Consider the following 243,793-nt stretch of genomic DNA (forward strand, 5'->3'; position numbering starts at 1 on the left):
TGGTGTGCAAAACTTAAGGACCAACACTATTTCTAAAGGTTACAACCACAAAATCTTTACTTAAGGTACTCTTTATTGATGAGAGTAGATTCAGTCTCAGCAGCGATTCAGGACTCAGCTAATCTGGCGAGAGATTGGCACACGATATCACCCCGCAAACATCACTGAAAGGGATCGATATGGTGGTCGAGGTGTTCTCGTCTGGAGAGGCGTTATCTTGGATGGACGTACACAACTCCAGATACTGGAAGGTGGTACTATAACCGGCGCACGCTACTGTACTGAGGTAATCCTTCCCCATGTGCGTCTGTTCCGAGGTGCCATTGGTTCCGAGTGCGTGTTTATGGATGATAACGCAACATCCCATCGCACTGCAGCTGTTGATATGCTTTTGGAAAGTGAGGACTGTTCTTATGGATTGACCTGCTGTTCCGCTGATCTAAATCCCATCGAACACATATGGGACGCATTGAGGAGACACCTAGCGGCACGTCCACACCGACCAGAAAATGTTCACCAGCTGAAGATGACGTTGACAGAGGAATGGACGATGTTACCACAAGAACTTATCAACAATATCGTTCTAAGTATGGGCAGGTGGTGCATCGACATTAGGGTGCCCATATCTCATACTGAGGACCAACTCTTCCCTTTGTTCCATCTTTGGCAGTGATGCATCTGTATCATGACAGTCAGTGCTATGTTGCCATTTTTGAATAAAGTCCCTCTGTACCGTTTAGTTTACGTTGTTGTATCGGTGTTGTTTCCTTCATCATTTCTGTACCTCACGAGGTTCCTTTGGTATGCTTTCCCCATATCCAGGACACTCCTATGAGAAGCTACAGGTAAAAACCTGACTGGTCCTTAAATTTTGCACAGCAGTGTAGTTAAGAAACACAAAATCCAAACACAAAATTAAGTACAGCCAGTCGAAATGGCTGGACAGCACTGTGTTGAGTCAGTTTGGAGTAACATAAGCACTGGGAAATCAAAATTGAGAGTAGCAGTGCGTTATAGGCCTAATGACTCTGATGACTATAATATACAACTGTACAGAGAAATAGAGTTGGCCAGTAAATCAGAGTGTCTTATAATGGGGGATTTTAATTTCCCAGATATTAACTGGAATTTGTGAGTTGGTCACTCGCGCACTAGTAGCAAGGCTTTCGTGGATTAGATGATTATTTTCTACAGCAGCATGTTCGGGAGGCAAGTAGAGGGAGTAATACTCTTGATCTGATTATCAGTAGTGATTCTTAATGCATTAAGAATCTGCAGATAAAGAAACCACCAGGTAGCAGTGATCACAGTGTGCTGAAGTGGGATTTATTCAAAGAGGTAACTACCATTAGGGATAAAGGCAAGGGTTTTAGCTTTCGTAAAGGTGACTATGGTGGTTTGCGACAGTATTTAAATTCTATACTGTGGGATCAACTAATGATATTACCAACAGCAAATTCAAAATGGGAAGCATTCAAAGAATTAATCTTGAAAGCTACTAGGCTTTTCATACCAACTAAGAAATATTGTTCAAGGTTTAGGCCTAAATGGATGTCAGATGAACTAATGAGACATGTGGCAGAGAAGAAAAATGCATGGGATACATATAAATTAACAGGTGACACGAAAGTCTATGATAGATATAAGCTGGTTTCTAACCGAGTCACAAAGGAGGTTTGGCAGGCCAAGGCAGATTACGAGAAATCTTTAGCAAAGGATGCAAATGATTCCTTATTTATGAAAACTCTAGAAGGAAGCTGGTGAATCAGATTGGTCCACTTGATATCGATGGTTCAACTGTTGATGATCCTGCTCAGGTAGCTAACAAACTAAATGAGTATTTTTCACCTACATTCACACATGAGGAGTTATTCATGGAGGGGAATGCCAGAGTTGAATTAAACTCTGGCAGTGAGCTAGATGATTTTGTAATAACCAAGAGCAAAGTGGAAGAGAAATTGTTGAAGATAAACATAAGAAAGGCACCTGGTGTGGATGGGATCTATCCAGTTATATTAAAGGAGGCAGCAAAGGAAGTAAACAGACCTTTAGCCATAATTATGAGAGCTTCCTTGGACTCAGGGGAGGTACCCATAGGCTGGAGAAGTGAAAATAGGACCCCAATTCACAAAGGAGAATCAAAGGGCGACGCAAGTAATTACAGACCTGTTAGTTTAACTTCTGTTCCAGGGAAATTAATGGATGCACTGGTTAAAGAAGCACTGCAGGATCATCTAGACAAGAAGACTTCAGTTATAGCTGGGACACAGCATGGGTTTATTATGGGGAAGCCTTGTCTGACCAATTTGATTGGATACTATGATGTGGTCACAAAGGAACTGGATGCAAAGAATAATTTTGATATCATATATTTGGATCTTAGAGAAGCTTTTGATACTGTTGCACATGGAAGACTACAGCACAAATTAGAGCAGTGTGGCATTGGAAGCAAATTGCTGCTATGGATAAAGGGATGGTTCATTTGGAGTAAACAGAGAGTGGTAATCAATGGACATTGCTCTTCGTGGACTAATGTTATTAGTGGAGTCCCCCCCATGGTTCAGTGTTGGGGTCCATTGTTGTTTTCTGTATTTATTAATGATATTGATGATGGTATATCAGGCTTAATGTCCAATTTTCAGGCGATACGAAGGTCAGAATGGTTGTTAATGACACTAATGACAGTACGCTGCTGCAACAGGATCTAGAAAACTTCCACAACAGATGGAACTCTGTTCCATCTGTTGTGGGAGTTGATAACTTATATAAATTTAAGGCCGAACTAGACAAAAATTTGGAGTGACCGGATGGGCGAAATGGGAAGGGGGTTTTTTTTTTTTTTTTTTGGCTGATGCTGTATAAGCTTGCTTTCTTGCATCATATGCCTCAACTAATGCTATTGCTAATGCTAATCCTCGCCTTCTCTTCCAAACCAGTCCTAATACATGGCGTAGCCAGTCAGTATCCTTTTACTGCCCAACTTCAAATTCACAGAACCAACATTTCTTCTTCCTCATTTATTTTTTCAACTTCCGTATTCTGGAAGAACTTCTCTTCATGCGTATTTCCTCAGAATTGCAATCTATAGAAATTCAAGTCTTATATCAACAAATACCTTCTCTCTTTTTCTGAAGCTTCAACCTTTTCACGGTACTAAGTACTATAGATTCTAATACCTCTCGTGCTTGGGGTTTTCATAAAAAAAATTATACAACTCAGACTTTGAAACTGTTTTGAATTGTAAAAAATATAGAAGTATTGTGTCAGCTGCTACAGTTTTGTATGCCATTGGCATAAGGAGATATTAAACAAGATCTAAAATGTGCCTATTTTAGAGCAGAAGAAACATTAAGTTTTACAAATGCTTATATTTTTATCAACTTCTCTCACCCTATTGGGTAAGTTGATAAGAAATCAGGAATAAAAATAACTGTCACTTTTCATATTACAAAATAATTTTGGAAGTATAAGAAAATCGCATTTTTTCTATAAATGGTACAAAGAAAAATATATTTTTTCATTAGTGTTACTCATGTAAAAGTGCTAGAAACTCCTGCTCTTTGGTAGACAGTGTTCAATCAGATTACATGGAGGCGAAGGAAACGGTTTATTCTGATACCCACTTTTGCTGAACGTAAGCTAACTCATAATTAACACTTTGCCCATAGCAGTTATTCATATTTGCATACAGTCTATTTAAATAAGCTTCGAAATAATAAATAAAAGAATACTTTCATGTATTCTTTCCAAGCTTATTTAAATTTTTTTTCAGACAGCGTTACACAACTTATTAATTAAGAAACATGGAAGATGAGAAGCAGATATTGCGACATCAGGTGGAGGGGTATTCATTGGCTATATAGGAAGAGAAACATTAGTTTAACCGCTACCCAGCGTCATTTGTGAAAGGTGAATGCCAAGTTCTGTTTTGCAGGACTTAACAAAAATGTGAATATTTTACTAGACTTAAGAGGTGGGGGGGGGGGTTGGAAGGTTTGTGGCCTGAATATGAAAGGATAGTGGTACAGTGTTCAAAATTTCAGTACTTAATGTGTATCACTTCAAATAGTAACCTACCAAGTTTAATGTAGTTTCAATAACGTATTTTTCTAATTACAGGTCATGTAGTTAACAAAGTTGTATGAATGAGGAAAGATGGACAAAATCAGTCGCCGTGCAATCAACCAATATTTGGGTAAAAGGGACTAACGCCAAAGTCGATTCATGAGGATATGGTTACACTGGGGGAAGATGCCCCTTCCTAGTCCATCGTTAAGAAGTGGGTAGCAAAACTTCAACGAGGGAGGGAGAGCCTGGAAAATGATTCACATTATGGAAGACCTGCAACGCTCATCACTCCAGAAGTTGTTAACAGTGTGCATGATCTGTTGATGAGTGATCGACAAGAGAGAGCAGCTCATCTGAATGTGTATACCACATAATAATAGAGGTTCTCGCTCTGAAAAAGGTGTCGGCACGGTGGGTCCCAAAGTTGTTGAGCAGATCAAACACACAAAAGTCAAGTGTGAACATTTTCATCATTTTCAAGCAGATCCAGAAAATTTCCATTCAAGGTTTGTGACCATTTTTGAGACGTGAATCCATCAATTTCATCCAGAGACAAAGGAGCAGTCCAAACAGTGGAAATATAGCTCTTCTCCACCTTCAAAGAAAGCCAAGTCGATTCCTTCTGCTGGCATCGTTTTTTTTTTTTTTTTTTCGTGTTGCTAGTAGAGTGTAGAGTGTGTTTAGTGTCAAACGGCACCAGGGGTTTCCCCCATCTCCGCGTGCTATACATTGTGGGTGTGAATCAGAACACTGTCAATGCCAGAGGTTTAAAAGTTAAGTTTTTGGATGTAGGGCTCAAACAATTTGGAGTTGATTCAGACACTAGTTGTAAGTTAGAGAAGGGGAGGGAGACTGAAGACTGGGGGGAAAAGACAGAGATACGGGGTCCATAGGGAAGATGACCCCAAGTCAGTGGAGCAGGCCCATGCCCCACCAGAGTGAAAAAGAGGGGTGGCGAGGGGGGAGGACACCAGGGATGAACTCCCCTTCCCGCCAGGGAGTGGAGGCAAAGGACCACGCAAGGGAGCGTGGCTAGGGAGGCCTAAAGGCAGCAGTTCAGCTGTGCTGGTGTAGGTTCTGTCACTCCCGGGACGAAGGAAGAAAGGAGTGTTTTTTTTTTTTTTTTTTTTTTTTTCCTTCTCCTGAGAGGACTCATATCCAGGAAGTTTCTTACTTTGATCTTCAATGGGTGGTGTTTGGGTGCCTAACCCGTCTAGCAGTGAAGACAGACTGCGCAAACTCTGTAAAGGCGGCATAGCGCTGCTCGTCCATTATAATCAGGTGCTCACAATTCCGGGGATTTTCTTGCGTTGCTATTAGGTATTAGGTATTAGGTATGTTCGGGGTCTGACGGCACCTGGGATTTCTCCCATCTCCGCGTATGTTCTCTGTATCGGACAAGCCAGAGATTTAAAAGTGTGTGGGATATGTACTGTGTAGTTTGTTGTGCCCATTGTTCGTCCGGCCTGTTAGCCGCCGGGCCCCTAGTGAGACCCGACGTTACCAATACCTGCCACAGGGAGGCCGGCCGGGTGTTACCAATATTTGTACTCTGGCTGGTCTTGCCACTTACTTTCCTGGGATTTTAGTGGCTAGGACCAAAAAAAAAAAAAAAAAAAATCGAGGTTGATATTAGTGATACAAGTTAGTATTAATATTGCGCGACGTGGGGCTGTGCGGTGAAAGTGAGTTTTAAAAACCAAATAGGTTCGGGCAAGAATTTTGATGTTCTCTTTTGATTTTGACATGTAGGGCTAAACGCTGTGCAAGACAAAAGTTTGGGGGGAGGATGAAGACTGGGGGGAAGAAATTGGAAATAAGGGGCCGACAGAGTAGATGGCCCCTGCAGGTAGTGAGGCATGCCCGTGCCCCACCAGAGTGAAAAAATTGGGGAGGCAAGGAGAGGCAAGCCTCTCCTCCCCAGGAGTTTGGAAAGAAAGATCCGCTCAAGAGAGTGCGGATTTGGGTCGCCAATAGGCTGTTCCGGCGGGAGAGTGCCACGTATGTCGTCTCCATCAGTTTGCAGGCCCTAAAAAATTGGCCGTTGAGTCTCATCTAGGTGGGATACTAATAGGGGATTAAATCTGGATGTCATCCTTCCAGACTGCATGTGGTCTGGGGCTTATTTTCTGGTCATTATCTTGGGGTCATAATCAAGTCTACTGGCTGTCATTATGGGGTTTTATCCCTTCCGTGATGTTTGCTAGTCCTTACACTACCTTTTGTCATTATGTAGTGGGTCTATGCTGCAAGGTCTTGGGGCAGTGTCCCTTTGTTCTGATGTCACGACTATTTAAAGGTGTTTTTTCGCTTCTATTGGCGGTAATCATGACTCTTGTAGTTCGACAATCTATTGTCACTTGTCTTTTCCTAGTGCATTTTGTAGTCAGTCCAAGGTCTGTATAGTCGGTTCCTCTGTGTCGTCTCGCAGCTATTTGCAGTTTTGTTTTGTCTCATTCCGTTAAGGTCTTCGGTATATGGCGGCTAGTGTTTGGCGCCTGCTAAATAATCCCTGGGCAAAATCAGTTAAGGCTAAATATTCTTCTTGTGTATCTAGTAGATGTGACTCGAGATCCCTCGGTAAATAGTGAACTCTAGTTATTAGTCTGCATCTAAGGTCTTCGTATTGGACACACTCAAACATAATGTGCACCCAGCTTTCTTGTTCCCCGCAAGTACAACGCGGATCCTCCACTATTCCCAATGCTGTAAGCTTTGCATTGAAAGCCCCATGACCCGTAAGGAGGTAGGTCGTGTAAAGTCCGGGTTGCAGCCAGGTTGGAAGAATGGGGTATACTCTGTCTACGTCCGGGATGAACTTTTTGGTGATGTTCCCTTTTGTTGTGTTTGTCCAGCGGTATTGCCAGGTTTCTTTTAGGTATTTCTGCAGCCTGTTCTTTTCAGCCTTGTGGGTTGCATTGTTATCCACTGTGTAGTCTTGGTGGGTGCAAGGCATTCCTTTGGTTATATAATAGGCTATTCCAGTACGTATGATGTCCAGGTCAAGGGGAAGGGCTCCGGCCAAGACCTGTAGGGCAACAGTGCTAGTGGTGCTACAGGCTCTGGTAATGGTTAACAGGATAGTTCTATGGATTGAGTCGATTATGCGTCTATTTACGGCGGTTGATGCCTTGTGATACCAAACCGCAGAGGCGTATGTTATAGCTGGTAGGAATGTCGTTTTATAATATAAGGAGAGCACGCGACGTTTAAGTCCCCAGTCCCGACGAACCACACGTGCTAACAGTGCAGAGTACTTCCTTATCTTTGTTCTTAAATGTGTGAGATGCTGCTTGAAGGAAAGATTACAATCTAATATCACCCCCAGGTACTTAAGCTGGCTTTGGAGTTTCACTGTGGTGTTGTTCACCTTTATTTGAGGTGGCCTGTGCAGGTCAAGGGAGCCTTTCAGTAAAATTGAGGATGTCTTAGTTGGTGAGATTTTTAGGCAGTGTAAGATGGTCCAGTCCTGTAGTATCCTGATGGCATGGTTTGCTTTTACCTCCAACTGGGTTCTACTGTCGGCAGCAATTTTCAAGATTAAGTCGTCGGCAAAAGCTTGGGTTTGGACGTCACCAAGGTCCATGGCCAGGAACTCATCCAAGACAATGTTCCACAACAGCGGCCCCAGGACAGAACCCTGGGGGCAACCCCTGCAGACACGGCGGTTTACCCTACCATAGGGTGCCACGACACTAATACTCCTGTCGGTAAGGTAAGACTTGATAGTGAGATACAAATTGCAGGGAAGGTTGGCCCGCCTTAGCCTTGCCAGGACACTTGGCCACCAAATGGTGTCGAAAGCCCCGGCAAAATCTATGGAGATGATTAGGTAGTATTTACTGTTGCAACTGGCCACACCGTGCAGCAGATGTCTAAGTGCCTCTACTGTCGAAGACTCAGGCTTAAAGCCGAACTGGGTAGACATGTGCAGTTCAGCACTCTTGTAATGTGTGTCAATTCGGGCATATAGCATTCTCTCAAATAGTTTGCTGATCACTGGTAGCAAAGCTATCGGTCTGTAAGTGGTTGGCTGTTGTGGAGGCTTCGTGGGTGTTTTTGGGATCAGCTTCAGTCCCGCAGTCTTCCAGTTTCTTGGGAAGATGCCTTGATGCAAACAGTTGTTAAACAGTTGTTGCGTTGCTAGTGGATTATCTTCAGAAAGGCCAGTCACAGGGCCATATTACGCAGACCTTTTGAGGCGTTTGCATAAAAACATCAAACACGAACGCCGAGAAAACAGAAAAAAAGTGTCTCGTTACAACGTAACACGCCTGCTTACAAGTCTGTCATTGCATGGTTGCACTGCATTATAAACCCATTTTTGGGTTTATAAACACCAGCAGAACTGATTTGTTCTGCTGGTGTGTTTTTAAATGTGGAGCAGAAATTCATCTTTACCCAGTCTGTCTCTTGAAAGGACGACAAAACTTTGCCATACGGTTATCATGCTATTGCCTTCAACCCTTTTAAAAGTAATGGAGAAATCCATTAATAATAATCTTTTGCACTACATTGAAACTTACTGCCAAATTAATGATCACCAGTTAAGATATCATCACTATCGATACACAGAGAATCTTCTGGTTTACATCATCCAAATACGGACAGATTCCATGCAGAATTTATAAGAATTCAAGCAGTTACCTGATATATCAATGGCATTTTAGCTGGTTTGTACGAGTGCTTCGACTACAAAGGTATTAATTTTATATGTAGTAAATAAAGAATATATTTTGACAGTACGTAGATTTTATGTTTTTCTAATGGGCATGGAGAAAGTTCCCTGATGCGTTAACTATAATCAAAAATCCACGATTTGAACTAATGGAATACCAACGATAGAGCGGATGTTCAAGCTCTGTTTCTCTACTCTGTTGGCATTCTTCGCCAACTTACATAAAAGAGAAAAAACATCCCAGAAAAAAAAATAATAATCAAAATCTTGAAATATTAAATTTTTATGCATTAAAAATGCGCGAACTTTTTTAGATGATCCTCGTAAGGGCTGTTGATTACCGTATTTTCCGAATGATAAGACGCACCCGCGCTTCAGATGACAAATTTTTGGAAAAAAAAAATAATAAAATATATATACACACACGTATTTTGTTGCTTGTATTTCAAACACAGATTCACAAGTGCTTATTAAATAAACAAACTTCATAAACAAAATATCAATATAAAATTAAGCTTTTATTTGTTGTATAACCAATAACGTCTACCTAAGATCCTGGTCAAAAAAATGTAATAAAATGGGATTGCCGATTAATAAGAACACCTATATTCACAATTTACTTTTTGCAGATGATCAGGTGGTGATAACACAAGACTTAGAAGATGCAAAGTATGCATGTCGTCAACTGTTTGAGGAATATAAACAATGGGGTCTAAAAATCAATTTTAGCAAGACTGAAATGTTGTCTTCAGGGCCAGGACACGTTATAAATATTGCAGGTTTTAAAATCAAACAAGTCGATAAATTCAAATATTTGTGATCAATCTTACAAAGTGATGGATCATCCCAAGCAGAGATCAATAAGAGAATTACAGACGGCAGAAAGGCTATCGGCATGTTAAACTCTGTTCTGTGGAGAAAAAATATCCTAAATAAAACAAAGAAACTTATATTTAAAACGATTGTACAAAGTCTTCTATTGTATGGAGCGGAAACCTGGACATTGAATAGGCGAGCGGAAAACAAATTGCTCTGCACAGAAATGGATTTTTGGAGACGCTCAGCAGGAACTTCTAGAAGAGACAGAAAACGGAATGAAGACATAAGGGAAAAAATGGAAGTGAAAAAGACTATTATTGACACCATCAAAGAAAAGCGTCTAACATGGTATGGACATGTTAAACGGATGCAAGAAAGCAGATATCCAAAGGCTATCCTGGAATGGATACCTCCTGGAAGAAGGAGAAGAGGAAGACCTAGGAGGACATGGATGGATGGAGTACGGGAGTGCATGATAGCCCGAGGCTTAACCGACCAAGACATCTTGAACCGCACTTTGTGGCGGGAAAAAATTCCTAACAAGAAATAACTTGTAGGCTGAGGAAACCGATTGTAAATGGAAACACTCCTCTTAATGAAATAACCAATAACGTGTCTTGGCTACTGTCATACTCGTCATTACTGACGTTTTCGTACAAAATTTCACTTTTTTCAAAAGTGCATCATCTTTAGACCATCAAGGACATTGGTGATTCCACAATTCTTGAAAGACACGCCGTCTGTAACTTAATTCACACGGTTGGTCGCTTCATATTGTCTCTCGTCTCAGTAATGCGACCTTTACACTTTACATCACTGTTCCAGTCACAAGTGTGACTGGAACAGTGAGGATCTACTTTTCCTCATCACCGTGTCGTTTTTGATAATTTTATTTAGAACCAAATTTAATAAATGATCAAATGTTTCACCATCCGTTCTTAGATATTTTTTTGTAATTGATGGCATATGCCCAAAACGTTTTCTATATTACTTAACCCACACACACCACACTTCGGTATCAATTTTTTTCTATACAACACATGCGATTGCCCGGCAACGATTTCTTCTTTTAAACATAATATCAGTGTCAATGCACGCGCAAGTCTGCTAACTTGAAGACGAATACTCTACTACGAAACAGAATACGTTGGACGCAGAAGTATAACTCCAAACAGCGGCGGCTAGTTCACTTCTGGGGTGTCATCAGAACTTTTCGAAACTGGATCGCTCCACGCGCCACTCAAGAGCGTGTTGTACAAACGAGAGTCTTTGCATTTAGACATGTTCTTGAACGAAATCTGGAGTTTCCACTCCAGTCCCGCGCCCAAGAGTTTGCTGCAGTTTGGTTACCACGCTCTTAAACGGCCCAGTTTAAGAGCTGGTGGCTGTTTTTTAACCGACCCGCATTCAAAACTGTGGACTTGCGTGCGAGTAAACCATCGCTGTTCCAGTCACACTCTTGATAACGGTAAAGATTGTCCGTGTAAAGTCCGCTAAAGAGTGGGATGTCCAAACTCAATTGTTGGAAACGTCATAAGCCAATGGAAGACAGACGGCAACACGACCTTCATCACAAGCTATGTCACCACTATTAATGACACCCAGGATATGTCGAGAGTAGAAACGGATAGTGAGAAGGGAAGTATCTTTGATGAGCTGACTCGAAAGACGTTTGACAGATTCAGGATAATTTTAGGACAAACAACCATCGGTAAAGCATTTCATAGGATACTGTGGTCGCTGTTGTAGTAGGGTTTTAGGAGCATCAGCGACTGAGGCTATATTGCTCCGTATATAATGTGGTCTGCGGTCTATTTTCTGTTTTTCTGGGCGAAAATCCATAATATTCTCGCCTGAGACCAACTAACTCAGCCACTTTGTGAAAAAGGACCATAAAAATTCCTCACGTCGTCGACGGGACTGAGGTCCCGTCGATGACGTGACGAACTCAGATCTTTTCTATCCGGTGCGGGAAAGATAACGAATCTACCAACTGTGCTACCCACCAGGGCACCAAAGTCGCGCAACTGCTCATGAGCCAATGCTTTTTTCCATATAACACACGAGTTACTGTGGTGAAGAAAATTGGAAACATAGACGATTCTACAGTGGTGGAACGTGATAATGGGCTTCTGACCAGCACGAGAATGCCCTTCGTGTAACAAGGCACGTCCAGTACGACAGTGGTTTGAGAAGTATAATGTGGTGAGCCTGCCATTTCGAGTCCATCTCTGAATTCATTTGAACACCTCTGGGATGTTTCAGAACAGCAATTGAGACTCAGATCAGAATTTCCTAGTTCGAGCAGAGAGCTAGCCGCATTTTACGGGAGCACTAAAGAAAGGTTTCGCTACCCACGTACTACAAACTTGTAAATGTTCCCCAGAGGATTATTGATGTCATTAAAGACCACCAGATTGAAACTCGATATTAAAAATATATTTTTTCTATAACCAGATATTTTTTTTCCCATCTAGTATCCTAATGCATATTTGTCAGATAGTGTTTATATGTAAATTTTGAGTGTATACACTATCCTGTGAATTTATTAGAGGATCCAGTAATTATAAACTATTATATTTAGGCCACCCGAATAATTAAATTCATCTGCCGTGCTGTGTCTTATGTATGTTAATTGCGTGTGTTCTATGGTCGATTTGTCTGTTTGATGAACGAAAAACTCCAGAGTCTGGGGGAAAAAAACCTTGCTATCTATTCCTGAGACCGACTAACTGAGCCACGGAGTAAAAAAAGCCCATTAAAGTTCCTCGCGTCATCGACGGGATTCGAACCCGGGCCTTTTCCACCCGGTGTGGGGAGAACGGTGACGATACCACTGTGCTGCACGCGCAGACTCCAGTAATTATAGGATGCTTGACGCCTCTGATCTCAGCGACCTAATAAAAACTCTCCGAATTTCCGGAAGAAGTCAAGTGGACACAAGGCTCTCGCTGAGTATCAGTTTCAGCAACCTCAAAGGCCTGAGACGTATGTTCCCAGGAAACACGGTTGATTTGATAACCATCGACCTCGAGAAATTCTGCCAGTATCACACTTACAGACTCCAGAAACTAATGGACACATACATAAATCTACCGTTATGGCTCTCAGGGACACCACCAGATGGAAAATATGGACTGCCTCAACTAAGAAAATACCTGCTTGTACATATACTTCACGTCTTATCCAGCACTTTTGATTAAATATTATCTTGCTTAGTTTGGGATACTACGGTGTTCCACAATTTTCAGGTATGTAATTAAAGAAGTCTGTAAATACTGTTCCTTTCAGGTTAAGCATACATGTGGTTCCATGTAACCCCAGCATGTCCCTGCCCCGTAACCTGTGAATGTAATAATCACCCCCACCCTAGCTCACTGCTGTCCAGGGGTTGGCTCTAAAGCAGAACAATAAACAGATATTAATAATAATAATATTCAACATATACTTCCCTCCTGTCGTAACAAATAAAACAGTCCTGCCGGGTCACATTGTACAGCGGATCTGTAATAAAAGCTGCAGTGCCTCGCTGCAGTCATTAAAGATGAAAGTGGAAAAGACAGATATCAGCGACCTCTTGATCACAGGCCCTCGTACAGCGGGAGCATGATTATGGACATTACTCGAGCCTCATGGTCTTCGATGCAGAAAGTGTAGTATTTTCAACTGATGATCAGCAACGAGAACAACAAGTCCGGCCGGAAGAGGATGTTGCATGCCTGGGACCACAGATGTGACATCTACCGAAGGCACCATTGTTGTCGTTGCGATTTATATAGCGCATTGGTATGTAAAGCTATATTGCTCTCTGCGTATTGTATTGTTTGTTCAAGTGTGTATCCACTTTCCGATTTATTGACATGCGGGTTAAAAATCCAGAAAAGCTCACGAAGGGGCACCACAGTAGAAAATCACAAAACCTTCGACACCGAGCCGTAAAAATTCAGTTCTTCAGCTCCTTGAGCTGAGGACAATGCAACTGTACAGCTGTATGGCAATACGAGTATGTAAGCTTTTCATGTATGAACGTAACAGACTAATCGTTTGCAGTGGTTTTAGGAATATGGGAAATGATCGGTAGAATAGTGGAAGCATGTAATGTAGCCAGACGATTCACAGTTCACATTGTTTAACATTGATGGATTCATGACTGTGTGGAGGAAGTAGCAGTAAACAAATTGCGAGTATCCTTCTTTCCTTACTGAAACTGCGGTGGTGGTTTTCTCGCGTGGAGCAATTTTCATGTGTATGTTGGGGAGCCTCTCTCATTTTTCTGGATAGCTTTGACACCTGGAGGGTGTATCTGAACATTCGTGAATCAGGTTCATCTAATAATGCTGGGGCAATGCGTTCCAAGATTATAATGCCATATCCTCCATTCTGTTGCATGCAGAGCCCTCCAGATACGTGCATTATTTACCAGGGTCCGAACAGTTGCCGGACATGAATCCCATTAAAAATTTGTGGGATTTTCTGGGACAATGTTCTTCAATTTTATCTGCGAGGTCTCAAAAAATAGTAGACACTAAGTCTACTATTTTTTGACTTTCAAAAGGTCTAAAAAGATAACTAAAATTAATAATTATCACCTTCGCTAAGGTAAGAACTCCAAATAAACTAACAATATTAACTTATCAATGCAAAATATAAATAATTTATTCTTTAACTCTGATGTTATAATAATTTATGTTAAGTTTTAACGTTTTATGCTTTAAAGTTTTAAGCCTAAGGAGAAGTAATTCATTCTTAAAAGTAAAGGAATTACAGAAGTAAACAGGAGCAATACCAGGAATGTAGGTATAAGCAACTTTAATTTAATGTAGAAGGAAAGGAACAGACCGTAAACTTGTCTTTTGTAACAAATATTGAAAGAGAAAAAAAAAGTATATATATATTCATTTATTATTAATTTATTTTAAAGCATACAAATTGTGTAAACAAGAGATTGTAAGCATGTATGATCCACTCTCCTAGCCTTTATAGCTATGCCCGGATGATTTGTAACAAACATAAAATGAATTTTAAAAAAATTAAATTAAATTTTCTGTTTATATTCCGGCACGACAACCAAGTCAGTAGAGTTTACAATAAATCGTCAATACAAATATTTATCGTATTTAGTAGTCACGGGCTTGAATCCCAGTCCACTCAAGGAACGCGTGCTATGCACTCTAGCTCCTGACCACTCGGCTACGTCAGGCCTAAATAAGTTATGCATCTGAGAGAGGCCTCAGCAGCGAACAAAGCTGACTAATAAAATGGGCCTTCTTGAACAGAAATTTAATATCATCATCAGAAACACATTTGTGCACGCTTAATGGAACGGGGAAATACAGTTAGGAACGTTATCTAATATTTTAATAAGGCAGTGCACATTTACAAATGTATTACATTTGTAAATTACAAGTGTATTACAAATAAACTTTGTTATATGTAAGTGAACTTATTATATAGAGGGAGGCGATAAAACTTTACCTAGAGGCTACCATAAATAAGAGAAAGCCCTTCCATAAAAGCAAATCAGAGGATGCCATTGACTCACTTAATATGAGCAGTTGGCTCGACCATATAACTTGGTTCGCTGCTCAGCCAGAATCCACTACACCAATGGAATTCTCAACAAATCCGATTTCAGCAGACCCCTTAAATTCAGTTCACCTCACCAAATACCAGCTGATCGACGGAATAAATAACTTAGCACCTACAGCCGCATCCAGTGCCGACGGAATTCCTCAGTTTATGCTGAAATGGCTCAGTACATTTGTTGTTGATCCTATCCTGTTGTTACAAGATCCTTAATCAAATTTTTTTCCTCCTATGTGGCATGTCTATCTAGTAAGACCGCTGCCGAAAATACGCTCTGCTCTCAGCCCAGTCACTTCCGTCCAATTTTTTCTGCATCAAGCCTATTAAAGCTCTTTGAGAAATCTCTTCTGAGAACATTAACCATCCAAATTATGCCATAACAGTTACCGCAGATCCACTATGCTACCCGGTCAAGATCCACCGCTACAAATCTAGTCACCACCACTACCAAGATCCTCGAGGCATTTTAGAACCGTTTGGAAATCACCGTTACGTATATTGACGTCCAGGCAGCATTTGATTCCATATTCGTTCACGCGTTGGCAGGGCTACTACGTGAGTATTATTCCCTCATTGGTGGAGACGCGCTCTGGTTTATTGAGACAGTGCTTGAGAACAGGACCATTATTGTTCGCGATGGCAGTCTGCGCTACACCAGGACTATTACAGCTGGAGTCCCACAAGGTGGGGTTCTGTCCGGAATCTTGTTCTCAGCCGTTTTCGTGCCGTTCGTGACGGGCCGAACTGATATCATCACCTTTGCTGATGCATAACACTGTTTACTCCCATCAGCCCTGGAGACACTGCTGAATACATCAATGCCTTAATCCTTCAGAAAATCCGGAACTTTGAGGCCTTCCTCTCCGGTTTCGGGCTTCACATCAATCCCGAGAAGTCGAAACAGTTGACTTTCTCTCTCAAACAGAACCCAACAATAGTGCAACCCATTTTAAGAGGATCCGCGGTTTCTGCCGTCCCACAACATACAGATCTGGCGTTGTTTTTGATCAAAATCTCTCCTTTCTACCGCACATAGACCACCTGTAAATAAAGTTCTGTCGACTCCGCTGGATGATTAAACAACAACTTATGCGCGTCTATGACCAGGCTGTTGGGTGCAGATATATTAAGACGTGTTTAGCCGGTAATACTCTATGGCGCCGAAGTCTGGACTTCAACTGCTACAACCCATCTTAGACTGATTTTCGCGGGTGAATTCTGGCTACTGAAGTGGGCCATATGGAAATTTCAGCTTCCCCCTGCACCAAGGACCACCCAGATGGTGGCAGCTCTCAACATCAGACGTCTTCCTGCTATCATTCACGAGAGAAGACTCGTCTTTGCCATCAAAATGATGGTCGGCATTATTTCCGTACCAGATTTCTGGGCTAACTGCGGATGGAGAATCCCGGTCCCAAGCCTTAGGGATAATCCGATCCGTCAGGCCATTCCAAACTGGTTAAAATTATCTGATCGGTTCCTACCCGTGCAAATGCTATTGGACATACACTCCTTGGACAGCGACCTCTACAAGTTCGCAGTCGATAAGAAATATAGGCAAAAGTACTCGGTCGACGTCCTTCCCAGGACCACGTCACAGGACATTAGAACCTGCTCCCCAGGACCTGTCCATCACTGCCATGGATCCATCACTCCAGTATTCACACCTTTCTGGAGTCATAATGCTGGGTTTTTTTCATCTTTGTTTATTATGTTGTATAATTTCTTTTATACAACTCCCTTCATGGCTACAAGCCATGAAGGGAGTGGTGTACAGCAGTGTGCCTTCTGTATATAATAATGAGTTTTTCTTCTTTTTTTATATGAACTTATGCATTTATGTAACTATATAAATTTGTTATATGTGAGGTGGCTTTTTAAAACATAAGCCGATTTGCATACAACAGCTGAAGCAATTAGGTTACAAAATAATTCTCATTCTCATTCTTTATCACTAATAATGTAGAACTATAATTGAAAAAATGAAGTTTCGGTAGGTAAATATATTTGGTTGTTGTAGGATTTCAGGTGAGTGTCCAGTGGGCCACTTTTGGTAAGCAGAACTGGCGCTGTGGGATGAACCAAAAGCCAGTTACGGCGCCCGATAGACGAGGGCCATATTTTGCGCCGTATATAATGTCTGTAAATTGCGTGTCTTCTGTGGTCGATTTGCAGTTTGCTGGAAGAAAGACTCAAATTTCCGGGAGTGCAAACCATCTGCCCTCGCCTGAGACCGACTAACTCAGACACGTTGTGAAAAAAAACCTAAAAATTCCTCGCATCAGTGACGGAATTCGAACGCTAAGGTCTTTTCCACCCGGTGAAGCAAGTAGTCATCTTTTGCTGGATCCCAGGCCACACTGGAATATCAGGGAATGAAAAAGCAGACTATGCAGCCAAACATCCATCCAACATAGCATCGCCAGATGCTATGTTGGATGGATGTTCCATATATGGACTACAGATCCCATATAAGAAATACATGTAAGGAACAATGGACACTTCTATGGCAATCTCAACCGAATAACAAGCTCCGTGAAATAAAACCTGAACCACAGCTATGGGTTTGCAGTTTTTGTGTAAACAGAAAGGAAGAAGTCATCCTGGCTGGAGCACGAATCGGGCACAGTCAGCTCACCCATATTTTTCTTCTTACAGGAAACGATCCTCCACAGTGTATGCACTGCAACTCTGTTCTCACAATAAAGCACATACTCGTTGAATGTACCTTATACACTGATGCCCGAAAAGCTTCATTCAGTAATCTCCAAAATCTTCAAGAACCTTTGACACTCCAACAGCTCATAGGTAATGATGCAAATCTCCCGGAATTTTTCTGCTTCTTAAAACCGATATATCTGTATAATTGTTTCCAACTGTTTTTACAGACACCGTGTAATCCTCATCTCGTTTATAGGCGCAATATGGCCTAAGTAGCCCTTGCGCCAGAAATAACCATACCAATATCACCTGGTGAGGGTATAATCACCATCGTACTCACGGAGGGCTGTTAAACTAGATTAAATAACCTATTAGAATTGTTACCTACAAAGTGTCATTTTGCATTGGAAATAAGATGAGGGAAACAATTCAAAAGATTGCAAATAACAGTCACCCAATCTTGGATATTTCGTAACTCGTATTAAAATATTGTTTATGTATCTGAACACCGCAAACTTCTTTCTACGATTTCTGCCCCTCTTTCATTAAAATTCTCATGGAACCCAATTTGAAAACCTATAATCTACGACTCTGATAACTTTATCGAAATGGTGTGGAGTTAGTATTAGTAATGGCCGCATGGTGCAAGAAAGCATGTGGCTTATGCTGCACCAGCCAAAAAAAAAAATAAATAAAACAATAAAAAAATAAGTAATAATAAATAAATAAATAATAATTAATAAAAGAAAAGTAAATAAACCTATCATCCTATGCGCTTCCCTCACCCGAAGGTACTATCCAAATGATCTTTGAATTTCCCCAAACTGTCAGCCTCTACCACCCATGTAGGCAACTTATTCCAGTAATTTATAACTCGCTGGCTAAAATAAAACTTCCTGCAGTCCAATCTAAACATTTCCCCCCCGTAACTTGAATTTATGTCCCCTAGTTCTAGCATCATTTATAATCTTGAAAATTTCGTCCTCATTCATTTTACTGATGCCTCTCAGAGCCTTAAACACCTCAATCAAATCTCCTCTAAGGTGTCTAGTTTCCAAACTCTGCAACCCACATTTTAGAAGTCTTTCTTCATAAGGACGCCCTTTTGCCGATCTCACCAGGCGAGTTACCCGTCTTTGAACCCTTTCAAGAAGTTCGATGTCTTTCTTTAGGTGCGGTCTCCATACTTGAACGCAGTATTCCAAGTGTGGTCTAACAAAAGCCTTATATAATGGGATTATCACGTCCTTATCTCTACTTGCAAAAGGTCGATAGATCATCGATAGGACACCATGGGCTTTCCTTGCAACCTGTTTACAATGCTCCGAGAATTTCATGTCTGACCGTATCGTAACACCCAAGTCCCTTTCCTACAGTACTGGGTTTAGTTGAACTCCACCAAGTGAATAAGTTATTTTGGGATTACTGTTTCCCAGGTGTAATACCTTACACTTTGTTGGATTAAAGCATAGCTGCCATTTTTCTGACCATTCCTGAAATCCATCTAGGTCTCTCTGAAAAAGCTCAGCTTGACCGTGATCATTAACTACTCTACCAATTTTAACATCGGCTGCAAATTTAGACATCACGCCCTCTGTCCCTTCATCCATGTCGTTTATGAAAATTAAAAACAACACTGGTCCTAATACTGATCCTTGGGGAACCCCACTTCTTACATCAATCCAATCTGAGGAATAGCCATTTATCACAACCCTCTGCCTCCTGCCCTGAAGCCATCCTGCTATCCATCTAAGGATTTTCCCAGTGATTCCAACCTGTTCCAGCTTATAAAGCAACCGCTCATGTGAGACTAAATCAAAAGCTTTGCTGAAATCTAAATAAACAATGTCGAAATTATTCTCTAAATCCAGCTCGTGAGTGACCCTTTCAAAATAGCGAACCAGATTTGTTAAACATGATTTTCCCTTTACAAAACCATGCTGAGTATCCTTGAGAATTTCAATTCGATCCAAATGATCCTGAATTCCACCCTTGATCATTGCCTCCATGATTTTCCCTACCACTGAAGTCAGACTGATAGGTCGATAATTTTCCACTTCACTCTTAGAGCCACCCTTATGTATGGGAGATACATTGGCACTTTTCCAATCCAATGGAATCTCCCCAGAGTCTAGTGATGCTCGCATAATTAGCCTCAATGGTTCAATGCACTCACTTGCCGCCTCCATTAAGATCATAGGGTATATTCCATCAACTCCAGGAGCCTTACTGGCCCGTAGGCTCGAAAGTTTTTTCATTAAATAATCTTGCGAAATTTCAATATCATTAATTACATGTTTTTCAACTTGGCTCCCACAATTTCCCATTGCCACAAAAGGTTTTTCATTTGTAAATATCGATGCAAAATAACTGTTCAGTTCGTCTGCAACGGCAGCTGGTGTATTTAATACTATCCTCTTTCCCTTACGTAAAGGTCCGATCTTTCATTAGTTGACGTTATGAGCTGCTTAAAGAAAACTGGTGTTTATAAATCAAGGAGTTTTAACACTACAGCAAGGTTAAATTGATAGTCGTTGCCAAGTAATCTTTATTAGAAATTTCTAAAATATCCTGTGTAGCAGTAATAAAAAATGCGCATTGGTTATAAGAATTTTGCCATACAATTTTGCTATAGACGTCATACATGTAAATATATGACCTCTATAGCAAAATGTATACATGTAAATGTATGACTTCTATGGTAAAATTGTTTTTTTACTTGTTACCTGGTTGATCAAACCTTTCAAATAATTTGGTTGCAGCAAAACTTATTGGGCTTTTTCAGGTGAGATTAAGCCAACCTATGTGAAGCAGAGGGTTGGGATTTTTATTGGGATTTCCCCAGTTTTTTTTTTTTTTTTTTATCTTCTCCTTTTCTAAATTGTGTGGTCCTTATACTAGGAGGTTTATGAGGCTATTGCTAAAGACCTTCATTCCATATTCTCTCGAGGGTATATACCCATGGACGGGCTTATTAAGTTGATTCCTTATGCGGTTTAAGCCAATACTTCGTAAAGCTTATTATTACAATTGTTTTATCTTTTCTTGTAGTAGTTGCCGTTTCTCGTTATTATGACCTCTGACATTTAATGCTGATTAATTTAAGTCTTCTTGAATGTTAAACAACTATAAAATAAAAAAAGAGCACTATTCATCGTTCTCTGCTATCGGTGTAGTCCGCTCTTTGGTTCATTTGATGGAAACGACCTTCCAATAACCTTCCAGTACAAAGATAACAAATGTAAACTGCTTAAGCTTCGACGAAGATAACAAGGATCGCAAAATGCAAAGACGTTCTTCTCCTACAAGCGAAGTAAACTAATTACCTAAACCCGACATGTGGCTGTCGTTAAGCTAGATTGTAAGCGTCGCTGTAAGTCCTTGATGAAAAACCAAATTCGAATGCTAATTCAGGGCGTGTTCATTTAGCCTTAGACCATGTAGATACTCATTTATATGAAAATAAGCTGATAAAAATGTCAAGAGTTTCTGATTATTTATCATTTCATGAGGATTCACTTGTAAAATAAAATGTCTCCTCGGATGGTTTTCTTTATAGTTTATGCATTCACTACCCTAAACTAGACATTGGTCCACGAAGCTCGGAATGTATGCACCAGGACGTGAAGAATGCATCGAATTATGTCTATGAAGAAGTGTTGGTCCATACTTTTGCATGCAGAAATCAAGGATGGCTAAAGTGGACGAATCAAAAAAAAAAAAAAAATCATTTTGATATGTATCTGAATATTCAGTTGAAAAATCAACTTGCTAGAAAATATTGCTATAAAGGAATGTCCCAATTTAGTATTTCAGGAATGAAACCTTCCATCACACTAAAATAACGATCTAGAGAAAGCCATGACTGGAGTACACGGTTCGTAGGGGCATTCGAACCCGTACTCCAAGTTCTTCAATTCTTTTAGTCTCTCTCTCTCTCTCTCTCTCTCTCTCTCTCTCTCTCTCTCTCTCTCTCTTTCGAAGGAGGGAGAGATCGAAGTTGGATTTGTACGGGTACCCGTACAAGCTCAACTTCACCCTTCTTCTTTCGAAAGTGTATCTTCCGTCTGGAAAGTATTATTTCTTGATCATTCATTACAGAGATTTTTTTTTCTAGTATATGGTTTTATTTATTTATTATTATTTTTTGCTATATATATGTAATTTTATGATGATTTCAAACACGAAAGAGTCCTAAAACCTTTAATAATCTAATACTACGAATAGGTTATGAAGGTAAGGTACCTTGTCGTCGGACTGAAATTCTGTGTTATAATTTTCGGTTTGGAATAGAACCATGAACAGATGCTGACTAGTTGGCGCACGCGTTTCTTCTAGTCTAGAAAAAAAAGATGGAATTACAGATGCAAATTCAAACGGTGCCCAAGGAAGTACTTATCGAAATGGGCCTTGACAGAACTGAAAGTCTTTATGATAGGGTGTGGAGGTTGGTTGTTGTAGGGTTTTAGGCACACCAGCAACTTAGGCTTAACAGCGCTATACATGTCTGTAAACTGCATGCGTTCTGCGTTCGATTTTCTGGGGAAAAACTCGAGTTTCCAGGAGAAAAACCATTCTGCCCTCGTCTGAAACCGACTAACTCATTCACTTTGTGAAAAAGATCAGTAAAAATTCCTCGCTTTATTGACGAGGTTCGAACTCGGGCCTTTTACTCGGGCCTCCCCCCCCCCCACTCCCTGCCCTCGTATGCCCACGAGGGCAGGGAGTGGGGGGGAGAGAAAGAGAGAAATTTAATTAAATCAGAAATTAGGATTTTTTTAATGGTTATTTAGATTTTAAATTGCGCCGGAAGCGAAAGTGAAACCAGCCAAGTTTTCCGGATGTAGAGGAAGATAAACTTGTGATAAGCTTATGCCAAGAAAACATAGGCGCAGCAGATTCTCTTTTGCGGGAAATACGGTCACTCACCAACCCTCATATTGTCATATCCTTCTAAGAAATACTGTATTGTATTCTTGTTCGGTTTATACAAGCAAGATAAAGTGCTCGGGCTTGTCGCTACCTTTTGCTCCACTTTGCTCCACTTTGGGAGAATTATGTACCAACAATATGATAGTGGATAATCATAATCCGCCTTGGGAGAATTATGTACCAACAAGTATGATAGTGGATAATCATAATCCACCTTGGGAGAATTATGTACCCACAAGTATGATAGTGGATAATCATAATTTTCTGTTCTAGTTATAAGTATAAGTATCTTAGTCATCGTCAGCCTTGGGAAACATCAAACTTTACTTCAAAACGTCAATTTCTATAGGCCTAGAGGCGTGCAATGCGCAATTTGGACATTCAACATTCAGAAATCTTTATAATACGTGATTCGCATAGTGCGTCTTCCGAAATTTCCTTTAGGTACTTGTCCCCCCCTCTCAGTGATGGACTCATCAATTAGACTTCCGCTGGTATGATTATAATATTCTTACCTAACACTTCCAATTTATTTTTTAATAAGAAAAAAAAAGAAAGCATAAAAAAAGTAAATTTAAACATGTTTGCTCGTAATCTCCATATGTGATTTTTTTTTCATCTCGTAACTTGGGAGCATGGCATTCTTCCCTATTTATATGAATTCCATTTGGTGCCTAGATGCGATTTTCGTTTTTTTTTTTTTTTTCATATCGGTAAGAAAAAATTTAATTTACTGTTTCGATATTGTCTAAAATTTCAAAATTTTTTTTTATATCAAAAAAATAAATTATATATATATACACACACGAGAGAGTAGTTCAAATATGAATGAAATTTTTTTTTACTTTAAAAATATTATTGGCACTTAATATCAATAATACCAAAATTGTTACGTTTCGAGATGGTCTCCCTTTTTATCTGAACACTTCCTGCCATTTTTCTTCGAACATCCGAATGTCTTTTTCTAAGAATTTTTGTGCTTTTCAAACTAGAACTGCACAGCATCGATGACTTCCTCATTATTTTGAAATTCTTTACCGTTTCAGGACTCTTGTAACACACTACTCGACAAAATTAACAGAACAAATAGAAAACGTGGTATAACTCGTGCAGCTTGCGATGAAGCTGGACAAAATTTGGCATGGTGGTGTAATAAAATAGCGATGAAATGAAGATACACCGAGAAACTTCGAACAGGTATAAGAGACATTTATAGGGGTTATGTAAGAATTACCAAAAAAAGGTCGCATTACAGAAGTCGATACAAGATGCCCGAAAATATGGTCACGTCAGTATGATCCCCTCCAACGGCTGTGGCTAAACAGGTCTGACAGTGGTGAACCATGCTCGATATAAGGGTGTCTATAAGATTCTGTGATAAAAAAATCCAATTCTTCAACCAGCGCAAACCTTAGCTCACCAAGTGACCGAGAAGTTGACTTTTGGCGTGCAACGTCCCACACGTTTCAGATCGGTTTTAAGTAGCCAGCATGATCTGGTGATCATGCTGGCTACTTAAAATTAAATATCCGGTGACTGCCGTAGCCAGCATGATCTGGTGATCATGCTGGCTACGGCAGTCACCGGATATTTAATTTCAACATATTCCTCCACCACTTGAGTTGCTATCGTGCGTGAAAATAAAATCTGTACCTGCTGTACCCCTAAAAAGTCGCACATAGGGTTGGAGGATCTGTTCTCAGTACCTCTGCGCAGTTACGGTGCCCTTCGAAAAACATGAAGGAGGTGCTGCTGTTGATCATTATTCTGCCCCACACGAGAACACCGCCTCCACTGTAAGTGTCCCTTTCTCTGATGTTGGAGGAATGGTACTGCATTCCTCATTGTCTCCAGATGAAATAATGTCTAGAATCAGTTTGTAGGCTACAACGGGATTCGCAGGGAACAGAACTGTACCCCATTTATCAGAGCTCCAAGTCACATGCTCATGTCACCAGTTTCGACGAGCTCTGTGGGGTTTGGGGGGGGGGTTAATGGGACACAAACCACTAGCTTCCTTGCTTGGAGCCCACTTGAAAGTGGGCTCCAAGCAAGGAAGCTTTCTTAACACAGTCCAGTTGGAAATGTTTTCACCTGTGGCCGCAGGAACCTCAAGAGACAGTTGATGACAGGACATCGTAGGGTTCCGTCCTGCTGTCAGAACCAAGTAGTGGTCTGTTCTTGGACGACCTTGACCAGCTCTTCTTGTAATGGTTCCTGTCTCTTGAAGCTGCTTCCATAGTACTGAGATGACGTGCGTGATATTACGCCAACGTGCCACCTCCGCATGCGACTACCCGGCTTCAAGTTCATTCAATGGCTTTCCATCTCAATCGTCTACACGACGATGACTTTCCATCCTGAGTACTGGAAATGTAGCTATCCCACTGAGCAAGCAAAAAAGAAGGGGGGGGGGGGAATGAAGTGATGTGGTCTCAACCTGTGTTTTTATAGGAATGAATAATTTGCATAATCTGCGGCTCTGTAAGGTGGTAGATCGATTTCTATTGGATACTCTGAATTTGCATGCCAGGATGCCTATTGTATCAAATATTCGCCTTTGGTCACACTGTTCATAATAAAATATTCATGGAAAATATTTTGTTCTGTTAATTTTGTCGAGCAGAGCAGTTTGGTAAAAAATTATAATATTCTACAATACTGAGGTTTGATTTCAAGTAACGTTAGGTGATATTTTACAAAAATGCGAATTTTGTCTATCGAATAACTGAATATCTCTATATTAATGCTGTGTTTAAAAAAAAAACCCTTAGAAATAGCCACAAAAATCAATCAGTTTAAATGTAATGTCATGGACACTACTCCACATTTGAAGGGCGAAGTAGATCAATTTGTGGTAGAACAGCGATCTTAGCTACAGATGTTACTTATTACACTGCTCGTCATCGAAATGGTCCATCTACAAAGAATGGAGGGCTTTAATGGAAAATTTTCTCATGAATAACTGTGACTTATATGGTCATAAACGATTGTGTCAAACTTTTCGGCACAGTTCAACGTTCAATAACGTGTCTGTTACCGCCTTTACGTAAGAATCTGAAAGTGCTATAAATATGTGTGTAAACATTAGCAAGCAAGCAAAAATACAGGTGAGCGAATGACCGCTGAAGAGTATACAATGCATTTGACACGCATAAGGTGACATTGTGAACAGCTGACGAACATTTAAAATGGTCGATCCATTGGGTGTCAGATTCTGGATAGTCAACACGCCAAATCGCCATTCATGTGAATCGTGATGCCTAAACAATTGGACACTTTTGGCAACAGTGGATACCAGAAGGTGCTTGAATGCTTTGCCAAAGCTCTGGTGACTTCAGAAGAACGTCGGAATAAGATCGACGAATTCTCCGAGAGAACAGAACCGTCACAATTCGTCACATTTCCTACATCGTAACGCGATTCCTGTCTATGTCTCGGAGCATGACAAGCAAACTACTGCGAGAAGTGGGGGCTATATTCTTCCTGTCCGTTGTCCCATTTGACTCTTACCCCATTCAATCGTTGCCAGCGTCTTCTGGGGTACTAAACTATTACATTAGGGTCACCTGGAAAGTTACTTTCAACTATCCATGTGTATTGTGTCTGTATATTGCGTGTATTCTCTGGTCGATAAATCCCAGTTTTTCGGGGGGAAAACCTTGCCATCTACGTCTCAGACTAACTAACTCAGACACGGAGTGAAAAAAGCCCATAAAAGTTTCTCGCGTTATCGAAGAGATTTGAACCCGGCCCTTTTTCACCCGGTGTGGGGAGGACGGTGAATATAACACTGTTCTAACCCGCGCAGACCGTCTTCTGGGGTATAGGGAGACAGAGCTGGATAAGAGTGGTATTATGTCATCTTCAGTAACGAATCATGGTTCTGTTTGGGATCCAATGGTAGCCGTATGCAAGTCCGTTTAAAAACGGTTGGGGAGAAAGGTAATCTGGCCTGCATCAGGGAATGGCATACCGGGAGAACAACCGGAATCATGGTATGGAAGAGTCATCAGTTACAATAGTTGTTCACATCTGGTCGTCATTGATAGCACAATGATGGTAAGATATTACGTATGTTATTCATTCTAAGGCCAATTCTTCTATCTTTTCTATGCTCCATCCCAAACTATTTTTCAGCAGGACAATGCCCGTCCAGACAACTCTCATATCCCGAGAGTGCCTATGTGATACGGACATGCTTCCTTGACCTGAATATTCACAGATCTGTTGTCCATCGAATATTCTTTGGATATGATGGAATGTTTATGTAACTCCGCCTCTCAGCCTCTTGTCAGTGTTGCCGAACTCACAACACAAGTGCAAGAAGTAGGGCTCAATATTTACTAAGATTACTTTTCGACTCTGTACTATGACGTTTGGCCGCTATTCATGAAGGCCATACTTTATATTGATGCGTACCGTATTTTCGTAAATAAATAAAGACGAGTAGCGTGTTATTATTATTTCATTCGTCTCCTTATGGGTTTTCCCCATCCGCGACAGGTATGGGTAACAGGTGCGAGGGGTGGTTATGTCCGGTTACTATTATTGGTCGAAGAACTGATTATCCTACATGTGTTCGGGATCACGGCTTTCTGGAATTCCTTGCAGGTGCTCTCTGGGAGGTTCATTTCTGCTAGGTTATTATGCTGACTCCTTGGAACTATTATTATTATTAATAATAATCAGTTTGCTTTTACATTCAGCCCTGCACAACATGTTTGGCGAGGAGGGTGTACATAATAACACAAAGAGATGTAAATATACAGCTGTAATAATAACGAGTACACATTAACATTGTCAGTACATAACATGAAATCTTAAAATAACATTATAAAGCAGCTTCATGAAATCTGAACATAACATTTTAACCATAACCTTAACCTTAGAGGCATGCAGGAAACTTTAGAACTTTCTTAGCTTGACCATAAGTCAACAAAACATTTACTTGGCTGAGAGTTTATGAAGAAGCCTTTAAAGAGGCACAGTCAGAGCACTTCAAAACGTCTTTATTTGTGTAGCGGCTGGAAGTGATCTCCCTGTATATTGTACAATGGTCTTGATGTTTGATGGGTCGAAGGTGTAGGTCCACACATAGATAAAATTCTTATGTTGTGAGCAGGAGGTGACCTTTCATGTCATGAATAGTCATCAGTTTCTGATGACTATTCGGCGAATCTGAATCGGATAAATATTATCATTGCCTGCTTTCCTTCACCAATCTTGGGCTCTTTCCAGAAAGGTGGTTTCATATTCTCTGGTATTCACAGAGAATATGAAACTCGTGATTCTTGGATCGGAACTCTGATGTTTCCAGCGAATGCTCTTTAGTGTAGGGAACACTACATCGCAGTGGTGGTGGTGGTGTTAGAGAATCTTGAACGCCACTGAAGCTAAGATCATGAGGCATCAGCATATATTGTGTGTGATTGCGTGTATCTTCTGTCGTTGCTAGTTTGTTGGACAAAAAAACTCGAGTATCAGGGGTATAAAACCATATAAACCTCCCCTGGGACCGACTAACTTTCCAACTTGGGATAAAAAGCTGATAAAGGTCCCTTCCATCGAAACAGGATTTGAACATAGGTATTTTTCACATGAGAAATCTCACTATGATGCGTTGGTTATTACCATTATTATCGGCATAACTTCGGTATCCATTTATGCACTGGATCATGAGGAGCTAGCTGGGGTCATTAAAGGCTCGTTGTTGTTGTAGTTTTAGGAGTATCAGCGACTAAGGTCATATTGCCCCGTATATACTGTCTGTAAATTTTTGTGGTTATTGAAAATTACCTTTATTTTTATGCTGTGTAAACCTACACGTACGTGTATATCGGACATGCCATTCATGTCAATCAAGATTTTCAATAAGGTCAACGTTTCTATACATTTTCTATGCAGTACCTTAAAACAGCTTCTGTTCTTTAAATCTATGATTGTAGTCCCAATTAAAAAGCTTATTCCGGTGATTGTGATTTTTGTAACTGTATTGAAAACACAAAATGAATTGACATCTTGCTATTGAAAAAAGTAATATTGCGATATGAAACTTTTTTGCGAGATTATGGATTAAGTTGAAGTGTTATCGTTTTTTTAATTTTTTTTTTTTTTTTTTTTTTTTGATATTTTGGAGATTTCTTTCCATTTTGAAAGAAAATGAAAGACGAGAGAGAAAGACAAATATTCAGAAAATGGAATGGAGCGAGAGAGATGGAACCATTTAACTAAAATGAATGTCCTAAGAAAACAGAATTGGTATTAAATCCGGAATCGTCTTAGTCACAATGGAAATTGCGTGAAATAACATTTGTTCGTAATGCGTGTTCTTTCATCCCTTCAATTATAATCGCCTTACAGATCTCAGTATCCACAAAAGAGCCGAAGAAAAAGGCGCATACAATGCTAAGACGTGATTGCATCAATGCCATTGTGTACAGAAGTAAGCATAACGCTTCGAAGGGGCAATTGCCCTTTGTGACTAATGGCTGACAGGCTGTTTGCTTTACATAAGATGTTCTGCAGAGGATGGACCTTTACAGGGACAGCAACATACCAGGAGGCAGAAAGGAGCGAAATAGCGCACCGCTGTTGTATTTCAACCAATAACGAAACGTTGTGTGACTCATGCGCATTGTTAAACTTTTATCGTCAACAAAACTAAGGGTCGTAACAATCTTCGATAAAAGGTGCCATCTTGAAAGAGTCTAAAGATTTTATCCGCATTTAGATTTTCTTTTCGCGTGTCCAATAACAAACGATGATTTTGTAATCATTCCGTGCTTTCTTATCGCTTACATACTCACTTATATATGTATGTAAGATATTGTTTTAAGATATTGGAGCCCGAAATATGTTTGATTATCGTTTAAATAAATATCTCGGATTTTAATAAAGTTTGAGCAGTACTGTAAAGACCATCAACGAAAATCATCATAAAAGAAAATCATGGAATGGTAATCGTTTCAAGAGAAAAACACAAAACATCTGAGCCATTTACATTCCTTTATCAAAGGAGAAAGAACTTAAAGGATGCAAAAATAACATAGAATAATTGAACACGCAAAATACAAATGAAAATTTTAAAAATAAAGATTTTTCTTAAGAGTAGTGCATTACCTCACAAACACGCAATTAGTATCTAGTAGCACATCGTCTTCGAGTGTAGCAATTCAGTAAAAGTTGGGCTTTTTATAGTAGTTGTTAGCTTCCTCAACAATAAAAATTCGATTTAGAAAAACTAATTTTTCTGTAAGCCACGTTCTTGCTATTAACTCATCATCGAATAAACCTTTCACAAACATGTGACAAAAACCACCACGTATTTATGAAGTAGAACGTTAGTTACAGTAATTGCATGCACCCCCATGTACAAAAAGGCAAGTCAGTGGATCGTTGTTGACCCTCGCACGAAATTTTAACTCGGTTACATCTCTGTTACGGACATTATCGTGGACACAGGCTGACGAAGGGGTCGTGCCTTTAATCTGAATTGAAAAGCGCTAACGCAGTTTAATGTGGCGTTTATGATGTTCCATTAATGCAAATGTTCTCAAACGTTACGATACCTCAAGCCCATAAAATTATAAATGAATTTGTGCGAACCCCCATGAATAAAGCTAATGATTTTATTTGGGTTACAGTTGGGAAGAAATAAATGTATTACTTACTTTTGATTACAACGATTATGCTTTAATCGTTGTGGCGATTAAAGCATAATCGTAATCTGTAATCAAGGCAAATTAAAAAACTAATATCAAAATTTTTTACATCATAGATTTGACGAATAAATAAAAAAATTGTAAAATAAATATACTTGCAAGTTTCTAAATAAACTTCTTCAATAATAACTTAAATACTACAATACTGTAGGTAGTTTCACAAATCCCTTATACTTCTGCTAATAGAAGTAAGCAGGTGATAAACAGATTCAGAAGTCCTTGCTCAGCCATGTCTAAATAAACTTCTTCAATAATAACTTAAATACTACAATACTGTAGGTAGTTTCACAAATCCCTTATACTTCTGCTAATAGAAGTAAGCAGGTGATAAACAGATTCAGAAGTCCTTGCTCAGCCATGTCTAAAGCAAAATTTGAAAAAAAAAAAAAAAAATTGCAACCCCCCACTCTTTAAGTTACTCGCTATCCCCTTCCTCTCACAATTTGAAAACCCCTATCCCAATGAATATAAATTTAGGAAAACATAGACGAACCTGTATCCTAAACTGAAGAACTATTGAAGATGGAAACGTATTAAAAGTCATGGAAGAAAGGGATTCGTTGGAGTTTTTTTTTTTTTCCTCGGCCAAGTTCTGTCTATTTTACAATTGCGTCAGTGATTTAATGATGACATCTTCAAGGTCAGTCATCACGGACCATCATTTTAGACTGTACACGACGTTCATATTCTATGTTCAGTTTCTTTACTCTGGAAAGCATTTAGAATAATAAAGTTACCCAAATGAGAAATAAATTGATCTATTGTTTGTCACTGAGACTGGAAAAATTATCAGTGTACGAAGTGCAAATTGTAAGTTCTAATATTCTAATTTTTTCCATTGTATCCCCTCCTTCTCCAAAAAGAAACCAGATAGATGGTTCAGCTGTAACTCACCTGTAAGGATATTGTAGTTGGGCAATAGTGGCTGAGACATATTCACTTGAGCGCATGTGCGCACGCACATACACACACATACTCCATATCCGCGCCCACGTGCACCATGGGCGCGCGCACACATAGATCCCACACAAGGTGACCTTTATGTCTTTCTGCTCACCCCTCCGTCACCATCCACCTTGCACACCGCCAGAGGCGGGACAAACGGCAGAATCGACCTACTTTATTGATCTTCCTTCCGCTTCGGAAACGCGATAGGTCGGTGTGGAAGCACTTCATATTCGATCTACGCCTGTATTCTTTCAGTCGACGTTATCTGTGAAGTGCTATTGCCTTTCTCCCTCCGCTACTACGAACCCTGGCGTAATGCAGGTGATCATGCACGCGATCTCTCCTTCAGATTTTTTCAGTAGGAAAACCAGATGCTCTCTTTCTATAATAATAGCTCATTGACAACAATAATACCACCACATTTATTTATTTACCCATCTAACTGTAAATCCGGCTTTCCATTTATGAATATATCACTCTTTCTACCAATTTGTATCTTTCTATTTATTTGTGTGCCTATTTCGATTCCCTACCCATGTATGGCAATTATAGATAGAAAATTGAGTTCTGCGGACTCATTTCCTGAAATTCAAATACGGAATTCTACAACTGCAATGATTTGTAGTAGCGAATCGTCATAAATATAAAACAACAAATTATCTAGAGAAATTCGAATATCTTTGAAACAGTCTAATATGACACAAAAGATGACCATACACTGTGGAAAGAACAAAACAACTCAATGAGCACCTATATTTACATAAGAATCCCTTTGTTTTGAAGAAGGAGGCACTCGAGAGATTGTTTTACCGACGTTATTGAGGGAGCAAAGTTAAATCAGTCTGTTATAAAACCCTCGTTTACCAACCTACTTAACAGCTATGAAACACCTTCGTCCATTCTCGTAATCCGCATTCAGTGGCAAAATATCACACTGAACTGTTCATAAATTTTAAAATATTCGAAGTTATTGATTATTCTTTCTATTTCGAATACAATCACTCGAGATTTCTTTTCAGATCTCTCATAACTAGTTAAACAATAGGATAATGCGGATGGCAGTTGTATCCATTCGTTGTTTTTTTGCATAAATAGTATGGGCGATTGTTTGAAAGGAATGCATTTAAATGCAAATATAATTACTATATATTCAAAGAAGCTATTTCCAAACTCCCAGAGAGACAGAGCTGGATTCAACAATGCATTGGACAGTTTGGGCTTCCATACTTGAAAACACCAATAAATCGATCTATAATATTTCTTATGAAAGTTTTTGTAACAGTCTATTTATTGCTATGCTAGAATACGCATATCAGAAACGTTCCAAGCCGAAGCAAGAGCTCATTTATATTGTCGTCTTTATATTAAAAAATATGAGCATTAATTCAAATACTCATAATTCGAAAAGTTTCCGAGATTTGCTCTCGGAAACTTTGGCCATGCGTACAAGTCTCTTAGTATCACCATAACATCATTTATAAAATGTTTTTTGCGTGATTATTATGAAATTTTATTCTTTCATTGACTACACTAAAAATACACGAAATTCGAAAGCCAATTAAAAGACGAAGTTTTTTCTATTCATTCATCATACTTTTAAGACAATAAGTCACGATGCTCTTTTTTTCTTATGAAGTACTTTCTGTTCTCTGCGTGGTAGCACAGTGGCATCGTCACCGTCCTTCAGCTGGTGGAAAGGCCTGGGTTCGGATCCCGTTAATGACGCCAAGAATTTTTATGGGCTCTTTTCACTCAGTGGCTGAGTTAGTCGGTCTGGTCTCAGGCGGAGTAGTACGATTCCCCCACCCTGGAAACTCGGGTTTTTCGTCCAGAAAAAAACAAGCAAATCGACCAGAGAACACACGCAATTCGCAATCATAATACGCTTGGGTAGTTGAATAATATTCCGGGTAATCTTAGTGTGGCTTTTTTTCTTTTTTTCTTACGGCTGTCATCTTCACATAACGGCCCAAGACCACTAAACAACAAAAAGATAAATTTATTTGCATTCACTGGGACCTACCTACCTACCTAAGGCACCCCAGAAAAAGAAAACATATCAATATATTTGCATTTATTACATAAAAATTTACGAAAATAAATTTATATTTTGTCATTAAGAACATGAAGTTTTTCTCACATGAAAAGTTCATACACTGCCCGTCCATAATGAAAGTTCATGTATTTACGTGCAGTAGACTCTCGGTTATCCCGGTCGCAGATTAATCAAGGTCTCTATGGCCTACGAAGTCTAAGTCAGTCTGAGTCGGATAACAAAAAGATATAGGTGGAATCCATCACAGAAGTTGTTTGTTTACGTTTGTAATGGTCCTTAAAACAAGACAGACCCTTGAATTTCTCAGAAACCTCATCACTATCCTTCTTTTTTTCTGCCGACCAACTCACTCTAACATGTTTCAGTAATTCAATTACTAACCGTACAGTTTCACTACTGTACTATTAGTTGTAATAGTCTCTTCAGAGTTTATTTTTTTTTTTTTAATTTGCATCCACAATGTTGAAATCTTTAAAAAGGTAACTCTTACAAAGAAAGAACTTCAGTTCTGCAAATTGCAGCGTCTGGAAACCTGGCACCCGCGAGGAGGTCTAATTGAGGTGTTTAAGGCTTTGAATGGAGTGAGTAAGTAAGCTAAATGTTGATGGCATCCTTACTCAGATAACACATATAAGGGAGCACAAATTTAAATTGAAGGATGGCTGCAAGTTATATGTGTGGAAATTGACTTTCAGCCATCCGATAGTTGATTTTTGAAACAAACTTCCATCGATGTTGTGGAAGTTAGTAGTTGACAGGTAATGTGGAACGAACACGCCGCTTTGTGACATGATAATGCTTCGAAATTTATGTAGTATCGTTCTCAGAAAGACAGACCAAGAGAAAAGCGAACTTTTTTTTTTTTTTTTTTTTGAAAAAAGAAAACAATAAGTGTGTGTGTGTGTGTGTGTGTGTGTATATATATATATATATATATATATATATATATATATATATATTTGAACATGAAAAAACGAACAGGATAAATAAAATTTAAGAAGACAACTTAGTAATTCCTTATTCCATTGATTAATAATCACAGTTGAGGCAATCTCCCCGATAATAGGGAGCCTACTGAAATTATAAGAGCATGATATATTCAAATATTCTCACGCTGTTATATTTTCATAAATATTTATGTAAATAAATTTTCAATTTCTGTCACATTTAGGAGTTTTCTTTCATTTTGTGGATTATCCGAGCAAATTTATTTCCCAACAACCCGGATAATAGGAATTCTACCATGATTATGAATTCGTCAACAAATTTTTGCCTGGAATAAGAAATTTACAGTATAAAGCATTTTTCGTATTCTTTTTATAAACCCAATATTTGAAATGGAAAGTTATTTCGTTGGGCATCATTAAGTTTTATGGATGATTTACAGAGGGATATGCCTCTACGTTAACGCAATATCATATTTAATGTCTTCGGACAACATGGCTACTTCAGCTAGTTCTGCATATTCACACCTGGAGAGAAATATGAAAAATCTATATATATCCAGGCTGAACAGTTCCGTTATATTTAATAAATCCCTGATTAGTAGTCTCGGAGTTTAGTGACCTCACCCTCCACTCTGCCTTCATTAATCGTGGTCTATAGTAGCCATCCTCTTTTCAGCCTGAAAACTGATAGAAAGCCAAGGTACAAATGAGCTTTCGTATTTAAAGGGCTGGTGCTTTTTATTATAAAATAAAAAGCACCAGCTTTTTATAATAAAAACCATATATTCAAGAATGGTTTTGATCATGTATGATTGCGAAACCTACGGCCCTGTCCAGCTGGATTAAAGTTAGCTACTGTAAGTAGTATCCATCTGATTTAAATCAAGGATTTGGCACTAACTGCTGTAAAACCAGAGAGTCGGTCCTATCCTTTAGAGGTTTAGAAGTTTCAAATTGGGCCTGAGGGACCCGAATATGATTTTAGTCAGTAGTTCCGTGAAACTGAAATCCCCTTTTCATGTTTTTTTTTTTCTTTTAAGAAAAAACTCGGATAACAAAAGTGTGTAAAATTTATAAAAAAATCGTTATACTCCCGACTAAATACTCTTATTATTGTATTTATGTAAACTTTTACACTGAAAAGTTTTTAAAATAATAAGGGTGTTAGTCCAGTCAAAATCCTTGTAAACACCTTTCTTTACTGGTTGTCCTTAAATTTACGGACAACCAGTACGAAGGAGCTGAAATTGGACTTACCCATAAAAGAACAAATGAAATTTCAGTCGATTTAAGTGTCGAAGTGCCTCCTTCATAAGTCACTAAATGACAAATAAGATGAAAAATTTTATTCACATACGATGACTTGACTTATTTCAGTGAGGAGAATTCAGAACTCGCTGGGGCAAAGGGAAGCATTTTATGAAAATATAAAAGTAAAACAAGCTGCGGGCCAAGTGAAAGCATCATAAGCAGGAGAGAGAAATATTAGGGGGGGGGGTTGTTACTTAGCAGAACTTGATGCTGTTCAAAGGGCCAACCGATCAAGCTTTATACCTCGAAGTTTCAGATTTTGTCGTCCTTAATCTGAAACTACTGACTGAGGAATACAACTAAAATCGGTAGCTACTCAGGTAGATAGGACAGTTCAAAAGGCAGTATGAGCAAGTCACTTATGTGACGTAGTGGTAATTATTCACAGTAATTAACAAATACATCGAAAATTATGTGCATTAAATAAGCAGAGAAGTAAAACTTCACGCAATGCATAGTGCTATTAAACATTGGCACCGAGTGCAAGAATTACAGTTCTCGAACATTTATCCTTCGAATTTTGTGCCTAATTTATTTTTTCAAAGCAAAATCTGTAGTAAATTTTTCGATTTTTTTTTCTATTCCCACCCTACTTGCCATGGTTGCTAACTTCTGAAATTGATTTTTACGGACGTAAATACCAGAGTGATCCCAAAGGGCATAAATCTGTAAAGTTTAATGTCAAACATATTTAAATACTGAATAAAAACAGCATTATAAAAGCTGCGCTGATGGCTGTATCAGTGCTGCTCTTGTATTGGTTTTCTTGAAGCAGTGAACATAATCTAATATGGACGTGTAATACTCCTGCAGAAAGCCTGGAAGTGGCAGAAACTACAATTGCACTACAATGTGTCGAAGCGTTCACGATTGAACAAGTCTGTCACAGGGTATTTATCAGTTTTGAAATTTTTGTTTGCATCCATTAAAAGAATTCTCGTTTTAGCTCCAGAAAATCTGGCCACTTCTAAGCATCCTTTGCAGGTGCTATACATTCCTTTGCAAAAAAGGTTATAATTTTTCACAACTTCATAAGCATATATTTATATTTACTTACTACTGTCCCCCTCCTTTCAATGTTTTCAAAAATGAGCCAAAAGTAGAATACACATATATAAGATGAATATTATATAATCTTTAAACGATAATTGATGCTTTACGAGTTCCATATTAATTCTTCCAGATGTATCACCATTACAACAATGGCCTTGACTAAAGAGAAAATTTATCGCTTTTTAAATATTAATAATATTAATTATTATTCCTGGTGACGTCAAGGATTCGGCTATGAAACATAAAAATAGCGACATTATCAATGCATTCATAAAACAACAGACATGCAAAACACAAAATGTACAGTTCTACCGGCGAACTCTCCCCAACCAAAAATTTATTTCTCGTAGGTAATTGCTTTGATATCGGATTTAGTTTGAGAAGTGTTTTCCATTCACTTATATCAAATCCTGTATGTAGAAATACCACCTTAATTTTCTTTTTCTGCTATTAAAGTACTGAATTCTGGTAGAGTTTCAGTTCTTGATTAGACTGCTTCATTTAGGAGCGTTTTTTACTCAACAACCACGATCAGTGGCGCATCATTTTTTTTAAATATTGTTTTGACTTCATCTACATTGTAATATTGGCTCTTAAGTTTTAAATTTAAAGTTTGATTACGTATTAATTTACATATTAATTACAAGAAACTAATTTACTTAGCAAGTAAATCAGTTCCTTTTAAACAGAATTGGATTTGTATTGCTCCCCAATGGATTTCTAGATATTCTGTTGCTTCCAACACTGACATACCATATCTTATTTTTCCTAAAAACTCCTACGTGATAACAACAGAAACATTTACACCTTATAATTAAGCTATATTTTTGTACATAACATCCTTATGTGTTTTCGGTAAGCCTGTGACTGACGTTTGAATCAGGACAATTTTAAAGTGGTGCTGCAAATATGAAAATGTTAAAAGGCGTGTATTTGACTAAAAATGCTTATGCGTTCCACAATTCAAAATACATGTCTCTAGACGTAGGAACAACGATATATTGATATATTCATGAACTATATCGTATTATTCTTACGATATGTGGTATCCGATATATCCGAAATTTATACTGTAACCTCACTAGTCGATTATTATTAATTTTTTTACATACTTAATTTGGGTCACCCGCAGTTAGAAATATCTAATCAAATATCGAATCTAATCAAATCTAATCAAATGAAAAGAGAAGCTGTAACAATGCATTTTCAATACTTGTTAGATAAAAGTCAGCTTTTAACTAAAACCGGCTTAACTAGGCGCGAATTATTATTACTTTTGTATTCTCATCTATCATGCTGCACATACCACCTTCACAGGACTTACCTTGGTACTGAACTACTTTGAAAAGTTTCCTACTCCAACAGGAAAACTGTCTAAATAGTCAATACGGATTTAGGTAGCCTGGGCCTCCCTCGATACACATGTTTGGAGCTCCTGAAAATAAGGACATGGGACCCTGTAGCACTGGAGCCCTTCTGGCCTTGGAAGTAGTGCATACCAGGAAAACTTACGAAGGTAGATAATACTCCACATTCAAATGAATATTATGATGCTTCTAAATGTCACAAGGAAAGTACTGTATATTTGAAGTGATGCAATAACAAGGCAACCTGTTGTGAAGGTAATGCTTCATGTCATTTTCTGAGTTCCTTTTTTCACTTTTTTCAAGTGCAAAAAGGGTACTCGGAAAATTTTTGCACAGAAATTTTTGGAGATTTAAAATTTGCATTAATGAAAAATAGTTTCATTCAGTGGTCCACAAGAATGTGTGCAAAATTTGATTCATATCACGCAATTTCTTCAGTTACCGCTGAACAGACTGGCAGGTTTTGGCCACATCTGAATCACTTATGTTATGACTATTAGTTGAAATTCTATGACTGCTCTGCTGCCTAGTGAGGTCGCCCCTTCTGCTAAAACTTAATATCTCACTTTTATAGTGAAAAAGTGAATTTGTGTATCCCCTGCCAAAAAATTATAATTTGTTTTTTGGGAAATACAAGTAACATTTCAATTTGAGTGCAAATGAAAAATTGAGTCCTCTTATATGTTTGCAAATTTGTGTTTGCACTGGAAAATATTTGTTGTCTCTGGGACCTTGTGTGTATTCTTTTCTTTAAAATCCCATTTCTTTGTTAGCGAAGATTGTCCCGATTTCCATTCCAACTTTCTACCGAGAATTGTACAATCGTTGCGCTGACTGTTGTTTGAGTTGTAGCTCTCTGCCGCCTCTTTATGTAGTGTTTAAGCAATTTTAAGAGTAATTAAGGGCTGATTCATGTAAATTTTGAAAGCTTAATGTACAAAGTGGAATTGAAAAATCATTAGCAGTGAAAATGAGAAAAAAAAGGAACAAATGACTCGCCTTATTTCAAAGCGCCAAAGGAGGAAAACAATGTTTTATCTACATACCAGGATATCACGCGATATTTTTCTTTGTTATGTAAGACTTAAGAGAAAAGGACAATTGAAAATAGCTCTAAAAACATCCGAGTTACTGGACCCATTTCTCGAATTGCAATGCCGATTTCTCGAAATTCAATGCCTTTGCCAAAAACGTCGGAAGATGACGGAGAAGGGACACGCCTTTCTCACAGACCACATAACTGAACAGAAGGTGTGTGTGGGGAAATTTGAAACTAACTTAAACTCCAGAAAAGGGAGAGGGAATAAAGTGACTTTTTTAGCAAACATGATACAATGATTTGCGTTAGTATACACTGAGTGGTCATTTTATTAGGTATACCTACTAATAGAGAGTAGGTCGCCTGTTATCCTTTGGAACGTCCTGGATTCGTCATGGCAGTCTCAGCGAGGTGTCGAAAGTGTTTCACAGGTATGCTGGTTCATGTTGACTCAATTTCCTTCCACAGTTGCTGCAAATTGGATGATCTCGAATCTCTGTTCCGAATAGCTCACTCCACAAGTGATGAATTGGATTACGTTCTAGTGACTGGGAAGGTCACTGCAGTAGGCTGAATTTTCCCTCATGTTCCTGGAAGCAGTTCCCTACAGTTTTTAGCCTTGTAACATGGCGCATTATCCTGTTAGAAGAGCCCAATCATAGATGGATACATTGCAGCCATGAAGGAATATAGCTGGTAATAACAATTTCCAGATAACCTGTGGCATCCAAATTTTATTTCACTGGACCATATAAACACTCCTTACGCCATTACATCGCTACCAGCAGCTTGCACATTATTGACACCTAACAGGATGAACTTATGTGTATGCCATTTTCTGTTCATATTAACGTAAAACAGCTGATATTCATCCGACCAAGCAACGTTTTCCAAACCTCCACTGTTGGGTGTTGGTGTTCCTCAGCCCACTGTAACCATACAGTCTTGTTTTTTTCTGATAGGAGTAGAACCCCGTTTGGTCATCGACTGCGATACTCCAACCATGACAAAAGTTCTTAAATGCCTGTTTGGTTACCACTGTTATACTGAGTTATTTTACTGACTGTAGCCTTTCTATTAATCTGCACGCGTTATCGGCCACCATTGAATTCGCATTAGCGAGCTGTTTCTGACCACAGGATCGCCGATGGCTGGAAATCATTTGGCTCTTGGACCGATCTCAGTACATTCGAGACACAGTCTTATGGGGAACCCCAACTGGGTTGCAGTTTCCGAGATACTCATATTCGCATGTCTAACGCCGACTATTTGTGCCATGTTCAAAGTCCCTTAAATATTTCATCTTGTCCATCCTCGCACTGAATTTATCGCGTACGGTATTCTTACATATCCGTCCACCTGCTTTATTTATTTATATCGCATTTTGAACATGCGATGCTATTACTTGCGTCCCATTTCATGAAAAGGATAGGTGCACCTGGTAAAGCCGTTAATCAATGTACCGCTCAGTAAAGTCTATGCACGAAATTCATGTCCTTCAAAATTCTAAAATGGAGACTTAAAAAGGCTGGATTTTTTTTTTTTTTTTTTTGGCTCCAAATCCATGAAATCTTAAAACTTGATGTAACGGGAAACGAAAATTGTTCACCATCATTGTTACTGGCCTGTGATAGGATAGGCTTATCCAAGTTAGATTTGTGCGTTAAGCAACTAAGGCTGTGAAGCGTCAATATATTATGTTTGTAATTCCGTGTATCCTTAGGTCGAGTCTGTTTGCTGAACGAAAAACCCTAGTTTCCGGAGGAAAAACCACGCACTCCCCTCACCTGAGACAGACTAACTCAGCCACTTTGTGAAAAAAGCTCGTAAAAATTCTTCGCGTCATTGACCGGAATAGAAATCGGGCATTTTATACACAATGTGGGAAGACGGTGATTATAACTACTATACTACCACAAGGATACAACAGACGTGGCCAACTGCAGCGCTTTCAATAACAGCAAGTACAGTACTCGCGGATAGGAAAGTTATTACGCAGCAGAACACATCAAAAGTAATAGGTGAAAGCAGGTTATGGGGTGGTGAAGAAATGTGATATAGCTTCTGAAAAAACAAATGGAGAAAAATTAAAACTAATAGAACGCTTGTATTTCGATTCTCGAAAAGATAACACTATAACAATTGATAAGGAAAAAGAGGAAGAATGCCATATGTAAAGGAGAAGCAGTAGTTCTGGTTTAAGGTTCTGAATCTGAATATCTTGGACACCTCACATCTGTGATGGGAGAAGACCACAGTGCAAAGACACGCATAATGAATTATCTGACGCAGAATGGAACAACAACTTCTGAACTTTTAAGTGGTTTGATGGAACTGATGCTAAATGCGAGGGCAAAAGAAAGAAGTTATTGCACTCTTCGAATAAACTGTTGGAAGGCCAGTCAGTACCATGGATTGTGTGCCAGTTACACGAATATGAACTTCGTTACCATATAAACTCTGAATAAGGCAATGTAGTAACTCCATGAATTTGCTGACCCTATTAAGTAACTACTTCCTGTAAAAGTTTGAAAGTACTTAGTAGATTTTGCTCTGGTGGACGCAAATGAATTTATACACCGATCGTGTATAAAAAAAATGTAGAAAGTAAATATAGAATTTGCATATTTTGAATTGTTGCATTTTAATTAAAAATGAATTTGTTGTTTATACTTTTATATTTATTGTTGAAATGAATATTTGGATTATAATATGCGACCTGATTTATTTAAATATCTGATTTTTGGATAACTAAATGGTGGAAAGTTTTTCTCCTTCTCTTAAACATTCTACCATAAGGCCCGGATTTCAGGTATTTATATCCTTAGACACTAAGTTAAGAATTCACACTAAAGGATATAATATTATATATTTATTTCCATACGATTTTTATGTTTCATGCTTATAATGGTTTATTATTTCTAATTTTATTACAGATTTAGAATACGGCACTGGTTTTTTAGACATCTTATGAAACCTTCAAAATTTGGAGCCGTAGGCAGTTTTCCAATACGTAAATTACCGCGTCTCTAAACCAATGATTTAAAGTAATTTTTGACAGTATTTTGAACCTACATATCATGACCCACAAACAGGCAATGTCAATAGGGTGGGGGCGGGGGGAAGAGGAAATCTTGGATAAGACACAAGAAACTCCAAAAGTAGGTAGGGTGCAAAGTCTATAACTAGGCCAAGCCAGCTGTTCGCACATTATAAATCAGTCCCACCCTCGATAGCTCAGTTGATTCGTGAAGGAACTTGATGTCCGTGACAAAAGTAGATATGTTCAGAATTTAAAAAAGTCAGCGGGACTATAAACAAACACTAATTTGACGTGTCATATCAGAATACCAACTTAGCTCTCCTTGTCATTGCCAACGACCTTACGCGAGTCACATCAAGTCAGTAATTATTAAAACGTTGTTTTTCATCTGTCGAAAACCAGGTGGCACACTTTCTCAATATCAACACTGATAACACGGCGCGGCTAGGTTTAAATTGGTCTTCTCCTCCGTAGAGGGCAGCAGTGTACACACTCTTCAATCACTGAAGATGGCGACCTCGGATCAGAACGACGTACGGGAAGTGTATCAGCCGAACAAGGAGTTTCGCAAAAATGCTTATTTGTCAAGTATGGAAGACTACCAGAAAATGTATAAAAAGTCAATTGAACAACCCATTGAATTCTGGGTCGAGATAGCTAAGAATTTTTACTGGAAATCTCCACCAAAGGAAGATTTCTTTCAGTTCAATTTTGACGTCAGAAAAGGTCCAATCTCCATCAAATGGATGGAAGGAGCGCTCACCAACCTGTGCTATAACGTTCTGGATCGGAACGTTGAGAAGGGATTAGCAAACAGCGTCGCTTTTTACTGGTAAGTTTTTTTGTTCTGATTATTTAATTACACATTGCCTGAGCAGGGTTTCCCCAGAAAAATATTTTCTTAATAAATAAAAGGGGGAAAAAAAAAAGGATTCTTGAGCAGTTACAAAATACTTTGCCAAGCTTTGTGCAAGTAAAATTAAAGCAGTTTCAGTTTGCAGTTTCTCTAATCAAAGATAACGGAAGTTAATCCATAAGGAAGTTACTTGCCTTTTTAACTTCTTATTCAACTTGTACGGAAATTCATACGAATTAATTTTTAAATAAGCGTATATATGACAAACATTTGACTGGTAATAAGAGTTATGTTAATTATGCCATGAAAGGAATCATTTTTCCTTTACTCCATCTGGAGCTGTCCACCAAAGCAAGAGGTAGCAAATCGTATTTCTGCACAGGAGCTGATATAAAACTTGTAGAAAAAAAAGTCCTTGGATGTGGTGAATTAGAGCTAAAGGTATTCATATAGTATCATCGGGGAAAATGGAAGGCCATCTTTGTCGTGGTCTCTAGTTAGGCATTTGTATGAACTGTTGACCACCGGTGTTCATTTGAGGAAGAATAGATGCTTCGTTTTCAATTTTTTTTTTTTTTTTTTTTTTTTTTAAAGCTCACCTCTGCTTTTGGTCACGGTTCCATTCTCAACATTGTTTCCAAAGTGTTGACTCTATTTTGCTGAGCACATCGGGTTACCTCAGCCAGCGACCATCTTGATCCAAGGAATCTTAAACTGTGTGCGCCATTTTAAGGTAGAATTGCTGTCCCCCCCCCTCAATTTTAAGAAGGGACAGCTCTGAAATGACTTAGATCGATTTTTTTTTTTTTTTTTTTTAGGCTTCGCTAATTTGCATGTTGCAATGCGCATAACTAACTCTTGATTGGATATTCGGAGTAGTCGTGTTGTACATACAGTAGCATATTTTCTGATTTATTATGGTAATTAAAATATTTTAAAACCTTTATCATAACTTTTTTTTTTTTTTTTTTTGCTGGTATAAAGCATGTTCTTAAAAATGATTACGTGGGACCAGGATGTAATCGTTATTCAATTTGAATAACGATTGAAACAGCTACCATGAATTTCTGTCGTACCATTGTTAGCAAGTTCAAAGTACCAGAACATGCGTATTATCACCGAAAGTGATAATACGCATACTTTGGTAACTACAAGTTTCCCCTCTAATATGCAATTACAATCGTTACACGCCACAATATACGCTCTTCCTATCTGTTTCGTAAGAGGCGCTATTGATCGTATTCCGTGGTCGATCTTCGTAAAGAACCAAGAAGAAAATTCTGTTTTTTTTTTTTTTTTTGTTTTTTTTCTTATTTGACCTTTAATGTCAGCCGTAGAACGGATAATTGAGGACGGAAAATACAACGGAATTGCTTTTTTACGTTTTGAAGGAATTAAGAAAATTCCCCATTCCAAAAAAGGAAAAACTATTTCACTTACACTTTGCGGCAGTGTGGCATCTAAATCACGTTGGGCGGTTAAAAATGGTTGTTCTTACCTTGGTATACACCGTGAATGGCGAAAACCAGAAGTTTACAGCGTTTTGTAGGCCTTTGGGCTAAAAGGCCAACCACAACACAAACATATCACGACATAACACTGATTGGCCTTTATCGTGAACGATACCTCCACACTGACACAGCGAGTTTGTCGTGATGGGTCGGAAACCATCTATGTTATAGAAATTTAAACAAATAAATATACTTAGGTATTACACAACTAAACAGAATAAGATGAACTCCAACAACACGTCCTTGTGTATACTAGGTCAGTGTTTCTCAATCTTTTTACTCTCGTGGCACATTTTCCAAAGAAGAAAAATTTCGCGGCACACCTACGTAGTCATAGAAGAAGAAATTTCTAAATTTTGCGGCACACTTGGAAAATTTTGCGGCACACTAATGTGACGCGGCACACCCTTTGAGAAACACTGTACTAGGTTGTGATAACCGGAAAATTATACCCATACTTCGTGAAGAACGAAAGCATTACGAAGTGAACACTAATCATTGTGGGTAACATGAACAAACCAGGAGTTCTTGGACCAGTACCTGATATATCTTGCTACCGAAATGGTAGCTTTTAAAATAAAAGTATCAATAAAATTGCATTTTTAGTAAACTGTGATAACAGGCAATTGCAGAGAAATCTAAATATTGCTCTCAGGGATTTCTGTTGGACCTATTAGAACAAACGTAAAATCAGAGTTTCGCTGTAATTCGAATTGTGCTGTCCCTGTCATTTACGTGGAAAGCTTAAATATAGATATTGGAAATGGAACTCCCCTTCCGCCAGGAAATAGAATGTACCATTACGTAATACACTGTAGGTTGATAAGAGACAATGGTTGATTCCCTTCTACTTCTCCTCTCAGGGTAATTCGGATTTTTTTTTTTTTTTTTTTTGCCTGGTGCAGCATAAGCCTCAGGCTTCCTTGCACCATATGGCTAATAATAATAATTCCAACAAAAAGCCATCGTGGTTACTGTCGCAGTAGTCACGATTACTGTTTCGCAAAGGAGTGTCAGTAGCTCCCCAGCAATTGGTCGTAGCTGTAAAAAGAGCAGTCTGCATCCTCTGCCGATTATGATTAAATGGGCAAGGAAGAGTCATGCAATTAAATATCTGTGTACAACGCGGAAAATTATTATGCATCGGATATCGTCCGATTGAGACGAACGGTAACAGAAGACCCAACCGCATACTACTGTGTCTCTATCACTAAGCAAACAGAAATGCTGACTGTTGGCCAAGAATCGTGGAAGCCGAATGATTCAAAGGATTTTTTGGTCTAAAGAATCCCAGTTACAGGATCAGTATGGCAATTATGCTCTGATTATACTTTGTGGAGACATTGTAGTGTGGCAGAGGAAGAGCACAGTATTTGGCATATCTTGGAGAGACGTTGCAGCTCCTGATACCAATTGATAAATGGATGCAATTCAACATCCAAACATTGCGAACCAGATGCATCCCATCATGTTAACTACGTCCCTCCTTATCTTGATGGCAGCTACTTTCAGCAGGATGCGCTGTACCATTTTTACCATCAGACTTGCTTAATGGAGGAGTGGTCCCAGAATATCCTACTTCCGTCCAATACTACTGTACAGAAAGACAATTTCTGTTTCTACGAAATAACTAACTTTTATAGTATGCTTTCGTTGTATGTGGTGAAACGAAAGCATACTGTAAAAGATACTATCCAGTATGATCAATGTTACCCACCCTATTTCGACTGCCACATCTTAAATTTTTAAAAATATTCATTTAGGACTTCCTTTAATGTTCAGTCATCCACCTGAACCAATCCTTAAATCCAAATATATCCATACAACCAGAATCCAGATAAGGAATCCGAATATATTCAGACAACCAGAGCAATTTTAAGGCATTGAAGCAATTTTAAGGCAAAAACTTAGTTTTCCGTCGTCACAAAGGCAGACCTGCTCTGCCGCAGAATTTATTCTGTATACGAGTTCTAAGGGATGTGTAGATATTAAATTAATTGATCCATTCACGCTAGACTCTCCGTCGACTTTTACAATGTTTATTCTAACCATAAGTTTAACCATGAAATGTTTTTTTCTAACCATGAAATTGTTGCAAATACACGGGAGTGTATTTGCAACAATTTCACATGCATATTTCGAATTTACCGGAGTAAATTTGTCGAGAGGGTCAAGCTGCAACATGCATGTGGTGTACTGCTGAATGTGATTGCCTATGTTGTGTGTTGCAGAAAATACGCGGCTACATGGGTTTCACATAGCTCATTTTTTGTTGTAATCAAGTTTGAAGTCTCCTTAAAAGGTCACAGATTTGCGATAACTAAGGAAATTATTTTTCGAAACGCTACACTGGAACTACTCTGCCTGACAAAATTAACAGAACAAAATGTTTTTCATGAATATTTTATTGTGAGCAGTGCCACTGAAAGCGAATATTGCAGGCATCCGATAGAAATCGATCTACCATCTTACAGAGGCGCAAATTATTCATGCCTAAAAACACTGGTTTGCGACCACATCACTTCATTCCTGTTTTTGGTTTGCTCAGTGGGACAGCCAGTACTCAAGATGGCAAGTCATCGGCATTTGGAATGATTCTTTGAGATGGCGGGCAGTTGCAGGCGGAGGTGGCACGTTGGCTTAATGTGTCACCCAGTTTCGTCTCTTCACTATGGAAGCATTTTCAGGAGGCAGGAGGTATTACAAGAAGAGCTGGCCAAGGTCGCCCGAAGGCTACATCAACCAAAACAGACCGCTATCCGGCTCTAACAGCAAGACGAAACCTGATGATATCCTGTCATCAACCGTCTCTTGAGGTTGATGCTGCCATAGGTGAAAACATTTCTAACCGAACTGTGTTAAGGAGGCTCAGTTCAAGTGGACTCTACGCAAGGAAGCCAGTTATTTGTATCCCATTAACCCCAAACCGCCGCAGAGCTCGTCGAAACTAGTGCCATGAGCATGTGCCTTGGAGCCCTGACAAATGGGGTACAGTTCTGTTCTGAGTCTCGTTTTAGCCTCCAAACAGATTCTACACTTTATTTCATCTGGAGACAAGGAGCAATGCGGTATCATCCCTCCAACATCATAGAAAAGGACACTTACGGTGGAGGCGGCGTTCTCCTGTAGGGCGGAATCAATGGCCACGCCCTCCATGTTTTTGATACGAATACTGTAACTAGGGCAGAGATACCGAAAACAGATCCCACGAACCGTATGTGCGACTTTTTTGGGGTTCGGTTGGATTTTATTTTCATGCACAACAACGCCACTGCACATAGCTCAATTGGTGGAGGAATCTTGAAACAATATATCCAACGACTGCCATGGTCAGCACAATGAGCAGATTTAAATCCGAAAATGTGGCACGCCGACGGCCAACTCCTCAGTCACTTGGTGAGCTCACTTGGTCTGCGCTGGTGGAAGAATGGAATTTTTTGCCACAGACTCTTAGACACCGCTTTCAGGCCAGTTTAGCCATTGGAGGAGGTACTGAGGTCATGTGACCACATTTTCGAGCATCTTGTATCGACATCTGTAATGTGATATTTTTTGGTAATTCACATGCCACCTCTATTAAATGTCCCTTATACCAGTCTGAAGTTTCTCGCTGTCACGTCATTTTATGGTACACCACCATGTCAAATTTTGTCCCGCTTTATCGCAAGTTGCACTTCTTCTATAGTGCCGAGACTACATTGCGTAACACATTAAGGCAACGTGTCACCTCCGCCTGCGAGACTTCAAAACGTCTAACGGCCCGCCATCTCAAAGAATCATCTAAATGACGATGACTTGCCTTCCTCAGTACTGAAAATGTGGCTCTCCCACTGAGCAAGCAAAAAAAAAAATAAATAAATAAAATAAAAAAAAAAAATGAAGTGATGCAGTCGTAACCCTATTTTTTTATAGGCATGAATAATTTACATTATGTGAAGTTCTATAAGGTGGTAATGCGTGGTTCTGTAAGGATCGATTTCTATCGAATACTCGGAATTTGCATGCCAGGATGCCATTATGTCAAATATTCGCCTGGCGACGTTGTTCACAATTAAATATTCATAAAAAATATTTTGTACTGTTAATTTTGCCGAGCAGTGTGCTTTCAGCTGGTATTCTTAGAGATTGTACCTAGTGCAGGAATTCGCATACTTTTCCAAGTTAAAAGCGGAAATTCAAAAGTCATCGAAGGAATTGACGAAAACGTGTCTGAAATAGAGAATTTTGCCCTTATTTCACAATATAGCAGACATAAAAGGGCCCACCCTAAAATTTGGATTTAGCATAAAAATATTCCAAAAGTCTTCTTTTGGGTTAGATATGCAGCATTTCTAGAAATGGTGTTGGAGTAATAATTTGACTGTATCGATGACGATTGATACAACTAAAATATTTTCATTCTGTGGTTCGATTTAACAATTTACATCAGAGTGCTGACTTTATTAGGGTATTTAGGGTCTAACGGCACCAGTGGTTTCTCCCATCTCCGTGTAGTATACATTGTGGTGTGATACAGAACGGTAGAAGCCAGAGGTTTAAAAGTGTATGGATATTGTGGTGTGAAATTGTTTTGTACCGTTGTTCATCTGGCCTTTTAGCCATTGCCCACAATATACCTCGTGGAGGCAGACCAGGTACACAAGTATTTTAGAGATTTACTTTGGCAGGTCCTGCCACCTAATTTCCTGAGATTTCAGTGGCTAGGACCTAAAAAAAAAAAAATGGGAAGGGGGGGGGGCGCTAGAAATTGCGTCAGGCCGAAAGAGAAGTTATGCGGGATAGAGCTAAAAAAATTGAGTATGGGGCTTGTGTAGTTTTGACAAGGGTCAAACGCTAGTCGTGAGCTTTTTTTTTATTTATTTATTAGGACAGTGCGCAGATCCGTCACTAGAACGCTTAAAATCTGAACTAAAAATACGTTCCAGTGATGAACATCTGAGAGCTAAGTTGATATCGCTGTACCTAATTTTACAATATTTGTATAGATTTCTGCTTAGGTGTCATCTTATTTGTTACATACAAATACCTTGCTTGCCTATTAAATATAAAGTGACCCGTAAGCGCAGATTATGTTAATCCATGCACCAAAGGGCTTATATTGTGGTACGAACTTTTAATTTTTTTTTTTTTTTTCACGGGAATTTATTTTAACTTTTTGACACTTTTAAAGGTATGTCCTCCGTATTTTGTAACCTGTATAGTAATTTTTATGTGTTAAAAAAAAATTATTTAATTGCCACATTTGAGTCAACAGTAATTAATATACAGGTTTTAGCTGCGTAGACTTTTGCTTGTGAGGTTTCGCACTACATTCTTCCAAAAAAATGATAGTGGAGTCTCCTAAATAGCCTGTCAGTCAATGTATTTTAAAAGCTGCGCCTGATACAATCGTAAATTTTGTATTAAATTTGTATACAACTTTTATACTGTTTATTTTAAACAGTATTGTTAATTATCAACTAACCCAATAAGTTATGAAAGATTGAGTGGCCCATTTCATTTGTATTGCCCTGTATTTTAAGATGTCACGGGAGCTTGCTTAGCAGGGAAATTGAGACTTGACATTCCATTTTGGGAATTAATCATCCTCAGAGAGTGGTGCTTTTATTTTTTTTTTCTCTTCTCTTGAAAATACTAATTGTGTAGTCAAAAAGAAAAGAGGTAAAGTTTGAGAGTCCCAGAACTTAAAAGGAATTGGCCTGTTCTTGACATTACTGTGAAACTCCGATTTCAATAGACAGTCCCTTCCAGGAAGTTGTCTGCGAGATGTAATAATATCTGTAGCTGTACCGCGGTTCGTATTCGTTGTCACCTGACATCTCTGTAAGGTATTTCGTCACAGACCGTTTTCTGTAACAGCAGAAATTTATCAAAATAATATTCTGCTGTTTAGAAGAAATCGTTTACTATAATAAATGATCATATTACAGTTCGATACATTGCAATGTTGCCCTTCACTACCACCAGGCCAGGGGTTAACAGTAATAATACAATATAATAATAAATAGAGCATTGATATATCAAACATAAGGAAATTCATATGTGAAAGTACAGCTCAAAACTCCAAGTATAATACAGTTATTTACAGTACAATATATAAAGAAAATATTGGCGGAAACAAATAATTTCATATACATATAGTAATATAAACAGTGCAATGTCCTTTGCACTGAACAGAAGTAGTTAGTTCATGATTACTCACTGTCATACTGAAAAGTTAGTATGCCATCTTCACATCAGGTAGTATTGTTGCTTGCGGCATTAAGACGAGCTTAGAGGAGAAGGATCAGGGGCAGAGAAGTGCAATTCAAGGATGCGACGTCTGTATTCCCTGTCAGAAGCGAACTTATTAAGGTAATGTCAGCATCGAAGGACTGGGCACATGAAAGTAGCTGAAAAGGCAGGAACCTATCGGATAGGTGGAGACTGCTGAGATGAGATGTTTTGGGTTCTAGCAGCACCTGGGGTTTCTCCGGGCGGAGGTGGGAGAAACCCCATCTCCGTTCGTTGTATCGGATAAGCCAAAGATTTGAATTATGTGGGATTTGTACTGTGTAATGCCCCTTGTTCTTCCGGCCTGTTAGCCGCCGGGTCCCAGATGGGACCCGACGTTACCATACCTCGCCAACAGGGAGGCCAGCCGGATGTTACCAGTATTTTGTAAAGTACTCTGGGTGGTCTTGCCACCTACTTTCCTGAGATTTCAGTAGCTAGAACCAAAATAAATAAAAAAAAAATTGAAAAATAAATAGTCGCGAGGATGTTTTATTGCGAATATGAGATTTTGCTTTAGGAGCACTGTTTGGGGTTTTAGAATTGGAGTCGCTCTGAGGGACTCTATGAGCACAGGTCCCAGAATGATGGTGCCAAAATCTAGTCAACCATCGTTTTGATAGAGGTGGTAAGACGTTTTACCCTAATCAGCGTGGGGAGCCTGTGAATTTGAATCAAACTGGCCATTTCAGTTTTCCTTAGCTGTGGAGGAAGTTAGTTTGTTTATGGCCCATTTTAAGAGCCAAAACTCAGCAGAAAAAAAAAGTGCCTGATTGTGCTAGTGGCAGCTGATGCCCATACCTCTGCAGCATATAAAAGCGGAGAGTATACTGTCGTTTTTATATATTTTCTAGTAGTTGTGACTTCATTAATATAATGTAAATGCTGCTTGGCAATCCATCGGAGTCGAGCTGCCAGAGTGAGCAGCTTGTCTATGTGGTAACTGAAGCAGAGCTTAGGATCAAACAACCCCGAGATCAGTATGCTTATTGACGATGGGAATAGGAGAGTTACACAATTGGCTGGATATAAGGCGTTTTCTTTAAAGAGAATATCATAATTTCAAATTTTTCTCGGTTTATTTTTAATCCGAACTGGTTGAGATAGTTTTCAGTTTCTGTGAGTGTATTATTAATTGATCCTGTTATCACGAGATCATCGTATGGAGAAATCGGTATGAGGAGGTTTATATCATCTGCATAACAAAGTATCATACCTGGACTCAGCAAGTGGAGGGATAAGTGTTGTAAACAAGAGCCCAGATAAGACGCCACCCTGTAGCACGCCTGAAGAGACTTCGCTGGTATATGTGGCCATGGACAGTAAGCTGGATTATTCTGTTTTCATGGAGTGACGTGAGGAACTATAGTGTCTTCTTTGATCTGATAGTGGTCTGAAAACAGCTTCAGCATTGCAGGAACGTTTATAGTCGAAAGCTGCTTCAAATTCTACATAAGTGACTGCAAGCTCTGCTTGGGATTCAAACGCAGAGACGATAGGGCTGCTGGTGGCTAAGAGGTCAGTCACAGTGGATCTATGCAGAAGGGAGTAATGGATTTGAGGAGGCTGATTTGGAAGAAGTTGTTTAGTAAGAACGGGGAGAAGCTCCTTCTCAAGGAGCTTTAGAAGACTTGAGGCATTGGAGATTGGCCGGTAATGCTTAAGAGTAGGAGACTGATTTTGGGTATAGGCTTTACAAGGTAGATGCTCCACTGCTGGGGAAAGAAACAACTTGACAAAATAGCATTAAAATAGTTAGAAAGGGATCCAAAATATATGGGCTAAGATATTTGATAATGAATTGCGGGATTCCACCTGCACCTTCTGTAGAATTAATGGCAGCAATAAGCTGTTCTCTGGAGATTGATACTGCAGACAGTGTTTGTCTGCAGTATCAATCCAGTTTTTGGTGTATGAAGATCAGGACATTGTTCCATGTTCGAGGCAAATCTAGATAAGAAGTCAAGCCACTGGTCAGGTTCAAGATTTAGGGGGAAATCAGAAGGCTGCTCAGAGTAGGGCCATTTTTCTCTACGAAGGGTTCTGTCCATGTGATGCTTAATTGCTTGAGATTTTTGCTTATTAAACTTTGCGCCAGCTCCGGAGTAGGTTATCCTGTCTTGGACACTTTGCGACTGCTTCCACATTTTGTGCAGATGCTGCTTTAACTTGAAGCTCATATTATTAAGATGGGGAGTCCACCCTGCTCTGGACCGAGGCATGATGGAAATTCTGTTTGATGCTGCAAAGGTCGCAATAGTCTTAAGCCAACTACTAAGCAAACTCACTGCAATTTCGAGATCACAATTTTCACGGGATGACAGAGGCAACCTCAACACATTTAGAAATACTCAAAAACCTGGGACTTACTATTGCTATTAGTCGAATTTCCAACATTGAAGGTTGGAGCAGGTATGTGTAAAAGAATAACAATTGGCTTGTGGTGCGAATTGAAATAAGTCTCTGGCAGGTAATCAGGTGTGCATGGATGAGATCTAATTGGTTGTTACCTCTGGTCGGGAGATCGTTGATCATTTGTAACCCTGTACAAGATAAGTTTGATTGGAGCATTTGCTGAAGGAGGAAGATAAAAGTCTGCACAGTGGAAGTGGGAGGATGAAGCTGGTTGATGATCCAGTTAGATATTTCATGGATGGATTTATAAGGTGTGTGTGCGTGCGCGCGCATCTCCGAGGACCCTATGGTATCTGAGAGTAACAGCAGGAACTTCGTATGCTGATGTTTGGCCAGAGACTTGATGAATAAATGAGACTCTGGGCTCTTAAAGAAAATTGCAACACCGCCTCCTCTTTACCCAATTCTAGAAGTGAAAGCAGATTTATATCCAGCTGGAACACAAGATATAAAAAAATTCTTGGTCTTTATCGAGCCAGGTCTCGGTGGCACAGAGGATATCGATAACATTGACGAGGAGAATTTGGTCAACGGTATTCCAGAAAAGACTCTGACTGCACAATTCCTGGGGTTCTTTTTAAGGCGCATACCTCTAGTGTTTTTTTTTTTTTTTTTTTTTTTTTAAGGCAGGCTTTCGAGTTTGTCGATTCTTTACCCATGTTGGGATGAGTATTCCCGAACTGTTTATTACTGGTGATTGCAGGCTGATGGAATCAGTTTGCTGCTGATGTGATTCACCACTAGTATAATTGCGACTTATGCTGCGCACATTTTGAGACAATACTTAGAGCGTGGAGCATTCATACTTGTTTCCTTGAGGTCTTGATTGCTATCGAGGAAGGTGGATTATTTGAGATTGTTGATGGGGGAGGTCTGTTTTCCTCAGAAAAGGTCTGATATATATTCCTTGGGGACAGGAGGCAGGATCTACAAACTTTTGGTAGACAGCGGGTGACACAAAAGGAAGGAGGCATAGCACATTTGCCGACTTTTAAGCCGTTTAACCTGAACTGAGAAGTTATGCTCCTTCATAAACATTCTACTAATAGATTCAGGAGATGTTCTAGGTCCAAATCTGGAGGCAAAGATTTTGGCTCTGGTGGGAATGACGGAGATATATTTCTCGACCAGCGTCAGATGAGATTTGGGCGCTGTTACTTGGTGGAATAAAGAGGTCTGGTTAGAAATAACAGCATGATGGGGAGGGCGATCAATATTGGTAGATCGAAGGCATCCTGAAGAATTTAAGGCGGGGTTGGCTGTTGGAATGGGGGAATTTTGTATTATCTCCAGATAGGACGTAGGTATCGCTAGAAGGGCTGTTGGTAATCCCACCAACATATGAGGTGGGCAGAACATGATGGGCGTTAGTTAAATTATTGTTTAGTTCTTTGGCCTATCTTTGTTATTTCCTGGTCTGTTCTCTGGCTGGGATACTTCAATAGTGTGCAGCTGTGGTTGCTCGCCAGCCGCTGAGTGTGAGTGTTTTTCTGATGAGTGCATGATCGGTCCTAGCTAACGTGCTCAGTCGGGGTGTCTGCAGACCTCCTTAGTGATTGTCTTGAGTAGATTTGGGTGTGGGAGCCAGGTTTTATAAGGCTAGGAGGATCTACTACTAGATGAGTAGTTTTTGTCCTTTTGGGTATTATCGGTGGCGGAGATGGCGGCTTGCCAAAGAATACATGAGTGATATGCTTATTTTGGTTCCTCAGTGAGCAGACCTCATCCTTGAGATCCTCAATTTGGGACCTCAATCGGTAAATTAGGTGGATAAAGAAATCAGCACTGTCTGGCTGTAGAAGAGGCGTAGACACTGTAATTTCGGCATTAATTCTTGGAGAATTACCTTCGTCTTGAAAAGTATGTTGTGACTAGTGACTGGCTTGAGGTGGAGAATACGTTAGCGTTTGAGGCACAATTTTGAGTATCATTTTCTGATGGAAAATTGGGTTGATTAGTGTTGCATATAACGTGATTGGCAGTGCCATCAGGTGACGTTAAGTTGTCCACTGCTTCATCACATGCGACGGTCATAGTAGTAGTAGTGGCATGTGATGCAAGAAAGCAAGTGTATGAGCTTATGCAACATCAGCCAAAAAAAAAAAAAAAAATCACTCCATTTCCTCCAAATGCCTGTCCAGTTCCTCCTTAAATTTATTCAACCTATCAACTTCCACAACGACAGATGGAAGTTTGTTCGAGCAATTAACCACGCGCTGGCTAAAGACAAATTTCCGCACATCTATTCTACATCTGTCTTTTCTTAATTTGAATTTATGCCCCCTTAGGTTTGTAATCTGAACAAGTGGAAGGATCCCATCAGAATTCAGCGTGCTCAACCCATTCAAGGCCTTATACACCTCAATCAGATCACCGCGCAGGTGCCTAGTCTCCAGCCACTGCAATTTACAGAACTTAAGCCTCTCTTGGTAAGAGGATCCCTTCATTCCCCTCACCAATCTTGTTGCCCTTCTCTGTACACGCTCAAGTAAATCTACATTCTTCCTAAAATGAGGCCTCCAGACCTGTACGCAGTACTCAAGGCGTGGCCTGACCATTGCCTTATACAGAGGGACAATCACCTCCTCCCTGCTAGCAAAATTCCTATATATCATTGACAAAACCCCATGACCTGCCCTGGCAGCCTGTCTGCATTGCTCAGAAAATTTCATATCCGACTGCACAATTACTCCCAGGTTTTTTTTTTTTCATTTTCTACCACCTTAAGTATAGTACCACACAGTTGGTACGTTTCTCTGGGGTTACTTCTACCCATATTCAGTACTTTGCATTTGTCAAGGTTAAACTTCAGTTGCCACTTCTTAGCCCATCTGCCCAAATTATCTAGATCCTGTTGCAGTAGCACACTGCCATTACTATCATTAACAACCCTGCCAACCTTTGTATCATCTGCAAACTTCGACATTAAGCCTGATATACCTTCATCAATATCATTGATAAATATACAAAACAGTGGACCCAACACCGAACCCTGTGGGACTCCACTAATAACATTAGTACACGAAGAGCAGCACCCATTGATTACCACCCTCTGTCTTCTCCCACTTAACCATCCTTTTATCCATTGTAGCAACTTACCCTTAATACCATTTTGCTCCAATTTGTACAATAGTCTTCCATGCGCAACAGTGTCAAAAGCTTTCCTGAAATCCAAATAGATGACATCAAAATAATTTTTTGCATCCAGTTCCTTTGTAACCACATCATAATATCCTATCAAATTCGTCAGACAAGACTTTCCCTTAACAAACCCATGCTGTGTCTGAATTATTGCTGCAGTCTTGTCTAGATGATCCTGCAATGCATTTTTAACCAGTGACTCCATTATTTTACCCGGACCAGAAGTTAAACTAACTGGTCTGTAATTACTCGTGTCACCCTTCGATCCCCCTTTGTGAATTGGGGATACATTTGCACAACTCCAGTCCGTGGGAACCTCCCCTGAGTCCAAGGACGCTCTTATAATTATGGCTAAGGGTTTGCTTAGTTGCTTTGCCGCCTCCTTTAATATAACTGGATAGATCCCATCCACCCCAGGTGCTTTTCTTATCTTTAACTTCAACAATTTCTCCTCCACTTTGCTTTCAGTTATTGCAAAATCATTAAGTATCTTGCTACAATTTGATAACCTTCTGCCATTTTCAAACCTTAGTTCCTCATGTGTAAATGTAGATGCAAAATACTCATTCAGTTTGTTTGCTATCTGAGCAGGATCATCAACAGTCGAACCATCGATGTCAAGTGGACCAATCAGATTTATCCCCTTCCTTTTAGAGTTTATATAAGTAGAGAAATCCTTGCTGTTTTTCTTAGCATATTTTGCCAAGGATTTCTCGTAATCTGCCTTCGCCTGCCTAACCTCCTTTGTGACCTGATTACAGACTAGCTTATATCTGCCATAGGCTTCTGAGTCGCTTGATAATTTATATGCATCCCATGCATTTTTCTTCTCTGTCATGATTGAACGTTCAGGCAAACCAGTATTTCACTGAGAATATTGACTTGGATCAGTGATTGTCTGGTCACTAGAGCTAGTTTCAGCCTGGGAGAGAGGAAGTTCAGATATTTCAGCGACATCTCGAAGGCATTTGTCACATGCGAACCTTCTCCGACGTTCTTTGGAAAGATGTGTGATGTCTGTTTTAACCGAGTGGGCACAAAAGGTAAATTTGCACACATGACATCGAATGGTCGGTTCCTTCCTGTCGCGGCAGGCTAGGCAGACAGATTGTTGCAAGTTATTCTGTTTCTGTGACATGTCTGATTTCGGGTCTTAAAATCACTTGGAAGCAGTAAACAATGCTCACTTTTAGGAGTTAGTCTTTAATTCCTAGTAGTTTTTTTTCCCTCTGGCACTATTAAGCTTGCATCTTTTATATTTGCGTTCCACAGTGATGACTGTGATAACACAAGAAAGCTTAAATGGTTGAGACAGGTGTACTTATCACAAAAGATTGAAGAGAGTGAGCATGCTTTGTGATTTGGTCAAGGTTGACGCATTGTCACCTTATGCCTTTAGGGTAATTGGAAATTTGCCTGGTTCATGAAGGCTAAAGCGCTATGCATACAATGTAATGGAGGAATTCAAAAGTGAGCAGGAATATTTAAAAATTAAAAGTACCTGTTCATCATATCACGAAGATGATACCACGCCAGGCTTGAGCAGAGGAAGAGGAATTCACTGGTGGGCGAATCTTTCTATAAAGTTAAGTATAACTATCTAAAACTAAATTAATATCAGGAGCATAAACGGACACCGTGTGCCACAACTCTCGCACGCCGTAACTCTAAATCTTTCTTTGCTTATTAAAATACTTTTATTAATTCTACTCAAAGCAAAACAGTGTGTATCACCAAAATCAGTGACGTCCTTTTTTTTTTTCTTTAATTTATTAACTGCCTTTTATTTTAGAATATATTTTCTGCCTCATTCTCCTTTTCATGAGTATGAACAGAAGTAAATGATTATTTTTTATATGAACAATTTTATATATGGATTATTGGGGAAAAAATTTAAATAAGTAAATTTCCGGTGGATATAAATTATTGAAAAATATTTTATTTAGATAACTTATTACGAAAATGTTTATTTACAGAATTGTTTCAATGAAAGCTTTAACATGTGTTCGTAGTCCATTCATATAAGAGAATTGTACGCTTAAAGCTTTCCAAATTCGTCAACTATTTCTGATGGATCATTCCAAATGATTCCACTGTTCCCGACTGGATTGAAATCCGGCGACTGTTGATTCAGGGAAGTTCCCGAATATGTTCATTCTTGAGTGCTTTTCAAACCATCCCTTCACAATCCCGTTCTTGTTCACAGTGATATTGTCGACCTGGTATATCATACTGTCAATAACTTAAGAACACCCCGATTCACGAGAATGCTAAGGAATATAAGAGCTCAGAGTTGACAGCCTTCGCGGGTACGCCCAGTGGATATAATCACCATCCTTTCCACATCGGGTGGAAAAGACCTGGGTTCGAATCCCATCAATGACCCAAGGAATTTTTATGGGCCTTTTTCGATCTCAGGTGAGGGTTGTTTGAGTTTTCTGTCCAGCAAACAGGAAATTAACCACACACAATATACGCGATTTACAAATACAACATATGACTCATCGTAGCCTTAGTTACTTTGACACTTCACGCACACACTTGCCAATAATAATGAGGAAACCAGTACCGTGGCACAAATGTTGCCCCTAGCAGATCGCTACCATTAAGCCTGGACAGAAAGCGGGATGCTCTCTATATCCATTGCTGTTCACGCCCAAAAGAAATTGAATCCTGTATCCAAAATAGAGCAGTTTTAGACAAGCAAGGTGAGAGGAGCTGTCACAGCATCATCAGTCCGTTTGTGGTCTGCTGATGCCGTGTCATAAAATATAGTTTCACACTGACTTTAAAATATTCGTTCTTTGTAATACTTGATGTTTGAATATTTAACAATATTATTCGGGTCGTCACGAAATAAGAAGCGTTGATTTTTATATTAAAAATATATACTATATATATATATGTATATATATATATATAAACTGATCCACGGTAGTTAAGCTAATAGGGATTGGAGGTTAACACTTATTGCTTCTGCATAGCCACGGGCTGCATAATATGAAGAAATAGGCGGCGGATTGATTACGGCTGTTCTAGCATATTAGTTATCAGGTTGTTTTAACCACCCAACGTAAAAAATGTCCCTGAATTTTAATACTGTCAGCTTTTTAGGAGAAATCGCTGTACTATCGTATCTCCTTCGTTCAGTGGACAAACCACTGACTCTTGATGCAGTCCACACTGATTCCTGTATATATTCCGCCGTTGTCATTGGGCTCCAATTTCGCGACCACCAATAATCATGAACTCGCTGATATCGTCTACTTTTCTCATAAAGCATATATTATAGCATGTTAGTTGTAATTTATGCATTAAGTGAAAAGTCTGTTTCAGATTCACTCGCCTATAGGATGTTCGATTCTATAATATTTTGGTAGTGATGCGTACGAGGGGAGGTTAAAGTTTCTAATCTCTCATAGAAGGAATTCTGGATAGTTGTCAAAATCTATTTATTTTTTCAATATAGTTTCCATTAAATTAAACACTTTCTGGCACAATTATAATCCGATCTCGTAATCCGATCAAATAAAATGCAGAATATTTTGACTCGAACCAGTTGACTACATCCATCACAGTATTGTCATTGTGGAATTTCGGTGCTTTTGGAAATAGTAAATAATGCGATGGAATGTGGACATGTGTTTTTGTAAAGGGCGGCTCCTAGAACGCGAGTTAATCTCCGCTTCGTATCTCTGTGAAGAACAGTACCACTGTAAGAGGACCAGAAATGTGAGCAGTATAGTTTTGTGTGTGTTCTGTTATGTTATGGTCACTTGGCTACCCAGAAGCATCAATCACCTGGACAGAATTCTTCCACACCATGGGAAGGTGGGCCAGTCCCAATGGAACACGTACTATCTCGATACGAGACTCTGACCCACCTGATGTTGCCAAAAGGTGGGCCAGATTTGTCTGGGGGCGCACTCCAGAGAGGGTAAAAAAAAACTCCCGTGGTGGAAAAAAAATAATAAATTAAAAAAAAAAACCGGTGGTGAAAAAAAAACTAAAATAATAAAAAAAAATCCCCGTAGTGAAAAAAAATAAATGCGATCGAATAATCGTACTCATATTTATAAATGGGTACGGCGAATGCTCGAACCCACAGTCACACAGCCTGTCACAAACGCTGTGTGCGCCAGTGTATTGTCTTGATTCAAGATGATTCCTTTGGCCAATTTCCCGCGCCTCTTAAACCTGAATTCCTCATGGAAACGTCTCAGTAGATTAGAACAATGCTTGGAATTGATGCCACCTCGTTCCAGGAAATCAACCATGATCACTCCTGCATCGCAGAAGACTGATGCCATGACTTTCCCAGCAGACTTCTGCACTAAACTGTTTAGGATGGGAAGAGGGATTCTTTCACTTTTTCGGTTGTTCTTTTGTTTCAAGGTTGAAGTGGTGCACCCATATTTCGCCCATTGTGATATACTGCCCTCAAAACTGAGCTTCCTTAGCTCAGAATGAAGAAACCTTCGTTCCTAAAACACTCATGACAATATCGTGAGCTCTTCAACTGCCATTTTTCAGCCGATCTTCCAAAAATTTCTCGATCTTGTTGCAGTAACACCTTGATTAGCCATTAACTACCCTGCCAACCTCTGTATAATCTGCAAACTTAGACATTAAGCCTGATATACCTCCACTAATATTGCTCCACGAAGATCATTGTCCATTAATAACCACTGTGTCCTTCCATCCCTTTTTTTCCCTAGCCTTTAATGTAACTTGCCTTTAATGCCACACCGCGAAAATTTAAACCACTCTTTTATGGGCAACGTTATCAAAAGCCTTCCTGAAATCCAAGCATATGATATCAAAATAATTTTTTGCATCCAGTTTCTTTGTTACTGCTGGAGAAATTCTCCACGTATCATACTTAAGAATTACTCCAGCAGTAGAAAAGATAATTTTTAAACACTAGTCGTGTTCTAACTCCCAAGTACGCATGGTGAATTTATAAATTCTGAATAATCTCTTGATTTATACCAGATAGCTTGCAAAACAGAAGAACAAAAATCTTATACTAGCCATCAATTACGAATACTCTACAGAATGATAAATGTTTAGAATTCTTTAAATCTTCATTTATACGAGTATTTAGCAGTGGGGATGTTTCTGTTTTTGACAATGCACTTGGAATATATTATTGGTAAATTCGGAACATTAGTAAATCTAATTCGTAGAATTAGATTACCATTTCTCATACCGGAAGTGACGCCACATTTGAAGGGCAACTTCCGATCGACACTCCTAACGACCTTTATAATAGCTACTATAAACGTCACGATCCATTTACCCCTTGTCAATACGGAAACAACTGACATTGATGTCTACAATTTGCTAGCCTTTGCTTAATCAGAAATGTCCGTTGACGCACATTGACTTTGGGGATTCCCAGTTGCTATGGTGAAACTAAAGGCTTATTTCCTTCCGGAAAGTGTTGTTTGTCATTTTAGTGTCCACGAACCTTTGAGGATATCCCAGTTTAGTTTTCAGTTTCATTTGGTGACTACAAAACATTTTAATCACTGTAAAAAGAAACACAAATTCATGAAATTGTTATATTTGCGTTACTAGCGGATGGGGAGTTACAGAAGCAGTTTTGTATAGCGTACTGCCATCTAGCGGCTCAACAAGAAAGATTATTGACAGTTTGCGGTGTTGGTTCTGGACTTCTCTCCCAGTGAGATATTTATAAATATACGGAATGAGAATACTTCAGTGATTCTGAATCCTTAAAGAGCAAAGAAAGCTAAACCTGTAGAGTAGTATATAGAAAAATATAAAACAGAAGTTACCTTTATAACACAAAAATATGTAGAGTGTAGCGTATTTTTAATTAATGTACATTTGCATAATTTTATGTAGCGCATGAAGTACACTAATATGAATAAATTGAGTGGCGAAACTACCTTACTGTCCGATTCGCTACCATTTTAGCACAGCACTTTTTTAATTAAAAAAAAGTGCTATCTCCTCCTTTTGTTTTCATGGCTGGCAGGATTTCGTTTGCAATTTCTCACTTGTGGATAATAAAAATATGGAATTAAAAACCACCCGAGACCAACTACAGTGGAAAAAGCAACGATAAATATTCCTCCCTCCTCGAGGGGATTCGAACTTTGGTGTTTCCAATGAATTCGAAGAACGAGGATTGTTATTTATCGTTAGCCAGCACGACTGGGGGCTGACCTACCTATCCCTTTTATCCGAAATAGTAAACTTTTCCTAATGCTACATTGTTCCGATTCGTATAGCAGCCTTTCATGCGAGACATTATCATAATTTGCTTCCATCTTGCATTCGTAAAACAGCTAATGCTATTTGACCTTCAGTAAACAGTTTGTCATAGCATTGCTGCTATTTAAATAAATGATAGAATAGCCTTTTTTGATACCACTTTTTTGAAAAGTACACTGGTGTGCAAAATTTAAGGACTAACATTTTTCTAAAGGTTACAACCACAAAATCTTTACTTAAGGTACTCTTTACTGATGAGAATAGATGCCGTCTCAGCAGCGATTCTGGACGTCAGCTAATCTGGCGAGAGATTTCAGTGATTTTTTGGGGGCTATCACCCCGCAAACATCACTGAAAGGGATCGATATGGCGGTCGAGGTGTTCTTGGCTGGGGAGGCGTTATGTTGGATGGACGTACACAACTCCAGATACTGGAAGACGCTACTGTACTGAGGTAATCCTTCCCCATGTGCATCTGTTCCGTGGTGACGGCATTTGCCCAGAGTTCGTGTTTATGGATGATAACGCCACACCTCATCGCACTGCAGCTGTGATATGCTTTTGGAAAGTGAGGACATTGTTCTTATGGATTGGCCTGCCCGTTCTATCGTTCTAAATCCCATCGAACACATGGGACGATCTGGGGAGACGCCAAGCGGCACGTCCACACCCACCAGAAAATCTTCACCAGCTGAAGATGGCGCTGACAAGAGAATGGACGGCGTTACCGTAAGAACTTATCAACATAAGTATGGACAGGCGGTGCAAAGCCTGCATCGACATTAGGGGTGGCCATATCTCCTACTGAGGACTACCTCTTCCCTTTGTTCTCTCTTTGGCAGTGATGCATCTGTATCATGGCAGCCAGTGCTATATTGCCATTTTGAATAAAGTTGCTCTGTACCGTTTTGTTTCCGTTGTGTCTGTGTTGTTTCATTCATCATTTCTGTACCTCACGAGGTTCCTTTGGTATGCTTTTCCCATATCCAGGCCACTCCTATGAGAAGCTACAGGTGAAAATCTGATTGGTCCTTAAATTTTGCACACCAGTGTAGTACAGTAAAGCAAACTTTTGAAAGCGAAGTTAGTTCAGATGTGATCTCATTGCTTTTACTAAGCGTTTTAAGTGGGTATGACAGAATGGTTATAAATAGCTACTGCCGTTCGTGGAGTAATGTTAAGAGTGGGATACCAGAAAGTTCGGTGTTGTATCCTTTACTGTTTTTAATATTTATTAACGATATCGAGGAAGGCTTATCAAGTTTAATGTCTAAGTTTGCTGGTGATACAAGATAGGCAGGGTGATTAAATGACAGTAATCATATGTTACTATAACAAGACCAAGAAAAATTATGCAGATGGCTGAGAAGTGGCAATTGACACTTAAAGCTGACACAGTATATGCAAGGTACTGAAAGGATGGGATTCCTGGGCAACGCGACGCAGTCACCCCTTTTGCTAGTGGATGAACCCACCGCTTGGCAGGTATATAGGTACACTGCGTTCACCTTGACGGTAATTTGATGTCGGTATGGATAAACGTCGTGAGTTTACCGACTTTTGAAAGAGGGATGATAGTGGTTGCCCGACGGAGATGGTACAGAAATTGTGCTCTCCCCGTTCGACAGTATCAAGAGTGTATCGGGATTACGCCATTTCCGAAATAACATCTCATTGTGGGCGGAAAAGGGTGGTGGATGAATGAGGCCGTCGACGTCTCTCGCATTGTTTCAGCCAGCCAACCGGAGAGACAGTCACAAATCACCACCGGCTTCAACAAGGGAAGTGCCAGAAACGTCTCCACCAAGACAATCGGGCTATCATTAGTCGCAATAGGTTGTGGAAGCCGCCGACCCACCAGAGTCCCATTGCTAACACCACGATACAGGACTCTACACCTCAACCTGGCGAAAGAACATCGGCACTGGACCTTGAATGACTGGAGACGGGTCTTCTACTTCGATGAGTTCCGTTTCCAGTTATTTGGAGCGAGCGGGAGGGTGCGTATCTGGTGGAAACCGCACGAAGCTATTCACCCGTCATGTCAACAAGGAACTGTTCAGGCAGGTGGACGGTCGGTAATGGTCTGGGGCGTGTTCAGCTGGCACATGTTGGACCTCTGGTACGTCTAGACGAATCTTTGAACGTTCCAGGTTGTGTCCATCCTTGCAGACCATCTGAATCCCTTCATGGACATCGTGCACCCACAGGGCACTGGACTCTTTCAGCAGGATTCTGTGCCTCCACACAGAGCCGTGGTGACTAGAACATGGTTCGGAGAACATTCTGTAGATTTTACCACGATGAAATGGCCTCTCTGTTCACCAGACATGACCCCTGTGGAGATTTTTGGAATGCTGTGGAAAGGTCCGTTCGAGCTTTGGATCCTCCACCCAGGAATGCGACGGAATTATAGACAGCGGTGCAGCAAGCCTGTGGAACGCTTCTGTCAACTAGTGGACTCAATGCCTCGCCGTGTGACTTCCCTTATCCCGACGAAAGGTGAGCCTACTCGTTATTATGTAGGTATCCATGATTTCTGTCCACTCAGTGTATATCAACTAGTTAGCTGGTACTGCATTTAAATTGGGAGAGCGAAAAAGACCTAGGAGTAATTATACACTCAGACATGATTAGGTTAGGAGGATGTTTAGCATCAAAGCAACTAAGGCTATGAGGCGCAGTGTGTTGTGTTCTGTAAATGCGTGTATTGTTCAGTCGGTTTGTTTTGGACAAAAAATTCGAGTTTCCGGAAGAAAGTTGGCTGGGGTACTGTGCAGCTTTGCCTGAGGCAAAATAATTCAGCAGCCACGATGTGATAAAAGATCTTAAATTCCAAGCGTCATTTATGGGAATTGTACCCTTGCTTTTTCCACCTGGTGTAGGACGACGTCGATTAACCACTTCAAACGTCTTGGTCATCTTATAATATAAGCTGTCCGCAAGTGAAACCGATATGAAGTTCTCAGGGGTGTAGACAAGCTGCTATGGTAGCTCATGAGGCTCTATTAGCGATATACAGGAATTTTTCCATCAGAGACAAATTGTAATTAACCTGTTGAATAAGACAGTGGTTAGGCCTCATCTTGGTTACTGCATATATATATATTTAGAAACCTCGTTTTAGGAAAGAAGTGGGTCCGTTGGAACGGGTGTAGAGAAGAGATACAAGATTAGTTATGAGCACAAAAAGGTATCTTACCAGGGAAGAGTATTCTTTCATGCCCCTTACTAATCTGCAATCTACAGAAATCAAGAAAGTCTTCTGTAACTTGCAGTTAAGTCCTAATACTAGGAGCCTATGAGGAGATCTGATTGAAATGTCTTAGGTTTTAAATGGATTGGGTAAATAATTAAATGCTCATCACACTGTCTCTAACGGAACACATAAGGGAATAAATTTAAATTGGAATTTGGAATTAATGGTTGCAGGATAGATGTGAGAATTTCCTTTCAGCTGGAAAGTTGACTGATTGTTGCAATAAGCTCCTACCTGGTGTTGTAAAAGTGGATAGTTTGAATAAATTAAAAGGATTGGAAATAATCATAGAAGGAATGGGAAAATGAGTAATTTTTTTTCCCTTTGGCTGATGCTGTGTAAGCTTACTTCCTTGCATCAATTTTCCGCCACTAGTACAATTATAATTTCGAAGTTTTAACTTCACAATACCGCGTAGTATTTCACTCTTTCAGCAGGATTCTGTGCCTCCCCACAGAGCCGCCGTGGACGGTCTTACAAGACGGCGGTCAAACACTTTATTACCGCCGTCTTGTAAGGGAATTGTCGCTAGACACCACCTGTGATCTCATGGAGATTTGTTAAGTCCTGAAACAAGCTGTTACAGTAGCGTCTCCTCTTTTAAATAAATCAGATTAATCTTTTGGTGATGCGATTTGTTTTTAAATGTAATGCAATACCAAGGCAACTCTTGGTAAGGCAAACTTCGTTCTCTCCCACCGTTAAATTTATTAGACAGTTTAAATCCTGCTGACCAATAAAACGCAAAGCCCTACTTTTCATAATATATGCAGGTGATCAAGATCACCATTTATTTAATTAATCCGTTGATGGATTAACAATTTTTATTAATCGCTGAAAGCCTAAAACTTCCTCTGTAACTTGGCAAACACATGAAAGTTTCGTATGTGGAGCACAATGACACTCCCGCAATCCATCAGAGGAATCCAGTAATATATTTCTTAATTCCTTACCTTAAGAATTAGGGAAATAGATAAATATAACTATTCCTTATGCTGTTTATCTTAATTCTTACTTTACAATTGTCTAGTTTCAGTATGAAGCATTCTCTTGAGAATAACCTAATTTATTATTATTTTTAGCAGTGGCATATGATGCAAGAAAGCAAGCTTAAAAAAATCGTATGCAGTTTAACGATTCTCCCCTTTTCATTATTCTAAACGGTTAGGATTTAATGAAAAACAATTCAAAAAATATCCGAAAATAAAATGCCGAAGTTTGAAAACTGCCCATTTTGAGTGGACAGTTTCCGGATAATGGCCAAATAATCTCTTCTACTTTGAGAAACTCCAAGAGAACAACTAGAACATGTACTGTATAATCAGAGAAAAAAAATGTATATAAAAAAGCATTGGAAAGAACTGCCCAAGATGGCGTTATGATTCGTCTGAGAGAGAGCGAGAAAGGTCAAAGTTTTCGAATTTCGTTTAAAACGCGCTGAACCTGTCAGATGGAATTTCAATACGTCTATAAAGGAAGTTCACTGGGTGACCATTGTTAATGAACGCCTAAAACTAAAAATATTGGCACGAGCAGATTTTCTTTTCTGAAGGATGTTTAAAAATTGACTGGACAAAGTTCTACTTGAAATGGTTGGGATACGTTCCAGTTCGTGATGAATGGCTAAAAACAATGAAAGCATAAGAGAATAGAAGTAATCAGAAAATACAGTAAGTGGAATACCGTCTGAGCCAACAATCTGAGTTTTTTTTTTTTTTTTTTTTAATGCATAATCAATGTCTTTAGTACTTTGATTGCTAAATAAAGTAAAGAAGCAGATAAATCACTAAATGCATTAGTGATCATTTGTGGTCCCTATAATAAGGATGTTCTGATTAGTTTTCAGCGGGTCGATCTGTAGGGGACTTTTTTTTTTTTTTGCAAAGTTTCAGGATTACCTTTAGTGATTAGTCTGTTTTCAGCCGAATTGATAGTTTAGGTAAAATTGTCAGTGCCACATGAGATCTGAAAGAGCCTGCTAGTTATTGTTCTTGAGTCATCTGTCTGGAAATACCTTGCAACATAGGAATTTTGAGAGAAAATAGAAAAGATATTACTCCTCCAATGCCCATCATAATAATTGTCTCAAACATGGGATGGGCAAGCCAAACCTTGTTAAAGAAATACTGTGCTGTATACCATAATTGACAGCATAGAATTGGATAGATAAAACGTTGAAGAGAATGATTGCCTGAGTGATGGAAGATATCAAAATATAGACATAAATCAACGTTAAAAAATCGTCAGTGGCATTCTGTATGTGGAGCTCCGCATTAATGAACAACAGCAAAGCCACCGTCTCAGTACTTGAGTTAAATTTGCCTTTTTGTGATTGATTTAAAGTGTTAACTGCTGATAAATGTCATCCCACTGAGGCAGGTACGGATGAAAAACCTGGTCCAGTGGACGCTGTCCGTTATTTTGTAAGTGTTTGAATAGCGCCACGGTTGTTGATAGATTTCTTCATGTCGAAATTAGAGGATATCATAGTTATTGAGGAAATTAAGAATAACACTAGTAATTAAATTTCGTCAACAAACATTTTTTACGCCAGAATTCCGTTAAATAAAAACTGCAAAATAAAACAATAGTGGACAATAACTCAATGTGCTCTAAGAGTTTGTGTATAAACAATGATGTACACTCATAACATCTTAATTTTATGAAGATAAATTAGAATTAATTATTTAGCATCATGTATTGCTTGTTTATTCGAAAATTTAATTTAACACAAGATGATTTCCAAAATTACAGCGTAAACTCATGCAGTTTCAGCATTTATCTAAATTAAGTGACTTTTGTTACCAACAAGCAACATGCAGTGAGAATTAAGTGGTTAAATTTTCTCTTAATAGAACTAAGTATTAAGGAGATATGAGTGCTTTGTAAATCCTGTTTACAGGTAGGAAATTCCCTGGATGCTCTGGCTAAAATGAATAAAGTTCATTAGTGGGAGCCAAGCGAGATGCAGTACAGCTGCACCTTTTATAGTCGCATGTCAGCTCTTTCAGCATTATAAAGTCTACACTTTGCTTATTTCAAACTAGTCAGAATTAACGTGAATGAATCAATAAGTTTAAATATTTTTTTCCTAGATGAATACAGTCAAATAGAAATGATTTTTATCACTTAAAACCAGACTTCACTTTATCCAACTTTTTTTAAAAGCAATTTAAGTAGAGTATCTCTCTATACATTTGTTTTCCTCCTAGTGATATTTATTCGAGCCAATGGGAGAAGATGGCGGAGGAATTACGTCATTACAAATGCGCAGGTAAATAATTACATAGGTCATTTCTTGATTACATTTCGATCAGTGCGTTATGTTTGTATAATATTATTATACAAATAATAACATTATACAATACATAACTATACAAATATTTACAAAATACTAAACTGTTTAATCATACCTCCACTATATCGGGACGATGGGTCCTTTCATCAGCTGACATTAATATACAAAAAAAGTTTCAATGGAACACAAATGTGCTTGTGGACAGAATCAGACATTTTGCTTTTGACAACGTAGAGCGCGTACGTGGCACGCATGCCAGTGTTCGTCGCATTGCAAGACAACTGCCTACGCAACGTTCACCAACCTAGTGCACGTGCTTCACTGTCTAACACATCACCACGACCGGCATAATTTGATGTTCCATTGTAACGTTTTTTTGTATATTGTCAGCTGATGAAGGAACCCGATATAGTTTGTATATCTGTATTATAGTTTAATATTTTGTAAATATTTGTACAGTTTGTAAATATTCCATCAATACTTCTCCGTCGATGGAGAAGCGTTGATGGAACGAGCTAAAAGAATGAAAATGACTGTCTTTGAAATCATTCAAAGTACAATGAACGAAAACCTGTACGCGATGATGTTTAAAACCCTCTTCAAGTGTACGAATCTGGCAAAGAAATGTTTGCCATTAAGAAGGGGGTTAGCAAGCAGGGGGACGAGCCCCCTAGTATGAATATTAAAAATAATTTTCTAAGTTTATTATTGTTAATGGTAGTTGTATTTAGTGCCAACCCTACTATGAATGGAGAACTGGGTGAGAGGGTTGCTCACCCAGTTTTCCAATAAAATGTTAAGCGGCTTCAGTGTTGCGAAGAGCTCCGAAATGGCGTCCGGACACCCGGCTTAAGTGGCTGTATTACTCTATCTTTAGTTTTTGATCTCTTACAAAACGAGGCTTTAAAATTATTCTTAATTAGTCTTTGTATGACTAAATTCAGCTTTCGATTTATGCTTTCGTTTAAAATGATTTCAAAATCAAAATTTGCTATAGCATAGGTAAACTGAATAACGAACGAAAGCTGTCTACGTGTCAAGTTTTTTTTTTTTTTTTTCAGTTCTGTTATATCTGAATAGGAATCCTGAAGGATAGAGACAACAAAAAATGTTTGTACTAAGTCGTCGTGTTTTGGGGGGGGGGTGTTCCTTTTCACTGCATGTGACACTAAACTACTAAGCAGAAAAAAGAAAAATGTGTAAACTAACGCTGTCTTTTGGCTTGTAAGAAACGTGACCGACAAGAAAATTGGCCTCTTATATTGCATCCTCTCTCCCAATACTACAGAAAGAAGCCCATGAGCGTGCCGCATCAGTGGAGACGGAGTGAATACCGACATAATCACTGTCCGGCTACGTTTCCCTAGTTTCTAGCGATATGGCACCCCTGCGAATAAAAACAATGCCTCCATGCAGTCATTGGTATGCTATCCAAGTCTACCAATCTAATCTACTGATTTTTAAGAGAGCAGACGAGAAATAGCGGGAGTGAGAAGCAAAAAGCTTTCAGGATGTAGCGTTATCTCTTTTCACGTGCATCTGTTACCAGCGTTTAGAGTTAAATGAGATACAACTATAGCACGGGGTTGTGTTCATCATACTTCTAAAAATGGAAGCCTATTTTTGTTATGTCATAATCTTTGTTAAGCGAAAGAAGTATTCATGGCAGGTCATAACACACTGAGCTGAAAAACTAATATCAGTAGTACTGAAGCCCATCCAAAAATTTTGAAATAGAATAATCAAAATGGAAGATAAATACAAAACGATGTTGAACGAACACTTTTTTTTTTTTTTTTTTTTAGGTTCAACAAAATGTAATCTCATTTATTGTTGGTAAGCTTAATCTTTTTTCCCACTTTTCCATTCTTAAATATTTAATGAATCTGAACTGGTTATTCAACATACTATCTGTAGTCCAAGTACTTTTTCTTGTAAGAAAAATACAAGTTGAGCAAAAAATTTAAGTACAGTACACTGATTTTTTTCTTTTTAATATTTTATGGTTATGCATATCTTCAGTTTCACAACTGGCCTTTTAACAATAAAATTCTCACTGATATACACAGGGAAAATAAGAGCGTAGTTTCCCCATGAATGTTACGAAATATTTAACAATAATGAATAATTATCCAATTCTTAAAAAATAATATAATGAACACAAAAGGGAGCTATTTTAAGGATACATATATACTAGAAATATACCTCGGGTAAGAAATTTCTTCTAAACTGTCATACGATCATTCTCTATATTTAAAGTCTCCATTAGCCAGAGTGCCATTTTGATAAAGCTGGAACGCTGGAGATGCATTGGAGCATTGTATCTGCTTACATATAGGACGTTAATAAGTAGACTCACCGGTAGAATCATGCATCCACCTTATAGCAGCTTAGCGGAAGTTCCTAGAAATCTCACTTTGTGGAGAGTCCTTCGTAGCTAGATGAGACTTCCAGAATAATTTAAATATCATAGAAAATAAGCATCACATCTTATAAAAATATTATGCAATTTTATAAAATACATCATGTTCCGTTTAAAGATTAATTATGTAGACTTCTGTTCTAGAATCCAATTAGTTTTACTGGGGACCCCGTTATTTTCCTCTACACCGCTGAAACACTTATCGCAGTGGTACAGTCGTGTCACGTGTAATGGTCAGGGAGATATTGGCGCCTCCGTAGCCAGGTGGGAAGGAGCAGCAGTGCTTAGCACACGCTTCTTGATTAAACCGGGGTTCGAGCCCCTCACCACCAAATACGGAGGATGCGGAAAGGTCAGGGAATGACCACCGCATAACCCGGAGCAATATGGCCTTAGTTGCTAATGATCCTTAAAAAAACCAAACAACAAGCCTCCGTAGCCAGGTGGGCAGGAGCAGTAGTACGTAGCACCCTCTTCTTGATTAGACCGGGGTTCGAGCCCGTGACCACCAAATACGGAGGATGCAGAAAGGTCAGGGAATGACCACCGCATATCCCCGGAGCAATATGGCCTTAGTTGCTAACGGTCCTAAAAACCAAAATAACAACAGGAAGATATAGTTACCTTAAAGACTGTCAAACTTTTCATAAAAATGCTTCACGTTTGTAGACCACTGATATGCAACTGTTTGGATGAATGCATAGTATCGAGACAGAATTTCGACTTTAGAATGGTCTGTTCGATCACAGGACCTAAATTCCATTGAAAACATTGGTAATCTTGAGCTACGTATGTTGAATCGGTCACTTTCCTTCCATCTTTAAATAACTGTGGAATTCATATATTAGAGTAATTGTAGATGACTTGCCTATCCAGTTAAAATCAATATACTTAGTTTCTATAATTGCTATTAGACTGACTGAAGAAAATTCCTGACTTAAGTTTTGAATTTTCTTCATGACTTACACGGCAGGTTACCACAGTAACCAAATGTATTTCGCACGAAACAAGCTTCTTCATTTCAGTCGTCCATACAGTTGAGATCCACCCATTTGATTTTATATTTCGGCATAAACATCCAGCGATTTTTTTTATATATATATATATATATATATATATATATATATATATATATATATATATATATATATATATATATATATATATATATATATAGTGTGTGTGTGTAAAGGTAAAAACATCCAGCAGAATTAAAGTATGGAAAGGTCTAGTTATGTAAGCTTAATGTTTCAAATTCAAAAGTTCAACATTATTGTTGAAATTAAAATAATTTATCCACTAAACTTTACAAGTTTGTAGAGACTGGTAGACTAATGTTGTAAAACAATTCTGTGCTTTTATGATATGTCTAAAACTTTTCGTGTTTCTGACAGCCAAACGCAATTTTTATTTATTTGTTTTTTTGTTTATTTGGGAGGGTTGTAAAAAATGTGATTTATAAAATCAAGAAATAAGTAGGATCAGATATGGAAAAACTGCTGGCAAAAAGAGCTCTTGAGCACTGGAGGGAAGGGATAGAACCATATTGGCCCACTCCAGGATATTTCTGGTAACATCGATGACCCTAAATAGAGCCGTGAGCTATATAAATTTTTAGCATAAATATTTATACGTCAGAAGCATTCTTTCATGCAAGATGGTGCTTTTGGTCCAGATAATAGACATTAGCAACTAGACAATTGTGTAATCACTGAAAACAGATTGAAAGATTCTTCAATGTTAAAAAGACACGAGATGCTTATTGGGTTTATCCAATGATATCAAAGGAAGCAGAGAAACAGATTGCGAAATCTTTCTGTTATATATAATAGAAATGCGCCCATTATATGTATATATATTATTTCTATTATATATTTATTTTGTTCTATTATATATAGCTAACACTTGTTCATATAATGGAACAATTATCCGTTTATTCCTCTTGTATACAACACTGTGACTTAATGGCCACACCCTGACTATTGTGTACGTGTTTAGAGACTCCATTTGAGGAAGGATGTACGAGAGCAGCACACCTCTGGAAAGCATTCTTCTAGTTTTTTCCTTTATGACATCCCTTTGGTTGTACAATGCGGATGCATATGACTCCCCAGTGACTGTCTGTTCCAGCTAGTAAATGTACAAAACTTCCTCGGCATCCCAAAAATGGTGGCCAGTGCTTCCATTGCATCGATTCTTGATTGGTCTCGGGATCCAGTGATGAACCCATGTTTCCACCACCCGTAACAATTCTGGAGATAGTTTCAGGATCTCTTCCATAAATAAAACTAAATTCTGTTCACAGCGCCATTCTCTGAATTGCTTTTTTAAGGGGGTAAAAAATCTGGAGACCCATCTTACACTGACATTTAGTCATCCCCAAATGTTCATGGAGAATGGTTATAACTGTTCCCTCAGATCTCATATTCCCTAGAAAGTTGGGACACCTTTTTAAACGTCTGTCATTGAGCACAAGGGTTTTCACAGCTTGGCACATTTCTGGAGTGGTCGCTGTCACAGGCTTTCCTGGACATGTATCATCTTTGATGGACTCTCTACCCCATTTAAATTGTTTTGACCAGAATTACCCGATACTCTGACTGTGCACTGTTACCATACACAGCCGCCATCCTTTCACGAATGGCCTTTGGCCCATTTCCTTCTTTGGTGAGAAACTTGATCACTGAACAATGCTCCAATTTTATCAAATCCATAATTTGATCCAGGTGTCTTCCTTTCTGTTACAACAGCACAACCTAAAACATAGTGGGATCAAAATTAGTATAATTTTTTAAATTAACGAATTAAATTAAATTAATTTTTTTAAAAAAGTAAGAGCGCAGAAAAGTTAATTTCGTAAAGTATTCCTACAGACATTCTTTAGCTGTATAGGTAGGCTGAAGAATGGGGGATTTTTAAAATCAGTTCAGAAATAGAGCAAATAAGAGAATACTGTACTTAAATTAAGGAAGGATAGTTGTAAACTAACTAGGTGTTTTTTTTTTTTTTTAAGCAAATGGATTATCAACTATTCAAAAGTTGTCGCCTCTTTTGTAGAACCGGAAAGCTTATGTAAATTTTAAGAATGGATTGACAGATACAGGGATGAAATTTAGTGACAGGTGTTTTTTTTTTTTTTTTTGCTTATGGTGAACAAGCCTTCTTTGCAAATACATTTTTTTCCATTCCAGTCTTTTTCACTCACCTGCAACTTTTTTTTTTTTTTTTTTGTTGTATTCTTGTATTTACACTAACAAATATTTTTGTTAAGTGATTGTAAAATTTGACTTTGTTTTTGAGTAAAAAGTGCACAAAGGTAAAATTTATTTTCATAGAAGTGTAAATATGTGATATACACTTAAGTATTACATAACGTGCACCTTTGCGCCATCTAGGAATAGGTACTCATTAAGTGCGGCTTCCCTCGCTTGATGTTACGTGATGAAGTTGTTATCCTGTTTTCTTCCATCTCTTGCTAATACGAGACACCAGACGAGTTTCATTCTCGTGCAGACGCGAATTAATATTTTATGTAGTTATCTAAAATTCAGTGCTTGTCCTAAATCCATGTATAGCAGAAGCAATAACAAATGGAAAAAATCGATCCATGCCAGGTGGTGGTAGCTCTAGTTTTTTCTTTCACGAAGTGAATTATCCGTAAAAGGAAGGTAGAAACTGAAGAGTTTTGAGCAGGTGGCTTATTTATGGCAGGCGTATCCGAGTTATTTTTAAATTGATCCTCAAAAGGGTGTGTACTTTTGGTCTAAAATATATTTCCTTTGTAGCGTATGTTACAAAAATAACGACCTTAGTTATTGTGCATGCATACTATTCTCCATACCAGTATACTGTACAAAGTGCCTATATAGTAAGATAACTTGGACGTAGCCGAGTAATCTAAGCGGGACTTTGCAGTATCACGCGCTTAACAGTAGTTCGAGCTTACGTGACTGCTAAATACGCTCTGTTTTGTATTCATTGTGAAAATGATTAGCTGTGAACTCCTTTGATCTGTGTAGTCGTACTGTGCCGGAGTATATATAAACAGAACCAACTTTATTTTGTTCGAATAAGAGAATTGAGCAAAAAGTATAGAAACTAAATGCCTATTCCGATAAATCGCACCTCGCTGGGGCGCTTCTTCGAACGTCTCTTGACATGTTTCTTGCACACTTATTTACACATTAATCAACCCAATTACAGTGTGTAATGATATATTTACAATAGCAAATCAGGTTGGCAATAAAATGATCAAGTAGAATAGATAAGAATATTGTGTTATATCGTGAAATATGTTATCTAAATAAACAAAGAAAAACATATCTAAAACCATGAAAAGTTGACTAAAAGTATTTTTATATTTATGCAATTATGCCCGTGTATAAGCATATTACCAAGCTTTTTTATAGTGTCACAAATCAAATAGAATGAACCTTTCCTGAATTTGGAAGATGTAGAGCTGACAAAGGCATTAAGGTTATAGTGATTAATTAATGTGAACAGAAAGTAGTTCAAAAAGACTTCTATATTCAGTTCTGAAGTTATATTTTAAATATAGTATGCCTACGTGGTTGATGTTTGGAGATACTAATTGTATAAGATAACAGATTCCAAAACTTTTACACCATGCATTTCCCTTAATAGATTAGGGCGTTTGGATATATAGTTTTCCTCAACGTAGATAATAAATAATATATCAAAGGAGTTGAAGGTAATGCAACCTTTTTGGGCTATAGGATCCAAGACATAAATGCTCAATGTTGCTGCAAGCGGATTGCTGGCTACAAGACCAGTTTCTTGTCAATAATTATGCTATTTTTCGAAATATAATTAATTTTTGTTATCTACGTTCATATTGTTACATAATACTAATAACATTTTCGTGTTATAAACTGCAGTCATTATTAATCCACTGCAGGATGGAAGCCTTCTCAACGATTCATGTTGAGGGAATGGACTGTAATCTGCCACGCCGGTCGTATTCGCATAATATTCGTATTCGTTTTTGTCGATTTTAAATGTCTTTTTTTTTTCTACTCTTAAGTAGTGGTTGGTGATTTACTGTACACCTGAGCGTCAAGTTTGGAGCTCTTAAATTATTGTACCGGAAACGTTAGATCATCGATTCTCCGTGTGTAAAAATAATTTAGTAATTTTACTAAATTCATCATATTTAATTCTTGTAAGTGTTGATAGTGGAGCGTTTTGCAAGAAATTACTGAAGGTATACCTCTTAAACTTTTTTTTTTTTTTTTTTAATGGTATTCAGTTTAATAAAAAAAAAAAAAAAATTGGACAGCTTTATCGTTAACGGCCGAATCACACTGCCATTTTTGGGTGGGTTTAAAATAGGATGTACATTCAATATTTTTGTAGATACATGTATTATTCATCTCAGGAAGTAGTTTCTTTTGTACTCTTCGATCCTGATGATCAAAGGATTTCATATTTTTGTGACAGCATGTGGATTACATTTCGAGACGTTTGTAGCAGTGACTGTATGTTAACTTAATACTACTCTGCCCTAAATAACTTAAAACAGATTCTATAGCTTGTATAATGTATTGCAGCGGAGAGGGTATGGTTTTTCCAGTGAGCATGAGCCTCTCTCTCAGATTAGATAGATGGATATTCATGAACACATTTGTACACATAATGAACAAAATAAATATTACGTTAAGGACCATATAAGTTCGCCTTGTCTTCTGGTGCATTAAGATCGTGATATTGTATCTCAGCTAAGTGGTAGAAGATATGCAAGGGATCTTCTAAATACGATTTTAATTGAACTGCAAGAGTCTGCCTGTTATAGGCAAGCTAATTCATCAGTACACAGGATATTACACCCGAAGACGGAATTGTGGAATCAGTCCTTCCTCATAATGATCTGCAATTTGATTAATTATACTGGTTGTAGCTAAACGAGAATGAAGAACTAAAACTCCGTCTAGATGCTGACACTGGATGAGAATTTCATGATCATTATATTTGATTTTTCAATATAATATAGTCCTAAAGACGTTCACTCTTCTTTTTTTGGCAAGCTCATGTTTTTATAGACCTTCAATACTCTTTAAATCTACTTCATCAGGCATCATTACAATCAGCTTGTGCTCTCCTGGATGATTTTTTTTTTTTAATTGGAAATGTAAAGGATCCATTTACAGATTACGTAACAAAAGGGAAGAGTAAATAAATTGTTAGTGGGAGAATGGTCGCAGGAATTTACGTAATAATTTTTCCCAAAATAAATGATCTACTAGAGTAGCTCGTTACCTGATGGGGACAGCATCTTTCATAAAAGATGCAAGATTTAATTGAACTGCATAAGAATTAAAGCTGAAAATTAAAATCGCGTTACTCAGTGTACATACTACTCCAATTCACTTTTCCAGTTTTTTTTTCTGCTTGCTTGAATTATAATTCAGAAGTAAATTTTATTTTCTAAACTTTAAGAAATGCATTTACGTTTGCGATTTTAGTAAAAAAACCAAGTGTATTTTCTTTTAAGCTATCCTTTTAGAAATAGCTCCATGTCTCAGGCCGTGCAGTTTCGGATTTGAGGTTCTTCGTTTGTGATTCTTTTAATACAGTACAGTATATCATACGCTTCGGTTTCTTCAGACCCTAATCTTATTCTTGTACTCGTGGACATTTTACAGTTTTTGATTATTCGCTTTTTAAGCTAAAATACCATTGTTGGTTTGTTTTTTTTATAACGATGCATAATACGTCAAATTGATTTAATTTGACGTATTAAGATCATCAAGAGGATACACGAATTCACATGTTAGTTCACTTTCGGTGGCACTGAAAGTGAACCAACTCGCAAGCGTTTCTACTGGTCTCATTGCCGCTAATTGCTCTATCCGGGCTAGATTACTAAATGGGAATGAACCAGGTGTGAGCCTTTATAACGCCTCAGTGACAGGACGATGGCGGGTACAAAAGAAAGTAAAGATTACCTCTAGCAATAGATGCATTGGCTTCGTGGATACCCAATGTGGCTATTACTGGAGGTAATATGGATTTCAATCCAGATTAACGTAAACGCGATTAATAGCCATAGTCTGTAATATTAAATTGCGGTACCCGTATATAGGGCTGTTTTAATTTCACGCAAATTCTCATCATGGCGGCACAGTTGATCTATAGATCAATGATGGCACCATTACTGAACTGCTAGAGCGATGTCAGAAAACTTGCGCGTTTCGATAACCGTGCATCACTTTTATATGAAAATTCCATTCTGTCATGTTCCCAGACAGACTGTCACCAACTGGGGCGTTCGCAGTTTATTGTCACAAATGCGGAAATGAGAAGGTATGCTTTGCGCGTGTACATTATCTGTTTCGAACAAAGTTCTTAGTTTTTTGGCCATCGTAATATACATTAATCAAATAGTCAGTATGTTTGTCCAGTTAAATTCTTAGGTACTTCCACTTTATTTAAAGGGTTAATTTTGCATGCAGGTATCTTCCGATAACTGTATGCAAAATTAACTGTAAATTTCCAGTGGCTTTTGAGCTAAAGCATTTTCAGTTTTCCGAAATGGTTTATTTTTCAATAAAACTACTATATTTAGATGTATGGACATAGAATAAAGATCACATCTAGTATCATGCGAATCCCCCAAACTATAAAATATTTTAAATGTTTGCAAATCCTCTGTAGTTGATTAGGAATATGAGACTCAAGTTTTGAGTCTCATATTGGAGATGCCATTAGTTCTTTTACACCAGACTACTAGTAGTTTGTGTAAAAGGCAAACATTTAGTTGCTTTAGATATAGTAGCCATCCAGTTCGTAAGCCTACTTTTTTTTTTTTTTTTTTTTTTTTTGTTTCCCCTGAAAATATCATGTGTATAAATATTCTAAGTAGCTAGTATTAGTCAAATATTTCAGCAATAGGGAAAGTAAAATGCTTGCAGTCTAATATCTGGACTAAAGGACTACTGGAGCTCAACCAAATGGATGGATTAAGGGAAAAAAAAAAAAAAAAAACTCTCACAAACAAACAGTGAGCGAGAGCTTAAGCTGGTTCCAAGATCACCAGAGCTGTTCAACTGGAATACACAGTGCGGTAGTTTCCTATCCAATTTGGCGCCTCCGTGGCCGGGTGGGCAGGAGCAGCAGTGAGTAGCACACGTTCTTGATTAGACCGGGGTTCGAGCCCGTGACCACCAAATACGGAGGATGCGGAAAGGTCAGGGAAAGACCACCGCATATCCTCGGAGCAATATGGCCTTAGTTGCTAACGCTCCTAAAAACCAAACAACAACAACATCCTATCCAATTTAGTTTGTTCGTGTAGTCAAATTTAATGCCCATAAAAACTCTAGGATCAATACTGGAACTTGATCCTAAAAAAAAAAAAAAATCACTGTTTGAGGAAATACTTATAGAGAACAGTGTAGTGGTAATTATAGTTTAAGACCAATTACACATAGAACTATCGATTTAGTAACTGTTTTTGATAATGCAAATTGTCAAGATATAGGCCTTCTTTTTTTAGATGCTAATCGTATACATGGACTCGGTGAGCTCTTAAACCTTTTCAGCAAAAGAAGCTTCCTTGCACCTAGCTAATGATATTATCATTCGATAGATTAGATATCATTATGATATCATTCGTATTCATTTTATATCAGTCGTACTAAAACTGGAATTTGACTCTACTATGCGGAGAGGAACTACCCCCGTTGACTCTATAGAAAGATTACAATACAGCAGAGCCAGCTCCGAGATTGTGGCTCCTTGTGCCAATTTTGCTTTGGCGCCCCCCCCCCTCTACCAGTCCATTCATAAGCCGAAAAAAGATTTTCAGTTCAAAAATAAATTGTAAATTTTTGATATAATTAAATTGCTTATTTAATTCAGTTCATCTTATTAAAATCTTAAAATAAAAAGTAATTTAAATTTAATAAACAAGTAGCATTAATTATTACATACTCGTTGAAAGTTCGCCTTCAAAGGAACTTCTCTCGGTCTTAAAAGCTGCAATATTTTGGATTATTTCATCCATGTTCTATTGATAAAGTTCCCACTCCATCCAACCGATCTTATATCATCGTGGAACAGAGATACGTTTTGATTAACTTCATCTTCTAAATCTCCGTTCTGCTATGGCTACTGATACTGGCAACGTTTCAAGAATTCTTGGCGCTACGAAACGTTTGCTACGATACTATCAAATTGGTTGAGCACATGAACCTGGATTTTCAGTGGAGAATACTAGTCTTGGAAAAGGTTTCGCAAATATTTGAATTTTGTGTAAATCAATGCTGGAGATGTCTTCACGGTTATCATCTGTAAGCAGTTTCTAAATACATTCAAATGTTATGTACCTCGCCGTCAATAGTTTGTGGTATAATTCAAATTGCATAGAAATTAGTATTAATCGTTATGCTTTACGATCAACACAAATCTATCAAAAATGAATTCTAAAATTTTTTTTGTATTCCAGTTCCATCCTTCTATTCGTTAATTTTTTTTTCGGCGGCGTAGTCAAATTCAGGTTCAGTTGCCAACTTTTTATTATTTTATTTATTTTTTGCGTCGTATTGCAATGAGAGAGACAGACACACCCTAAAAACAGGGTTTTTGAATATTGCTAGTGTTGAAGCTGCCTCTACCATCCCGTGGACAGTCTTAGAAAATTGTGATCTTACTAATTGGTTTAAGACGATTGTGACCTTTGCAACATCAAAGAATTTTCATCATGCCTCGGTATGCAGGAGCAGCAGTGCGTAGCACACTCTTCTTGATTAGACCGGGGTTCGAGCCCGTGACCACTAAATACGGAGGATGCGGAAAGGTCAGGGAATGACACCGCATATCCCCGGATCAATATGGCCTTAGTTGCCAATGCTTCTAAAAACCAAATAACAAACAATCATGCCTCGGTCCAGAGCAATGGACTCTCCATTTTAATATGAGCTTCAAGTTAAAACAGAATCTGCACAAAATGTGGAAGCAATCGCGAAGTGCCCAAGCCTCTAGAGCCCGCGCAACATTTAATAAGCAAAATCTCAAGCAATTAAGCACTATATGGATAACCCTTCGTAGAGGAAAATGGTCGTACTCTGAGTGGCCTTCTGATTTCCCCCTAAATCTTGAAACTGACCAGTGGCTAGACTTCATATCTAGATTGATACTGCAGACAGAAACACTGTCTGCAGTATCAATCTCCAGAGAACCGCTTATTGTTGCCATTAATTCTACAGCAGGTGCAGATCGAATCCCGCAATTCATTATCAAATGTCTTAGCCCATATATTTTGGATCCCTTTCTAACTATTTTAATGCTATTTTGTCAAGTTGTTTCTTTCCCCAGCAGTGGAGCATCTACATTGTAAAGCCTATACCCAAAATCAGTCTCCTACTCTTAAGCATTACCGGCCAATCCCCAACGCCCCAAGTCTTCTAAACTCCTTGAGAAGGTACTCCTCCCCGTTCTAACTAAACTTCTTCCACATCAGCCTCCTCAAATTCATTACTCCTTTCCTCGTAGATCCACTGTAACTAACCTATTAGCCACCACCAGATCTATCCTTTCTGCGTTTGAATCTCAAGCAGAGCTTGCAGTCGGCTACGCAGACCTCGAAGCAGATTTTGACTCTAAATGTTACTGCAATGCTAAAGCTACTTTCAGACCATTATCAGATCAAGGGAGACGCTCTGCAGTTCCTCACGCCACTCCTTCAAAATAGAATAATCCAGCTTACTGTCCATGGGCACATATATGAGCGATGTATCTTTTCTGGCATGCACAGGGTGGTGTCTTATCTGGGTTTTTGTTTACAGCGCTTATCTCCCCACTCGTTGAGTCCAGGCATGATATTTTGTTATGCAGATGATATGAAGCTTCTCGCACCGACTTCTCCACACGATGATCTCGTGATAACAGCATCAATTAATAATACGTTCATGAAATTTGCAAACTGCCTCAACCAGTTCGGATTAAAAATAAACCCAGAAAAGTTCGAATTTATGATATTCTCCTTAAAGAAAACGCATTCTTATATTCAGCCAATTCTGTGTAATTCTATTCCCAATAAGCATACTGATCTTGGGGTTGTTTTTGATCCTAAACTCTGCTTCAGTAACCACATAGACAAGCTGCTCACCCTGGCAGCTCGACTCCGACGGATTGCCACACAGCATTTGCATTATATTAATGAAGTGACAACTACTAGAAAATATATAAAACCACAGTATACTCTCCGCTTTTATATGCTGCAGAGATATGGGCATCCGCTGCTTTTAGCACAATTAGGCAACTTTTTTATGCTGAGTTTTTGCTCTTAAAATGGGCCATGAACAAAACTTCCTCCACAGCTAAGAACAACTGAAATGTTCTTGTTTATACTCCGGCACGACCACCAGGTCAGTGGAGTTTACAATAAATCAATCAATACAAATGTTATCGTATTTAGCAGTCACGGGCTTGAACCCCGGTCCTGTCAAGGAACGCGTGCTATGCACTCCTGACCACTCGGCTACGTCAGGCCTAAATGGCTAGTTTAATACAAATTCACTGGCTTTCCATGCTGATTAGGGCGAAACTCCTTACCACGACTGTCAAAATGATGATTGTTGGCAAGATTTCGGCACCATCATCCCGGGACTTGTGCTCTTGGAGAGTCTCTCAGAGCGACTCCAACTCTGTCCACATCTCAGTCGTCTACGCCTATCTGATAGGTTCCTGCTTTTTCAGCTACTTTCATGTGCCCAGTCTTTGGATGCTAACCTTAAGTTTGCTTGTGACAGGGAATAAGGAAGCCGCAGCCTCGAATTTTACTTCCCTGATCCTTCTCCTCGAAGCTAGTCTTAATGCCGCAAGCCAACAATACCATCTGATATGAAGATGCTTACTAATGTTACAGTGAGTAATGATGAACTAACTCCTGTCCAGCGCAAAGAACGTTGCCTGTTTTATATTACTATATAAAATTATTTGTTTCGATCTATATCTTTTTTGTATATTATGATGTATATAACTGTATTATGTTTTAGGTTGTACTTTTATTTGCCCACATATGTGTATTTCCTTATGTTTTGATTTATCAATGTTCTCTATTTATTATTATATTGTATTATCACTGTTAACCGTTGGCCTGGTGGCTGTGAAGGGCAATATTGCAATGTATCGATTTGTATTATTATTATAATAAAGATTTCTTAGTTAAGATACCCCCCCCACACTTCCCATAGCCAGTATTCGTTTATTCAGTTTTTCAACGTATCTAAATATTTAGATTTTTCGCCTCGTTTCTGTGATGCATATACCAACCTTTTTATGATGTAATTCCACCGCTAATATGCCCTCAGTGACAGTATAGTGGGTTCAGTACTTACTTCCATACTTCTCACATCATAGGCGGAGAGGGTGTAGTTCTCTCTCACACAAGTTCCGGAATTTTCAATCTCCACAACGAGTTACTCGTTGTGGAGATTTTTCAAAAAAAAAAAAAAAAAACCCTTCAATCATGGAAAAGTTGCGTAATTTGCCATATCCTATAACACAACTTCACCACTTTCTCCTGAATTTCGCACGTTCATTTCCAAACATATCCCAAGTATATTATGTCATCTGGGAATTGAAAGAAAAAAAAAAAAACAACCCTGACCAGTGTCGGCTTCGAGTCAGACCATGTTGCATTAAAAAGACTTGAATCGGTTGTGTATTTGGTTCAAAAGATTGCAACCAAAGCTCACTGCCTCCAAATGTAAGGTTATCTGGGGAGCAGAAATCCTGGAATCACGTACAGACTAGGGAAAAGAAGCTGGAACTGGTTCAAAGTTTACGATTCGATCTGACAAATTTTCTGTGCAGTGTAAATAGGCTGCTAGGAAGGCACATTTGTGTTCTGTCCATGATTTATAGGACCTTAGCTACGAAGGGATAAGGATGACATTACCACCCTGTACAAGGTGATGGTTTGATCCCATTTAGAATATTGTATTCCGTTCTGGAGACTGCACCAAAAAAAAAAAAAAAAAAAAATTTGCCGAAGGTTCAAGGAAGGGCTGCCCAGATTAGTGATGAGTGTATATCGATGCGTATGTAAAGAATTGTTTAGGTGTGGACTGCGGAATTTGTCAATTATACATATAAAGGGAGATTTGACTAAGCGTGTATAAGGCGCTGAATAGGTTAAGTAAAACGAATGAAGGTCTTTTTCTCTCGTAGGCGAGACAAGAACCGGGGAGGCATACAATCTCAGGATATAACAGATGACATTCTCTATGAAGTTCACTTATGGGGCAGGGGGTTGCCGAACAGGAATAAGGTTTCTTTCCAATATGGCAGAGGCACTGAATCTAGCTAAACTCAAAGTGGAATTGAGTGGTGTCCTTCTGGAAAATCGGAATAATGACTATTGGATAATTGTCTATTTTCCTCCTGCCAGTAAGTTACCGGTAAGTCTAACCTAACCTAACTTATGTATGCATAAATAAATATACACTGGCTAGGTTAGATTAGACTTGTAACTTACAGTGGCGAGTGGATAACAGAAAGTACTGATTGTTTTATTTTTTGTATTTTGCAAAAAATTCCGCTTCCTTGCATCATTTGGCGTTTTTAATACTAAAACGGCAACCCCCCTACCAAAGTCTTCTGTGTTCCTGTACCATTTCTGTTTATCTTGATTCTTTGGACACTTTGCTTCCTTTGGATCATGGTACCTGGGCCATCACCAATCGGTTGACTGATCCTTATCTACTACTGCATATGATTTCATCTTATTCCAATTATCTGGAATGTGGCTTTCAAATTTCCAAAGAAATATAACTAATATAATATAATATAAACTAATATAACTTTACTGTTAGGTTCTGAGAGTAAACGTCATTCTATTCTTAATTATTCATTTAACTGCTGAAATTAAGTTTAATTTCTTGCTTCTTCTTTGATTCCTCCACCTGAGCGTATTCCTCTGAAATTAACCTATTAAATTGTTTAATAGGTGATGTTGCAAATATACTTTTCAATGTGAGTTTTTAGAATAACAAATGTAAAGTTATTTTTTAATTAACTTTATGGGTTGAGAAAACGCTAACATGGTCTGTGGTCTGTCACTTTAAGGGCTTCGAGTAAACAATGTTAAATTATGGAAGAACTTCTAGATAAGTATGTTGTTGCTTAGCAACTTCATCCAGTCTTAATTTGAATGCGAATGATTTAGGATATTATGCTACTGTACTTGTGCATCCTGTGATATTTCTCATTTTGTTCTTCAATAATTATTCCCACAGCTTGATGACTTGCGCACAATTTTTCTTTTCGCTGTCTTCAATACACATCCTACTGTGTTTTAATCTTAGCTGCCGCCGCATCGTAATGTTTTTCATTTCAGTTGTACCCGCTGAGCAGCTTCCGTCCTCTCATCGGAAAATTACGCTCTCTGTATTGCTTCTGTTCCTGTTAATGCTATTCATTCCATCTGTGGTATTACGACCATCCTTAAAGGTATTTTGAAATTGGCTATAAGAGAAATTCTTACTACCTGTGGTGGTTTTCAAGGCAATGGAGATTGATGAGAAAACATGCTGAAGTTTATCCTCCAGCGAGTAAACCAAATGGACGGTATTTAATGAATTTAATGTCGTTTTTCGTAAATTGAAAACAATATCCATAAACAATGCTTACATAAATTGGTTCCATCTGTTTGAAGTACCTTCTAAGTAGCGTTTTTCCTATCCCAGAGATCGGAAACCTTTTTTTGAGTGAAGAGCCACTTTTGATCTTATTTAAAAAAAAAAAAAAAAAAAAAAGAATCCTAAGAGCCGTGCCTCAGCTCGAGGAGGTGGGGGGGTTTAAATGGTATAGTGGGAAGGTTTTTTAATTAAAAAATATTACATAATTTGTAATATCTATATTATTATTATTAATAGCCATACGGTGCAAGGAAGCCTGAGGATTATGCTGCACTAGCCAAAAAAAATAAAAAATAAATCCCGCATTACACACACACACACACACACACACACAGAGAACCAGCCAGCCACCCTGGGTTTTGCCAAGCCCATACGATGTGAGCCCCTGAGGTAAAATTGTTTTGTGTATTTTGAAATATTATTTATTAATACCGAAAAAACGTAACAAACTTCCAATTAGGTACGAATTAATGTGAATTTTTCTGCTGAACTCCTTGAGCTAGTCTCAACATTTTAAGCGAGTACTGCCGTAATTTTCATCTTTAAACATGCTGAGAGACTCGCATTGTTCAGATGCTCTTGATTTATTTCTACAACAGTTCATGTTCGAAAATATTTGCCCGCAGAAATACGTCGAACCAAAAACGGAGAGGAATCCAAACGCAAATATTTTAAAATTTATATACGTGTCTGGTAAGCTACTCCACGCACCCAACACAATTTGGTCTTGCATTTTAAACTCATCTGTCGCCGGCCATTTGTGTAGAATTGCAAGGGCAGCATTTTGCCTCTCCAAATTCTTAATTTCAGTTTTAAGGCATTTTAGTCTTGCACTCCACATGTCCTTGATTTTTAAGTTCTCTAGCTCCATTTCAAATTGTGATTCATGTGGGCTAAAAGTTAGAGCCGCAGTTACATGTTCAAAGAGCCACAGATTACCGACCCCTGCGCTATCCAATATAATTGTAACTTTCTTCTCATAGTCGCTTTTTCCTACTTACGTGGTTTTGTTTATTTGTTAAAGCATTTTGCCCATTTGCTAATAAAGCGGTCTGTTAAACGTGACGATAGCGTAGGTGTTAATTAACCATAACAGCTCGATCACGTAGCAAGTCCTTATTAATAATTCTTCGAAGTAAAATAAAATAAGCTTTCTGTTTACATTTGAGGGACGACTACAAAGTCAGAGTTCGAAATATAGGTAGAATGCAAGAACATCTCCATATTTCATTTAGCAGTTATGCGAGCTTGAACGCAAACGCGAGTAAAATGTACCCTCGCGTTTGACCAGTCGGCTACGGCGGCCATTGTTTTTTGCATTTCGTAGGAAACTAATATACACTTACGTAACTAAAAATTGTGTGTGTGAGGAAAATAAGCGGGACTGATAATATACGCGCATTCATCAAAAATATATAATCAAAAGGATTACACATTATTAGCCGAGAATTAGATAAGCTGGTTTCTCCCGACAGTGTAGTGGTTTTACTATATGTCATCGATTGGAGAGAACTGGGTTTGAATCTTCTCAGATTCTGGGTGAATTCTTAAAGGCCTCTACAGTTGGGGTGTAGTTAGCAGGGGAAGGGAGTAGAATGATTTGCATAGTGAGCAGCCCTCTTAACATGCAAATCGGCCCTAAACAATTGTACAGGCATAATACACTGCAAACTGTATGAAGTGGTGTACCACAAGAACTAATGCACTGTGGTCCGAGTAGCCTAAGCATAAAATCTTAACCAGAACAAACAATTGGGCAATTTGCCCAGGACACATTATGGTTTGTTCTGAATTTATTTTGAGCGAAAAACTGCATACAAATATCGTATTTTCCAGTACAGTATTTTTGAAACAAATAATTTAGAATTCAGAAATAAAAATTCGATGTTAATATTTGCACAGTCCTTAATTAATAAATATGCCCTCTTGAAATCAGTTTCTTAGATATAAACATTTATTTTAGCTGTCACCAAAATTACTGAAGTTTCATCTTGCATGACAGATTTAATCTTATTTAGTTCAAACCATACTAAATTAAGAGCATAAAGGTTGCAGAAATATTTATAACTAACGTACAGGTAGTGAAATAGCCTGGGAACAATATTGAAACCCCTTTTGACATTTTTAATTAAAATAAAATTGAAAGATTGGTTTTGTAAACGGTCTTTTGAGAAGCCCCATGGCACCTCTTCGGAGACTATTACCGAATTCATTCTCAAGAAGACTAGTTCCACTTCGACTGAATGGAGTGATATTCTGTCTTGATGGAATATAGGATGCTTCCTTCACTTAATTTAACTTAGTGTGTGTTGCTGGATGAGACAGAATCGAGCTAAGGCTCCAGTTTATCTCTCTTGGAAACGGGAGATAAACAGGGGTCTTAACTGGGACTTAACATTGTCTAGGAAACAAGCAAACGAACAGAAGAATGCATGGAATTACAAACACAATATACTGATGCCTCACAGCCTTAGTAACTCTGACGCTTACTCTGCATAACCTGAATATTTGTTTTGCTAATAGAATGAGTGAATTTTGCTCTTGTTCATTACAACTAATGCTGACATAAATTCAGTGGAATTTTGTTGTCACCCAGAAATAGAAGAGGATTAGTATTCCTGTGGAATTTACAATATACAGTATTTAAGAACGAAAGAAGCATGTTAGTTTTTAAAAGTAACTTCTAAACCACCAGAGCACTGTCATGTTTGGTTTGGGAATTCAATTTTAGTAAAGATGTTATAACAGTTAGACCTGTATTCAGATCCATTTAAATTGAAATGGAATTCTGAAGGCTCCTTAACAATTTTGATGAGAGAAAATTATATTTAACTAACGTGGTTAGCTGGAAATGGAAGCTTTCATACTTAGGAAATATGTCCTAAAATAAGTTCTACTTGAATTACAAATAGAAGAATAAAAGGATAAGGAGTTATGATCCAATCCAGGCAGATATGAAGTTTTCCATTCAATGTAAACTGATGTCTAGGAAGGTCCATGGTGCCCTGTTAATGATTTATTGAACAATTGTTTGCAGAGATAGGAAGGCCCTAATATCACTATGCAAGGCAACTGTGAGATTTCACTTGAAATATTGTCCACGGGTATGGAGACCACACAAAAAAAAAAAAAAAAAAATATATATATATATATATATATGTGGAGCTTTTTAAATTTCCGAAAGATAGGAAATATTCATAGTGAGATTGGCCAAATGGCACCTATATGAAGACTTCAAATTTGTGAATTACAGAATTTAAGAAGTAGATATCTTAGAAGGAATCTGAGGTTTATACAATTTTGATAAGGGAGAGTAAAATGATTAAAAGTGAAGTTTTCACACCATTATTAAATGGTGCTAGAACTAGTAGCATAAATTCAAATTAAGGATGGCACAGTTGCTAACTTACTGGCTAAATGATTTTTCAATAAAGTTATTATTCATTGAAATAAGTTGCTATGTCTAATTGATTGAAGCTAGTGGCCTGGAGAAATTCAAAGGTCATCTGAATCGTTACCTGTAACAGAAGGGAAACACGAGGTGCATGGGCTGTTTGTGATGCAACAGAAAGCTTGTCATCTTTGCACCATCTGTCTGATAACTAATTGAAGCAAAAAGGATGCCTGAAAACATCCTTGCATATCATTCTCCAACTACTATAATAGTTTTTGTTATTCCATTGATTGAGTTTTTCAGATGCCTCCAGAATGACTCCAGTTTTTGAAAGGTGACTGACTCACCTTTCGGGATAAATATCCTACACATTATGCCAGGAGCTTTCCGAATATTCAATGATGATTGCCATTATTATGTCTGCATTAATGTAAACCTGAGTGGGCATACTAGGGTATTGCAAGTGTAGCCTCAGCTATAGGTAGGCATCAAATGGATGATGACAAAAGTCTGAATAATAGAATTTTATTTTAAATATGACTACAATTTTTATTAACTAATTGAATTGTTATATATGTCTGTGACTATTATATTAAAGCTACAGGTTTTCGGATAATTTTAATAACTTTGTTTTATAATTTAATATTAGATAAGAAACCAGAGGTCATGGGGTGTTAATGATATACAGGAATTTTGTTAGTAGGGAAAAGGTAGTTATCCCTTTGTATAAGACAATGGCCAGGCCACACCTTGAGTACTGCGTACAGGTCTGGAGGCCTCATTTTAGGAACGATGTAGGGTTGCTTGAGCGAATACAGAGAAGGGCTACAAGATTGGTGAGGGGAACAAAGGGGTTATTTTCCCAAGAAAAGCTTAAGTTCTGCAAATTGTAGTGTCTGGAGACTAGGCACCTGCACGGTGATCTGATTGAGGTGCATAAGGCTTTGAATGGGTTGAGCAGGCTCAATTCTGATGGAATTCTTCCTCTTGCTTAGATTACAAACCTGAGGGGGCATAAATTGAAATTGAGGAACAACAGTTGTAGAACAGATGTGCAGAAATTCGCCTTTAGCCAGCGGGTAGTTGATTGCTGGAACAAACTTCCAACTGTCGTTGTGGAAGCTGATAGCTTAAATAAGAATATTTGCTGATGCTATCGAGGCAGTGTTAGGTGGGTCGGAAAACTGCTAGCTTGGGGGGGAGACAAAGACCAATAGATTGACAGTAGCCACTGGCAGAGGTGAAAGAGATTCTTGCACTGCTTCTATTAGAATGAGCAGAAGCCTGAAAAACAAGATGCATGGTATTTCAGAGACTGCTGGGAGCCATTGCGGTACAAGTAAACACATGGGTTGTGTTAGGGTAGCTAAGAATAGAAACAGGTGCAGGTATACTTGCGTGTACACCAATGCTAGGAGTTTAGTAAATAAATTTGATGAATTTGAGGTATTGCTCCAAACATCAAAGGCTGATGTTGTTGGGATATCAGAGACGTGGTGTCACACAGATATAAAGGATGCAGAACTGCAATTTGGGGAGTACAACGTCTACAGAAAGGATAGACAGGATAGGAAGGGGGGAGGGGTTATGCTATTAGTTAAGAAACACATAAAAACCAAGGAAGTGAAGCCAGTCGACATCGCTGGACAGTGCAGTGTTGAGTCAGTTTGGTGTGACATAAGCATTGGGAGATCGAAATTGAGAGTAGGAGTGTGCTATAGGCCTAATGACTCTGATGAGTGTAATAAGGAACTGTACAGGGAAATAGAGTGGGTCAGTAAATCAGAGAGTCTTATAATGGGAGATTTTAATTTCCCAGATATTGACTGGAATTTGGGGGCTGATTACTCACACACTAGCAGGGCTTTTGTGGATTTATTGGATGATTGTTTTCTACATCAGCATGTTCGGGAGGCAACTAGAGGGAGTAATACTCTTGATTTGATTATCAGCAGTGATTCTTCATGCATTAAGAATCTGCAGATAAATGAACCACTAGGTGGCAGTGATCACAGTGTGCTGAAGTGGGATTTACTCAAAGAGGTAACTACCATTAGGGGTAAAGGGAAGGGTTATTTCTTCCGTAAAGGCGACTACGATGGACTGAGACAGTATTTAAATTCTATACAGTGGGACCAACTGATGATGTTACCAACAGCAAATTCAAAATGGGAAGCATTCAAAGAACTTATCTTGGAAGCTACTAGGCTTTACATACCAACTAAGAAATATTGTTCAAGGTTTAGGCCAAAATGGATGTCAGATGAACTAATGAGGCATATAGCAGAGAAGAAAAATGCATGGGATACTTACAAATTAACACATGACACAGAAGCCTATGATAGATACAAGTTGATATGCAACCAAGTTACAAAGGAGGTTAGGCAGGCGAAGGCAGATTACGAGAAATCCTTGGCAAGGGAAGTTCTTTACTTATGTAAACTCTAGAAGGAAGGGGATGAATCAGATTGGTCCACTTGATATTGATGGGTCAACTGTTGATGATCCTGCTCAGGTAGCTAACAAACTAAATGAATATTTTGCTTGCATCGACATTCACACATGAGGAGTTATTCAGCAAGGGGAATGCCAGAGGTGCATTCAACTCTAGCAGTAAGCTACAGAATCTTGGAATAACTGGGAGTAAAGTGGAGGAGAAACTGTTGAAGATAAACACAAGAAAGGCACCCGGGGTGGATGGGATCTATCCAGTTATATTAAAGGAGGCAGCAAAGGAAGTAAGCAAACCCTTAGCCATAATTATGAGAGCTTCCTTGGACTCACAGGAGGTACCCATAGACTGGAAATGTGCAAATGTGACCCCAATTCACAAAGGAGGATCAAAGGCTGACACAAGTAATTATAGACCTGTGAGCTTAACTTCTGTTCCAGGAAAATTAATGGAGGCACTGGTTAAAGCACTGCAGGATCATTTAGACAACACTTCAGTTATAGCTCAGACACAGCATGGTTTTGTTAAGGGGAAGTCTTGCCTGACCAACTTGATTGGAAACTATGATGCAGTCACAAAAGAACTGGATGCAGGGAATAACTTTGATATTATATACTTGGATCTTAGAAAGGTTGATACTGTTGCACATGGAAGACTGCTACACAAATTGGAGCAGTGTGACATTGGAGGCAAATTGCTGCTATGGATAAAGGGGTGGTTGAGGGGGAGAAGACAGAGTGGTAATCAATGGACACTGCTCATCGTGGACTAATGTTATTAGTGGAGTCCCTCAGGGCTCAATGTTGGGTCCATTGTTTTCTGTATTTATAAATGATATTGATGATGGTATATCAAGCTTAATGTCCAAGTTTGCAGACGATACAAAGGTTGGCAGGGTTGTCAAGGACACTACTGACACTATGCTGCTGCAACAGGATCTGGAAAGGATGGGCTGAGAGGGGGCAAATGAAGTTTAACATTGACAAATGTAAAGTACTACACATGGGAAACAGTAACCCCAGAGCAACGTATCAACTCTGTGGTACTACACTGACAGTGGTAGAGAATGAAAGGGACTTGGGGGTGGTTGTGCAGGCAGATATGAAGTTCTCTGAGCAGTGCAGACGGGCTGCAAGAGTAGCTCATGGAGTATTGTCAATGATATACAGGAATTTTTCCAGCAGGGATAAGGAGGTGATTATTCCATTGTATAAGGCAATGGTCAGGCCACACCTAGAGTACTGTATACAGGTCTGGAGGCCTCATTTCAAGAAGGATGTAGAGCTGCTGGAACGAGTACAGAGAAGGGCAACAAGATTAGTGAATGGAACAAAGGGGTGCTCTTACAAAGAAAGGCTTAAGTTTTGCAAATTACAGTGTCTGGAGACTAGGCACCAGCGAGGTGATCTGATAGAGGTGTATAAAGCCTTGAATGGTTTAAGCATGCTCAATGCTGATGGGATTCTTCCTCTAGCTCAGAAAAATCACCTGAGAGGGCATAAATTCAAATTGAGGAAAGACAGATGTAGGATAGACGTGCGGAAATTTGCCTTTAGCCAGCGGGTGGTTGGTTGGTGGAACAGACTTCCATCCCTTGTGGTGGAGGTTGATAGCCTAAATAAGTTTAAGGCTCAGCTGGACAGGTATTTTGAACGAACAGAGGGGTGAAGTAGAAGTGGGAGTTTTTTTTTTTTTTGGCTGATGCTGCTTGCTTTCTTGCATCACGCGCCTCTACTACTACCAACAAATTTATGTAGAACAACGTTACTCAGGTAACGTTGTTCTACATAAATTTCTTCCGTGAGGTGATTTCGACAGATTCTTGTAGGAAATATGTTCAAAAACTCATCTGTGCTTAAAAAGTTCTCATCGCCCTTAGTTGTCAAATATCAAATAGACCAAACACAAAGACCTATAGTTGGTCTAATCATCTTTTTTTATCTATTTTTTATTTTATTTTTTTCTATAACATTCGGGAGATTCCTACAACATGCGGAAATGTTCCAGAATATTGTTACGTGCAGAGGAACGGTCCGGATGTTTCTTGATTCTTGAAAGTTCCAGAACTTTCAATGGAGTTCTCTGGAAACATTGAGCCTTCTAGAAACTTTTCTATCGGTGTATATATACGAGTGGGTTCAGCACCAAGCTAGCAGTTTCATATTTCAAAAAGTGTTTCAGAGAGAGTCGTGAACAGGTGTTTTAGTGAATTAGTGTTTGTAAACAAGTGTTGTGTACATTGGTATAAATCGTAAACTGTGTTTAAATGAGAAATAAAAATCTACAATTTCTTAATTGTGTTATGTGCGCTTATCTAAACTTTACATGAAATATGTTGCGTTCTTGCCCAAACAAGCATGATAGCTTTTGCTACATTTTCGGAGGAGTGGTATTAAAATCGCAGGAAGTAACTGTCAACTTGTGAGACAAGCCTATGAACTCTATTTTGGATGTAAGGTCGGAGATAGTATGGGCCACAAAGATTTCCTGTAGCCCAAGGACATTAACAGGCTGGCTCAGAGGTAGTCATCAATCGATGCCCCTTGCTATTCCAGTGATATGATGGGGGAACCTTGATCTCATAAATGATTGTTACTCTTGCATGACCAATATTTGTAATTTTTCTGGGAAATCCAAGCATAAATAGAGTATCCCAACATGCCTTTAGCTCTAAGGCCAGTTTCTCACGATGATACAGTGCCAAAGTCCACCAGACACTTATGGACTTAACTCTGATTCAGGATAGGAAAAGGGATCTCCAGAAGATCCAGAACAAGTACAGATCCAGACTTTTCAACTCTTGATACTGCAAAACCACATCTAATTACTCAGGCAGAATTGAACGATTTGGTCAGATATTTGGACTTCTCCAAAACCAAGGCTCAATTACTAGAGTGACTGCTTTATCAGTGGAATCTTCTTGAATAGGGTCTCTAGGTGTCTTTTTATAGGAAGATGCAATCTAGCATAATAACCTATTACTCCTTGGTTGATGTTTTGGTATGTTGTAACAATGTCCAGGAATTAATGAAAGAATTGTATCTGGAGCATGTCCCCGAGCAGCAGGGAAGGCTTTACATTGATTCATCCAAGGACAGTGAAAGCAGTTTTGCTCCATAATGGAAATAAGTATCCATATATACCATTAGCCCATACAGTTCACATGAAGGAAATGCACAAGTACCTACAGGTTCTTTTGTAAAAAATATGCTATCAAGAATACAAATGGAATATCTATCAGCATAAAAGTGGTAGCTTTGCTGACTGGGTTGCAAGGTGGATGCACTAAATACTGGTATTTTTTTATGTGAGTGGGACAGCTGAGCGAAGGATTGCCACTACAGGGTAAAAAATGGCCAAAACTGTTTTCTTAGTACACTCCATTCAATATCTATTGTGATCTTCCATGAAAAGACTGTCAGAAGAATTTTGATCAGTCTTGATGCCAAGAAAGTGCCAGGTCCTGATAGTATTTCTCCACTTGTTCTAAAACCTGTGCTCTTGAGTTTACTCCTGGTGTGTTTACACTTTCTTATTCCACCAGTGTTTTCCCCTTTTCCTTCGAAATTTTTTCATATCGAGCCAGTTTATAAAAACAGTGACAACTCTCTCCCATCCAGTTATCCTCCCATTGCACTTAATTTTCTTCTTTCTAAAGTAATAGAAAAATCCATTAACGGACAACTTGCATCTGATTATTAATCACCAATGTGGATTCCGTTAAGGTTGATATACTGCTTTTGTTACCCATCTATGGACGAATTCAGTGGAAAATTTCAAAAGCTTTTCATTGTGTTTGGCATAAGTGTCTTCTAAATAAGTTTTTCCATTTTATTGATTGTGGACCTTTTTTTTTTGTATCTGGGTATCCAGTTTTCCCTCTGACCAGCCCTCGTGGGCATCACAGTTGGTAGAATCACTGTCCTCCCCACACCAGGTGGGAAAGACCAGAGTTAGAGTTCTATCAATAATGTCAGGAATTTTTATGTGCCTTTTTCACAAGATGTCTGTGTTAGTCGATCTCAGGTAAGGGCAGCATGGTTTTTGCTCCTGGAAACTGGTTTTTTCGTACAGAAAATAGAACACACAAAATTTACTTACAATAAACACAGAGCAATGTGGCCTTAGTCGCTGATGCTCTTAAAACCCTATTACAACATCCTCTGACTACTCACTGCAGGTGATGGTAGCTAATTTCTCCACTAATGCCTGGGTTCCCCGAGGTTCAGTTCTTTATACCACTCTTTCCTTATTGTAAATTAATGACTTTCTTCCATTAACTGAAAATCCTATCCATATATTATTGCTGAAGATAACACATTACATTCCATCTTCCAGGTTGCAGAAACCATGCCCTGCATAAACAGCTTCAACTTCTGGAATAGCCATTGGCTATTCCAGAAGTTGAAGTTAATTTCAATCCTTCTAAAACTTGGTGCTGTCTTATATCTTGCAAAAAGGATTCTTATGCTCCTATGCTTATTTTTGATAACACTCAGATTTCTAGACAATCAAGATAATCCCTAATAGGATTATCTTGATTTCTAATATCTCTTGGACATAAGCACATCACAAATATTGCTTCCTCTGGGTTTTCTCTTTTGTTCTCGGCATTACTTTACTTCTGAACAGCTATCCACTCTGTACAAATTTAAAATCCATCCTGCCATAGAATTCTTCCATTCATGGCTGTGCTCCATAACCTCTCTCAGGCTTCTGGAGTCCATCCAAAAGAGGGCAGTTAGGTAATTAATGACCCATCTCTTATAAATTCTCCACACTCTGTCTCATAGATGTTATGCTTCTGCTGCATACCCTTTTATATAGATATTTCTATTTGCATTGTTCTTCTGAATTGGCTTCTATAATTTCTCCCTCTTAAAAATCAGTCCGAATGTGGCACACATTCGGACTGATTCCGTTTACTGTCGCACTTCAAAATCTTGTCTTCAACCCACAAATGGTACTAAGTACAATTATTATTGGGGGAGGGGGGAAGACTTGTGTAAAGTCTAGGTGGGTGGAGTGAAAGGATACAACAACAACGAATGGGCTGTCCTTGGACTGTCAAGATCCATTCGATTTACTTTTTTTTTCTTTTTTTTTTTTAACACATTGATAAGAAGGGCTCGGCGCCTCCGTAGCCAGGTGGGAAGGAGCAGCAGTGCGTGCACACGCTTCTTGATTAGATCGGGGTTCGAGCCCATCACCGCCAAATACGGAGGGATGCGGTAAGGTCAGGGAATGACCACCGCATATCCCGGAGCAATATGGCCTTAGTTGCTAATGCTCCTAAAAACCAAATAACAAACATAAGAAGGGCTCTATTGTGAATAAGGTAGTCTAAATTAAAAAAAAAAAAAAAGGAAAGTGATTGTTGCCAAATTCGGTTGGCAACAAGCACTTTCTAGTTAGTTGGCTTTGTTCATGAGGATTTCATGAGAATTTTCCATGACATAAACCAAAGTTTCAAGGCAGTCAATGGCAGAGTTAAATAATTTGCAGAAAAATGAGTTGTACCAAATCAAAAAAGCAATTTCACAATTGCAGTTGACCATGACAGAACTTAATGTTACTGGTTGATTGCTGGACTTAGAAGTGGTGTTGGTGAAACAGCTAGTTTTGATATCATTACTAAAAAAACAAATTGCCTGCATAGCAGACTGGATTATGCGACTTACATGCTACTCAGCCTCTTTCAGCAAACTCCCCATTGTGATTTAAAAAAAAAAAAAAAAGTCCGTATAAGAAACCAATATTCAAAAAATATATTCTATTTTTTTCCAGTTTTGACCGGATCTAAGCTAAGGATTGAATACAAAAAAAATACACCAACCAACAATGGTAATATATCAAACTATTCCAGTTTTGACCGGATCTGTGTGGTATTTGTGCTTAATGTTTGGTTAATAAATTGAGAAAATAACAGACTGAATTTTTTAATTCAGTTTTATTATTTTTATAAATTTGTTTAATTTTATTTACTTTCAGTTTCTATTGTAATTGTTTTCTTTGCGACTGTTGTTGTTGCTGGAGTAGAACTTTTTTTTTTTTTTTTTAGTCACCTAGCCAAAATAGTTTCAATTGGCTATCAACCAAGGATTTCAATTGGGTAAATTGCTTTCTAGTAGTTCTGTGCTTGAATCTGTACAAAGGAACTTTTTGTTTTTTTAATAATAATATACCTTTTTTAATTGTTTTGCTGTGAAAGAAAGAAAAAAAAAATTTTTTGATGCTTTAATCAAATTGAAATTATAAATTGGTTAGTATTCATTATATTATAATCCACTTTCCCAATGAAAGCTTCTGTGTCAGTTCAGTTTGTGTATTAAATTAAATTTAATTCTGTAGTTTAGTGCAAAAGCATCATTTTAACGTAGCCATCTACCAAAGTAGTTTAATTAAATTGGCATCGTTTTGGTTATATCTCATTGTGAATGCCTTCACAACGAGTTGCCATAGTATTGCACTACCTCGAATAAATAACGCTTCACCAGTGGAAAAGGTATCTCAGCAGATACCACCACCCAGACGGCACCGTTTCAAAGCTTGTTGGCTTCTCTTCGGTGGGTGGGCAGGTACCCTGGTGTTGCAATAGTGACAACCCAGTTATGAAGTATAACTTCACAATATGAGAGATGCCTGATGGTGTGCAGTGATAAAGACCATAAAATATTTAAGGGCAAAGGCCTCTTGCTACGAGGTAGAATGACTAACATGTAGGTTAGTGCAAAAGCATCATTTTAACTTAGCCATCTATCAAAGTAGTTAAATTAATTAATTAAATTGGCATTGTTTTGGTTATATCTCATTGTGAATGCCTTCACAATGAGTTGCCATGGTATTGCACTACCTCAAATAAATAACACTTCACCAGTGGAGAAGACTACTGTTATTTATTCTCAGCAGATACCACAGGCCAGATAGCACAGTTTCAAAACTTGTTGGCTTCTCTTCGGTGGGTTTCAAAACCAAAACAAGCTTTCAAATGATGCCATCTGGGTGGTGGCATCCGCTGAGAATAAATAACAGTAGTCTTCTCCACTGGTGAAATGTTATTTATTCGAGGTAGTACAATACCATGGAAACTCATTGTGAAGACATTCACAATATGAGATAATTAATTAAATTGGCGTCGTTTTGGTTATCTCATATTGTGAATGTCTTCACAATGAGTTTCCATGGTATTGTACTACCTCGAATAAATAACATTTCACCAGTGGAGAAGACTACTGTTATTTATTCTCAGTGGATGCCACCACCCAGATGGCATCATTTGAAAGCTTGTTTTGGTTTTGAAACCCACTGAAGAGAAGCCAATAAGTTTTTTGAAACGGTGCCATCTGGCCTGTGGTATCTGCTGAGAATAAATAACAGTAGTCTTCTCCACTGGTGAAGTGTTATTTATTCGAGGTAGTGTGCAATACTATGGCAACTCATTGTGAAGGCATTCACAATGAGATATAACCAAAACAATGCCAATTTAATTAATTAATTTAACTACTTTGGTAGATGGCTACGTTAAAATGATGCTTTGGCACTAAACTACATGTTAGTCATGCTACCTTGTAGCACGAGGCCTTTGCCCTTAAATATTTTATAGTATTTAATCCTGTTCATTGAAATAATCATTTATCTTTATTTTATAAATTCTTTATATTGAAGCCATTGTTTACAGATTTTAAGAAGAGAAATGGTAACCTTCACCTTTTTTCTCAAAAGTGAACGGATCAAAAATAAATACTCCATCCAGAACAATTAAAGATATTGTTGGGTACATGAAGAGTTAGCACAGTTTGCAGGGGAAAGAATCCTGCACTCCCCTGCTCACCTTTCTCTGAAATTCCTCATATCTGTAACTTATATCAGTGATATGGGGACTCTACACCATGGCCAGACCCAGGGAATGGCCCTTCCCCCCACCCCTAGGGATGGGTCAGCTTCCCTAGGTCTGGCCATTGCATACCTGGAGAGGTGGGGGTGTCAACGTAAGAGGTTGAAACTGCCAGATAAATCCAACTGAATGCATTTATCTGATGACATTGCTAAGTTCTTGTGATGATTCAGAAATAAAAAAACATTATGAACAGATTATGAAACAGCATATTTTACTAAAGCATACTTTTTCCTTGAGTTTTATGGCATATGATGGTTTCATATGTCTGGTAGAAGTTTTTTCTTGAAGACCAAAGACTACTTGCAATGCCTGTGTACTGGAGTGTTGAAAGCCAGCTTGGGCCCCTGGGTAAACAGCCTGACTAGTAGGGTTGCCTGGTGTCTTGTACAGTGTTTTTTGAGTTTTTTGTCCAGAAAGCAAATTGACCAAATACCAGACATGTATTTTTTAATTTAATAAAGTTTTGCAGTCATTTTATACTTTTGTTAGTTTAATTTTAGCTATATTCAGCTTTTGTTGAATTTTGCAACCAGTGTTGCTTTTTAAAAGGTGGAACTAATCTTTAAAGAACTGTTTTTTTTAATCTTTATTGTTATTCTCACATAGTTAGGATAATAATTTCAATGAAATTTCAGGTTTTGTAAACAAACAAATTTCTGCATTCAATCTATCACCCACCATGGAAAGTCCAGCAAAAGTGATAATTATCCTCCAGGGGCTCACATCTGGTGAGTATGGACTTGGCACACCCAGGATCCTGAGCTGGATATCATCATTCTTCTCTTTCTTGGTGATTCCTTTCTACTTCTCTCTCTCTCTCTCTCAGGGTAACTCGGAATTTTTTTTTTTTGGCTGGTGCAGCATAAGCCTCAGGCTTCCTTGCATCGTATGGCTACTAATCATCATAATAATAATAAATATTTGAATGCATCCATATGCAGAAATGGATACATTAAGTGGAGGAGTCTTAAACTTCATATTCCAGCATGGTTGAAAAAATCATTAGAGTACAATATTTTTAATTTCCCAAAAGTTCATGGGATAGGAAAAGTTTTTTGATAAATTTCATATGTTATTCATTCCAAAATAAAAGAATGGAACAAGAAATTCCTACTAATGTCATGAAATATGAGTCTTTTGATAAAGAAAACGCCCTATAAAAATACTGATTTGTTCTATGTTTACCTGGAATGAATGCTATCATCAAAAGTATATTTTTGTTGAAAAAATTATGGACTACAGGAGGGGAAAAAAAGTGTCTGACAATAGACATAATGAAGACCATTCAAATTGTTAAATACAATTTGGCCAACTCTTGAAAGGAGTTTCTCAGTGCAGTAATGAAGAAAGATGATATATTAAAAAAAAAAAAAAAAATACTGCCCACAAATATTTTATTTATGCTGTGTGTGTTCTAAAATCTGACCACTTTAGGGTCTTGTCTACAGAAGTTATGTATATTGTGAAAGTGGATCAATAAATTGAACATGGCTGTGAAACAATCAGCACCACCACCACCACACTCCAGATGTTTTGAGTATGTTTGGCAGTTCATAATTCAGTCAAAGTGTAAGGACATAACTTTGAACAATTATTATAAAATCAGTTCTCGAATAAATTATAGGTTTTGTTTGTCTGGCTCTTTGAAAGTTTAATATAGTAACTCCAAAATAGTATTATCCTACATGTTATAAAATAGCATGCAGGATGTGTGGTTTTCTTTATATTCTGGGTTAGTATTAACTACTGCTGATACTACTGTTATATGCATACAAAATAATTTAATCACTGTACCTTTTCAGGGAGGGAAATGATCCAGATGATTGTACTACTATTACCTACAAGGAACTCCTCAAAGAAGTGTGCAGATTTTCTAATGTGCTTAAAGCTAAAGGTAAGGTTTAAAATTCTTCTTTTATGTTAAGTTGCTGTGCCCATGTTTTCTCTCTCTCTCTCTCTCTCTCTCTCTCTCTCTCTCTCTCTCTCTCTCTCTCTCTCTCTCTCTCTCTCTCTCTCTTATAAACATTGTTTATACTCTGAGATAGCTAATATTGTATTTTAAATTCAGTTGGGGTGAGGAGATAAACAAATTGCCATCCATATCACAAAGCAAACTCCTGCATTCTTGGCTTTCCTGTATAATTTTTTTTTTTAGTGGCAGTGATCAAGCAATAGAAAGAAGATATGAGAATATATCCCCAGTTTGCAAAGGGGATCAAAGAGTAACATAAATTATTACTGACCTGTTAGCTTGACTTCAGTTTCAGCAAAAATCATGGAGTCGCTGGTTAAAGAAGTACTGTAGGATCATCTAGACAGGAATGCAATTCTCCTGCAGTTACAGCATGAATTTATTAAGGAGCAATCTTGTCTGACCAATCCAATTAGATACAAAATAATTTTAATATTGTATACAATGATTTCGGGAAGGCTTTTGATACTATTGCATATAAGACTGCTGCACAAATTCATACAGTGTGTCATTAAGGACAAGTTATCTGCTGTGGATAAAGAAGTGGTTGAGTGAGAGAAGACAAAGTGGTTATTAATGAACACTGCTCTTTGGGGACTAATGTTATTAGTGGAATTCCCCAGAGTTCAGTGGTGGCCCCCATTGTTTTCTATATTTATTAATGATATTGATGAAGGTATATCAGGCTTGATGTATAAATTTGCAGATAATACAAAGGCTGGCAGGGTGGTTAATGACAGTAATCAAGGTAAGCTACTGCAACAAAATCTAGAAAAATTAGGCAGATTGGCTGAGAAATGGCAGTTGAAGTTTTAACATTGACAAATGCAAGTTACTATATATGAGTAGCGGTAATCCCAGATTAACATACCGATTGTGTGATACTACACTCAGGGTAATGGAAAATGAAAAGGCCTGAGGGGTAGTTATGCAGTCAGATATGAAGTTTTCTGAGCAGTGCAGACAGGCTGCCAGGACAGTTCATGGGGTTCATCAATAATAAACAAGAATTTTGGCAGCAGTGATAAGGAGACGATTATTCTACTGTATAAGGCAATGGTTAGGCCACATCTTGAGTGCTGTATACAGGTCTGTAAGCCTCATTTAAAGAAGGATGTAGATCTGTTGAAATGCAGAGAAGAGGAAAAAGATTAGTGAGAGAAACAAAAGGATGCTCTTACCAGGAAGGGCTTCTGCAAATTGCCATGCCTGGATACTAGGCACATGCAAGGTCTGACTGAAGTATTTAAGGCTTTGAGTGGATTGAGTTAGCTCAATACTGATGGAATCCTATCTCTTGCTGAGACTAGACACATGAGAACATAAATTCAAATTGAGATGGATGGTTGCAGAATCTGTGTGGAAATTTGCTTTCAGCCAGTGAGTAGTTGATTGTTGGTGTAAACTTCCACCTGGTTGTTGGTGAAGTGGGTAGTTTGAATAAATTCAAGGAGGAACTACACAAACTATTATAAGGGATAGACAGGTAAAATGGGAAGGGTTGTTTTTTTTTTGTCTGCTGCTGTAGTAAGCTTGCATTGTTGCTACTACTTATACTAATTAAATAATTAATGAAAGGGACAAGGGGGTGGTTGTGCAGGCAGATATGAAGTTCTCTGAGCAGTGCAGATGGGCTGCAAGAGTAGCTCATGGTGTATTGTCAATGATATATAGGAATTTTTCTAGCAGGGATAAGGAGGTGATTATTCCCTTGTATAAGGCAATGGTCAGGCCACACCTAGAGTACTGTATACAGGCCTGGAGGCCTCATTTCAAGAAGGATGTAGAGCTGCTGGAACGAGTACAGAGAAGGACAACAAGATTAGTGAATGGAACAAAGGGGTGCTCTTACGAAGAAAGGCTTAAGTTTTGCAAATTACAGTGTCTGGAGACTAGGCACCAGCGAGGTGATCTGATAGAGGTGTATAAAGCCTTGAATGGTTTGAGCATTCTCAATGCTGATGCGATTCTTCCTCTCGCTCAGAATAATCACCTGAGAAGGCATAAATTCAAATTGAGGAAAGACAGATGTAGGATAGACGCGAGGAAATTTGCCTTGAGCCAGCGGGTGGTTGGTTGGTGGAACAGACTTCCATCCCTTGTCGTGGAAGTTGATAGCCTAAATAAGTTTAAGGCTCAGCTGGACGGGTATTTCGAACGAACAGAGGGGTGAAGTGGAAGTGGTTATTTTTTATTTATTTATTTTATTATTATTTTTTATGTTTTTTTTTTTTTTTGGCTGATGCTGCATAAGCTTGCTTTCTTGCATCAAATGCCTCTACTAATGCTAATCTAATCTAACTACTACTAGAGATATGGTGTAGGTAAGCCAGACTTTTGCTGAACCAAAAAAAAAAAAAAAAAATTCTCATAAATACAAGTCAGGCTGAAATTTGAATATTCCTGAAGCTGTCAGTGTCTACTATGGCTACAGGTGATTTACTCCAGTAATCAATGACTTGCAGGTTAAAAGAAAAGTTCTTACAGTCCAGTCTAAAACTTTCTTCCCCATAATTTGAACTTATGGCTCCTAGTTCTAGTATCATTATTTACAACTATTAAAACTTAATCTTTATTTTGTTATTTGCTTTCAGAGTCTTGTAGATTGCTATCAAATCTCACCTCCTATAAGGTACCTAAATTTTCTGATCTCAACACCTGTTGAGATCAGAAAATGCTTATATGGATAGATGTAAAGAGTTATCTTCAAACAGGCCTATGGGGCTGGGAATTTCCATACTATAATAATTAATGATAAACACCAGCCAAGAAATTAAAGTGAAAATTTACTATAAAATAATATACAGTGAAATGTGATTAAAATACAATGATTAAAATATAGTTAAAAGCAGTAAAATTATCTAAAATAAACTGGGTTAAAAGCGATAAAACAATGAAACCTGGAGCTTTCGGAGACTGCAGTCTCCTTTAACAGCATACTACTAGTGCTAAGACACATCCTTAAGTAGCAGGTCCATGGCACTCATGCACGTGGTCATCAGACACAAGATCTACATTCTCCATGCGCGTATCGAAAACGGAAGTGGCTCGGGAGCGTGTCAAACAGAAACGGTCATCCCTTCTGAGGACAACTGTCTCAAACAGGGGGTGTAAACAGATCCCCCTGTCCCTATTAATAGTATTGTGACTGGATGAACCGATTCGCAAGCTCTCGAGCCACTTGCGTTCCCAAAATCCATGGCCGCGGTCGTTAATGACCGCGTCTTCAGGGGAGATCTGATGCTGCTTTTCCCAGAAATGCTCTGCCACAGCAGACCTCGCATAATTAGCAGTCTTGATAGCGGTCGTGTGTTCCCCTAGACGGTCCTTTAAACGTAGCCCCGTTTCCCTCACAATCAGGGCACTTAATCTCGTAGACCACATTGCTAGTATGGTCCCGGGCTACGGGATCTTTAACTTGGGATATCACTGTGTGCAACCTCTGACCTGGAAGTTGCACACAGAGAGTCTGGCACTCCCGCAATGCCCGTACAATGCGTTCTGAAAGGCCCGGTTAGTAAGGAATGTATGTAGTAGCCACAGGGGCAGGCGGCTCCCTACGATTGGACCCAGCCCTATGAATATATTTGTCCAAGACCCTCTGGGGGTATCCACATTTCCTGAGATCTGCCATGACTCTGCAAATTTCCATTTCCTTTTCTTCAGAGGTACTACATAAGGTATGTTCGTGTCAGACGGCACATGGGATTTCTCCCATCTCCGCTACAGTGGGTCTCCACCCTATTCAACAATGCCCTGGCTACACTGTTCTTATGATGATAAGCCTGTGCTGAGCTATAATGAACAAATTGGCCACGGCACATAGGCTTTCTATAGATCGTTGTTTTTAATCTAGATCCATCTCTGCTTACCAAGACATCCAGAAACGGGAGGGACCCAGCTTCTTCCACCTCCGAAGTAAATTGTATAAATGTGGAAAAGCTGTTGAATAAATTGAGCACCTCATCTTCCTTTCCCTTTTTTAAAATAGTGAAGGTATCGTCCACATATCTCCTCCACTTAATGATCTGAGAGGTATTAGAAGTCGTATTGGACTGATGTTGGAATACATTAATACCAATTTAACCCCAGTGCATGGTGCGTTGGTCTTGAGAGTAGTGGCAGATAAGGTAACTAGGGTTGCTGAGGTTTACAAGCGCAGGCAAATCAACAAATTCAATAGATTGTTAGAGGAATCTGTGGTGGTGCGTAATAGGGATACTGGCAACTTTATTCATAATCTTAGTGGCAAACAATTTACTAGAGAACAAGAGGAAGTATTGAGCCTGGGTCTAAAGTTTGCTTTAGTTCCTACCAGACCTCCCATTGCAGAGATAGCTATGGGAGTGGAAAAAGCCATCAACAAGCTACCTGTTACCCAAGCTGATGAGATATGGGTTAGGGTTGTGGCTATTTTGAGTCAGACCAGGACAGCACATTCTAATCTCAGTCATAAACATGAAAGAGCATTAAGACAACTTAGAAAAGATGAGGATATCATAATCTTACCTGCCAACAAAGGCAGATCCATAGTGGTTCTGAATAAGGATGATTATTGTGCAAAAGCTCTGGATCTTTTACAGGATAGCAACATATATAAAGTTACCCATCGAAATCCGTTAGCTGGTTTGGAGAGACAAGTCAACAACATCATACAGGGATGGCATAAGGCTGGTAAAATAACCAAAGAAGTTTATTGGTCTCTTCATGCCTCAGGTAGTTGATTACCCCGGTTTTATGGCCTCCCAAAGACGCACAAGGTGGGCATTCTGTTGAGACCTATAGTATCATTTGTGGGTAGTCCTACTTATGCTTTATCTGGATTTTTAGCTGGAGTCATCTCTCCTATAGTGGGATGCTCCAGTTTATTAATCAGGAACAGCAAGGAATTTGTGAACTTTATAAGAAGCCAATCTATAGGTGAAGACAAACTCATGATTTCGTTTGACGTGGTATCCTTGTTCACATGTATCCCCATTGAACACGAGGTGCATTGTGTAAGATCGGCCTTGGAACAGGATGATTGCTTTAGTGCTAGATCTTCACTAAGCATTGATGATATTTGTAAAGGTGTTGAATTTTGCCTCGCAAGCACTACCATGGTGTATCAAAAAGTTATGTATAAGCAGGTCCATGACACGGCCATGGGTTCCTCCATCAGTGCCATTGTGGCCCATTTGGCAATGGAGGAACTGGAAACTAGGGTTTTTCATCAGTTGGATTTCCCCGTGCACGAGTGGAGGAGATATGTGGACGATACCTTCACTATTTAAAAAAGGGAAAGGAAGATGAGGTGCTCAATTTACTGAACAAGCTTTTCCACATTTATACAATTTACCTCGGAGGTGGAAGAAGCTGGGTCCCTCCCGTTTCTGAATGTCTTTGTAAGCAGAGATGGATCTAGATTAAAAACAACGATCTATAGAAAGCCTATGTGCCGTGGCCAATTTGTTCATTATAGCTCAGCACAGGCTTATCATCATAAGAACAGTGTAGCCAGGGCATTGTTGAATAGGGCGGGGACCCACTGTAGTTTTTAATCTAGATCCATCTCTGCTTACCAAGACATCCAGATTTTCACCCATCCATAAAAGTGTATGGGTGAAAATGAGAAGGGATTTCTTAATTTTTTTTTTGGCTGATGCTCTATAAGCTTGCATTCTTGCATCATGTGCCTTTACTAATGCTAATCTCCCCTGAAGAAAAGGAAATGGAAATTTGCAGAGTCACGGCAGACCTCAGGAAATGTGGATACCCCCAGAGGGTCTTGGACAAATATATTCATAGGGCTGAGTCCAATCGTAGGGAGTCGCCTGCCCCTGTGGCTACTGCATACATTCCTTACTATCCGGGCCTTTCAGAATGCATTGTATGGGCATTGCGGGAGTGCCAGACTTGCTGTGTGCAACTTCCGGGTCGGAGGTTGCACACAGTGATATCCCAAGTTAAAGATCCCGTAGCCCAGGACACATACTAGCAATGTGGCTCTAAGAGATCAAGTGCCCTGATTGTGAGGAGTGTTATGTGGGGGAAACGGGGCAACGTTTAAAGGACCGTCTGGGGGAACACACGACCGCTATCAAGACTGCTAACTATGCGAGGTCTGCTGTGGCAGAGCATTTCTGGGAAAAGCAGCATCGGATCTTCCCTGAAGATGCGGTCATTACTGACCGTGCCCATGGATTTTGGGAACGCAAGTGGCTCGAGAGCTTGCGAATCGGTTCATCCAGTCACAATACTATTAATAGGGACAGTGGGATCCGTTTACACCCCCTGTTTGAGGCAGTTGTTCTCAGAAGGGATGACCGTTTCTGTTTGACACGCTCCCGAGCCACTTCAGTTTCCGATACGTGCATGAGTGCCATGGACCTGCTACTTAAGGATGTGTCTTAGCACTAGTAGTATGCTGTTGAAGGAGACGGCAGTCTCCGAAAGCTCCAGGTTTCATTGTTTTATCTCTTTTAACCCAGTTTATTTTAGATAATTTTACTGCTTTTAACTATATTTTAACTATAATTTAATCATTTTATTTTATTTTCATCACATTTCACTGTATATTATTTTATTTATTTTATAGTAAATTTTCAGTTTAATTTCTTGGCTGATGTTTATCATTAATTATTATAGTATAGATGTAAAGAGGTTTGCCTTTAGTCAGCTGGTGGTTGATTGCTGGAACTAACTTCCATCTGTCGTTTTAGAAGTTGATAGCTTAATTAGATTCAAGGCAGAACCAGACAAACATTTGGAGCGAGTGTATGGGTGAAAATGAGAAGGGATTTCTTAATTTTTTTTTTTGGCTGATGCTCTATAAGCTTGCATTCTTGCATCATTCATGTGCCTTTACTAATGCTAATCTCCAAATCCCTATTTTTAACTTTTAATTCACAATCAATCTCTCTCTCTGTTGTTTAGGGGTAATTATTTCCTAAGTTCAAAGCAAAAAGTTGCTCATTTTGTAGTATTGAAACATAGCTGTTGGTTTTCCAATCATCCCTCAAGCAAAATCCTATTCAAGTTGTCCTGAAATAGGACTTCTTGGCACTGGTCATTAACTGCTGTCCTAGTGTGACATCTGAATTTTTTTTTTTTTTTTTATCATGCTCTGTATTCCTTTCAGTCATTTAAGGAAATTGGGTAAACAATGGTCTCAGCAGTAAATGCTGAAGTTATCCCACTTCTAATGGTACAGGCTTAAGAGTAGCCATCAATCATAGCCCTCTGTCCTGTGGCTCTAGTATGATCCACATATGGATCCTGCCCAACATGCACTCTTGTAGGACTGAGTCAAATGTTTTGCTATAAATCTAGTGACATCCTTATGTTAATAGATCAATGTACTATCTTGCTGCCAACCTCTATGCCAGATACAGTAATTTACAGAATATCTGCCATTTACTCCAAGGAACTCTGGGTTTTTTTTTTTGACAAAATACTGTATTCAAAGGCCAAAAATACATAGCTTTTATAAACTATTTAATTTACATTGCATTATACTGAAAGAAATTATTTTAGAAGCACTTACAGAAGTTTAAACACAACAAAGTTCATTGAGACTATCTTGCCACAGGAAATTAGTGCTTTTTTAAAGTTGTCACATTTTTGAATTAACAGATGAAAATATTTTTTTCAGTCTGGTTACAGTGTAGTATTGAGTGATCACTGAATTATGACCACCCCTATGAAAACTGAATGCTACCCATTGACTAAGAGTGTGCAGTTAGCCGACCTACGTAACATAGATAAGGTGTCAGTGGTTCGGTAGGTAGCAAAATTCAGAGTGTGATGGGTAAAAGGAAGGATTTATCATCCTTTGATAAAGGACAGATTGTGGGAGCTCGACGAGCTGGTGCCTCAATTTCCCAAATGGTTGAACTGGTGGGGTGTTCGAGAGCTGCTATTGTTAAAGTGTACCAGGACTGGCATCAAAATGGTCAAATAATGACCTGACGGCAAAACTGCAAAGGTCAGCGAAAGGTTGATGTTAGGGGTGAGCACCGGGTCTGACGACTCGTACAGGCGAACAGACTGTTGAAGAGTTGACTGCCCAATACAACATGGGCCAACCCAGAACGATATCTGGCAAGACCATGCGTCGCAGACATGGGCTATATCAGCAGACGACCCCTACGGCATCCTCTCCTGACCAAGGTTCATCGGTGTAAAAGATTTGCCTGGTGCAAAGATCATGCAAGTTGGACGTTAGAAGACTGGAAGGTGTGCTGGTTGGATGAGTCACATTATTTACTCCTACCGTGGATGGTTTTGTATGGATTTGGTGTCAACAACATGAGGCTCTTCATCCAGCATGCATGGTATCAAAAGTGCAGGCCAGTGGAAGCAGTTGTAAGGTGTAGGGCATGTTTCACTGACAGGAACTTGGACCCCTGGTGCATGTGGAACAACGTATCAGTGGTCTCCACTATAGTCAACTGCTTGCTGACTGTGTACACCCCACTATTTTAAATTTTTCCCAAATGGTGGTGTCTTCCAAGATGACAGTGCGCTGAGCCATCGGGCACTTGATGTGCAGAAATGGTTTGAGGAACACAGTTCTGACTTCTAGCATGTCGATTGACCTGCTAGAAGTGGAACTCCCCCGATATCAATCCCATAGATCACTTGTGGGACACCATGGAAAGGCATATCAGGCATCTGGATACACCATCACCTCCATACCTGCTTTGCTAGCTGCATTATACACAGCTTGGTTGGCCATATCTCCCAAACGCTTCTGATATCTTGTTGAAGCAATGCTACGTCGGATAACTGCTGTACTGAGGGAAAAGGGAGTATTAACCTACGAAGTATTAGGTATGTTGTCATAATTCAGTGATCACTGTGTATATTGAGTACTAAATTAACAAAACTAGTCATGTCCTGATTTTATATATTTATTTTAAGATGTTTTAAAATTCAATTAAGTGTTGGTAATTCAAATTCTTCATTAAAAAAAAAATTCCTTGCTATTCAGTAAATTTAAATCTTTTAAATAGCATTTGGGAGGTGAAGAACCTTTGGAGAACAGGTAGATAAAGACAAACAGTATTCTTATTGACACTGACCAGAGGCAGAAAATGTGACTTGAACTTTAAAATAGTAAAATAAAGTCTTTAAAATAAAATAAAATCCTGTATAAAAGGAATAAGTAAAGAAGCAAAATTGCCAACTTTTGAAATGCCAGTTTTTAGAGACCTTAAAACAGAGCCTAATCCTGCAAAGCCATACCATCTCACAAGTTTTTGGCATTTTTATTCTTTATTTATTATTATTAAAGCCCCAAATAAAATTAAGTCATATTTCCTGTCTGGTCAGCATCAACAAGAATATTATCTGCATTTCATTCCTGACCTCTAAAAATGGCCATTATAGGTGAATAAATGGTATTTTTAAAGATTAAATATTTATTAAAATTTTTAGCAGAGTGAAAAACAAAATGCTGGTATGTGTGATTCACAATGTCATTGTGTGTAATATTGCTGATAATTCAATAGATGCATTGCTTAATTGAAGCATTTGCTTTTAATAAAAAATTGAAACGTGAAATAAGAATTGCATTTTTTTTTCTCTAGGAGTTAAAAAAGGAGATCGGGTTGCTATATACCTCCCAATGATTATTGAACTGGTTATTTCTACATTGGCTTGTGCTCGCTTGGGTGTTATTCATTCCATTGTGGTAAGTAGTCAGTTTAACACTGAATAGATAGTATTTAAAATAGCATGAAGTTTAGTTTTGCAGCTCTTGGAGTACTTTTACTTTCTTGTCAATGACAAAAATCTAAGTCCTTTTATGTTGCAAATGAAGCATTGAGTAACATTTATATTTAACTTTCATTAATAGTTCAAAACACTTCTCAGATTTAATACCATTTTTTTTGTTGTTCCTGTACCAGTTAATATATATATATATGGAACTAATGCACTGAGGTGCTAAATTCATAAAGCCATCACTTTTGTTATATATAATTGTCCACTGGTTATGCAATGAATAATTCATTACCTGATCAGTAGTAGACAGCTGTGCCATCTTTGGCATTATCAATTAAAAAAATTCAGCAATATGAAAATGCCCATTGGAAGGTTTAGAAAGTTTTTTTGTTTGGAAATTGATAGCTAAAGGCACTTGAAAAGATGTCACATTCAGGCAGGCTCTCAGGCATTTTTCATAGTAGCTCTCTCTCTCTCTCTCTCTCTCTCTCTCTCTCTCTCTCTCTCTCTCTCTCTCTCTCTCTGTGTGTGTGTGGCTATAAATGTGGTTTTAGTGATTAGGTATTATCTACTGGCCTATCTTGCAACTTGCTGAGTAAGACAGTAGTATTAAGTGTATATACTTTTGTTTATAAAAGAATAAGAGAAGTTTTCCTCATTATAATATGAACACTTCAGTATGATACTCTCCAGAAATTAAAACAAACGATCAAAAAATCTTGCATTACAGTAAGAAATAATTAACAATACTTAAAAATCAATTTAATGCAATTAAAAATTAAGTAAATTTAATTCAACGAAAAAAATTGCAAAAAGATTTTCCTTCCTGAAGCTGACAATGCTTTTCGACAGTATGTTGTGATCACAGGAATGAAAATTATCAAATAGGGGTGAGCATGGAACTTAAATAGGGATTATATCTTCGTACATGCACATAAAGGACCACGAGTCAGAGGTTAAAAATGGCCGGCAAACATTTAGCAGAATTCTCATGCAATTTAATTTCGATGGTTTCTGCAATTAGTCTTGCATAATTAGGTTGGACACTAAGTATTTTGGCCTCATTAAATAGTGTTTTTCATTAACGGCATGAAAGGCTAATTCTGATGCCGCTGAACGAGAAACATGAACTGAGGCTGCGTGTTGATTAACACAAATTCAGAGAAAAATGCACAGAACCCTGATAAGACAAGTTGCAATCACAGCAAGAAATGTATGCTAGGTCATTTGCGTTGCAAATGAGGAAAGGACAGCGATTGTTCAGTATAGTGTTTAATTTCCGTATTGGCCTGGCTACAACTTTAAATTCAGTATCTTTAAAGAATCTGTTAAGTTGTTTGTGCCACTGTTCAACATATGGGACAGAAATAAAGTAATTTTTTGATATTACCATTGTTGGTTGATTTTTTATTTTTTTATTTGTATTCTATCATTAGCTTGTACCCTAATTCTGTCTATTGTAGCAAGTGGATAACCCCTGTTTAAGAATCTGCTGGTTAATATTTGTATTTCTGAGCCCAAAGCAGATTCCGTCGTTGAATATTTATAAGCATTGAGAATTTGATTAAAGATGATAATCTATCTTTTGTAGGTGAATGGGTGATAGCTGTTATAATGAAGAAGCATACTGGTGTTTGTAGGTTTTCAATAAATGTTACATTGGATTTTATTTGCGTCCCTAGTAAGCGTGAAATTTAGAAAATTCGTGACTTAGTATCCGTATTCTCCCTCTCCAATGTAAATTTGCGTCTAGAATGAAAATTATTATAGTTGTTTTTTCAATACGTGGTTAATGTTTTATTGTATTGATTGACCAAATTGATAAATAGTGCCTGGTCTACTTCAAGATAAGTGGAGATATCTGATACAACTGACCTTAACTTATTAATATAATCAGGTTTATTGAGTATTACCACTGTATCCTCCATAGCCGAGTGGGCAGGAGCGGGAGTGCAGTAGCACACGGTCTTTAAGTAGACCGAGGTTCAAGCCCCTGACTGCTGAATACGGTCGATCTGCCAACCCGCACTGGACCAGCGTGGCAGATTATGACCCATTTCCCTCAACATGAATTGTTGACGAGGCTTCCATCCCACAGTGGGTTGATAATGGCTGCACTTTACTCTTTTTTTACCACTGTATTTCTATTATCAGGTCTTTGAATAATAATGTCTTTATTTTCCCGAAGTTCATGTAAAGCTGAACTGTCATGTGTATTCAATTTAGGAAGTCTCATTTCTTTTATGTTATTCACCACCCGGTTAACTTGTTGAATAAATAAATCTTTTTTGATTTAACCAAATTAAGTATTAGTTACGCACTCTTTTTTTTTTAGATAATTTGAGGTGGTAAACTGTAATTTAATCCTTTGGCTAAAAGTGATCTCTGGTCCTGTGATAGCATATATGAATAAAGATTTTAACCTGTTGATATGTCGGTTTGTTTAATGTTGGGTGTTCGCAAACTAGCTGAAGTGTTCTTCAGCTAGTTTTCTCTAGACCGTTGTGCATATGTGGAGGGGTTGTCACACAACTGTTATGCATTTGGTCGCAAGCTCACAGCAATCTGTTAAAACTCATATGAACACGTCTTGACCCTCCCAATAATGTATTCAATTTGTTAACGTGTCTTTTTTTTAATATTTTTGAGGCCTATGCTTCATGTCACAAATCTATGGAGGTCTTCGATACAGAGCAATCATTAGGATGTAGATAATTATTTTTTTAATTTGTTGCGAAGTTTCCTAACTTGGGAAAGGTATTTTTGTTTATTAGAATACAGAGATCTTAAGGCAAGCTTAACTATATTAAGCAATGTGGCAAGTGCTAGTTGCTTAATGCCTGAAATTTTATGATTTAAATTGACCCTGGAAAACTTCAGAACAAAGTTGTTTTGAAGGCAATAATTTAGAAAAGAAACATGGTAATTTTGGGCAGAGTATCTTAATGTTAATCTAATGTAATTTTGCACTAAGTTATTCAAAAAATTCCCCATAATTGTGTGTATCTGTAAGTTATACTGGAGAGAAAGGAAGTAATGAAATAGTCAATAAGAGATTAAAAATGAATTTTAATTCATTTTTATGAAAGTATGAACCAGAGCTATAATGCTCAATACTTTCTACGTTGATATCAATATTTGTAAAAGAATAAGAAGTTTACCTCAATATGATACGTAGAACACTTCCGTATGATACTCTCCAGAAATTAAAACGAAAACAATTAAAAAATCTAAAAGCTAGTTTGCAAAGACCCCTCGCCCAAATTCAACGAACTGACATATCAACAGGTTACAAATCTTTCCTTGTATATGCTATCGCAGGACCAGATTTCACTTTTATCCAACAGATTAAATTACAATTTACCACTTTGAAAACTACCTAAAAAAAACAGTGTAATCGATATTGAATTTGGACTCCGTAATGTTCCACAAAAAGATTTATTTATTCAACAAGTTAACCAGGTGGTGAATGACATGAAAGAAACGAGACTTCCAAAATTGAATACACATGACAGTTCAGCTTTATGTGAACTTCAGAAAAATAAAGATATTATTCAGAGAGCTGGTAAAGGAGATACAGTGGTAATACTTGATAAACCTGATTTATGTTAATAAGTTAGGGTCAGTTGTATCAGATACCTCCACTTATCTTGAAATAGACCCGACACTATTTACCAATTTTGTCAATCAATACAATAAAATGTTAACCACATATCGAAAAAATGAGTACATTACTATGGCTCAGTTAAAGGAATGGAAGGCCAGAACATACAATATTCCTGCACTTTTCAGTCAGGTAAAATTACACAAGACTGGATTTCCTATTCGACCTATTGTTTCCTACAGGAACTCAGCATTTTCATCTTTAGCCACACATGTATATAGCATTATAAAACCCTTTAGACAGGTAATACAATTTGGGATTAAGAACTATGATACATTATTTAATAATCTTAAAGACTGTATACTTGGTGACAATGACAATTTATTCTCACTAGATGTTACCTCGTTATATACGAATGTGAATGTTGAATACACATGAATATATGGCGACAAAATTGGACAGTAAATGGATGTTGGCTGGTGGTGACATGTGGTCGGACTGTTTTGAAAGAGTGGGAATTATAGAAGCCAATTCAGAAGAACAGTGCCCATGGAAGTACCTATAGAAAAGGCATGCAGCAGAAACAGTACATCTATGGGAAAAGTGACTGCCTGGCTACCCAAAGGTCGCGGGTTCGAATCCTGCCTTGGGCTTGGATCAGAGTAAAAATGCAAAAACTTTGGGAGGTGCATTATGGCCACCAAAGCTGATGTGCCAACAACTAACAAAAAAAAAAAAAAAAAAACACTGTCTGTGGGACAGCGAGTGGAGAGAGTGTTAGAGAAGATTCATTAATTAACCTAACTTCCCTCTTCTGAATGGAATGTAGAAGCCTGAGAGAGGTTTTGGGGGCAGCACCCCAGATCATGGAACAATATTCCATGGTAGGGCAGATTTGCGATTTGTACAGACTGTACAGCTGTTTGGAAGAAAGGTAATGCCGAAAAAGAGAAAATGAAGTTTTTTTTTTTAGGTGCAGAGGAAGCAATATTTGTAATGTTCTTGAGCCAAGAGTGATTAGAAGTCAGGGTAATCCCCAAAAGAGATATATGATTTTGCCTAGAAATCAAAGTGTCACCAAAGATAAGTATAGGAGCAGAAAAATCCTTTTTGTGAGATATAAGACAAGACTGAGTTTTAGAAGGATTTAAATCAACTAAGTTGTCTTTGCCCTACTGGAAATTGGCATTTAAGGAACTGGTACTGGATATTTGAGAAGTTGAAGCTGATTGAGCAAGGCAAGGTTTCTCAGAATGGAAAGTGGAATCCAATGTACTATCATCGGCAAAACTACGGATAGGATTTTCAGTCAATGGAAGAAGGTCATTAATATACAAGAGGAAAAGAGTGGGGGAAAGAACTGAACCTTGGGGGACACCAGCATTAGTGGAGAAGTTAGAAGACGGCCATCTACCATCACCCTCAGAGAGAGAACTGGATAACCAATTACAAAAAACAGTTGGCAAACCATAAAATGGAAGCTTGTTTAGAAGACCTTCACACCAAATATGATCGAAAGCCTTTGAGATGTCAAGAGCAACTGCTTGTTTTTTTTTTTTTTTTTTTTTTTTTTTTTTTGTGCATCTGCTTCTGTGGCCATAATGCACCTCCCAAGGTTTTTGTAGTACTTTGATCCAAGCCTGAGGTGGAATTCGAACCCGCGACCATTGGGTTGCTAGACAGGTACTTTACCCACCCAACTAGCCCGGTCGGCACAACTGCTTGTGTTTCCCCAAACCTTTCCATTGAATTAGTCCATAAATGAGTAATAAGCAAGAATATCAACACTGACGGAATCCATACTGGCGATCGTTGATCAGATGGAAGGTTTCTAGGTAGTTTAAGAGTTGGCGGTTAATTGATTTCTCCATTACTTTAGAAAGAGTAGAAATAATTGCAATAGGACAATAATTGGATGCGAGGGATTTGTCACCCTTTTTAGGAACTGGCTGGATATGAGCAAATTTCCAAGCTGAAGAAAGAACACCTTTTGGAATAAAGTCAAAAAAGCGGCAAAAAACAGGAGTAAGTTCAGGAGCACAGGTTTTGAGAACAAGTGGAGAAATACCATCGAGACCTGGAACTTTCTTAGCATCAAGATTTGTCAAAATCCTTCTGACATCCTTTTGACGGAAGACCACAGGAGGCATTGAATGGAGCGTGTTGGGATGGTGGGAGGTGTTTTACCAAGATCATTAATATGAGAGTTGGAAAAAAAATGGGATGCTAGCAGGTCCGCTTTATCCTTGGCTGAAGTGACAACAGAACCATCTGGTTTTGACAGAGATGGGCAAAAGTTGCATCCAATAGCTTTGGCAAGAGACCAGAATGCTCGGCTACCATTAGGGCAAGAAGCAAGTTTTCTACTCTTAGCCTGTTCAAAATCTGGTTTGGACTGATTAATAACTGCTTTACAATTTTTGCAAGCTTTAGTGTAGGCAGAAAATGAAACTGAAGAATTGGAAACAAGCCAGTGGCATAGTTACCATGTAGGCAGGCAAGGCAATTGCCTCTGGGCCTGAGCTCTTTAGCGGCCCGTCGTCTTTGACTGTCTCCCGTTTTTGCAATTTTTGTTAAGTAGGGGCCTGAACATGTTCTTTGCCTCCGGGCCCGAAAAAGGGTAGCTACGCTAGTGAAACAAGCCAATTACGATATGCAATGTTCTTCTCTTGAACAGCCTTAGCAAATTTATTGGAAAACTAAGGTTTAGATAAAGGATGAGATTTTAAAGTGGAGTGTGGAATAAAGGATTCCATTCCTACAAGAATAATTTCACTGCCACGATCTGAGCAAACGTTAACATCAGAAGTTTTGAAACAGTAATCTGACCAAGGAAAAGAAATCTCGCAGGTCATCCCATTTTGCATTCTTGTAATGCCAAACAATAAGAAGTTGGGAATAGCCATGAGATAAAGGCTCCATCTGAGGTGCCTAAAGGACCACTCACTTTGACTGTGTACTTAGAAGGGTTGTTTGTGAGAAAAATATCAAGCATGTTGGCTGTATGGTTAGGATTGTCCGGTATTCTTGTAGGTAAATGAACAATCTGTGCAAGGTCATTAGTAATTGCAAACACCTCAGCATCTCGGCCAGCTGAGTCGGTGTGACTAGAAAACTGAAGCCAGCTGGAGTTGTGAACATTAAAATCGCCAAGGAAAATTACTTCCACTGTTAGGAAAGTTGGAGTGGAGAAAGTAAAGTTGTAAAGAGAGGAAGTCAAAGAGCTCCAAGTGATTAGTAGAGTTGGGAGAACGGTAGAGACAACAGACTTGACTAGAGAAGATCGAAAAGAGGAGATTCCAAATTACCAAGTCTCTGACAGGGAATATTGAAACGGACATGCACAAGTACCACCTTTTGAGGTGAAAGGAATCAGCAAATAATTTGGGCAACTGAGATAAGCAATGGTTGAATCAACTGATAACTGAGATTCTGTTAGAAAAAGTACATGGGGTTTGGCAGACTGCTAGTGGAAATGGACATCTTTGAGATTAGAATTGGGACCACATATATTTGGGAAATGAACTAGGAAGTGTTTGGGAGGTTTAGATCTTTTCACAGATAAGCTTACTCTTATTGAATACACCATGACAATTCATGTATTCAATAATAGAGTAAGGAAAAGTGGGGAGGGGGACATGCTGTATGAAATAATGAATTTTTGGGTATGGCATACACATGTTAAGAATATACCCAGATCCTTGACACAACGTGGCCTCAACAATACCCCCCGCATACACACTACTCGGACTTCCTCCAGTCACTATCTAGCAGAGTAGAGGTAGCAAGATTATACACTAGTTGATTCGGAATCCTCCTAAAGAGTTACCAATAAGTTTTGTCCAGTGTACTTACTAGCGGCTGGCCTGCGAACACCGTTTTAGAACTGTATTCTCAATGTAAGGAAGATTGGATCTTACCATGATGTTCAGCATAACCTCAAAAGTCATAAATCACACTGCATGATGGAAGAGATGGGGAAGGGTTGATCGGAACTTAGCTCTGGAGACTAAACATGGGTTCCACCACTTCAAGCCTCCAATAAGCAAGTGGTGGTATTGCACCGGTTGATGAGTCATCTACTACCTAGTATTGCCTGATAACAGAGGGGTGGCATTCCTCCATGTGGTGTGGGCACCACACCTTGACGCTTGCTTACGTTGGTTCACACCTAGGTGGTCACCCACAGTGTGCTTGTGCATGGAGGTTATACCCAGGATTACTAATAGTCCCACCATCATGAAGGTGCAAGCAGAGGATTTGGCTGTCACAGACTGTCCGGACTTTGCCAAAATTGGGTCCACTTGACTTGAATGTCTCCCAAATATCAGTTCCATCAGCATTTTAGACTCCCAGGTAGCAAGTACAGCTTGTCTGGCATATCTGAGAGAATGTCTGTGACAACCTCAAGGACTGTTAAACTTTAATGTTAAACATTAAAGATCATACTTCAGTTTAAATACAAAAGGTGCCAATGAATTTATATTTATGTGCAGCTCACTACTGCCATGACAAAAACTGAATATGGCCAAGACATTTTTGTGAGAATTACTAGATATGTTTAGATAACAGGCTTGACTTGGTATTATTTGTTGGGATAAACCACAAGAATTGTCATGGTGGTGATGCATATTTTAAAAGATATGGGATGTTTTGCTCTGAATAGTGCTTGTTAATAACGCAAGTAGTGTCGATTATCCTGAAACTGCTGATTAAGTTCTTAGTCATTTTTTTTTCATTTGGAAACAGAGTGACATTCTGATAAATGTTTAATCAACATTGCACATATATGGTGTAGGAACATGATCAAGACCTTACTCATTCTTTGTTAGCCAGCAAACTTACCAGTCTTAATTTCATGGGGAATCCTGGAAAGGGCATTTTAAGGTAACAAACTATAATCACTTTGGGTATTCGGGCAGCATAGCAGAAGTGGAATTGATTCCAGGTCTAGTGGAGACATATCTTGGCTTACAACACATTACTAAGTAGGTATTTGTATTTCATTGTGCTTTTGTGCACAGCAGTTTAGGGATGTATAATGTATGTAGATGTACACTGAGTGGACAGAAATCATGGGATATTTTTACCTAGTAACGAGTAGGCCCATCTTTTACCCAGATAAGGGCAGTCACATGAGGCATTGAGTCCACTAGTTCATGAAAGCATTCCATAGGTATTTCCATCCTTGCTTGCTGCACCGCTATTCATAATTCCATCTCATTCCTGGGTGGAGGATCCAAAGCTTGAAAGGACCTTTCCACAGAATCCCAGAAATGCTCCACAGGGTTCATATCCGGTGAATGGGGAGGCTATTCCATGGTGGTAAAATCTGTGGGATGCTCTTTGAACCATGGCTCTGTGGGGTGGTGCATTGTCCTGCTGGAAGAGTCCATTGCCCTGTGGGTGCACGATGACCAAGAAGCATTGCAAATGGTCTGCAAGGATGGACACATAACTTGGCCCATTCAGAGATGCATCTAGATGTACCAGAGATCCCAACATGTGCCAGTTGAACACACCCCAGACCATTTCTGACTGTCCACCTGCCTGAACAGTGCCTTGTTGACATGATGGGTGCATAGCTTCATGTGGTTTCTGCCAGATATGCACTCTCCTGTCCACTTGAAATAACTGGAAATGGGACTTGTCATATCAGGAGACTTTTTTTTCTTTTTTTTTTTCCAATCATCCAAGGTCCAGTGCCGATGTTCTTTCACCCAGTTGAGGCATGGCACCCTCTGCCTGGTCAGCGGCTCCCATAACCTGTTGCGGCTAATGATTGCCCGATAGTTTTGGTGGAGATGTTTCTGGCACCTCCCTCGTTGAAGTCTGTGGCAATTTGTGCCACTGTCGCTCTCCAATTGGCTGAAACAATGCAAGACAGACATCAGTGGCCACGTTCATCCACCACCTTTCTTCGCCCACAGCGCTATCCATGATGAGATGTTACTCCGGAAATGGCATATTCCCGATACTCTTGATACTGTTTAACAGAGATGGTGCAGTTTCTGTACCACCTCTGCGATAATGACCCATGTGTTGGGAACCCACCATCATCCCTCTTTCAAAGTCAGTTAACAAACATAGTGAGTTAACTGACTTTGGATTACTGTCTATGTGAATGAAGTGATGTAGCATACCTATATACCTGCGAAGTGGTGGGTTCATCCACTAGGAGAGGGGTAACACCATCACATTACGCAGAAACCAGATATCCCATGAATTTTGTCCTTTCAGTGTACTGTAGTATAAGAAAATATGGTATTATATTATTAAAAATTAACATTAAATCTAATTTTAACTTAAGATAGCTGTTTAATCTCATCCTAGTTTGGAGGCTATTCTGCTGAATCTCTAGCAGATAGGATCAGAGATGCTGGCTGCTGCTTGCTCATTACTGCTGGTAAGTAATTGAAATATGTAGTCTAAATATAACAAAAGAAAACTATACTGTTATGGTACATGTGAAGTTTGTTTTGCATAGGTTTTGAAGATTTGCATATAGAGCCGAAGTTAGAGGAAATTTTTGTGAAACTCTTGTTGAGCCATGATAAATATCAAGAAACTATTAATGGGTTTTACAATAGATAAAAATAGATTTTGTTATTAGCCATGGCATATGGGAAAGAAATAAACCCTAGTATTTTTATATACAGTCAGACCTCTTTAACGAACTTCCATATAGTGAATTTTTCTATGTAGCAAACTTTTTTTTGATTTCCCCATTACATTGAAAATAGTCTTTGTATAATAAAAAAAATTTTCATATAATGAACTGATTTCGAGAGACCTGGGTACACATTGTTTGCACCTCTGGCCTTTAGGCAATAAAATTGATGCAGTAGAAAGCATGAATTAAGAGCTAAAACATTCTACAATTCAGTGGTGCCCATAAAATCCTGCAGGAGGAAACTAGCAAACCATGGTGTGGGATAGAAAAAGATGGAAGGCTTTGGGAGAGGCCTTTGCCCAGCAGTGGGTAGGCAATGGCTAAAAAGAAGTAAACGCATAGACTACTTGTACCGAAAAGTTGCACTGGCCAACTGCTATCTGTGTCCACAGCTATTGGCAAAGATTAAGGCATATTCCTGGCGCTTACATTGGCTCTGGTCGACCTTTTTTTCTATTGTTCTCTAATAGGATTATTAGCAAATTAAGAGAGAGAGTTCCTTTATCCTGGAAATTCGCACACTTTCACTAAATTTTGCCTGTCTGTTTACAAGGAAGATACAAATGGTCCCTAAATTAGTTTTGTTTTAGTTGTTGTGCAAGTAACCTTGGCATCTAAGAGGAAATCCTTGAGTGTAGTGTGAAAATGTTGAAGTGCTTAATAGTGTATATTGGGGCGTAAAAAAAGAAATTGCTTTTAAAATTTGGTATTCTCCAGTAGTGTGTTACCCATTCTGAAAAACATTCAATTGTGTGTTAACCATTCTGTGTTTCGATTTTCAAACTATTTGAGGAAATGGGACCCAATCGGAAACATGCAAAATGACTGCGTGAGATGTAGATGAAGCAGTTTAAGTGGATGAAGTTGATTCGAGACCAAAACATGCTGATATCAGAGCCATTAATAAAAGAAAAGTCTATGAAGTATGCATCTTTTCTGAGGCATAAAACATTCCAAGTAAGTTCCGGTTGGTTGGACAAATTTAAAGAGCACATGGCTTACTCAATTAAGTTATTTCTGATGAAAGTGGAGTTGCAATCAAAGACAACTATATCCATTTGAAAGAAACAGTTTTGAAAAAAATTACAGAGGAGGACTACAAGCCCAAAGACATATTCAATGTTGATGAAACGTGTATTTTTTTTTTTTTTTGAATGTTTGCCGAACAAGATGACAGACTTTAAGGTGGTAAACGTTTGTAAAAATAGTAAGGAGAGAATTGCAGTCTTGGGTGATGCAAATGTGGCTGGTAATGGAAAAACTGAAGCTTTTTTGTAACAGGCCAAAGTAGGCCTGTTACGAAAAGCTTCAGAGTTTCGTAACGGGCCCTGATGTTTCAAAGGTGTAAAGTCGTTAGCTTTGAAGTACAACAAAAAATCTTGGATACAAGTGAAGTTTTTGAACAGTGGATTTAAAATTTTGATAGAAAGATGACGAATGAAACGGAAAAATCACGTTAATTGTCAACAACTGCCCTACATACCTTTCTCTGTAATTTCAAAACTTGAGTGTGAAGCTTGCTTTCTTCCCTCCAAATACCTCATCTAAACTGCAGCCAATTGGCCAATGATTTGAAAATGCACTATCGAAGGCACATACTGAAAAAAATTATACCAAGGAAAGAAACCATCCAACCTATAGATTCTGTTATAGAATTGTGGATGTACATATCAGAGTTAGCAAAAGTGTGGAGTCAAATGTGACAGAAACAAAGATTAAGAATTGTTTCACTTCACAAAAGTAGCATTTTGCTAAAATGCTAATTAACAGCAATGATAGGGATGAACTACTACAAGACATTGAGCAATTTTAGGAAGAGCTCCAAACGAGGTTTTATCAGTGGAGAAATTGTTCTCGATGAATTTTTAGGAGTTGATAATGTTGTCATAGCTGAATATCCGAGTGACTCCAACATTTTGGAGCATATTTAAAGAACTAGTGACATTATCAACTATGAATTGGGTGAAAATGAGTGCAACAGTAAAATTTCCAAACAAGAATTATTGGCAGCATTTGAAACTCTGCATCAAGGCCTTCAGTAGGAAGAAAATGTAATAGAAAATATATTTGAGTGTTTAAACAAATGCAAATATTTTTATGAACTGTATACAACAAAAAATAACCAAATATTTTATGATATAATTCTTAAGTGTACTAATACATTGTGTGCATTGTGTAAGTAGTAATTTCTTAATATGTATTAATTGTTTTAAAATGTTAGAAAATTTATTCATTCCCACTTATTTCTGATTTATTTCCCATCTTTTAATATATTTCTGAATTTTCAGTATTTTTCATTGTTGATAAGGTTCATATTTCTTTATAATAATTTCTGTTTAACGAATTTTTTCAAGCAAACAATTGATTTTATTATATAGAGGTCCAACGGTATTTACTGAGATAGATAAATTATATATTTTATTTTATTTTTTTTTTTTTGTAGTAATCCTACATAAAAACATTTTGGACCTGTTCAGATCATATCAGCTTTCCAGGAACTGGCTAGTTTGCATGGGTCAAATATCATATGACAATTTTATGGCTTATGATATTGGCATCATACTTCAAGATGCATAATTTTACTTTAATAGAGGTTGCTCATGCATAAACCTTTTAGAGAAAGTCTTTAGCCATTCTTGTTTTTGTACTGTTGTTTTTCTCTTCATGTTGTGAATTAGTTTTCATTAAGACTTATGTTACTAACATAACTTCATGCTTACTGAAAAAACAAATTTTTGCAAAATCTAAGGTGTCAGACATAAATCATTGTTAAAAACTACTATTCACCAGTACTACACTAATCAGAAACCAGCTGTTGAAGCATTTGTTGTTAGGTTTATGCCCTTGCATATGAAAAACTTATCCTTCCTTTTAAAGAACAATTCCACAGGAATAAATTATGAACTATATAGAATGCTAGAGCTTTCCTTCAAGTCCAAAAAAAATTAAAACTAAACATTATTTTATGTAAATTAACACTTGTTGACAATGGCCAGTTTTCACTGCAGTTGCATAGGGTACTAGGCACTTAAAGTACTCTGATATTCATTTTTGTTTATTATGGTTATTAAGGATTTTTTTTTTTTTTTGATTTAGCTTAATCATGTCATAAGTTTCTTGGCTGACATAACAGTGTAACATCATGATATCACTGACTGTATTTCTGAGACACATGGGACCATTCTGCACATTAATTAACTGTTCTTTTATTAGAAAATGTCTGATCATTCAGGAAGAGTTTACAGCTGTATATCTAGGAAAGCATCTTTTGAAACATTGGTGCTCTGGCTTCCATTTCACATTTGTTTTAATGGTTCTAATGAGTAAATAACATAGTTTGACCTAAACTGACTGAAGTAAGTGGTATTAATAAAAAATAAAAAAGCAAAATAATAATGCATAGGAAGTTAAGCTTACTTAAAAAAAAAAAAAAAAAAAAAAAACTATAAATCTGTCTCTGTGATGGTTCTTTAAATTTACAAAAGTTCGGTAGGTCTTCAAGATTAGATATATATATATATATATTTTTTTTTTTTTTTCAATAGTTAATAACCCTTTTTACAAGGGGAATGCATCCATTCTAGAATTATCCTTTCTTAAGCTTCTATTTAGTTTATTCAAATTATTTAGTTTATTTTATCCTTTTCTTGCAAAAAACTTTTCAAAAGTTTTAAATATTCCAATTGTGGTAAATTGTTTTGTACTGTTTTACTATGCTTCTCGCCTTAAATATAAGAGAAATCAAAAGAGAAGAAATCAATTCCATGAAACAAGAAAATGTTTGCTCGTGTATTAACTTTCTGTAAATAATAACATGCTGTGTAGCATGTTATTTCTCTCTTATTGAAGATTTTTTTATTGATGGTTTCTTTCAAACCTTGCTGATGATATCAGGTTCTCCTCACTTTTAATTTCTTTTAATTCTGTTGTACATTCTTTTAATTTTAACTATAAACATTTTGCAATTTTGCTCACATAGGAATGCATTTTGGTTTTTAGCTCTAAATTTCGGTTCATTTCATTGTCTTCCAGCCATCATCATTACAATTTTGGAGGAGGTAAGATCTATAAATATAGGATGATTAGAAAATAACTTCCAGGGGATTTGAGGTGTTGTATCTCTCAAATTACTTGTTGGAAACCACTGAATCTTTACTTATAATAATCATTCTGCATGAGTTATTAGAACAAATAAACTGACACCCAAAATTATAACAAAATTGTTCTCAAAGCTTTATTGCCAATAAATTTTGCAAACATTGAAAACTTTACATCATTCCCATGAAAAGTTGATGAAAATGGTCCACCTTTGATGTTTGTTACTTCTCTAATTAAAGCTGCTTTCAGTTCTGTTACTATTATGGGAACCACTGTATAAACTTTGGGCTTGGGTATCCCCATCAGTATAAATCTGCTGGTGTTAAGTCTGGTAAATGTGATGGGGTTAGCTAATATGCCTTTCTTGCAAGAAGATAACTTTTTCTGTTGTTCTTATATTACTTGGACAGCTTGCAACCTGTTGTACTATACTGGTTTAATGATAGCTTTTGGTTTTTGCACCATTAGTTAAGTATGAACAGAGGATGAAATGAGTAATAAATTCACACTGAACTATCCCTTTTGTAATCATGGGGGGGAGTTTTGACAAGAAGAATACAGGTTTGATTCTGACTACATGACTCAGTTTCATGTATTTGCATAACTTAATAGAGTAATGTTTAAGTTGTTAGGCTGTTCTTCTTTCTACTGGGCAAAGAAATTGTAGAAAGTCAAGATGTTATCTTCTTGAAGAGTTTGAATCTGGGAGGTAATTGTTGGTGTCTATTGTCAGGGGAAACAGAGAATAATATGCTACTCAAAAAGGATAGGCAGAATAGGACCAATGTATATTTGCTAAGGGCAAAAGTTGATGTTGTAGGACCATTGTCTTTTAAGGACAGAATATTGTTGTACACATTGGTACTAATAATATTAAGAAGAGGAAATCTGAAGATTTACTTTACAGGTATGAGGCAACTTTGAGAAAAAGCTGTGAATTAGGGTTAAATTTAAAAGTGAATTTTTCCCAGATATGATAGGAGAATGTACATGGTGAGAGCAAATGGCAAAAGCCTCCTCAATTAATTCAGCCCCTGCAGAGATTGTGCAAGGCTCATAAGGTAGAATTTTTCTCAGCATGGCCAGTACTTGTTAACAGGAGAGACTTTACCTTTTTTTTATCACATTATTATAAAAAAAAACTGCAGCCATTATCAATCCACTGCAGGATGGAAACCTCCTCAATGATTAATGTTGAGAGAAATGGACCATAATCTGCCATGCTGGTCCAATGCAGGTTGGCAGATCAATCATATTTAGCAGTCAGGGGCTTGAACTCCAGTCTACTCAAAGAGCATGTGCTACTGTATTCCCACTCCTGACCTCTTGGCTATGGAGGCTTGTAGTGAAGCTTCAATAGCGCATCCCCACATGTAAAAATGCTTCACTAATTTGCTCTATTATATTTGCCTATGTCATCATGAATAAATGATTACTTTGCTATTTGTGGACATTAACAGTCCTCTCAAACTACAGTTATACAATCATACAAAGTTAATGCCAAATAACTTTGGTGTATGCCTAAATATTTCACAATTTCTTTTAGAGAGAAAGTCTGGAAGATACTATATAATCATCCTATATATAAAAGATTTAAATCTGTTGTTATATTAACAATTAATAACATTGGAACTAAAAAGTAGTTGCTATAAAAATTATCTTTAATTTTAAAATTGTTAATTTGAGAATTCTTATATTCATTCATTAATATTTATATTTACTTTTAATAGATGGATCTTGGAGGGGAACTAAGCTTGTTGATCTTAAAAATATAGCTGATAAAGCACAGGAAATATGTAGCAAAAAGTAAGTATCAAAGTAAAGTACAGCGAGCAGAATTTCCAAGGGGGTAAAAATTGAGAAGACAAATTTTTGTAAGAGATTGAGTTTAAATGAATGTCATGTGTTATCATTATCGGTAATAATAATAATGAACATTGTTTTTATCAGCAGATCTTAAGTCCAAATAGGAGTAAATTCAATTTGCATGTGTGGTACGTAAGTAATACTTGGGTCAGATTATTTATAGTAGTTTCTCACCAGATGCAGTTTTAAATATTTATGGCATAATCATGAATTACCATAGCATCCGGCTCAAATATTCATGTTTTGCTGTACGTTGCGTGACTAATTTTAATGTTTGTTTGTTTTCAGTATTCTTAAATATCCTTTCAAGTAGGATATTTCAATTTTGTGTGTGTGTGTGTGTCCCCCCTATACTGTTTGTGGAGTGGCTAGTGGTTGCTTACCGAGGTTTTTGAGTAACCATTCTCAAGTACAAATTCTGAAGTTGCAATTTTAGCAGTTGAGGAAAAGGAATATTATGTATTAATAAAGTAAACCCCAGCCAAGCTGTTGGGTTAAGTATGGTAATTCTTTTGTATGAGATCAGGAACTTTATCATTTTTGTACATTTTTTTGTAAAATGTTTTCATATAATTATTGTTTTAAAGTATAGTATTTCTGTTTATAAATTTTGTAATATATGACATTACATTACATTGATCTATTAGGGATCATTACTCTTAAACCCTGTTGACTTATAGACCTGTAAGTTTTGCGGAGAAAATTATGGAATCTATTGGCTTGGGTATATTACAGGATTGTTCCAGCGGGAATGGAGTCTTAAAAGGCCATAGCCCTAGTCTGAAAAGGGGAAATCATGCTCTTCTCCAATCTGCTAAATTACTATGGCATTATTACGAAACAATGGATGCAAAAAATGACTAGTATTATATACAAGGTGTCCATAAAGGCTTTGTGCACTTTAAAATTGTAATAATTTGGTTCATTACAAAAAACAATCTCATTGGAAAGGTTTTAGTTTCATTAGGTATGTAATCATAAAGTTAATATTCAACATAGCCTCCATCATTACTGATAAAAAATGTAATATAATTTCACAATTCCATAAACACTTTCTCCAGTTGTTTTCTCCACTGCTAATTCAATGTTATAGCATTAAATGCATTTGTGATATTGTTGTGAAAATCATGTAAAGAGCTAGGTTTTGAGGAGTAAACCACACTTTAAACATGATGCCATAGAAAAAGTCCAATGTGGTACATATTTGGTGAGAGAGCTGGCCAAGCAATTGGCCCGCCTCTGCTGATCCATCTGTTTGGGAAAACTGTTTAAAAATTGAACATTGCAAGCAAGGTGGGAAGGTGCTTCATCTTGTTGAAAAACCCCATTGGCTTCAATTATTAATTGTCTTAGTTTAGGAATAAAAAAAATAGTAATAAATACTGCAGCACCGCAAGATAAATGTCTCGCCATTGACCACTGTTTATTCAAAACAAACAACCAGTTATGAATGTTTTTTCCAGGGCACACCAGACATTGACTTTAGGGGAATCCCTTTCATGTTCCCAGACTTCTTGTGGTTTTTCTGTCCTCCAGTACAGCATTTATTGTGATTAACCTTTACACTAAAGTGAAATGTTGCTTCATCACTGAAATATTGTCAAGAGATAAGATGGGTTTCATTAAACTCATGACAGAAAGCTAATCTTCATGGTAGTCCTCTTCCAACAATATTTGGTGCACACAAATCTTGTAAGGTTGCTTGTGCAATTTTACTCCAAGAATTTTGTGTGTTGCTTTAGAAACACAACATTCTAGAGATGCCCATCTTATTGATTTTTATTGGCTTTGCTAGCGCCTCTGTAGCCAGGTGGGAAGGAGCAGCAGTGCGTAGCACACGCTTCTTGATTAAACCGGGGTTTGAGCCCGTCACCACCAAATACGGAGGATGCGGAAAGGTCTGGGAATGACCACCGCATATCCCGGAGCAATATGGCCTTAGTTGCTAATGCTCCTAAAAACCAAATCACAAACACACATTGGCTTTGCTGAAAAACTTCCTCGACAAATACCATAGTCTCCTCATTTAATCCTGGCCTTAGAGTTTGTGGCTTATCATTAACAGAATGAGTCTCTTTAAACTCCTTCATTGAATTTGAATTTCTGTGTGATGCTTCCTTTGCCTAATGTCTCATAAATTATTTTAACTGCTGATTTGGACTCAAGCTCTGCTAGCCAGAGGACACATTTCACTCTCTCTTCTATTGAAGACATCTCTTGTAGGATAGATAATTTGAAAAAATTAGAGTAAATTAAGTAATTATTTTTGTGTATAAAAACTAGTATAAATTAACTTTTCAGTGCATTTTACTCATATAGAACCTAAGTTATTGTAGTTTTAAAGTGCACGAGGACTTTAGACACTCTGTACTTGGGCTTTAAAGCATTTGGCATAGTCTTGTGAATGAATGATTATTGTTTGAAGTGGCACAAGTTGGAATTATGAGCAAAATCCTTAGTTAGATCAAGGGTTGTCTGAAGGATGGAAGACAGACATTGTTCAGAGAAGACCAGAGCTACAAGTGAGGTTCCTTTTGGATTGATATTGGGGCCCCCTCTTGATTTTAGTTTTGTTATGACAATTTGCAGATAATTTTGAGGGTAAGTAGGGCAATAAACAATCACAAATAGGTCATGCTACTCCTAAACAGTCCACACTGGCTACATAATCATAAAAAAATGGCAGTTATGGTTCGTTATGGTTTAATACTACTAGTGTAAGGCTCTTCACTTGAGGAATAATAATCCACAGGCAATTTATAAAGTGGAGGGGGGAACAGTTAAAGATGGTCAGTGACAAAAAAAGAATTGATGGAAGGGAGATGAAAATAATATGGGTAGTTGAGATTCTCCATGCAATGGAAACAGATGGTTAAGATAGTGCACAGTGTCTTATCAAATAATTAACCAGGCCTTTATATGTAGGGAAAAGGTGGTTATGGTTCTGTGTTTAGTCAACTGTGAGGCTGTGCTTGGAATATTGTATTCAGGTCTGGAAGCTGCATCTGAAAATAGACATTTAACTTCTCAAATAGGTTCAGAGCAAGGCAACTAAAATTAGTAAGGAATTCAAGAGAATCTTCCTACAATGAAAGACTGCAGAGAATAGAAATTAGATAACTGGGGAGGAGAAATCAGATTAAGGTGTGCAAGACTGTAAAGGGGTGTGTAAATGAATGGTGGGGTTAGAGGGCTGCATATTTTTGCTGTTAGGGAGATAGGACCAGTTGGCATAAATATAAACTGAAGAGGAATACCAGTGGATTGGATCTCAGGAGGTTTACCTTTGGTAACCTGTTCCAGTTGTTCACCACTAGAATAAATTACCAAGGTTGAAAGCTAGAAAATTCAAGGACTTCGATTGAGAGTTTACTGGTGCTGGCTACCCAGTGAGCATGATAAAAGGGGAAGCTTTTTTGCAGGTGTGAAGTGCTGTCCTCTTACAATATTCTAATGGAATATTGGAAGAGGAATATGTGAAACTAATGCTCAGATACTATCAGAATTTTTTTGTTGTTTTGTTGCTTACTTGAACTACTTACTTTTTTGAACCTTATCATTGGAATTGTACTTAATAATAATTACCCATGTGTGTAATCCTTAATGAAGTCCTGTCAGTTGCTAAAGTATGTAATCTGAAAAGACATTGAGACCAATCATATAATGATTTTCATGTAAAATTTCCCTTGCACTTGAAATCCAGAGAAAGTAAGCTAGATAACATAAAAGTGCCGTAGAGGCAGGCCAGCATAAAATTGTGTGGGCCTTCTGCATCACAGGGAAAATGTATGTTGTAGTAGTAGTACTAATAATAGTGGCATGTGATGCAAGAAAGCAAGTGTATGAGCTTATGCAGCATCAGCCAAAAAAAAAATCGCACCATTCCCTCCAAATGCCTGTCCAGTTCCTCCTTAAATTTATTTAGCCTATCAACTTCCACAATGACAGATGGAAGTTTGTTCCAGCAATTAACCACCTGCTGGCTAAAGGCAAATTTCTGCACATCTATTCTACATCTGTCTTTTCTTAATTTGAATTTATGCCCCCTTAGGTTCATAATCTGAACAAGTGGAAGGATCCCATCAGAATTCAGCATGCTCAACCCATTCAAGGCCTTATACACCTCAATCAGATCAGTGCGCAGGTGCCTAGTCTCCAGCCATTGCAATTTGCAGAACTTAACCTCCTCTTACCAAGAGAAGGGATCCTCTCTTGGTAAGAGGATCCCTTCATTCCCCTCACCAATCTTGTTGCCCTTCTCTGTATACACTGAAGCAAATCTACATTCTTCCTAAAATGAGGCTCCAGACCTGTACGCAGTACTCAAGGCGTGGCCTGACCATTGCCTTATACAAAGAAACAATCACCTCCTTTTCCCTGCTAGCAAAATTCCTATATATCATTGACAAAACCCCATGACCTGCCCTGGCAGCCTGTCTGCATTACTCAGAAAACTTCATATCTGACTACACAATTACTCCCAGGTCTTTTCATTTTCTACCACCTTAAGTGTAGTACCACACAGTTGGTACATTTCTCTGTGGTTACTTCTACCCATATGTAGTATTTTGCATTTGTCAAGGTTAAACTTCAGTTGCCACTTCTTAGCCCATCTGCCCAAATTATCTAGATCCTGTTGCAGTAGCATACTGCCATTATTGTCATTAATAACCCTGCCAACCTTTGTATCATCTGCAAACTTCGACACTAAACCTGATATACCTTCATCAATATCATTGATAAATATACAAAACAACAGAGGACCCAACATCGAACCCTGTGGGACTCCACTAATAACATTAGTCCACGAAGAGCAGTACCCATTAATTACCACCCTCTGTCTTCTTCCCACTCAACCATCCTTTTATCCATTGTAGCAACTTACCCTTAATACCATTCTGCTCCAATTTGTACAATAGTCTTCCATGCGCAACAGTGTCAAAAGCTTTCCTGAAATCCAAATATATGATATCAAAATTATTTTTTTCATCCAGTTCCTTTCTAACCACATCATAATATCCTATCAAATTTGTCAGACAAGGCTTTTCCTTAACAAACCCATGTTGTGTCTGAATTATTGCTACAGTCTTGTCTAGATGATCCCAATGCATCTTTAACCAGTGACTCCATTATTTTACCTGGAACAGAAGTTAAACTAACTGGTCTGTAATTACTCATGTCACCCTTCGATCCCCCTTTGTGAATTGGGGATACATTTGCACATCTCCAGTCCATGGGGACCTCCCCTGAGTCCAAGGATGCTCTCATAATTATGGCTAAGGGTTTGCTTAGTTGCTTTGCTGCCTACTTTAATATAACTGGATAGATCCCATCCACCCCAGGTGTCTTTCTTATGTTTAACTTCAACAATTTCTCCTCCACTTTGCTCTCAGTTATTACAAAATCATTAAGCACCCTGCTACAATTTGATAACCTTCTGCCATTTTCAAACCTTAATAACTCCTCATGTGTGAATGTAGATGCAAAATACTCATTCAGTTTGTTTGATATCTGAGCAGGATCATCAACGGTGGAACCATAGATATCAAGTGGACCAATCAGATTCATCCCCTTCCTTTAAGAGTTTATATAAGTAAAGAAATCCTTGCTGTTTTTCTTCCCAGATATTGACTGGAACTTGTGGGTTGGTCACTCACACACTAGTAAGACTTTTTTGGATTTATTGGACGATTGTTTTCTGCAGCAGCATGTTCGAGAGGCAACCAGAGAGGGTAATACTCTTGATCTCATTATCAGCAGTGATCATTCGTGTATTAAGAATTTGCAGATAAAGGAACCACTAGGTGGCAGTGATCAGTGTACTGATCACTGAAATATTGTTCAGGGTTTAGGCCTAAATTGTTATCAAATGAACTAATGAGACTCGTGACAGAGAAGAAAAATGCATGGGATGCATATAAATTATCAAGTGACTCAGAAGCCTAAGGCAGATATAAGCTAGTTTGTAATCAGGTCACAAAGGAGGTTAGGCAGGCGAAGGCAGATTACGAGAAATCCCCCATTATAAGACATTCTGATTTACTAGCCCACTCTATTTCTCTGTACAATTGTACTCATTCGAGTCATTAGGCCTATAACACACTCCTACTCTTATTTTTGCTTTCGCAGTGCTTATGTCACACCAAACTGACTCAACAGTGCACTGTTCATCTATATCAACTGGATGCACTTCTTTTGATTTTGTTTTTCTTAATTAACAGCATAACAACTCCTCCCTTCCTATCCTTTCTGTACACATTGTACTCCCCAAATTCCAGTTCTGCATTCCTTATATCTGTGTGACACCACGTCTCTGCTATCCGAACAATATCTGCCTTTGATGTCTTGACCAGCACTTCAAATTCATCAAATTTATTTACTATACTTTTTAGCATTGGTATACATGCAAGTATACATGCACCTATTCTTAGCTACCCTAACATATCCCATATACCCACCTGTTTCACGATGACTGCCATCAGTCCCTGAAACCCCCATCACCCCTCGCTCCAGGTCGCTACTTATTCTGATAGAAGTTGTGCAAGAATCACCTTCACCTCTGCCTGCGGCTACTTTTAACCTTTTAGTTTGTGAATCCCCCAAAGCTAGCAGTTTTTCGACCCACCTAACACTGCCTCGATAGCATCAGCAAATATTCTTGCACCCTTTCTATTTAAGTGTATCCCATCCCTGTAGAAGCAGTCTCTCCTGTTAACAACTACAGACCAGGCTGAAAAAATTCTACCCCTTGAGCCTTGCACAATCTTGCCAGGGCCGAATTGATTGACAAGGCTCTCGTGTATTCCTTCCTAGTGTCTGGGCAGAATTGCAGACACTTTCAAATTTAATCCTGACTCACGACTTTTTTGCAACATTAACCTGTACTTGTTAAGTAAATCTGCAGATCTCTTACTCTTAATGTCATTGGGGCCAATGTGTACAACAATATCAGCTTTTGTGCCTTTAAAAGATGATATATGCTTTATAACGTCATCAACTTTTGCCCCTGGCAGACATACCCTGGTCCTGTTCCATCTATCCTTTTTACACAATATATTCCCCGTCACCCTGACAATAGTCACCAACAATAACTAGTTCCTTTGGGACCAGTGCATTCTGCCTTGGAGATTGCTGCTGTGTTGCCTGATGCCCAGGAGTGAGCAACTGAACTGCCCAACTGAACGCCTGATGCCTCTGGCATTCAGTTGGGCAGCTGAGAGCTTGACAGGCCCCCTCATTAATTTCTTAGAGGGCATCTACCCACACCTCAAGCTGTCATAGACCCCAGTAGAACGCTGAGTTGATGCCTAATTTCTAGACACTCTCTGCACCTGGCACACACAAAGACATCCTCCTTGGCTAGATCATGTTCTGTTCCAGAGTTCGGCAAACATTTCACAAGTTGCACATTTTTTTTTTTAGACTGTGATGCATTGGAGAATTGCCCCCTCAGTTCTCCCCCAAGTCACAGCACTCCTGCCCCTTTGTGCCCATTGCTTTGTTGCTCTACTCTGGGGCATGATATTTTAAATTAATAAGATCAATAAATTTAATTAATTGTCAATACTACACTATCTAATAGAATCTGAAATGCAGTGATGCATATTAAGCTATATAATTATACATTAGAGCTGCCTAGTTACCACAATTAAAAATTTGAATTTCCTACTACTCTATACAAAAACAATGGCTGCAAGATTTGGATGAAATAACGGTTTTACGTATATTAAGTAGTAATCTACAAAAACTCTTTATCTAAATTAAAAATAACCAGCATAACAATAACTATAAGACCTACGTATAAAGTACAATATAAAATAGCAATTAGGTAAATAAAAAGGCAAACACTTATCACTTTTTCGGAGCCTGTAATTCACAGCTGTAATTTTTAAAGAGTCGGCGCCCTCTCTGTATGGAAGCTTCTTTGAGAGTATTGTGAATTCTAGCTAGGAAAATGCTACCCTTCATGTTGAGGTGGTGAAATAATACATGTTAGAAACAGTAAAGTTATTAGAGGAAGAAGGAACAGCTAAAAAGTTTCAAAGGATTTCTTTATCAAATTATGTGGCATCACAAACTCGCAATGTAGCTGATCAATTACTTGCTGAACTGTGCATGCAAGTACTTTTATTTAGCCAAAAATGATAATTATTAATGGTAATATATTTGTTGGAATCAATAGTTCTATGTGGATGGACAACAGGAGAAATAATCTGTAACAAAGTTTAAAATTATTAAATTCCAAAGAACTTAGAACTGTAGATGTGCTTTCCATTGCAACAGATGGGCTCCAGCCATGAAAGGTGGAAGTAGTGGGCTCGTTGGCAGACTTAAAGAAACAAACAAAAAATCATCTTTTCTATTACTGTATTATATTTAGTGCAACACTGTTCAAAACTGAGTGGGGACCTTTCACTTTCTCCTGACTGAAATGACCAATTTAGTTAATTTTCTGCAATCAAAATCAGCACTTTCACACAGGCAACTAAAACAGTTTTTAAAAAATGTTGATGCTGAGTTTCTCGACCTGGTTGCTTACAATAATGTGAGGTGGGTAAGCAAGGGAAGAATGCCAAAAAGGTTGTGGTATTTAGGAAGTGAAATTGAATTTTTTGCAGCAGATTGAAGACAGTGATAAAAGTAAACATTTTGCTGACATTTTGAGGGATGCATTTTTGTTTGCTATTTTATTTTTTCTTACATTAATGCTCCAAACATTTGTCTTCAAGGAAAAAATAAAAACACCTGTGAACTCTTGAGTCTATCTTAAGTTTCAAAATAAACTTGAGCTTTTCATTCAAGGTGTAAGAAGTAATGAATTTATTTTCTTCCCCACTCTTAAAAATTTTCAAAATGAAGTAACATGTATGAAACTAATATAATGTAAACAGAGTGCTATGATTTCTGCCATTATCTATCAGTAGAATTCACATCTGAATGGATGCAGGAAATAAAAGAATGGTGTGAAATAGATGAGACTCAGTTTAAATTGGAAATGTGTGAATTAACAACAATCAAGGATTACTGAATTATTTAAGTCTACAAATTTAAACAGATACACCTGATTCAAACTGATTTAATAATAAAATGATACAAAAGATTGTAAAATAATATTTACAAAAATCGATTATTTACAAAAAACTAGTTTAAGACAAAACTAAAATAAAATAAGTAAATACGTTAAAATGCATTAAAATATAAATTTAAAAGCGATAAAAACACTATTGAAGCTTTCGGAGGTGTCTGCCTCCTTCCTCAGCAATAATGAAACTTAAGTGACACATCCTTAAATACCAGGTTCACCGCACACGTGGATGACCAGGCGCATACTCGGTATTCCTTTCACGTGTACCAGAACCGGAAGTGGCCTGAGGGTGTGGAAAACTAAAACATTTATCTCTGGCAAAAACCACTGCCTCAAAAAGGGTGAAGTCGTACTCCCCTATCTCTATTCATGCTATTGTTGCCAGAGGATCCAATCCAGACTGTCCAGCCACTTGCGGTCCCAGAAGCTATGCGCCCGGTCAAGTATAACGGCGTTGTCGGGGGAGACCTGGTGTTGTTTTTCCCAATAGTGCTCGGCTTTTTTTTTTTATATACACCAACCGTTTAAAACTAATTTAATCAGTTAAATTATTAAATCAGTTTTAAACAGTTGGCGTATCTGCTTAAATTCGTGGTATGAATAATCCCAACCTTAGAGGCCTTATTGCAGATATATTTAAGTCTACTTTCTACACAAAATTTTGGATAGAGCTGTACACCAACAAAGAATATCCTGAAATTGCAACTGTGGCCATAAATTCTAATAATGTTTGGGTCAACATGGATTCATGAAAGTGCTTTTAGCTCATTAACATTTCATCAAATCAAGGTACAGGAGCTCACTTACTGATGAATAATGGAACATCTCCTACGAATTGCATGGGCCCCGGGTGCCAAGCGATTGACTGAGCGATTTCTATTTGTGCTTTCACTGCGACTTTTTGATAGGTGAATTCTGCGTTCTCTTTTACATTCCTCTCTTTGAGAAATCCTTTAATTTAGCAGCTCTTGTATCAAAAGTACTGGTAGAGAGCAAGGAAGGAAAGTAACCTTTCTTTATTTTTCATATCTAATAGACTAACTCCTAATTTCGTTTGGTCACTCCAGGCACTGCTCCTGCCTCCCCGTGGCAGGGCCAGTAACCTTGGCAGAAAAGTTCATCTGCCAGGGGCTAAAAGGAGCCAAGATGGAACAAAATATGTTTCCTTGTTTAGAACCGACAAGCAGTCGGCTAAACACAGAGCATGAACATGACTCTTCGCAAGCAAAGAGGTTAAAAACCATTTCCTCTGCGACCGAGTTTCCTGCATTGTTAATAATGCATTCATTATCAGAACAGCCTCTTAGTAAGCTACCCCCCCTTTCTTATCCAAAAACACTTGGAAAGTATTGCAGGGTCTCCCAAGATGGTTAAGAGATTGCAATCGGGGGACTTACTAGTAGAAACTGTCAACTGCAGGCATTCTGAAAAACTCCTGAAAGTGACAAACTTTGCAAAAATTCCAGTAAAGGTAACTGCCCATGCAATCCTAAATACATCTAAGGGTGTTTATATCTAGTTGGGACCTTTTGAATGTGACAGAAGAAGAAATTAAAGAAGAGCTAAATGAACAAAATGTAATTGCTGTCAAAAGAATCATGACTAAAAGGGACAATATACTCACACCCACCAGAAGTATCATTCTCACCTTTAACAGTCCAAATCTACCCTCAACAGTAAAAGCAGGATATCTACTCTGTCGCATTTGTCCTTATATTCCTAATCTGCTGAGATGCTACAAATGCCAAAAGTATGGCCATTCTCAGACGGAATGCAGAGGGAACCCAGCTTGTCCCAACTGTGGATCTTCTGATCACAGTCAAAACGACTGTTCGGCAAAAGAAATGACTTGTCCTAATTGCAAGGGTAACCATCCTGCTTACTCTAAAACGTGTGAGAAGTGGAAAATGGAGAAAAAAAATTGTAAAATATAAAGTCGAAAACAAAGTTACTTATCAGGAAGCAAGAAAATTAATTGCACCCAGTATATCTAACCGTAGCTATGCCAGTATTGCAAAAAAATATCAAACAATAGCCACGCAAACTGATGTTACTGTTCCATCCAACATATCAATCTCCGACTGGGCCCGAGCTGTTCTTTCTCAGCAACAGCCCATTATCCAGAAGCAATCAGATCAAGCAAGTAATACGCCTCTTATGATTCCAGCAAAATCTCCTCATTCGCCAATGATTGCTACCACACCAAATAATCCCAGTTCAACTTCAAAACAGTATTCAGGAAACATCAGTGGATCAAGAGTACCCCTCTAAACAGGAAGATGATTCTTGAAATATTTGCAGAAGAAGAAGAAGATATGGACACAGGTTGCCCCACCTTTCCAAAAAGAAATAAACCAAAGCCAGAACGCCAAAAGACAGCCACGTCAGGTACAGCTTCTTCTAAACTCAAATAATGCCTTATATTTTACAGTGGAATTGTAGAGGCTTTAGATGCAACATTGATGACATTCAGTACTTAATTAGATGCTACTCTCCAGTGGGTTTCTGTCTGCAGGAAACCTATTTAACTGCTAAAATTTCTGTTTCTATAAAAAACTACTCAGTCTACCGAAGAGATCGGAATACATCTGACTCTGCTCGTGGTGGTGTAGCTATTTTGATTAACTCAAAGATCCCTGCTAGTCAAATCATTCTTCAAACCAAAATTGAAGCCGTTGCTGTGCGTCTGATTGCTGAGATTGCATTTACGCTAGTCGCAGTCTATCTCCCACCAAACAATACCTACTCTTTCAAAGATATTGAAGAACTTTTAGTACAGCTACCCTCACCAGTCTGCTTGCTAGGGGATTTTAATGGCCACCACCCTTTATGGGGATCCTCTAAATTAGATAGACAGGGCCGACTGATTGAAACTCTACTAGATAAACAAAACCTTACTACTACTTAATACTGGTACACACACCCATATACAGTTACTACTGGACAGACCTCTGCAATTGACCTCTCGATTTGTTCTCCGATACTGTTTCCAGTCATTCAGTGGTCCGCTATGGATGATCCAATGGGAAGTGACCATTTTCCAATTGTCAGTAACCTGCTCACTACACAACTACCATTAGACCAACCCTGCAGAAAATGGAAATTTTCTAAAGCCAAATGGGCCAAATTTCAATCAGCAATCATTCTGGACAAAGAAACTATTCAGCTACAACCTATAGATAAAGTAACCGATTATATCACATCCAGTCTTTTAGTTGCAGCAAAATACTCAATTCCATTATCAAACCCCCCAACCCGACGGCACTTCAACTACTGGTGGAATGAAGAGTGCACGAAAGCAAAGAAGGAAAAAAATAAAGCATTCAATTTATTCCGTCGATTTCCGACAACAGCTAATTTAATTAGCTACAAGAAGCTAAGGGCAAAAGCGCAGTTCATTCACAGGCAAGCCAAGAAAGATTCTTGGACTCGGTTTGCATGTACTATCAACAGAAATACAGACTCCAGATTAATATGGAAGAAAATTAGACAGCTTTCTGGGAAGTTTCCAATCATCCCTTCCCCAATTCTTTCATACAGTGGACAAGAACTCTCTGGTCCTCTAGATATAGCGAATGCCTTGGGTAAAACCTTTGCCGAAGTCTCTGCTGTATCAAATTACGCTCCGAAATTCCAAAAAATTAAGACCTCCACCGAACAGAGGCCCATTAACTTTAGAACCTCACTATCACTTCCGTATAATCAGCCCCTTGAATATTGTGAACTTTTACAAGCCATAAAAACAATGAGAAACAGTGCAGCTGGGCCAGAGGGCATATATTATGTCATACTGCAACATCTCGATGAGCAAAACTTACAAATGCTGCTAGTTTTCTTTAACCGGATCTTCCTGGAAAATATTTATCCAACATCTTGGCACCATGCTACAGTTTTTCCCTTTTTGAAACCTGGAAAAGATCCTTCCAGTCCTAATAGTTACAGGCCAATCTCTCTGTCAAGTTGCCTTGGTAAAATTCTTGAAAAAATGATCCACAGTCAACTCAGCTGGATCATTGAAACTGAACAACTATTGAGTAATTGTCAACATGGCTTTCGCAAAAATAGGTCCTCTCTAGATCTGATGATCAAGGCTGAATCTGAAATTCGCAATGCCTTTGTGAAAAATGAACACCTTGTCATGGTCTCCATTGATATAGAAAAGTCATTCGATACTACCTGGCGGTATGGCATTCTCAGTGACCTACATAATCTTGGTCTACGAGGCAACCTGCCTATATTCATTAGGAACTTCCTCCAGATCCGCTCTTTCCAGGTTCTATACCAAAACTCCCTTTCTTCTACATTCTTGCAGGAAGGAGTACCACAGGGGTCGGTTTTGAGCGCAACCCTATTTGCCCTTAGAATTGATTCCATTTCCAAAGAACTTCCAAATACTGTAGAAGCCTATCTTTATGCTGACGATCTCTCCATTTCTTGCCACTCTCAGAACATGAGATCTGTTGAACGCCAAATGCAAATGTCCCTCAATAAAATTCAAAAATGGGCCGAGTTCAATGGATATCGGCTTTCCCATCAGAAAACAGTTGCTATCCACTTTTGTAACCAACGCAAATTACATACAGACCCTGAACTCCGGATATCAAATTCCAGCATCCCGATTACCGACAATATTAGATTCTTGGGATTAATATTAGACAGCAAGTTAAATTTCCTTGAGCACATTAAAGTAATACGTACTACCTGTCTGAAAAAGCTGAACATGCTTAGAGCTCTATCTGCCCAGTCTTGGGGAGCAGATCGTACAACTTTGCTGCTCTTATATAGAGCACTGATTAGATTACGGCGCCCCAGTTTATGATTCTGCTCGAAAGAGTGTATTACGCTGGCTCGATCCTGTACAACACAATGCACTGAGGATTGCTCTTGGTGCTTATAGGACATCACCAACCTATAGTCGATATATTGAAGCCCATGAGCCCCCTCTTTACCTCCGCAGAAAAATGTTACTACTTAAATATGCAGTCAGAATACGAAACTGTTCTCCGCACCCCATCCAACCATATCTCTTTAATCCATCATTTCACAATCTCTATAGAAATAAACCAAATAAAATATGCCCAGCAGGCCTACGGCTCCTTGAAATAGCACAAAATTGGAATGTTCCTCTCCAGAGTAGGCAGCACAGAAAGAATTATTCTTGCCCACCATGGACCCCATTTCCTCAACCAGCCTGTGATAATTATTTTCTCCAATGGGGGAAGAATCGTCTACCAACTCTGAATGTGCAACAACTCCATGCTAGCCATATTCAAAACTGTTTTGACTTCTTATCAATATATATACTGATGGTTCCAAATCTCATTCAACTGTTGGAGCAGCAGCAGTGTTTCCCTCTGCTATCATATCAGCCTCTCTTCCACTTGAGTACAGCAGCTTTTCAGCGGAATTATATGCAATTCAATTAGCTCTAGAAAATTTGAGTCTTCACCCATCTGCAAAATATTTAATTTACACACTCTCTCAGCTCAATTAGAGCAATGCAGAATTTCTCTTATAAGGATCACCCTATACTAAATCAAATCAAGTATTTGCTGTTGAAAATCGAAGATCGCCAGCAACGAGTGAACTTTTGCTGGATTCCAGCACATTCAGGCATCAAAGAGAACGAGTTGGCTGATATTTCGGCTAAAAATCCATCAACTTCAGACTTAACCTCTACCTTTATTCCAATTTCTGATTATAATATTATAATTCAAACAGCATATCATGCACAATGGACAGAGCTATGGCATAAACAAACAAATAACAAACTGTTCCAGTTAAAACAGGACCCAAAATGTTGGCACTCATGCATTCAGACAGTTCGGCGAGAAGAAGTGGTACTCGCGCGGATTAGAATAGGACATACTCATCTGACTCACCTCCATCTACTCACAGGCGATGATCCTCCTCTTTGTTCACAGTGCTCTGAGCATCTAACAGTCAAACATATTTTGATTGACTGTCCACATTATCAACAACATCGAACTTCAATATTTCATTCTCTGGCTAATTTCCGTGAATGGATAACATTAAATGATATCATTGGTGAAAATGCCAATATTAATGAACTTTTCTGTTATTTGAAACAAATAGGAATGTATAAGCGACTCTGATTAGTTTCTGGCATGAAATGAGATTGAACAGTCTTCACATTAATTATTTATTTTATCTTTTCAACATACCTATGAATAGGCGCAATATAGCCACAGCAGCTTGTGCGCCATTAAACATCCATACCACACACACACACACACACACACACGAATTGCATGCACAAGCCATGAGCCTAACTACAAGGATATGATGAGGGACCAGACATGTCACTTTTTCCACTGACTGATAATTGGACCACCAGAGATTCAGCAGTCAAGGTTAGTAGTCCCTTACTTGAATTAATGAGAAGCCTGGCCCTAAACCATTTCCAGTAATGGAGCCTAGCAACATGTGATCAGTAAGCTGCAATTCATACATGGCATGGCATGGATGATATGCTCTCAAATGCAGCAAACAAGCAGTTTTGTGTGCTCTACCTAAAGATATTCTTCTGCTGTGGTAGTTTTCATAATGATTTAACAGGAGACTGCAACAAACTGAGCCTCACATATTCCAGTGTATCATTGTTTAGGACTGTATGCCTGCAGTTACGCTTTCAATCGCACACAGACCCTGTCTCTTCAGACTGGCTAACTAAGCAGTAAATTATGGTTTTGTTTGGTGCTTCCACTTCTGGGACCACTTGTTGGAAAGTTTTTTGACACAATGCAATGTATTAGCAAAATAATGCTTTGCTATGAAAATTCTTTGTTCAAGAGTCAGAACCATCTTTCTTGATCAAAAATTCACTTTTCTCTAGCACAGTACACCAACATGGGTAAATTTTTACATGTTCCTCACAGCTCATTTGCTTAAAGTTTTGTCCTACTGGTTAAACTTAATCAGCTCCTTCTACCAATGACCAATAAAATCTCACACAAAATATGGAAACTGACAATTATGGGTTGTGTTTTAAAATGAACACCCTGCATAATGTAAAATTAAATGAGCCTAACTACAAGGATATGATGAGGGACCAGACATGTCACTTTTTCCACTGACTGACAACTGTGTGTGTGTGGAAATTTTTGGTTTGAGGTTATGACCAAAATTTTCTCTACCTTCCTTAAATATATACAGTTCTACTAGGCAGTTTGTAAAGTGAAATTTTATGGTTATTGTAAAGTAATTGTGGGAGAACATCTGAAGTGTGTGTACAGGATGTTTCAAAAATGGTCAATAATTTAAAGGTAAAGTACAAGATAAGAAAAGTCCCAGTGAACATCGGGCTGCAAATGAACCGCTTTCGAGATGATGCACATTTTCTGTTAAGATCCACCACTGACTATGGGAGCACTAGTTTAGCAAAAAGGTTTGAATCCTTTGCTAAGGGTGGTTTTATTAAACATAAGTTAATACATTTGTAATTTGTGGTTTCAACACCACAGGATTTTACAGATGTTACAGGATGTTCTTTCTAACACCCTTTCCTCAACATCAGGTGTTATGCTTCTGGGCCTACCTGCTCATACTCCATGTTTGAAGAACCTATGTTCTCTAAGGCGTTGATGTACCATAATGAATGTATGCCTGTTGGGCTGCCTTTGGCAGGGAAATGCTTCTTGGTACAAACGTGCAGCCTCGAGTGCACTGCCGTTGGCTTTACCATACACAAAGTGCATGTCCACATACTCTTTGCTGTAACCTCTTTCCATGTTGACTATCCTTTGACAAGTGCTAGTATGCCTGCTATGTCTCAGAGCATTGAGAGAGAGGAAATGGATAGAATGAGCATAACCTAACCTAAACAAACAAGTCAGTGGTGGATCCCAACTAGAAATGTGCAATATCTCAAATGATTCACTTAAGGACCCATGTTTACTAGACTTTTTTTTGCATATTGTAGTCTGTACAGTTCACCTTTAAATTATTGACCATCACTTTTGAAATATCCTGTATATATACTGTGCTGCCACTTTATTAGGTACACCTACCTAGTAGTGTGTTGAGCCTTCAAAACAGTCTGAATTCGTCTAGGCATGGATTGAACAAGATGCTGAAAATGTTATGCAGGAATGGAGTAACATGTAGACACAAGTGTGTCACACAGTTCCTTGAGATTTGATGGAGATGTAGGCCTGCAGCGAACAGCCCTTTCCAGCTCATCCCAAAGATATTCAATAGGATTGAGATCCGGAGAACTGAGCAGGCCACTGCAGCAAAGAAAAGTCATTGTCATGTTCCTGGAACCATTCCATAGTGATTTGGGCTTTGTGCATTATCCTGCTGGGAGTAACCATCTGACGGAGGATAAACTGTCAACATGAACAGATGCACTTGGTCAGTAATGATGTTTAGGTACGATGTGGCATTCAGACGTGAATCTGTGGGTATCAATGGACCCAATGTGTGCCAAGAAAACATTCCCCACACCATAACACTGCCCCCACCATCTTACACAGTAATTGTCAGACATGACAGGTCCATGGATTCATGTTGTTTTTGCCAAATTCTGAGCCTTGCATCAACATGATGCACTAGGAACTTCGACTCGTCAGACCAAGCAACTGTTTTCCAATTGTCGATAGTCCAGTGCTGGTGTTGCTGTGCCCACAAGAAGCGTGCTCTCTTGTTCTTCATTGATAACAAAGGTACGCAATGTGGCCTATTCACAACAAAGTGCAACTAGTGGTCCGTTTGCAATATTTTGTTCTGCACACCAAGGTTGTATTCTGACATGATGTACGATTGTGCCAGTCTGTTTGCTTACCCAATTCTAGCCATCCTCCTCTGACCTCTCATCAACAAGTGATTTTTCTTCCACAGAAGTGCCGTCGAGGATGTTTTCTGTTCTTTGCACCATTCTTGATACACCCTTGAAATTGTGGTGCGAAAAGTTCAGGAGAACTGCCGTTTCAAAGATGCTTTATCCAGCATGTCTTGCACCTACTACCATGCCACATTTGAAATCCATTATATCACTCCTTTTCCTCATTCTTGCTAGTTTGTACACTTAACTGATACTAGAAAGGTTGTTCTGCTCCATTTATATCCACAGCTGTGGTCATGGGACTTGCAACATTGTGGGACAAACCATTTTTGTGCACAGCAGGGGTGTACCTAATAAAGTGGCAGCACAGTGTGTGTGTGTGTGTGTGTGTGTGTGTACACGCACACACAGGGTGTCTCAAAAATATTGGTACAAATGTTTAGGGGAGGTAGGTAACATCTAAAGGAATGTGAATCGCATAGGAACCCATAACCGGAAACGTCATGGGAAGGTAGTAGCAGAGGCACAAGAAGCAGAAATGACACAAGACAGTAATTAGTGGCAAACATTTATTTGACATAATATTAACAATGGAGTAAGAGAGGGATGCATTTCATGATGTTACAATAGATGCTCGAAGGTTCCACCATGAGACGCGATGCATGCATGACACCGACACAGCATGGATTGGCGGACATGGTCGAACACACCTGGAGTTTCTTTGACAGTAGCAGCAGCGCAGACGAGTCTCGCCACGAGATTCATTTCCGTCTCCGCAGGCGATTCATACACAATAAATTTGAGGGCCCTACACAGAAATAAATCAAGGCTCGATAAATCAGGTGAGCGTGGGGACAAGGCAACGGGTCCACCACGGCCAATCCATCGATGCCCAAAACGCCTGTTCAAATGGGCACGAACACACCTTCCATAATGGGCAGGCACCCTGTCATGTTGAAACCAAATGTTGCGTCTCACATTTTCTGGAACATCATCAAGTATCCCTGGTAGAACTTGTTCAAGAAAGATCCGATATTTAGTGGAGTTCATGCGGGATGGTACCAGGTATTTGCCGACTAAGCAGTTACAGACTGTACCTGCCCACACATTTATTGCAAAGCGATGTTGTGCCGCATGGGGGCCACACACCATGTGGGTTGTCGTGAGCCCACACATGAGCATTTTGCTGATTGATTGAGCCTTCCCGAGTGAAATAAGCCTCATCCGTGAACAAAACATAGGCTGGAAAATTCAAGTTTTGAACACTTCCTTGAAGAAACCACTGCGCAAAAGCCACACGCGCAGGATGATCTTGGGGGAGCAGTAACTGAACCCTTTGGAGATGAACAGGGTGTAAGGAATCATTGTGCCAGACACACTGTACACTACAGTGAGACACTCCTGAGGCAACGGCACGTGTGCTGGTAGTAGAATTATTCTGGACAGCATTCAGCATACTTTCTTCCATGGCGGGAGTTTGCTTCAAACGTGGTCTGCCCACACTACTCCTGTTACCTCTAAATGACCCATAATCGCACAAATTTTGATGCACATGCGCAAACAAATGGTGGTCTGGTACATGCCTATCTGGGAAGTGTTCTCCATAAATTCATTAAGCAGCTTGTCCATTGCCCTCTGCTAATACACTAAGTGCATGTCTGCCAGCTCACAGTTCATATATCGATGCATGCTCTTCGTGCGGTGACTGCTTCTTGAATGAGTAAACCAGAAATTTTCCCTCTCGCAAACTGATGAACAGCTCCGACTTACGGTGATGTTTCTGGTTATTGGTTCCTATGTGATTCACATTCCTTTAGATGTTACCTGCCTCCCCTAAACGTTTGTACCAATATTTTTGAGACACCCTGTATATATACAGTTGGACCTCTCTTTAATGAACTTCCAAATAGAAAATTTTTCCATATAGAAAATATAGAAAATCCAAACTTTGGATTTCCCATTGGTCATTACAATGAAAATAGTTTCCATACAACAAACTGATTTTGAGATGGGTATGCATTGTTCACACCTTTGGCCCTTAGACAGTGAAGCTGATGCTGTAGAAAGCACAAATTAAGAACTAAAAGGATTAAGAATTGATCCCTTTAGCTCTTAAGATCTAAAGGTATTAATTCCACAAATTAAGAGCCAAACATTCTACAATTTAGTGGTGCCTGTAAAACCCTGCAGGAAGAAACTGGCCAACTATGACACAGGATAGAAAAAGATGGAAGTGTTTTGGGGTGTGGGAAATGTTTTTGTTTGTCTTGTTTTATTGCATTTTGACTTCCACCCTACTGAAGTCACAAGCCCACCCCACAAACTGCAAATCTATCTGCAATTCACAGAAAATTGTAGATTGTAGGGGGTGTAAAGCCGGGTGTATGCAGAACATTAAGGACACCATTTATTTACAAAAAATTTACGAACCGTTTGATGAACGTTATACACAACATTTTACATTAAAAAAAAAAAAAAAAAAAAAAAACTACGTATATGCATATCAATTTCTATATACATAAACCATACTAGTACAATACACTGTCTCTCCCTCATCAACTGTTCTCAATTTACAATTATTAACATCAGTTTTTATCAGTTGTATCTTACTTAATATTAATCCTTGATTACTCAATCATTCATTCTCTTACATTACCAATTTTTATCACTTATATTAGTAAAACTCTTTAGACACTTATTACTCTTTTTATATATATTTTTTTTGATCTTTAACTAATGAAGTGTATTACAACTGCTATCCTCGTACCTCAGTAATATTCACTATAAATCCCTCATTCTACCTTAATTACCTCATTCTACCTTATTGGGGGGAGACAAAGACCAATAGATTGACAGTAGCCACTGGCAGAGGTGAAAGAGATTCTTGCACTGCTTCTATTAGAATGAGCAGAAGCCTGAAAAACAAGATGCATGGTATTTCAGAGACTGCTGGGAGCCATTGCGGTACAAGTAAACACATGGGTTGTGTTAGGGTAGCTAAGAATAGAAACAGGTGCAGGTATACTTGCGTGTACACCAATGCTAGGAGTTTAGTAAATAAATTTGATGAATTTGAGGTATTGCTCCAAACATCAAAGGCTGATGTTGTTGGGATATCAGAGACGTGGTGTCACACAGATATAAAGGATGCAGAACTGCAATTTGGGGAGTACAACGTCTACAGAAAGGATAGACAGGATAGGAAGGGGGGAGGGGTTATGCTATTAGTTAAGAAACACATAAAAACCAAGGAAGTGAAGCCAGTCGACATCACTGGACAGTGCAGTGTTGAGTCAGTTTGGTGTGACATAAGCATTGGGAGATCAAAATTGAGAGTAGGAGTGTGCTATAGGCCTAATGACTCTGATGAGTATAATAAGTAACTGTACAGGGAAATAGTGGGCCAGTAAATCAGAGAGTCTTATAATGGGAGATTTTAATTTCCCAGATATAGACTGGAATTTGGGGGCTGGTTACTCACACACTAGCAGGGCTTTTGTGGATTTATTGGATGATTGTTTTCTAACCCCAGGGGCTCACATCTGGTGAGTATGGGCTTGGCACACCCAGGGTCCTGAGCTGGATATCATCATTCTTCTCTTCCTTGGTGATTCCCTTCTATTTCTCTCTCTCTCTCTCTCTCTCTCTCTCTCTCTCTTGGGGTAGTTCAGAAATTTTTTTTTTTTTTTTTTTACTGTGCAGCATAAGCCTCAGGCTTCCTTGCACCATATGGCTAATAATAATAATAATACATCAGCATGTTCGGGTGGCAACTAGAGGGAGTAATACTCTTGATTTGATTATCAGCAGTGATTCTTCATGCATTAAGAATCTGCAGATAAATGAACCACTAGGTGGCAGTGATCAGTGTGCTGAAGTGGGATTTACTCAAAGAGGTAACTACCATTAGGGGTAAAGGGAAGGGTTATTGCTTCCGTAAAGGCGACTACGATGGACTGAGACAGTATTTAAATTCTATACAGTGGGACCAACTGATGATGTTACCAACAGCAAATTCAAAATGGGAAGCATTCAAAGAACTTATCTTGGAAGCTACTAGGCTTTACATACCAACTAAGAAATATTGTTCAAGGTTTAGGCCAAAATGGATGTCAGATAAACTAATGAGGCATATGGCAGAGAAGAAAAATGCATGGGATACTTACAAATTAACACATGACACAGAAGCCTATGATAGATACAAGCTGATATGCAACCAAGTTACAAAGGAGGTTAGGCAGGCGAAGGCAGATTACGAGAAATCCTTGGAAAGGGATGCAAAGAAAAACAGCAAAGAGTTCTTTACTTATGTAAACTCTAGAAGGAAGGGGATGAATCAGATTGGTCCACTTGATATTGATGGGTCAACTGTTGATGATCCTGCTCAGGTAGCTAACAAACTAAATGGATATTTTGCATCGACATTCACACATGAGGAGTTATTCAGCAAGGGGAATGCCAGAGGTGTATTCAACTCTAGCAGTAAGCTACAGAATCTTGAAATAACTGGGAGTAAAGTGGAGGAGAAACTGTTGAAGATAAACACAAGAAAGGCACCCGGGGTGGATGGGATCTATCCAGTTATATTAAAGGAGGCAGCAAAGGAAGTAAGCAAACCCTTAGCCATAATTATGAGAGCTTCCTTGAACTCAGGGGAGGTACCCATAGACTGGAAATGTGCAAATGTGACCCCAATTCACAAAGGAGGATCAAAGGCTGACACAAGTAATTATAGACCTGTGAGCTTAACTTCTGTTCCAGGAAAATTAATGGAGGCACTGGTTAAAGAAGCGCTGCAGGATCATTTAGACAAGACTTCAGTTATAGCTCAGACACAGCATGGTTTTGTTAAGGGGAAGTCTTGCCTGACCAACTTGATTGGATACTATGATGCAGTCACAAAAGAACTGGATGCAGGGAATAACTTTGATATTATATACTTGGATCTTAGAAAGGCTTTTGATACTGTTGCACATGGAAGACTGCTACACAAATTGGAGCAGTGTGACATTGGAGGCAAATTGCTGCTATGGATAAAGGGGTGGTTGAGGGGGAGAAGACAGAGTGGTAATCAATGGACTCTGCTCATCGTGGACTAATGTTATTAGTGGAGTCCCTCAGGGCTCAGTGTTGGGTCCATTATTGTTTTCTGTATTTATAAGTGATATTGATGATGGTATATCAAGCTTAATGTCCAAGTTTGCAGATGATACAAAGCTTGGCAGGGTTGTCAAGCACACTACTGACACTATGCTGCTGCAACAGGATCTGGAAAGGTTGAGCAGATGGGCTGAGAGGTGGCAAATGAAGTTTAACATTGACAAATGTAAAGTACTACACATGGGAAACAGCAACCCCAGAGCAACATATCAACTCTGTGGTACTACACTGACAGTGGTAGAGAATGAAAGGGACTTGGGGGTGGTTGTGCAGGCAGATATGAAGTTCTCTGACAGTGCAGACGGGCTGCAAGAGTAGCTCATGGAGTATTGTCAATGATATACAGGAATTTTTCCAGCAGGGATAAGGAGGTGATTATTCCATTGTATAAGGCAATGGTCAGGCCACACCTAGAGTACTGTATACAGGTCTGGAGACCTCATTTCAAGAAGGATGTAGAGCTGCTGGAACGAGTACAGAGAAGGGCAACGAGATTAGTGAATGGAACAAAGGGGTGCTCTTACGAAGAAAGGCTTAAGTTTTGCAAATTACAGTGTCTGGAGACTAGGCACCAGCGAGGTGATCTGATAGAGGTGTATAAAGCCTTGAATGGTTTAAGCATGCTCAATGCTGATGCGATTCTTCCTCTAGCTCAGAAAAATCACCTGAGAGGGCATAAATTCAAATTGAGGAAAGACAGATGTAGGATAGACGTGCGGAAATTTGCCTTTAGCCAGCGGGTGGTTGGTTGGTGGAACAGACTGCCATCCCTTGTGGTGGATGTTGATAGCCTAAATAAGTATAAGGCTCAGCTGGACAGGTATTTTGAACGAACAGAGGGGTGAAGTGGAAGTGGGTTTTTTTTTTTTTTTTTGGCTGATGCTGCATAAGCTTGCTTTCTTGCATCAAATGCCTCTGCTAATGCTAATTACTGTGGTTATCATCTCAGTCATCTTCTTTACCACCCTTATGTTATTTCATAATCATTAACATTCATAACAAATTATCTCAACCTTAGTAACTAACTGTCTTAATACAATAGGACTGTTCTTTTTTATTTTTTAAAGGACTATCACTCAGTTCCTTACAGAGCTAGGTTGAGTCCTTCAGTTCAGGATTCGAGAAAAAAAAAAAATAACAGGAACACACTTACATTCCAGAATGGCTGCTACTTCCAATTTCCTTGCGTCCAGGCTTCCTTCATAGCAGACAGGCTTTCTTCCATTTCTTGGGCACTCTGCTTTCCTTAGTGGCAGACAGGCTTTCTTTCTTTTCTTGGCTCACATATCTGCACAACTGGCCATTTCTCAATGGGCTGGACCCTAGACACAAGTGTAATCTCTTGCACAACAAAACTTCGGAGGTACATTGTGTGATTTCATTTCTAGTGACTCCTATCACTGCCTTCCACTGCTGGCCAAGGCTTTCTTTCTCTTACATTTTTTCTTTTTCTTTTTCTTCATCTTGCTACTGCAAGATGTAACTCTGACCACCAAAAAATCTACTTCCACTTCGACCTGCAAAGTCACGACCTTTCTCCCATTAGACCACAGAGAAGTCAGATACAGAGTGGACACTTGCTCAATTACTCCTCCAAACTTTTCTTTTTCCCTTGAATTTGGAATGCCTCCCCCATGTACTCGCAACCAATCCCCATACTCTGTTTAATTTTTCATTCCTTCCTATTTGCTAAAACATTGAACCACAGCCATCTTCCTAGCACACAAACCAACTCTTCTCTAGAAATTTTATTTATTTTTCACATTGCAGTATGGCCCTTTCATGTTTGCCGGTCACTTCCAAAACACTCAATTTAGTGTTCACTCCTCTTCTAAATATGGCCAACTTGCCAACATATCAGCCACCCTGATGCAGTTTTCTTTTGGTGCGAACACTGGACATACTCATTTCCTGTTTACTTCCTAACAGTGGTTTAGATCAAAAGACTCTTCATAATCCCGTTTCACTGTTCTGTTGTTCCTGCCCTCAGCAACCCTTTCTCACCTGTTCTCAAATGGCACCCTTCCCTAGTGCTGACTGCTGTCTCTGTTTGCTCTCTTATATTACTCAAAATTGCTTGTTTCCATTTAGCCGCTATTTAACATATACGTCTATAGCTTTCCCATCCCCAAATCCAGTGTTTCTTCAAACTTTAACCTTATTTACATTAAAACTAAATATCCAATCTTAATACTTACTATTTTTAAACTTAATGCTCCCTGTCCATCACCCTTCCTGGATTTATTTTAGCAAAACAAATATTTCTATTATATTTGTAAGATCTACATCTTACAGAAGGTTTTGGGAGAGGCCATTGTCCAGCAGCAGGTCAGCAATGGCTAAAAAGAAGTAAAATCTCTACAACTTATGCACTACTGTACCAAGAAGTCATGCTGGTCAACTGCTATATATGTGTCCACACCAACTGGGAAAGATTAAGGCATGTTCCTGCCACAGACATTGGCTCTCGTCAACCTGTTTTCTACACACATAAAAACATCCTGTTAGAGATTTTCTTTTATCATGGAAATTGATCTGTTTCAACAAAATGAGTCATCCACACTTTCATTAAGTTTTACTTGTCTCTGTTTACATGGTAGGTACAAGTGGTCCCTAAATCAGTTTTGTTTTAGCTGCTGTGCAAGTAACCCTATAGTGTCTAAGAGGAAATCCTTGAGTGTAGTGTGAAAAAGTGAAAGTGCTTAATAATGTAGATCGGGGCATTAAAAAAAAAAAAAAAAAATTGCTTTAAAATTTGGTATTTCTGCCAGTAGTGGGTTAACTATTCTGAAGAACCATGTTTCGATTTTCAAACTGTTTAAAGAAACAGGACCCAGTCAGAAGTGTGTGAAATTATGCCTTTGTAAAGATGTAGATGAAGCAGCTTTTAAATAGACAAAGTTGATTTGAGACCAAAATGTGCTGATATCAGGCCATTAATAAAAGAAAAGGCTATGGAGTACACATGTTTTCTGGGGCATAAAACATTCCAAGCTTGTTGTGGTTGGGTGGCAGATTTAAAGAGTGCCATGCACTTACTTGAAAAAGTTATTTCTGACGAAAGTGGAGTTGCAATCGAAGACTAACCATTGGAAAGAAATAGCTTTGAAAAATATTATGGAGGACTGAGAGCCCAAAGACATTCAACATTGATGAAACATGTCTATTTTTTAAATATTTGCTAAAAACGCGACACTGACTTTTAAACGTGATAAATGTTTGTGGTAAAAATAGTAAGAGAGAATTATAGTCTTGGTTCGTGCAAATATGGCGGCACCTCCGTAGCCAGGTGGGAAGGAGCAGCAGTGCATAGCACACAATTCTTGATTAGACCGGGGTTCGAGCCCATCACCGCCAAATACGGAGGATGCGGAAAGGTCGGGGAATGACCAACGCATATCCCCGGAGCAATATGGCCTTAGTTGCTAATGCTCCTAAAAACCTGTGGTTAATTTCAGACAGTATTTCCCATCCCATGAGTTCTGGGTTTTTTTAGCCCATGCAACATGCAAATCTGCCTGTGCACACACACTTCTATACACAAACAGATATAAGTGGCAAGCTGCTACTATTAAAGTAATAAACCAAATTGTACATAAATACCTCATGTATGTTTTTTTTATACATATCATAAAACCATTTCATTACACTTCATTGCTAGGGATATTTTGGGAAACCAATTCAAAAGTGCATAAAGCTTCCTCAGATCATCTTATCTCCTTGCACTTTTGGAAGATAAGAAATTTGTAAGATGAGATTGGTTAAAGTACATTAAGAGGAATAAAAAAAATTATAAAACAAGAATTTCATTCTTTGGAACTCCATCTTGTCAGGAAACATAAGGCCTTAGGTAACAAAAAAAAAAAAAACTTTTCAGAGTACTTCATGATTAAGGCTGTCACAGCATAGAGCCATAGCACCACGGATTCGGACCTCACAGATTTTATGCTTTTTTTTTTCCATTCTCCAAGGCCTTGTGGTTCTGGCAAGGTGGACTCCTATTGGACAGTCTTACTTTATATAATTTTTTTTTTATCAGATTTTATTGACTTTTTTTAAAAACTTTGCACCCTCCAAAAGCATAACCTACAGAGAAAGGCATGGTAGTATCAACAAGCTCTATCCACTTTCATAGGTGCTCTCTAAAATACCACTTCTAATTTGGTATAGCGTATATTATATATATAGTTATACTACCATACCAAATTTTAACTCTTGTATCAAGATATGACTTGTATTATTTTGGACACTACTGCACATTTTTATCAATACTATAACTTTTTTTTCCTGTCAGTGTATTTTATTAAATATTTATTAGTTTTCATTAATGAAAGCAATTTTTATGATATTTTGTTTATTTTGTAACATCAGTTTTTCTCAACAGTGGCCACAATCTGAAAGCCACAATAGTTGTTCAACATTTGGGTGTAACACTGAAGGATGGAACTGTAAAAAAGGGCACTATACCAGGAAAACGACCTGTTCATGACCTAAAGGTATTAAGAGTTATTCTTCTAGAGGTGTATAGTAGTTGTAGAAGGCATAAATTTTCTTAAGGTCAGAAATTGTAGAACTTTTTTTTTTTTTTTTTTATTATTATTACTGAAAGAATTTTGAAAATATCTGATTACCACAGACTCTTAAAGCTATCATTTTACTTGCATTCCAATTAGATAGTTCAGACAGACATATGCATTTCTATGATATGCAATTCATCACATATCTTTGGAATGTGTATAGTTTGTGAATACACCATACACATATCTTGTGGCATGCTCATTGACCACTGCTGCCGTTTCGCATGTTTCAAAAGAGCCTTCCTGATGTTTAGTAAAGCTGTGCTTCTGCATTCACTTCTACAGGTCCACCACAAAGTGTAGTTCTGTGGAATACATAGAGAGAGAGAGAGAGAGAGAGAGAGAGAGAGATGAGTTTGGATACATACACAGGATTCAGAAAGCATTGTGCAGAGGAAATGTAAGTGGCATTCACTGCGAAATGGACAAGTGTGTGCATGCTCACCCAACATGTAGAGGGTGATCACATGATCTCCCAGGAAATCAGTTTGCATATTGGAGAATAGTTACTGGCAACTTGTGGCACATTGTGAAGCCTTCTGCCCAGATGTAGAGATCATGTAAAGGTAGGAATCCATTTCTTGTGATTTGTGCTTCAGCCGGGAACAGGGGTCTGGTTAGAAATCTGGTGTCAAGAACAGAAAAATGAAACCACCACTAGCAACTGACTCGTGGAAGATTCAGTTGGCAATAATGTTTGCACCCTTGCATGTGATAGGGATACAGATTCTCTTTGAATGTCAGCCATATGAGTCTGCAAGACCTGATTTGTGTTGCTACTTGGCATGTGCTGTTGCTTGGACCATTGTGCATATTGTTAAGGACAATGTTTATAACCTGCTACATTTTCAATATGTTTAGATGGCAACAGTTGACAAGTCTAGAATGCCGTTATTCTGTTTTGAACAATAATTCATACTAAGAAACATAGGCTTAGTGCATGTTGACATTTGATACTTCTCTGCATACAGCTATGTGCAGAAGTTGATCCTCACAATGACTGTCATATTGAACAAAGAAATATACTGTCTTTTGTTAAATTTAATTTTATTATATGATAATAAACAGATATTAGAGAAACCATAATTTCTTATCTGAACCATAATTTTTTTTATTTGGCATGATTTACATTTGTGACATTCCTTTCTTATACAGTATGCTGTTATTTGTAATACTCACTCACAAAGCTTATGTATGAAATAGAACAGCTGGAATCTATCAGTTAAGCTGCAAACTGTTAATCTGCTTGTGGATATAATTGAGAACCGAATGCATTATCATATTCTGAATGGTTGTTCTGCTTTCTGATTTGTTTGGCTACAATGGTATTTACATATCTGCAGAGCAATACACACTACAGCATTGCTCTGAGGTCGTGTGATCCTCACAATGACTATCATATGGAACAAAGAAATATACTGTATTTTGTTAAAGTTAATATTTTATTATATGATGATGAACAGATATTACAGGAACCATAATCTCTTATTTAGCATGATTTACATTTGTGACATTCCTTTCTTATACAGTATGCTATTTTTTTTTTTTTGAGATACTCACTCACAAAAAAAGCTTACATGTTAAATAGAACAGCTGATAATCTGCTTGTGTATATAATTGAGAACTGAATGCATTACCATTCTCATATTCTGAATGGTTTTTATGATTTGTTTGATTGTAATGATATTTGCATACCACACTTCTTTTACACAAGATTCATAATAGAAAATATAGTAATATAAGTGGAAATTACAGTATATCTGTAAAAATTAAAAGGAATATGGTATTACTGAAAATAAAACAATTTCAGGTTCCCATAATATACTCAGTTACTTTCTATTAGGAAAGTAATGCACATATTACCTCCTCAAAAAATTTCAGTTCATTTGTCACAATTTTGGAAATTTGTGACACTAACCCATAGGCCATAACATACTGGCTGAAAAATGCTGGTTTAGATGATTTCTTACTATAGATTTCAGAAGATGCTTTAGTTATTACATTTTTTAAATTAACATAACTTCCAATATACATATTGGAATCTGTAGAAGTTAAGTATTTTTGTATATGCTTGGTTTGGTTTGGTTTGGTTTGTTTTGATTTTATTGGCGCATTAGCTACTAAGGCTATAATGCGCCAAGACCATGTCATTTTTAAAAAAGTTTAAACTTTCAGTGACCTAATTAGTTAGGTCACTATGTCCAAAGGTATAACAAATATATAAAAGAAAAATGTAAATTTTATATACGAGCAAAAATATTTATTGATTTTAAAAAGCTAAAAACAGCAGACACATTGTCATTGTCGGATAAAATCTGACTGAGTGTATAGGGCTCAGTCAGATGATTTGTATATGCCCAACAGTCATTGAAATATGACTATCCACCTAATGATGTTGTACTTGGATAATAGCTTTAATAATCTGTGGCATGGATATCACAAGATTACAAAATTTATCTTGTGCCATGCTGCCTACAGAGTATCCCACAATATCTTTACAGTGCCTGTGGCAGATTCATACATTCTTTCTTTTGAGGCTTGCCCTCTGAATACTCAGCATGTTGATGTGGCATGTTGTTTTGATGATATAATCATTGTTGGGGAACAAAACAAATCAACCCACTGCAGGATGGAAGCCTCCTCAGCAATTCATGTTGAGGGAAAGGGCCATAATCTGCCACGCTGATCCAGTGCGGGTTGGCAGATCAACCGTATTTAGCAGTCGGGCTTGAACCCCAGTCTACTCAAGGAGCGTGTGCTACTCCACTCCCGCTCATGACTACTCGGCTATGGAGGCCTGACTATTAAAAGGAAATAACTCACAAAACCAGCACACCTTGTTTTTTTCTAGTTGACTATAATCATAATGTTCTTGGCATCATGCAGGTTGCAGTTGGTGTGGAGTTAGCTGAGGATGTCAACTAGGATATTTGCTATTGTATCCTATATGGAAAAGGATATATGGCTGAATATTTTTCCTTAGTTTGGCAATTTGTGTATATTCACAACCATCACATCCTCAACAGGCTGTTACATGGGTACTGTCTGTGTTAGTGAGTGTTCAAGCGAATTCCACCATTATAAGGCAGACTTGAAGTAATACTAAGTAGCAAAAGAGAAAGTCTGGCTTGCTTTTGATATTATAAATAGCTATGTTTATAGAGAATACTTGTTTATGTAAGCATATACACTGTGCTGCCACTTTATTAGGTACACCTACCTAGTAGCATGTTGAGCCTCCTTTAGCCTTCAAAACAGTCTGAATTTGTCTAGGCATGGATTGAACAAGATGCTGAAAATGTGCAGGAATGGAGTACCATGCAGATATAAGTGTCATGCAGTTCCTTGAGATTCAACGGAAGTATAGGCCTGCAGTGAACAGCCCTTTCCAGCTCATCCCGAAGATGTTCAATAGGATTGAGATCTGGAGGATGGAGCGGGCCACTGCAGCAAAGAAAAGTCATTGTCATGTTCCTGGAACCATTCCATAGTGATTTGGGCTTTGTGGACCGGTGCATTATCCTGCTGGGAGTAACCATCTGACTGAGGATAAACTCTCAACATGAACAGATGCACTTGGTCAGCAGTGATGTTTAAGTATGATGTGGTATTCAGACGAGAATCTGTGGGTATCAATGGACTCAACGTGTGCCAAGAAAACATTCCCCACCACCTTGCACAGTAGCCGTCAGACATGACAGGTCCATGGATTCATGTTGTTTTTGCCAAATTTTGAGCCTTGCATCAACATGATGCACCAGGAACTTCGACTTGTCAGACCAAGCTGTCTTCCAATCCTTGATAGTCCAGTGCTGGTGTTGCTGTGCCCACAGGAGGCATGCTGTCTTGTTTTTCATTGATAACAAAGGTATGTGATGTGGCTGTTGGCTATTATAGCCCATTCGCGACAAAGTGCGACTAGTGGTTTGTTGTGATATTTTGTTCTGCGCACCAAGGTTGTATTGCGACATTGTGGCCCGTCTGTTTGCTTGCCCATCCTCCTATGACCTCTCTCATCAACAAGCGATTTTCTTCCACAGGTAGTGCCATCGAGAGGATGTTTTCTGTTCGTTGCACCATTCTCGATACCCCCTTGAAACTGTGGTGTGTGAAAAGTTCAAGAGAACTGCTGTTTGAGATGCTTTGTCCAGCCTGTCTTGCACCTACCATGGCAACTGGGCTAGCCAGGTGGGTAAAATGCCTGCCTGGCAACCCAAAGGTCGTGGGTTCAAATCCCGCTTCGGGCTTGGATCAGAGTACAAAATTCTAAAACCTTGGGAGGTGCAATATGGTCACAGAAGCTGATGCACCAAAAACTAACAAAAAAAAAACCTACTACCATACCACATTTGAAGTCCATTAGATCACTCCTTTTCCCCATTCTTGCTATGGTTTGTATGCTTAACTGATACTAGAAAAGTTCTGCTGCATTTATATCCACAATTGTGGTCAAGTGACTTGCAATGCTGTGGGACAAACCAATTTTGTGCACAGCAAGGGTGTACCTAATAAAGTGGCAGCACAGTGTATGATAGTACATAGCTGTGTGAAAAGATGGCTTTTGTTTTTTAAATAAGAGTACTAGTAGAGTTGTACTATGTTATGTGAAATTTCCTTAACTGTCAAGCATCTTAATGATGAATCATTTTTAATGATTTTAAATCTTTTTGCAGTAACAAATGTGTATGTGTAACACATGCATTTTAAATATGCAGAAATTCTCTTCAACTCCTAACTGAAAAAAAAAAATTATAATCCACTGACAAAAAAGTTTGTATACCCATTGTATATGTATTTGTTAAAAAATACAGACAAGCAAATGTTTTCTAAAAATGGTAACAACCAAGCAATTACAACAGTAAATTTTAATATGAGCAATTTTTGTAAATTTTAAATCTAGTTATTCATACCTAGAATAGCAAATGGCATTACTGTTCAGAATTTTACACTTAAAATTATTCTCATTGTGATGTTGCATCTGCTATATTTTATACCTGTTTAGTTTTTCTAGCAAAAGAAAAAGAATCCTAGAATAGTTTTGCAAAGGCATCAGAAATAGTTTTCTGCAAGCTGATCCACTGTAGATTGCAACTTATTAACTTATTTCATTAAATATGTCATTGTGGTCAGATGTTTCATATCTTTTTGCAGTGATCTTTTCTAAGTGTTCAAGAAAAATGTACCAATTGTAACCTGTTGGGTCTCTTGCTTTGATCCTGATTAGACCATGGCAATTTTATGAACCCTGCAAGATGTAAAGAATATAATTTTAGTCATGCTGACCTGAGTCAAAAAAAAAAAAAAAAAAAACAGGCAAGAGATCACTCAAGCACCCAGTTGACTTGTTCTTTAGTTTAGTCTGACTGCAATTAAGTGATCATCCAGATTGACACCAATTTCAACATCAAAGGATGTTAAAATGGGAACATAGACTACTTATTTCCCCACAGAGGAGAAGCTGTTACCTCACACTTGGGCTCTTCTGCCACTCTGATATAATCCAGTACCTCTGGGCATCATGTCAGTGAATGGATAAGTATGGCTTGTTTCTGTCCCCCTCAATTTCTGAAATATTTCAATACTATTAAGATCCTTATTTGTATGGCTTTCATAAGGAGACATCAACTTTAATTGTTATGGTAACCAAGTGTAAATAAACACATCTTGCATACTTAATATTACATTTATCTCTTTTATGGGGCTCTAGTTAATCCAGACCCTTAGTAACTTCAATTCAATATTAGAAACAATTTTCTCCCCTGTTACAAGTCCACATTTATTTTCCAGATACAGCCAAATTGGAACACCAGCTGTTCAACACTTTTCACCAGCAGTTGTATCAAGTATATATCTAAAATTAAAAACATTTAGATTTTTTGGTCAAGGCTATATAAAATCATAATTTTATAACAGTATAAAAGGATGTACCACTCCAAAAACTTGTGATCTTATTGATAATGCTGTTCACAACTTCTGTTGTGTTGGTTCAGATTAAAATTAAGGGAATTTGTCAAACTTTAATGTAATATTATTAAAAAATTTATATCTTGCTGAAGAATGCATTTTAACCTGTATGCATGCATAGGTGAAATTTGGAAATTGTTTTTAGTAGCATTTTTCATAACTGGCCAATTATCTACTGCAGTTAGTTCCTTAAGCTACTTTCTTACTGCATAGATACAGTGGAATCCTAACCTTGATGTGTGGTGGCATGAAGAAATGGCAAAAGCTGCAGATTTCTGTGAACCAGAATGGGTGGATGCAGAAGATCCGTTATTTATTCTCTACACCAGGTTTGATTTTTAACTGAAGTGTTTTGTTAAAAAAAATTTGCTTGTTTCGCTATTTAATTTGCATTACTAAAATCATCTTTTTTTATTTATTTATTTTTTTATTTTATTTTATCTTGTGTTTTCTATGAAATTTTCATTTTGTATCATTCTATTTTTTGAGCAACCCATGTTTTTTTTGTACAATGTGTGTTGCTCAAAAAGTACTGTCAATGTGACTCTTACCAAAAAGCAAGCTTTATTTAAAAGTACTTGATGGCTATATGCCCTCAGAGATATCTCTGACCTCTGGTACATGCAGTGATCTGATATTAGCAGCCTGATTTTATCGAAGGTTACTGAGAGAGAGTGTGTTACAGTGGTGAGCTGTGAATATTTTAACAATGGGCTCACAGTTTTTCCAGCTTTCTACCAAGTAACTTTGATCAGTTACAGAAGTGACGTCATCCGCAGCTTCCACTAGAGGTGCTTTCCATGCTCCCACTACTAGTAGTGTGATTAGAGCGCGTGATGCAATTTAAGTTGCTTCATTTATTCACCGTGCGTGATGTGCAAAGTCTAAGTGAATGTGTAAAATGTTTGTATGTCTAGCTAAAAAAAAAAAAAAAAAAAAAAAAAAAAAATTAAAAACCTGGTTGCCTTGCCTTATGATGATAACTGGATATGTCAGTGTCTGGAGTTCTAACTTTTAGAATTTTTGAATAGTATAACGTCACAATCATGCTTCCTGAAGTTACTACTGCAGTAAGCATGATTGCAACAATACAAATATTTGTCAACAATTTCTTTTTTTTGTCTCGCATTTTTGTTACATCCATTGTTAGGTTCCCCTAACAGCTAATATTGCTTCAACTACAAGATCGGTACATCAATCAGTGCTGTTTTTACAGAGATATTTAGATACGTTGCACTCGCAAGTATACATCTCTTACTTTAGTTATCATAAATCCATTGTATCTTGTCTTCCAGAAATTATGAAAATCTGCAAATGATCAATAAAATATTTACAATAAAGCTCTTATTTCGTAATCGATATATACAAATCAAAATGCCTAAAAGAAACATGAAGGATGTTTCACATAAACCATCTATCATGCATGCTCGGCACAACTTTTTTTATTCATCTTTTTTTTTTAACAACTAGGGAAATATAATGGATACTTTTTTTCATGATAAAATTTTAATATTGCAAATAAAAAATAACATGAAATTATTTCCCATACCACAAATAACATAAAAACAATCACAAAACATTCCACAATATAAAAACAAATATTACATAAAAAATAAACTTTCTAGAAAAAGTACACAAAAAATCACAATTACACGAAAAAAATTTATTTCACAAATATTCAAGAAAGGTTGATTCTAAAAATTGCTATATACAATTTACTTCTTTATTAATATTTGTTGTCTATATTCTGCTTTGCTCAATAGCTGAGCGACGATTACAGATTTGACATAACGATCCGGATCAAAATGAAGCAATGGTTTTCCATTTAGATGTATGGTCATCATAATCTGCAACGTGTTTAATTGTCACAATGTTATTCATTATGCTGATAGCTGAACTCAGCTTTAGCACTGCTAATCGCAATGGTTTCAAAGATATTTTCTGGCTTTCTTAATTGAAAAGGTAATTTCACCCAATTTTAAAGATAAACTGTCTTCGACAAAATCTCTAAAATCATTCATTTTTATTTCATATTTTATCAGAAAACTTAAATTTCTTATTCGGTTTTCACTGTCTTGCCACTGAGACAAAAGTTCTTTCACATCCACGATTTCGGGTAGCATATGTTTAAAATTTCTTTCAATAGTCTAATTTAAAAATATAAACTTATTTTTAAAAGATTAAAAACAAAAAATTAAACTAAAAAAATTAACTTATTTAATTTAAAATCGCCCTGTTGCATTAATAACTAATCCTTTAAAGATTAAACAGTGCATTTAATAACTTGTCATGAGGTAATTTTTTTACTTTCGATTTTGATTCCTTCAAATTCTTTCCACTTCAAAATGCTCTCAATTTTAGCTTCATAGTTTCCTTCAGAACTTGAAATTAGCAATAGCATTGATAGTTCAAATAATTAATTTATATGCTTTTACAAAACATTGTGATTCTGTAAAGCTTCTGAAAGGTAAGAGCTCTTGCAGGATATCGATCATTAGTACTAAATGGTTAAGATATTCCAAATTTAAGTCTATTTAATAATCAGAAATATTTAACTTCTGATTCAAAATGTTTGCACAAAGCAGGATAATTCCTCCAACCCACAATTGCCGTCCGCAAGCTACTCATGCCCGAACACCGACCGATCTTTTAGTTTCCACGTAAAGTTCTTTAGCAATCATCCTTAATTCGCTCTAGTTTTTTGGAGATTGGTAATACAGTTTTTTTTTTTTTTAAATATTGCCTGTATGCCATTATATTTTAGAACATTTTTCTACACAGTGAAAGGCTCGACAAAGTTTCAAAATCTGCCAACATTTCGTCTTCGTAAAATTTATATATCAATATCTTAGTTGTCTCAATACCCCCCCCCCCCACCTCTACGTTGCTAATCTCACTAGTTCTTTGAATACAGTGCAAAATGTCAGAATCACATGGATATTCAGCTATTGTGACCATCTAAACATAGACAGGAGAAATTTTATGGAAGGCATTAATCACTCACTTCTCCGAAAGACATATGCCTGTTTGTTGCAGTAAGGGGGAACCACAACACTGATTGACCAGAGGTGATAATCAGTGTTGAGAATCCTCTTAATCCTTCTGACTGGCTATGGAAAGCATATTGACTAGCGCGACTTCTCGGTATGTGACTGCATAGGTTTTACGGATACCACTAACATTGTGAAACGGTAATCCCTTTCAACCTTACTTTGCACTTTCTAATTACCTAAATTGCCTAAAGGCCAGAGGTGAGAACAATGCACACAGAGTTGTCACTCCTAATCCGTTTGCTACATGGAGATTTTATTCATTCAACGGAAACTATTTTAGATGTAATTATCAAGGGGAATCAAAAAATTCGCTATAAAGAAATTCGTTAAACAGAGGTCCGACTGTAATTAAATCAAAAATGAAGCAATTTTAAAATGCATAACAGATCAATTGCACCATTAAAATGCTGGGAATGGGGGCCCTGCTTGCCCCACCATAGTTTTGGCTCTAGATACTCAATAATTGCATTCAGGATTTCATTTGTAAAATGATCGTCTCAACAATGGGCTTCCAAATTTTCAAAAAAAAAAAATAAATAATGGGCTCTCACAAGGCCACTATAGCTCACCACTGTTTACATGTCTGTGTGTTGTGTGAAACCATTGAATTTCGAGTGGTTCTTTTGTTATACAGAACGAATCATAAGGACTAAAAGTCCATAAAATGAGGGAGAAGACAAGGATTTCCCATTTCATCTGCTAAATTAATGGCCTTTACAATGCCAACCACATAACACCTTACATTAATCTGCAAGATTTTAGTGAAATGGTGATTTTAGAAATATTTAGACTTATTTAAATACTTCAGAATAAGGTTTACTACATTTCATAATGGTTTAATTTTTCCAATTGCATTATATGGCATGTGTTAACTTAATGTGAAGTAATGCTTCAAGGTCCTGTCCAACAGAAAGGGTAGATATGCATTAATATCTAACAGTTTGGACACATCTAATAATAGTTTTCTTTTTTAAATTTGTAATGGATGAACAGTTCATGGTTGTATCATATTAGCCAAGTGCAGAGGCAGTATGGTTCAATACTTTTTAAAATTAAAGAAAACTTTTATAAATAAAATAGTATATCACTCATAATTAATAAGTTTTATTTAATACTAAAATCTATGCTTTCACTTTCTGCTTTAATTTTTATTTATAATAAATGCTGGAAAAGTGGCAGTTATCTTAAGGCTTAAGTGATACTATTTTAGGGCTACCAATTTTAAGCTAGTGACATTAATTAACTCAATGGAAGAAAACTTGTACATAGGTTTTTTTTTTTTGTTTTTTAAAGACAATTGACTGATCTCAATAGATCTTTAACATATCAAAGATATATCCTTCCTTCAGGTCTGTGTCAATAGCAGAAGTCATCAATACTATGTTAAATTGTCTTCAAATGTAAATAATATTAAAATTTTCACTCTGCAATCTGCTCAATTAACAAATGCCATTTAGTGCCTTACTCTGTCAATGCCCCCTCTTCTGAAATTAAAACCCATGTCTTTACCTTTAACTACTGCAACCTTTCATCTTCCAACTGACTGCTGCGTGATCGCTACCTACCAATGCTTCTTATATTTTAAGCTCTGTGATGTCATCTAATTCATCAGTAATGTTGAGGTCAAGAATATTCTCCCTCCTAGTATTATCTCTGACATGCTGGTACAAATAATCTAGTTTATTTAGAAAAATTTTTTCTCCAAGGTGAGTTTCCCTCCCACTTATTCCAGTCAGTCTCTAGCAGGTTGAAGTTGCCCACAATAAGACATTCATGCTTGCTTGCCCATTCCATTTGCATGTAAAGACTCTTGTCATACTCTTCAGTCTTCTGGTCAGTAGATTACTCCTACTTTCATTATAACTTTGCTTCCAACTCACTCACACCACACAGATTCTATGCTGGCAGATGTAACTTTAAACTCGGCAAACTCTTTGCGCTCGTGCTGCTTTTGATAAGAAGCATGACACCGCCATTACCACTCCTATCTTTCCTAAATACATTATACATACCATAGAGGAACTCATCATCCCCAATTTCTGGGTGACACTAAGTTTCTGTTAGCCCAGTTATATTAGCATTGGTTGTCCTAACCAGGAGTTCAAATTCAGCCATTTTATGACAACACTCCTGACATTACTGTAGACACAATTAAGATTAAGCATTCTTTTATATTTAGAAAAATTTAGAAAAAAAGGGGTGCTCTGAAGCACCCCTTGAAGTTATTTAAACTTGTTTCCCTATCTTTCACATGCCACTCATTTGAAATTTTGCTACAATCAGAACATCTTGTCAACATCAACTGTTGTGGCAACAAACAAGAATTCTTGAGGTGGGTTCAAACATTACTTTGGCCCATATCATCAGATAAATGCAGATCTATATTACCCTTCTTCCTCCCCCAACTAGCATTTTCTCCAAACCCTTGAGGCAGCATTTCCCAAACTTTTATTTAGTCACGGAGCACTTGATCTCACAACATATTCACGGAACACTTGCGAAACACAAGTTTAGCGAGAGGCGAAGAACTGTTGCTAATATTTTATTACCTATGACACACTGGTGCATCAGGAGCATCTTTATTTCCAACACATTTAAAGCCGAAATTCAAATAGCTGTCATTATACTTTCGTTTTGGTCTTTTATTAGTTGGTTCCTGTTTTTTCGCTTTGGATTTCTGGGGAACAAAACTCTGCAATTGTTCATCCTCACTTTGAAGTGTGACAATATTATGTTTGTTTTCATCGACCACAGTTGCAATACTAGAAGTACTTGCTTCTCATTTTCAAGTTCCTTTTTTCAACCACAAATTCATGGTCATTTATTTTAATAATAATATTTCGAAATACTAATAATTATCAAAAAAAAAAAAAATTTATAAAAGGAAGTGAGTTTAGTTATGATATTGATTTGCTTCCTCCTCTCCTTCGGCTAAATTGCATATGAATGTCATACTTACCATACTAGATCACCACATTGCTGCCTTTTCGTAGGTGTCATTACCTCTATGCATGTTTCTCTATGCAAAGCCTGCCAAAATAATGTTCCAGTCTATGCCAGTATATTAATAACTGAAAAAAAAATAATGTTAAATATTATAATGATACAAAGTGGTGTACGCTACAAATGTGCAAAATTTATTTATTATTTTTTTTTAATTGTTAATTAAACACTTGTTCACATCTCACAGAACACTAGTGTTCTGCAGAACACAGTTTGAGAAATGCTGCCTTAAGGCATCCTCAATGAAACTGGCAAAAATCCTTGCACCACCTTTGTTTAAATTAATACAGTCTACAAAATAGATTCCTTTTATCTACAAGTGCAGGCCACGCAGATAATAAAATTTTCCCCTAGAGCCTTGTTCAAGCCTCTAGTTAATCCACAAAGCTTTCAACGTATGATCCCTCCTTTTTGGTCCCGGCAGAATTGCAGACACATACATTCTGGCCTAACTTGCAACATATTTTTCAGCTTGGTTTGTTTATAAATCTATATTTATCTAACAAATGATCAAGGTCACATTCATTTAATATCATTAATCCCTTTATGAATAATAACGCTCTCTTTACTCCCCTTAAAATCTGACACTGTTGGTAACATCATGAGTAGTTGCTGCCATCAAACACACCCTGGTTCTGCTTCACCTATCTTTATTACAAAAAATATTACTCATTTCCCTGACAGTGGAGTTGCCCAATAAAACTAGATAACCTTCAACCAGAAAAGTACACTTGACTATTCTTATCTGGGACCTGAATTGAGGGTGCATCACTTGACAGATCACGAGATACTTGAGTTCCTGATGAGCTCCCAGTTACATTTGTTTCAGGGGCAAGCATTTGTTTTTTCGATTATTCAAATTCTTCTCGGAATGCACAAAGTTCTAATTTTCGATTGGTATGCCCCTTATATCGGATGCAAAGAAAAGAATCATCAGAGCTAGGTTTGCCCACTTGGCTAGCATTAGAATACATGCCACAGGCTATACAAATTCCTGCAGGCATTTCTGTCTGTGTCACAATATTCTTGGACTTTGTATTGTAAGTGCATGCTCTATCACCCATTAGTTAAATAAAATTTTAACTTCAGAAAGGTTACAGAATTTAAATTACCAAAATATTACAGAAATGAAACTACTGACAAAACTTTAACCACTAGAAAAGTTAAACTTAAGCTACCAAACAAAACTTATGAAGTTCCCACTAAAATATCAATAACAAGGGCTAGCTAAATATTAAGCTGTAACTTTTTTGTATACTTTAGAAAATTGAAATTTACAGTATATTACAGGATTTAAATTAACAGACTATTACAGAAATTAAACTGTTAACAAAACTTACCACTACCAAAGTTAAATTTAAGATACCAAACGGAAGTGAAGTCATGAAATTTCCACCAAAATATTGATAAAGGCCTTCTGAATATTAAGCGCGGTAGCTTTGTAAATACTTAACTAAATACAAAAATTAAACTAACTTACGTGACTATTGGATTCAAACTATGTTAACCACAGTTTAGTATATTAAATAAATTAAAAAACCCTCAATTATTCCAAAAACTGACCTGCAGTGTGCTATACATGTGTACTGGTTAATGTACAAACAATGAATCTAACTACAGTGGATTCCGGTTATTTGGGCCACCAGTTAATCGGTGCAGCTGTTTATTTGGGGAAAGTCTTAAAAAACAGAAACCAATTGAAAATAGCCAGGGTTTACTTAGCTTAATTGGGACAGCATGCCGTTTAATCGGGGCAGGAGACCGCAGCACTGGAGATTATCCTATGATTGTCTCAGATGGTACCACATGGTTCGGTCGAAATTCTGGAGGTCACAACCATAAAACAATTAGCAGTCACCTGTTTATTGGGCTTTTCTGTTAGTGAAATTATAACTCCTTTGACCGTTTGGTCATCCCGGAGTATAAACAGCAAATTTATTTATTCATTATAAACGGACAGTAAACTCAACCTTACAGAATTTGCGATAATACCGACAGCTGGAATTCTGTGGGTTATTACGGTGAAATGTGTTTACACTTCCATGAAATCTTCAATCATATAAAAAAATAATTTTCGGCTCTTCTCTTCATTCCTATTTTTAAAGCTTTGTAACTCGTTACTCCGTTCTCACTTTCGCGTATTGTGTTACTTGCAATTTGTTTGTGCCCTGTTCTTTGTTATTGATGATTGCTTATCTTTTTACTTTTTAAATTTTAACCCCCACCCACAAATGTCAACTAGTTTGTATGTACATATTACAGTACGTATTAATTATTCCGATTATCAGGTATATTTTTCCGATTTTCACGTATCATTTAATTTTTTAATTGGTAAGGTAATATGGGTGAATTTGTGCTTAATATCTTTGCCTGTGGATAATATTCCTCCTATTTTCGTTAATTAGAATTGCTGTTTAATAGAATTAAAATTGAATTCACAAACGTGATCACAATGACCGGCGCTTACTGCACATCATATAGTAAACGGTACTTTACTATGGTGACTCCATCGTAACATGATTTGATTGTACAGTGAACCAATTGTAAAGGGGGGGTACATTGTATTTTAACTATTTATGTGAAAATTCGGATAATTGGGGCAGCCGCTTAATCGGGCCAAAATGCACTAGTCCCGATGTGGCCCAAATAACCGGAATGGACTGTATATTCAGCCAAATGTAAAAAAATCTGATTTCTCCAAGTTTTTTGGAGGTACTCTTAGCAGTCCCATTTAGACAATGGGGCCAATGTTATAAACAAAACTTTGGCACAACATTTCTGAAGAGGGAAAGTCTGCAACAGTATCACTTGAAGCAATCATATCAGTAAATATCTAACAGAAATCCATGGAGAGAAAAATTCTAGAAAAGCAAGTGTTTGAAAGCTTACCATAGCAGTAAACAACTTTATGGCTGGATTTAAATCACTCTTTCGCTCACTCACTCAACTTTAAAAACCCAAAACTTGGCAGGTATGTGCTTATAAATTGAGTTGCAGATTAAAATATCTGAGATCTCACATATGCTGCAGTTTTTTGGTTTTGTTTGCATAATACTTATTTGAGTGGCAGCCTGCTGATTTTAAAATGATAATCAAAATCTCTCTTCTCCTTTCAGTGTACTTTACTCCTCCCCACGCACACCCTAAAAAATATTGATAAACGCAAGATAATATACAATATCATCTCATACAACCTCTAAACCTATCAAAAGATGTTTTTTGTATAGCTCTGATCTTTTTGACCTTACTCTTATGCTCACTGAGTGTATAAAGAAATTTATTGTTATCAATTGAAGCTGAATAATGTACTTAAAAGGGAGACAATCCATGTGGTTGGACGTTTTTTACACAGGGTTGGAGCTAAAAGTATTGTGGGTTTTGATCTCCCACACCCAAAGGAGTAATGCATGACCAAAACAATATTATGCAGTGGTTTTACAATGGTGCTAATACAGGCCAATTAGTAGGATTACAGAAATGCTAAACAAATTAGTGAATGATACTCTAAGTATAAATATCAATTGTTTGTAAGATAAATTTATTTGTGTTTATTTCTCTAATGGATTTCAGTGGCTCAACAGGAAAACCAAAGGGTGTGTTGCATACTACCGGAGGTTACATGCTTTATGCTGGAACAACGTTCAAGTACATTTTCAATTACCACCCCAATGATGTATATTTTTGCACAGCAGATATTGGATGGGTTACTGGACATACTTATGTTGTTTATGGCCCATTACTGAATAGTGCTAAAAGTGTTTTGGTAAGTAAATTGATATTAGAGCTTTAAACTATGTTTAATTATATGATAATATAAATAATAATACTGCTTTTTTTTTTTTCCTTTTCTTTTTTTTTTTTTTTTTTTTAAGCTGATTTTTGTAACAGTGTTATAAAATAAGGATTATTTACTGTGAATGTAAGTGTAACAGAGGGTGATATATAATACATATTGCACATGTTAGTCAGCTGTGCACACCTGGGACCAGTTTTTTATATCTTTTGTTTTTATTTCTATAAAGTGTTTACTGACAATCAGTAAAGAGGTGGTGCCACTTCTGAGATCATGACAAGTCAATCACTGCACATTGCACCATGTAAACATTATTGAATCAATAAAATGAGAGTGCATGCTGTTTTCTGTTCCAATGATATGCATAAACTTAGTAGATATAATGAAGACTGCTCATTCTTAAAGCAATATAGGTTTTTCAAAGAGAAACAAAAATAGAATAGAGTATCCAAACATTATTTCTGAATGAAGCCAGTCCTGTAGGAAAAGGTCTTCCTATTCCTGCACAACTGACTAATTGGAAGAAACTTCCCATTCCTAGTAAAGAAAACTCAGTAGGATTTTAAAATTGCATTCCACATAATAGCAAAGAACAATACATAATTGAACAAAGGGAATTTAATAACCTAAGTGATTTCACTTGATCAGAGCAGTAGACAGTCTTTGGAATCATGACTACAAGAATGGAATTTTATAGTTGGTGCAACAAGAACTTCCATCTTTAAAAAGAGAAAAGGAAAAAAAAAGTTTATTATGCTATGCAGGATTCCTTTGTGTGCATCTAGATATAAATTAAAGAAATTGGATATGAACACTAAGCTGAAAAATGGACTTTCACCTGAAGTAAGTTTAAAGGCAGTTTTATTATATAACAGAAGGCTATTGATACCTGCAGTCCACAACGTTGGAATAAAGAAAATTTGCAAGTGCCCTGAACATTGAATTTTAAAGTTGCTGCATTTTTTAATTGGATTGCAGGGTGTATTTAGCAATACTATAAGGAATTAGTCAAGTAGTGCAAGGAAGCCACAAGCTTTAGATGCACTGACCAAAAAAAAAAATGATAGGAAACAATCAGTTAAGTGCTTCCATCCTGATGTAGGTAACTATCCAGTTGACCTTTTTGAATTTCTTCAACTGTCAGCCTCAACTACCTGTGGAGGCAACTTGTTCCACTAATCAACAACTCACTGGCTAAAAGAAAACTGCCTACAATTTAGTCTAAACCACTTCCCCTGTAATTTGAATTTATGGCCTGGCTCACATCTGGTGAGTATGGGCTTGGCAAACCCCAGGGTCCTGAGCTGGATATCATCATTCTTCTCTTTCTTGGTGATTTCTTTCTACTTATCTCTCACTCTCAGGGTTACTCTGAAACTTTTTTTTTTTTTGGTTGGCTGGTGCAGCATAAGCCTCAGGCTTCCTTGTACCATATGGCTGATAATATTAAATAAAAAAATAATTCTTTATAACAATGAACATTCTGCCTTCATTCATTTTACTAACCCCTGTCAGAGCCTTAAAAACTTCAATCAGGTCCCATCTGAGGTGTCTGGTTGCCAATATTTCCTTTAACAAAACCACCATCTTGTGTGTTGTTCAGAATGCTATTTCTTTCTAAAGGTCCCTGGATTGCACTCTTAATCATTGCCTCTAAGATTTTCCCTACCACTGAACTAAAGTGAAAGTTAGTAACTACAGGCTAACCAGTCTGTAGTTATTAACTTGACTCTTAGAGCCACCTTTATGTATTGGCACCTTTCCAATCCAAAGGAATATCTCCAGATTCCGAAGATGCCCTTCTGGAGGCTGACAAAGTTTTTGAATCCTCACTGATTCAAATGCTTTCTGGCAACATCAATCAAAATTACAGGGTATATGCCATCAACTCCTTACTTGCCTTTATGCTCAAAGTTTTTCTAAACAGAATCTGTAATTTTGCAATCCACAATTTCATATGGCTCAGCCTCACTTGCACAGCATCCTCAGCATGAAGAGTCTTCAGTTAATACCAATCCAAAAAAAAATACCTATTTTTGGAGTGAATTGATGGATGAATTGGGAAGGTTTTTTTCCTTCTTCTGATGCTGTATAAGCTTGCTTTCTTGCACTATATGCCTCTAATGCTATTCAATCCATCAGCAACTTTCCTTTTATTATAACACTCCTACACCCAGTGCCCGAGGCGATCTGATTCACTTTCTTTTTCATTGTATTCACATCACATATATGAAAAATTCCATGTCCTCATTCTTTGCTCTTTAGCCAGTGTGTTCTTATATGCAGCCCTGGCCAGTGTTATATAGACGAGCTATTTTGAAGAAACTAATTTTCTTGAGAGGGAAGAAAAGTAATTCTGAGGAATTACTTTTCTTCTAAATAGCTACTGACTGTACAGATCCTAAATCAAAAGAACTGATGTTCTTTTGGAATTCTGCATTAAACAACTTGAGGTCAATGACACCATTCAAAAAATATTGCTTTCGTAAATTAAAGAACCCATTCATCACAGATTTTTCCATTCTGAATGTTCCTGAAAAACTGCCAATCCATGCCAAATTTTAATGGAAGTTCATTATTTGTATACTATTCTTTTAAGCTAAGTTTTTCCTGGATATCTTTAATACAAATATAATGCAATTAATAGTTAATATTATTTTTTGGTAACTAATAATTTTATAAAAAATTAATACCAATTTTCGTAATGATTTTTATAGTTTTAGATTGTTCTCTGTTTGTTGATGCCTTAGAAAATCTATAATTTTAACTGGTAATAGTATTTTTATGCACTATTGGCAGGCTCTCCAATTTAACCAGTTTTTTTTCTAAACTGTTCCTAACTACAACAGTGTATAACCACTCATGGAATATGACTAGTTGCTAGGAGTAATGCCCCTAGATTGCCTCTTATTTACATGTGCCATAAATATTTTTTGTCTCAGACTGTAAGCATTATTACTGTGAACACTAATTATTAGTGAGATGCACATATATGAACATGGTAATAATCTAAGCCTGCATTCCATTTTTTGTAAGTGGAAACTATAAAAGCCAAATTCAAAAGCATAATTAATATTGCCTTTATTAGTCTTGGGGCAAATTTATTATTGATAGAGCAATTATTTTCTAGAATTTAAAAAAATGTGCCATTATTTGAATTACCAAAAAATAAGACTATATCTTATAAATAGATTTAGTTTTTGTTATGTAAAATGTAGCAATTAAAACTGCTATTCTATATATTTTTATAGTAAAATTAATAGTTTATCTATTACAATTTTTCTAATATATATATTTTTTTTTTTTTTTTTTTTTTTTTCAGTTTGAAGGATTACCATTTCACCCACATCCTGGTCGATTTTGGGAAATTATTGATAAATATAAAGTGAACACTTTTTATACTGCTCCTACTGCTGTACGAGCTCTCATGAAATTTGGAGATAGCCATGTTAAAAAGTATGGAATCCTTTTTTTTTTATTTGTTGTCTTCAATGGTTTTTTTATTTATTCAATAATTTAGTAATTCTCATTTCAGTAAATTTTCATAGAAAATGAGAATTGCTGAATTTATATGAGAGATACTGAAGAGTGCAGGAAGACATCTTTTTTGTAATATAAATATTTTTTGTACATGAAATATGCACTATATTGTCAAAAGCAATCAAAATACCTACATGTTTCAAAAAAACCTTTTATTGATTCAATATTTAATGTGTTGACCTACCTTTGTCCTTGATTACACTGTATACTTATTGGTAGTCTGAACCAATTTTTGATAACAGGAAGATTGTATTTTGATCCATTCCTTTAACATAGTAATCAATTTCTGCTACTGATTGTGGACATGTTGGTCTGTCCGAAGAAGGTAGTTCATCAAACAAGTGTTTGGTGGGGTTAAGGTTGAGGCTATTGGAAAACCTGTTAAGCTTTTTCATGCCCAAGTCTTCAAACCAAGTCACTTCAGGCTGTAGAATATGATGTGGTTTATGTCATCCCTGAAATAGAAAAGGGCCTTGTCACTGCTATAATATAGGAAGAATAGAATTGGCCAGAATTTTACTACTCAACATTCATTGTTCTAGGAATGACAACCAATGGTCCAAAAAAATTATTCATCACTCCATAATGCAGGTTTCCAATATTCCAGGGACCAATTAGTAGTTATTCACCAGGCAAGCCATTGCTATGCATCGAATACTGTGATGTGTGCTGCAGTTCTTCTTTAAAATCCAGGTACCATGCAATCTACATATTGTTCTAACTTGTCCACTCTGAACTTCTGGTTGACTGTATTTGATGAGGAATGTGGCATCTAAGTACCACTGTTCTGAGCTCCCTTCAGGTTTTTTTTTTTCTCTGTTTCTACAGTCTGCCTGGACATTTTTGGGCTGTACTAGTACCACCAGCATTCTCATTTGTTGATCATACCTGCTACTGTTCATCTGGGGTACTGCACTTTTGCTGCAGTGGCACAAATTGATTGCCACTATGGCATTCCTTGATGACTCTTCATTTGAAGTCACTAAGCTTTCATTGAACTGCTTATGTCTAGTGTGAACAGTTTTTTTTTTTTTTTTTTTTTTTTTACCTATTCCTGATGTGTGGATGGTGAGTATGGTTCATTTTTTCCAATTTCCAGGGATATTCATATATTTTTGGCAGTACAGCGCATTTTTAGAGATTTGAGGTGGAATTTTCATGCCGTACTATCACTAGCAGGAACCTGAATATAGTGACCAATTATAAAAATGGGTCCCATGAGTGGCCACTTTTATTGGTAATATGTAAATACAAATTTATACAAAACTTTATTGTATATAAATGACTAATGTTGAATATTAGTAGAAACCTATAAATTCCTGTTTATCTAGTCTGTCTGATCTCTCTCTCTCTCTCTCACAGCAAAATTTAACTTCAGTCTGGTATATTCAATTTAGGTACAGTAGAAAATCTTTATCTTTACTTGGAAGTGTAGGAGAACCAATTAATCCTGAAGCTTGGCTTTGGTATTATAAAGTTGTAGGAGATGAAAGATGTCCTATTGTGGACACATTCTGGCAAACAGAAACAGTAAGTTCTTAATTTTTTTCCTTTTTTATTAATATATAGTTAAAATATTTATAAAGTGTTTAAATTAAATGTATTGTTAAATTTACTGCTTTGCTATTGATGTAGATTACTGTGGAACTATCATAATAAAAAAATAAATAAAATAAAATAAATTTCTTTGCCAATAGTCTATAAGGCAAAGTGAGTAGAGATGAAAAAAGATCCCTAATGACATCTTTTATCTCTGCTCTTCACCTATGTTGCCTATTAGCCATACCTTGCAGTACTTTTACTTGAAAAGTACTGCAAGGTACCACTAACAGGCAACAAAAAATTAGACAACACAAATACTCCTTTACTTTTCAAGAAAAGTACTGAGAGTATTTGTGACCAGACTTGCTTGCCTTATCTCTTGCTTCACTATTAAAAATTTGACACATAATTTACTTAATATGCAAATAGGTTGCAGAAGTATGTAGTGCTTTGGGACATAACTGATAGGTAAAATCCACTTTCATTTCTATTTAAGTTTATTAATGTCCTGAAAAAATACAAGGCGTGGCTATTAAATAATGAGACCATGCATGCAGGTACTACACACAGAGCACCACCTGTGAAACAAAGGCACATCAGTTGACCTGAACCTTTCCCTAGTTTGCCTGCCAAGTCGTGTTCCAACATGCTGATTTGCTCTGCAAGTGAGTCAGGGTTTCATTACCTTGTGTTTTTGCAATTTGCAGGAAAAGTGATAGACAAAAGAATTGAACAACAGATCAACCTCAATTTCAACAGAACTGAAGAAAACACCAACTGTGAAAGTTTTATGAGATGTTAAATTAATTTTATAGGGGAGGGGGGATACTATGTTAAGAGCTCACATGTTTGAATGGCATAAAGTTTTAGAAGGAAAGGAATGTGGAAGACAAATGATCAGGCCACCCAGTATGCATGAGAACTGATGAAAATGTGGACCAAGTAAGGACATTGATTAGAAGTTATTGTTATTAGCATTAGCATTAGTAGAGGCATTTGATGCAAGAAAGCAAGCTTATGCAGCATCAGCCAAAAAAAAAAAAACCCCCTTCCACTTCACCCCTCTGTTCGTTCAAAATACCTGTCCAGCTGAGCCTTAAACTTATTTAGGCTATCAACCTCCACCACAAGGGATGGCAGTCTGTTCCACCAACCAACCACCCGCTGGCTAAAGGCAAATTTCCGCACGTCTATCCTACATCTGTCTTTCCTCAATTTGAATTTATGCCCTCTCAGGTGATTTTTCTGAGCTAGAGGAAGAATCCCATCAGCATGCTTAAACCATTCAAGGCTTTATACACCTCTATCAGATCACCTCGCTGGTGCCTAGTCTCCAGACACTGTAATTTGCAAAACTTAAGCCTTTCTTCGTAAGAGCACCCCTTTGTTCCATTCACTAATCTTGTTGCCCTTCTCTGTACTCGTTCCAGCAGCTCTACATCCTTCTTGAAATGAGGCCTCCAGACCTGTATACAGTACTCTAGGTGTGGCCTGACCATTGCCTTATACAATGGAATAATCACCTCCTTATCCCTGCTGGAAAAATTCCTGTATATCATTGACAATACTCCATGAGCTACTCTTGCAGCCCATCTGCACTGCTCAGAGAACTTCATATCTGCCTGCACAATCACCCCCAAGTCCCTTTCATTCTCTACCACTGTCAGTGTAGTACCACAGAGTTGATACGTTGCTCTGGGGTTGCTTTTTCCCATGTGTAGTACTTTACATTTGTCAATGTTAAACTTCATTTGCCACCTCTCAGCCCATCTGCTCAACCTTTCCAGATCCTGTTGCAGCAGCATAGTGTCAGTAGTGTCCTTGACAACCCTGCCAACCTTTGTATCATCTGCAAACTTGGACATTAAGCTTGATATACCATCATCAATATCATTTATAAATACAGAAAACAATAATGGACTGAGCCCTGAGGGACTCCACTAATAACATTAGTCCACGATGAGCAGTGTCCATTGATTACCACTCTCTGTCTTCTCCCCCTCAACCACCCCTTTATCCATAGTAGCAATTTGCCTCCAATGTCACACTGCTCCAATTTGTGTAGCAGTCTTCCATGTGCAACAGTATCAAAAGCCTTTCTAAGATCCAAGTATATAATATCAAAGTTATTCCCTGCATCCAGTTCTTTTGTGACTGCATCATAGTATCCAATCAAGTTGGTCAGGCATGACTTCCCCTTAACAAATCCATGCTGTGTCTGAGCTATAACTGAAGTCTTGTCTAAATGATCCTGCAGTGCTTCTTTAACCAGTGCCTCCATTAATTTTCCTGGAACAGAAGTTAAGCTCACAGGTCTATAATTACTTGTGTCAGCCTTTGATCCTCCTTTGTGAATTGGGGTCACATTTGCACATTTCCAGTCTATGGGTACCTCCCCTGAGTCCAAGGAAGCTCTCATAATTATGGCTAAGGGTTTGCTTACTTCCTTTGCTGCCTCCTTTAATATAACTGGATAGATCCCATCCACCCCGGGTGCCTTTCTTGTGTTTATCTTCAACAGTTTCTCCTCCACTTTACTCCCAGTTATTTCAAGATTCTGTAGCTTACTGCTAGAGTTATTTAAGCATTAGAATGGTTGCATCAGAACTCAAGTGTGGCCAAAGAAACAGTTAGACAAATTTTATCTGAAAATTTAGCCATGAGAAAAGTGTATACACCAAGTGTATGTGCCAAAAATTTTGATTGAAGATCAAAGAATGAGAAGACTCCAAGTTTGTGAAGATGTTTTGATTAAAAAGATCCAGACTCTGAGTAGTTTAATTACATGTGATGAAAATTGGCTGGGCTAGTACAACTTAGAAACTAAAGGATAATCGAGGCAATGAAAGACAAAACAATCCTCCATACAAAAAAAATATATATATCAAAAATGAAAACTATGCTTCATGTTTTCTTTGATATTAAAGGAATTATTATTATCAGCAATATGGTGCAAGGAAGCCTGAGGCTTATGCTGCACCAGCCAAAAAAAAAATTTAGGGAGATATCCAGCTTGGGACCCTTGGTGTGCCAAGCCCAGCCCATACTCACCAGATGTGAGCACCCTGGGCTTATGATTGAATGTGCCCCACCAAATCAGACTCATTCAGCCATATTACACTGAAGTTCTGACAAGGCTATTAAAACATTTTGAAGGAAAGATCTGAATTGTGGAAGGATGGTTGGATGTTCCATCAAGACAATGCTCCAGCATACAACACACTCTGTTTACCAGTTTCTCACCAAAAAAAAGTCCTTGTGTGTGAACATGCACCCTACTTGCCAGACCTAGCCCCTTGTGACTTAACTTATCTCTAAACTGAAAAGTGTATTAAGGGAACCCTAAGGGAACCCTTAAGGGAACTTATCTCTAAACTGAAAAGTGTATTAAGGGAACCCATTTTCAGTCCATTGAAGACATTCAGAAAAAACTATCAAGGTAGTAAAAAGACTTACAGAAGACAACTTCCAGAAATGCTTCTGTGCATTGGAAGAAATGTATGGAACAATGTGTGTAAGCCCAAGGCAATTATTTTGAAGAGGATAACACTAAGTTATGAAATATTTTATTGCAACAGTCTTGTTATTTAATAGCCACACCTTGTGTGAGGTCATTCATGTTTTTCTTCAATAATTGGTGGCAAGCTGAATTTGCAGTTGTGCAAGATGCAAATAGCCCTCAGGTGTTTTAGTCGCACTGCTTTTGAACTTTTGGAGATATAGTGACTTATAATACACAAGGTTGTTAGAAAAGGTAATGTAACAAATGTTTTTTTTTTTTTTTTTTTTTTTTTTGAGGGGAACTGCCTTTCCCAAATAGTGAACCATTGTATGAATAAAAGCGCATAGTCACTCCTTTCATCTTTTAACAGGATGCTGTACACCTTTTTACATTATATAACTGAAGTAAATTAGCGTGTCATATTTGGCCAGATAAGACAAGGAGGCCAAGACTGTTTTGCCTCATCCATCAAAAAAAAAATCTTATTCTGCCTTGTTGGCTGCTAATAAATATATATTTAATTCCCCTTTAAATTTCCATAAGCTCTCTACCATTGGGTGGTTATTTGTTCCAGTAATTAATTATTTGGCGGCTAAAGGCACTTCCTGTAATACAATTTATTGGTACTACCCTTTCATTCATATTTGTACTTCCTGATCAACAGGAATATATACCACCTTTGTTCATATTACTTTGTCTTATACATCCAAATCAGCTTCACTTCCCCCCCCCCCCCCCACCACCACCACCAAGAGCCTAGTTTCCAGTCTTTGCAGGCCACATCTGAATCTGTTTTCCTTACCAGTCTGGCCATCTCATATCACTTTAAACCCTTTCAGGTAATTCTTCCCCCCCCCTAACTTTTCTCCCTAGATGCCAAATTTCAATAAATAACTGACAATACATAATATGCCTTTCCAGCTGCTTGTCTACTTTTCATAGAAACCTTTGCCCTCTTATCTCAACATCCCTACATCTATCTCACTAGTGATTCCCCCCACCAAGTCTATAGGTTACACTTAGATTATTATTTTCTGGGTGCGCATGGACCTCCTTGCATTTGATAGCAAAAAAGCATAATTTCTATTTTGCTGGTCATTTGCATAATACGTTTAGATAATTTTGAATTAGCACAGCCTGGTTACTGTATATCACTTTCTCCCATCTTAATATCATTTGCAGGTTTTGAATAACCTATTAATATCATCCAATTTCTGTATGACAAAGGGATTGAACCTGTAAATTCCCCAATAGCTGTAAGCTGTATTATGTCTAACAGTCTTATTCAAGAAATTTTCTTGTCTTTGGTGCAAACAGTTCAAACAGCTAAATACAGCAAGGTTGCACTGGTAACTGTTCAGAATGATTACAGATAGATGGTATACTTGGCAAATCATCACACAGTCTCACCCTTGCCTCATCTGACTTTCATCTGTTTAAACCCTCAAAATCATCTAGTTGGGAATCAATTCAGTGATGACAATGAAGGTAAATGGTGTGTTGAAATTTGGTTCAGTGGGAATGTCTCCAAATTTTATGATAAAGCTATGACTCCATTAATGACATGGTTGAACAAGTGTCTAAATATGATGGCTGTGACAACATTGAAGATATAAATGAAGACACTGTCTCCATTTATGTTTTTTGTTCTGCAATTGTCTTTGTAGGCACTTAATCACAAAAAAAAATTAAAGGCATGTTGCCTTTTTTTTCAAACAGCTCTCATAATTGAATTTAAAAAATCCATCAAAAATCTTTTGTTAACATAAATTACAAAACAATTAATCTCTTTTTGTAAAACTACTGCCCTTTTAAAAAATATAGTTTTATAGTGCCTACTAATCCAGAAAAAAAAAAAAAAGAAATGTAATTGTTACAAGTTCCTAATTTTGTAGCCCAATTCTCTTGAGAGGTAATGCACAATTTTTTTTTTTTTTTTTTTGTTTATTTTTCAAAAGATATATGTTACTAACAGTATGTGGATAGATAATTCCACACAGAAATATGATTATAAAAAAAAAAATGATGAGAAATAGTCATGGTCTAGAATCCTGTCAAAAGTTGGTGTAAAATATGTCTGCTTGTGTTACGGAAGTTTAAAACTTTTTACGACAAAATAAAAAACGAGAAATTCATAAATGTCTATATTATAAACTTCTAGTTGTGTGAAGTCAAATAGACACCACTTGTCCATTCAGATTTTGAAATTTTATGCAACTTCTAACAGTTAAGAGAAATTTATAAATTGTGAAATTTAGTAGGTGAAATATCTCCTTTTTTAATAAAACAAGATTATGCAATTAAACAGATTAGACTTGTGCAATAAAAAGAACATAAAGATCTCAAAAATGGTTTTATTTTTATTCAAAGTAATCTTACTTCATTGAATGCACTTGTTAGATCATTCTAAAAGTTTCTGAAAAGAGTCACTGAAGGCATCTAAAGAGTGATGATAAATTTAGCAGTTAAGTTTTCTTTTCCTCAACATCCTGAAATCTTTCCTTTTGAGGAAAAGTTTTCACCTTAGGAAAGAGGAAGAAATCTGTTAGTGCTACAGCTGGAGAGTAGAGTGGACAGTTGATCTGTACAGTGCTATGTTTATAAGAAATGTCTCCACAACAAGTGTGGAATTAATGGGGGGGGGGCATTATGTAACAAGAGCCAGTTACCTTTCGCCTTAATTTCAGTCTCACCTGGGAAATACACCTCACTAGTCTTTGAAGAACCTGTACATAGAATTCAGAGCATTGACAGTCTCTTCCCTTCAGGTACAAATTCTGTTGAATCACACCCTGTTTGTTAAAAAATCATTATCAGCATCATCTTGGACTTCTGTATATGAAACTTGGCCATGATGATGGTTTTCAAGTGCATGCTCTAATGCTTTGACTCAGTGTTATACTGAAACACCAACGCTTGTCTCCAATGCCAATACAGTTGAGCAAATTAGGATTGTCTGGATGAAGTATTCACACGATAATTCTTTGGTTCTGTTCATCTGTGAAGCACAAATTTTGCACAGACCTTCATTTTTCCCTATATCTTTGTGCAGAATTTGACAATATCATCTTATTCATATCCAACTCATCAGCCATCATTCTGAGTCAAATGATGATCTCTTGCCACAATTTTAGTTCAAGAGTGCGAGCTGTAAATTCGAAGAATTTTGAACTCCTGGGAATAGATAAGGTTTGAAAAAAATTTTACTATTTCATTGACCTACGTAAAATATTAACTCATATTCAATAAATAGCTTTATAGTCCTAGTTACTTTTGTTAGTTTATTTTTAAATTTGAGATTTTGTAAGTTAGGACTATATATATAGGACCTTTTTGAATCAGTGATTTGGTGCAAATATTGTATCTTGTAACTTATATGTAGTGATTGGTCGGGATTCTAGTGTTTTAATTGTGGTAAATAGGTATCTCGTAAGTTTGAATCACATAGGTTGGTATTAATTAGATAATTTTATTGTCTGTTAATTAATTTTAACTTTACAAGCGTTACAATATAGTGTAATGCATATAACATAAACTTGAGTCTTATGTATTACTGCTGCATATTTGGTAAATAAAGTAGTGTTATTATTGCATTTAGGAATATATTAGCTTGCTGTGTTATTGTCAAATTAAATTGAATTTAAATGGAAATCATGCCCTAGACTAGAGCAGCAAAGCAATAAGCTCAAAGTAGGGGGGGGGATGCTGTTGCTTGGGGGAGAACCGAAGGGGATGATGATTCTCCTATGAATCACAACCTAACAAAATGTGTTGCTTGTGCAATGTTTTTTGGACTTTCTGGAACAGGACATGATATAGCCAAGGGGGATGTCTCTGTGTGTGGTGTCTCAGTGTGTGAAGGAATTGGTGCCAACTCAACATTCTGATGGGTGATTTATGAAAGCTTAAAGAATACGATGGTGTCCTCAAAATAATTAAAATGAGAGGCCCATCAAGCTCTGTTTCCCAACTCAATGCCACAGCCCACACTTGTGCAACAGAGCAGCAATCCCTAAAGCAGAATGTGCTGGTTCTACAGGAGGTAGCTATTGTTGGTAACTTGATTGTCAGGAAAAGAGGAAATAATATTGTGCAAGAAGGATAGGTGGAATAGGAGCAGGGTATGCCTGCCATGGGTTAAAAGTAGATGACACAGAGCAAATATTATTATTAGCTACATGGCGCAAGGAAGCCTGAAGCTTATGCTGCACCAGCCAAAACAAAAAAAAAAAAAAAAAAAACCCCGAGTTACCCTGAGAGAGAGAGACCGAGCCCATACTCACCAGATGTGAGCCCCTGGGGTTATATCATCTTTTAAGGGCACAAGGTAATATTGTTGTACATATTGACACTAATTACATTAAGAGTAGGACATCTGCAGACTTATTTAGCAAGTAAAGGACAATGTTACGAAAAAGTTAAGTTATGGTTAAATTTGAAAGTGTGCAATTCTGCCCTGACAAGGTAAGAGGGAGTATATGATGAGAGCCTTGTTAATCAGTTTGGCCCTGGAGAGCTTGTTCAAAGCTCATGGGGTACAGTTTTCTCATCATGGTTGGTGCTTGATAACAGGAGACACTACTTGTACAAGGATGGGATAATATTAAATAGAAAGAGTGGAAGAATATTATTTGCTGATGCTTCAAGTGTTAGGTGGATGAGAAAACTGCTAACTTGGGTGGGGGATACATAGGCAGAGGTGAAAGTGATTTTTGCACTGCTGCTGGAATGTGCAGCAGCCTGGAAAGCAAGGTGTTGGAGATTTCAAGGCCTGCTGTGAGTCTTCATGGAACAAGTAAATACATATTCCATAATGCTATGGATAAAAGGGTGGTTGAGTGGGAGAAGACAGTAGTTATCTCTTCATGGAAAACTGTTATTAGTGGAACCCTCAGGGTTCAGTGCTGGGACCATTGCTGTTTTCTGTATTTATTAATGATATTGATGAAGGTATATCAGGTCTAAGTTTGCAAATGATATAAAGGTTGGCGAGGTGGATAATGATATGATACCGCAATAAGATCTAGAAAAATTAGGTGGGTGGGCTGAGAAATGGCAATTGAAGTTTAGCATTGACAAATGCAAACTACTGCATATGGGTAGCAGTGGAAAATGAAAAAGACCTTGGGAGTAATTGTGCAGTTATGAAGTTTTCTGAGCAATGCAGACAGGCTGCCTGGACAGCTCATGGGGTTTTGTCAATGATATACAGCAATTTTGCTAGCAGGGATAAGTAGGTGATCATTTCATTGTATACGGCAGTGGTCAGACCACATTGTGAGTACTGCATACAGGTCTGGAGGCTTCATTTTAGGAAGAATGTAGGGCTGCTGGAATGGATACAGAGAAAGGCAACAAGAATGAGGTGGTCTTACCAAAAAAGGCTTCAGTTCTGCAAATTGCAGCATCTGTAGTCTAGACATCTGTGAGGTGATCTGATTTAGGTGGCTAAGGCTTTTAATGGATTGAGCAAACTGATGGGATTCTTCCTCTTGCACAGTTGAAATTTCATCTGTGCAAGAGGAAGAGGTGGCATAAATTTAAATTGAAGGATGATTGCAAAATAGGTGTGCAGAAGTTTGCCACTGGGTGGTTGATTGAAGGAAGAAGCCTACATCTGTTGTTGTGGAAGTGGCTAGCTTGAATAAATTCAAGGAATAACTAGATAAACTATTGGAGCAGATGGATAGGTGAAGTGGGAAGAGTTTTTGCTGATGATGTTATAAGCTTGCATAATTTGCCACTAATAATTTCCTCAGCTTTTGCAACTTTGTCCACATTTCAAGAGGTCAATGGATGCCTACTTCTTGGGTCATCCCAAACATCCTCACTTCCATCTTTGAAGCACTTTTGCTCCTGCTAATGCTAAAAGCTTATAATGCAAGAAAGCAACCTTATACAGCATCAGCCAATAAAAAAAAACATTTTCACCCATCCATTCGCTCCAAACTTTTGTCTAGTTCAGCCTTGAATTTATTTAAGCTGTCAACTTCTACAACAATAAATGGAAGTTTGTTCCAGCAATCGGCTGCCTGCTGGCTAAAGGAAAATTTCTGCCCAACTTTCCTACAATTATTTTTCCTCAATTTGAATTTGTCCTCTCAGGCAGATTTAATCTGGGCAAGAGTTAGAATCCTATCAGCATTGAGTTTGCTCAAACCATTCAAAACTTTGTACATCTCAATTGGATCACTTTGCAGGAGGTTAGTCTCCAGACACTGTAATTTACAAAACTCAAGACTTTCTTTGTAAGAGCGACCCTTTGTTCTAGTCACTAATCTTGTTGCCGTTCTCTGTACTAGTTCCAGCAGCTGTACATCCTTCCTAAAACGAGACCTCCAGACCTGTATATAGTGCTCAAGGTGTGGCCTGACCATAGCCTTATTATTGACCATATGGTGCAAGGAAGCCTGAGGCTTATGCTGCACTTGCCAAAAAAGTGTGCATGTTTCAGAAGTAGAAGAGAATCTCCAAGAAACAGAAGAATGATGATATCCAGCTCAGGACCTTGGGTTTTCCAAGCCCATGCTCACCAGATAAGAGTTCCTTGGGATACAAGGAGATAATTCCTTCCTTGTCCTTGCTAGACGAATTCCTGTATATTATTGACAAAACACCCTGAGCTACTCTTGCAGACTGTCTGCACTGCTCAGAAAACTTCATATAGACCACAGAATTACCCCAGGTCCTTTTCATTTGCTACCACCCCGAGTGTAGTACCACACGGTTCATATGTTGCTCTGGGGTTACTGCTACCCATATGCAGTACTTTGCATTTGTCATTTTTTAACCTTCAGTCGCTACTTCTCAGCCCATCTACCTAACTTTTCTAGATCTTGTTTCAGTAGCATACTGTCATTAACAACCCTGCCAACCTTTGTATCATCTGAAAACTTCGACACTAAGCGTGATGTAACTTCATCGATATCATTGATAAATATACAAAACAACAGTGGACCCAACATAAGTCCCTGTGGGACTCCACTAATAACATTAGTCCACGAAGAGCAGTGCCCATTGATTACCACCCTCTGTCTTCTCCCACTCAACCACCTTTTATCCATTGTAGCAACTTACCCTTAATACCATTCTGCTCCAATTTGTACAGTAGCCTTCCATGCACAACACTGTCAAAAGCTTTCCTGAAATCCAAGTATATGATATCAAAATTATTTTTTGCATCCAGTTCCTTTGTTAACCATATCATAATATTCAAAAAATTTGTCAGACAAGACTTTCCCTTAACAAACCCATGCAATGTTCGAACTATAACTGAAGTCTTGTCTAGATGATCCTGCAGTGCTTCTTTAACCAGTGCCTCCATTAATTTCCCTGGAACAGAAGTTAAACTAATAGGTCTGTAATTACTTGTCGCTCTTTGATCTCCTTTGTCAATTGGGGTCATATTTGCACATCTCCAGTCTATGGGTACCTCCCCCTGAGTCCAAGGAAGCTCTCATAATTATGGCTAAGGGTGTGCTTATTTCATTTGCTGCCTCCTTTAATATACAGTAAATGGATAGATCCCATCCACCCCAGGTGCCTTTATGTTTACTTCAACAATTTCTGCTCCACTTTGCTCTCAGTTAGTATAAAATCATTTTTCTTACTGCCAGAGTTTAATACACTTCTGGCATTCCCCCTCCCTGAATAACTCTTCATGTGTGAATGTAGATGCAAAATATTCATTTAGTTTGTTAGCTGCCTGAGCAGGATCATCAACAGTTGAACCATTGGATATCAAGTGGACAAATCTGATTCATCCCACTCCTTCTAGTTTACATAAGTAAAGAACTCTTAGCTGTTTTTTTTTTTTTTTTTTTTTTTGCATCCTTTACCAACGATTTCTGGTAATCTGCCTTAGTCTGCCTAACCTCCTTTGTGACTTGGTTACAGACCAGCTTATATCTATCACAGGCTTCTGTGTCACCTGTTAATTTATTTGTATCCCATGCATTTTTCTTCTATGTTCAATGTTATATTGTTCAAGGTTTAGACCTTGAACAATATTTCTTAGTTGGTATGAAAAGCCTAGTAGCTTCCAAGATTAATTCTTTGAAAGCTTCCCCTTTAGAATTTGCTGTTTGTAACATCATTAGTAGGTCCCACTGTATAGCATTTTTAAAAACTGTCTCAGGTCACCATAGACATCTTTACGAAAGCAAAAACCCTTCCCTTTACCCCTGATGGTAGTTATCTAATCCCACATTAGACCACTATGATCACTGCCAACTAGTGGTTCCTTTATCTGCAGATCCTTAATGCATGAAGAATCACTATTGATAATCAGATCAAGAGTATTACTTCCAGTAGTAACGAATGGGCCTGGTGTACTGGGGTCCATGGTTGAGAAAAAATAGATACGTACAATGATAACCCAGTTTAATGTAATATAATAAGTAGTAGTAGTAATATATAATAATAAGTATTTTTTTCTCATTATTACTTCCTTTAGTTGCCTCCTGAACATGCTGCTACAGAATACAATCATCTGATAAATCCACAAAATCCTTCTTGTGTGTGAGTGACCAACCCACAAGTTCCAGTCAATATCTGGGAAATTAGCATTAGTTGAGGCATATGATGCAAGAAAACAAGCTTATACAGCATCAGCCAAAAATATAAATAAATAAAACCCTCTCATTTCACCCATCCACTTGCTCCAAATGTTTGTCTAGTTCTGCCTTGAATCTAATTAAAATATCAACTTCTCAATGACATATGGAGTTTTATTCCAGCAATCAACCACCTGCTGGCTAAAGGCAAACTTCCACACATCTGTTCTACAACTGTCTTTCCTTAGTTTGAATCTATGCCCCCTCAGGTTCTTAATCCAAGCAAACAGAAGTATCCCATCAGCATTGAGCCTGCTCAAACCATTCAAAGCCTTCTACATTTATCCCCCATTATAAGTCAATCTGATTAAATCCCCCATTATTTATTTTTTTTTATGTAAACCCCAAACACGAGAGGTATTAGAACCTATAGTACTTAGTACCGTGCTTGGGTTGGAGGTTGAGAAGACAAAAGAAGATATTTGTTGACATTGGACTTGAACTGCTGTAGACTAATTTTCAGGAAATAAATATGGAGGAAGGTTGTTCGAGAAAACGGCAGTTGAATGAATAAACGAGGAAGATGAAAAGTTGGTTCTGTGAGTTTGAAGTTGGACAGTAAATGGCTGATGGCGACACGTGTTGGACTGTTTTGAAAGAGAGGGCGGGAATTATAGAAGCCAGTTCAGAAGAACAGTGCCCATGGAAGTATCTGTAGAAGAGGCATACAGCAGAAACAGTACATCTATGAGAAAGCGAGTGGAGAGACTCTGTTAGAGATGAATCATTAATTAACCTAACTGCCCTCTTCTGAATGGAATCAAGAAGCCTGAGAGAGGTTTTGGGGGCACCACCCCAGATGTGGGAACAATATTCCATAGCAGGGCGGATTTGCGATTTATACAGAGTGAGCAGCTGTTTGGAAGAAAAGTAACGCTGAAAGTGAAAGAAAACCAAGTTTTTTAGATGCAGAGGAAGCAATATTTGTAATGTGCGTGTGCCAAGAGAGATTAGAAGTCAGGGTAATCCCCAAAAGAGATATATATCATTTTGCCTAGAAATTTGAGTGTCACTAAAGATAAGCATAGTTACAGAAGAATCTTTTTTGCAAGATATAAGACGACTCAGTTTTAGAAGGGTTGAAATCAACTAAGTTGTCTTTGCCCCACTGGAGAATTACCTGAAGATCGGCATTTAAGGAATTGGTAGCAGATTTTCGAGAAGTTGAACCTGATTGAACAGGGCAAGGCTTCTCAAAATGGAAAGTGGAATGCAATGTGCTATCATCGGCAAAACTATGGATAGGATTTCCAGTCAATGGAAGAAGGTTATTAATATACAAGAGGAAAAGAGTGGGGGAAAGAACTGAACCTTGGAGGACACCGGCATTAGTGGAGAAGTTAGAAGACAGAGCCATCTACCATCACCCTCAGTGAGCGATCAGAGAGAAAACTGGATAACCAATTACTAAAAACAGTTGGCAAACCATAAGATGGAAGCTTGTTTAGAAGACCTTTATGCCAAACACGATCGAAAGCCTTTGAGATGTCAAGAGCAACTACTTGTGTTTCACCGAACCTATCCATTGAATTAGTCAATAAATGGGTAACATAAGCCAAAACATCACCAGTGGATCAACACTGTCGGAATCCATACTGGCAATTGTTGATCAGATGGAAGGTTTCCAGGTAGTTTAAGAGTTGGCGGTTAATTGATTTCTCCATTACTTTAGAAAGAGTAGAAGTAATTGCAGTGGGATGATAATTGGATGAGAGGGATTTGTCACCCTTTTTAGGAACTGGCCGGATATGAGCAAATTTCCAAGCCAAAGGAAGAACACTTTTTGGAATAAGAAAGTCAAAAAAGTGGCAAAAAACAGGAGTAAGTTCAGGAGCACAGGTTTTGAGAACAAGTGGAGAAATACCATCAGGACCTGGAGCTTTCTTAGCATCAAGATTCGTCAAAATTCTTCTGACATCCTTTTGACAGAAGACCACAGGAGGCATTGAATGGAGCGTGTTAGGAATGGTGGGAGGTGTTTTACCAAGATCATTAATATATGATTTAGAAGAAAAATGGGATGCTAGCAAGTCAGCTTTATCCTTGGCTGAAGTGACAACAGAACCATCTGGTTTGGACAGAGGTGTGAGCAGAGATGGGCAAAAGTTGCAGCCAATAGCTTTGGCAAGGGACCAGAATACTTGGCTACCATTAGGGCAAGAATCAAGTTCTCTACTCTTAGCCTGTTCAAACTCTAGTTTGGACTGATTAATAACTGCTTTACAATTGTTGCAAGCTTTGGTGTAGGCAGAAAATGAAACTGAAGAATTAGAAACAACCCAATTACGATATGCAACATTCTTCTCTTGAACAGCCTTAGCATATTTATTGGAAAAACCAAGGTTTAGATAAGGGACGAGATTTTAAAGTGGAATGTGGGGTAAAGGATTCCATTTGTGCAAGAATAATTTCACTGACACGATCTGAGCAAACGTTGACTTCAGAAGTTTTGAAACAGTAATCCGACCAAGGAAAAGAAATTTCACAGGTCATCCCATTTTGCATTCATGTAATGCCAAACAACACGAGGTTGGGAATAGCCATGAGATAAAGGCTCCATTGGAGAAGAGTCACCAAGTTGTGATCTGAAGTGCCTAAAGAACCTCTCACTTCGACCGTGTACTTAGAAGGGTTATTTGTGAGAAAAAGGTCAAGCATGTTGGCTGTATGATTAGGATTGTCCGGTATTCTTGTAGGTAAATGAACAATCTGTGCAAAGTCATTAGTAATTGCAAAAGCCTCAGCATCTCGACCAGCTGGGTCTGTGTGACCAAAAAACAGAAGCCAGCTGGAGTTGTGAACATTAAAATCACCAAGGAAAATTACCTCACTGTTAGGAAAGTTGGACTGGAGAAAGTCAAGTTGCAAAGAGAGGAAGTCAAAAAGCTCCAAGTGATTAGTGGAGTTGGGAGAACGGTAGAGACAACAGATGAATTTTACACAGTGAGGTAGAGATTTTAAGCCAGAGAAGATCAAAGAGTGGATTCCAAATTGCCAAGTCTCTGACGGGGAATATCAGAACAGACACATGCACAAGTACCACCTTTGAGGCGAAAGGAATCACACAGCAAATAATTTGGGCATCTGAGATGAGCAGTAGTTGAATCAACCGATAACTGAGATTCTGTCAGAAAAAGTACATGGGGTTTGGCAGACTGCAAGTGGAAATGGACATCGTTGAGATTGGGATTGAGACCACGTATATTTGTGAAATGAATTAGGAAGTGCTTGGGAGGTTTAGATCTTTTCGCAGATAAGCTTGCTCTATTAGTTTGACAATTCATTGTGTATTCAATAGTAAGAAAAAGTGGGTGGGACATGCTGTATGAAGTAATGAAATTTTTGGATATGGCGTACACATAGTAAGAATATACCCAAATCCCTGACATAATGTGGCCTCAACAATGCTCCCGGCATACACACTACTTGGACTCCCTCCAGTCACTATCTCGCAGAGTAGAGGTAGCAAGATTATACACTAGCTGATCCAGAAGCCTCTTAGAGAGTTATCAATAGGTTCGGTCCAGTGTACTAACTAGCGGCCAGCCTGCAAACACCGTTTTAGAGCTGTACCCTCGAAATGTAAGGAATATTGGATCTCGCCACAATGTTCATCATAACCTCAAAAGTCATCAATCATATTGCATGATGGAAGAGATAGGGAAGAGTGGTCAGGAGCGGGAGTGCAGTAGCACACGCTCTTTGAGTAGACCGGGGTTCAAGCCCCTGACTGCTGCATATGGTCGATCTGCCAACCTGCACTGGACCAGCGTGGCAGATTATGGTCATTTCCCTCAGCATGAATTGTTGTGGAGGCTTCCATCCTGCAGTGGGTTGATAATGGCTGCACTTTTTTTTTCTTTTTTTTTTTACCGGAACTTAGCTCTAGAGACTGAACGTGGGTTCCACCACTTCAAGCCTCCAATAAGCAAAGTGGTGGTATTACACCGGTTGATGAGTCATCTACCACCTAGTACTGCCTGGTAACATAAGACAATCTGATTTACTGCCCCACTCTATTTCTCTGTACAGTTGTACAGAGAAAGCCTATTAAGCCTATAACATACTCCTACTCTCAATTTTGATTTTCTAATACTTATGTCACACCAAACTGACTCAACAGTGCACTGTCCACCCATGTCAACTGCTGTACTTCCTTGGATTTTGTGTTTCTTAACTAATAGCATAACCCCTCCTCCCTTCCTATCAGTGTATTTTATTTTGTTTGGAAATTCCCATGTTACATTCTGTTCTATTGAACTTGTACTTGTTAAAATCTAATTTCAAAGTTTTATTACTATTGTATAGCACACCAGGACATCCAAAAGATTTAAATCATCCAAACATTGAAGTTATGTTCCTACTGCCACAGTTGTACTGAGTTAATAAAACTTCTTTCATTCAGTCATTAGATCAAGGCATTATATCCACCTTTTAAAACTCATTCCATCAGAAAATTGTTACGATGGATTTTGGAAAAAATTGATTCTGAATCTGTTGAAGTAATGGAGGCATGGAAACATTTCTCAATTGTGGACTGTATCAGAATCATAGCTTTATCATGAAAGAAATAAAACTGTCAATGTTAAATGCATGGGGAAAAATTTATGGCCAGAGTCAGTTCATTCAGGAAGTATGATCAAACAGGCCGAAAATGAATCGGTACAATAGTAGAACTTCCTATATTGGTAGGAGGGAAAGTTTTGATGATATGACTACTGAAGCCCTCATGGGTAGCACAGTTCATAGACTCTCCCTCCTTCCCACACCAGCTGGAAAAGACCAGAGTTAGAATCCCATCGATAAAGGGAGCAATTTTTATGGATCTTTTTCACAACGTGGCTGAGTTAGTTGGGCAAGGGTAGCATGGATTTTTCTCCTAAAAACTCAGGGTTTTTCATCCAGCAAAACAGAAAATCGATCGAGAGATACTCAATTTATAGACAATATACACAGATTAACATGGCCTTAGTCACCGATGCTCCTAAAAAAAAAAATTACTGAAGACGTTCAAGAATTTCTGGTAGAAAAAGAAGCTGTTGTAGCAAATTTGGTGCAAATGGCATCAGAGTTCAAATCAATTCAGATGATGATATTGCAGATGAAAATTGTAAACTTCCAAATTTTACACTAAAAAGCATAGGGGAAGGCATAAAGTTAGCCAAGCAATTAGAATCCTATTTTTTGAATGCAGTTTCTTGAATGAAAGGAACCCCAATTTCAAAAGAGCTTCAAAAATGCTTAGTTCCATACAATGAAATTCACAAAGATTTATCAAGCAAAAGCAAATAAACCCAGATTACTGATTTTTTTTTTTTTTTTTTTAAGAAAGCAGAAGATACACGAAATCTAGAATGATGTATATTTGTTAGTTTTGTTAACGAAATAGTGTGTTTTTGTTAGCTTTTGGAACATAACTCCCCTTTTTGTACTTTTTTTTAGTCCTGTATAACACGGTTTCACACAACCTGACATTTTACAGGAACCTAATAACCGTGTTATACAATGGTTACCTGTATATTGACAAGGCTCTCATCATATACTCTCTCCTATAGTGTCTGGGCAGAATTGCAGACAATTTCAAATTCTGTTTAATCACTCTGGTATGACTTAACATTTCCTTACCATAAACTGTTAACATTTCATACCTTACATTTCTGTTGCAGATTTTCCTAATTTAAAGCAAAATTTGATATTCATTTGTTGCTCCATTGCAAAATTGTAACAATATTCAGGCTACTAACAACCTGTACCACCATCTGTTGGAGGAAGTTTGAACTACAACATACCACCTCCATTTATTTTCAAATTCATTAAACATAACCACAACAGCACCAGTCCGGAAACTTTATTGCCAAACCGTGTATGTCTCCAATGTTCATTCTAATCATTTTGACATTACATACTCTCTGGTGAGCTTAATAAAATTAATGTGTATTTTGTGATTGAAATTGATCTCTTATAGATAATTGCAGAAAAGCATCACACAGGACATAAAGTGAATAGAATATAAACTTAAGTGTAGAAAAATACTACAGTTGCATTTCAATTATATAAAAATTTCATTATGACCAAGAAGTACTGAATAATATAATTATTGTATTATTCTGTACCTGTGAACAGATTAAAATTTTGTATGACTGAACCACAGTATACTATTATTTATTTGGCTTCCCCAATGGCAAACTATTGGGAAGCAAAACTCAAGTTCCATTATTGAGAGAACTTTTCTAGACTTCTTTTCAATTAGTGATTTAGATGGTCTCAAACAGAATCATAGGTTATTCACTTGAATTCTGATTTTTCTGCCTACTTACAGAAATTCAACTTTAATTTAATATTGTATAAACTAATTTTTTTTTTGTTGGGTAGATTTCCATAGGGAAAAAATTAGGGGTGTGTGTATCATGTTTTTCTTGTATGTTCATATTTTTCTGTTTTCTTTTGTATAAACTGTAGTCTTTTCTGTTCTTATAATCCTGCACTGTGTGATCAACTTCAAAGTTGATCGTATTTACGGCTTAAAATATGTATGTTGCTTAAAATGACATTAAGAAAGTGGAGAGACATATTTCGGAATTGTAAATTGCATAAGCTTTTTTTACCTATATTTTATCTGTGTAAACTAGGCTTATTAGTTACTATACATTTAAAGTTTATAGTAATGCAGAATTCAATTAAAACTGTTATATGTATGTATGTATTCATAATTATTTCAAATTATTTACAGGGGGGAATTGTGATAACTCCCTTGCCAGGATGTACACCCATGAAACCAGGCTCAGCAGTAAGTTAAATGGACTTTCATATGGTAATGTTATTTCAATTATTATTTTTTTAAACAAATAGCATTATGCTAAACAGTATGTTAGTGTTACCATAAGTGTTGCTATTATGCTATTCATTGTACTAATTTTGTTTTCTCATTCAATTCAGTTCAGAACCTATAGTTTTACTTCAGTTTAAGCTTTTGCTCATCTTTAATGGTAATCAGTTCAGCATACAAGGTGCTGGGTTCCATGTTAGCAACCAGTTGTTACCTGCATTGAGTGCAAAACTTTCTTTTTTTTTTTTGCTTAAACTATTAAGTGAATCTATATATATCTCTCAACTATTGTTATTTGTGATTCTTTTGGTGTATCACCCAATTTGATAGACACGTTAAATTTTGAGCCAAAATCTACTGGTTGCCCTGCTATAAATACCAAAATTAGTGCACAAAAATAAAGTATTTTAAAGTGATTATTGGTGGGGGGGACATTACTGTCATGAATATGATATTTCAGTTATTATGGAATAGCATCCCATTATTTCAATAGGAAATATCCATAAATGTTACTATAAACTTCAATGAGGTTTATCTGGCTCCTGCACAGATAACTTTATGAAACCTAATAAAATTAATGGATTACTAACTAACCTGTTATTTCTTAAATTTCATTACAGTATGTTGTTTTAATGTGTATTTGACCAGATAAAAAAAACTGAAACACACTCATAAATACTTGCACTCTAAACCTCTGATTCAAGGCCCTTCCATTTCATTGACTTCAAAATTTTACATGACAACTTATGGTTAATATTAATTAAATTTCATGTATTTTGATATGTTATGATTTCAGACTGCATTTTTTAAAAAATAAAACCACTAGTTTAATTCCGAACATTATAAAAATTTGTTTTTTGTTAATGTCTTTCTGCAGGTGGAAATTAATTTCAGTCCTTCAAAAATGACAGGTACAAATTTTTTTTTTTTTTTTTTTTTTTTTTTCAAAGAGTAATATCCTATTAAATTAAGTCATTGTTTCATATAACTGATAGGTTTGTGTAATACTTCATGTCAATTTACTCATCCCCCTCTTTTGGTCTGTATATGACTGGTTTATTTTATTCTGTATAAGTACATACAAGCAAAAAAAAAAAAATTTTTTTAATTAGCACCAAGATAACTTAGGTCACGAGGTATCATTGTATTGTCTCTGTAACTAATTCTGAAATTAGTGTCTTTTGGAGGATGGGGAGAGAAGGAAAACTGAGAAACTCTGATTTCAAGAGTTATCTTTTGATTGCAAGTCCTGCTTGTTACTGAAGTCTTTGCAATCCCTGTTCGAAAAGAGCGCAATAAGTTTAGTCATTATGATTTCTGTTCTTCAAATCACTTAGCAGCAGAGGCCTAAGAAATTGGAATAAAAGTGGATTATAATATTTAAGAAAAAAAAAGTCCTCATTTTAAAACTAAAAATATCAACACTTTTTTAAAAGCAAAAGCTGTGTCATGCTCATTTAGCCACTTGATTCTCCTGAGACTGGTGCAACTGCCTTGAAAATATATTTTCATTTAATGTAACACCTCTATTTATAATACTTAATCTGAAGGAAGTCTGTTGCCCTTGTATAAATCATATGGATTTATTCTACAGATTAATTTATTGGTGTGTGTGGGTTTTTTTTTAATGTAAAACATGCTTGGAGCACTTCAACTGAGTAAATCTGATTGATCGTGAAAAATGCGATGCGGAAGTGACCATCTGCAGTTCCGCCAGAGGCATTGTATCATTGCAATTAACAATGATACAATGTTGTATTATTGCAGTCATACTCGTATGATTGCAAATAATAAAACTTGGTTATAACAAGCATGAGAATAACACGATCACGGCTGTAATGAGCTAAAAGCCATAATGATTTTAATATATGCATATTCCCATAAAATTGCTCACTGTTATAACAAGTGTACTACACAGATATACTGTGCACATTTTGGTAACTATGCAAACATTCTTAATTGCTCGGGTAGTCGAAAAAACCAATTCTTGAAATAGACAAAAATGAAAGGGGAGACTTTGCTTTTATGACCACCCACATTGGATTAGGGGCCGGTTTACAACCCAACCTTGTCCTTTCGGGAATAAGGGCACTATTGTATAGGGACTATAAATAGTGCATTGCCATTATGCTTGTAATTTCTATGGTCTCATTACCCTGTTTACAGATTGTCTTGTACATATTCACTGAACCAGAAATTTATTTCAGGACTTAAGAATTTTGGAAATGATAACTGTTCGCACGTAGATCACTTTACTGTCATTTTAAAGTAAAATCAGTTAAAAACGAACCCATCCTTCGGAAACATATCTACTAACAAAAAGTGTCTGTCAATTTGCTAAAAAATTGAAATTTGTGAATTAAAATGTGGTGCAAAAAACGTTGAAGTGTGTAACGAGTTTTCTTTGTTCTCTTCAACAGTATCGACATTGTGGAAGAATAAACATGTTTGCATATTGGCACTGGAAAAGAACATAACTGAAAAAAAAAAATTAAATTGTGAGGTTATAAACACCAATGAAGCATTGCTTCAATGGTTCACTATGCAAAGAAGTGCTGGATTTTCAATAGATGGTCCAATCTTGAAGGCTCAACTATCTTTTTATCAAGTTATTGAGATTTTTAAAAAAATATGAGATTTAACTCATCACTAATATAGTGAGTAATGGTTATAACGAGAAAATTGACGATCCCTTGATGCTTGTTATAACCAAGTTCGACTGTATTTGTATTTGTAATCTAGCATTGCAGCAATACAAGTATTGTATTGCAGTGTTAGATTACAAATTAGATTACAAGTATTGTTGCAATCACACTACTCAACAAATGGCAGGCAATGATGATCATTTATAAATGTGCATATAAAATGCAGGAAACTACACAAGTCCAGCTATTTGATCAAGGAAAGTCTCATCACCCAACAGCAAAGATTGTTGTTGTGGAGCAATAAATATCTTAGAATCGCCTTGAGGAAATTCTAAGATATTTATCGTTGGGAAAAAATGCCATAAATGGGTAATTAGGCCGTTGGCTTGGATTTTGCTAACCTCTTCCAAGCCAAGGATAGTTTCACGTAAAAACTATCCCCAGGGGCTCACATCTGGTGAGTATGGGCTTGGCATACCCAGGGTCCTGAGCTGGATATCATCATTCATCTTTTTTTTTGGTGATTCCCTTTTACTTCTGTCTCTCTCACTCTCAGGATAACTAAAATTTTTTTTGGCTGGTGTGACAAAAGCCTCAGGCTTCCTTGCACTTTTGGCTATTAATAATAATACTGCATGTGTTTGGCACACGTGCTGTTTTTTTTTTTTCCCCCTCAAGCTCTTTAGTATTTAAAGCTATTTTATTTATTTATCCCTTCTCAAAGTGATCCCCACTCACCTGGCAGAGGGCTAATATTTTTAGTAGTTAATTCTGTATACATTTTTAAAGCATGGCCTAAATAAATTTTTTTCCCCCCTTCATAGACATTTCCATTTTTTGGAGTCATCCCAGCTTTATTAAATGAAGATGGAAAAGAGATTAAAGGTCCTGGAGAAGGATATTTGGTAAGAGCTTTAATTTTAGAATAAAATAAACCAGCAAAATTTCTTTTGTGATTTCCCAATAGTCATTTCTGTGCTAAGTAATTTGTTTTTACAGTTATAATTGATATATTTGAAATTTCTGTTATTAATATGATCAGTAAACAAGTTAAAAAATACAAATCATGGATAGGTTTTTAGACAGCCATGGCCTGGAATAATGAGAACTGTGTTTGGGAACCATGAACGTTTTGTATCTACATACTTCCATAAGTTTAATGGTTACTATTGTACTGGAGATGGTAAGTTACTTATGTAATTTAAATAAAACTCCATAGTAATTTTAAATTTAATTTTTAATTAGCTTGAATTTTTTGTATATTTTTCATAAAAAAAAAAGCTGATTGTTTTGTGGAACTGTTTTTCTTTTTGTATACCTTAACTTGAATTACTTAAAATACAGAATATTTTTAAGACTGATTAATGCGTCGACAATATTGCCCATCTTAGGGGCAACTTAACAGTTAAGTTCAATGATAAGTCCATCCCACACTTCACTTATTGAAAATACCTGAGCATTATTATTGATAATAAGCTCTCCTTTTTGGTCACACATGAAGACAAAAAAAAAAATGTCATAGTTCTAGTAACGTGGATTATCAGATTAGATTGGGGCTTAAAGTGGAAAGCCTTCATGGCCTTTTATGTCTCTTCATGCCAGTCATCACATATGGTGCTGGGGTTTGGTTCAAGTGCCTGAAAATTTCATCATTTGAAGAAACATGGAGATCATTCAATAGCTGATCTTGTTAATCATTACCAGAGCATGCAGAATGTCCATAAGTTATCTTCCTCTTAATACTGTCTTAGGAAAATATCCCCATGTACTTCTTAGAAATTGCCATCAACCTGATAAGGCAAAACCTGAACATTATTGGCAGGCAAAATGGATTACCTCCTCTAAAGCTCTTGCAATCAAAAAATTTTATTCTTGATGTCTGTGCAGGGGATCCTAAGAAGAAACCTTGGCTTTTCACTTGGTCTCCAGGTTACCTTCTTTGCTGGACATGATCCCTCTAAAGAGAAACTCTTCTCTTTGGACCTTGCAGATAGCCCTCACTGCTTCCTGCAGAAGCATAGAAGATTGCTGCCACATCCTCTACTATTGTGAGCACTAACAACAACCAGATATACACTTTCAACCAGTATTAATAATTTTCCCAGAGAAGATTGTCAATACCAATTGCAGATACTTCCGCCTACCAAAATTTTCTCCAAATTTGCAAGCAGTCTTACGACGCCTCAACTATCTCACCATCCAAGGTACCGTTGTCACCTAGTGCCCTCAGCACTTTCTACTTTGCCCCTGCCACTATTCTTCTCCCAACTGCCTCATCAATTCTGTGCTATACTGAACCCACCCTTAGTGTGGGGATATGTTGGCACAAAGGACATCTGTGCTCCATGCCGGATTTCCTTGTTGATATGGGGTCCTATCCTGCTACTGTAGAATAAATTGCTAATTCCTTTCTCTAGAATAGTTGTCTTGTCAGTATTGTTATGTAGCAACACCTGACCACTCTTGTCCCATTTGACATGGCTATCTATACCCTTATTCCCATCCAGGCTTGGCTTGTCTGCTTTGGCACCCAGCTATCAACATTTCCCTCACTCAATTTTTCCATTTTCCAATTTTTCCATTTGTCAATTTTTCCCCTTGGGGATCACCCCCAGGAGTGATGTGTTGCAAGAGGTATCAAACAGTTTTGTGGATAGGACAGAAGTTCTGGTTTTTCAAGAAAGGGCTAGCTATCCACCTGTAATTTTCAATGTCTGTATTGACAAGAAAATATTCTTGAAAAACCAGAACTTCTGTCCTATCCACAAAAGAACTGTTTGATACCTCTTAATCAGTTTAACACAAAGGTAAAAACTCAGTGTTTTTAGTTTGTCAAATGTATCGGCAAGGATCCCCTTGTGAATTTTAATCACTAGACATAAAGTTGATGAATCTCTGAAGTTTATCTCAAGTCGTTTTTGTGTGTGTGTGTGGGTGGGTGGCTTCAAAGCTTTAAATCCAGGAAGAAACATCAATTTTAGAGCATAATTCAGAGAATCTCATCAGCACTTTGCCTTGACTCAACCATCTTTTGGTGTGAAAAAAAGTCTGCAGTCATAGTTGCTACCTATTTTATTGTAAATCTGCTGGGAAAAGTCTTGTATTTAAGCACTAGATTTCACATAATTGATTTTTATTAGTGTTTAAAAACATCTGTTTTGCAGGAATGTTTTTCACAGCTAAATTTTTCCCTGTGGAGTACCCTGTGACTACTTGAACAAGAAAGGTGTGCTGCTGCCTTGATTGAAATAGGACCCTGCATACCTTAGCACCAACAGTACAGATGTTAATACACTTCTTCCAGTCAAGTTCATGAGCACAAAAAAACTGTCAATTTTTTCAAAAATATCAGCTCCTGTTATAGTGGTTTTCAAATCATCACAGATAAGTATGTCTTTGCCCAGCTCTCTATTATACAAGTATCAAACAAATGCTAACAGCACACTAGGCTACTGACATCAGTGCTCTCATCGAATTGCAGGTAAAATAAGGCAACAACTTAAATCTTCAAATGAGTTCATTGAGAAGATCGACTGAGCAAAGTAAAATTCTTCTTTTTACAGTGTCATTAGAGAGCAGCACCTGTTTTATTTTTGCTGATTTGTTAGGTCCAAATATTGTTTTGCACAGGTCAACAGTGCATGGCATTATCAAACTTTCACCAATAGTATTGGACTCTCCTTGGCAAGCAATGCAATAGCCCACTTTCATTGAGGCTTCTAATAATTTTTTTTAAACCCAAAAATATAGATTTCACTAACAGTCTTTATGTAATACTTATTTTTCTCTTTGAAATAAGCAATGGACTTACCATTCAAGTCTTGAGTTCTTTCAAAATGTCTCAACAACAGAGTTTCATACAGTTATTGCTGAGTTTCCATTCACATATTAAACATGGGGATTTGATTCTGCTCATCACCACAACAATAGAAGCCATAATTCAAATATTAATTAGATAATGTAATTTTTTTTGGTTCTTATCTGGAGCTGATTTGCTTGTAGACAGACTTGGTGAATGGTCATGATTACGCTCTCCACTTGGTCTGTTGTATTGAGGTGTTCTTCACTCATCTTTGCATCTTTTCTAGGATTTTTACCAGGAAATTTTGAATCTGTAGAAGAACTTTCTCTTTGTTCCTCTTACTAAAAATTTATCCACGATTGGATGGAGTGAAAGAAAAAAAAAATTAAGTTTTTTTTTTTTTTTTTTTATGAAAACCCCAAACATGAAAGGTATCAAAACCTATAGTACTTAGTACCATGCATGGGTTGAAGGAGAAGTATGGGGGGAGGGGGATGCCGGAAACTTTGCTCTAGAGACTAAACATGGGTTTCACCACTTCAAGCCTCTAATAAGCAAAGTGGTGGTATTTCACCGGTTGATGAAAGTCATCTACCACCTATTGTCAGAAAAACCGTTGCATTGCTCCAGCACAAACTCTCAACACAAAGCATTTCTGGGACTTGTGTATATTGTACATCCATATTTTTAAGAGGGGGAAATAGCTAAAAATTGGCTGTATGTTCAGCTTGGTATATTCAGTTGCATAGTAATTTTCATAAACAATAGGACTCATCAGTCAATAATTACTGTAAACACCCAGTTTCTCCCCTCAGCTGGAGATGCAGTAAAAGAGTATCTCAGTGGAACACTAAAAATAGCTACCTCTGGAGGAGAACAGCTATATTCTCCTCCAGTCAAGTGTTGTACATTGTTTACAAAGTAAATTTTTGTAAACAACAGCAAATGACATCCCCTTTCGTTAACTAGAAGTTACACTTAGGATAGCAAAAACTGCTAAGGGCTAAACTAGACAAAAATACTCTGGAAAGTGATTTATAAAGTGAAAGCGCATGATTTCACTTTAGCACTATGATAGGCCAGACAGTTTAGTTTTGATTTTGTTTTCTCAAAATACGATAAATCCTACAGCATTATAAATAAATACACAGTAAAATCAGTAAAATTTCACAATTAATTGATACATATTTTACTAAACTATGCACATGAAAATCCACCATTTTGGATGCAGTGCCTGAGGTACCCCTGATTGAGAACCACAGACTTAAACAATACTTCAAATTCATTAGCTTTATTTACTGTACTGCTAGCATTAGTGTAAAAGCAAGTATGCATGCCTGTTTTTGCTCTTGTTAACTCCTAAAACAGCCCATATATCTGCTTCTTATGTGAGAACCCCCAACAGCAGCAGCTTTTGATCCCCCACCTTGCCAGATTGCTACATGTTTTAGTAGTGCAAGAATTTTGCCTCTGCTTGTGGCTGCCATCAAGCTATTAGTCTTATTTATTCCCCCACTACCACCAAACTAGCAGTTTTCCTATACATCTAACACTTCTTTGATATCATTAGCAAATATTCTTGCACCCCTTCTATTTAAATATACCCCATCTATATAAAAACAGTCTCCTGTTAACAAACACAGACCATGCTGACAAAAATTCTATTCTCCTATGAGTCTTGTGCAATTGCTCTAGGGCCAATCGATTGAAAAAGCTCATCGTTTATTCTTGTTTATCGTATTTGGGAAAAATTCAGACTATCAAATTTTTAACCCTAACTAGCTTTTTCTTGGCATTGCCTTATACCTGTTAAGTAAACCTAAGATTTCCTATTCTTAATTTCATTAGTACTAACTTCTACAACATCATTACTGTTTACTGTTTGAGATATATACACTGGTCTTATTCCACCTATCCTTTTTACATAGCTTTTGACTGTCAGTAGTCACCAGTGGTAGCTAATTCCTGTAGGACCAATCCTTTCTGCTATTAGGGATTCTGCTGCATTGTCTGATAAGAGTGTAGTCTCTGGCATTTTTTCAGATTGCTTATATCAGTGAAAATATTGCCTCATTAGTCCACAGAATGCTTGTGCTCCATTAGGACTTAATTTATACACAAGCAAAAAATTGCAACAACAAACAGAATCCATCCCTCTTTCAGAAGGATCTTGTGGTAACATCTGAGTATAGATGATCTTTATTGTATAATACTGGAGGATGTTTTGGTAATATTTAGAACTAAATTTTTTATTTCGCAAAAATTCCCATCCTTGTATTATAGGAAATTATTGCAAAATTGCATTTCCTCGACCGATACTTCTTTCATAATAATATTAAAATTTTTTCCAGACTTGTGGAACTGTTTGTGTAAACATACAATAAGCAAGAATTGATATTGATAATAACAAAAAAATGTAAATAATAAAAAAAAAAAAAAAACGACATAGTAAACCATGAAACAGAATTATGTCCATCTAAATTTAGTGTTTCGCAGTTTAACAGGCTATTCTGTGTTTTATATTTCTGCTTCGCTTATTAATGTTAACCCTTGCTTATTGTTTATATTATAGCCTATTTGTCTCTGCTGCTTTGTGAGTCTGAATGGATTATGTAGTTCTTATTTTATTCCTCTACAGTTATCATATTCTTTTCATAACATTTTAGTTGTAAGACTTATCCCCTCCCCCCAAAAAAAAACTTGTGCTGATCTTTTTAGATTAAGCAATATTTGTAAAAGAATAAGCAGTTTACATCAATATGATACGTAAAACACTTCCGTATGATACTCTCCAGAAATTAAAACGAAAACAATTAAAAAAGAAAATCTTGAATTACAGTAAGAAATAATTAACAAAAATTAAAAACCAAATGAACACAATTAAAAATTAATATAACTAAAAAAAATGCAAAATGATTTTCTTTCCTGAAGCTGACAATGCTTTTCGACCATATGTTGTGATCACAGGAATGAAAATTACCAAATACAGCTGAGCATGGAATTTAAATAGGGAATATTTGTCTTCGTGCATGTGCATAAAGTACCATGAGTCAGAGATTATATATGGCCAGCGAACATTAACAGAATTCTTGTGTAATTTAATTTCGACGGTTTCTACAATTAGTCTCGTATAATTACATTGGACACTAAGTATTTTGACCTCGTCAAATAAGTGTTTTTCATTAACAGCATTAAAAGGTAATTCTGACACTGCCAAACGAGAAGCACGAATTGAGGCCAAGTGTTGATTAACACAAATTCAGAGGAAACCGCATAGAACCCTTATAAGACAAGTTGCAATCACTGCAAGAAACGTATACTAGGTCTTTTATTTGTGTTGCGAATGAGGAAAGGACTGAGCGATTGTTCAGTATAGTGTGTTATTTCCATATTGGCCTAGTTACAATTTTAAATTTGGTATCTTTAAAGAATCTTAAGTCTTTTGTGCCACTGTTCAACATATGGGACAGAAATAAAGTATTTTCTGATATTACTATTGTTGATTGGTGTTTTTTTTTTAAATTCTATCCTTAGCTTGTACCCTAATGGTGTCTATTGTAGCAAGTGGGCAACTGCTATTAAGAATCTGCTGGTTAATATTTGTATTTTTGAGCCCAAAGCAGATTCCGTCGTTGAATAATTATAAGCATTGAGAAATTGATTACAGATAATCGATCTTTTGTAGGTGAACGGGTGATAGCTGTTATAATGCAGAAGCAGACTGATGTTTGTAGGTTTATGATAGATGTTAAATTTGATTTTATTCGCATCCCTAGTAAGCGTGAAATTTAGAAAATGTAAAGACTTGGTATCCATATTCTCCAATGTAAATTTGAGTCTAGAATGAATGTAAAATGTCTTGGATAGTGCTACTATCGGTAATGACTAGAACATCGTCTAAATACTTCCCATAGTATTTGATACAGGGTAGAAAAGGTATCAAATGTATATGTTCGATCATTGAAAGAGATCGCCGATATTATGCCACTCGGGCTTAATCCCATTGGCAAACCAATTGTTTGTATACTTTGTCTTGAAAGGTGATACAATTGGCTTCCACTAAGAGTTTAAGTGAAAAATTTCCTTAATAGGAAGCTTCATATAATTAATTGATATTGAGTTATTATTTAACTTATTCCAAAGAATATCTAATATAACCTTAAGGACTGTAAACTTGGTGGTAATGATAATTTATTCTTACTAGATGTTACCTCGTTATGTACGAATGTAAACATTGAATACACGTTAGATATTCTTTGGGATATGTTAAATAATAACTCTATACCAATTAATTATACTAAGCTTTCTATTAAGGAAATTTTTCAATTAATTAAATTCTTAGTTGAAGCCAACTATATCACCTTTCGAGACAAAGTATAGAAACAAATTTTTGGTTTGCCAATGGGATTAAGCTGAGCAGCCTATTATCAGAAATCTATCTCTCAACAGTTGAACATATACATTCGACTCCTTTTCTACCCCATATCACATACTATGGGAGGTATTTAGATGATGTTCTAGTCGTTACCAATAGTAGCACTATCCAAGACATTTTTACATTTGTTTAATAGTATTCATTCTAGACTCAAATTTATGTTGGAGAGGGAGAATACAGATACCAAGTCATTAAATTTTCTAAATTTCACGCTTACTTATTAAATATTATAAGATGCAAATAAAATCCAATTTAACATCTATCATAAACCTACAAGCACCAGTATTCTTCTGCATTATAACAGCTATCATCCGTTCACCTATAAAAGATTATCTGTAATTAATTTCTCAATGCTTATCATTATTCAATCACTGGATCTGCTTTTGGTTCAGAAATACAAATATTAACCAGCAGATTCTTAAACAGGGGTTATCCATTATTATTAAAGATCCTATCAAACATTGATGGGATCTTTTCATTGACAATTCTTAGGAAACCTATGTGCCATAGTTACTTGATAAACCCTTCATAGTCCCTTTATAAACATGGATTGATTCATGCACGTGAGAGAATTGATGTCAATTTTCACAGCAGTGCATGGAAATCATATGGCACTTTGGACATTTATTGTGAATAGCTTGCTCAATTTCTGCTGTGTTTGTTTCCAGTTATTAGTTCATCATTGTGCTTACTTTATGTTACAAAAAGGAACATTATTCAAAAATGAAGCATTTGCAGGCACTAGCACATATAAACTTTTTATATTGTTTGTATAACATATTTTTATGGTTTGTATGACAAATTTTGTGCCACCATTATCAGAACACCATGTATAAACTATAAAATGCAGCTTAGATCTTGATGAGTTAGCAACTTCAGAAATATCAATATGATTGATTTTCATAATTCAATTTGCTTTTTTAAATCACTTTGAAGTTTGACTCTGAAGTGATTCTCTCCTAAACAGTTGAAATATTAAGAAATCTTGGATAACTTGATTTTTTATTCTACCTTTTACCTTGCATTCATTAGTTTGCTATTTAATTTAATAAAAATTGCCTATTTATACATGGGTTTCCCCCCCTCACCTCTGAAGTTTTAGATCAATAAAAATGAATACATTGGTACTATTTTAATTGGAATTACTTAATAAATTAGTGCAATGGATCATTCTCTTAAAAGTTCACTGAGTGACATTTAGAAATTCTGGCCTTCGAATGGGTGTTTCCACATAGCTTGAATTCAAGAATTACTACTTCCTTAACCTGGAGCTAGAACACCATATGAAGGCATTGTAACAAAATCTGTTTTCAGCTCAAACTCTTGTTGGACATCATATTATTCTACACTTTGTCTTCTTTTATGCTGTAAGTATAAAATATGCCTTCTTTTCCTTGCTGTGCTGATCATAAAAGGAGGGGGGTAATGCCAAACTTCAACTCAGGTAAGACAACTTTGCTTAGTAAAATTTGAATGTGTGAGCATGAGTTTACTTGCATATTAAATATTATAAGATAAATTTCTTTAATGATAAAGAAATAAAATATTTAACTTCACATGAATTTTAAAAAATATATTGATTTATTAAGTTCTAAATAGGGAATATATCATGTACTCAGAACATCTAAATTACTTACATGATAGCATCTCTAAACCCTTTGGGAATTTCACAAAGGACACGAATAATTACAGACCAGTTAGTTTAACTTCTGTTCCGGGTAAAATAATGGAGTCACTGGTTAAAGATGCATTGCAGGATCATCTAGACAAGACTGCAGCAATAATTCAGACACAGCATGGGTTTGTTAAGGGAAAGTCTTGTCTGACAAATTTGATTGGTTATTATGATGTGGTCACAAAGGAACTGGATGCAAAAAATAATTTTGATATCATATACTTGGATTTCAGGAAAGCTTTTGACACTGTTGCGCATGGAAGACTACTGTACAAATTGGAGCAGAATGGTATTAAGGGTAAGTTGCTACAATGGATAAAAGGATGGTTAAGTGGGAGAAGACAGAGGGTGGTAATCAATGGGTGCTGCTCTTCGTGGACTAATGTTATTAGTGGAGTCCCACAGGGTTCGGTGTTGGGTCCACTGTTGTTTTGTATATTTATCAATGATATTGATGAAGGTATATCAGGCTTAATGTCGAAGTTTGCAGATGACACGAAGGTTGGCAGGGTTGTTAATGACAGTAATGGCAGTGTGCTACTGCAACAGGATCTAGATAATTTGGGCAGATGGGCTAAGAAGTGGCAACTGAAGTTCAACCTTGACAAATGCAAAGTACTGCATATGGGTAGAAGTAACCCCAGAGAAACGTACCAACTGTGTGGTACTACACTTAAGGTGGTAGAAAATGAAAAAGACCTGGGAGTAATTGTGCAGTCAGATATGAAGTTTTCTGAGCAATGTAGACAGGCTGCTAGGGCAGGTCATGGGGTTTTGTCAATGATATATAGGAATTTTGCTAGCAGGGAAAAGGAGGTGATTGTCCCTCTGTATAAGGCAATGGTCAGGCCACGCCTTGAGTACTGCGTACAGGTCTGGAGGCCTCATTTTAGGAAGGATGTAGATTTGCTTGAGCGTGTACAGAGAAGAGCAACACGATTGGTGAGGGGAATGAAGGGATCCTCTTACCAAGAGAGGCTTAAGTTCTGCAAATTGCAGTGGCTGGAGACTAGGCACCTGCGCGGTGATCTGATTGAGGTCTATAAGGCCTTGAATGGGTTGAGCACGCTGAATTCTGATGGGATCCTCCCACTTGTTCAGAATACGAACCTACGGGGACATAAGTTCAAATTAAGAAAGGATAGATGTAGAATAGATGTGCAGAAATTTGCCTTTAGCCAGCGGGTGGTTAATTGCTGGAACAAACTTCCATCTGTCGTTGTGGAAGTTGATAGGTTAAATAAATTTAAGGAGGAACTGGACAGGCAATTGGAGGGTATGGTGTGATTTTTTTTTTTTTTGGCTGATGCTGCATAAGCTCCTACACTTGCTTTCTTGCATCAGGTGCCACTACTACTACTACTAATTTGTTCTCATGCCCCAAACAAGAAAAAGTAAAACTAAAGAATATCAGACTAATGCATTTCTGAAACAGTTTTCTCCAAAATCTTATTACAGTTGAATGTTCATTGCTTTCCATTTGACTTGGACAGAATCCTAAAGAATTCCAAAACATTATTTAAGCAAATTTGTTTAGTTCACTGAATGTGCCAATTTAGGAAATATCCCTTATTTAGAGCCCATTTAATATTTTTTGTCAAAATTCACTTGGAGTTAATGTTTTGTATTCATCAAGAAAGTTATGTAATATCTTTCATTTCATATATAAGTACAGTCAAGTCCTTATTATTCAATAATATGCATATATAATGCTTCATAATATACTGATTCATAAGGGGCCAGATCCAGTTATGAAACTTAATTACCGTACAGCAACATTATTAGAATTCAGATAGGTTATCCAGTGGTGTTTTTCAATATAGCACCATGCCAACAAATTGCTGTACCTTGTGTATAGATTTATGTGTCCAGCATTTTTAGTACACTTTTCACTTTCCATCAATTTTAGTACACTACAATAAATTTGTATGTTTTAGTATTCTCTGTGAATTGATATTGCACCTTTATTTAAGTATATATAACTGTATATAGCAGGAGTGGCCTACTTAATTTGTGATGTGATCTACTTTTTTCCTTCAAAATGTGTCGCAATTTACTATCGCAAAAATTACACTCCACAAGGTGCACAAATCAAGGGATGACTGTATATTTAAAATTCATCATGATCAACCGAAATTAAATCCGCGATTGACTCATTGGCCACCCCTAGTATATAGCATGGGAATGAGAAATTGTTTTGATGTTCGAGACAGAGTTAGGCGGGTCGGAAAACTGCTAGCTTGGGGGGGGGGGGGACACATGGACTAATAGATTAACAGTAGACACTGGCAGAGGTGAAAGTGATTCTTGCACTGTTTTATTACAATGCAATTGAGCAGCAGCCTGGAAAGCAAGGTAATGGGGATTTCAGGACTGCTGAGAGTCATAGTGGAACAAGTAAATACATGGGCTGGGTTAAGGTAACTAAGAGTAGAAACAGGTGCATGTACATCAAAGGTAGATATTGTTGGGATATCAGATATGGTGTCACACAGATGCAGTACAGAATTGGAATTTGGGGAGTACAATGTGTACAGGAAGGGAGGAGGGGTTATGCTGTTAGGTAAGAAACACAAAATCTAAGGAAATGCATCCAATTGATGTTGGTGAACAATGCAGTGTTGAATCTGTTTGGTGTGACAGGGAAAGGAAAAATTAGTTGGGGGGGGGGGTGTTTTATAGGCCTAATGAATCTGATGAGTGTTATGAGAAATAGAATGGCCCAATAAATCAGTGTCTTATAATGGGGGATTTTAATTTCCCAGAGATTGACTGGAATTTTTGGTTTGGTCACTCGCACACTAGCAAGGCTTTTCTGGATTTATTTGATGATTGTTTTCTACAGCAGCATATTCGGGAGGCAACTAGAGGGAGTAATATTATGGATCTGATTATCAGTAGTGATTCTTTATGCATTAAGAATTTGCAGATAAAGGAACCACTAGGTGGCAGTGATCAGTGTGTTGAAGTGGGATTTACTCAGAAGTAACTACCATCAGGGGTAAAGGGAAGGAGTTTTTTGATTTTGTAAAGGTGACTACAGTGGTCTGAGACAGTATTTAAATTCTATACTGTGAAACCAACTGATGATGTTACCAACAGCAAATTCAAAATGGGAAGCATTCAAAGAATTAATCTTGGAAGCTATTAGGCTTTTCATACCAACAAAGAAATTGTTCAAGATTTAGCCCTAAATGGATGTCGGATGAACTAATTAGACATGTGACAGAGAAGATAAATGCATGGGATACATATAAATTAATTCGTGACATGGAAGCCTATGATAGATATAAGCTGGTCTGTTACAAAGGAGGTTAGGCAGGCACGCGAAGGCAGATTATGAGAAATCTTTGGCAAAGGATGCAAATAAAAACAGCAAAGAGTTCTTTACTTATGTAAATCCTAGAAGGAAAGGGATGAATCAGATTGGTCCACTTGATATCGATGGCTCAACTGTTGATGATCCTGCTCAGGTAGCTAACAAACTAAATGAATATTTTGCATCGACATTCACACATGAGGAGTTATTCAGGGAGGGGAATGCCAGAGGTGTATTCAACTCTGGCAGTAAGCTAGATAATCTTGTAATAACTGAGAGTAAAGTGGAGGAGAAATTGTTGAAGATAAACACAAGAAAGGGACCTGCTGTGGATGGAATCTGTCCAGTTATATTAAAGGAGGTGGCAAAGGAAGTAAGCAAACCCTTAGCCATAATTATGAGAGCTTCCCTGGACTCAGGAGGTACCCATGGACTGGAGATGTGCAAATGTGACCCCCAATCCACAAAGGAGGATCAAAGGGAGACACAGGTAATTACAGACCTGTTAGTTTAACTTCTGTTCCAGGGAAATTAATGGAGGCACTGGTTAAAGAAGCATCGCAGGATCATCTAGACAGGACTTCAGTTATAGCTCGGACACAGCATGGATTTGTTAAGGGAAAGTCTTGTCTGACCAATTTGATTGGATACTATGATGTAGTCCCAAAGGAACTGGATGCAAATAATAATTTTGATATCATATACTTGGATCTTAGAAAGGCTTTTGATACTTTTGCACGTGGAAGACTGCTGTACAAATTGGAGCAGTGTGGCATTGGAGGCAAATTGTTGCTATGGATAAAGGGATGGTTGAATGGGAGAAGACAGTAGTAATCAATGGACACTGCTCTTCGTGGACTAATGTTATTAGTGGAGTCCCCCCAGGATTCAGTGTTGGGTCCATTGTTGTTTTCTGTATTCATTAATGATATCAGTGATGGTGTATCAGGCTTAATGTCCAAGTTTGCAGATGATACAAAAGTTGGCAGGGTTGTTAATGACAGTAAGCTGCTACAACAGGATCTAGAAAAGTTGAGCAGATGGGCTGAGAGGTGGCAACTGAAGTTTAACATTGACAAATGTAAAGTACTGCATACGGGAAGCAGTAACCCCAGAGTAACGTATCAACTGTGTGGTACTACACTGACAGTGGCAGAGTGAAAAGGACCTGGGGGTAATTGTGCAGGCAGATATGAAGTTTTCTGAGCAGTGCAGACTGTCTGCAAGAGTAGCTCGTGGTGCCTTGTCAATGATATACAGGAATTTTTCTAGCAGGGATAAGGAGATGATTATCCTCTTATATAAGGCAATGGTCAGCCACACCTTGAGTACTGTATACAGGTCTGGAGACCTTATTTTAAGAAAGATGTAGAGCTGTTGGAACAAGTACAGAGAATGGCAACAAGATTAATGAATGGAACAAAGGGTTGCTCTTACAAAGAAAGGCTTAAGTTTTGCAAATTAGTGTCTGGAGACTAAGCACCTGTGAGGTGATCTGATTGAGGTGTATAAAGCCGTGAATGGTTTGAGCATGCTCAGAGCTGATGGGATTCTTCCTCTTGCTCAGAATAATTGCCTGAGAGGGCATAAATTCAAATTGAGGAAAGACAGTTGTAGGATAGATGTGCGGAATTTTGCCTTTAGCCATCGGGTGGTTGATTGCCTGAACAAACTTCCATCTGTTATTGTAGAAGTTGCTAACTTAAACAGATTCAAGGCAGAACTGGACAAACATTTGGAGTGAGTGAATGGGTGAAATGAGAAGGGGTGGGTTTTTTTTTTTTTTGGCTGATGCTATATAAGCTTGCTTTCTTGCATCATGTGCCCTTGCTAATGTTAATTAGCATTGATGTCATGCAGCTGCAGCTTTTTCCCAACTTTCATCATAGCTAAGAAACTCCCAAATCGTTGTAGCAGCTATATTGCAAAACTGTGATTAATGTAGTCCCCATATTTTACATGCTCAACAACTATACTGTACAATGTTTTTTAAACACAGACTTGATTAGTGCTATCCAGAGGGAAGACAGAGAATAATAACCATTATTTAGACAAATCTGGGATATGCTGACAAAGTTAAATTAAAACAAGCAAAGTTCTCTTTTTTATATCCCTGATGATGTTGGGGTCATTGGAAATGAACATGCTGAATTAGTTGCCAAAACTGCATTGGATTCCATCAATCTGTCCATTACCACACAAGTCTTAGATCACCTCTGTATAACTTAAAGAAGTGATGTGTTTAAAAATGGCACCATATCTAGCAGAAACTAGACTAATAACAAGCTACTCTTTATAAAACAAAGTCCTCAAAGTATGGAAATACAGTATCTGAGATAATGTACATAAGTTACATCTTCCTAGCCCATTTCAACTTTGTTACTGATCCACCAGAATGTAGAAGTGTAATAAAAAAAAAAAAAAAAAATAACAAGAAAGTGCAATATTTAGTAGCTCAGCATATGCTTATTGACTGTCCGATACACAACAGAGGTCAACAAAAACTGTCTTTGCTTAATTTTTCACTATAAACACCCCTCTCACAATACCTGATACAGCAGGTGTGGCAAAAATTACCTACCTGAAATAATTTGATCCTTTAATGCACTTTTAAATCTTAATTGAAAACATTTGACGAAACTGTAGACTGCTCTTCATAGATTAGGTGAATTTTGGCCTCACTGCCCTTGTTACATAAAGCACAAACAAAATTTTTTTTTTAAAAAAACAAGCACACTCAAATAGTAGAATCACTACATTTATGATAACACAGATAAGCAGTATTAAAAAGAAAAAAAAGTGCTATAAGTAGATAGAAATAAAGACCAAGGCACGTACTGGAAAGTTTCAGGAACAGGTAGGTCATTGAATACGTTGAAGAGAAAACAGTCAAGATGAGATCCCTGTGGGATATCCAGGTTGAGGAGTTGAGGCTGCTGATGAGGTGGGAGCTAGTAAATTCCCAGTACAGTTTGCCAAAACCATTGGAGAAGAATTGTGCTAAACCAGTATTCAATGTGGATTAAAATTGGAGATATGGGGGGGGGAATTTCTTAAAACCTGTGCAGTCAGGGAAGAAAGGACCAAGCCTGGCTTTACAGTAGCGAAATGTACTCAAATTCCCTAAGGCATTGTTGAGGGCTGGCCTTCTAGTGATGCAGAAGTATCCAAAGGCTTTGTTTGCAGTCATAGTATTCATTATTCTATGTCTCGTGTGAAAAATATTGCTTTAAAAAAGTTTGGCATTTATAGTGTTAATTGTGGACAACATTCCAGGGAATTTGATGCTTCTGAATGAGTTTTAGCATTACTATTAAAGGCACATGATGCAAGAAAGCAAGCTTATATAGCATCAGCCAAAAAAAAAAAAAAAAAAAACCCCTTCTCATTTCACCCATCCGCTTAATCCAAATGTTTGTCTAGCTTTGCCTTGAATCTGTTTTAGCTATCAACTTCTACAACAAACAAAAGATGAAAGTTTGTTCCAGCAATTAACCACCCGCTGGCTAAAGGCAAACTTCCATACATCTATCCTATAACTGTCTTCCCTCAACTTGAATTTATGCTCTCCCAGGCGATTATTCCGAATAACAGGAAGAATCCCATCAGCATTCAGCGTGCTCAAACCATTCAAGGCTTTGTACACCTCAATCAGATCACCTTGCAGGTAGGTTCCTAGGCCCCCAGACACTGTAATTTGCAAAACTTAAGCCTTTCTTTGTAAGAGCAACCCTTTGTTCCATTCACTAATCTTGTTTCCCTTTTCTGTACTCATTCCAGCAGCTCTACATCCTTCTTAAAATGAGGCCTCCAGACCTTTGTACAAGGTGTGACCTGACCATTGCCTCATACAAGGGGATAATCACTCCCTTATCCCTACTAGAAAAATTCTGTATATCATTGACAAGACACCATGAGCTACTGTTGCAGACCATCTTCACTGTTCAGAAAACTTCATATCTGCCTGCACAACTATCCCTCAGGTCCTTTTCATTCTCTACCACTGTTGGTGTAGTACCACAGAGTCGATACATTACTCTGGGGTTACTGCTTCCCATATGCAGTACTTTACATTTGTTAATGTTAAACTCCAGTTTACCCTCTCAGCCCATCTGCTCAACTTTTCTAGATCCTGTTGCAGCAGCATACTGTCATTAGTGTCATTAACAACCCTGCCAACCTTTATCTCTGCAAACTTGGCGATTAAGCCTGAGATACCATCAATAAATGCAGAAAACAATGGACCCAACACTGAACCCTGGGGACTCCACTAATAACGTTAGTCCACGGAGAGCAGTGTCCATTGATTACTACCTGTCTTCTCCCACTCAACCATCCATAGCAGCAATTTTTGCAGCAGTCTTCCATTTGCAACAGTATCATTGTTGTTAAATTGATAAATTGCAGAGTTAAATTGCAATGCTGAAGTGGTCCTTCCCCCCCCCCCCCCCCCCCCAAAAAAGAAACCTGAACATTTTCTTAGAAATATGTGAGGGAACAGTTCTTGTTTTAAAAGGAATGTAAGTAAGAAACAGTACCCCAAATAGTATACATTTTCCTAGTTAGCCTACATTTTCATAAGAAAAGTTAAAAAAAAAAAAAAAAATCACCAGCTTCTGATTTTTATAGGAACCAGCTTAGAAAACGATGGATAGATAGATTATACCACCCTGCACAGTTTTTGATGTTTTTAACTCAGTTTTTTTATGCCGATTAGAAATATTTTTCTTAGAAATATTATTTCTAATCGGCATAAATATTAAATTTTTTTCCATCATATACTATTTCTTCACAAATCACTTAAGTTGACATCATTTAACCCCAGGGGCTTAGAGGGGAACAGGTATCCTGTGTGTTATCAGACACTCAGCCTAAAACACTGATGGATCCAATATCTCTCTATTACAGAAGATTTAGGAGAAGTCCGGTTGGCCTGCCTCCCTAAAATCCACTCATGCACACCTTCTCAATGGTAAACCTATTACGTCACTTAAGTGGCAACGAACGTGTAGTGGTTCTCTTCAAGACGGCTGGTCAGCGTGAAGAGGAAAAGACCAAACCCTCCAGCATATGACAGCACGACAAAATAAATGGCCCTCAGTCCCCAGCAGCTTTCACTCTCCCTCTTACGGCAGCGAGAGGATCAGAGTGAAAGCAGAGGGTGCTAAGAATCTCTGGGTACGACCAGGCTGCCATGCACGGAAACTGAACTTAGGATATTAGAGCTGGAAAAGGAATTAGAAAATGTGAATTGGAATATCAACGGGTTGGCTGAAACAAGAAGAAGAAATGAATCACTTATAAGTTTATCAAGTAGAAATCTGCTGTACACCTATGGAAACAGTGAAAGGAGTGAAGATGGAATTGGGTTTCTGGTCCATAAAGATTTTAAAAACAACATTTTGGAATTCAAAAGTACATTACCAAGGGTGTCAAGACTAATACTCAAGATTTCTAAGAGGTACAGGCCTAAAGATTATAATGATTTATGCACCAACATCGAGCCATTATGAAGAGGTTGAAGAAATATACACCGAAATTGAGTCTTCTAGATGAGCAGAAAACCCACTACACTATTATTATGGGGGACTTCAATGCTAAGGTTGGAAAAAGGCAAAACAGCGCAGAAAGAGGAACTATAGGAAATTTTGGAATTGGTTAAAAAAAAAATAACAGGTGAAAGACTTGTGGAATTTGCAGAATCTCAAGGACTGTCAGTAATGAACCCTTTTTTTTTTTCAAAAAAAGGGTGAACAGAAAGTGGACATGGAAGAGTCCAAATGGATTAACAACTAATGAAATAGACTTCATCCTCACTAACAGAAGATATATTGTGAATGATGTTACCATCCTGAATAAGGTAAATGTTGGAAGTGATCACAGAATGGTAAGATGTACACGATATAGATGTAGGAAAGGAAAAAACTGACTCAAGTAAATAATACAAAGGTCTCTGAGATAACAGAGGAGGAGAAAAAGCAGTATGTACTGGAACTTAAGAACAAGTTTGAACTTCTGCAGACTGCTCAGGACCAAGATATCGATGAGGAATACTAAAACTTTCTGAAAGTGATAAAGCCCAAGAAACCTATAGGGAAACAGAAATCCAAAGAAGAAAAAATTAGTCAAGAAACACTTGTCATGATGAACCAAAGACGACAAATGAAGAGCAAGAAAAACACTGACAGGGAGAAAATTGAGTATACTGAGTTATGCAAAGCCATTAGAAAGAGACTCAGAGAGGATATAAGAAGATTTAACACAAAAGTAGAACAAACATTAAAGGAAAACAAAGGATTTAAATCAGCAGCCATGAGCAGTAATACAGAAAGACAAATGATACTGAAACTGAAGAATAGCCATGGTGTACTTATAAATAGCGGAGAAAGCATAATTTAAATAGCAGAAGACTACTATAGAGAATTATACAAGGAGCGAGGGAATAATGCCAGCAGTGGGGAACATGGATTGCAAAGTAGCAACACATACGACATACCCGATATTCTTCCTGATGAGGTAGAACATGCATTAAAAAAAATGAAGAATCAGAAAGCCCCGGGGGAAGATGAAGTTACTGTAGAGTTGTTAAAATTGGGAGGAAGAGACATAACACAAAAACTGGCAAGGCTCTTCAAAAGGTGTGACGCCTAAGCAGTGGAATAATGCAATCGTAGTTTTGCTGCATAAGAAAGGAGATAAATTGGAAATTATAGACCAATTAGCTTGTTATCCCACATCTACAAGTTGTTCACAAGGGTCATTACTAACAGATTAGAAAGAAAACTTGATGAGAATCAACCGAAAGAGCAAGCTGACAGGATTCTCAAATATGGATCACCTTCACGTAATATCACAGCTAATGGAGAAAGCGAATGAATATAAAACACCATTATGCCTGGCATTTGTGGATTATGAGAAGGCATTTGACTCCATACAGCATAAGGCAATGTTTCGGGCACTGCAAAGACAAGGCATATATTATGATTTTGAAGAAAATATATGAGAGTGCAACATCCTTTATTAGACTAGACAAAGACAGTAGGAAATTTAAAATCGAGAAAGGAGTTCGACAAGGAGACAATATCTCTGAAGCTGTTTACTGCTGCCCTTGAGGAAGCTTTCAGAAGATTAGACTGGTCGCAGAAAGGAGTCAATGTGAACGGAGAGTACCTAAACCATTTACGTTTTGCAGATGACATTGTGGTCATAAGCCATGACCCCAAAGAATTAGAGGAAAATCTTAATCAGTTATGCACAGTTAGTAAGGATTTTGGACTAAAGATGAATATGGCTAAAACAAAAGTAATGATGAACAAGTATGCCACAGAAAGGGAAATAATGATTGAAGGAGCAGTAATTGAAAAGGTGGAGTCATATACTTATCTGGGACAAGTTATTAGCTGTAATAATGATAAATGGCTGGAAGTCAAGAGAAGAATAAATTTTGGATGGATAGCATTCAGGAAATATAGTCACATACTGAAGAGCAATATCCCAGTTTGTCTAAAATGTAAAATAATGAACCAATGTATACTCCCCACCATGACTTATGGAAGTGAAACTTGGGCACTTACCAAAAGAATGGAAGAGAAGCTGATAACTACACAGCGAAGAATGGAACGAATTATATTAGGAATCAGACTGTTAGATAAGAAGAGAAACACATGGATTAGGCAGCAAACTCAATTAAAGGACATTCTTATCAAAACTAAAGAATTAAAATGGTCTTGGGCAGGACACAGCTCGAAGACATGATGACAGATGGACTAAGAAAATAACAGAATGGTACCCAAGAGGAGCTAGAAGAAAACCTGGAAGACAAAGGCGGAGATGGATAGATGAAATTCATGAGTTTTTGGGTAGTAAATGGATGGCCAGTGCTCAAAACAGAAGGAACTGAAAGTTGCTGGAGAGTCCTTCATCCTACAGTGGATTGAAAATGGCTGATGATGATGATGAACCCCAGGGGCTCACATATGGTGAGTATGGACTTGGCACACCCAGGGTCCTGAGCTGGATATCATCATTCTTCTCTCTTGGTGATTCCCTTCTACTTCTAACTCGTGTGTTTTTTCTCTCTCTCTCTCTCTCTCTCTCTCTCTCAGGGTAATTCAGGATTTTTTTTTTTTTTTTTTTTTTGCTGGCGCAGCATAAGCCTCAGGCTCCCTTGCACCATATAGCTAATAATAATAATAAGTTGTATTATTGAATGTATTAAGTGAGGAGTCAATGCTGAGAATTCGTAAACTAAATCTTCAAGTTCACTGCCTTCAGCCATTTATTTCTTAACCTTGAGAGCTCCATTAAGCAGTGTTTATCAGTATGAGCTCAGTTTATTTTTGAGGTAATCATGTCAAACTTGTGCCAAAAACTGAGTAATATGTTGTTGTACAAGTGTTTGAACAATCCAAACTTATTTTGTTATATTTGTAGCAGTTATATCAGTCCTCATACAAAGACAAGATATTACAAAATTTGTAAAAAATCTGTATTGTGCTTATTTTGGAGTGAAACTTAGTGAACAAGATAAACAGTGGGCTCCACTAAGTTTGCTGAACCTGTGTTAAAGGCATTGAGACCACTGTGATGACTGTTACTTTTGCTTAGTTAATGTAATGTTGAGGGATACAACATAATGGGTAAGAAGGGCATTATATATTCTAATATTCCATTTGCCATTAGACCAGTCCCACATGGAGGTAAACTGCCAATTCCATGCCCTCCACTTATATTGGAGAATGTAACAGCAGAGAATGTTGAATGTGAAGTTTCTGAAGATGAAACTTAATCCTGCACAACTGGAGGCATTAAGATTTTCCAGAAAATCTTCTACCACATGGGATGTTTTTTTCTCATGGTACAGAAACAGAGAATGAGAACTAGTCCCCTACTTTTCTGAGGACAGTTCTATTCTGCAGTAATATGAATGACTTGATGAACTATTTAGGAATTAGTTACAATCCTAGAGTGGAGGCTTTTTATTGACTCAAAGGGGAATCTCAAAGTTCTGTTGCTCCACAATGCAAATAAATATGGGTCAATTCCAGCAGCTCACTCTATGCATTTGAAAGAAACATATGAAAACTTGTAGTTGTTGACAAATATTAAGTATGATGAACATGGTTGGTTGCTGACGTTAAAGTGATAGGGATATTACTCTAACAGCAATCTGGTTACACAAAAATGCCTTGCTTTTTGTGAGTGGGACAGTCAGGCAAAAAGTAAGCACTGGGATGTCAAGGTCTAGCCAAAGAGGGGCATTTGTTGCCCGGTTCAAATAACATAGTTCATAAACCACTGATAGACCCCAAAACTGGCCTCCTTACATGTCAAACTGGGTTAATGACAAAAGTGATGGAACAGTTTGCAAAAACTTTACCTCAAGGAGGTCCCTGTTTCAACTACCTTTGTACTAAATTCCCATAAATCATCCAAGAGAAGCTAAAACAAGGTATTTTTGTTGGACCTCGAATTTGCAAACTGATGAGGTACCAAGATTTTGAGGGGAACTATGAATAAAAGAGAAAAACAGGCATGGATTAACTTCAGATCTGTTGTTGAACTTATTAAGGAACAAAATTCCCAGACTATCAGAATATAGTCAAATATATGTTGGCAAACTTTGAGAAGCTAAGCTGCAACATGAGTGTCAAAGTACATTTTTCACACTCCCACATAGAATATTTCCCAGTAAATCTAGGAAGTGTTAGTGAAGAACAGGATGAAAGGTTTCACCAGGACATTAAAAACATGGAGATGAGGTACTAGGAGAGGTGGAATGTTAACATGATGACTGACTATTGCTGGATGCTGAAGAGGAACTGTAAAGTAGAAAGATCTGCAATAAAATCAAAGAAATGAAAATTTGACCCATCATAGATCAGTTTTTAAAATGAGAGGAGTGTTTAGTGGGCTTTTTACCAAGCTGCCCTTTTTAAGCGTTTTCAACATGTATTTAAATATGAAAGCCTGGTAAAAAAAAAAAATAGCATTTTGTTATAATTTTGTGCACAAATTCTGCCAAAATTAATAAAAATTTATGAAAAAAGCAAATTTTATTTCTTGATTTTTGAAACCTGACATGATGGAAACAAATGGAAGTCATTTTTGAAATCAACATTTTTCTGGGAAAACAGTTATTTATTAATTTATTTTTTTTCAAAATGCAGAATAGGGTGATATCTGAGTATTGCTGAGGGTCTGATTAAATTTCTTTACAGGCTGCATTATGACTAATCAAAAAAACAGCATTGTTATTTTAAAGCATTTGGCATTTGCCAAATGCTTTAAAATAACCCATGCATTGTGTACATTTAAATAACCCATGCATTGTGTTATTTACACAATGCATAGGTTATTTGAATGTACACAATGCATGGGTTATTTTGCATTGAAATGGCCATCTCAAAAGTGAGAAATTTCCATATTTTGATAACTAATCATTCTTTGATAACCTGAATAATTAACTGGTGTTACTCTGGATATTAGTAGTCTTGGATATTTAGGCATTTTCCAAGGGTTGTAGACAAACTGAACTATAAGTTGAAGACACAAGCTAAGCTTTTAACATTAAACTTCTTTCTGTTTAAAAAATGTGAAATTTTAAATGGCATTTTCATGGACAATATTAACTACATTTTATATTAGGTGCAAGACGAGATAAAGATGGTTATCTGTGGATTACAGGAAGAGTGGATGATATGCTTAATGTCTCTGGCCATTTGCTCTCTACAGCAGCAGTAGAATCTGCCCTTATATATCACAAGGCAGTTTCTGAAACTGCAGTGGTTTCACATCCTCATCCTGTTAAAGGAGAATGTCTTTATTGCTTTGTTGTTTTAAAAGAGGTAAATTGAAATTTTTAATACATGTACATTTAAATATTGAAAGGTTTCTGTTTTGCTTTTTGGATTTTATTTTCCCAGAAAGTAAGCTTTTTTTTTTTTTTTAACTAAAATATTAAATTTAACAAAGTTTATTATTGAATATAGTTTAAAGATACAAAATAATGACCCACATTCAGAATCAGTTATTACAAAAACTAGTCTTCCATACATTCACAGTTCCTATTCCATTATTGATTATCATTAGCTTCATTATTCCATTATTGATCATCATTATCATAGCTTCAAAACTAATTCAGCAAGTACAGAACTAACACAACACATCCAATCTCAAAATCACAACCCACTCATCGATTCAGCCATCACAGTTAAATTAAATTCTAGCTACAAAATCCTTGAAAATGAAGCCCTCGTCATCGAATGGTTTAAGCGCCATACATCACTCAATGTGTTAAACAAAAAGATTCCATGCATTTCGGGAACCCAACGTATATAACACAAGTGCACTCTCTTCCCCCCCCCACTACAGCTAACTGAAGACGAGGAATCTCGAAAGTCGCTCATGCGCGACTATTAGCTTCTATTTTTTCTTAATTTAATTTAATTAGGCAACCATAGAATGGAAGGTGCACTTTCCTTTCTTAAATATTTTTTTATAGCTCATAACTTAGTTTTAAACCCATAATTCCTGTAAGTTATTAGAATCCTATAACCACTATGTATGTGGTAAAACTCTCCACCAGCTAAGCGGATTACTATGAGGTGAGTGCTGAAAATTAAGCTAAGCTATACATACAATCTAATTAAGCTAAGCTATACATACGATCTAATTAAGCTAAGCTATACATACGATCTAGTGATTATCATATAAATATACAGAGCCACAATACGTAAATCTGTATACAAAAACCCATTTTGCCAATAAATAATTCGGAACAGTAAGAGAACTTACTCACTCAGTAAAGTGAGTAATAAGTTTCTTCTTTTTCTAATAATGAAATAATTAAAATATAGACTGGTTAAAGTATTTTTTAAGAGTCCAAAATTTTGTGTTAACCTATAATAAATATTTGCAATTACATTTGTAATAATGAGATAGTGCAATTCTTAGGAATTATATCTCCTTACCATTTACTGAAGATTTGTTTGAATCCAGTGTTTCAACAAAACAGATGGCAATAGAATTATAATAGTTGACTGGTCATAAGACCTGAAATGGTGGTTTTGATTTTATAAATGGCAACAGTATCCCAGTACCAAGTTTCAGGTTTTTTAGATGTTATATCTGTAATTATAATTGTTAATGTAAAAAGTAAATCGCGGTTGTAAAATTTTTTTTTTTTTTTTTAAGACTGATTTTGATGCATTGTAGTCTTAGTAGCTAGGGAACCATTTAAAGCCCAAGAACCAGATTTTGAGTGATCATATTAGTCATTTAAAAAAAAAAAAAAAAAAAAGCAGTATATATTACTGTACAGTTTGTTCTACATTAGGAAGAAAGTAATATAAAGTTTACTTTGTCACTGTCTGCATAGGATTTAAGCTGCTTCATCTGCCCTTGCATATCATGTGCACTCAGTGAATCTGCACTAAAAGTTTTACACATCTTCTTTTCCAGCATTTCACTGTTGAGTAGTAAAACTTTGCAAAGTTATATTTCAGTAAACATAGAAATAATTTAATATCTGCATATGCATTCAGTTGATGTCTTGGGGATGCTCTGGTCTCTCTTAGGGGCATAGGCTAGATTTTATTGGCTATGACAGTTTGGGCTTGTGCTCACTTTGGGAGTGGCACCAATGTCCATGGATCAACCTGAATCACTAAAATCATTTTTAACATCATTAGAAATGTGAATCTTATACTTGATAAATTATTTGTAGGTCAGCATAAGTTTGGTCAAGTCCACCTGCCATCTGGCAGAAGACCAGTAAATCTTGAAACAGCTGTCACAACAGTAACCTGAACTTCAAACAACTGGGCTAAAAGAGCTTGGTAACTATACACCTTAAAAGGTACTTAACCGAGGTCTGTAAGACTGAGGAGAAAGTAAACTGAAAGAGTGAAATTTTGACTATTATAAATAATTCCAGAACTGGTGGGGACAAATTCAGATTAAAGTATGGAATGGAAGATGTTTAGACTGGACTGTAGGAAGTTTTCTTTTAGAATGGAATAAATTGCTTTCATAGATGATTGGGGCTGGCAGCTTGGGAGAGGGAGGGACTCATTGATCAGCTGGATAGGTTACCATTGAAATTTAATGTGAGGAGGGAATTACATAGCCAGTTATTTATTTTTTGTCTGGTGCAGCAAAATTTTGCAGCTTATTTACACCATATGACTAATACTAGAGAAAAAAAAAAATTTTTTTTTTCCAATTAAATTATCTTTATCTGATCTAACTGAACTTATCAGTAGAACTGGTTAGGTTATGTACGAAATATGGTAATCATATTTTCTGTCCTTAAATCATATATTTAGATATTTTGATAATGTGGATTAATATGTTGCTGTCAGAAAGTAAATCACTGACTGCATGCAGCTATTGTAGCTGTGAGCCCTGTTGTTTCATTGATTGTAATCCAGGAACCTACAACCAATGAAATCAACATGAAAAGTTATTTCAGAGGTTGATTCATTAGTTAGGTAATTGACTCTCAATCTAGGATAGGCAAAGTAAATCAGCCAGTAACAGACAATAAGCTTCTCACATGTGCAAAACTAGTTTCTCTAATAGTTGATTTGAATTTGTCCAAAGAATTTAGCATTAAAATTTCACAAACCTTATTTGCAGAGAGATTTATCAAATTGGATTTTGCTTTCTTTTAGATGACTGATATGTAAAGAGCACTGATCACCTGGTGATCTAATATTACAAGTGTCAGTTGGGTCATAAAAGATGTACAACAGATTGAATTATGAAACTTGGGGGATTTGTCACTCACAGCTTCAAATTGCTTGCTATGAATGCCTCTTCATGTAGATATATTGTCTGCCCTGTCAGAAATTTCTCTTATGAGTTGTCTTACATTCTTGCAATGGAATATTACTCATTTTATTGAAGCACTTTCTGTTGTCCTTTGGAAGCTCTTCAGTTCAGACATTACCTTTTATGTTAATAATATAACCTGTTTGAGGAATCAACAAAAATCAGTCTATTCCCATACAAAATACAGATGCTATGATTTTTTTCTGGATCCTGATTTCTATGTTTACTGAAGAGGCTATATGAGCAAAAGTATTTAGACACTTCTCCACAAATATCGTGTTCTATTCTGAAAGTCACATATTGGCTCAGATCATCATCATCAGCCATTTTCAATCCACTGCAGGATGAAGGCCTCTCCAGAAACTTTCCAGTTCCTTCTGTTTTGAGCACTGGCCATCCATTTACTACTCAAAAACTCATGAATTTCATCTATCCATCTCCGCCTTTGTCTTCCAGGTTTTCTTCTAGCTCCTCTTGGGTACCATTCTGTTATTTTCTTAGTCCATCTGTCATCATGTCTTCGAGCTATGTGTCCTGCCCAAGACCATTTTAGTTCTTTAGTTTTGATAAGAATGTCCTTTACTTGAGATTGCTGCCTAATCCATGTGTTTCTCTTCTTATCTAACATTCTAATTCCCAATATAATTCGTTCCATTCTTCGCTGTGTAGTTCTTAGCTTCTCTTCCATTCTTTTGGTGAGTGCCCAAGTTTCACTTCCATAAGTCATGGTGGGGAGTATACATTGATTCATTATTTTACGTTTCAGACAAACTGGGATATTGCTCTTCAGTATGTGACTATATTTCCTGAATGCTATCCATCCAAAATTTATTCTTCTCTTCACTTCCAGCCATTTATCATTATTACAGCTAATAACTTGTCCCAGATAAGTATATGACTCCACCTTTTCAATTACTGCTCCTTCAATCATTATTTCCCTTTCCGTGGCATACTTGTTCATCATTACTTTTGTTTTAGCCATATTCATCTTTAGTCCAAAATCCTTACTAACTGTGCATAACTGATTAAGATTTTCCTCTAATTCTTTGGGATCGTGGCTTATGACCACAATGTCATCTGCAAATCGTAAATGGTTTAGGTACTCTCCGTTCACATTGACTCCTTTCTGCGACCAGTCTAATCTTCTGAAAGCTTCCTCAAGGGCAGCAGTAAACAGCTTCGGAGATATTGTGTCTCCTTGTCGAACTCCTTTCTCGATTTTGAATTTGCTACTGTCTTTGTCTAGTCTAATAAAGGATGTAGCACTCTCATATATTTTCTTCAAAATCATAATATATGGAGTATCTATGCCTTGTCTTTCCAGTGCCTGAAACATTGCCTTATGCTGTATGGAGTCAAATGCCTTTTCATAATCCACAAATGCCAGGCATAATGGTGTTTTATATTCATTTGCTTTCTCCATTAGCTGTGATATTACGTGAAGGTGATCCATAGTTGAGAATCCTGTCCTAAAGCCAGCTTGCTCTTTCGGTTGATTCTCATCAAGTATTCTTTCTAATCTGTTAGTAATGACCCTTGTGAACAACTTGTAGATATGAGATAACAAGCTAATTGGTCTATAATTTCCAATTTCTGATTTATCTCCTTTCTTATGCAGCAAAACTATGATTGCATTATTCCACTGCTTAGGCATCACACCTTTTCTAATGCACTTTGTGAACAGTCTTACCAGTTTTTGTGTTATGTCTCTTCCTCCCAATTTTAACAACTCTACAGTAACTTCATCTTCCCCCGGGGCTTTCCGATTCTTCATTTTCTTCAATGCATGTTCTACCTCATCAGGAAGAATATCGGGTATGTCGTATGTGTTGCTACTTTGCAATCCATCTTCCCCACTGCTGGTATCATTCCCTCGCTCCTTGTATAATTCTCTATAGTAGTCTTCTGCTATTTGAATTATGCCTTCTCTGCTGTTTATAAGTACACCATCCCTATTCTTCAGTTTCAGTATCATTTGTCTTTCTGTATTACTGCTCATGGCTGCTGATTTAAATCCTTTGTTTTCCCTTAATGCTTGTTCTACTTTTCTTGTGTTAAATCTTCTTATGTCCTCTCTGAGTCTCTTTCTAATGGCTTTGCATAACTCAGTATACTCAATTTTCTCCCTGTCAGTGTTTTTCTTGCTCTTCATTTGTCGTCTTTGGTTCATCATGACAAGTGTTTCTTGACTAATTTTTTCTTCTTTGGATTTCTGTTTCCCTATAGGTTTCTTGGGCTTTATCACTTTCAGAAAGTTGTAATATTCCTCGTCGATATCTTGGTCCTGAGCAGTCTGCAGAAGCTCAAACTTGTTCTTAAGTTCCAGTACATACTGCTTTTTCTCCTCCTCTGTTATTTCAAAGACCTTTTGTATTATTTACTCGAGTCAGTTTTTTCCTTTCCTTTCCTACATCTATATCAAGTGTACATCTTACCATTCTGTGATCACTTCCAACATTTACCTTATTGCCGACCGGGCTAGCCGAGTGGGTAAAGTACCTGCCCGGCAACCCAAAGGTCGCGGGTTCGATTCCCGCCTCGGGCTTGGATCAAAGTACTGCAAAAACCTTGGGAGGTGCAATATGGCCACAGAAGCCGATGCGCCAACAACTACCAAATCAAAAAAAAAAAAAAAAAAAAAAAAAAATTTACCTTATTCAGGACGGTAACATCATTCACAATATATCTTCTGTTAGTGAGGATGAAGTCGATTTCATTAGTTGTTAATCCATTTGGACTCTTCCATGTCCACTTTCTGTTCACCCTTTTCTTGAAAAAAGTGTTCATTACTGACATTCCTTGAGATTCTGCAAATTCCACAAGTCTTTCACCTCTTATTTCTTTCACCAATTCCAAAATTTCCTATAGTTCCTCTTTCTGCACTGTTTTGCCTTTTTCCAACCTTAGCATTGAAGTCCCCCATAATAATAGTGTAGTGGGTTTTCTGCTCATCTAGAAGACTCTCAATTTCAGTGTACATGTCTTCAACCTCTTCATCATCATGGCTTGATGTTGGTGCATAAATCATTACAATCTTTAGCTTGTACCTCTTAGAAATCTTGAGTATTAGTCTTGACACCCTTGGTGATGTACTTTTGAATTCCAAAATGTTGTTTTTAAAATCTTTATGGACCAGAAACCCAACTCCACCTTCACTCTTTTCACTGTTTCCATTGGTGTACAGCAGATTTCCACTTGATAAACTTATAAGTGATTCATTTCTTCTTCTTGTTTCAGCCAAACCGATGATATTCCAATTCACATTTTCTAATTCCTTTTCCAGCTCTAATATCCTGTCTTCACCGATGAGTGATCGTACGTTATAACAGGCCAAGTTCAATTTCCGTGCATGGCAGCCTGGTCGTACCCAGAGATTCTTAGCACCCTCTGCTTCCACTCTGATCCTCTTGCTGCCATAAGAGGGAGAGTGAAAGCTGCTGGGGACTGAGGGCCATTTGTATTGTTGTGCTCTCATTGCTGGAGGGATTGGTCTTTTCCTCTTCACGCTGACCAGGCGTCTTGAAGAGGCTCAGATATACCAATATAAATCCCTTGGGTCTGTCTATACAGCAGCACTGCATATGGTAGAAGATGGTATGGCTCTTTTGGCAGTGCTTTCCCAGAAATCCAGTAGCTATTCCTGTAGTTTCTAGCACCCTTTAAATTGTCCCCGTTACTTAACTTGCAATCTGCCAAACCCCACTTAATTTTTTTTTTTTTTTTTTTTTTCTTTGTAAGAATCCCAATTATTGGTTGATTTAACCATTGCTCATCTCAGTTATCCTAATTATTCACTGTAGGCATCCTTTTGCTTCAATGGTGGTACTTGTGCAATGTCTGCTCTGATATTCCCTGTCAGAAACTTTAGTAACTTAATCTCCTCTTTTCAGTATTTGTTGGCTTAAAATGGTCTACTCCATTCTGTCAAATTCATCTGATTCCAACTAATTGCTTGGAACCCTTTCTTTTTTTTTTTTTTTTAAGCTCTTTCTCTAGTCCAACTTTTCTAACAGTGAGGTAATTTCCCTTTGTGATTTTAATGTTCACAACTCCAATTGGCTTCAGTTTTACAATTACTAATGCTTGCATAAAGATTGTTCATTTAACTACCAGAATACCAGACAATCCTAACCATACAGCCAACACTCTTGATCTTTTTCTCATGAACAACCTTTCCAAGTACACAATCGAGGTGAGTGGTCCTTTAGGTACCTCAGATCACAACTTGGTGATGATCTCATCTCCAGTGGAGCCTTTCTCTTGTGGCCATTCTTAGCCTTGTTGTCTGGCATTTCTAGAATGAAAGATCAATCATCTGCAAGATTTATATTCTTCTTTACCTTTATTAGATTATGGTTTTAAAACTTCTGATGGCAGTGAAATTATTCTTGTAGGGATGTAATCCTTTATTCCACACTCCAACTTAAAATCTCATCCTTTATCTAAACACTTTACCAATAAGTGTGCTAAAGCTGTTCAAGATAAGAATGATGCACATCCCAGTTTACTTGCATCCAAATCTCCTGGTTCATTTTCTGCCTACACCAAAGTTTTCAACAGTTGTAAAGCAGTTATTAATTAGTCCAAACTCAATTTTGAACAGTAAGAGTAGAAAACTTGCTTCTTATCCAAATGGTAGGTGCATATAAGCAAATTCTGGTCTCTTGCCAAAGCTGTTAGCCACAACTTTTGCCCATCTGTTCTCCCACAACTGTTAAAACCTGATGATTCTATTGCCACCTTAGCTAAAGATAAAATTGACTTTTTAGCATCCTACTTTTCTTTTAACCCTTTTACTGATATCTGAGTAAACAACCTCCTAACATTCCCAGTACACTCCCCTCAATGCTTCATGTGGACGTCCATCAAAATAATGTCAGAAAAAACCTTTAAGGCAATAGTCAGGCCATGCCTTGAGTACTGTATACAGGTCCGAAGGCCTCATTTTAGGAGGGATGCAGCTATCTGCTGGAACGAGTACAGAGAAGGATAACGAGATTGGTGAGGGAAACAAAGGGTTGCTCTTACCAAGAAAGGCTTAAGTTCTGCAAATTGCAGAATCTGGAGACTAGACACCTGCGAGATGATCTGATTGAGGTGTATAAGGTTTTGAATGGTTTTAAGCAAGCTCAATGCTGATGGGATTTTTTTTTTCTCTTGCTCAGATTTGCACCTGAGGGAACATAAATTCAAATTTCGAAAAGACAGCAGTTGTGGAATAGATTTGCAAAAATTTGCCTTTAGCCAGTGGGTGATTGATTGCGGAAATGAATGAGGACAAAATTTTCATGAGAATGAGGATGAGGACAAAATTTTCAAGATTATAAATGATGCTAGGAACTAGGGGACATAAATTCAAGTTACGGGGAGAAATGTTTAGATTGGACTGCAGGAAGTTTTATTATACCAGCGAGTTATAAATTACTGGAATAAGTTGCCTACATGGGTGGTAGAGGCTGACAGTTTGGGGAAATTCAGAGGTCATCTGGATAGTACCTTCAGGTGAGGGAAGCACATAGGATGATAGGTTTAATTTCATTTTGTTTTATTAATTATTATTATTATTATTTTTTATCATTGTTTTATTCAGGTTTTTTTTTTGGCTGGTGCAGCATAAGACATAGGCTTTCTTGCACCATGCAGCCATTACTAATACTAAGAACTGGCTAAGAGTAGAAAACCAAAACTTCATATCTCTCTGTGTGTATGTATGCATGTGTTTTTCCTTTCTTCCTCAACTTGACAATGTATTTCCATATTCTTTTCACAATGTTTGTTTGTTATTTGGATTTTAGGAGAATTAGCAACTAAGGCCATATTGCTCCGGGGATATGCGTTGATCATTCCCTGACCTTTCTGCATCCTCTGTATTTGATAGTCACGGGCTCGAACCACGGTCTAATCAAGAAGTGTGTGCTACGCACTGCTGCATCTGGTTACGGAGACACTTTTTCACAATGGAGGCTTTTAAATAGTTTCAGATGAATCTTATTATTAAATAATAAAATGATAAAGCAATTATATTTAAATGTGTTATTATTAGCTACATGGTGCAAGGAAGCCTGAAGCTTGTGCTGCACCAGCCAAAAAAAAAAAATTCCCGAGAGAGAGAGAAAAGTAGAAGGAAATCACCAAGAAATAGAACAATGGTGATATCCATCTCAGGACCCTGGGTGTTCCAAGCCCGTACTCACCAGATGTGAGTCCCTGGGGTGTTCATTCAAACTGATCTCATCTTGTATGTCTGGATATGCATTTAATAGTTTTATAAAGAAAGACTGTTTGTTTTAAATCTTTGTCTTCTTGAAAATAAGCCAGTCTTACACCTCAATATGGATGTATCCTTGCAAGCCTTCCTTTTTTTGCTTTTGTATGCCTTTCAGTATTACAAGCTATAACAGACCTGTCTTAGCTTTTCAATCTGTGTTCTCTTCCAATTCTCTACTTGCAGAAACAGGTTAATACAAACATTGGATAGTCAGCTGATTTTATTAATTTTTCTCCAGTATTAACATATGGTAGTAAAACTTCTTCTCTTATTATTAAAGAGTATACATGAAGTTGCTATCTCTAATACTGATTATAAACATTTTAAAGTGATGTGCAGTATATTTATACATTTGTTTTTTAATTGTAAATGCTATTCTGAATTATTGTGCCTTTTATTAAATTTAAATGTCATTTACTTTCTCTGAAGTAAGTTAATACTTTGTTTTAAGTTTTATAAGAATATATAAACCTCTTTTTCTATTTTAAGGGTCACTCTTTCAATGAGCAACTAGCCAAAGAACTGAAAGAGAAAGGTCTGTTTTATTTTTTTATTATCTCACAGTTATGCTTCAATTATTATTATTATTTTTTTTTTGCATAAGAATTTTCAGTTTTCATAATGTTTGCATTAGCACTCAGTATAATCATCTAATATGTGCAGTGCATTACATTTCAGGTTCATTCAATTTTTTTCCCTTTTCTCTGATTAATAGAAGTGAAAAGAGTTGTCTCCTTACTCCTAATTAATTACTAAGATAACTTTATAGAACACTTAATAAAACTCAAACTCTATAGGTTTTTTATGTTCTTCAAACTTATCCATTCGGTTTAGTTAAACCTGTATAATATTACCCTTCTCGCATATACTCTTTACGTCTCTTTTTTTCTCTCTATACATGTATCTCTTCACATGTGACACAATGTTCATGAGTCTTGCATAAACATACACAGAAAGTGTGCATGGACTGTCTAAAGCTAACAATGCTGCATTAAAACTAATTTAATATATCGCTTTCTTTTTTACATACAAATTTTATCAAAACAAAGAAATAATCGCCAGATTTCTACTTGTCTAATTTAATAAATATTGGAATGGCCTGAAAAAATTTAAGGGTCCAAATATAAAAGTTCAGGAAAATCAGTCCAATGCAGGTGGCAGACAGATGGACATGATGACAATAGGTGTCTGATTATGATATAATTTTCATTTTGTTAAAATATAGCTCAAGTGACTAATAAATAATTATAGTGAACTTCAAATCCATGCTGTGGAAGTAATTTTGTAGATTTCAGTACAATGATCTGATAAAGTTTTTCAGAACAGTGAAACATTTGAGTGTAAGTATTAAATGACTTCTGAATTTAATTTAAAGTTACAAACTGCTTAATCTGTATTAATTACAAAAGGTTCTTTGCACAGTTATGAACTTTAGAAGAATGCTATAGCACTTGCAAACTGGAAAGAAATTCCAGTAGTTATTCATTATATGTTGGTCGCTGCAGTGAAATACATGGGCATCTGTTCCAAAGACTAAATGGAGTAGATAAATTTGTGAGGAATTATACACAGGAATTATAAGTGATGCAAGTGAGCACATATGAATTATACTGACAAATATAGATGGTTATAAACTGGTCTGACATTATCACTCAAGTTGATTGTTTGCAGATACCAACCATATATGAGTAATGTTTTATAGTGTAGAGATGAAGTTGTTGGTCCCACAAATCCAGATGTGATACCCTAATTATGGAGTCAGTACCAAGAAATAGGATGTTTCCAAGAACTGTATAAGGCTGATCAAGGGTCATATCACCAGCAGATGACACCTGGCCATTGCTGACAGATGTCATCTGCTGGCATGAGAAATGATGGCAGTGCACCTCTTGACTATTGTAGAGAAAGGAACACTAATAATCCACATTAGTTTTGTGATATATTAATGCTACAATTAGCATTACACTTGGAAATGTGTGATTCCACTACCTGATCTACCGTATTTTCCCCATGTATAAGACGCACCTTAATTTTGGGGCCCGAAATTTGAAAAAAAAAAATTTATTACATAAAGTTATTGAACTCAAGTTTTAGTCATCGTAAAATTCATACAACTCATCACTGTCAAAACTCCCATCCATTAGCTTGTCCTCATCTGTGTCTGATGATGGATCACTGTCTTCATATATTGCCTCGTCCTCAGTTCCATCTGTGGCATTTGAAATGCCACACTTCTTAAATGACTTGACAACTATCTCAATCTTGATATTATCCCAGGATCTTTTCACCTAGGTACAAACTTCTCCTATAGTTGGTTTCTTCACTCTTCCTGCTGGTCAAATTGTCCCCAGAAGACTTCATCCATTGGTTCCATTCGTCTCTCATGTCAGCTTTGAAGGGTTTGTTAATGCTGACATTAAGTGGTTGGAGCTGGGATGTCAAGGTATGATGGCAAGTTTTGTTTTTTGCTCTGCAGCAATCTTCTTTGTATTTTTTGTTATGTGTGCCCTGAACTGATCAAGCACCAATAGAGCAGGTTTGCATAAGAGCCCACCTGGTCTCCTGCTCCAAACTTTCTCAAACCAGATCTTCATCCCATCCTGATCCATCCAACCCTTGTCATGAACGTGGACAATCACTCCTCGAGGAATGTCTTCTTTTGGCATTGTTTTGCGTTTGAAAATCAACACAGGAGGCAGCTTGGTTCCGTTGGCACAACAAGCTAGAACTGTATAATGTCCACTCTTTTCATGTCCCCTTGTCTTCATAGTTACAGTTTTCACCCCATTCTTATCAACAGTTCTGTTACTTAGGACATCAAATTGAAGAGGGACTTTGTCCATATTTGCAATCTGTCCCAACTCAAACTGATGTCTTCCGACATTGAATGACAAAACAATGAAATTCAAGGACCTTCTGCTCATAGCTTTCAGGCATATTTTGGGCAAGTCTGGTGCATGTACGCATGCTTAGTCCATTCCGTTTCATGAACCTGAAGCCCCAATTGTGTCCTCCTTTGAAATCAGTAACTTCTTTTTCATCAGCAATTCTTCTTGCCTCATGCTGAACCATCTCTATGGACACAGGAATTCCAATTGCCCTGTGCTACTCAATCCATATCTTCAATTCCCTCTCTAAATCAGGCCATTTTGCCGACTTGCCTCTAATGGCCTTCTTCTGCCGTGGCGTTTTCAGTAGGGTTTCTTCTTCCCATAGCCAGTCTCGGATTGTTTTCTCAGTTGGAGGAGGACCAAACTTACGTTCAGCAGCACAATTTCCATTCGCTTTTGCAAACCGGATCACTTTTAACTTGAATTCAGCACTGGATGAAAATCTTTTCTGAGCCATTTCTGGGCAGAACGTGGCAAAACGTAACCTAATATATCGGTAACAAGTGCAAAACAATAAGCACAAAGACAACAAGCGCGAAAAAGCAGAAAATGCAAGTAAAAAAATTCTACAACCACAGTTTTTAGACCCCAAATTTTTCGAAAAAAGGTGCGTCTTATAGATGGGGAAATACGGTATATGATCTGAGTACCAAGACAACTAATATTAAAAATAAAATAAAACTAAACAAAACGACACTCGCCCCCAATAGTACAAACGTAAAACTCCCAGCTTGCAGAGGCACATACACAACTCATCAAAGGAAGAGTGTCACTTTCACAAATCTTAAATAAAGACAGTAAACCAACAAGTAATAGCTCCTTAGGGAACAACAACACTTATGAACTCCAAAAGGATTGTATTTCAGTCATTAATTGCCATCCAACAGGTCAAGGAATGCTCCTCTATGATCTGAATAAAAATTGAAAAATAATGAAACAGATTAGCTCTACTTCTTATTGTGGATGTGGCAGTCCTTTTGGATGCAAGTGTGCATGCCCTGCTGGGGTGAGTTTTTTTTTTTTTTTACCATTTCATTTTATTTCCAATATTAGCTTTCCCTGCCTATAGCATTGGTTTAGTAGTAGTAAATGATGCAAGGAAGCAAACTTATACATATGTCTGTCTGTGTGACATTGTTCCTGAGGTCCTGAAATTTTTCAAACTACTCACTTTAACAACACCAGATGGTAGTTTGCTCCTCTGATCAATTACTCTGGCTGATTAAAGAATTCTAACACGTTCATCCTCTTTCAATTGAAGTGTTCCCTTACATATGTTGTCTGAGAATGAGTAAGGGTGCCATCAGCATTGTTACTCAGTCCATTTATAACCTTAAATGCTTTAATCAGATCTTGTTTCAGGTGTCTAGTTTCCAAGTGATGCAATTTGTAGAACTGGTCTTTTGTGATAAGTGTTATCTCTTTTTGTCCTTAACAGATCTTGTTTCTCTTCTCTGCACACATTTCAACAGATCTCCATTGCCTTATACAATGGGATAATCACCTTGGCCCTGCTCACACAATTCCTATATATCATGAACAGAACCACATGTTGGACTGTTCAATTACCTCGAGGTCTCTTTCATTTTTTGCACCACCTGGAGTGTGGTAACACCCAATTGGTATTTATTCTGGGATTACTACTGCCTATATGCACTAACTTGCATTTATCAATGTGAAACTGCTACTTCTCAGTCCATCTGCCTAATTTTTCAAATATTGTTGCAGTATGACAGTAGGCTTGATTCCTGTCATTAACTACCCTGCCAACTTTTGAACTTTTGTATCATTTGCAGACTTAAGCAATAAACTTTTATACTTCATCAATATTGTTAATAAATATTGAAAACAGTATATTGAAGACAAGCACTGAACATGGAGGGACTACTAATAACATTGGCACAAGAAAAAGTGCCCATTAATAACCACAGCTTTCTTCCACTCAACCATCCCTTTATCCATAACATTGCCCAGTACCTCACTGCTCCAGTTTGTATAGCAGTTTATCAAGAGGATCAGTGTCAAGCTTTACTAAAATATATGTCAAAATTATTATTTTTTTTGCATCTAGTTCCTTTTTTATTATGTCACAGCAGTTAATCAGACTGGCAGGACAAGATCTCTTAATTAGGTGTATTTTATTGTCTTAAACAACTGGTGTGGAAACAGCTATCTAATTAATAACATAAGTTCTGATACTGTGTAGGTAGCCAAACTAAAAGTTCCATTGAATATCTGGAATGTTAAAATCCCCAAATATAAGAAATTCTGATTTGCTATTTCTACTGGTCCATTCTATTTGTCTGTATAGTTGATTTTATACTCCTCAGCCATGTGACAGATAACATATCTTCCTACTCTTTTTTGTTTACCCAGTGCTTAGGTCACACCAAACTGAGCCAACATTACACTGGCTGCCCACATCAACTGGATGCACTGCCTTAGATTTCATGTGCTTCTTAACCAAGACAACTCCACCCCACCCTTGTCCTCTCTGCATTTTTACCTACAGCACTGGCACCATTCTGGCATTTAAAAAAAAAACTGACTGTTCAAGACAAACTTTACTCTATTAAGTGTGCTATGCTTTTGGCTTTATGCAAGGCTGGTTGAACATTGTCTAGAAATCCTCACAGGTTGTCTTTCCACTGACTTTCATTTTGTGGACTGTTTCTTTATTCAACATATTTCTGTAACTTCTCAAGATATCACTGAACATTTTTTTTCCAGATTCAAAAACTAAGATTAGAAATCTTCAAAAATAGCAGTCTGGTCAGCTTCTTTGATAGGCATGGTTACTCACAAATTTATTCTGGATGGTTCATTTGCTATGTCCAAGATGGTTTCCTCTTGGTTCAGTTCTGTTCTCTTTACATTTTAATTGCTTAACTATCCCTTTCCATTCTTGGCAGTCCTGGAAAATTGGAAACATTTTAAAAATTGAAATTTAGAAAATTTATTCTCCATAACAGGTCATTTTGCTTCTGGGAATGAAGTTATTCTACTGAACTCCTAAGAAAACTACTTGCACATTCAAGACTTTACCTATAAACTTTTTACTTGCCATCCATTGTCTATTTGCTACCTCTGTTACTGCTGCTGCTACATCTGTTTCTACAGCCTTGCTGATGATGTATCTTTGATGCAGTAACTTCTACCTGTATAGTCCATTGATTTTTTTTTTTTTTTTTTTTTTTTGCTGCTGATCCACCCTGAAACTTCTGATGGCCATCCATTGTCTACTTGCTGGCATTGACTATTGTCAGAGTGGGATCAGAATGGGACCCCTCATGGTAAGGATGGAGATTGAGAAACTCCCCAAGTGATTTCCACTTGCTAATTGGCCAGTTGAAAATTTAGCACTACCCTAAGTTACACTACACAAACAAAGCACAATTCACGACTGGCTAACAGATTTCTTTTTTTTAAGCACAGATGTACATGGTGAATCTCAGCTCTCACTGTGGTGCTGTCCTATCTTACTTGCAACCAGTACATAATTTTTTTTTCTATACTCCTAGCATGTATGTGTGCTTTTTTTTTTTTGTTCTTAGTTACCCTAACACAGCCCCATGTATTTGCTTGTCCCACAAGAGTACCAGGACAACTTGTTATCCCTGACACCTTGCTTCCAGGCTGTGCATGTTCCAGTAGAAGTGCCACAATCACTTTCACCTCTTCTTCCTATTGCTATTAATCTAATTAGCCTGTATACCCAGTTAGCAGTTTTCTAATCCACCTAACACTGCCTTGATCAGCAAATATTCTTGTGTCCCTTCTATTCCCTTTACAGTAAAAACTGTAAAGCAACTCTTGAATTTGCATTAATCTCAGGACAGAATGTTATGTTGAGATTTGTGTGCAATAAAAACCATCATTTGAGCCCCTTTCACTTTAAAAGCATTTTTACCTTATGTAAATTATTTGAAAAATAATATTCGAAGATGACAATCTCTTTAAAGGCTTTGACTTTTTTGTTTACCAGTTATTTACACATTCTAATTCAATTAAATTAGAGCACATTTATAGCCCCCTTTTTAAAAATGTCTTGTTTTTGTTCAGAATTATGTCTAAAGAAAATTAACACAATGAAGAAATTAATCTGTTATTTCATTTGCATACTTTATACATCAGTATGCGAGCTGAAGTAGGGGATAATCTAAAAGTCAGTATACTTAGACTCTGAAAAAGTATAGAAATATAATAGAAACTAAACTTCCATTATTTAACAAACCCAAAAAATTATGGTCATACAGAAAGGTATGTTAAATTGCAAGATGTTTCTTAACCTCAATGCATAGAGGTGGCTGTTTTGCAAATGTGGTGTTTTTTTTTTTTTTTTGTGCAAAACTTCTTCAGTTATCACTGTTTTTAGGTTCTCTGTCCACTTGTTTGGTAATTTTTCATTTAGAAACTTCATAACTTTTTGAGAATGTGCAGGAGCACTTTTCTGCATGAAAAATAGGTACAAGGTGTGGCAATAAAGTTTGCAGACTGGTGCTGTTGCAGTCATGTTCAATGAATTTGGAAATAAATGGAAATAGTATGTTTTAGTTCAAACTTCTCAACAGATGGTGATATAGAGATTATTCAGTAGGCTGACTGGTTGCAATTAACCAGTTTCATTAGTAGCATTAATGTTGCCTCTCATGATTTTGAAATGGAGCAATGAACAAATGTCAAATTTTGCTTTAAACTAGGAAAGTCTGCAACAGAAAAGTATGAAATGTTAACTGTTTGTGGTGATGAAACTTAAGTCATACCAGTGTGTTTGAATGGTATAAATGGTTCAAAGACTGAGGATGTTTATGATGACCCAAAAAGTGCCCCCCCCCCCCATCAACCTCTCTAAATGAGGACAGGGTTGCAAAGGTTTGGGAAATTCTGGCAAAATACCTTTGTTTGACCCTCAGAACGATGGCTGATGAGTTGGATATGAATGAGAGAATTTTTTTTTTTTTCAAATTCTACATGAAGATTTATTTAGGGAAAAGGTCTATACAAAATTTGTGCCTCGCAGATGAGCAGAAGCAATGAAGAATGTCATCGTGCAATAACTATGTTAAGATGTTCCTAATTTCCTTGACTGTGTTGTCACCAGAGACAAGTGTTGAGTATTTCAATATGACCAGAGCATGCAGTGGTTTTTTTTTGGTTTTTTTTTAGGAGCATTAGCAACTAAGGCCATATTGCTTCGGGATATGCGGTGGTCATTTCCTGACCTTTCCGCATCCTCCGTATTTGGTGGTGACAGGCTCGAACCCCGGTCTAATCAAGAAGCGTGTGCTACGCACTGCTGCTCCTTCCCACCTGGCTACGGAGGCGGCAGCAGCAGTGGAATTAAATCATCACCAAGGCCCAAAAAAGTTTCATTTACATTAGTTCAGGATCAAGATGATGCTGATGTTTTTCAACAAATGGCAGCTGCTTCTTGTTGCATGGCAATTCCCCCCCCCTGCCCATTCTGCACTTGATGTAAAGTTGCTTCTTATGAAACATGCCATCATTGTACAGATCAACCATCCACCTTACCTCCCACTGTAGTACCAGTTGTCTTTTTCCCAACATGAAAATTGCCCTCAACCCTGATCTTTATATACCAACAACAACCTGACACCCTGGATGCAGTTTCATTATCCAGGGAACAGCTTATTGCTGCCATTAATTCTACACCAGCTTCTACTTCAGCAGTTGCAGATGAAATCCCCAAATTCATTATCAAATGTCTTAGCCCATATATTTTGGATCCCTGTTTAACCATTTTTAATGCTATTCTTTCAAGTCATTTCTTTCTCCAGCAATGGGAACATCTACCTTATGAGACCTATACCCAAAATTCAATCTCCTACTCTTAAGCATTACCAGCCAATCTCCAATGCCTCACATCTTCTGAAACTGCTTGAGAAGGTACTCCCTTCCCATTCTAACTAAACTTCTTCCACATCAGCCTCCTCAAATTTACTCCCATCTTCATAGATCCACTGTGAATAACCTCCTAGCCACCACCAGCTCTATCCTCTGTGTGTTTGAATCTCAAGCAGAGCTTGCAGTCACCTATGTAGACCTCAAAAGCAGCATTTGACACTATAAATGTTCCTTCAATGCTGAAACTACTTTCAGGCCATTATCAGATCAATGGAAACACTCTGCAGTTTCTCACATCACTCCTTCAAAATAGAATAAGCCAGCTTACTGTCCATGAGCAAAACTACAAGCAGTATCTCTTCAGCCATTCCACAGAATGGTGTCTTATCTGGGCTGGGCTCTTGTTTACAGCACTTATCTCTCTACTCATTGAGTCCAGGTATGATACTTTGTTATGCTGATGATATGAAGCTCCTCACACTGATTGCTCCACACAATGTCTTCTTGTGATAACTGCATCAATCAATAACACACTCCTAGAACTTGCAAACTACCCCAAGTAAAAATAAACCCAGAAAAATCTGAATTTATGATATTCTCCTTAAAGAAATGTCTTCCTATATTCAGCCAACACGAGGAATTGTTTTTGACCCTAAGTTCTGCTTCAGTAACCACATGGACAAGCTGCTCACCCAGGCAGGTTGACTTCAATGGATTTATAGTATATTAAGCCGACCGGGCTAGCCGAGTGGGTAAAGTACCTGCCCGGCAACCCAAAGGTCGCGGGTTCGATTCCCGCCTCGGGCTTGGATCAAAGTACTGCAAAAACCTTGGGAGGTGCAATATGGCCACAGAAGCCGATGCGCCAACAACTACCAAATCAAAAAAATCAAAAATAGTATATTAATGAAGTTGTAACTACCAGAAATTGTATAAAAACCATGATATACTCTCTGCTTCTATATGCTACAGACGTAAGTGCATCTGTTGTCCCTGGCACAATTATGTTTGTTTGTTTTTTTTTTTTTTTTTTTGCTGCTGTTTTGGCTCTTAAAATGGGCAATAAACAAACAATTGTCTCCACAGTTAAAGACAACTCCAGTGGCTAGTTTCCTACAAATTTAGACTCTCCACAGTTAATTAGGCTAAAACATCTACAACAGCTGTTAAAATTATGGTTGGCCAGATTTTGGCACAATCATTCTGGGACTTGTGCTCTTGGAGTCCCTCAGCCTTCTCTCAAAGTGACTCCAGCTCTGTGCCACCACTTGTCCAATTGGTTTCTGCCTTTTCAGCTGCTCTCACGTGCCCAGGCATTGGATGCTGACCTTAATAAGTTTTATTTTGACAGGAGATAGTTGCTGCATCCCTGAGTTGTATACCCCTGTCCCTGATCCTTCTCCTCGAAGCTCATCTTAATGCCAATTCAAACCAACAACACTATCTGAAATGGAGGCTTACTAACTTATTCAGTATTAAGCATTACCGGTACAATGAGTAACAATAAAATTTGTACTTCTGCTTCAGTGCAAAGAATGTTACCTGTTTTATAGTTTCCACCTACATTTTATTTGTATATTGTGTTGTAATTATACTGTACTCTGAGCTATACTTCAGTTTATGCTTCCACATTATATATATAACTGCCTCTGTAGCCAAGTGGTCAGAGCAGGAATGCAGTAGCACATGCTGTTTGAGTAGACCGGCATTCAAGCCCCTGACTGCTAAATACGGTCAATCTGCCAACCCACATTGGACCAGCATGGCAGCTTATGGTCCATTTCCCTCAGCATGAATTGTTGAGGAGGATTCCATCCTGCAGTGTGTTCATAATGGCTGCAGTTTACCCTTTTTTTACCGTTTTTTTATATATATCCTTATGTTTAGCAAATATCCTGTTATTATTATTTATCCATTTCTCTTGCATACTGTATTATCACTGTTAACTGGTGGCTGTGAAGGGCAGTATTGCAATGTATCGATTCGTATTATTATTGTAATAAAGAAAGGGGTGTGTGTGTGTGTGTGTGTGTGTGTGTGTGTGTGTGTGTGTGTGTGGATTTTAGGGTGTTGAGGACATAAAGAAAAATGTAACTGTCAAATTGAAATATCTTTGGATGCCTTTGCTAACTCTTTTCAGAAACTTTTAGAAGGTGTAATAAGTGCATTCAGTGAAGTGGTGATTACCTTGAATAAAAATAGCCATTATTTGGCTCTTCACTCTGGGGATTTTTTATTGTGCTAGTCCAGGAACTTTATTGGCACATCTCCTATTTTTTTTTTTCAATTTTAGGATTTTTGCTTCAATTTGTAACATTGATAAATAGCTGCTTGAAGTAACATATCCATTTGGGGGGGAAGAAATGGTCCAGTTAACACTATCAATTAATGTGTCCAGTGGTCTTAACTTGCCTCATTGGACCACAAGATTATTTTTGATAATCTGTAGAACTTTCCTAAATATTAACTCTACTATTCAGATCATCCTCACAAAGTGTGATGCAGTTTTGGAATGTTACCCTGTATCTTTTAATAAAATCCTTGTTTTCTCTTTGAGCTGAAGATGGTCTTACACATATATCAACAACACTTCTCTGTAAATCTCTAGAATTATTAGGTTATTTTATTAATTATTTATTTTTTTTTTTCAGATTATCACTGTAGAATTTTGTAATGATGTTTTAATAGAAGAAATAAATGTCGGGTAAACTTTCTACATTGGGCTATTTCAGCCATGATGTGTTTAAAACTTCCTTCAAGAAATAAAAAATATTTTTTTTTTTTTCAAGATGTTGTGCACTTACCCTGAATTTTGCTTTAATATCACTAAAGTTTCATTGCCCTGTAATTTTAATACTAATAAATCTTAGTAAAATAATAAGAGGAGTTTACCTCAATATAGTACATAGAACACTTCCGTATGATACCTTCCAGAAATTATCAACGTAGAACATATTGAGTAGTACAGCTCTGATTCATACTATCTAACTAATAAATGATATAAAGAAGACGTTCTTGTCTTATTACAAATGCAAAATAAAAATTACTTTTCTTTTAGTGCGCTACTGGATAGGACCATTTGCTTCTCCAGAATATCTACATGTTGCCTCTGGATTACCGAAAACAAGATCTGGGAAAATTCTAAGACGTGTACTGCGCAAGATTGCTGTAAATGATCAAAATTTAGGTGACTTAACTTCATTAGCTGATGAACATATTATTGAAGAATTGTTTAGAACCCGCCCATCAAATGCCTAAATATTAAGACACCTGATATATCAAAATAGTGCATAAATTAAGTTCACATTCTTGCCATTGTTTAGAGATAAAGTGTATAGTGTAATTTTTTATAAGTGATTTTACAGAAAATGTGTTCAAAATTAAGGACTAAAGTATGTTATATTACTGAAAGTGTTTAGATTAAATCATATAAAAGTAAACAAAAAACTAAATAACTATTTTGATAGTAAATGAAATAAAAATGTACCAGTTTTTTTACATTATTGTAGCCAACTTTATATGTAGGCAGTTTATGAAGGTAATATATTCATAAAGTTTTTATATATTTAAAAGGAAAATTTTAGAAAATCAATGAACCACATTGGTTAAAA

At 37.5% G+C, this 243,793-nt stretch overlaps 2 protein-coding genes across 2 annotated transcripts in view; one reads left to right on the forward strand and one right to left on the reverse strand.

Annotated features, from left to right (window-relative positions):
- LOC150085445 (adenosine 5'-monophosphoramidase HINT3-like) overlaps positions 1–31,447 on the reverse strand; it is a 103,513-nt gene extending 72,066 nt beyond the window's left edge. The window contains exon 1 of the mRNA XM_090373253.1: positions 31,363–31,447. The gene's annotated coding sequence lies outside the window, so the exon portion shown is untranslated. The remainder of the gene's footprint in view (positions 1–31,362) is intronic.
- Positions 31,448–42,743: 11,296 nt separating this feature from the next.
- LOC150085446 (acetyl-coenzyme A synthetase, cytoplasmic-like) lies at positions 42,744–243,468 on the forward strand. Its single transcript, XM_090373254.1, has 16 exons — positions 42,744–43,064; positions 101,862–101,953; positions 111,604–111,707; positions 121,677–121,749; positions 127,845–127,920; positions 155,416–155,527; positions 161,786–161,901; positions 171,199–171,391; positions 174,744–174,877; positions 176,359–176,491; positions 195,351–195,407; positions 198,916–198,996; positions 199,166–199,274; positions 221,970–222,169; positions 231,916–231,961; positions 243,241–243,468. Exons 1-16 carry the CDS (start codon positions 42,823–42,825, stop codon positions 243,438–243,440), a joined length of 1,968 nt encoding a protein of 655 aa, XP_090229380.1. The 5' UTR covers positions 42,744–42,822; the 3' UTR covers positions 243,441–243,468.
- The last annotated feature ends 325 nt before the right edge of the window (positions 243,469–243,793 follow it).

This window comes from Mastigoproctus giganteus, chromosome 5, assembly GCF_048544385.1.
Source record: "Mastigoproctus giganteus isolate SK-2022 chromosome 5, ASM4854438v1, whole genome shotgun sequence".
NCBI classification, from domain to species: Eukaryota; Metazoa; Arthropoda; class Arachnida; order Uropygi; family Thelyphonidae; genus Mastigoproctus; species Mastigoproctus giganteus.

Excerpts from the sequence above, each read along its gene's own strand:
- LOC150085446 (XM_090373254.1), top strand. The coding sequence starts at position 42,823 with ATGGAAGACTACCAGAAAATGTATAAAAAGTCAATTGAACAACCCATT. Across the intron at positions 161,902-171,198 it reads TTATTTATTCTCTACACCAG|TGGCTCAACAGGAAAACCAA; the intron begins GTTTGATTTTTA and ends AATGGATTTCAG. Across the intron at positions 199,275-221,969 it reads TTACTATTGTACTGGAGATG|GTGCAAGACGAGATAAAGAT; the intron begins GTAAGTTACTTA and ends ATTTTATATTAG.